This window comes from Lupinus angustifolius, chromosome LG01 (genome assembly GCF_001865875.1).
Source record: "Lupinus angustifolius cultivar Tanjil chromosome LG01, LupAngTanjil_v1.0, whole genome shotgun sequence".
NCBI lineage: Eukaryota > Viridiplantae > Streptophyta > Magnoliopsida > Fabales > Fabaceae > Lupinus > Lupinus angustifolius.
This window is the reverse complement of record NC_032009.1, coordinates 19412081-19699849: the sequence shown is the minus strand read 5'-3', so window position 1 is coordinate 19699849 and position 287769 is coordinate 19412081. Positions and strand designations below refer to the sequence as shown.

Genomic DNA, 287769 nt, shown 5'->3' with positions numbered 1-287769 from the left:
AAAAAAAAGGTGAGACATCTAACAGTGGACCTAACACTAAACATTTTAAATACTTACCTCACGAGACCAATCCAGAGAGGCTCCCAATCGCCGCAATTGTTGTAATATTGTTCCCCCATACTTGTTTTTCCACTCCCAAACCTATTTTTGCCAATATTCAATAAAGTATGTCAAAACAAACAAATAATATATGTCAAATTATTAAGAGCCATGCCTTGAAGAGTGTTTTGCATAATATACCTCGGAGATAAATTTCTCACGGCCTAGATCATGCCTAGTTAGTTGTTTTTCACGCATTATCTTTTTCTCCACAACTACCTGTTGCATAATAATCATAACAAAATATAATTCAACATCATTTCACAAATAAATATATGCTGAAAGCAGATAACTAAGATATATATTATTGTAGAGTAACCCATAGAACATGAAAAATAACTAAAAATTGGGGTAGAGCATCACTACCTTTTAAAGCTAATGACACAACTAACACACAAATTGCAGCGAAAAACAGCTATCTAAATGCTGCTCTTGCCCCCTTAACTACATCGAGAAAGAAAATATCTATTTTGTTTCTAACCACAAATTTTGGATACAAAGATGCATGTCAAAATGGAAAAGATAAAAGATGTAATTGTGTCTTGGAAGCTAATGTTTTACAAGATACCCCACCAGTGAACAAAAACTAAATTAGTTCACATATCATGACAACAATAGCTCAAAACTAAATGTGCACAGGAAAGTGAACAACAGATGATAAATTAATAGAGAGCTAAGAACGACATGAAATTTTCTGAGTTTAGAAATAGAACCTGTGTGGCGATCCCAGCATGGTCCATCCCAGGGACCCACAAAGCATTGTAGCCTTGCATTCTTCGCCAACGAATCATTGTGTCCTGCAAGCAATAAATCACATTGAGACTAACAATTTTAAGCAGTGAAAGTGGACAGTAAATATAGGGCATAAAGATACCTCTATTGCAGCCGTTAGAGCATGACCTATGTGGAGAGCACCAGTCACATTTGGTGGAGGCAAAACCTATAAAAATATAGCACAATCAGATTCATAATAGGAATTAAAACTAATTGGGGAGGCAAGAAAAAACTCTTTTATATCATCTGAATTTGTGCAGCCACTTTGCGCACAGCTTAAAAGTGCAGAAAGCATATAGCATGATTTAAAGCATGACAAGTTACCCATAGATCAACAGCGCAAAACTTCAGAATCTATTTATGAATTTCATCTGATACTATTAAACACCCAGTATAAAACTACTGGATTTTGATAAAGTTAAACTACAACACAAAGCTCTTGAAAGAATGGGCCACTGCATTTTCATTACACGAGTCTCAAAAATTGTGAATGATCACTTTCACTATACAGTGTAAGGATACATCACATCCCATAAATCTCACATGTGAAGTTGTTTGCACATGCAAATCTCCAATTACACCAAATCGCATGTGTAAAAACACAAGGTTGTTTGTTACTCTCATGTAGAAATATTGAGAAAAAGCAGATAACTTCATATATATAAATTCAACAAGGCACTCACAATAGTAAAAGGTGGTTTGGAGCTGCTAGAGTCTGCCTCGAAATACCTAGATTTCTCCCACCACTCATACCACCTAAAATTGAATCAAAACAAAAGATAAGCATTGTATTACATATAATTTAAGTGTAAAGGCAAAGGGATGTCAGGATTAACACGCACGATTTCTCCACGGCAGCAGGACTGTACTGTTTTGCCATTTGACGCGAGACACGTTTCTTATCACCTGATGGGGTCTCAGGATCAACATAATCTTCGGGATTCTCATCCTCAGCACCACGCCTCACAGTTTTCTTTTCAGTTTTTTTAGAGGCATTGGATGATGATTGCTGCAATTGTTGTTGTTGTTGTTGCTGACACCAAAAAAGAGGAAAATGTGAGAATTTCGAACAAGATCAAATTATCAATCAGGCGAAAAAACAAAAATCTATGTCATAATTTAAAAGATTAAGCAAAATGACACGTTCGATATGCCCATCAGGGGAATCGGGAAGTGTTGACTACCTTAAGAAGAAACTTCTCTTTCTTCAGTTGCTTCTCTCTTGCCTGCCCACAAAAGCAATCAAATTGTCACTTAAGATAATATAAAAATCAACCATTCTATAGCATTCCAATCAAATACACTATAAAACTACTAAGCAAGGAATCACAAACACTTCACAATAATCACCCTCACCTAACACACCCCGAAAACATTATACATTACTAGAAGCATTTGTATATCACAATGGATGGAAATAGTACAATCAATGTTATAAATCTAGAATCTGCAACCCCTACAGACACCGATATGTTAAGATCACGGAAGTCGCCGAAACCATATCGCGAAAACACAATTATTGCCACATATGACCACAATTATCAGAAACATCAAGCCACATCAAACTGTATTTAAACCCTTCATTAAAATAAAGGGCGACCCAATTCACTGAGGCTTTCGGGATTTGAACTCATTAATGTCTTACACATCATAAACCAAACAATCTTACCATTACACTTCAAATGAATATTAGAACAAAAATAACAACAAAAACGGTTAAGGGATAGAGAATTGTAAATACCTTCTCTTCCTTCTTCCTCTTCTTCTCAGGGTCTAGTTCAGGTTGTTGGTTAGGGTTGGTTGACGACGAATCCATGGTGGCGGCGGCGCTGGTGGTGGCGGCGGCGTGAAAGTGTAGCTGCTGCAATTGAGAGTAGTAGGAATAGTACTTAATTAGGTCACAGTTACACACACAAATGTATATTATCAATTTCAATAGTAATAAAGAGTAAAAGATATATGCAACCCGATCTTTTACACTGTGATTGCATCATCTGCCATTTCTAATTATAATTGATAAAGTGTATGTGTATAAATCTTTATACTACCAATAATAATAATATTTGAATGCCACAAAATGAGTTTTAATTTGATCTTACCTTTTTAACTTGTCTTAGGGTAAATGTGCTCAAACTCAATACCCCATGTACTTGATATTTCATTTTGGTATCTCATCAATTCATTACAGAATAAAAACATAATCTTTATATATTTATTGCTAAAAGAAAATGATAGGCTCATCCTAAAGTGATATATGTTATTTTTTTTGTGTATAGGAGTATATAGTATTACTCATGGTTAAAATCAAGAATGATTGTATTACGAGGGAGAAATACATGCATCAATATTGTATGAGTTTTATGTATTATCATTGTATTATTTATTATTTATATTTAATTATTATTGACTCTCCAAAAAATGGTAGATCATGTGACGATTGTGTATAAAAAGTTAGACCCTAATAGTAGATGATACGCTGATTGTATATAAATTTTCAGATTCTTATGACGTAAATGTTATTACACCGTTAAGAATCACGGTTATTATTTACTATCATTTTAATTTATTAAAAATTGAAACAAAATATAAAGAAGTTATTAAACTTAGTTTGGACGCACCAAAACCGGTATGACTAGGTTCGGTTCAATGAATAGAACATAGAGTAAATTACATTTACATCCTCTAAGTTTTAATAAAATTATATAAATTACCCTCTATTTTTTCTACATACAAAAAAATTCATAATTTTTATACATATGATACACTAATTACACCTCTATGAGAAATAAGTGTGATTTTTTAAACAAAAAATTGTGATAAGAATAATTAAGCTAAACAAAATATAGTATACTGTAGAAATAAGTACAATACGAATCAATACATTCTCATTATTTTTTTGTTTCTTACAACATAATATAAGAGTGATTTAAACAATATATTCTTATAATTATTGATACATATTGTAATGAAAATGTACCAACTCATATACTATTTGTACATGTCTCTGCAATATATCATATTTTGTTTAACTTAATTACACTTATCATTTTTTGTTTAAAATATATCATTTATTTCTCATACAGAAATGGTGAATGTAGTGTAATGTATTTATAAAAATCAGGTTTTTTCTTTGGTGTAAAACTTAGAAAGGTGATTAATGTAATTTATTCTAAAATTTATTATTACCATTTGAAATGGTTCTACTCGATTAAAGCTAGCGTTTCTAATATAACAAAATATAAAATACCATAGGTTTAAACATTTAATAAAAATACAAACTTCAGATTCTTGTTTTAAATAAAACAATACGAGGAGAGGTTAGTTAATTAATTTTAATTAAAAGTTATTTTCTAAATTATAGCTTTTCTCAACAATAATAACTATCCATGGTTATTTTTGGGCTTTTACAAACCTCACATGGCTGAAATTTATAATTGGAGTGGGGCCCAATTCTAAATGGGTTACCTCAACCTATTTTCTGCAATTTACTCCTTATTTTATATTACTATTTAAAAACATAAAATTGCTCAACATGGCTACTACTTTTATAAATGAAAAAAAAATATTTATAAATGTAGAGGAAGGTGTCATTATTGTGTAGACATAGTCTTATCATTTCAGTAGCCTCAGACTGAAAGTGTTGTGAAATACGTTTGTCATGTGGGCAATATGAACTTATTGACATCGAGATAATGTAATATTGTTTTTGGCTTAAGAAAAGTTTTTCGACATAGTGAGTACGGGTATGCCTCATCCTATTGCCACAATCCTTTCTTTTAGTAATGCTGATTGTCTAGGCATGATCAACAAATGTAAAGATCGGGCGACCTTATCTATCTAGACTTGATTGATAAATATACATAGTGGATCTTATATGTCTGATCGTTGATCTCTAACCTAACATTAGATGGAATAACCATAATAATTATTTATATCAAACATTATTGATGAAATGCTTGTAATAGATATTAAATTCTATATAAATTTATGATTTATAAATCATAGTCACGTTGCTTCAACTAACTATAAAGTATAAATAATTAAATAGGCTCCTATTATTTTGGTTCTGAATGACCCTTGATCTTGAAACTCACCTTCTTCTTCAAAACCCAGTTTCCACTCACTCCAATCAAATCTTCTCAATCCTTACATCAATGGCAATAACAACAACAACAACACTTATGCTGAATCATTAGCACAAATGTATGCTCAAGTAATTGATAGTGAGAAACTAAAAAAAACACTAGTTCATTCTCAAATGGTTGAACTTGAGAACAAAAATTCTCCATTTTTGGACAGAATGAGTGTGACCAATCCTCTAGAAGAAACTATTATCCCTCATAAATTCATTCGCATGTGTCTTTTTTTTTCCTCTCGAAGTTTTCATTTGAAAAAGGTGAATGTTTGATTCGTATGTAATGTAAATTATTAAAATTTGTATATCATTTTGGGCATAGTAAGATTAGTCTAAAAATACTTCATTAATTGCATAAAAAAGTCAATGTACACCCTGCAATTTTTTATGCATAATCATTATAGTTGACACTTTTGGTGCCCTAGTTATGTAAGATTATACTCATACCACTTTTTGATATATTTTGGAGTACTCAATGCAACTTGCACCTTATCCCAAATCCTAGATCCACCACTGCATTTTGGTCTATTTCAAGCTCCAAACACTGTTAGACCTTCAAAAAAGAAGGCTAGCAGAAATTGGAGAATGAAACTCCAATCTCAAGAGCCCAATAACTACTATGAGCAACCACAATTGTTTTTAAGATTATTATTAACGGAATAAGAAATTTTTTCTTCTATTCTCTACTTTAATTCTTATTTCTTGACTTTTGTTTTTAAATAAGAATAACTCTTGGTTGTTCTTAACCAAAGAAAAGTGAGGGAAAAGAGCTATATGTTGTGGAAAAAAAGTAGATGTTGTAAGACTCAAATAAGAATAAGAATTGTCATTACAACAAAAAAGTAAATGTTTTCTTATTTCATAGAAAATTATAATAAATTATAAAATAATATGTGGGACCCAAGTAAAAATCTAAGTTCAGTATTTCTCAAAACTCATAATGGATACATTTTTCACCATGAAGAAAAATGTAATAATATATGCATTATCTAGGTCAAGATTTATTCACAGTATATAGTTTACTCCCAAAGAAAACTATCTCATAAAAACAAAATTTCAAACTTCAAAAGAATAATTTTTTAATCATCAGATATTGAATGCTCTGGTTTTCTTCCTGATGCACGGATGATTTGACTTACATATAAGCTATATTTTAACTATACTCTCTTAAAATCTATAAAAATGTCTAAATTTTAAAAAGAAATTGAATAACTTTTTTCTCTATAAAAATGTAGAAGTGTATTTTCTTAAAAATAACCAGTTATACGAATACAAATATCTAATCTATTTAATATGTCATAGCATTAAACTTCTCAAGTTAATCAGCAATAACAATAGCAAAATGTATTCATTTATGCTTATGAAAATAGTAAATAGTCATTAACAAAACAGTTCAAGACAAAATCAAGATGACAATTGGCATAAGACTAACATGAATGTTCATACTAAAGATGTCCTATGGCATCATCATGAAGGTGGCCAAAACAAACAGTAACAACTGTAGTGTGAGATATCACCTTGAATCCAAAGGAAGATAACTAAAACCATATTTTGTTTTCGGAAACCACTACATTCAAGCAGCAGCACCTTTTCCCTTCTTCTTCTGAAGTTTCTTCAAATAAAATTCCAGCTCCTTACCTTCCAGAATGTAGCTGCATGATTCAGGAAAAACAAAACAATAAGAACGAATATGAAAACGGTCAACTTCAAATAGATTGACACAATTACAATTTAAGCACTTACCCATCAGCTCTGCCACATTGACCGGGTCGAGATGAGATGGAAGCTAGCAATCTCCCACCACCAAACTGCTCTTCAATGTGAGCATCAAGAGTACGATCTTTCTGGCGCTTCTCAATTTTGCGCTGCAGATGATTACTTTTCTTGGCTTCTTCTGCAGTGGCTTCACTCTCCTGCATTTTAGCGATTACAGGATAAAATAATAGATGTCAGATATACAGGAGAATGGGGTCCACTTCATTAGATTCATAAATTGTATAACAAATTAGTGTGTACCATCCATGTACCATAATTCATATGTTTAGTTTTTATATGATATTATAGAAACAATAACTAGCGAAAAATACATTTTAGGCAATCAAAACTATGAGGAAAAATAATGGGTTGAACGACAATAATATTACAACAAAAAAGACAGAGTACATAAAAAATAATGATGTGAATAAATATTCAAAAAGTATAACCTCTGTGGTGTCCTTCTTAGCGGCTACTTTCTTCTTCCTGCCAACTTCGACACCATAGTGCTGAAGGTACCACTGCTTGAACGGAGCAGCATCAACTTGTACAATAGCACCCTTGACAAGGGTCTGAGTTCGCACAAGCTCATTGTTTGAGGCATTGTAAACCACATCTAGCAAACGAGTCTTGCGAGTTACAGCCTCACTACCCCATGAGAAATTTCCAGTATCCAACCTCAGTGCCCTCCATTTCACATTGCCACCTCTAACACGGATCCTCCTAACTGTCTTGTTGCTCGAAAGCTTAGTGTTAGCTGGCTGGCGACCGAGCTCATACCTATAAGAAACCACAAAAACATTTTAGCTTCAATAACAATTATCAACATAGAATTTCATCATAGTAAATAGTAATAAGCAACATTGTCAAACAAAAAAAGCCATCAAAATAGACATACACAAATTAACTCTATAATTCATTGAAATGATTTGCCATCATTGACCCTTTGGGTCTGTGGTCACTTTGAACCCTTAACGCACTAGTTGTTCTTCTCCTCTCTCTTTCCTAATGTAACTTTGAATCTAATAAAAAAAAGATACACAATATATATATAATCCATTTTAGAAGAAAGGCATTGGAACTATGCAACATAAAATTTCAAAAAATGGTACAATTGCATAGTAACATACATTTCCATGCAACAAAAAATGAGGGCAGTGTAATAAAAAGAAGTTCTAGTGCTCACTCTTAGAAATCCACAAAAACCACCAAAAAATTAAACTAATGCAACCCGAAAAGTGAAAGTCCATGCTTACATAGACCTATTAGACGCTGTAGCAAATATGAAATCCCAATTCAAAAGCCGATAATAACCCATAAATACAACAATCACTCAATAAAACTCTCCTATAGTCTCTTTGTAAGTTGAGTTTTGGAGAGGACGGATGCGAAATGGAAGGATCCGGAATCATAAAATACACTTTTGAGATGACTTCAAAGCTTTCCATTCCATTCCTCCAAAATTTAACTTACAAACAGACCCTTAACAAATAATTGGCTCAAATATTCGCGACACAAATTACACCACCCCTATCCATCAAAAACCTACTCAATCAAAATAATAATAAGATACCATTTCCATTTTAATTTAAACCTATCTAATTCACAACCATGCAAAAATTCCAGCTATAATATATATATATATATAAAGATTAAAGAGTTAATACTTTCTCTTCTTCCTCCATGCCTTCTTCTTGCCACCAGTGGCACGCCTCTTGTGCATAGAATCCCTGGAAATACCTGATAATCAATCATATAACACTCCATTACATAAAATTACATTGCATACACTAATAATGATTGTAATTAACGATGGAAACAATTGCAGATCGAAGAACAATGAAAAATGAGATAATGAATTATACCCATCTTGATCGAGTATTGAGGTGAAGCAACACACTCTCACTATGGGTTCAAATTCGAAACCCTAATATTTTGCGTTATATATTCGCACTTATGAAACCCTAATTGGTGCTTCTATTCGGATACTTAGGCCCAAATGAAGAAAATAAAATTTCTACATAACCTTAACTATATAATCCAGCCCAATACTTATTGTTACCGGACCTTTATTCGAAATCACATTTGTTGTCATACTTTTTGTATCACTCCGTGTATCATCAATTCTGATCGGTTAAAAAACTTGTTTAAGTTAAAATTGTAGTTATTAAATATTTTTCTGGTCAATCATACATCATAGCATATAGAGTGACACAAATATGTGTACATGTGATTTGGTACTTGAAAATAGTTGGTGGGACTCTTCTGTTCAACAAAGTGAGCCACTTGATATGATTCGTGAGAAAATTCTTAATTATTAAACTTTTAACTTGAATATTTTTCTTAATCAATCATAATGATGTATAGAGTGTCCGACTTTGTGGAGCTGAAGATATGCTCTTCTTCCTTACATTTGGTTGTGTCTTTGCATGTGGTGTGCTTATACTTGTCAAGTTGGTTAATTTGATGAAAATAGGATGTTTGAATACTTAAACCGAATAACTTGGTTGAAATGAGTACATTACATGTCTCATGAGTGTCTAAAATGTATTATAAGGTAAAATCACATGTCTTCATGATTTGGTTGATAGTGCATAAGAATCTTTAGTGATAGTACAGTGTAATTAAATTCTCCGAACATATATGAAGTAGACCTATAGAAATTCTTATTGGGGGATTAGATTAAAGACCAATTTATAAAGGAAGAATGATACCAAAAATGTATATGTAAAATGATTGAAAAAGACTTAGAGATTAATGTATTATTCATAACATGATTTATGATAAAACAATTTAGAGTCGTACCAACCACTTAGTCAATCTCACATGATAGGATAAAAAATTTGGTTGTTGTTGTATATGTTTTCTAGATAGCATCATAGAAAGACATGTTACAGTTAAGAATGACAATATATATATTCAGACTTGTGAGTACCCATCAATAATACAATCATAGAAAGACATGTTGTGTATTCTTTAATTATATTTTATGATTGTTATTATAATTTTTCTGAGTGTCTAAAATAACATAAATGCTTATAGAAATTCATGCCCTAATGTATAAGTTATTTGAAATCTTTTAAATAATTTATAAATTCATGAGTTATCCACATATTATTATCTCTCTCCATTGTGGAGGCTTCAACGTAGAGAGCATTGTTTAATGAAGAGTATGTGTAAATTTTATCTTGGAAAAATATATTTTAATACATTGAGAAATGTTTAATTTAGCTTTTTCAGTGTCAACTTCTCTCTTTTGTACTATTTAAACAATATTTTTAGAACTCACATTAACATACTCTTTTCAAAATTTATATGCGTAAAATATTTATCCAAATATGCCTTGATTATCAAGTTCTTGTAAAACAATCACCAAATAAATCTATTTAAAATCTATGCAATGACAATATGAAGTTGAGAACAAGGATAAGTTGACACTCTAATTTTATCCTTTTTATTTCCCCCTTGAACTCCTTTGTGCAAAATGATAATTCTATCCCTCAAAAAATCAAATGATCACCAATTCAATCTTTAAAATGGCTCTAATTTTAATTTTTCAATTTTTTATTATTTTAAGACTAAGTCGATTCATCATTGATTTTTTAGGACAAGTTATTAATAAATAAGAAAATACAATGATAGCACATTAAAAAAACTTACTTCATATATTCATTTATTTTACGAAATTATAATGATTTAGATTTACTCACTAATTCAAATCACATAAATAGTAGATTATTATAGAATGTATGTCTAAGATGAGTAATTTTTTCTTAAAGTAATAATATTTACCACACTTTAATGAATAGATAAAGAAATGGATCTATGGTCTTTTTTTTGTTTCCCACAAGTATCTTTGCACTAGAGGCAATCCTATCTGAGCCGAGAACATTCACAGGTACGTGGGGCTAACTCTCCTAGCAGATATTTTTTCCATCTACAAGACTTGAACCCGATACCTTAAAAAGAAATTAAACATATACCACTTGAACCAACGTCTATTGATAACGAATCTACAGCATGAAGAGGATATTATTGGATCCAATAGTTTAAATGACTTTAAACACTTTCTTGTTATCCTTATCCTTATCCAGCTGGAAAGGGTAAATTGTCTTTTCGCCCTGCTCAATGAGGGCTGGTTCGTCTTTTCATTGTTAAAGTTAAGGGTAGAATCGTTAACAACTTACGAAATAATATTGATGTGGGGACCACGATCCTCATCACACCACAACTAACTAATTTCCATTTTAAAGTAAAATAAATAATTTTTTATTGTTCACATTTTCGGGTAATAAATTAATTCAATTTGGAATTCGTGACTCATAACAAGTATCGCTCCCAATAATTGAACTATCAACCATAATGATACAATTATTTAGTATGACCTTACATCGCTAGACCAATATATTATTGTTAAAATAAATGATTAAACAAAGTTATTTTATACATAAGTTTACCCCATCTTTTTTTTTTACTATTTATTATTTGATATAAGTTTGTTTGATTTAATTTTTTGGGAAAATTACACGATCTAATTATTTTTTAAACATTATTTTGATGGTTTCAACAACATTCTTCAATCGACAACCAAATATAAATAAATTTTAGGTGGATAAATTATAAAGTAGGCATAGCTTAAGACAGTCAAATTCTATTATATGAACTCTATAAAACATATAAAATTATATTTAAATAATGGAATTATCCACCAATTAGTCTTATTGGTTTTCTTAATTGTTTTATATATAAGTTTCTAATTTTAAAAACTGTATCAACCCTTCCTTGATTCTCAAATTTTATCATTTATCTATTAAACTCTAAATACTAACATTTTATGTGTAAATGTAATAATAATACAAGTGGAAAGCAACTAAATAACTTTAATTTATAAGATATCCCAACTAGGTTATTTATAAAAATATAAGCTTAAATTTTTTTATTTCTTTAAATTGTGAAGTTATAAGTTTGTATTAGAATTTATTTATATTCACTATTTATTTTCACACATCATTTACTTATAAATAAAAATAATATAAATGAGAAATTTACGTAGATAATGTTGTTTGATTACATTATCACACGTCTAGTGTAACTTTTTTTGGAAATTATATGATTAACGTAACTTTAATGGAGATCGTGTATGCTATCCACAATTTAAATGATTAAAAGTCATGTTTTTTAAACACGATTTCTATTCTAAATTAATAACAAATTTACTATCTAGTTTGATGGTTATTGTTTTACATGGTGAGCTATAGGTACATGGTTCAACAATCATATAGAGTAATTTTGTTATTAATTTACAATAGAAATCGTGTTTAATGAACATGATTTTTAAAAATCATATTTACCGAACACGACTTTAACAAATAAAGTGAAACTCATGTATGTGAGACACGATTTCTCCAATAACTCGTATTCCTAATCCACGACTTCCCTTAAAATCGTGAATAACAAACACAATTTCTATTAAAATTACACTAATCTTATAATTTCCAAAAAAGTTAGATTAGACATGTGATAATTTAATCAAACTACACTATTAATTTTTTCTAATATAAAGGAATGACAAATGATGGGATATTTATAAATCTATTATAATCTGAATTTTTTATTTTCATCGAAGCACCTAAGCGATTTCCTTATTCTACCATTTTAATATACTTTATCCCGTTTTTTATAAAACCATTTTGAAGTTATTGCTTTAATCCCTTTTCTAGGATTATTTTTAAAGTTATGTGCGCAATAAATAAATAAAAATTGTTTGCTTACTTAAACAATTTGAGGAGAAAAAGAATAGTTGGAATAAAGTGAACATTTGAAGAATATTATCAATACATCATTAATGTAAAGATTCATATATAGATAATGTATCATTTATTATTTATTTAGATTATTACTTTTTTGAAAAGTCAATGATAATTAAAATTAAAAATGAATGGTAGATGATGTAGTAATAATATAAAAAACTCTTACACTATCAACGTATACATCTTTTCTCATTATTACTACCATGTCAATTATTAGAAGCAATATTACTAAACCATGTACATTATTAGAAGCAATATTATTAATATCTCGTCAATTATACATCATTTGATATGACTGTAATATTGTCGTTACCATTGTAAATGCATCAATGTGCAATTATAATGTGATAATGATGCAACTACACAGGGCTACAATACTACTATATCGATCATATCCAGGTTACATCAAATTACATTAAACCATATCAAATTCAAGAATATATTGTTAATCACAAAACATTTCAAGACAATGTTTATAATCTGCATCCAATGGTTGCACCCATATGTTAAAATACTACCAATAACAATTAAGTTACATGTTTGAATCCTGACTATGATATTTTTAAAAAATATAATTTTTTATGCATAAATCAAATTTCCCTAATATAATAATATACTTTAACCAATTTAATTTTATGTATGATATAATTGTCATACTATATTTGTATGGTGAGTGATTTACATGAGGATACTACATTTAAAAACATGGTCAAGAGGAATATTCTGAGAATAAAATGTCGACTCATATTAGGAGGTAAATTATATTTCAATTAGTAAAATCATGATATGTATACTATTTTGTTTAGGTTTAAAAATATTTTATAGAAAATAATTAAATATGACACATGTTATGATTTTAGTAGCCGGAGGATATAACTTAGCTCCTTATATCAAGAAATATTTTATTCTCGAATATTTGTTGGTACTAGCAATGATATCTCTCACTTTTTAAGAAAATAATCTATTTCGAGTTGGGATGACAAAGAACCCAAACCGTACAAATACTCGTAACAGGTACACGCAATAATAACTTATGGATGAGAATAAGTTTTATAATACTCATCTCATGGATATCCACAAATTTATAAATTCACTATTTAATTAATTTTTTATATATTATAGTTTTATTTATTTATTATTATTTTAAGATCATATATAATATACTTTATTATTATTATTTCATAATATATCTATTTGACTATGATCATAAACTTATCATATAAATATCAACTTATTCTTGTAATAATTATTTTTGTATATTTATTCTTATAAAATATATAAATATATAATTAAATTTATAAAAACTCGTTGGATACTCACAAATACTTAGTACTCGCAGATGTTGTAGGTTTAGGAACACAGAAGCACTATGCGCGCCTATTGCCATCCCTACCATCGACATATGTGATTACCCTTTTCAACTACTTTTTTCGATTTCAAGAATCAAATATTTGACCTTTTGTTTTTCCGTAACATCGCCTTATACCCCAACAAATTGTTTAATAACATATATATAAATACTGAATAAAAAGTATGAATATTTAATTTGTTTGGTTACTTCTCCTTTTGGTTTTGTTTCTATGAAACTCTTTCTCCCTGTCATGGCTTCTTCTATCCGTATTCTCTCTCTCTAACAACACCATTTTTTGAGCTTTCTTTTCATACAACCTTCATTCCCATTTTTCTGCTACTCTCAATTATTCATTCCAACCTTGTAAGGAAACTCTAATCAAATGCATTCTTCACTTTTTCTAACAACAATGAGGAATGAAAAAAAAACATAACCTTTGTTTTGGTCACTGGTTTAGAATGTTTTTTTTAATGTTTTTTATCAATATGTTTTGTTTGGTTGGATTGAGCGTGATGTTTTGTTTATATTATATATTGAAAGTAGAGATTTTTATGTTTATATTTGTGTTTTAACTTTTATTGTAATTTTTGCTGCATTCTCTGACATTAATTCTTTGATCTGATTTACATGTTAATTTTGTCACTTCAAGTTGGCCTATGAATTTTTATTTTATTGGGTAGATTTGGCAAAGTGGTATAGGTTGGAATGCTCAGTTATATACATCTACCCTTTCCAGACCCGCCTAATCAGGAGTTTGGTGCACTCGGCCGCTTTTTTCCTTTTTGTTTTGCTTGTTCTGATCTGGTTGTTAGGATCATAGTTTTTATCAGAAGAATTGTTTTCTGATCAGTGTTCTATTGATTGGATAGGAAAATTATGAAGTAATATAATTATAGTTAAGTTTTGTATACAACGAAATAATATCATACTATATTCATATTGTCCTAGTTTTGAACTTTCTAGGTACATATATATATATATACACTTGATGTTCAAGGAGGCTAATTTTGATAAGTAACATCTTTTATTTTATGTTGCAGATTGTTGTCATTTTTTCCAATATATAGTCTTGAATTGAAGTCAATGTAATAAAAATTGGCTGGAACATGTCTAGCCGACCGGGGTTTTGAGGATCGCAACATGTTGACAGATTGCTTGCTGTTTGCAGATGACTTCTACAACGAAAAGTGGATTATTAATGACATTAAATGTTTCATGCTACATTTTAACACTAACTCACCTTCGAAAACTAAGTAGCAACAATATGTTAGAGTCTTTTGACAGTTAGACATCTCTTCATGGAGTCCTGTACCCGTCTCTTGGAAATCTTGTTGGTTATAGAGTTGTAATTCTAATAATGGAGAGGTTAGTTTCTTATCGTCTCTTGATGTGTGTACATTTTCCGGGGTCTCGATCATGTCAGAAGATTAGTTTATTTATTTTCGTTGTTTTTCTTCTTCTAAGGTATAAAATTTTGAGAGAGCTTGGAGATGGTTCTTGCGGTCATGTATATAAAGCCCGTGATATGAGAACTTATGAGATTGTAAGCAATTCTATCAACTTCAGTATTTTCATCTGCTTATGTTCTTTTACTGATCTTTGTATAGATTGTATTTCATTGCGGTATAACTTGAAAGCATCGTTTTTTTCTTCTGTTAGGTTGCTGTGAAAAGATTGAAAAGAAAGTTTTTTTTCTGGGAAGAATACACAAATTTAAGAGAAGTTAAGGTATGTTCTACATTAGAGTTTTGTAGCTATAAGATTATTTTCATGCATTCCTAGAACTGTAAGAAAGATTGTGTTTAAATATGAATATGTCTCCGCTGATGTGCGTTGCATTCCTTTTGCAGATTCTGCGTAAAATGAATCACCCGAATATCATAAAGTTGAAAGAGGTTGTTAAAGAGAATAATGAAATATTTTTCATTTTTGAATACATGGTAAAGAAGCTCTCATTGTTCTTTTTTAATGATTTATATGCATAAGATATGCCTCAGTGTGTTGAGTGATTTTTGCATATCTAAGAGGGTGAGCCTCGATGCAACGGTAAGGTTGCTTGCCTTGTGACTTGGCCACTTGGGGGTTGTGAGTTCAAACCATGCTTTCAAACGATAAAAGAACTATGAACTCCGATGTAATTCATCCAAAACCATCGAATATTTGGATGGAGGTTTGTATTTGCTTTAGCTTTACTAGCAAGTGCTTGACACTAGATTTCACGTCTTCAGGATTGTAATCTTTATCAATTAATAAAAGAGAGACAAAAGCCCTTTTCCGAGGAAGAGATACCATGTTGACAGATTGCTTGCTGTTTGCAGATGACTTCTACAACGAAAAGTGGATTATTAATGACATTAAATGTTTCATGCTACATTTTAACACTAACTCACCTTCGAAAACTAAGTAGCAACAATATGTTAGAGTCTTTTGACAGTTAGACATCTCTTCATGGAGTCCTGTACCCGTCTCTTGGAAATCTTGTTGGTTATAGAGTTGTAATTCTAATAATGGAGAGGTTAGTTTCTTATCGTCTCTTGATGTGTGTACATTTTCCGGGGTCTCGATCATGTCAGAAGATTAGTTTATTTATTTTCGTTGTTTTTCTTCTTCTAAGGTATAAAATTTTGAGAGAGCTTGGAGATGGTTCTTGCGGTCATGTATATAAAGCCCGTGATATGAGAACTTATGAGATTGTAAGCAATTCTATCAACTTCAGTATTTTCATCTGCTTATGTTCTTTTACTGATCTTTGTATAGATTGTATTTCATTGCGGTATAACTTGAAAGCATCGTTTTTTTCTTCTGTTAGGTTGCTGTGAAAAGATTGAAAAGAAAGTTTTTTTTCTGGGAAGAATACACAAATTTAAGAGAAGTTAAGGTATGTTCTACATTAGAGTTTTGTAGCTATAAGATTATTTTCATGCATTCCTAGAACTGTAAGAAAGATTGTGTTTAAATATGAATATGTCTCCGCTGATGTGCGTTGCATTCCTTTTGCAGATTCTGCGTAAAATGAATCACCCGAATATCATAAAGTTGAAAGAGGTTGTTAAAGAGAATAATGAAATATTTTTCATTTTTGAATACATGGTAAAGAAGCTCTCATTGTTCTTTTTTAATGATTTATATGCATAAGATATGCCTCAGTGTGTTGAGTGATTTTTGCATATCTAAGAGGGTGAGCCTCGATGCAACGGTAAGGTTGCTTGCCTTGTGACTTGGCCACTTGGGGGTTGTGAGTTCAAACCATGCTTTCAAACGATAAAAGAACTATGAACTCCGATGTAATTCATCCAAAACCATCGAATATTTGGATGGAGGTTTGTATTTGCTTTAGCTTTACTAGCAAGTGCTTGACACTAGATTTCACGTCTTCAGGATTGTAATCTTTATCAATTAATAAAAGAGAGACAAAAGCCCTTTTCCGAGGAAGAGATACGGTGTTTAATGAAACAAATACTGCAAGGACTTAGTCACATGCACAAGAAAAGATTCTTTCATAGGGATTTAAAACCTGGTAAGGCATACAACTGTATTTAGCAAATTTCGGTTATATATTGTTCTGTTTATACTTTCCAGTTCAATCTGTCTAAAGAGTCATATGAATCGTGATGTATTCGAAATGTTTTCTTCTATACAGAGAATTTGCTGGTGACAAATGATGTTCTCAAAATTGCTGATTTTGGACTGGCTAGAGAAGTATCATCGATGCCTCCGTATACTCAATATGTTTCCACACGGTGGTGAGTCATGCTTTCAAGTTTTATCTCATCTTTTTTAGCCTGCCCGTTTTCACGTGTACTTCAATTTCTCTATGGACAACTTCGGATATAATAATATTTTACGGATTGTTTGTTAATATATGTTCTTTAAGGAGTTATTGTTTTCGTCATTACCATCAACTTTATCACATTTTTGTTTTGGGAATTCAGGTATCGGGCTCCAGAAGTTTTGTTACAGTCCCCATGTTATACTCCAGCTGTTGGTACGCATTAGCAATACTTTCTTTCTTATATAGATGTCTTGATAGTGTGCCGAGTTAGTTGTAGGGAGCTAGCAAGAGTGATTTTGGAGGCAGAAGTTACAATTTGTAGTTTTTGCCTCAATCTGGTTTTGGTAGGCAGAACCATTTTCGGGGTATCCATTGATAACACTAAATACAGATACAAATGTTTACGGCAGTTACGGTGACTGCCAGGCTGCCATTGATAACACTGAACCAAATACAAATGTTTGTGGTTAACTTGAGTTACTTCATGCCATTATGCATTTGTGGACAAACTATTTTTGCCATTTATGCTCTCACCCGGAGATAGAAATCATTCTTGTTTTTCTTGAGGTGGTAAGTAACTTCTAGACATTCTTTGCAGACATGTGGGCAGTTGGTGCTATATTAGCCGAGCTTTTTACTTTGAGTCCCATATTTCCTGGTGAAAGGTATCTTAAGCTCAAATATTTTACGTCTTTGGTTTTGCTTTAAAAAGTTTAAAGTGATGATGAAAACTTATTGCACTCATGTTATTTGTTTTTGTTACAGTGCAGTCATGTTATTTTCTGTCTTATATTTTTGTGCTTTTGCATATTTAATAAAGCTTTTCCACCAACCATAGAATTTTTTGCTATTGTGTTTGCATTTTAATATGAATGGAAAGCACTAGAGTTTTGCCACCGAAGGTGAGATTGCTGTTTTTATTTCACCGAGGACAATCTTGTTCATGAATTCTTTATGAAAATGATGTGGAAAATTAAACTAACAAGATCAAGAATGAGGATTGCCATGTTGGAGCATAACAATGAAGCATTTACGATATAGGTTTCTGATAACTAAATAACTTATGTGCAAGATTGTTTTTATAGCTTCATAATATCTTAGCAAATATTCAATGCGTTATGGGTTTTGGAAGCATTTCTGTACTTATGTATTTGTTTTTTCTTCATTTCTTTGGTCTTATGATTTTTTCTATATAAAAATAGCAATGCCCTTTTGTTCTTGCTTCTCTCAGACACCTCTCTGCTTAGATTTTATAATCTGTGAGACATTGATATTCGGGAGATTGCTACTAATAGTCCGAATCAGTCGATTGGAATCTTTTTCTTTTACATATCACATCATATATATATATATATGGGACTTTCGTCCTCATTAAGTTGTAGTTGATATTTATATCTGAACCGGAAACTTACTCAAAACATGAACTATTTAGTTTTGTTCGTGGACATATCTTATATACATTACTTAAAATAAACATTTACACTTTCCATCACATTTTAGAAAGTTTCTTTTTTTTTTCATTGACAGTGAAATAGATCAATTGTACAAAATATACCACATTCTTGGTACGCCTGATTTAACTCCTTTCACCATAGGGGCGAACAACTTTCGGCTATTGGACCTTGTCGGTCATGAAGTTGTGAGTGTTCACGTAATTGGGGTCTAATTGTGTAATATTACTTCATTTTGTTGTCATGCTTCCATTTTTAACTACTTCCTGTATCTTTTTTGCTCTGATCCTTCGGCAGGTTCAACCCATGAAGCTTTCTGATATCATTCCAAATGCTAGCTTGGAAGCAATAGATTTGATCACTGTACGTTCTGGGCAGTAGAATTGTCCGTCAACCTATCAAATATTAAAATTTATTACAATTTAACCTTGTTAGTAGTGCCGACATTTAATATCTGCTGCACTATAAATTCCGCAGCAACTTTTATCATGGGACTCATCGAGAAGGCCAGATGCAGATCAGTCATTGCAACATCCTTTTTTCCATGTAACGGTTTCTCTGAAGTCTGTTCTACTTCACTTCATATCTTCAATTTACTAATATGTACCGGGACAGGTATCTACATGTGTTTCTCGTCCTCTCCGTGACCCACTTGAGCTGAAGCTGAGTAGAAAGAGTGAGAACATTTCCATTTTCTTTCTGTCTTATTATATCCTTCTTTTAATCACTTTGGCTCTATTGTTTATTTCTTTGCTCATGCACAACTTGCAGGGGCAAAGCCAAATCTTGAGCTGAAACTGCAAGATTTCGGCCCTGATCCGGATGATTGTTTTCTCGGTCTGACATTAGCTGTAAAACCCAGTGGTTCAAACTTGGGTAAATACTATCTTAAGTATTTATTTAACTGAAGTAAAAGTTAGATCATTGGCATTAGTGATTGTGCTTTGCTCTCCCATTTTTAGTAGAATAATAATGTGTTTGGTATTGTTTGTTTCGGTGATTGAAGTAATCCCATCCTTTTGTTGCATTTTCTTGTTTGCATGACAGAAAAATTCCGATTTTCTTCTTAAGATTTGTGCTGGCTGCTTGATCCCTCTCCAAACTTATGTTGCTATTAAAAGTTCGGTTCGGGTTGTGTCCTCTTGGTATGCCAAAGGCTCACAACGATTGAAAGAAGAATTAAGTTCTATTAAACATGAGAAATCAGTTAATTTTATTCGTTTCATTTTCACTTCTCATTTATTATTTTCGTTACATCCAACTATGGAAAATACGGTGGTTAACTTTCGTACATGACTCCCCCCCCCCTCTAAACAAGTCCTGGAAACTCCTGCCCCCGGCCAGCTCAATCTTGTCGTCAGTTACATTTTGTTGATAATTTTTGTCGCACTTCATTATGTGAATCTATGTTCTGTTTTCTGAATGGTGTTGACCTCTTTCTTTGAAATGTTTGAGCTTTTTCCAATATTCTTCTCCTTCTTCACTTGGTTGGTTTGTTTTGGCCTTCACATTTCAAAAATTCTTTTGCTCAACGCTTTTAATAATACACACGGCTGACCATTTAATTACGGCATTTTCTGCAGCTATGGGCCAAAATGTATCTCAGAGTACGAGAAAGGTTGGTATATGCTGCTGTAAATCCAGCAGCATGTGATTTTTATGTTTTGAAAATCTGATATGAGTTTTGTTTACCGCAATTTCGACGTAATACAGTATATAATAATGCAGAATGCGTTGTTCGGCTCGGATATTAATGACCATCCAGACAAGTCGGGTGATTCCTAGTTTCTTACCTTCCATTTGAAATACAATCAAAAGTGCAAAAAATCTAACATTGTGGAATTATTTGAGGACCCTGATTGATGGGGCTTCATTATCATTTCTAGGATAAGACTTGACATTTTGACTTTTCTTTTCAACTTTCACTCTCTTTACGCGATAATAATGAGTTATGTTTTTCGTGCCTCTAGTGTTTTGGAGATTATTATCTCCTGATCAAAATGGAATTCACAACTCAGCAGAGACTTCATTGTCGTTGTCATTCGGGTAAGTTCTTGCTTATACCAAGCTTTTCCTCATCCTATATAGATGGATAATGCTAGTTATAGTTTGCATCAACTTATATACACATTACTTTCCATGTTCCAAATTTCCAATATCATATATCTATCCCATTATATATTTGCCCCATGTTTTTTGGAAGAGAAGATTTTTGCACACACTTATTTCTATCTAACCCATTATCCTATATACACACTTGTTGCAAATTTGTAAATATCGTAGTTTTTTTAGTACTACAAAGGGTACCGTTCACCCTCTAGGTAATGAACTAATCCCTTTCGGGGTGCATGACTGTCCCTCCCTATAAGTGACACTCCCAGAAATCGAACCCTTGCCCTTCTGGTTGTCCTGAGGATCTAGTAGAGCCTTACACTACTAGACCAACGCATTCTTGGTTAAATACGTAATAGTGATTTTTCGTCTTTTGGCTTATCTTCTTGACAGTTCAGTTCAACATCCACAAGTTGGGGTACCACAACAATCAACAGGGTTTTCCTTTCAGCCTTTGCAGCCTAACATCTTAACTGCACCATTTTTGGCTCTGTCTTCGCCATTCCAACGCCGTCACTGCCTGTGATTTCGAGTGTTCCATCTTTGAACAAATGAAGTGTGATCAAATCTTGACAATGCACATAATAATTTTCATCAAAGTTATAATATTTTGTACAGCTTCTGTTTAGGATTAAAATTTTGAATAGTTTCATGTTATAGAATGTAATTATTGAGCAACTTCTATAAGGATACTTTACTCATTTCCTTTACTGTGTAATACTGAAATTCCAACATTGATAAACAGGGAATATGAAATCAGGAAGTGATGTGCACTTTATCTACAACAATTCATGTTAAAGTATCCATTTTGATGACCCAATAAGGCCAGTATTTTATTGAATCACCATCACATGAACCAAATGATAGACTCAAGTGAGAAGAATTGTTATCTTGAGAAATGAAATAAGTTAATATGAATTATTAGTTCTTATTTGAATGGGCAAGATTAGGGCTGATAATGAATCGAACCAACTCGATATTTGTTTGAAACTCATTTCGTTATTTAGCTCGATAAACTTGGTCCATGAACCAAATGAGCTGGAAATTAAGCTCGTTAAATAAACGAATCGAACTTGAGTTGGATATAGTTCGACTCGTTAGGTTCATAAGCTGACTTGATATATATATAAACTAATTTTTTATTTATTATGATCCATACATTATTTTTTATATTTATTGTTATTATATATATAAATAAGATTATATTTGTAATATGTAAAACCTTTTGCAGTATTTTCAAATTTTAATTAATTATTTGAGTTGTCCAAATGAACCATTCGAATTAAACTGAACAATTCACGAATTTTAACCGAGCCGAACTCGAGCTAATAATGTAACTCGTATTGAACTCGAGTCGAGTTTCGAGCTGAATCAATCCTTATCGAGCTGAGCTTTGATTCGATTCGGTTCGGCTCGTTTCAAGCCCTAGGCAAGATTAAGGTTGGCAATGAACTAAACCAACTCAGTATTCGTTCGAAACTCGATTCATTATTTAGCTTCATAAACTTGGTTCATGAACCAAATGAGCTGAAAATTGAGCTCATTAAATAAATGAACCGAACTTGAGTTGCATATAGTTTAACTCATTAGGTTCATGAGCCGACTCAATATATATAAATTAATTTTTATGTTTATTATGATGCATACATTATTTTTTATATTTATTGTTATTATATATATAAACAAGATTATATTTATATATGTAAAACCGTTTGCAGTATTTTTCAAAATTTAATTAATTATTTGAGTTGTCCAAATGAACCATTCGAATTTAACCGAACAACTCATGAACTTTAACCAAGCCGAACTCAAGCTAAAAAAGTAACTCGTATCAAACTCGAATTGAGTTTCGAGATGAGCCGATCCTTATCGAGCTGAATGAACTCTGGTTCGACTCGGTTCCAGCTTTAGACAAGATTAAAAAAATAATCATATAACAAGTAACTAACTTTTAATTCTAACTATTCATAAATGATTGTAAGGTTTAGATTTATTGTTCTCCTGATTTTTATAAGAATTTTTCCACTTAATGTGTGTTGCAGGTGCTAGCTTGCATACACACATTCTACTAGAAACCTGCCTAATTACTCAACATAGTAAAATTTTAATGTTTTCAATATTAATTGAATATTTGCTTTATGTATTATTAGGAAGATTTTTTAAGAAGTGTAATTAAAAGGATGCATCATTGTTGATTAGGAAAAATATATATTATATTCAACTCTTCTAAAATCAACAAAATGTTCATAATTAATTTTTTTGACTTAAAATTACATCATAATTCATTGATAAGATAATGTTCTAGTAATTTAAAGCCTCGTTTGATCAACATATAAATTAAAAGTTCAAGAATTTGATTTCTATAAGCAACACTTGTATTTTTAAGATATAAAAGTTCCATTAATAAGCACAATCACACCATCATTTTTTTCTCATCCCATTCTGATACCCTCATTTTATTCCACAATCTCCCATTGGATTAGAATCCTGAATGGTTTTGAAAAGTGAGAAGAAAAAATAGAAATGAAAATATCTTATTTTTTACTAAAATGTTTACTATTTTATTCCACAATCCACCATCACACACATTTTGCGTGTTGTAAATAAAAATATTTATGACTTGTTTATTAGTTTTTCAACATTAATATTAGTATAATCTTCATTATGTTCCCTAAAGATAGAAAAAATTGAAAAAGTCTAAAATATAAGGGAATATTCCGTAATTCACAACTTTGAAATAAATATTTCATAATAATAATAATTAATACACTTAATAATTTCCATTATTTTTATCACAAGGAGCAATTAATTAATGCTAAGTTGATACACTTTTTTTGTATTTCACTGCTCCATCATAATTGTACTGTCTAATTTCAATCATCTAACTTATTATATTAACTTTGATTTGGACAAAATTTTAACATTCTTTCCTTCAATATAATATCAATATAATGATAGTGTAAATATTTATATAAAATCAGTGTATCATTTATCATTCATTTATATTACTTTCAGTTAATGATAATTGAAAATTAATAATAAGTGATACAATGATAATGCTAAAAACTTTTACCCTATTAGTATACATCTTTTTCTCCTTTTCCTATTGTTGGGGAACCCAAAATATACATATACATTTAATTTTACAGGTACATGATTTAATTAATAAACCAACAATTAAATTGTATCAAAATTCACAGTAATAGACGAAAGTTGCAATGCAAATTTATGGACTTAGAAAAAAATTCATCATATTCACAAATTCTGAATGAGGTTAATTGACTCCTGAGTTGACCTTCACAATATTATTTTCTGTCTTCCACTCATTACTTTTTTTATATATAAATGCAAATAATATTCAAAATGAGAAAGAGCTTAGAGTTTATGGTTTAGGATTCATTTGCTCTTATGACTCATGTTCATATCAATTAATATTCATAAATATAAATAATAAAGTAACAACAACATTTAATATTTAATAATACTGAGGATGCCATTTTAAGGAGAAAAAGGAATGAAATTAAGTTGAATCAAATATGAATTTGAGTAAATAAAGTTTTAATTGGAAAGATTATGTGTTAAAACAAGAAGATTATTAAGATTAAGACATAATTAAAGAATGTAATTGTGTAATGATTTAGATAATAAAATATATCTTCATATTAGGTGATGTTATCTCCTCCAATTACTAAAATCGGGACATGTGTCATATTTAACCACTTTCTATAAAAATATTTCTAAAAACTAAAAATATGTATGACACATGCATAATTTTAATGGTCAAAGCAAATAATTTATCTCCTCATATAAGAGATATTTTATTCTTAAAGAGATATATACATTCGGTATATCATTCACCATTCATTCATATTACTTATATTTAAGAGTTAATATTAATTAAAAATATATGATGTATAATGCAATGAAAAAAAATTCTTATATTATCGGTGCATACATTTTTTTATACCGATTAAATTGGACATAAATAAATGAATGTCATGAGGGTAGTTTTGGAAAACAAAATGGTGGTAGGTGGGATGTGAGCAAAGTTAAATTGTGTTAGGGTTTGACTATAAGAGAGGTACAATTCTAAGACTAAGTTGAACATACATGATTATTTAGTTTTTTTTTCAAACTTTTTTTATTGATCAAAGTTATCACATATTTATCCTTTTTCTTTCAAGCAAAATTTAATACCAATTGGGTGAAGGCTTTTGAGTACATCATTTGAGTTAGGATTCAACTTCTTCAAAATCTAAGGTATGTGGGAATTTTAATTCTCTAGGAACTTTGATTAAGATATTAGAATATGTTTTTTGATGATTGATTCGGTTGCACAAAATTGAAATGCACATTTGTTTGACTTTTATATTTGGTTTCCTTTGTTGTATTCATGTCCATGTTTGTTTTATGTGATTAAGGATGTGTAATTAAATGGATTAAACAAGGGAATAAATATTTGTGTAATCTTAAATCATTGTTGTTTACCAACACGGACGTTGGTTTAAGTGGTACATGCTTGATTTCCCTTAAGCAAGAACTCATGTTTGAGTCTTGTGAATGGAAAAAATGTCAGCTGGGAAAATTAGCCTCACGTTGTTTTATAAGGTGTGTTGGATGATCAATTTAAAAGTTTACATTATGATGCATAAAAGTGAAATCTCCATTATAATTGTGGTTTGATGAGGCAAAATAATATTTGGTGGGGGTTGATGCCATGGTCAAAAGGAAGAGAGGTTATAAACATAGGGTTCAAAAGTGTAGGAAATAAACATTATGAAATTGATATTGATTTAAGCTTGGGGTAAAATAGGAATGGTAAATAAATTCAACTCATGGGTACCCGTGGAAATACACGTAATGAGTATATGCAATAATATCTTATGGGTGAAAATGAGTTACATGATACCCGACCTATGGGTAACGTAAATTTATAAATTTAGTTTTTAATTAATTTATATATATATATATATATATATATATATATTATAGTTTGTACTATTATTTTAAGATTATATATTATATACTTTATTATTATTTTATAATAATTGTTAATGTTTGATTATGATTATAAATTTATCATATAAATATCATATTATTCATGTAATATTTATTTTTACATATTGGTTATTACAAAATATATAATTAAAATTAAAAACCCGTTGGGCAGTGACGGATCTTGATGAAAATTTAGTGACGGATCTTGATCAAAATTTTAGGAGGGACAATAATATTTAATTACAATTTATAATTAAAATTAATTGAATAACGAAAATAAAAAGAAACATACCTGATGAGGCCAAAGATAAAATTTTCAACTATTTCTTTTTAATATAAATCACTGTGTTGTTTGCGAGAAATTCATCTTCTATGTTACTATGTAATTTTGTTCAGTTGATTTTATTGTCTAAAATGATATTTATATAGTAGTTGAACCACAATAGATAAAATAAGATGAATTACTTAGTAATGCAAGATATGACTAACAACATATGGTAGAAAATTTTCAAACTTGAATGGGTAATGAGACCAAAAATAAAATTTTGATATTGAGATCATCTCAAATTAATCTTCATTGCTCATTGAAACTCATTGAATATAAATTTTGGACCAAAAATATATATTGTCAATATTAAATGACTTATAAGTATCATTAGGATATATATTATCAATACATACAATAATTTCTTCAATTAAGTGTAAAATCATTATGACCTCAAATAAAGTCATGTTATTATAAGCAACATCAACATTTAAATGTGTAAGAGAATTTGACCCATTATGTATAATTTTAAAAGAATCACACAAGTTGCACTATGCTTATTTATCAAACTACAAAATTAAAGAATTATGTGAGTTCCAATTAGTATATCCTTAAAGACGTCATTGATGTGTAAGTAAATGGAGTACATCTGCTCCAAAAAGTGTGTAAAACTCTATGTGACACATTTTATAATTTAAAAGTTTAGTAATTATGCATTTTTTCCAACCAAACACAACAAGTGACATATGAAACGACACACTTTGTGGGATACATATGTGTTCCCGTAGGAAAAAGGTAAAAACAAAGTATTTAATAAAATTTAAAAAAAAATCCAGGGGCAACTGCCCCCACCTATCCCTTCCAAGGTCCGCCCCTGCCATTGGATATCCGCAAATACCAACTATCCACATGGGTACCTGTAAGTATTGTGGATTTGGAAACAGGAAGCGCTACCCGTGCCCGCGCCCGCTGTCATCCCTAGGGTAAATAGTGTGGCATTGGATGGTGGATACTATGTCCAATTGGGAACCATAATCAGCTAAATTAAATTGGTAAATATGGTATGTCGACAACAATTATTATGGGACAGTATATATATACTATTATTATAAAGATTTATACACGATTAATATATGATCTCTGCATTCATTTATTTTATTTATATTTATTAGTTAATAATAATAATAATTAAATATGAATAATAAATGATAGAACAAAAGTAAAAAAAAACTCTCCAATGCATATATTTTTCTTCTCAACATGTAATTTGGTTATAGCATTATTAAACATTGCTTATCATTTGTTTGGTTATGTTTCATATTTGTAATAATGAAATTGTTGTTATGTATATGTTATCTATTTGAGATCTCTACTTTATAATTTTTAAGATACTCAACTCAACAATTCTACTTATTGTTGACTTCTTCCCTCTTCTATCAAACATTTTCTCAGGTATGCCACCAAGAGAGTTAGACCCATACAATTATACTCCGCCACCCAAAGACCCAAGGTTTCCTCATGTTAACGAATTCGACATTCCTGATAGTGATTCTGATTCCAATTTCGATCTTGATATCATATCTGATGATGATAACGATGATATAGCAAGCTTGCTAGAAAAAAGTGGAAGCTCGGTCGAAGAATCCCATTTAATAATGCATGAAGAGGATGCACTAATATATAGTGATGATGGAAAAATTTATCAAAGAACACCTCTAGGTATATTTTGGATTCCAAGAGTTAGGGGAGAACAAAGGTCAGTGATCGATTTCTCACGCTACATGTTGATGCCTACTCCAAAAGGAACTATCCCTCATAGAAGGGTTACAACCCAAATTCCTCATAATATTCCTAGTGTTGCACAAATGCATGTGCAACTTAACCTTTGATGAAGGAATGGTTATGGAGGATTGGTATACATAATAATAGCTTGTCCATATGCAACTTAACTATAAGATGCATCCAGTGTTTTAAATTGCAGTTGCGGTCGCGATAGCGGTTGCGGTTACTGTGATTGCGGTCATTGCGACCATTGCGATACGGATTGCGGCCATTGCAGTGTGAATTATTTTGTGAGAAAAAACATATTTTTGACATCGATGCAGTTTGATGCGGCCTGATGCGGTTCCGTTGTGGCCCGATGCGGTCCAAATACGGTCTGATGCGGTTGCATCGCGGCCTGTTGCGATCGCATCACTGGGAATCGAGATCACATCACAATTGCGGTGTGATGCGGTTGCGGCAGTCACCGCAATCGCAATATTGCGGCCGCATCGTGTGATGCGGTCCACAATTTGATACACTGGATGCATCATTGTGGATAGTTAGCTAGAGAAACCTTGATGAATAAATTGGACAATTGTGAGAACCTCGACCTGAAGGTTCGTGTATATGGAAGATGAAACCCTAATGTTTGGAAAACAAAGTATTTGTTGTACTGTGATGTACTATTTAATGTTTTTGTTTTAAATTTTCTCATTTTAGATAACTTTGGAATATCGAATAGTAGATAGAGATCACAAAATGAATTACCCTGTCTATTTCGTTTGTGCCCACAAATGTCCATAAAGATTTACACTAACTATGTTTTATACTAACTACTAAATAATGATGGAATACTTTACCCTAAATTATATTAACATTTGTCTTAACTAAACTGAAACCTATTATATATGTATTCTTTAATGGTAAAAATAATAACTAAAAATAAGTTTAAATATTTAAAATGGAGTTTGGTAGCCCGTCTACGGTTCGTGTTGTCTTTCCTTTTCATTCTAAAAGTGAAAAGTCGGTCTACAACCAATATTGTTTCTTTGCTATTAATCTCATCTTTATAAAAATAAATTACTTACTATTACCTTTTAAAATAACTTAAATATTTAAAATGGTGTTTGTTAGTCAAGTCTACGACCCGTGTCGTCTCTTCCTTATCACTCTAAAATTGGAAAGTCGGTCTACAACAAGTGTTATCTCTTTGTTATCAATCACAACTTTCTAAAAAAATATTCATAATTATCTATTAAAATTAATTATCTTTTAATTATTTATAATTATCTATTAAAATTAATCAATCTTATATTCATATTCGTTTTTTATTCTGATTCGAATATTCAAATATATAATAATAATAATAATACATTGTTTTGACTGTATGACATTATGTATTATTTGAGAATATAATGAATCCATGATCCTTTGTTTCACCAAGTTGAATGTAAAAATGGAGGAATATAAATATCTATTAAAAAATCAAACATCTTTTAAATATCTATAAATAGAGTTTGGTAGCCTGGTCTACGGTTCGTGTCGTCTCTTTTTTTTTACTCTAAAAGTGGAAAGTCGGTCTGTGGTCAGTGTTGTCCCTTTACTATTAATTTCACTCTTCTAAAATAAATTGTATCCAAATATCTACTTTAAAATTTTAAATACAATTTTGGGATTTAAATAGTCCAACCTATGATCCGTATTGTCTCTTCCTTTCTACACTAAGAGTAGAAAGCCGGTCTTCGACTAGTACCTCTCTTTACTATTAATCCCTATTCCATAAATTTATAAAAATATTTCTACGATGAAAGCTACAATTATAATCAAACCAAACCAAACAAATTAATCATTTTTTTAAACCAGAACTACATAGTCTTGATTTTCCTATTGCATCTAGATATACATAGGTTCAAAATAAACTCTTGTCTGACACAAATATAAAAATAAAAATATTTTGTTTTAGTAATTGAATTTTATTAAATAATTTTTAAGGGTATAAAAATTCCTGTGATTAGTGAGGGTACCGTTTTGATACTGGAAGATGGGGTGCTAATACATTCCTTAAACCGTAATTGACTCCCGAGCTCAAAACTCTTGTTTAAAAGACCATTTTTATCCAATTCGGGCATAAAAAAGTGTTCTATGTTTTAACCGCAAAAAAATATAGTGGCGACTCCAAATCAATTTAGGAGAGATAGAAATCGAGTTCACCGCTCCTAAGCCTCAGAGCCGGTCTTCCAGCCGAAAATTGGATCACAACACATATTTACTTATTTTTATATAGTGAAGATCCAAACCAGTCTCTCAATGATTTTGTATACCGCTTTATTCCCTAAAATTAGATTTTTTTTTTCATGTTTAAGGATTAATGTGTAGGGATGACAACGGGCGCGAGCGGGTGCAAATAATGCTTTCTTGTTCCTAAATTCATTATATTTACCGGTACTCGTACTGGTAGCGGGTATTTGCAGATACCCAACGGATTATTGATTTTAATTATATATTTATATAACTTGTAATAACAAATATGTAAAATAATTATTATGTGAATAATATAATATATGTTTGATAAATTTGTGATCATAGTCAAATATGTGTAATTTATTATGAAATAATAATAATATATATGATATATAATCTTAAAATAATAATAAATGTATATAAAAATTCAATTAATACTAAATATATAAATTTGCAGTTACCCACGGGGCAGTGGATATTATAAAACTCATTCACATCTATAAGCTATTTTTACGAGTATCCGTTGCGGGTATTTCCACGGGTACCCATAGGTCGGATTTTTTTTGTCATCCCTATTAATGTGTCTCATATTTTAAATTTTTGAGATCAATTTGTCATGTATTAGTTTTTAGAGATTAAAGTAAGAGTGTAATATCTATGCATTGATAGAAAAATTTATATATAGTTAGTGGATCATCTACCATTCATTTGAATTATTTTTTTTGAAGAGTCAATGATAATTGAAAATAAATGATAAGTAATATAGTAACATTATATAAAACTCATACACTATCAGTATTTTTTTTAATGCTAAATCTAACACATACAAAAATTATGATTGAACAATTTTAGTCTTCACTCTTATTTCATCCAACAATTGGCACTTTATGATTGGTTTATGCATGAATACTTGATTTTCTCATTTCATAAGAACATGTCACCATTAATATAATATATATTTGTGGAGTGAAAAAAACTTTGCACACATTCCATAATTATTTTATATTGGGTGTCCATGAATTCTGCTCAAGTGTGCAGAACCATTGGTTTCATTTGTTTTGTGATATGAAAATTTATGATAAGAAGACTTCATAATCCATATCTTCATATCTTCATTTATATGGACCCAACAACGTGTACTAGTCTTATCAAATGGGACCCATATTCCATTAATTTGGGAGGAATTGTTCTATACTCTATATATTTTCCTCTTATCATAACTACCCTCTTAACTAATATACATTGGTTCAAGTAGTACATGTTTGATTCCCCTTAAGCAAAGTCTCAGGTTCGAGTCTTGTAGATGGAAAAAATGTTCGTTGAGCATTAGTTTAAGTGATACATGTGGGAAACAAAAAAAACTACCCTCTTAACATTTAACTTTCATTTAGATTTAGTTTACACCCTTTACACTTTAGAAATTTTTATAAAGAATTACTTCTCAAAAATAATAAGGTGATGATTATTAAGACTTAGGAATATAATATTTATGAACTATTAGTGTAAAGAATTATCCATAGCCAATATATTATCTATAATTCATTTTTTTCCAGAATTAATGATAATTAAAAATGAATGGTGAATAATGGTCTGAAATATATAAAACTTTTATACTATTAGTGCAAACATTTTTTTTTCTCAATTATTAATCTAATTATATTTTTGATACTTTTTAAAAAATGTGAACTTTTGACGTGAAACTATTTTTTCCATTGCAAAATCAAAGAAAAAAAGTGATGTGAAACTATTTTGTTTATAAAAAAAGAATATCATTGTTAAAAAAGGATTGCTTACTAGAGAGAAGAGGTTAGATAAATGAGAATTAGAAAGTGAGATGAAGATTATTATAAGACTTGGAAAATAGTAAGTATGGTTATATATAAAAAGATGAAAACATTATAGTCAAAATTAGAAAATTTAAATATACCTAAATGAAATAAATTATATATTTCGTAATTAATTTATATGTCACTTCATATTTTGGAATACCAACTTGCTATTAATGTTATTGAATATTTCTCGCTCAATATAAGTTATTAGATAATCATTTATCCATGTATATCTCATTCGATTACATAATCTTTTTTTCTTCACAATCTTCAAGTTGAAAAGACTTTTTCTACTCGTTGTGACAATATGTAAAATCATTGATATAGTCAAAAGAAGATAAACTAATGGATAAACAAGATGTCTTCTACTTTCAACAAACTTATCTAAAAAGATTATTGATTATTTCATTCAACATTCAAGCATTAGTCGAACAAAAATCAAGTGAATAAACTTTGCAAATTCAATTCAATTATTTTTGCTATATCAAAACTAGAGAACAAATTGGATGAGCTCAAACAAGAGATACAAAGAAACAACCTATTATTTGTTTTAGAGAAATGTACATGAAGTTCTTTAAGTTGCATATCCATAATAGTATAAAATAATTTAACACAAAATAATAATTATTTATTTTTATGAAGCATGTCATATTGCTCGTAAAAATTCAAGGAAATTCACGATATACATTTGCACACCCTAAAGTGCATGTAGCACTCCCCAGTGTTAACCGTTGAATAAGAAAATTGAAGGGGTTAGTGATAACTTTTAAAGAGGGTAAAATTAGATATAGAAAATTATATAAGTTCAATTATTTGTATGATTTAGATATATTTCATCTTTATATAATAGTATAGATAATATTAAGTTATTAGTATATATTTATTTTTCTTGATGGATGAAAAAGAGAAAGGTATGGAACACAAAATAAGACAAGGCATTTATTCATTATCCTTCTCTTGTTTTTTACCAATAATACAAGACACGTGGCCATGAAAAAAAGAGAGGATATAAAAGGAAAAGAAGAATCTTGCATAAAAAAAAGAAAAACCATATATTTGTTGATGATTATAGTTATCATTTCTTAGACCATACATTATAATTGTGGCAAATCATATTTTCTGATTTTGTTTGGTTCTCAATATTTGTTCCTAGTTCACCAATAAGTACTAGCTAGAGGACTTGATTAATAGTATGATTGGTTCATTTTTTCTTCCTTCAACATTTTGAGTGTTTAGCTTAGTTCAAACTTTGGTGTCATTTATGGCTCTCAATTTGCCCTCTCCAACTCAAGTGAAGCCTCTATTTTTCTCTCATAATCTTAAATCAAACACCATCACAAAACTTTCAGGTTTTTCTCGTGTCTTTGTCTCTTGTATCTGCTTCTCCTTATATATCGGTTGACTTATATTTTCATGTTATATATTTGGGTTATTCCTTTCGTTACGGATTTGTTCTAATATAGAAACTTAATATGATATTAAAGTCAGAGTTCAACTTCTTTAATTCTTTTGTCATGGATGAAAATGATCCATTCCATCATGGGTATGAATATGATCCATTCCATCATGGGTATGAATATGAGTCCATCGACTGGTTTGATAGGGTACTACAAACATATTATGGAAAATAAATCTTATATCTTCTATTTATCGGGTATGATTTAAATCATGATCGGATTTGCTTCGGATGAAGAGGAAGCAACAAATATAAGCATGATAAAGTCTAAGGATGATAAAGTCTAAGGAGAGGTTGATGTGTGAATGTAGTAAACTAAACTTTCAAAAAATATGAGAGAAATGGAGTTTTATGACTTTTAATATTATTTTATTAGAAAATAATTAAATCTGGACCACTAAAATAATTTGTGTCACGTATAAGTATCTGCATCCGATACCGAAGACGATCTGTGCTAAGTAAAATGGATAAAACAGGACAACAAAATTAGTTGAATAAGGTCTTGAAGTTAAAAGGAGCCACACTATTCATATTAACAATTAAGTTTATATATATATATATATATAGTTATATACCTTTCTTATCATTAAGCCTATTTTTGATACCTTATCAAAATAGACAGAGATTTTGTTGGCTGATAAAGTTCAGTGGAATATTTACACACAGAAAAAATTAAAATGTAATATAAGTAACTAAGAAAAAAAGCAAGGAAAATGACTTTTGACTCAATAAATAATCATTTATTTTAAGAGATTTGTATAAGAAAAATAATGAAAGATTTTTTTTTGACAACCTTTTCAAAGCATCACATACTTTGGCTTCTAAAAGTTTCCACACCCAACTTATTTAATATATTACAAAGAGAAAGATTTTAGCAACAAAATATAGTAAAAAGTTTTATCTATAAAAATATATTATAATTTTCCTAATAAATTAGTCTACAAATCTTCTTAAATAGAAGTGAAGTGGTACACATTTTAGAGTATTTTTAGACTAATTTTTTAAGGAATTAATAAAAATGAAAATAGATAATAAATATTGAATTGATAATATATAATCCTTCTGAATTCTTCAATTATGTTCCTTCTATTAGTTCTTCTGAATGAATCATAAATTACTTATTTATTTAATCCTTCAATTATGTTCCTATATGATGTACATAAAGTTGTATATATTTGTGTGATTATTACATAATTATATTAACTAATGAAGTTTTTGATTGATAGGTAGGTTTTGTATAAAGAGAAAAGATTATGAGAATGGAATAGAGAGAAGAGTTTATTGCTCTATACAACCAGCTTGGGCAGGAACAGCTATTCCTGATCCTAATCTAAAGATATGGGATGGACCTAAACCAATCACTATCTTAGGATCTACTGGTTCAATTGGAACCCAGGTATAGGTAACTAGTGTTTTAAATTACGATTGTCGGGGTCGTAGTTACTATGATTACGATAATTGCAATCGTTGCGGTGTAAATTATGACGTTGTGAGGTCAATTATTTTTTGTGAGAAAAAAAATATTTTTGATATTAATGCAGTCTAATGCAACCTGACTTGGTTGCGTTGAGCCTGATGCGACCAAAGTACGGTTCATTGTGTTTGTGTTGCAGTCCAATGTGGCTGTATCATTATGATTCAGTATCACATCGCAATTATAATATGATACAGTTGTAGCGGTCACCACAACCATAATATTATGGCGGCTGCATCACGTGATGCGGTCCGTAACTTGAATCACTGCATGTATAATTTATTTTATATTTATTTTCATTTAAAATTAATCAAAATTTGATTTTAGTCCCTAGCTATAATTTATTTTTCTAGGCTTTGATATACATATTTCAAAATTGGGGCCTAAAATCAAAATTGTTTTATAGGGACTAAACATATTTAAGCCTACTGAGAATTACATATGCAATTATTTTATATATATATATATGAAAGTTTACTAACATGTAGTCTTAATTATTTTCCCTTGGTTATTTTTGTAGACACTGAATATAGTGGCTGAGTTTCCTCATAGATTCAAAGTTGTGGGTCTTGCAGCTGGTTCAAATGTTACTCTTCTTGCTGACCAGGTAACAAAAATACATACTCTAGTAAAAGCAAGATACGACACGAGACACAGACACACAATTACGACAAAAGGACTATAAAATATAAGACGTTATATAATACGGTAAGAAGTGTCTGAAAGTATCCAATATAAATATAACGACTATTATGAAGTGTTTGTGCTTTTTCGATAATCTAGTAAATTAAGATAATTTGGATAAGAAAAAGAGACTTAATTTCTTAGAACTAAACTAACTATCATGTTAAATTCTCCATCAATATTTCTCATATATTGAGATAGTACAAACAAAAGAAATCTGATTTTCTTACTATTTTATGTTTATGCAGGTTAAGACATTTAAGCCTCAAGTTGTAGCACTTAGAAATGAGTCTCTTATTGATGAACTTAAAGAGGCTTTGGCTGATAGTGAACACCAACCTGAAATCATCACTGGAGAGCAAGGAGTCATTGAGGTACAAACCTTTTTTTATGTCACATCCTATGATGTAGTTTATTGAGCCAATATTGTTTTTCGTAAGCCGACAAAGCGTTGGTATACTGATGTGAAGTTGCGCTAAAAGGGGTTTGAATACTGGGAACTATATTTGTTGAGAGGGGCGGCTATGTAACCCAAAAGGGACCTAGTTCATTTCCCGAAAAATAATATTGTTTTTCGTAAGTAACATCACATTTTTTTCAGGTTGCTCGTCACCCTGATGCAGCCACTGTAGTTACTGGAATAGTTGGTTGTGCAGGATTAAAGGTAACTCCATATCCATATTTACATGATCTTCAACATGCATCCTAGTTACATGATCTTCAACCACGACTTGAACCAAAACCTTAAGGCTTTAGTTCCATGGGCCTTTCCTTCTTATAAACTCTTTCACTCCTTCCCGCATATCCAATGTGGAACTTCACACTTGAATAAACCCAACAATTGGTATATTAACTTCATTTGATTAAGTCAAACTAGTTATTAGTCAAAAGATATATGCTTATGATGATATATGTATGTTATGATTTGTAAAAAGTGGAGAAAACAAAAGAATATTGAGAGGAAGAAAATATTACAAAAAATGCATATAGTAGTTTACATATTCTATGTAATGAAACTAGTAATTTTATTCATAACCCAAAAATGGTTTTGGCTATTACTAATACTTCATCTGAATATTTTCTTAGCCAACTGTTGCTGCAATAGAAGCAGGGAAAGACATAGCATTGGCCAACAAAGAGACAATGATTGCTGGAGCCCCTTTCATTCTTCCTCTTGCTCACAAGCATAACATCAAAATCCTTCCTGCTGATTCAGAACATTCTGCTATTTTTCAGGTATGCATGCAAGTATATTATTCCGCCCTTTCATTTTCCAGGCACAGTTAGCCGAACCTCGTTAACAAATTCTCTTGTCTTACTCCCCTCTGTTTATTATATGCCCTTTATTTGACTGCTTGTGGCCAACATTGCGCAACAATCGCTTCTGCTGCACCAACACATACCAATCGTGTTTACTTTTTATATCACTCATTCAATCCTTTGTTTTGGATTGAAGCAATGAATCTTGTTGATAGTCACTAATGTTCATGATTCTTATCTACAGTGTATACAAGGGTTACCAGTAGGTGCACTTAGGAAAATTCTTTTAACTGCATCTGGAGGTGCTTTCAGGTAACTAAATATGTGTATTTTGCATATGTTCATGTCTAAATAACTTGTCGTTTTAGTGCTCTATCGCTTTGTTTTCCATTAAGCTAGTCACGGTTTTAAATTGTTGTTGCAGTCATGATTGATGTTATATTGTGTTTACCATAATTACGGGAAAATATGGTCGACGCAACTACAATTATAGTCCAATGTGATTACAGACACTAACAAAACGACAATATCGTAGCCATAATTGCGGTCGTAGGCCACCATTTAAAACCATTGCTTGAAGCAACTAGACTATGTATAATTAACCTGAATTACTTTAAGCAATTTCTATTGATTAACAGAGAATGGCCTGTTGAAAAAATGAAAGACATTAAAGTTTCTGATGCATTAAAGCATCCAATTTGGACTTTAGGAAGAAAAATAACTGTGGACTCTGCTACCCTATTCAATAAGGTAAGTTTCCTTATACTCTCAATGTTTTTGGATGAAAAATACTTTCTTTATGAATCTAATATAATTGTTAACATTTTATAGTTATATACATTATTTTCTTATTGGCAGGGTCTAGAAGTAATTGAAGCACATTACTTGTTTGGAGCAGAATATGATGATATTGAGATTGTTATTCATCCACAATCTATCATACATTCAATGATTGAAACACAGGTTCTGTGTTAATAGTTGCATGCAGAATACTCACTTTTTCTGATATTTTTCATGAGAACTTTTTCTTATACTGTTTTGATGCTTTGCAGGACTCATCTGTTATTGCACAGTTGGGATTACCCGATATGCGATTGCCGCTCCTTTACACGTTGTCTTGGCCAGAGAGAATCTATTGCTCCGAAATAACTTGGCCTCGCCTTGATCTTAGCAAGTACAAACATTTTCCCTTGATGCATAACTATTTCAACTTCAAAGATGGCTTACTTTACTGATCTAATAGTTCCTATCACATTATTTGTTATGAAATGCAACACTTCAAAATAGTCACTATTATTAGCTATCAACTTATTGATGCAGCCATATTTAAAATTGTCATTATTCAGGTATGGTTCTCTCACATTTCAAGCTCCGGACAATGTGAAGTTTCCATCGGTGAATCTTTGCTATGCTGCCGGACGTGCCGGAGGCACGATGACAGGAGTTCTTAGTGCAGCAAATGAGAAAGCTGTGGAACTTTTTGTTGAAGAAAAGTAAGCACTATGTTATTTATTTTCCTTATGCTGAATGTTACATTGAGAAATTCACTGCATTTTATATGTGTATATCTCTACTCTACCTTAATCAAACCAATGAGATGATACATCATCCATATCCTGACTAAACCTTGAACATTTGGAATACGGAAATGTAAATTAAAACGAGTTTAACATGTGTACACTGATCGTGTAAAGTTTTTACGGATCATAATGAAATTTAATGAGTTGCACAAGTTATTTGTCACAAGGGAGTAAAATCACTTTTTAGTTATGCAGATGAAAAATGTTCCAATCATGAAACATCATTTTCATTTCATATTAGCATTACATGATTGCCACACAAGTGCATAGATAGGGACTAGTTTCCAAGATCTTCGATAGGTAAGGAACTAATCCCTTTCGGGGTGTGTGGTTGTCCCTCCAAATAAGTGTCGCTCTCAGGAATTGAACCATTGACCTTTTGGTCATCCTAAGGATCCAGCAGGGTCTTACACCATTAGACCAACGTCTTGACAATTCGGATCCACTCCTGAATGTCAATTTTTTCTGTTTTCAGGATAAGCTATCTAGATATTTTCAAGGTGGTGGAGCTAACATGTGAAGAACATCAAAAAGAATTGGTAGCATCACCTTCACTTGAAGAAATTATTCACTATGACCAATGGGCAAGACAACATGCTGCTAATTTGCAAAAAACATTGAGTTACTGAATCCTATGTTGTTGTGATGCATTTGTTGGCATTAGTCAAATGTATAGAATCAAATGTAAATGGCTAATGGTTTCAACAAAAAAAGGCCTTTCCAAATAATGTTGGATTTGTATCAAGATTCCAAGGGTTAATGCAATGAATTAATCTCATAATCATTGGGGTTATTAGGAGTAAAAAATTTCCATCTTTTATTTTTGGTATATATAAGTGGTAACTCAAGTGAGAACAGTTCTCATGTGACAATTACGAGAACCATAAATATAGGCTTTACAACCAATCATGAATAGTCAAGATTAAAAGTTAGTTATTAGTCACATTATAGTCATATGCATATATCTTTTAATCTTGACCGGTCAAATAAGATCCAATAGTCTATATTAATCATTCTCACAATAACACATTGTTCTCACGTGAGTCGTCCCCTATATATTTAACCTAATTTTTTGACAATATATATATAGGGGCTATTTACGTCAAAATAATTCTCATATAAAAATTGTGAGAAGAATAAATCTGGACCTTACAATGAATCATGAATGGTTATGATTAAAAGTTAGTTATTGATCACATGATAGTCATATGCATATATCTTTTAATCTTAACCGTTCAATCAAGATCTAATGGTATATATTAAATATTCTCATTCTCACAATAGTGCATTGTTCTTACGTGAGAAGCTCCATACAAAAATGTTTATAAGTTACAAATAAGTTATTTCCTAATTAAAAACAAAATCACTAAAAATTTACAATTTGTTACACAATAAAAATACTTCAAACCTGACTCAGAACTAGTTGACTATAAGATACCTTAGATATACACCAAATACATTCAAATTTTGTATTGGAAACTTTTAGTACAAGTAATAATCAATGTTAACAATAACATTTATTTTATTACCTACCTTGAACTTCACTAAGAGTTACATTGTTATTTGAAAGAGATTGAGTTTTTTGAGAGGATGTTGAACATGATAAACTTTCTTTATGAACAAATGCTACCTTTTTTGGTGGTGGAAGATGTGTAATTTCACTTATTAGCATCAAAACTATTGTAGACATAGTTGGTCTATCTTTTGTAAGTTCTTGAACACATAAAAGTCCTATGTGTATGCACCTTAAGATACTATTCTCAAAGCATGGATCATTTATCTCTTCATCTATTATTGATGTAATGTTTTCTTCATTCCATAGTTTCCATGCCTAAAAAAGAACAACAAAAAAAACATTACTAAGAACTTATTAATAACCTTTGTAGTTAAAATGAAATATGGGCATGTATACTTACATATCCGACAAGGCTAAGTGAATCCTCGTTATAAAAGCTAGTGTTTCTTCTTCCGGTGACAATCTCTAATAACAATACTCCAAAACTATAGACGTCTGATTTCTCTGAAAATATCCCCTCCATTGCATATTCAGGTGGCATGTAACCGCTGCATAGTGAACAATAACTATTAGTAACTCGATATGCAAAGATGATAATGTAGTGATGAGAGATGAATACTTACTATGTTCCCACGACTCTTTTGGTATTAACTTCATGATCTTCACCACCTTTAAAAATCCTGGCCAAACCAAAATCTGATATTTTTGGATTCATCTTATCGTCGAGTAAGATATTGCTTGCCTTGAGATCTCTATGTATAATTCTTAATCTTGAATCTCTGTGAAGATAAAGTATTCCTCGAGCTATTCCTTGGATTATGTTAAAGCGCTTTTTCCAATCTAAATCTTTCCTTTGAAGTGGATCTAAAAATTGATGATGAAAATGCATACTTTAAAAAGTTGATGAGAAAAAAAAAAGCATGCAATAATCTTAAAGAGTTGAAGTTATAATACAAGGAATCTTGAACTAACCAAAGATAAATGCATCCAAACTTTTATTTGGCATGAACTCATATACCAACATTTGTTCATCTCCTTCAATACAACATCCAAGAAGTCTTACAAGATTTCTATGTTGAAGTTTTGAAATCACTACCACTTCATTCATGAATTCTTCTAAACCTTGTGTAGATGCTTTTGCAAGTCTTTTAACAGCAATTTCTTGCCCATTTTCCAATTTTCCCTACAAGTAGTATAAATATCTAAGTTTGATTGTTGCAAACTTGCAATATAATATGAAATATAATGATAGAAATCACTTAAAAGCATTATTGCAAGTCGAGTTTTAAAGAGAAATGAAAGGCTTCAGAGTCGTTTCACATTTATATTTTGGGTAGACATCTTCTGTCCCAAAAGAGTGTACCATTGCATATGATTAGACAAAATATTTAATTATTAAATTTTTAACTTAAATATATTTTTTAACCAGTCATAATCAGTGGTACACATAGTGGCACACTATATAGGACAATAGATGTTTTCTCGTATATTTTATGACTTTTAAGTCTTTTCCTTCTCTCCACTACCCTTCAGGAATCGACTCAGAAACAGACCCTTAGACGAAAGTACCTTGTATACAGGACCAAAACCTCCCTTCCCAAGCATACTAGCCAAGTGAAAATCATTTGTAGCAGTTGCAAGCTGTTCAAATTCAAATAGTGGTAGCTCTTCAAGTTTAGTTTGTTTTTGTTCTCCACTGCTTAAATTTTGAGTATGATTTCTTGTATCTGTCATATATAAACAAACACACATGGTCCAAAATATATGATTTCACAAAATCTTAAGACAAAACTTCTCTAGGCTTTCATCTTAAATTATCAAAAGCTGTTATTAAAAATGAGACTTTTCATACTCTAGCATTCATATAGCATATATATATAATATATATATATAAAAGTTGTACACTTTTAATATATTATCTTTATATAAAAGTCCCCTCAATTTTTCACATGTTACACCATTTCTATTGAGAGAAAAGTGAGTGGCACACTAAAAATTGTCGGTTTGATTAACTAATCCAACTTGGAATAATAAATTTAGAGTGTAATATTCATGTATCGGTAGTATAAAGATTTATATACAGTCAATGCATCATTTACAATTTATTTATATTACTTGTATTTCAAAGTTAATGATAATCAAATATTACCGGTGCATGATAGAATGGTAGTATAAAAATCTCTTACAATTTCAGCTACTAACATTTTGATGCAACAACATAGTAAAATACCTATGCACTCTAAAGATTTGTACACACATTCGGTGAATCATTTATCATTCGATTGTATTAATTGTACTTAAGAGTCAATAATAATTAAAAATAAATCGTGGATATATAATGAGAGATATAATTTACCTGTTTGTTTAGTAGTCCATTTCTGCCACAAAATATATGCACACACCACTAAGGTAATTATTCCTATTGCTCCAGCAGTAACACCAACTATTAGTGCCTTGTTTCCTCTTCTCTTTTTATCTGTACCTGTAAAACATCCAGCATAAATTTAGGCTCAGATTCAATATCTAGGCACGACATTTGATGAAAGAGATAATTCCAGAAAATAGTCCCTACGACGGAAAATACTCTAACGAATAGCGAAAAGTATATATAATTGTCTATTCTAGAATAAATCTTTCAATCAGCTATAACGATGTAGAATAAGTCATCGGTATAAATTAGAATGAAAACCAAAACAAGTCAAATAACTTTGATCAATGTTTAGGCTGAGTTTCAATATTCAGGAACGACATTTAATGAAAGAGACAATTCCAAAAAATAGTCAGACGGAAAAAAATCAACTTACCGAGTAACGAATGGGGGGTACGAATGTAGAGATCAACTCCTCCATATGGAAATTTTTGTAAGTCAATTAAGTCTTTGGTCCAATACATGCATCCAATATAAGAATCATATGCATGAGCCAAACAAGAACAATTGCCTAAGCAATATTCCATACACTTATTTTGATCAACATCTAATAATCTTTCTAATAAATCAGGAACTTTCATATTATGATGCACCAAAAACCCATCTTGTTCCAAAACACTACTTCCATTACTCATATTCCCACACTGCAATGGAACATTTCTCACACACCCATTACTCCAATTTTTCATATTCCATTCCTCTAAATTCTTAGGCTCAAACCCTTCAAAACAACTACATATTGGTATAGTAGAATTATCACACCTTCCAAATGGACCACATGCACCATAAAAATCACACTCATTTTGATCCACTTCAAGATTCACATACTCAACTTTGTTTAAAATCCTCACCAATTTAAGTGTACCACTTGGAACAATGCTTAGAATTCCAAAATCATTTGGGTCTGCAACACTATAAGTTACATATATAGTTCCATCAGAATCATTTTCAAAACGCCAACCATATAAATATTCAGTTGTTAACCTTGGTGTCCCAAGAAAGAACCTTCCATTCCAAGGACCAGTCCTCCAATAAGGCCTTGTTTTATTATACCAAAAAAACACTTCTGGGGTATCCAATCTTTCAAGACTAACAGTGAAATAACCACTAGAAGGATCAGAATCACTTTTTCTTGATACATATTGAATTTTCTTACCTGTATAAGGGTTTGAAGCTACTCTCATTGTTGGAACTGCTGAATCAGTAGGATGTGAGAAACTGTCCCATAATAATTGTCCTGATCCTGATCCTGACATAACATCGTAAAGGACAAGGTTTCCTGAATCATGAAGTTCAGCAGTTGAATTGGTTAAATTAGTTGAAACATTAGAAGACCATATGATAATGTTTTGTCCATTCATTATCACAAGATTGCCATCTTTGTGAATTTTCGCAACCCCGGAAGAATCTTTAAGTGGTTGATCTCTATTAGCTATCCATATAACATAGGATTGAGAAAGATACCAGATTGCTAGATATCGATCGGTCGAATTTTCCGGGCTGTAGAATCCTAGCTTCAAGTTTGTGTTGTTTGAGGTTATTGTCTCATTGTCTGTTATGAATCTGGTTGATGTAATAGCATGAATACTTGAAGAATTTGAACACAAATAAAATGTTGAAAATATGAACAAAGTTATGGGTAAGTAATTGGTATGACTTAGGAAATCCATAAACTTTAATGAATTGTTTTTTTTTGGGTAAGAAATTTGAGGAATCTTTGAAGTAATTGGAGTGTTTTTTGGAGTTGATAGGTTCATAGTTCATCCCATGTTCATAGTAGTGGGTGTTGAATTTTATAGCTATTGATCATGTGGGTCACAATTTCTTATCTTATATATGTCTCATTCAATACAACTTTATATAATTGGTCAAAAACAATTTTTTAAATTACATCAAATGAAATATCTACTAAATTATGAAAGAAATTTGTTCCACCATGATAAAGTGATAAATAGATATTATTTAGTAATGTGAGTTTGTAACTTAATAAGTAATGAGTTGTTCGGTAAATAAAAATTGGATGAACTTTGTAACTTTTAAAAATGAGTTTATAACATTTGAAAACTAGTTTTCATATTTAAGTAAGAGGATAATGTATCTCATTGTATCAGGAGATAACTTATCTCCTCTAGGCAGTAAAAATGTGCTATTTTGTTTAGTTTTAAAAATATTTTTATAGAAAATGACAAAACATGACACATGTCATGATTTCACTCGCAAGAGGAAATAACTTATCTCCTTATGCTAGAACATACTTTATTCCCTTTTAAGTAAAGTAGATTTCAGAAAATAAAGAAGTTTTCAATAATTCGTATATCAATTTTACCCTACAAAATATTTCAAAATTACACATCAATTACCTTTAACTAAAAAAACGGACACTTTTTAGTCATTTTTTAAATTTCAACTAATTATAAAATTAATTTAACAAAACAACTCTAGTTTAATAAGTTGTAAAAAAATATTCTAATTACGTTCATAACTATAAGTTATAAACTAACAATTACAAGTTATAAGCTAACAATTACAAGCAATTTTTGGTGAAGATTAACATTATACAGGACAACCATATCTTATGCTTTAATTAAGTATCTCTATAAGCGCGTTTAGCTTTTCAATCAAAGTTATTCATAGGCCAACTTGTAAGTGATAACTCATAAGAGAATAAAAAATGAAAAGTTAATAAGTCAATTCTTGATAATAGGAAAGTAAATGGCTGATTAACCCTACTAGCTACATGTGTTATTAGAGTATTATTAGTATAATAATAAAGATATGAAAATAATATATCTTTCAAAATGACGAGATAAATTATTTCATCCGATGAATAAAATCATGATATTTATTTTATTTAATTATTTTGTATAAAAATAATTTTAAAATTAAACAAAACAGTACATATATCATATTTTTATTAGCTAAAAAAGATAAGTTATTTAATAGTACGAAAAAATATTTTATTATTTGACGATATTAATATTAGATTAACAATTGAAGCTGATTATTTAAATCTAGGAATGCTCGTGACACCTAATAGTCAATGTTTTAACACTACTATCTCTATATTATATTGGGGAATCAATATACTCTAAACATTATGAAACTAAACTTAATAATTTTTCTTCTAGGATAAAATTTAATATTTTTTCCAGGTCACAATAAACTTATCTTCATTTCTTTTATTACCAAAGTCAACTCTCCTTAAAAAACTTCAAGTGGAAATATATATTGAAAAGTGTTACATTTAATGAATATTAGATAAAAACTTCTCTTTATTTCTTTGAGTTTCTTCTTTTATAACTAAAAGTTTACCGAGTTACATCTCTATATACTTATAAAAGTATTTACCGATTTATCTATCAACAAGTTTCTCAAATTAATGATGGGATACGAACGTGTGATCTTATGTATTATGTATTAGATTTTTATCAATTGAACTATACTTTATCGATTACATGAGTTTCTTCTACTCAAGAGAAAAAAGAAAAAAATTAATCAAAAGTATAGAGAGCTTTAAAATATTTTTTTTTTCATATACTCACATTTTGGGTAGTATAATTTTTTATTTTTCGTTTCTAATATCTCCTAGTATTAGGGTAGATTTAATCCTTTGAGCATAGTCACGTTTTCTTTTTCTCCATTACTATTAGGAATCAAACCATGATTTTCTCATGAAGTTTATTAAATTAATTAATTATTGGAAAGGGTGATTTAATTTAAATAATGGAAAGAGTGGTTTAATTTTTTGCATTAAATTAGTCTCCAAGTTAACCTTCCAATGGTGATGTCCAAAATATGTGTTATTTTATATGTTACCATTTATGATTGAATGAAAAATTGTACTTAAGTTTAAAATTTAATAATAAGTATTTTAATGACATGTGAAATAATACACTTTTTTTGTAATGCCAATATTATTTCTTCACTTTCTTGGGCAAGTAACTAATCTTTTTTGGACGCATGACTATCCTTCCAACAAGTGCCGCTCATAGAGATCGAATTATTGATATTTTTATCATCCTGGAAATCCAGTGAGAGATTATACCACTACATCAACACATTGTTGATAAAATGACATAATTTTGGGATACAAAATACTCTCCCTAAATAAGAATTAAATTCTATCATTAAAAAGCTAACATAATGCTTAGATTTATTGAACTAGAGGAAGTTTTTTTGAGAAAAAAATCACTTACACTAAAATATATGTTTTTGTGTTGGAAATCACTTTAACAAAATCCAAAGACACAACAAGATTGGAAAAACATACCTATGACAATCATAACAAGAAGAAGAAGAAGAAATATTTGTGATTTAAAATTATAGAAATCTGAAGTCGCCCACCAAAAAAGAAATCTAAGGCCAGTGAATTATAAGTCGGTATGTACAACTTTGGATTTGATGGCGGAAATTTTTTATTGGTTTTCGCACTGGATGTAATTCTATTCAAGCTGAGAATACTCACAGGACGTGGGGCTAACTCTCGCAATGAACATTTTTTCTATCCACGAGACTCGAACCCGAGACCTTGCTTAAGAGGAATCAAGCATGTACCACTTGAACCAACGCCCGTTGGTTGATGGTGGAAATTTGAGATAAGATATCATGTCATGTCACATTTCATCACTTTGTTTCTTTCAAACAAATAGATGAATCTAGAAGAGATTAAAATCAATTATGATGGCTCTTTCATCTTGGACCACATTTTTTGTTGTCTGTAGTGCCGTCATAATATGGTTTCCTTCTAACTCTTTTGCATATTCATGCCAGCTTTTGGATCTTGCTCCATACTTCATGCTTACTTCTGGGCTTTTTTCTCACATTGCTTATAAATTTAGTCGGTGTTTTAAATTATGGTTGTGATTGCAATAACAGTTATTGTGATTGTGATCATGTTATGGCTATTGCAATGCAGATTACAATCCTTGTATTGTGAATTATTTTATGATTAAAAAACTATTTTTGAATTTAATGTAGCCTGATGTGGTCCAATGCAATTACGTTGCAGCCCGATACAGTTACGTTGCGGCTCGATACGGTTACGCTGCGATCCAGTGTGATTCAAAATTACACTGCAATTATCTCATTCACATGTCACATACAAGGCTAGACAAAGCAATTAAAACCAAGTAAGAATTAAATCCTTACTTATGCTAGAGTCAACATTGTACACTCATCTAAAATAACTAAAATCCAAATATAATTAATTGTCATCCACATCCAGCTAAAGATCGCAAATTCCTTTCCATTTATCATTGGAATGATTCTACAAAAACAATTATCTTGAATCACTTACTTTAAATCATTTTTCTAAAATTTCAACAAAAACCAAAACCTTAATAAAAACTATAATATTCGGTACTAAACTTCAATAAACCATATCATTATACTTTTAAATTAATCATTAGAAATTTATTCGAGACTTGATGTGACATAAGTAATTTGGTATGTGTTTCATCTCGTTAAATGGAGTCTCGTTAGTCGGACTAGACTGCACTACTTGAAGTCAGTCGAGCTCATCAAACACTTGGCAAAGCTCTAAGTCACCAAGATACACCATATTAATCAACTAGCTTGACTTGCTGGAGAAACTACATCGTCACATGGATGTCACCTCAAGCTAGTATAAGGGACACGACTTTGTCACCCACCTGACACTCTGTCAATGTCCGCTACACGCTGCCAACAACTCTCACCTTATCCTCTTCTCTACAGTAAGCACAAGCCTAACCCTCTGCTCACCAAGCCACCTGACACACATAAAACAACCTCCTGCTTTGCCAAAGACAGGTCGACATGCTTAGATGGTTGATCGACATCCAACAAGGGACCCTCTATCTACATCCACTATAAATAGGGGCTCCCCTCTCACTTACAAAAAAAGATCATATAGCTCTGGAGAGAACATATACACATTCATGCATTGGTCACTCCATTCTCTAACCCAACTATCTACTCTCTTTAGCATCATGCTTTCTTATACCATGAATTATTGATTCCCTCTCCATCACCATTTATTGACTTCATAGTCAGAGTACATTTTTAGGTACTGATGACAACCTCTTTGTGGATTGCTTTGTAGTATGACTGTTTCTTGTGAAAGTCCTTTTTTGTTGATTGATGATTCACTTTGCTAGAATTTGTTTGATTGCTTTGAGTATTTGTACTTTTGATTAGCCTCGGTTGGCTTGTAATTTGTTGAGAATTGATGAAGTGATTGTAGAATGGAATGGAAGTAGTGCACGGTTTGTAATTATGTGAGTTGGAATGATGGTTGATTGTGTGTATATGGATGATTTCGGTTTGTATGAAAAGGGAATGATTGCTCAGATTTTGGGTGTTTGGTGTTTATGGTTGATTTGAGAATATGGAAAAGGTTTGGGATGGAATGGCGCCACAAATAATAGAATGTTTGATAAGCCTTGTGAAGTTCGCCACAAGAGAATGACACTCTTGATAAGAACAATGGTTCTTGACTCAGTCAAGGAGCTAGGAGAAAACTCACTAACAATGATTATTCAAAATAAAATTTAATCTACTTTATTCCTTGTGCATTCGGTTCATATATAGAGAAAAAGAAATTAGGCTTAAATTGCCATAATCAAAAGGAATGAAAAGATAAACTAATCCTATCTAATCTCAAATCTAATCTTCATGTGTTGGACGAATGGTGATGGTGGATTTGATTTGAGATTGTCTTGATGAGTGGTTGAAATAATCTCTTCCTTTATCTTCATGTTGATGCTATAATTTTATCCTCCTTTTGATTACTTGGTTGAAAATTAGATTAGGAGATTCTTATCTTATGAAGATTAGATCTTCCTTAATTGTAGCCATGTGGGGGATGGTCTTCCTTGTTTCTAGCCGTGTGCTCTTTTGGCTCTATCTTTTCCCTCCAAGCTTTCATCAATATACTCTATCTCCTTATTCTATCTCCAAGTGTGGTCGTTTCTCCCTTCCTACAAGACATGAACCTTAATTAAAAACAAATGTAATAAAATGACATCAATTTAAAGACATGATAAATAAAAGTCCTAAAATAATATGGGTTTAAGACAACTTCCCACTTATTTATGGTCCTAATTACTAATGTAAGAACTAAAGAGATCAAGGTGGATCCTCCCTTAGGTTGTGGCCTTCCTTGAGCTCTTCATTAAGACTTATGCAACTTAAAGCCTTCTCTTCATGCTTGGTCTCATTTGCACGTGTTTCCATGGTGGAGAATATGAGTTGTTGAAGTGCTTCTTGGGCCTTTTTTGTCTTAGCTCTAGTCATAGGTCCTTCTAAGCCATGTAAAAGATCTTTAATGATGTTATGTCCCAATGGATTTACATCAGGTACCTCCCCCGTGGGTTCGAGCATACTCTATGCGACTCAAGCCCGACGACCTTCAGTCTAGGACGTACTCACCCGCAACTGAAGATCCTAAGTCAGGCCCAGTCCGATTCACCTTCTTGTAACAAAGCTGGAAAACATTATGATAACTTCATAACTAATCTTTTTTATAGACTTGAGTATTTAAGTAATGACTAAAGTGCGATAAAATGCAATATTCTAATTTAAAATTTATATCCGTGAAATATAGTATATAATTCAAATAAACTGTTGTGAAATTAAAGTAGGTGATAAAGTGGCCGAGAGACATAGAAATAAAGGTATCGTTTTAATAATTTTGTCTAGATAGATATGCCTTATTTGCAAGATGGAATGCCCATTGATATGGTCTTCAATCCATCAGGGGTACCTTCACAAATGAATGTAGGACATATATTTGAATGTTCACTAGGATTAGCAGGGTTTATGTTAGATAGACATTATCGAATAGCACCATTTAATGTAACATTTGAAAAGCCTTGACAAGTACAATGTTATAGGGTTCGAAATGGTACATACGACAATATAATACTATTGTGCTAATTTTAAATGATTATGTTAACGTTTTTGCTATCATCAATGATATCTCTTCACCATTTAGATAAGAAATTAATCTCTTTCGGTATATGTAGTTGTCTCTCCTAACAAGTATCGCTCCTAAGAATCGAATATTTCAACTTTTGGTCATCGTAGGAATTTATAAAAGTATATCACTACACCTTATTGGTTTCTGTTAACCTTTGTAATAACATCTTATAACAATATTTATGTACCAAAAAATCTTATAACATTATTTTTAAGGCACATAAATTGCACTCAATACTACTTCACCTACTGGCCTATTCTCCCGTGTCAAGACCTCTCAATTCGAAACTAAATTAATTGAATATAATTCTTATTTAAAATAAAATAAAATTAAGTTTCATTTAATTTGTATACAAATGTAAGTTAAAGTGATAAGAATTTGGTTTCTGAATGTGTTAAATTTGAGTCTTATATTTTTTTATTCTCACGAATTACAGTAAACAAAAAATACGAATTATAGAAATTTACTACCTTAAATTAATCTCTTGCTTAATTTACAAATGGGAAGCAAATATGATCTTTAAATACTAAAAGTCTCATAAGAAACAAAAGTTACAAGTGTATCATATTTGACTTGGCCAAAAGGGTGAATATTAAAATAATATGAAATTTAATAATAAAGCATAACTAAAAGTTTATATTTTTTCATTAGAATAATGTATTTGGAAACATAATTATAGAGCATCTAACAAATTCCATTCTCACTTTATGTTGATTTAAGTGGAAGGAGGACACTTGAGTATGTGTAAAAAAAATATTAATGGGGAGATATTTGAACCTATTGATACTACCAAGGATATCTCATCACTATTTTGGGAATGAACTAATCTCTTATGGGGTGATTGTCATTTCCAACAAATGTTGCTCACAGGAATCAAATGTTTAATTTTTTGATTATCCTAAAATCTAACGAAGCCTTATAGCATTAGACCAATGCCTAATTAGTAACCTAACTCAAATATTTGACCATACTTTGAAAGATTTTCTCAATAATTAGGTGGGAGGATACTCTAAAAAAATCTAACCATTTGCATTGCATATGTTTAAAACTTTATGATTTACGTAATTTTTATAAATAAACCATAATTATAATCACTAATAAATTACACATATAAACCATCTACTATTTGGATATTTAAAAAATGATTTATTCAATTTGAATAGGACAAAATTATAAGGATAATAATGTTCTACTTATTGAGGATTCACAATCCACGCCTTTGGAGAAATTCAAACCTCAAACCTTTGATTAAACTATAATAAAATTTACATGTGGGAATATTCTCATTAGGAATTTACTTATATATATAATTTAATAAATGTAAAGTTAATCAATAACCAATAATGAGTTAGTGAAATTGAGTCTAAAATTTAATTTGATCCAATAGAGATTGGATTTGCACCTAATTTGAGTCGTTTAATTCCAGAAGGACCATAAAAGAACACAAGGTGACAAATGCATCTAACACGGACATTGGTTCAAGTGGTATATGTTTGATTCCCCTTAAGCAAGAACCCGAGTTTGAGTCTTGTGGATGAAAAAAATGTCCGTTGGGAGACTTAGCCCCACGTACCTGTGGATGTTTCCAGTTCGCACTGTAGTGACAAAAATATTATTTTATTATAATCAAAAGGGTAAATACTTCATTGAAAATTGCATTTTCTTTTGTTTTTTTGAAGTATTTGCCTCTATACGTGGTGTTATTGTGAGAAATTGAAATATTAATAGGGACAATTGGTACTTATTTGAATAATTAATATTAAAAAATATGTGCATGTGATCAATGATAAACTTTTAATTATAATCATTCATGTATGGTTATAAGACTCAGATTCATTAGTTTCACGATTTTTATATGACAATTATCATTACTGTATATAAGGAGCGACTCACATGAAAACATTGCTCTATAATGAAAAATAAGAACAGTTAATATAAACAATTAGATCTTATTTAAATGAACATGATTAAAACATACATGATTTTTTTTAAGTGGTCAACAAGTAACTTTTAATTTTAACTATATTGTAAGGCTCTAATATATTGTTCTAATATTTTCTATGAAACTGTTTCTGATTAAATCATTCTCGTTATATTATATATATATATATATAATATAATATGACATTTCAATTTTGGGAAGATAATGGGTTGTATAACTATATATTATTTATCATTTAAATAAAAAGAATAAATGTATATCATATATCTATACTCTAAGAATCTTTACTGTGAGAGTGAGAGTAGATAGATATTAATTTTTCAACTTTACATTTCTTTTCTCTAATGACATTCATCTTTAAGAGAGAAAAAAAATGAATGTAATAAGAGTCTACGAGTTTTATATATTGTCACTGTATTATTCATTATTTATATTTAATCAGCATTATTAACTCTTCAACAAAAGTAATCTAAATAAATGTGAATGATATAATAACTATATACAAATCTTTATACTAACTGTATATAGATATTACAATCTTTTTTTTTTTATAGTGCATCTTGTTCCCTCATATGAATGTTATTATCTTTTTATCATAAAGAATTATGTGAATCAAAGTTATTATGCTTATGAGTTATGACTGATGACCCCTTTCAATCTCAATTTGTTCAGCCACCCAAGGTATCCAATGCATTCTCCTTTCTTTATCTTTTCTCCCTTTGCTTTTTGCTTCTCTTTATTTATGAAGGGTGGTCCTACCCTCAATATAAAAAAATAGTGTTATTTAATTTTATTATCATAGCTTCTATATTATTGACAATATTTTCTCACGATCTTGCAAAAAAACTAGATTTTATACGGTTAAAGTCAAATATCATCGCATATTATATAAAATTAATTAAATATACACATTTAATATATGTTACTCTATGTACAAATGAAAACAAGATGCTGAAAAAATATTCCCACCATTTCTTTTAATATTGATAATAGGATAATAATTGAATATGATATTATGATTTTTAAATAATGTAATTATATCAATGATCTCGTGTCGTACTCCATACTTTATAAGTTTTATTCTAGAGATGTTTCATACACATTGGATTTAACTAATGTGAATAGAGTGGAAGTTTTATTAAGAAAAGGCAAAAAAAACAGAGGGGGGTGTTAATAAGTAAGAAGGGGAAATTTTATTTTCGAAATGATGTTTTAACACATCCTAAAAGTATTGGATTAAATTTTTTAATACTTCATTTATTCCATATATTTTGATATTTAAGATTATAAATACAGATTAGGAAATAATTATATTGTGGAAATTTGGTATATTTAGACCAATATATTATCATTATATACTTCTCATAATTAAGAGAGGCAAAATAAGAGGGAAAAATAGGATGCAATAAATAAAAGTATAGTTAAAAGGATATATTTGAGTATTGAGTTTCTAAAACATTACAATTAAAGTGAATTACACTGACACTCTCTGATTTTTAGGAAAATTATACAAACTACTTCTCACTTTTTATACCTACATAAATCCCTACTTTTTATACTTTCATTACACCGATCGCCCATACAAGAGAAATAAGTGTAATCTTTTAAACAAAAAATGTGATAAATGCAATTGAGTTAACCAAAATATGATAAGGAGACAAGTCCAAATAATATATGAGTCAATACATCTTTATTATTTTTGGTTCATTACGATAAAGTATAAGAACGATTTAAACAATATTTCTTTAGAACCATTGATGCATTTTGTAACAAAAAATAATGAAAATACATTGATTTATATATTATTTGAATTTGTCTCAATAATATATTATGTTTTGTTTAACTTAATTGCATTTATCATATTTTTTGTTTAAAAGATTACACATATTTCTCATGCAGTGGTGGTCAGTATAATGAAAAAATAAAAAGTAGAGGGTTTGTGTAGGTGTAAAAAAATGAAAGGTGGTTTGTATAATTTCACCAAAACTATGATAGAATAGTAAATTATTTTATTGTTCTTCACTAACTCACTAGACACATAACACACATTTTAAATCCAAATACTTAAATTGAAGATATGAGAATCGTCTTCAAGCAAATCCTCTCAATTTCTTTTTAAAAAATAACAAGATTTCAATCATTAGGTAATTTATTTGCATATGAAAATACGAAATTAAACTTTGTTTAAAAATTTGTGATAATCCAGAAAAATAGATCAATTAGGATCTCCTCACATATTCTCCTTGTTACCTGAATAAATAGAAGTTGGTAGTGTTATATATATTTGAAGATAAAAGGGATATTTTAAATTTACTTTTCATCCTAACCATCAATTCTAGGGAAATTCAATAGTTTAAATTAGTGAATAGATCTAAACCATTAAATATCCTTAGAATTGATAGCTAGGAGGTGAAATATATATATTTTCCCCCTTTTGTTTTAACTTTCCCTTGGTAGATGGAATTTAACTTCACTAAAAGTATTTTCATACATACAATATACATCAAACATCTAAATGAATATTATTAATACCACAAAGTATTGGAATAGTAATACAATAGTTCAACCATTGATTTATTAATATATTTATGAATATAAAATTATTATTTACAATTGTAAATTAATTAGTGAAATTGTTCAATGATTAATTGCATTATAAATCACTATTGGGTTGAAATCTTGGATTCTTATTATGTCATTTAAAAAAATATTTTTCAATATTTATCGATTTAATTAATATTTAATATAATAATTATATTATACTATTATGGAGATCCACATACTAGTTTTTTTTTCATTTTAATAGTAGGTACCCACATTTTTTGTTTTGATAAGTGACATCTAAACCAAGGAACCCAATGATATGGCAGCCCTTCTTGGGATCACTCATTTTATATAATATATTGATAATTTAAATAATATATTATTATTAGGTATGGAAGATAAACTCAAGAGTTTAATATTAATGCATCTAAAGTTTTAATGAACATATTATTTGTTATTCATGTGTGATAGATCAAATTGTGAATGAATTTAATATGTATATACTGACAGTGTAAATATTTTTTACATGATTAATCAATCATATATATTGACAATATAATAATGATGATAGATTTTTTTTGGTTTCCCACAGGTATCCTCGCACTTGAGGCAATCCTGTCCGAGCCGGGAACATCCACAGGTAAGTGAAACTAACTCTCCCAACGAGCATTTTTTCCATCCACAAGACTCGAATTCGGGTTCTTGCTTAAGAGAAATCAAGCATGTACGAATGTACCACTTGGTAATGATGATAGATTGACAATATAATAATATTTTAGGTGAATATAATATTTTCCGCATTGGCCATAAATTAAAAAGATGGAGGCATTAGTGACATACTCACTCATGAATCATCATTAATTCACCAACCTATCTCCAATTTCATATTCTCTTCAATTCCCTTACAAGACATCAATGAATTAATGGAAGACCGAGGAAGAAGAATAACACTTTATCAACACATGACAGCTGGCGAAACTACTCGCCGACATTCCTTATCTTCTCTCTTCTCTCACGACGTCGTTTTACCCCAAACTACAACATCTCTCTCCGACATCATTAAACAAGACCAAGACAATGCAAACAACGTCAAAGACCGCAAATATTGGAAAGCTTTCAAACACAAGTTTCGGCTCAAGCGAACCGAACCGGTTCAATCTTCAACCATTCATAATAATACCACTATCCCTATTCCTATTCCTATTCCTGAACAACAAAACGACGTCGTTGAAGTTGATTCAAACAACGTCGAAGGGACTGATGACGTGGCGGTGGGTGGAACGGGGAATATGTTAGTTATGGATTTGTTAGAGGAGAGGGATATAGAAGAAGAAGAAGAAGAAAGTGAAGTTGAAAATAGTAATGGGTGCTGCGTGTGCATGGTGAGAGATAAAGGTGCAGCGTTTATACCATGCGGACATGTGTTCTGTACAATGTGTTGCAATCAGATATGGGTGAGTAGTAGGATTTGTCCTCTTTGTAATCATTTTATTTTCCAAATTCTTCATCTTTTCTAATAGTCTTTTAAATCGCAGATTTTGTAGTAGTTATTGTGATTGTGGTCATTGAGTTATTATAATGTGAATTATTTTATGATTAAAAAACTATTTTTGAATTCTATGTGATCTAAGTGCATTCTTTAAGGCCTGATGTCATCGCATCAATGTAATTCAAAATCGCATCATAATCACATTGATATGCCACATTAGCTTTGCAAATATGTGTATCATCCAAGGAAAAAATATGTGCTATCCCAAATTTTTCTCAGATCAAAATTTATCATTTTAATTAAAAATTTTAAACATTTATTACTATTTATTATTTCTACTTTTTCTTTGTCATTAATTCATTATTATTTGTGCTAGATATAATTTAGGATATGAGATAAGAGATTTTTATTGTATTAGTTTTATTTTCTTCTTGTGGCTTCAGTTGAGTATCATATTTGCTTATCAGCAGAAAAAACTAGACGCTGCAAATGTTATCTCTGATTTATTTTATAAATATTAAAGTAAGATTATCATATGTTTATCCTACATCAAAATAATAAATATTTGTATAATAGCTCGTTCTTTTTTTTTGTTTATGCAATTGTTCCATATCATGCATCAAAATTAAGAAACATTTGGATTCTTATTTAGATCTAAGACTCTGAAACAAAGAATACAAGGCATATTGAATAATCCAAAATGAACTACAATGTATATAAATGAGTGCAACATATAATTAGGGGTGCAAATAATATTAGAGTTTAAAATGTATGTATTGTCAATGTAAATGTTTTTATACTTGTTAGTACATCATTCATCATTGATTTGTATTATTTTCGTTTAAAAGTTGAATCAATTATGATTAACATGTGAATTATGGATAATTTGGTGATAATGTAAAAAACACTTACTATATATTAATATTAACCATACAAGTAATAGATACATTTTTTTTCCCAAGATGTGCATATTCATATCCTTATACAACGTTGCTATGTAAGAGTAGAATATGTTTGAAATGTGGAGTATGAAGTTTGATTATGAGTTGAATTTTGGAGGGAAAATAAAAGAAATTGAAGACTTGAGAATTATGAAATACATTGTTGAGATAAATCCAAAGTCTTCTCTTTCCATTCATTCATCTCTAAAACTCAACTCGCAAACATGCCCGACAGATGAAATGCATGCCCTAGTTTATTTGTCACAACATAAAACTAACAAATGACAAACATAAGTACAAGAAAGTTGAAAGCATAAAAATTATTTTGATATTGAAATGACTTCATTTTTAGTGTTTATTTTTTAAAAAGGCAAATTGATTAACTTGGAAAGCTAGACCGAACGACCAATTTTAAGCTTAAACTAATTGAGTAGTGAATTTTATGCTTAAATCGACTAAGTCATTAATTTTAGGCTTAAATCAATCTAGTCGAACTCATCATCCCAATTTTGGTATAAGTCTAACAGATAAGTGACTCGAATTGGTTAGGTATTTGATTCTCAGTCGAACCTATCAATGCAAGTTGAGTTTTTCAATACCAAACAACTACAAATTATTCATTTTAAACTATTTTTCTTTCCTTCACTTTCTTTACTTCTATATTCTTTCCCAAACCAAATATAGTTTTTGATGTGAAAATATAGGTTTACTCTAGCTTACTACCTCCCTCTATTAGCAATACAAACGTTAGACATTAAAATCCATCACCCATGTTTTTACTTATCCTTAACATTGTGTTATACTAATTAAATATAAAAATAATAGAATAATTTTAATATCAATACAAACATGACTTAAAATTTGAAAATAGGGTTTTATAGAGCTAAAGTTAGTCCTATTGTTTCCTTTGTTCATGACCTTATCAATTATCCCATGTATATTTTTGGCTTCTCAAAAGGAGGAAGCAAACTCAATATAAAAGCAAAGTTCATGGTGGAATAGTCAAGAAGGGTTGAATGTGTTTAAAGTGGACGGATCTTATCAACTTTTGAGCACATCTTTTGTCCTACAAAGTATATCATTTCATCTGTCACTCACTATAATTGGTCAGAAAAGGGTACACATTTGTTGTCTCACATTTGTAATATGTTGGTAACAAGCGATCTAAGGAGGTAAAGAGAAAAGAGAAGGAAGATAACACATAATTTTGTTAACGAGATTCAACCAATCGTGTCTATGTCTCTGAGAGCGTTGAAAGACTAACAATATTAATTAGAAAATAAGTATGTCTTATGTTACATCATTGAGGTTGATATAACACTTAACCTGCTAAAACTCACAACTTGTATCGTTTCTGCAGAAGGGTGTCAGTCCACGGTCGTTGCCTCGTTGGCCCATGCATGTCCTGGATACCACCATGGTCTAGTCGTGGTTGCTACTATAATTTTGCACCTCACATTGCTTCAGGAACACGACCATGTATCTCTATATAATTTGACCATGTTTCATTAGAATATGAGTCATTTGCGTAACAATCATCTAATCTACATGCTTGGTTGTTCTTGAACTACATCTAACTCACTATTAATGCTATGACAAATAACTATTTTCATCCATCTTTTTCTAACATTCTCCATCACAATATTTTTAATTAGAAAGTTAACAGAAAGCTTAAAAAAATGCAGCAGAGATATATGTGCAAGCCTTATGCAACTTCTGTAAAAAAAAGGCAAGAACAAGACTTCATAAACAAGGCCATGAACTAAATATGTTTCAATTACAAAAGCTAAGCTCAAGCTTGGTAAAATTGCCATTACTACCAAAAAGAACAGCTACAAGTTTATCCAAGAATTCTAGATCCTACTAGGAAACAAACACTAAGGTGGTGTAACTTATATATCAATAAGAACAAAAAACTTGCAGTATCAACTTCTACAATCTGCTAGGTATGTTGCAGAAAATGAAGGCAACCGCACACGTTGACGGGCGGGACAAAAGTTCGGGTCAAAAGTTAGTACTGAACATCTTATGCTTAGCCCTTGGTTCTCATAATTGTGATGCTACCTTTCCCCCCTTCGGTGCGAATTTTAGTTTTGCCAACCACAGGCTTACCGGTGAAGGCCGATTTCGGGTAAGCAGATGGATCTTCACTGCTTTGCTTTGATTTTGAAGGAGGTGGAGTCTGAATGCGCCGATTTATTTCCTTCAAAGTTATATCTCCATGGGCACCACTCGGTTTAATGAAGGCAAATGGATAAGCCACATAAGAAGCCAACTTTGTGGGTGTCCGAATAAAATATTTTCTACCTAGACATAAAAAAGAAGTACTAATCAGTTTCCATGTCAAAATTCTCCATATTAACTATTATTTTCACTAATTAAGGGCTTAAGGTTCATGTGCTTAGCACATAGCATATAACAGAAAAGGGAAATTAAGAAGTCAAACCTTTAAAGATGATATTTCCACGGGTTCGAGTTACCGGCTGTTGAACCACATTTTGTTCAGATGATGGTGTTGTATCATTGAGCTCTACAGGAGGAACAATTTTTTCAAAACAAACTTGGAGGAAAGATTAAAGAATGAGGAAAGAAACGAGTTATGAAGACGGTGGTGTATGAAAAACTATTTCATCTACCTGAAACATCAAACTGAAGATCATCTGCCCTTGAAAAATTCCTGAGTCAAATAACATGATCATTAGATTATTATGTATAACCAATTATGTATGCCAAAATCAATTGATGTCGCGTAACCGAAGCTGTCGTGCCCTGATTTTTGGTTACGCGACTATTGGTCTAGAGAAGCATACAAATCATCAGGACTGAATTGCATCTCAGCATCGTTAAAGCACCCTGCAAGCCACCCTTCAGTTGACTCAAGGTCCTCATAACCAGAGGCGGATGCATTACCTGATGCATATTATAATGATCAGGGAAAGATAAGAGATGAAAACCTACAAAAGTTATCGAGACTAAATCGAGTAAAAAAATCTTGCAAAAGGAAAACCTTCTGCCCCGGACATCCATTGTGAAACATCAGGAAAAATATCCTTCATTGTGTCTTCTTTATCCTATATACATAACAAAGTAACATTGACAAAATCAGGCAAATCCACAATGTAATAGTGTGATCATAAATTACATCAGAATATATAGCATTATGTTCAAGTGTTAGTTCATCGAAATCACAAATTCTTGAATCTTGAAGATTGCTGATCACGCCAAAACGCAAAGGGACTTCCCATTGTTGAGGAACAAATGCTCATAAACATTTTAAGTTAACACAAACTCTGGTACCATGTAAGATTAACAGTCATCCTAAACATTTTATGTTAAGTGTTCATCAAGCCATCAAATGCTGTTGTAAGCATGCAGTAGAATAGTGAATAAGCCCCGCTTAACAGCTAAGTCGGCACAAGGCAGCAATACAGACAAAAACGTTGGTCATTTTTTCATGAAGGATGGTTATGAAGACATCATTTGTAGATAAGATCATCGGAAACAACGGGGATAAGTGACATTAAGTCACGGTAATGAAGACATTATGTATTTCTTTCCCAATCAACAACTTAATGGTAATATTAGCAAGAAATATACTTCAAATTCAAATGAAATTAACGCAATTCTCGAGTCTTTTTCATATCGATAGAACCAAGTAACATGCTATGAGTGTGAAAAGCTACATGCACTGACATTTAATTTTAAATATGCCGAAGTAGCCTCTTCACTTGAAAGAGAATGGTCGCTATCTTGGCTATTGAACTGTAGCATCCGCCGCCTCTTGACTTGAGAAGTCTCCCGATATTCCTCTAGTTCCTTCTGCATATTATCTAAATACGACATCCACCATTGTTTGAATTAATACAACATATTGACAAGATCAAGCCAGGAAGATGCATGCCAGAGAATTATCTTACCACTATTACCGATAGTGTATGCCAAATCACCACAAGCCTTAACTGGAGTTGTTACATCCTCAAACATGTAGGAAAGGTCTTCTTCAGTTTGAGGTACGACATTCCACAATTCTTCGGGAATTTCTGCTCAAAACAATAAACATTTCTCAGGCATCGGTTACACGGTAGAGTTAATTTAAAAAGCACGTCACACTTACCAAAATTGGAAGTGTTTTGGAGACAATAATCCATCTTAAGCAAATCCCATGGCTCTGTGACACCACTAAGATAGAGCAAACAGGTGAATGTCATAGTTAACATGCAACATTGGCAAAAATTCAACAGTGAAATAGATGATAAGTGAAAGAAAACACAACAGAAGCCGATTCCGGAACCAATTTAGAAGAATCAACTCAGTCTCCAAACAATGGTTGACAAGCAAAGATTGAACTATCAAATTCCAGATTAGAAATCATATCAAATTATTATGACATTTTTCTTTCATCTATTAGCCAAGGAATAACTGCAAAAGCATAAATTTTTGGGAGAAAAAAAAGGGCATAAATAATGACCCATCAATTTGATCAGAAACATCAACAACGCAGGTGTAAGGCTCCACTGGATTCCTAAGGTCAAAAATTCAATTACCGGGGAGCGACATTTGTTCGGAGGGTAAGTCACGAATATTTCCTTACCCAAAAAAGGTGAGGGGATATCATTGATAGTACAAAAAAATTGATCAAGAAGCAACAACATCCTCATCAACCATTGTTTATACATAAACTGACAGAAATCAAACATTCTCTAGCATTTGATACCTTAAAAAATGCACAAAACAAAATGAAGAGCAAGATAAAATTAAATAAAAAAAACACTAAAATTCAGAACAACCCATATTTAAAATAAATAAAAAGACCCAAAGAGAAAGAAAAAAATGCATTTCCTAAACACAGAAAATCACACCCAGATGAAAAAGAATAAATATTTACTTGTTTTCAGTGTTGTTGTAATCCATATGAGAAGAAAGAAGCAACCAAGTTAGAATCTGAGTCTAGTCAATGATCAAAGACCTCTTTTATTTTATATATTGTTTGCTTATTTTTCTGAGAACACACCCACGAAGTGACCGTTACAGAGAGATCGGTTTTAAAGGACACTACTTTGTGGTTGAGATATGTGGCATGTCGAGGATTTTTTGGTTTTCCATATATATATATATATATATTGCACCGGAGATAATTCTGTCCGAGTCGTGAATATTTACACAAATATGTGGGGGCTAATTCTCCCAACGGCAATTTTTTTCATCAAAAAATTCGAGTATGAAACCATATCATGTTAGAATATTTTTAAGGTTGTTTTTAATGAATATTTTTACTTATTCTATTCTTAAATGTGGTATTCTTATTTCTTTGAGTTTTATTCATAAAGGTAAATAAGAACAGTTGGTGGTGGGAAGAGTGATCGTTACATGATCTAATATACTTTATCTATTTTATACATTTTATTTATCCTTTAATTTACTATGTTGTAATATTGAAATTATATTTGATATATTTTAATTAATCCAATATTTTGTTTTATTTAATCATATACACTTATTTTATTTTTATAATTTTACAATTAATTATAATGTTTTTAATTGATTAATAAATAAATATGTGATTAATTTGTTATAGTTATTGTAAAATATAAAAATGTGAGATGATTGCAAGACCTAAACAAGAATAAAAATTGTGTTTGTTATTATGGAAAAATGTAGAGGTTTTTATTTTATAGAGAATTGTAGTAAATTATAAAATAATATGTGACCCACATAAGCATGCAAATTTTGTTTGTTGTTGGAGATGCTCTTATGTACTAACTTCGTGTATGCTTTCATTCTCATTTGTTAGCAAATATAAGTTAATATATATTAAATAAATTTTGCAGTGTCAATACATCATACACTATATATGTTTACAATAATCTCTCAAACTAAAATAATAGCAATCAATGATGGATGATGTACTATCTGTATAAAAAATTCATATATATATATATATATATATATATATATTATTGTAAGGCCAAGTAATCAGCACAATTTGTACTTTTCCAACTTTTATTAAATCATTTTTATTTAACACTCATAAAATTAGTAGGATTTGTTTCTGACCTCATCTTTGATTTTTTGACCATAATCTTTCTTTTAAATTCGAAGAAACTTACAATATATCAAGTCTTAGTTGATTAGTGATAAGGGCAAGATATTGACCTAAGACCAAAAATCTCAATCCCAATGTTAAATTGTTGTACTTTTGTGTACTACCAAAGTATTTTTTTACTCTTCTTTTTGGATAAAAAATTAATTCTTTTTTGATGCATGGTTGATTTTTCCAACAAATGTTACTCGTAGAAATCAAATTCTTGATTTTTTAGTCATCTTATAGATCTAGTGTATTACATCACTAGACCATCACTTGTTCATAAATTAGTATACTTTCTAGATTTATGTGATGACACCAAAAAATTTAGTACTCAAACTATATGAGTTTGATTTTTTTAAAATAATACAAATAAATGCTGATAAATTGATTATGATATATTAATCGTGTATAAATTTTTATACTAATAAGCATCGTCACCATAACCCATACATAAAGAGTATGGATAAAATGACATATATCTAACCTTCATATATCTACTAGTGGAAGTTTTGTATACTAAGCCATTTTTACTTATTTATAAAAATCACATTGTTAATCCATAAAATTTTGTTTTCTGTTTCCCACAGGTATCCTCGTATTAGATGCAATCTTGTCCGAACCGGGAACATCCACTTTAACTCGAACCCAAGACCTTGCTTAATGGAAATCAAACATGTAATCCATAAAATTGAGATTGAACAGAATTTTAGTTGTGACCCTAGTAAATTGAATAAATCATTGATTGATTGTTACTCTACATGAAATTAACCATCTAAAATATTCCTAATCCATAGATGAAAAGTGACCATTCCTTATATAACTTGTTTGATTTAGCGGGCCTTGCATATTTATAAGGCTCAATCAACCAATCTCGAACTTTAAATATTTATCGACAATCGTTAATGTTGACTATATCTGTCATTTCATGTTTTACTTTTCTGACGAATGAAAAAATGAGGAGTACATAGAGTGATACACACGTTCTGGCAGTAGATGCGGCTCCCCGACTGAAAAAGGCTACTTTTGTTACTCGGACTTTATCGAATCCTTTTGTTATGAGCTGCTAAAATTGCTTCATCTTCTCTTATCCTCTTCAGATTCTTACTGCAAGTAAACTGGCTGCGCGACGTGCCGCTGGAGATGTCTCGAATATCTGTGGAGAATCCATCAAATAATGTGTTAACCATGAGGAAGTTGCAGAGAAATCGGAAAATAGTGTAAAATGTTATTTTGGTCTATGAGATCGACACTATTAATCAATTTGGTCCTTGAGATTGAAAAAACGTCAATTTGAGCCCTGACTAAGCACACATGAATCGATTTGGTCTGTATGAGAGTCTTATAATTTTATTGCCATGGACCAAATTGATTGACGATGTACAAAGTCAAGGATCAAATTGACGTTTTTGTAATATCAGAGACCAAATAGGATGATGTTAATCTCCGGGACGACATAGATGTTATGCTCAAAATATTCTTCTTCGAAGGGGGAAGGAAAGGTTTGAGTTGAAAGTTTTCCACAACCAAGAGCAACATTAACCACTTTGGTGAAGAAACCACAACACTAAAAAGCTAATTAAAAACATAAACGAAAACGAAACCAAATTCGATGAACGGTGACGGAGCGCAATGCTTAATATAGCAAGAAACGATGAACACAAAACTCGTGAACTTATATTCATGAAAAGGAAGACGAATTAGATATATAAAAAGAGCAAGATGAAACAAGGATCGGAACTAGAACATGCCTGATTTGTCGTCATTTATTTTTAGCTTCTTGAATTGGTTGAAATCTTCCAATAGTTGCTTTCTCTTGCAGCTTAGGCCATTCAGAATCTCATCTTTTGGAAAGAAAATACAAACAGAGAAACAATATCGGATATCGGATACCGGTTAAAAACGTAATACAAATATATCCTCACATGGTGACACGCAGAAGTGCGTCAAAGTTGTAATCATCAAAGTGTATGCTGTAAGCTTAATATCTTATCCATGACTCCAAACGGGAATATCAATTCAAGTACCGGCTATATATATTCTTCACAAGTCGCGAAAAAGCAGAAACATATACCTGAGTTGCTTACTCTCGGCTTTTTATTTTTGAGCAAGTTGATAGCTTCCAATTGAGTCCCTCTACTGCTGCAAGCAATCTCACCTTCCATCACTTTGCCAATTCCATTTTGAAAATCACGAGATTCATGTCCTCCTACAGAAATACAGAATCACAACTCAATCTAGATACGGCGAAAATATGGTGTAACTAGCACAACGAAAAAAACTTCACAATATCAAACAAGGCAATACTTGAACATACAGATTACAGATAGAAAAGAAGAACATGAACGTCCCGTTAATTTACCACCGAATGAAAAAGATAAATTGACTAAGGCCTTGAATGCATGGAATCTATGTCCTGGCACGTATAAAGACACAGTGGGATCCTATTAAGAGACGCCGATCACGATGCCTCATGTGATAACATTTCTAACTCCCTTCTTAGGTCATATACAAGTATATAAATACATCTTCAATGTACACTCTCCTCCTTTCTTAGATCATAAGCTGTTATGACAGTGCAATTGTTTCAACTTTCAACAATATCGTCCCGAACAAAAAGGGAAAAAAGTGCACCTTCTCGGGATTACATTACGAAACAATACATGAAGATCTAAAAGGATGTCATTGTGCACGAGGCTCCGACTCAATAAGGTCTAAGGAGGATAAATGTATACAGCCTTATACCAGCAAGTGGAAAGACACTTTCGAGATTTTAACCCGTGACCTCCAGATCACAAAGCAGCATAGAAAAGGGACTACGTTTTTTGCCAAACAATGCAGCAACCAACATAACAACTAAATTGACATGGCCGATAATATAAAACTTCTCTACATTTGATGAACCTTCATTGCCTCAAAATCTAAGTTAGATCAACATGCAATCCTTATTCACTCTAAATGAACACAAACCAATTTCAGCATGATTCTACCCTCAACATTTTCTCAGCAATTATAATTTATTTTAAATTTAAAGCACACCAAAAAAGCCAAAAGAAAATAAAATCTCCAACACAACAAGCATTCTCATTGGAACAGAGAAAATGCCTCATTAATCAACCAAACAACAAATAAGTTGATAAATAACCAATGATTAAAAACATTATCATCAACCAACTTTTTTAGATTTGCATTTAGTTCGATCCCCATTGTCAAAAGTTCGATTCCTCAGAGCGTCACTTGTAACTTGTTGAGATGGCAGCTACACACTCCGAAATAAATTAGCTCGTTACCAAAAAGGCAAAAAGTGAGAGATACCATTGGTTATACAAAAAAAGATTAATGAAAGAATATAGTAGTAACTAGGTGCACATATCATGTCCTATACTTAGTGTCACTCCATGTACTATGACCTTATGATCGGTCAGAAAATTACTTAAAATTCAATTTTAAGTTAATATATTTTTTAACCGATCACAAGTTCATGGCACATGGAGTGGGACAGATGTACACCTAGTAGTAACTATACCCCTTGATCAATTTAACATCCATCAATTGCTAACAAATAGTGATAGTAGTAGCATTTCAATTATGAACAGAACAAAACAAAAAAACAGTAAAAGAAACATACTCTTATTACCAACTTTACATAACTTGCCAGTAACAACAAGAGCATCATCACAATCATCTTTGGCAGTAGATAAAGCTTTTGATGAAAAGAAAGTGAGAAGAGAGTTCCAAGTAACAGAAGAAGAAATGAAATCAACCCCTCTACTGATAAAGTATCCATTGAGCTTCAACGTTGATGGGTCAAGACCAAATGCTTCAGCAATGGAACCAAGGTCAATTTTTTGTTCATCCCAAGCAATAAAGTTTACAACTTTTGATGAGAGAGAAGGACAAACAAGCTTTATCTCTCTCTCTTTTTTGTTCCATGACATGTTGGGAACAACCTCTGAGAGTGTTTCTCTCTGTCTATACATGAATGAATAAGAATATAATAAGGTTTTATGTGTTTGGTAAAAATCTAGTGCTTTCTATATGTTTCTATTCTACTTTGACTATTGTTCCAATCATTTCTACAAGTTTCTAACCCACATATAGGTAAAAAGAATTACATGTGTTTTTAATGACAAAAATATTATTCTATTGTATAAAACAATAAAAGTTTATTTTTTTTTGTTTTTTATAATAAAATAATTCTTACTCTCAATTACTAATTACGGGTATGTTTGTTTATAATTTAATAAGGTCCTTTGCTTTGACCCAATTTTTGAGTAATCATATAATTCAATAGTATTTGGGATGGAATTGAATCTCACTTGTTAATAAATTAAACAAATTTGAATATAAGGTATAACCATGGTTTTAAATTGCAACTATTACCTTGTAATGGTCATTGTTATCCAAAGAATTGTAAAGTATTATAATGTAGATTATGATGTGAAACTATTTTATATTTACACAAAGTGTACAAAGAATGGAGTCTTTAATTGTTATAATCTTTTTTACTTGTAATACATTCATTATTATTAAGATTTTGTACAATCTTAATTAAAAAATCAAATTAAACATAATAAAATACGTATGAGTATGACTTCGAAATAAAAAAATCTCTATTTTTTTTAGTGCCCTTTTCTCCACTCGTAATTTTCCCCAATTTTTTTTCACTCACATCTCTTATTATTTATTTTATAAGAACCATTATTTTATTTCTCCTTAGAAAATACTTTTAGCCCTTTTCCACTTTATGGAACCCACTCTTCTTCCCATTTATGGCCTTACCAATACCATTTTACCACTATATCTCAAGTTATCTCTTATTTCAAATTTTAAGTACATTGTTCACACACCATGGTAGACAAGGCACTTTCATTCAAATTGGTATCACCTCGACTCGAGTAGTTTTCACTTATTTTGTGGCCGAATAACCATCACGTTAGATGATGTATCATCTCTACTAAACCTACAACTAACAGATCATTTTCTCACTTGTATTACCGGAGTTCTAGAGATATTGCGATCGATCTACAGGTTGATCGAGCTGTTAAGGACAACATTTGCAGGAGCCTCTACGAACATCAATACGAACAGAGACATGTGTTCGATAAGAATCAAGACACGTGTTCATTTCAAGAACTAGCTGCAGTTGATATGTATACATGGGGTGTAGTTGCCTTTGTCCCTTGATGCTCTCAAACATTATGCAGAATAAAGAAATTTTCCAATGAATGCAAACCTCAGACAAATTGAAAATACAAGTTTCTCTCATCCATTCATTGATAGGTACAATTTAGAACTCCAAAAGTTTTATGGTTTTTGCAAAATAAACTCCAAATCTAACCTGATTCATAACTAAATAATTTTGGGAAACACAAAAAAAAGAAGAAAATGAAGATATTTAGAAGAGACAAGCTATTATACTGGATTGAGTTCTCTGGTCCTTCCAGATAAGAATATCATCATTTCATCTTCAATACTAAATTCAGACTTTGGATTCCAATGCTAAAAGTATCTTCTTTCTTGGCCCCTGGAACCAACAAAGCATAATCACAATCTTCTTTATGATAAAAGTACTTTTGAGCATGATGCAATAATGCATCCTCACAAAGAACAAAGAATAATCTGTTTAACCAAAAAATAAGGTTACTAATGGATTACTAATCAATTCTAAGAGAGTGTTTGGCATAGTAAAAGTAGGTTGGAGTGCAGTTATTTAGTGAGATACAATTCCAAATAAACACTAAAAAGTTGTGTCTGAAACACATCCGGTCATGGATGGATCCAAACCCCAAATTTAAGGTAAACTATTATATCATAAATTCATAATCACAAAAAAATAAATTTAAGAATGTTAAGTATTCACTAATCACGAGTCAGTGCAAGCTGCCTTTGATGGTTCACATGAACCAATTAATGTTCCTCCTTAACCGATACCTGCATTAATAACCTACTTTCGGAAATATTGCCAGTCTTCATCGCTATTGAGCATTAATAACCTACTTTCGGAACTAATGTTGTATCGAAGGTTTGAACAAAAGGTGGCTCACCATTTAAATACAAAACAAGGCCCATCAGAGATACAAAGCAACATCTCAAGTTATGAGGGCACTTACATAATGATTAATGAACATGAATCACATGAACACTGGAACTGCAAAATATAGTTGAGGAAAGCAGAAAATGTACATGAGTCAAAGATTAGATTGATACGTACCATCGGTATACCCATAGCCTTGAGATCCTCATCAGTCATATGATTGAGAGCTGTCATATCAACCTGAAAACAACATTTACATAAAATATTTACTCTTATGGTCAAATTAAAACCCAGTTAAGACAATGAAATTTCTCTAATAAGGGGAAAAAAGATAAGTAGATGCACAACATACTTCTTCAGCCTGAAAAGTTATGAGATACTTTTCCAGACCCAAGGACTGCAAAAATTCATCCACTGAAGTATCAGCCTGCAAAATAAGAATGAGGATTGAAGTCCTTTGAGTTTTACTCGTTTAATAAAGAAATTAATTGCATCACAAATCATTTTGAAAGAAGTGACTTTTGGGCATTATTAACATGAATTAAGACAGTTTGATTCACTTGAGAGCAAAATGCAACATTATAAAACCAAATAAACATAAAACTTGGGAATATATAGGATTAAACACAAAATGATTACCAACAAACACAATAACAAATTAAGACCTGAAAAAAAGTAGTATATATGGCCATAGTAAGATAATAATTAATATCCACCATTAGTAGGAACCAGATTTATTGTAACTGTTGTTAATCAACTAGTCTGTGTAGACCCGACTGTATACAAGACTAAAGCTTCATGGTCATGCACTTCCACCTTCTTCCACTAGAAAACTCAAATACTAATGTTACTACAATAACAAATTATTTAGCACAATAGAAAATCATAAAACTTAATCAACAAACCCCCTACGGTAATCAATTCATGGCATTTTAGGAATTGGACCAATACTAGCCTAAAGCTGGAAATTAAGTTTGGGTTAAAATGCTTACAATGTTGGTCCATATATAAAAAGGGTTTTGTTTAGGGCAATGTTTAAGCAACCCAAGAAAGGAAAGTCAACATAAAAATCCAAAATCATTTAATCTTACTTCGTTAAATAGTAAATACAACACTTCCTAATATTGACTATCCTTTCTTGGGTTGCTTATACATTGCCCTCAGGGAAATGGTTAGCAAAACCCATATAAAAAAGGATATAAAATATGTCATGTATTCAAAACTTATAATCTACCCTTCTGTACCCATACAGCCATGCTCTATAAGTTTTGCAAAAATACTTACACTCATACCCTTACCCATAGCAGTACACACTAGCCGACCATGAATGTACTCTCTCAAAGCTATAAAAAGGAAGAAACAAAAAACAGATTCTTGTTCAATAAAAAATTTCATCTCCCTTTGGGTGATGCCTTCATATCAAGTTTTGGGAGGATATTAAGGTTAATGCGCCTCTTCACAGGCCTTCCACTTCTAACCTTACATAATGCACTTGTATTTGTATGTCAATCTTACTCCTCTATTTCCTCTCATCCTGACAAAAGAACATGGTTACTTGATTCTACGGGGCTTTTTCCACTAAATCTTATTGAGCTCCTGACCTGTTCTAATGGCAAAATTACTTCCTGACAAAACCATATGGAAATCTAAATCGCCTTCTAAGGTCAAATCCTTTGTCTGGACCAGTGTTACCAAATTTGCCGCTACCCCATTCGTCCGGCATGCCAGTTAGCTGTTCTTTTCGACTTGGAATGTTATGGAACATAATCCAAATTATAGCTTCCCATGCCCATAATGCATGTGCTGCTGAGAAATGCAGCACACAGTGTAGAAGAAAAGGTGCAAGGAGGAACTGTGACAGAAGGAGAAAAGATGCTCTAACAGCTCCCATCAAAATGCACAGATTAGTACCTGAGTTCTAGAAAAACACTTTGGCTGATGGATTTACCTTGATGTTGGCTTTACTTAATGGCTTATGGATTCTTTACTTTTAGTAACTTTTATACTTAACTTTTATACAAAAGTGAATAATTAAATAAATATATAATTACTATTATTATTTAAGTAGCAAACCGTAGCATGTGGAAGAAGTCGACTCCTAACATTTCCTTATTTTTTTAGACGTGCCTTGTACCTAAACGTACCACTTTCAAGGAAACTATGGTCTGGAAGCTGTTTTTAACAAGACTAACACAAATAATAACTTGCTCTGGAAGCACTGACCTCTCATTACTTTGTCTCCTAGTATGTGTATGTTATGCTGTTCCAATTCGGAAACTGGGTTCATCTCATTTTGCACTTTTCTACAGAGGGCTTCTTGTAAGAATAGCTTTCGAACTTTAGGAGACTATTGGGTCTTCCATGGGGATTGGTATCGGTTTCTACTTATTAAGTTTGGCAGGTTTGGATCCGGGAAGGAAGCTAAGATTCTATGGCAATGTTTAATTTTTTCTGTTCTGTGGTGCTTACGGCTCGAGAGGAATGCTAGAATATTCAACGTTAGATTTTAAATCCTACACCTCAATTGGGATACATTTGGTTTTTTAATCATCTATATGGTGTTAGGCTAATGCCCTTTTTAATGATGTCTAGTTGTATGGCCTCTATATGCGTACTCTTCTTCCGTGATAGATTTTCTTTTTCTATCAAAAAAATGCAATAGCATATACACTATAGGAAAAAGGTGACAGTGATAGGGCATGACATGCACCAAGAGTGGCATCATGACCAAATAAAAAGTTGTCGATTAGTAAAAAATTAATTATCGTGTAGTGATACCTTCTGTGACAACTTTTTAGGAGCTGGTTTTGGTATTTTGATTTGTACTGCAGGAGCTTCAACACCAACACTTCTACTGCTTGGTTTAACAACCACTTTTGTCTTTGGTGGGTCAGAGTTTATAGGTTGTGGAGTCACTGTCCCTGATAGCCTTTCACGGAGATCACGGACGATGGGAGCAGAACTCTTTCCACTTTGAACTGCGGATTGAAGACCTTTCTTTTGAAGCTTAAGACGAAGATCTTGAGCTGTAACTTTACGATCTTCACAAGCCATTAACAAACAGTCAAAATCCATAAAAAGAACAATTGGCATCCCAAACAGTGGCAACTTATTGTGTGAGAATAACATAATCAAATCATACTAGTGTTCTGGGGTTCATCATTATGAAAGAGATCATGTTCCCACTTGTCATCTTGCCTCTGCCTGCAGAAAAGAAAATGAATTTTAATATATCATAATTTTTTGTTACAATAAGATTCAAACATCTAAGACAAACTTGTCAAATAGGAAGTGCATAGTAACTGAAGCAATTACGACTATCCAGCCAAGTAGAACACACTAGACACAACTTAAACAGCAGTAACTCAGAAGATGAACGGGACTTATTTTGAATTCTCATATTTAGTAACTGAAAGATAAAGACATCAAATATACATCCTGACCGTTGTTATCAAGTTGTGAATCGAATCACAAATCGGAAGATCTAATTTCTTTGGTTAACTATTAAAATGATAAAAATATATATTTAACATTGAACTTAATTCCAAAACGATTCTTCCTGTCAACCCATCTTATCTCTAGGCAACCTGCCTTATCTCTCTAACTATCCCAGTCCCCAACTAACTAACAGACACCTAACAAGTATTCCAACTAATTAACTAAATGGATTACCTAACAGTTTCACCTCCCATCAAACCCAACCACTCTTGTCATTGATGCTAGACCTTCCTACCACCAAGACACGTCGTCGTCAGAGCATCCACACACAGCAATCGCTGGTCTGTTGCTTCTATCCATCAGAGCTCCTTTTCAGGAGTCATCTTCTCAGACCTCTCTGCAAATGAGATTAACTCACACCCATCCATCTCAGCCTCAGTTCATCACCCCCATAGTGGCTGTTCGGCTCCCTACCCTTTGAGATCTGTATAGTTGAAGTGGAACAGAATCAAGATTCCTAGACACCAGCATGGTGCAACAATTCTGTGTGGTTCCAAACTTGATCACTAGAAACAAAACTCCATGCGGTATGTATGATGAGTGATGACTCATATTAATTGGAGATTTGATTCGTGCGATTCCGACTACCATGATTCTGACTAAAACGTTCCTACCAATAGTAACCACCATTACATTATGTAATGCTACATGACTGTCTTCAGTCTATGATGCAGAAGTTTTGGGCCTATGCAACAGATATATTTACAAAATCCATGTACCCTTAATGCAGTATAAAACATGCTGAGCAGCAATCTCAAAATAGAGTACCTTCTAAAATGGGAAGGGGGTCAAAAATGTAAACATGAAATCCTAACATAAATTGTAAGACTGTTAACATAAAAAATTACTTGCACATATATTTGTATGTAAATAAATGTAAATAAGTATAAACCCACAAAGGACATTAAATTAAAAGCTAATTGAAAATGCATAAAAACAGGTTGGCGATAAGTCGATAACTAGACCCGGACATCCCATTTCAAGTCACAGACTCACAGCACAGACTAGTCCAATGACAAAGATACCAACTAAACAATCACATATGTCCTACTGATAATTTTTCTTCCTACTTTACCACCGTCTCTATCTTCATCCGGTTTCAGTCTTTAGAACATCACAGAATGGTTATCCCAGATTTCTGAGGCATAAGTTCATTGAGTAAACTTGTTCTAGTAAAGCCTAGGAATAAGTCCCAGTGAAGGACCAATAGGATAAATTCAAAAATATGCCTCCCATGCCTAAAATCTAAGAGTACTTTGATACAGAGAAAGTAAAACCAACAAGTTCACTGCCCAATATTTCACAACTATGCCATCTCGTCATTTCTAGCATCACTTAACCAGAAAGGTAGAATTCCAAATTTCCAATGGTCTGGCTTATTTTGTGTTCTGAAAAGAACAAAATCGAAATGCTACTGACAGATTTTAGGCTTTTAGCTGAAAAGCTGGAACAAGTTAAGCTAAATCGAACATGCATCGAGTTCGCACCACAGAACACCCAAATTAAAAAGTCCAACCTAGTTGTTATTCATTAATATTAAATGAAATAGAAGTGTACTGTCATTTTACTGTAATCAGTAAGTCAAAGGAAAACCTAATGATCAAAATCCACAACCTGAAGGATATTGTTATCCAATTGTCAGTTACAAAACCTCTACAAGACCCTCACTTAAACTACACATAAAATCAACACTGCATTAGTAAATAGCTAGGTGCTAAATTAAGTGAATTCCAAAATCCAAAATCAAGTGTCTTGTAGCAATGCTAAGTAGTGAAAATCCAATTGGACATCATCTCCCAAAGACTCCTAAGAATCCACTCAACCCTCAAAACCAATGGCTATGGAATGACAATCTTTAGAACAGAAGGTTTCAGAATAGCCATCCAGGTTAATTCTAAATAGCATCATTTCCTGAAAAATATTTATCACCCGTTTCAACTCTCAAGCTACTCCCTTCCCTTCAGGATCCAATACAACATTGCCCTAACGGCAAGGTCAAAGTGCTTCATATTTAGGGTTCTCAAAAAATTAACAATCCAAATATGACTGTGATTCAGCTTCTATTCAGATTTAAAAAACACTAACAAACAAAAGTAGCCTAAACTAACTGGACCTAAAGTCCTAAACATATCAAATAGAATCGTAAAACATAATACATGCACAGCCTTATCCCGAAACCTTTACCACTAGGCAGACACATTTACAAATGAAGGCTTCAAATCCATGTTCCTATAGTATGAAAGTAAAATGCAGCAATACCACCTTACAAAACCGGAACATCAACTATGAACTAGCAGATTCAAAGTAATGTCAACTCCATTAATATTCCAAGTTTCCAACCCTTATATTTCTACACTCTTTTCTCTTACCTCACCATTTACACCTCAATTTTATTTTACATATCCCTCCTCATTTCACATCACAGCTATCACTTTCTCTCAAATCTCTTCCTATCTCTCACCTCTTCACACTTTCCTTTGTATTCAGTAGTCTCCTCATCGCGAACCGCGATTGCGGCCTCATTTTCACGCGACACAATCGCGACCACAATTTAATTAAAACAAAGGTAACTATAAACAAACATAAAAATCAAAATAAATAATCAGATAAATTTAATAATAGAAAAATAATAACCTCTTTCCAGTGATTTGGCGTTGTTGGCGAGTAGAATCGCTACCATTGCCGTGAAGGCGTTCCTTCACGGATCTTCTAGCTCCACTCTCTACTCTATCAGCATACATTTTTTTTGCAATTTTTATTTCGAAATCGAAAGAGAAGAAATTACAAACCTAGAACCCTAATTTGGCAGTGTAGCACAATAATGAAGAAAGGGTCGGTCGCAGAGAATCAAAACCCTAATCCCTTTTTTTCCTTCCTTGGTAAAGGCAAAGGGTTTCAATTGTGGGGGGAATTGGAATTCGAGGGAAAATGGAAAGAAAGTAAAGAGGCGAGAAACCGAAAGATCCAAAATATTAATATTTTGGTGTGTCCCGCTATTATAAATCGAACATTTGATCTTTAAGAATCTAATCTAACGATATCTTATATCATTATATTAATACTTTACTAGTTTATTTAAGCATACATGAAAGAAAAAAATATTAATTCCTTATAAAAGTCAAAAGATTAAATTTCGATTTTTTAATGTGATAATTATTAAGAGGGTCAAACAATGTTTTTTTTTGGTTTCCTATATGTCCTCGCAGTAAAGGCAATCTTGTCCGAGCTGGGAACATCCAGAGGTACGTAAAACTAACTTTCCCAACGAATATTTTTTCCATCTACCAGATTCAAACGTGGGTTATTGCTTAAAAGGAAATCAAACATGTAAAAGTGTGTTTAACAATGTGTGATATTGTTCCAATTATAAAAAAAAAATATAATAAAGAGAATAATGAGGTTAAGATGTTGAGACTGGGTGAGTAGAAATATTTAACAATATTTTTCTAATGGGGGAAAGTCAATGTTGAATTTAATAAAATATATGGATTCATTTTTTTATTTAGTTAGATTGTATGTTTTTTTGAAGCTATTTACTTATATTTTGATATTCCAACTTACTTATTAAGATGTGCACTCCAAGTCAATTAATTTTTTAATATATTTGGTTATTATATGAATAAAGATATTATATTCTAAATCATGCCTTAAATTTTGTGTTGTGCTAATAACAATGATACAAAAATATTAATAATAATGAATTTTTAAATTTTTTAATTGATATACGAATTTTCATTGGTGCCGAAAAAAGTGTGGGAAATGAAAGTGATGAACATTAATGTATTAAATTTAAATATTTAAGATTATATAAGATTAATGTATAATATTTATAGTATAATATATATACATTGTGAGTATAAAAATTTATACACAGTTAATATATTATTTATCATTCATTAATATTTTTTGAAGAATCAATAATAATTAAAAATACATAATGTATAATAGATCGACGATATATAAAACTTTTACAATGGTACTGTGTTCACATGATCATTTCATGTTACATTTATTATCTACCCAAAATGACATGAATTCAACTACTTACCATAAATGCCCAACTCACACACAGCTCATCCACTCATGAAAGGAACTTCCTCCGACTTGTCACACTCCCAACAATGATAGCTGGTGTACCTAGTGGTGTCCCTAATGATGTATCAAGTAAATCAAAATATGTTACTTAATTGTGATTTTTTTTATAAAAAACATAAATTAATATTTTATATTATTTTAAGAAATACTATTGATTATGAACAAGATGACAGGATCTTTTTGGGACAGAGTATCCTTGTCCTTCTAGACAATTCTTTCTTACTAATAATATTTCAAATTAAATAAGTAGAGTATTAAATGATAAAACCAACACACTAAATATTTTAAAAGTTGCAGAGAATTTTACATAAAGATTATTGTACAAAATTAGTTTTTAATTTTAAGGCGTATGCACTTAAATTTCAAATGTAAAAGTTAACTACTACCTTATTTAGGTTAAAAAATAAAATGGTTAGTCTTCATTAAAAATTGTGTTTTAATTCTTAATGCATTTATACATTATTTTTCAATTAAACTTTTTATATGTTAGATTCCCATACCAATATTCGAATTCCAAATTATTTACTTAAAGTTAGTTGATAAAATTTACCGAACACATGCATTTATTAATTCTCTCAAATAATTATTTATATGAGTATAATATCTATGTATAATCAATGTAAATATTTATATATAATTATATTATCTATCATTTATTAATATTATTTATATTTTTTCTTATATTATTTAATTGAACATAAATTTTATAAAATATACTAAATTTAGATAAGCTTATATTTTTTTGGTTTCACACATGTATTTTCACAAGCAATCATATCCGAGTTTGAAACATTTACAGGTATGTGAGACTAACTCTACCAACGAGTATTTTTTCATTCACAAGACTCAAACTTACATATAAGCTTATATGAACATGAATAACAATGCTTATTTTTACTTCTTCCACCCATAGAAACATTTTTATGTAAATTTCAAGTGTATTAATTTAGTTTGTGAAAAACAACAAAAAAAACTCATTAAATTGATTCTCAAACTTTTCAATTGAGACCATATTTTACTTGTAAATCAAGCAACCACACCACGTTGTAAAGAAAACACAGCTATTTGTCTAGTTGATGTTTTTCTTTAATAACATTAACAAAGGAAAAAAGTTGATAACTAGTGAAATTGTAGAGAAAGAAAGTGCATGTTGACAATTTTTATGATTTTGGAACAAGTTGAAACAAGTTAGGAAGCAAATGATACTTTTTTATTATTTAAATATGAATAATGCTACTTATGACTTTATGGTTTGAGAGATTATATGAGTAAATTTAAAAACTTATTCCGATTTAATGATTTGAATTAATAAATAAATCTAAATTGTTTCTATAATTAATAGCTAGTATGAGGAGTAATCAGTTACATTTTTTGTGTAATGAAATATCTTTATGTATTTGTGGTGGTCTTCTCAATAAAAGTCACTCTCATAAATCGAACATATCTTTTATTATTTCCGAGATTTAACAAGACCTTACATTCCTAGAGCAATTTGTTATTAATATGCATGAGTACATTTGAAACAAAGAAGAAATCATAAAAAAAAAATTGGTATTAACATGAGTATTTCTTCACTTTTGTAAAAAACTAATCCCTTTCAAGTATGTGTTTCCCTCATAACAAAGTGTTTCTTATAGAAATCTATGCTTTGCATTACATTACGAGACCAACGCATTGTTGATAGAAAACTTACAATTGACCAAGGAAGATAATGGTCTAACATTACCGGTGGCTCTGGTCAACGGTTGATAAACCTCTCTCCCTTTCTCTCTCTATAGCTCTTCCCTTATGTCTATTTTTCTTGGTCTTTATTATGCAAAGGAATCTCTTGGGTTCTCAGAATTTTTACTATTGGGTCTGATCCAAAAAAAGTTCAACTTTTTTTTGTTGGGTGAATTCTGGTTTGCAATTTGAGTAGATTATTCCAAACTTGGTTTGTTTAGAAGGAAATGGCAGTAAGTTTTTCCTTCTGTTTTCTTTTGAATTTTTGTTTCTTATATCTGTGATTGTTGAGAATTTTTTTGGTAAATTTTGCTACTTTATGTGGAGTTCATTTCAGTGTTTTAAATTGCGGTCGTGTATACTATGATTGTGGTAATTGCAGCCGTTGCGATACAGATTGTGGCATGTTACGATGTGAATTATTTTGTGAGTAAAAACATATTTTTGACATCGATGCGGTCTGATGATGCGGTCTGATGATGCGGTCTGATGATGCGGTCCAAATGCGTTCCGATGCGGTTGCATTGTGGCCTATTGTGGTCACATCACTGTGAATCGGCCGCATCGTGATGCGGTCCCCGCAATTTGATACACTGGTTTATTCTATTGTTAATCTTCTAAAGTTTTGTTATTGTTGACCAAAATTATTTTTTGGTCAACAAGCTATTTCTAAATTACTTGCAGCTTATTTTTTCTGCTTCTTAGAATCACAATGCAATTCAATTAGAATCTTATCATGTAAAATTTCCTTGATTTTTCATTGCAACTAGTTTCATGGATCATGTTGGGTTAACAATTTAGCTTAGCCTTGTGAATCAGGTTTATTTTTTGTTCATGGATCTACTCTCCAATCAATTAAAAAATAGAATATGTCAATATCACAGTTGTAGGTATAGTGAATTTGTAATATTTAATTTTTGGTTGAATCAAATTAAGACAAAACAAACCACTAGATATTACAATGTTTGAGTTAAAGGAATAACGTTGATGAACTATATGAATTGTGGGTAGTAACAAGATCTTTAAATCTCTGCTTGAGGGTAACTGAAAGAAATATGGTTTGTTTTGGCTGTCGTGAACCGATTTTTGGTCAAACACTGGTTACGGGACTAGGATGTATTGATGTTATTGTTCATTCGCAGTGGCACTATGCCATTAGCTTTGGTACATATGTGAGAATATCACCTTTCAGTTGGTATATGTTGTGATAGAAAATATCAGTGAAAATAAGTATAACTTTTGTGATTCAGATTGTATTGATGTTGGAAATTTGTATCAATTGATATTCAGTATGCAGAACCAAGTTTGATTCCAATAAATTGAATTATGACCTTATAAAAATGTCACTTTGATTTAATAATAGACGACGAATGTAATTAAAAAAATATTTTTGAATTCAATGTGGCCCGATACAGCCTAAATGCGGTCCGATGTGGTTGCACTGCAGCCCGATAGGTCCACATCATCGTGATTCAATGTCACACCATAATTGCTGTGTGATACAATTTTAACAGCCACCACAGCCGCAATATTGCTGCTGCATCACGTGATGTAATCCGCAATTTAATCACCGGTTCCAAGTTATTAATAATCATTTGTATCTTAAGCCAGTGGGCTCAACCAAGTAAAAGTTTATCTCCTGAAGTATGAAGTTATCGGTTTCAGTTGTTCAATTAGACATGCTATTCTAGTTTTGCATTGTTCAGTAGCATGGACCATTCGGCATAAGTTATTTGGAGTTTTTTTCCGAAGTTTACTGAGATGGTAGTGTTCCTCGGTGATTCATTTCGAAGGCTGAGAAAAAGAAGTAAGAAAGTGAAACTTTGTTGGGGTTGTGCAATGATCATTAGCATCTAAAACTTGTATTATGAGGTCTATTCATTGAAACTTGCTTAACCAATTCTTTTCAATGTGTCAATTTGACAGCAGAAACGTTCGCATGTGCCGAAATTTGGCAATTGGGAAGGCGAAGATGTTCCTTATACAGCTTATTTTGATAAGGCCCGGCAAGGTAGAACTGGAACAAAGATGATAAATCCGAATGACCCCGAGGAAAATCCAGATTTAACTATTGATTCAGAGGATCTACCCGCGAAAGGATCAGTGAGGTCTGCAAACGAGTTACATAAGATCAAGGAAGACGGTGATCCGAAGAATTTTACTGATTCTCCAGCTCGTCATTACAATGCAGGCAATAGGAGTAGCGGTAATGGAAGCCACGGAGTAGGTTCTGCTGATAACCAAAGAAGACCTTTGAGACAAAGTATTGGTTCTGAATACAGCGTTGAACGCTCTCCCCTGCATCGGCAGACTAAAACCTCAGGCAAAGATAGTCCCTCATTGGAAGTAAAGAATTCATATGACAGCAGCCATGGTGCACCAGGAAGATCTCGGTTAAAATCGGTTAATCGAGGGGATGAAACTGTTAGTTTTCTTTTCTTCTCCCCTATTTTGGTGTGTGGATCTCTCCAATGCTGGAGCAGTACTTTTTTCTTTAAAAGAGATTCACTTTTTAGTTTAAATTTCGGTCATTGATTATTCGGTGTGTCACATGTCTGCATCTCTTTGAAAGAAAAAAGTATTGGACCTCTCCGGTACTGAGAGGATCCACACTCCCCCTTTTGTTACTATTAATAATATTGAGTCTAAGTCATGTCATTATGCATGATTCTTTACTTTTTTGCCTAACCGATGTGCGACTAAGCACTTAACATCCCTCACGCCCAGGGTTAGATATCGAGATCATGAAGTTTGGAGGATTGGACATTTGTGGATTGTGGGTTGCCAACCTCGTATAGACTTTTTTTACGACCGTGGCAATGAGGTTTGAATCGATGACCTTATGCAAACTATCCAAACCACTTACCACTAAGCCCAATCCTTGCGGCTTCCTTGTCATAGAGTTCGATACAAATGGGCCTTACGCCACACCAAAAGCTAGCTTATTACTTATATACGCGATCAATATGAGACTTAACATAGAAGATAACATTATGCTAATGATTGGTCGATTAGTTAACAAATTTATAAGGATTTGACCTTTTAGTCTTGATGAGATATGAGATATTTCATCATAGATCATTTATGATTTTAGCATTCTATTGTGATAGCCTGATAAAGGTGCAGCTGTTCCGAAGTTCGGCGAATGGGATATGAATAACCCTGCATCAGCTGATGGATTTACACACATTTTCAACCAAGTGAGAGAGGAGAGACAAGGTGGAGCTGGAAATATTCCGGGCACATATAATGGGAGACCACATGCTATCCGGAAACATCCGACCCATGATAAAACTCAGGTATGCATGCAATACATGTTTAATGTTGATGCAGTAAATCTATTAGTTTGGAGTTTTCACAAAACAAGTGCTTATCTTTGTACTCCTCTTTGTTTCACCAGTGTTCTTGCTTTGCATGGGGCAAAAAATGATTACTTGGAGGTGTGAATTATGTTATGACAACATAGATTGATGTGTCAGTCCTGTTTCATACGTTGTCTCGTGCCAGTAAAAACATGTCATGTCGATTAAATTTTTTAAAATTTCATTATCTAGTACTGTTTTTGTTTCATTTTTATTGGCACGAGACATTATATGAGAGAGGGTTTGAGACAACAAATATCTGTTCAAGAAAATGGAGATAAAAATAGTGTTGTGAATTGAATGATTGTGAGGTGTATGAAGCACTTGTAAATATCCAAGGCTCTCTTACAAGGTTAACTATGAGGAAGACATCATTGAAGTGCATTCATCATTACTATTTTGTGCCTTTTTTTCTTCTATGTATTTCTTTCAATTGTTTGGTAAAGATACCTTGCATGCAAGATTGAGAATTTTCTATTCTTTTTGGCATTTTGTTGTGTTACTGGTATATGCATTAAAATTCAAATTGATTGTATTTATTTGACCATTCAAATTGATTGTATTTATTTGACCACCAAGTTCGAGATGGATAGGTGTGGTTCCTCTACGTCTAGACACCAAATATCGAACATTTTTTTTGGTCATCCATTGCGAGACATCGAGACCTTAATTCTTAACAAGAGAGGGAACACCAAAGACCTCTGCCCTTCCATCCTTCCAAAAGATCTTGATTCAAGATAAATTCATGAGGAAGTAGTATCTCTTTGAGATTTATCTCAATATTTAGAATTTGGTTAATCGATAAAGATACATATACTTAATGCTCTGCCCAAGAAAGAGATCCAACTCCATCCTCATAGGGACAAAAACTGATCATTGTCTCGGTTGTGCTAGTGAAGGCTCTAGGGAATTCGGAATAGGAGAGCATTCATTTTAGGTGAGCTTACTACTTAAATGGTTTCCACAGTTATTCGCAATAAAGGACATACAAATCCAAGTGCATGGGTGCAACTCGAGCACTCATACTACCTTGTAAATAAATTTATGGATCTATGAATTACTTGTTGTTTGAATACTTGGCTGAGTCGTCAAACCTTATACTATTATTGGAAGATCTTCATCCATAAGAAGTATATAAATGAGTTTTATATCATATCTTGACCTAAAACTTCAAAGTATTAAATATATGGATGCAACTACTTATATGTTCTCTTACCCATTTATATTTTTCACACTTTATTAAGAGGAAAATATCAAACAAAAATGTAATTGAAGATATGAAATAACTCAAGTTAAATTTAAAATATGTAATTAATTCAATTTTTAATAATTTTATGTAAAATTTAAAAATATCCAGACATATTTTAAACTAAAATGTGTTGATTAAAGTTCAAAAATCTATATTACACTAGGTATTATTAAACAAGTTGCGAAGGGCATGGAGCCGGACTCCTCTCCATTACTAGAGAAGCTAATTAGGTTAAAATACATAGAAAAAAATAATGATACTCTTATACTTTTAACTTACACTAATATTACATTTGTACCCTTAAAAATAAACTAAAAAACCTTATTGTCATTTCTAGTAATGAAGATGAGTCTGATTCTTATTCACATGAGAACAATGTGATATTGCGAGAAATGAAAACACTTATTATGAACTACTAGATCTTGATTGAATAGTTAAGATTAAAAGATACATGTACATGACTATGACTATCATGTGACCAATAACTAACTTGTAATTATAACCATCCATAATTGTTTGTAAGATCGAGATTTATTCTTCTCACTTAAGTAGTTGGGTATATATATATATATATATAGGTGTAATAGCTTTTTCATTGAAATAGGTGTAATAGCTTTTTCATTGAAATAGGTGTAATAGCTTTTTCATTGAAATAGGTGTAATAGCTTTTTCATTGAAATAGGTGTAATAGCTTTTTCATTGAAATAGGTGTAATAGCTTTTTCATTGAAATAGGTGTAATAGCTTTTTCATTGAAATAGGTGTAATAGCTTTTTCATTGAAATAGGTGTAATAGCTTTTTCATTGAAATAGGTGTAATAGCTTTTTCATTGAAATAGGTGTAATAGCTTTTTCATTGAAATAGGTGTAATAGCTTTTTCATTGAAATAGGTGTAATAGCTTTTTCATTGAAATAGGTGTAATAGCTTTTTCATTGAAATAGGTGTAATAGCTTTTTCATTGAAATAGGTGTAATAGCTTTTTCATTGAAATAGGTGTAATAGCTTTTTCATTGAAATAGGTGTAATAGCTTTTTCATTGAAATAGGTGTAATAGCTTTTTCATTGAAATAGGTGTAATAGCTTTTTCATTGAAATAGGTGTAATAGCTTTTTCATTGAAATAGGTGTAATAGCTTTTTCATTGAAATAGGTGTAATAGCTTTTTCATTGAAATAGGTGTAATAGCTTTTTCATTGAAATAGGTGTAATAGCTTTTTCATTGAAATAGGTGTAATAGCTTTTTCATTGAAATAGGTGTAATAGCTTTTTCATTGAAATAGGTGTAATAGCTTTTTCATTGAAATAGGTGTAATAGCTTTTTCATTGAAATAGGTGTAATAGCTTTTTCATTGAAATAGGTGTAATAGCTTTTTCATTGAAATAGGTGTAATAGCTTTTTCATTGAAATAGGTGTAATAGCTTTTTCATTGAAATAGGTGTAATAGCTTTTTCATTGAAATAGGTGTAATAGCTTTTTCATTGAAATAGGTGTAATAGCTTTTTCATTGAAATAGGTGTAATAGCTTTTTCATTGAAATAGGTGTAATAGCTTTTTCATTGAAATAGGTGTAATAGCTTTTTCATTGAAATAGGTGTAATAGCTTTTTCATTGAAATAGGTGTAATAGCTTTTTCATTGAAATAGGTGTAATAGCTTTTTCATTGAAATAGGTGTAATAGCTTTTTCATTGAAATAGGTGTAATAGCTTTTTCATTGAAATAGGTGTAATAGCTTTTTCATTGAAATAGGTGTAATAGCTTTTTCATTGAAATAGGTGTAATAGCTTTTTCATTGAAATAGGTGTAATAGCTTTTTCATTGAAATAGGTGTAATAGCTTTTTCATTGAAATAGGTGTAATAGCTTTTTCATTGAAATAGGTGTAATAGCTTTTTCATTGAAATAGGTGTAATAGCTTTTTCATTGAAATAGGTGTAATAGCTTTTTCATTGAAATAGGTGTAATAGCTTTTTCATTGAAATAGGTGTAATAGCTTTTTCATTGAAATAGGTGTAATAGCTTTTTCATTGAAATAGGTGTAATAGCTTTTTCATTGAAATAGGTGTAATAGCTTTTTCATTGAAATAGGTGTAATAGCTTTTTCATTGAAATAGGTGTAATAGCTTTTTCATTGAAATAGGTGTAATAGCTTTTTCATTGAAATAGGTGTAATAGCTTTTTCATTGAAATAGGTGTAATAGCTTTTTCATTGAAATAGGTGTAATAGCTTTTTCATTGAAATAGGTGTAATAGCTTTTTCATTGAAATAGGTGTAATAGCTTTTTCATTGAAATAGGTGTAATAGCTTTTTCATTGAAATAGGTGTAATAGCTTTTTCATTGAAATAGGTGTAATAGCTTTTTCATTGAAATAGGTGTAATAGCTTTTTCATTGAAATAGGTGTAATAGCTTTTTCATTGAAATAGGTGTAATAGCTTTTTCATTGAAATAGGTGTAATAGCTTTTTCATTGAAATAGGTGTAATAGCTTTTTCATTGAAATAGGTGTAATAGCTTTTTCATTGAAATAGGTGTAATAGCTTTTTCATTGAAATAGGTGTAATAGCTTTTTCATTGAAATAGGTGTAATAGCTTTTTCATTGAAATAGGTGTAATAGCTTTTTCATTGAAATAGGTGTAATAGCTTTTTCATTGAAATAGGTGTAATAGCTTTTTCATTGAAATAGGTGTAATAGCTTTTTCATTGAAATAGGTGTAATAGCTTTTTCATTGAAATAGGTGTAATAGCTTTTTCATTGAAATAGGTGTAATAGCTTTTTCATTGAAATAGGTGTAATAGCTTTTTCATTGAAATAGGTGTAATAGCTTTTTCATTGAAATAGGTGTAATAGCTTTTTCATTGAAATAGGTGTAATAGCTTTTTCATTGAAATAGGTGTAATAGCTTTTTCATTGAAATAGGTGTAATAGCTTTTTCATTGAAATAGGTGTAATAGCTTTTTCATTGAAATAGGTGTAATAGCTTTTTCATTGAAATAGGTGTAATAGCTTTTTCATTGAAATAGGTGTAATAGCTTTTTCATTGAAATAGGTGTAATAGCTTTTTCATTGAAATAGGTGTAATAGCTTTTTCATTGAAATAGGTGTAATAGCTTTTTCATTGAAATAGGTGTAATAGCTTTTTCATTGAAATAGGTGTAATAGCTTTTTCATTGAAATAGGTGTAATAGCTTTTTCATTGAAATAGGTGTAATAGCTTTTTCATTGAAATAGGTGTAATAGCTTTTTCATTGAAATAGGTGTAATAGCTTTTTCATTGAAATAGGTGTAATAGCTTTTTCATTGAAATAGGTGTAATAGCTTTTTCATTGAAATAGGTGTAATAGCTTTTTCATTGAAATAGGTGTAATAGCTTTTTCATTGAAATAGGTGTAATAGCTTTTTCATTGAAATAGGTGTAATAGCTTTTTCATTGAAATAGGTGTAATAGCTTTTTCATTGAAATAGGTGTAATAGCTTTTTCATTGAAATAGGTGTAATAGCTTTTTCATTGAAATAGGTGTAATAGCTTTTTCATTGAAATAGGTGTAATAGCTTTTTCATTGAAATAGGTGTAATAGCTTTTTCATTGAAATAGGTGTAATAGCTTTTTCATTGAAATAGGTGTAATAGCTTTTTCATTGAAATAGGTGTAATAGCTTTTTCATTGAAATAGGTGTAATAGCTTTTTCATTGAAATAGGTGTAATAGCTTTTTCATTGAAATAGGTGTAATAGCTTTTTCATTGAAATAGGTGTAATAGCTTTTTCATTGAAATAGGTGTAATAGCTTTTTCATTGAAATAGGTGTAATAGCTTTTTCATTGAAATAGGTGTAATAGCTTTTTCATTGAAATAGGTGTAATAGCTTTTTCATTGAAATAGGTGTAATAGCTTTTTCATTGAAATAGGTGTAATAGCTTTTTCATTGAAATAGGTGTAATAGCTTTTTCATTGAAATAGGTGTAATAGCTTTTTCATTGAAATAGGTGTAATAGCTTTTTCATTGAAATAGGTGTAATAGCTTTTTCATTGAAATAGGTGTAATAGCTTTTTCATTGAAATAGGTGTAATAGCTTTTTCATTGAAATAGGTGTAATAGCTTTTTCATTGAAATAGGTGTAATAGCTTTTTCATTGAAATAGGTGTAATAGCTTTTTCATTGAAATAGGTGTAATAGCTTTTTCATTGAAATAGGTGTAATAGCTTTTTCATTGAAATAGGTGTAATAGCTTTTTCATTGAAATAGGTGTAATAGCTTTTTCATTGAAATAGGTGTAATAGCTTTTTCATTGAAATAGGTGTAATAGCTTTTTCATTGAAATAGGTGTAATAGCTTTTTCATTGAAATAGGTGTAATAGCTTTTTCATTGAAATAGGTGTAATAGCTTTTTCATTGAAATAGGTGTAATAGCTTTTTCATTGAAATAGGTGTAATAGCTTTTTCATTGAAATAGGTGTAATAGCTTTTTCATTGAAATAGGTGTAATAGCTTTTTCATTGAAATAGGTGTAATAGCTTTTTCATTGAAATAGGTGTAATAGCTTTTTCATTGAAATAGGTGTAATAGCTTTTTCATTGAAATAGGTGTAATAGCTTTTTCATTGAAATAGGTGTAATAGCTTTTTCATTGAAATAGGTGTAATAGCTTTTTCATTGAAATAGGTGTAATAGCTTTTTCATTGAAATAGGTGTAATAGCTTTTTCATTGAAATAGGTGTAATAGCTTTTTCATTGAAATAGGTGTAATAGCTTTTTCATTGAAATAGGTGTAATAGCTTTTTCATTGAAATAGGTGTAATAGCTTTTTCATTGAAATAGGTGTAATAGCTTTTTCATTGAAATAGGTGTAATAGCTTTTTCATTGAAATAGGTGTAATAGCTTTTTCATTGAAATAGGTGTAATAGCTTTTTCATTGAAATAGGTGTAATAGCTTTTTCATTGAAATAGGTGTAATAGCTTTTTCATTGAAATAGGTGTAATAGCTTTTTCATTGAAATAGGTGTAATAGCTTTTTCATTGAAATAGGTGTAATAGCTTTTTCATTGAAATAGGTGTAATAGCTTTTTCATTGAAATAGGTGTAATAGCTTTTTCATTGAAATAGGTGTAATAGCTTTTTCATTGAAATAGGTGTAATAGCTTTTTCATTGAAATAGGTGTAATAGCTTTTTCATTGAAATAGGTGTAATAGCTTTTTCATTGAAATAGGTGTAATAGCTTTTTCATTGAAATAGGTGTAATAGCTTTTTCATTGAAATAGGTGTAATAGCTTTTTCATTGAAATAGGTGTAATAGCTTTTTCATTGAAATAGGTGTAATAGCTTTTTCATTGAAATAGGTGTAATAGCTTTTTCATTGAAATAGGTGTAATAGCTTTTTCATTGAAATAGGTGTAATAGCTTTTTCATTGAAATAGGTGTAATAGCTTTTTCATTGAAATAGGTGTAATAGCTTTTTCATTGAAATAGGTGTAATAGCTTTTTCATTGAAATAGGTGTAATAGCTTTTTCATTGAAATAGGTGTAATAGCTTTTTCATTGAAATAGGTGTAATAGCTTTTTCATTGAAATAGGTGTAATAGCTTTTTCATTGAAATAGGTGTAATAGCTTTTTCATTGAAATAGGTGTAATAGCTTTTTCATTGAAATAGGTGTAATAGCTTTTTCATTGAAATAGGTGTAATAGCTTTTTCATTGAAATAGGTGTAATAGCTTTTTCATTGAAATAGGTGTAATAGCTTTTTCATTGAAATAGGTGTAATAGCTTTTTCATTGAAATAGGTGTAATAGCTTTTTCATTGAAATAGGTGTAATAGCTTTTTCATTGAAATAGGTGTAATAGCTTTTTCATTGAAATAGGTGTAATAGCTTTTTCATTGAAATAGGTGTAATAGCTTTTTCATTGAAATAGGTGTAATAGCTTTTTCATTGAAATAGGTGTAATAGCTTTTTCATTGAAATAGGTGTAATAGCTTTTTCATTGAAATAGGTGTAATAGCTTTTTCATTGAAATAGGTGTAATAGCTTTTTCATTGAAATAGGTGTAATAGCTTTTTCATTGAAATAGGTGTAATAGCTTTTTCATTGAAATAGGTGTAATAGCTTTTTCATTGAAATAGGTGTAATAGCTTTTTCATTGAAATAGGTGTAATAGCTTTTTCATTGAAATAGGTGTAATAGCTTTTTCATTGAAATAGGTGTAATAGCTTTTTCATTGAAATAGGTGTAATAGCTTTTTCATTGAAATAGGTGTAATAGCTTTTTCATTGAAATAGGTGTAATAGCTTTTTCATTGAAATAGGTGTAATAGCTTTTTCATTGAAATAGGTGTAATAGCTTTTTCATTGAAATAGGTGTAATAGCTTTTTCATTGAAATAGGTGTAATAGCTTTTTCATTGAAATAGGTGTAATAGCTTTTTCATTGAAATAGGTGTAATAGCTTTTTCATTGAAATAGGTGTAATAGCTTTTTCATTGAAATAGGTGTAATAGCTTTTTCATTGAAATAGGTGTAATAGCTTTTTCATTGAAATAGGTGTAATAGCTTTTTCATTGAAATAGGTGTAATAGCTTTTTCATTGAAATAGGTGTAATAGCTTTTTCATTGAAATAGGTGTAATAGCTTTTTCATTGAAATAGGTGTAATAGCTTTTTCATTGAAATAGGTGTAATAGCTTTTTCATTGAAATAGGTGTAATAGCTTTTTCATTGAAATAGGTGTAATAGCTTTTTCATTGAAATAGGTGTAATAGCTTTTTCATTGAAATAGGTGTAATAGCTTTTTCATTGAAATAGGTGTAATAGCTTTTTCATTGAAATAGGTGTAATAGCTTTTTCATTGAAATAGGTGTAATAGCTTTTTCATTGAAATAGGTGTAATAGCTTTTTCATTGAAATAGGTGTAATAGCTTTTTCATTGAAATAGGTGTAATAGCTTTTTCATTGAAATAGGTGTAATAGCTTTTTCATTGAAATAGGTGTAATAGCTTTTTCATTGAAATAGGTGTAATAGCTTTTTCATTGAAATAGGTGTAATAGCTTTTTCATTGAAATAGGTGTAATAGCTTTTTCATTGAAATAGGTGTAATAGCTTTTTCATTGAAATAGGTGTAATAGCTTTTTCATTGAAATAGGTGTAATAGCTTTTTCATTGAAATAGGTGTAATAGCTTTTTCATTGAAATAGGTGTAATAGCTTTTTCATTGAAATAGGTGTAATAGCTTTTTCATTGAAATAGGTGTAATAGCTTTTTCATTGAAATAGGTGTAATAGCTTTTTCATTGAAATAGGTGTAATAGCTTTTTCATTGAAATAGGTGTAATAGCTTTTTCATTGAAATAGGTGTAATAGCTTTTTCATTGAAATAGGTGTAATAGCTTTTTCATTGAAATAGGTGTAATAGCTTTTTCATTGAAATAGGTGTAATAGCTTTTTCATTGAAATAGGTGTAATAGCTTTTTCATTGAAATAGGTGTAATAGCTTTTTCATTGAAATAGGTGTAATAGCTTTTTCATTGAAATAGGTGTAATAGCTTTTTCATTGAAATAGGTGTAATAGCTTTTTCATTGAAATAGGTGTAATAGCTTTTTCATTGAAATAGGTGTAATAGCTTTTTCATTGAAATAGGTGTAATAGCTTTTTCATTGAAATAGGTGTAATAGCTTTTTCATTGAAATAGGTGTAATAGCTTTTTCATTGAAATAGGTGTAATAGCTTTTTCATTGAAATAGGTGTAATAGCTTTTTCATTGAAATAGGTGTAATAGCTTTTTCATTGAAATAGGTGTAATAGCTTTTTCATTGAAATAGGTGTAATAGCTTTTTCATTGAAATAGGTGTAATAGCTTTTTCATTGAAATAGGTGTAATAGCTTTTTCATTGAAATAGGTGTAATAGCTTTTTCATTGAAATAGGTGTAATAGCTTTTTCATTGAAATAGGTGTAATAGCTTTTTCATTGAAATAGGTGTAATAGCTTTTTCATTGAAATAGGTGTAATAGCTTTTTCATTGAAATAGGTGTAATAGCTTTTTCATTGAAATAGGTGTAATAGCTTTTTCATTGAAATAGGTGTAATAGCTTTTTCATTGAAATAGGTGTAATAGCTTTTTCATTGAAATAGGTGTAATAGCTTTTTCATTGAAATAGGTGTAATAGCTTTTTCATTGAAATAGGTGTAATAGCTTTTTCATTGAAATAGGTGTAATAGCTTTTTCATTGAAAGAGGGATGAATGAATACCCAAGATAAATCAATGGCCCAGCTTTCAGTATGAGCAAGGCTATGCACAATGGCTATCCTGCTCTGCAAGCTTCCTGCTTTCCCCAGCTTCGGCATCAAACCCGGCGCCACCAACTTCACCTGCATGCATTTCACTCATAAAAAAACAAAGAAACAAACTTGTACATGTCACTGAGACATTTCATCAAACACATGGCACCCCAATTGAAAATAAACAAGAATAAACGAATATATACGTTGGAGAGCCTTGCGGGGCGGTCAGGGATGACAAGGTGGTGGTCAGGGTGGTAGGGATGAGTAATGACCCCATTGAGCCACCGAGTTGCGACTGAGTCGCCGAGTCGGGACTTCTCGAACGGATCGGCGGTGTTGAGAACACGGAGCGCTAATTCCACTAAGCTTTCTTCGCTTTCAATTTCATCTGGTCCCATCATTGTCCTTGGATATAAAATTTGGGACTTTGCTAAATTGCTACTTTTACGAGTGAACAAACCATTAGGAGAAATTGAGAGTTTGTTTGCCTGTCACAAATTATATTTATACATATGCCAACCTTACTTATGTCTACACCTGTGGAAACGGTTGCGTCACCGTATCGGGCTGGACCGCTTTGGGTCACAGACTCACATGTCCACTTTAGATCCGTTTCAGGCTTATTCGCCTGCTCTCATAATTTGTTATGTTTGTAATGATTATTATTGGCAATTTAGACCTCTTATTCGTGTTCGTATAATATTTACCTAAAATAATATATATATATATATATATATATATTTTGACTAAATACCCCACCTTATTCCTAATTTTTTAAACTCAATTGGTTCATGAAAAACAAAGTAATTAATTAGCCTTTAAACTTTTTAATAAATAATTTAGTCATCAAATAACAATTCAAAATATTGTTTTTTTATGCAAAAAAATTAAGTAATAAATTGGGGGTATAATGACAAAAATACCCTTATGTTTCTCTTTTACTTCCCTTTGTGCCCCTCTCACCACAAAACAAAACAAAACCAAACCCAATCGATTCGAGAACAATCTTCAACCTCGTACCGCAGCACTCAGCGTTTCTCATCAATTCAGGTTTGGTCTCACAATCTTCATTCTCTAATAATTTCATTTCTCACTTTTACTTAATAATCGATGGTGCTAGATTCACGTACTAGGTTTTGTTGTATATTTTCATATTCATTTAAAAAAATTATATTTTGCAAATTTTAATTGTTTTTTAAATTGAAATTATTGCACTGAAAATGCTTAATTGAAATTGTGGTTGAGGCCGATGCGATGGTAGACATTGCGGTTATCGTGATATGGATTGCAGTCATTAGGGTAGGTTTATGCGGCCTTATCCTGACAAGCGAAAAGATAGTTTCACGGATTTCGGCTGCTTTTTTTGTAATTGAAGAATTTTTAATCTATTGTGGTCTATCGCTGATCGGTAAACCACACTCAGTTGCGAGATGATGCGATTGTGGGGGTGTGTTGGTGATGCAGTTCACATTTTAGAACCCTTTCCATCCAGCTAAAAATTGTGCCTTTTGCATCCAGTTAAGTTGATTTACTCATTGGAACAGTTGGGTACATTTTAACGGATATTTTCGGACTTGGTATAGAGTTGTAATATGTTTGGTATATATCTATTTTCTCTTTTCAAGTTTCATAAAATCTTTTAGTTTCAAAAGTTTGAGGATTCAGAAATTACGCTATTGCTGAGTCTGAGTGTTGCCTTCTAATTGGAAGAAGACTGAAGGCGGGTTGGATTAAATTAAATAATCTTGAAAGCTCGGTGAACCCATTTTCGAAAACTACCTACATGAATTTTTGGATAGTTTAGAGTGCTATTACTTTTGGGGCTTTCATATTTTTTGATCGAGACGATGTAATCTTCGCATGTAAACCTTGACATCCATGTGCGATGGAAAAGAATGAAGATATGCCTGTAAGAAAAGGGAATTTCGCTTATTGGGGTTTTTCATCTGTTGTCAGTTGTTTGTAGTTTCGACATTCAATACTTTTTACTCAGTGTGCTTCTTAAAGTTGGAAATATTTTTCAAAGTTGTTGTTGAAACTTTTGTAGCGGCAGTGCTAGTTTAGCTTGCATTGTTATTAAGCTGTCTCCTTTTCTTTTTGCCTCGTGATGCTGAAAAATCTCTCAAATACCATAACTTTGAGCTAGGGAAGCAATGGCATGGAGAGGACAAATTTCGAAGAACATAAAAGAGCTTCGGTTTTTGATGTGCCAGTCATCGCCTGCAAGCTCATCTGCAAGGTTATACTTCTATTTTTTTTATTTTTTGGTCAAATTTCACAGCATTATTGGTATATCTCTTAGTTGTTTAGTTACACTTACATGTCATACATTTTGAATATAAAATAAACTCTTGCTTTTTCTTTATTTCAGGGCATTTGTGGAAAAGAATTATAAGGAACTGAAAACATTGAACCCAAAATTGCCAATATTGATCCGTGAAAGCAAAGGAGTTGAACCCCAGTTATGGGCAAGATATGGTATCACCAATCTCAAATCTCTTGAATTCATTTTAGTTTGAATTCACCACTGCATAATATGCATTCACATTCTATATCATGAATCATGATTCTCAATCGTTTCGTTCCCTTAACTTCATAACTGGGGTTTTTAGGATTTAGAAATCAACATTATTGCACTGAGACTGAAAATATGTTTTATCCACTTTCTATGCTTAATTTCCATATCCTGCAAATGTGTGACAATACAATAGTCTTGGTAGGCAGTACAAAACTTAACATTTATATATGCCAATTTTTTACGAAAATCAGAATAAAACAGACTTTCTTGCATGCACGCCCTGAATGTATAGTGTGGCTGAGTACTCAGCTATACAGATGTTGAATGTTTATGGCTGAAATCTCCACCCTTCTTATGCATGCATACAGTTTATGCAAGCATTTTCCGATAATATATACCAATAGTTTCTTGCCTTCTGCTACATCTATGGCACTCCATTTCTGGGCATACTGATTTCTCTAAAGCGCAATCATTTGACATGGTTCCGTCTTCTCATATATATATAATTAAACATTCTCCTATATAGTTGTACGAAAATACCATGCTTGCTGAATAAAAATATCATTTTCCTTTCTCTTCATTTTTCTTAAATATTGGTCAACATGCTTCAGCGTGCAATACTAACGAAATAGGTATATATATTTATCCACAAAAGAAAAACAAAATAGGTATATATGACAATTTGTGCGGAGAAAAAAACTTACGGATAATATCAATATCAGTTTGTGATTGTGGCTTGATGTTTAATCCCATATAATTTATACTTTGCTCTTGACACTTAAAAAGTTATCATCTTTGTATAGTGAAATATCTGAAATTCTGAACCATATATTGTAGATTATCCTTTTTATTTGCATTTTCTGCAATGTTCCTCTTTACGATGAGCCCGTGTTTCTTATGACATGTTCCGTAATTCTAGACTTGGGTGTTGAGAAAGGCATCAAATTGGAAGGCTTGACAGAGCAACAGATCTCTAAGGCACTTGAAGGTCTGGTAAAATAGGAGATTCTTTGAAAGCCTGATGTTGCTGCTTTTGTTCTGTCAGAAATTGAATAAATGCTTTCATTCTAGACTTGTTATTGCAGATTGTTTTTTTATTTGAAATAAGCCATATTTTGTTCCCTTCCATTTATGTGTCTGATGATTTCTACTCAAGTTTAGTTTGATCCTATTATTCAGAACACGGATAAATTGAGTTAGATTTTGGTTCATAGTGTTACTCTTTCTGAGTGAAAGTGGCTTTGTCAGGGAACTTGATTATGCAATGACTCAGGCAAATAATTTGTAACTAGGCATAAACAGATAACTTGCCATTCTATATAATTTTTTCTGGCATGAAGTTTTTATTTCTAAGAAACATGATTCCCTCATATATATGGTTGGACCAAGAAATATCATAATAGAAATATTCTCCCACTTAGCAACATCAATTAATTTTAATTTTTAAAAAATGTTTGAAAATGACTGTATAATTTATTTCTTGAAGTATCAACAAGGTGTTGGTCTAGTGATGTAAGGCTCCACTGGATCCCCAAAGTCGAGAGATTCCTAGGAATGATACTTGTTGGGAGGGACAGTTATAAACCTCGAAAGAGATTAGTTCCTTACTGAAGGGATATTCTTGGTAGTACTAAAAATTTATTTATTTGAAGCCGTTGAAATGCATTTATTCCCAATACAACACAATATTACTGTCAATTAATTGAGGCAACTCAACTCTGACTTTTATTTAGCTTCATAAATTTATTTCTGAACAAAATGAGCTGAATCTGAATTAATAATTGGGGCTAATTATATAATATGTTTTAACTCATTATATTTATGTTTGATTCGATTATATATATATAGATAGAGAATTATATAAGAATTATTAAAGAAACATGTTGCAACCCTTATCGGAGATATTCTTATCCGAGAATTTTCCATCGACTTGAGAAAATATCTCGATCGATGTAGCATTGTTCTCGGTATCCCGATCGATATAGTCTTCACAATAACTATATGCATGTTTCATTCCACCTACCTATGTCTTTTGTCATAATTTTGCTTTTTTGACTTCATTAGGAGCCTTAGTTATTGCCATTGCTCAAGATAATAGGTTTTCACCTCATTATGCTGGTCAAGGATAGTGAAAACACAATGAAAGGTGTTCTTAGAACAATTTAGAGTAAGTTGCATTTATATGCCCCATATTCTTATTTTTTCATTCATCATTACATGTAAATATACGGTTCATTTTATATTTTTAAATTACTATAAAGTTAGTATTTAATTTTACATTTTACAAATCTTGGTTGAGTAGGAGCCATATCATGAGGATAAAGTGAACAAACAATTCTATGATTGAGGGATTTTTAATTTTTAATTGTTAAATTTGGGCAAGATATTATATTCATTAAGTTTAGCTGTATCTAATCCACATGTAAAAAGAAAGAAAAAAAAATGTGTACACCAATAGTGTAAGAGTTTTTTATACTAACATTGTAGCATTTACTATTCATGTTTGATAACCACCAACTTCTAAATAAAAGTAATAAAATAAATAGTGGATGATTTATTGACTGTATATAATTCTTTACATTATCAGTGTAGATATTACGCTCATGTAAAAATGAGGTAAGCTATAACTGAAGAATTAAATAACTAATCTCTTTTGTGTACATAACTATCTCTCCCAACAAGTATTGTTATTATGAATTGAACATTTGATACTAGCTCGATACTTGCGAATTTAATGAGTTTATTCATGACTAGATCATACCTTTTTAGTATGACCTTCTTAATTTGAATATATTTTAATTCCGAGCTTCTTGTGAAAGGATTTTAATTTAATTTTGATTTTTCATTTTCAATATTTAATCCATAGACCATTATAAATCATATGACCATGATTTATATTCCAGTCATGGGTTTAATTGGCTCCCTTTACATTTTTTATTTAACGGCACAACTCATGTTTGGATATATCAATTGATTAATGTGCATAAAATATTTCTTATTTATTGTTTCAATTAGTGCTACATAACCAAACATATAAAAAAAGTGATAACTAATGACTTGGTGATTAAAAAATAAGTGATTAATTAATGTTGAAATTAGGTTTTGGCAAAACTACTAAATTGTCCCTCAATTAATTTTTTCTATATTATTTTGATCTAATCAACATTTTTCTTTAAAACCCTCTCAACTCTCATATAAAATTTACAGTTTTGGTATGATAATGTTCAACCTACAAATCTCTCAATTATTTTTCTGAAATTGTATCATTAAAAATGAATGTAAAACTTAAAAAGTAATACATTTTTTTATAGACCCCATTTGAGAATATAATTAAATAACTTAAAAGACCAATTTGAAAACAAAAAATAAATTATAGAACACAAAAACTTATAAACCAATTTGAAAACAAAAAATAATTTTGGGGCCAATTAATTAATTTTACATAAGGTTTATAATCTTGTTATTTGTAAAAGTTTTATATACTATAATAAATCGTATTTATGCATTGTCATTGTAAAAATTTATATACAATCAATACTTTATTTACAATTCTTTTTTATTACTTTTTGAAGAATCAATACCCATTAAACATGAATAATATACAATGCAATGATAGTGTATAAAACTCATAAATAATACATACGTTTTTCTCATAATTAATATGTAATAACATCTACATCTACCTGGCATGCCAACATGCATTCACACACTTAGTCATGGAATGGTTCTATATTTCAAATTCTTAAATTGATTATGTACAATATTTTCATATTCAATTCTATATAAATTGTTCCATTCCTAGATTAAGTAGCACTTAGATTAAATTTAAGCTGTTAAGATTTGAAAATCTATTATTATAATTAATATAATGACATCGATCTCACGTCTAACTATCATGCATGTAACATGCATTCACACACTTAGTCAAATTATTCCATTAATTGTTAGAAGAAACCTTAAAAAGACTAAGTCAATGTCTTCAAAATCCCACATTATAAATTGATTTGGTGCCATTTATAAGTAAGGTGGTGAAAGTGAGAAATAAGAACATCAAAGGAGAAATGGAGGTTATAGTAGATCAATGGAATCATGTAGAGAATGAGGTTGAAGAAGTTGTTTTGCAACGAAAGAAGGGTCTCCAACGAAGGATTGATACTATAGAAACTGATGTAGAAGGTAACCAAATATATATATCTAGGAACAAAAAAATTAGAATTTTATGGACCCAATAAATATCATATAGTTTCTCTTCATTGTTATTTAACATGCATTATATATATATAGTACATAATATTAAATTACACTATTCTCTAAGTTTTAATAAAATTATGCAAAATCATTTTTTTTCTACATCTACATAAATTCCTTAATTTATATAGATATATTAATTGATTATCCTGCGAAAGAGATAAATGAGTGTAATTAAGTTAAATAAAATATGATATATTATAGAGATAAATCTAAATACTATATGAGTTGATACCTCTTTATTATAATTGGTTCGATCCAATATAATTTAACTTTTTTGTTACATGCCCTAAATTCTGATTTAACAGTACACATACATTTGGATAATTTACATATGACCGAATGTGTACGGGTGAGATTATTGTTTAGTTTATCTCTCACATTTTGGTCATAAAAATTTATATTAGTTTTTTTTTGTATTAACAAGACTATCTCTCATTCTTTTTGGGTAAGAAACTAATTTCTTTCAGAATATTTGGAAATTTATTTTACTTGAAAGATGTAGAATATTATTCATGAGCTGTATCTTACTATATACTACGCCAATGAATTTTATTTGTTCATATAGTTGGAGACCTTAAACAAGAAACAATTGAGGAGATCACAAAAGATGTGAATCATGAAAATATACTCCAAAGTGGTGATAGCATAATTTTACCTGCATCTGATTCTACTACTTCTTTGAACAACATAGTGAACACTGAAATTGAAAAAGTTGGCATAATCAAAGAAGATTATGATCAAGAATTATATTTGGAAAGGGTATTTGAAATACCACCAACACATGGATTCTATTGCCCTAATTGTAAATCTTGTATCCAAAAAGTGTATATTCAACGTCAAGAATGGGAACATGCTAATGATCTTGATCCACTAAATCTGAAACCAATTGAGAAATTTCGATGTTCATCATGCTTCAGTTTCCTTATTCCATTGGGTACATCACTTATTATTTTCTTTAGATATTGTTTGATTTATATGCTATGAAACATGACTAATTGAACATTGGATTTTTCTAATGTTTTTTTGAATAGGAAGTTGGTTGTTCCCTGGTTTGGTAAGGGATCCTGATGGAATATTAAATCAACAAGGTAATGTATTCATTGAAAAGTATGTATTGCATAATATTTTACGAGTGTAATATCTATGCATTGACAACATAAAGATTTATACATAGTCAATATATCATTTACCATTTATTTGTAGTATTTTTTTGAAGAGTCAATGACGATAAAACATGAATGATGTAATAACAATATATAAAACTTATACACAATTATTGCATACTTTTTTTTCTCATCTTATATTGCATAAACTATTGTGATAAAATCTTTAAAAACTAGACAAAGTAAACGTTACAGAACAACATGGGGTGGATCCAAGTGCAAATAGGTTTGGTGTATTTTCTTGTTAGGCATATCCTATATCTTTATTTTCCTCTATGCTTTGGAGTTGAACTTTTATGTTTTGGACAATGTTCAACCTTTTCTTATTTATTCACGGATAATTAGCTGGTTCAGTTAAGTATAGATGGAGCCTCGGCCACAACTAGGTCTAGAGGGAAGTTATGAGCATTACGTTCATGCATAACTTCCATGCCAAGGTTAGCTCGGTTTATAATATCAGCCCATATATTAATTACACGACCTTGACTATCAACTATGGATTGGTTGAAATTGAAACCATTTAAATTGAAAGCCATGGTACTGGTACCTAACGCGGTAAACCAGATACCTACTACAGGCCAAGCAGCTAAAAAGAAATGTAAAGAACGAGACTTATCGAAACTAGCATAAAACTAAAAAATTGACAAAATTCATGGATAATTTTCTACACATAATTTCCATCCCACAAATTTTGGGCTCTCTCCTTGGTTCTTGTCTAGATCCATCCCTTAATACAGGACTTCAAATTCTCTTAAGAAGAGTCCAACTCTCAAACTCAAATATAAGAAGAAAGCAAATTTTGTAAATTTTAAAAACTAATTTAAAACTATATTAAAAAAAATTGTTGTCACATGAAATCTCTTATCAATACTAGACCCTCTACTACTATTGAGTATATGAGCTCAGAATAAAGATGCTGGTTTTAACAATGTTTCCTTAACTCTCTAAGCATGTTCCATAATGGAAAATATTAACCATTGAGTAAAAATTGTTACTTTATTGAATAATGATTTCATTTTTGACTAATATTCAATGTCTTCTTTTTGCAAATGAAATCAACTAATCAGTGACTGATTCATCAAATTACAATATAGTTAATGATCCAGAACCTGATCAATCCATGCAAGTGACTCAATCAGGACCAAAAATTACTACAAAACAGACCCTTAACACTTCAGATTATTCAGAAGCGCAGAAAGTATCAGTTAAAATCAATGATAGGGGTATGTTTACTCCTTACCACTTAATGTTAGTTCTATGAAGAACTCTTTTCACTTTTGTCACAAGAATTCATTCTCTTATTGTTAGCTAAGATAAACCCTAAACTATTCCTATAATTAACATGAACTTCAGGTATTGGAAACATTCTTGGGAACAATGAGACATCATCACAAGATCCAAAAGGTTCAGTTGAAACAAGGAAGAAACATTCTTGGAGTAATTGGGCAGTTATAGATGAGGCTCATGAAGTCTCTATACCCAAACAACATGAAACTGAATCCTCATCAAGAAGTAGTGATTGGAGAATTATCATGCCTGCAAACAATAAACAGCATGAGATTACTTTGGAAGTTAATGTTGATGGAGAAAACACAGGTAATTAAGTATATATAGGTCCATTCATATGTCTGTATATATCTTCCATATTTTGCAAAGTATAGCATAGGTTTTGTGGAAGAATAATTCTTAATATATATGTGATTATAAAAAGGTTTAATATAATGCAATGGAATGATTTTGTAGATTTGTTGGGTGGGCCAGGTGAAGAACCAGTTATAGATGAAAACACAGCACTTAATAAGGCATTGGAGATTGTGAAAAGCATTGTATATGGTGGATTGACTGAATCATTAGCAAGTCTTACTGTTGTTACATCTGCTGCAAGTGCTGATGCTACCATATGTATGACTTTAATTTTATTTACATTTTCATCTTTCTTTAATATTATTTTAATGCCTATGATACATTATTTATGCACCATTTAGAGGACATTAAAATTTATGTTTCATAACCAAAGATAATGTTAATGGAAGTATTAGAGGTACTTAGTGCTTAAAAAGAGTGTTACTAAATCCAATACAAATAGTTAGACACAAAACAATATGCAAAAGAAAAATTACCATCTGCGTAAGAATTAATCCAATATCAAGATCTAACCTTAAAAATAATAGTATTGCATTTCAATCAAATATACCAAATAACAACCAGCAATATTAGATAATCTTTGAATATTTTCCCAACATACACCATTAACAGTATTAATATTATCAAGGATTTTAAGATGACAAGGAATTAATGCATAAATTTGAAAATTAATGTCACAACTTTTTACTAACAGTTTCATCATTTGGCAGTGAGCATTGTTGCACTGGCTTTGGCAAACTTGGTTGGTGGACTTTTCATCTTTGTTCATAATGTGAGTTATATGTTCAAAATATTGATTTTCTCTAATCAAACTAGGTTTTATATTAAATTATAGTCTACAAGTCTCTGAAATTATATCAATCAGAATCATATTTTTTTACATGCAGTTATAATCAATGTATTACAAACACAATTTAGTACACGGCATTCATGACTCACACTAACAAAATAATAATTATAACAATAATACTAAATAAGAATAATATTTTTATTTTCATTATTTGCAGCTAGGAGAACTAAAATCTGAGGAACCTAAAAAAGCTGAGAATCAAACAGAAGCACCTGTGGATAGATACAATGAGTTATTAGGAGAGAGGAAGAATTTCTGTGTTCATGCTTTTATTGCAATATTATCATTCATTGTTTTTGGATTAGTGCCACCATTGGTATATGGTTTCTCATTCCATGAGAATGGTGACAAGGATTTCAAGCTTGCAGCAGTTGTAAGTGTTTCTCTACTATGCATCACACTGCTTTCTATAGCCAAAGCTTATACTCAGAAATCAAACACTTTTATGGCATACTTCAAAATAGTGATTTACTATGTTAGCAATGGTGCTGTGGGCTCAGTGCTTTCTTACTTAGCTGGTGATCTTGTGAAGAAACTTCTTGAAAAGGTTCCATGGTTAGAACCATCATCAAATTTTGGCTTGCAGGTTCAAGGAATGAGGATGCAAAAAATTGAATGGAGCTCATACTAATGAAGACAACATCAGTGGTTCAAAACATTATTTGAGTTATTTTCATTTTCATTTTGATGTCTACTTTTCTCTTTCCATTTAATTTTTGTTGTTTGTAAGCAACATTTTTAATGTTTTCTACAATTATATGGAGATGAAAGATTGAAGGACAGTTGAGTAAACTATTTTATAACTTTTACTAGTACCATACCCGTGTATTTGCATGTGCCATTTCGTATTGCCTTTAAAAAATATATTTAATATTTATAGTTAAATGAAAGACCTCAATTATTAGTTAATAAAGACATGCATTAGTTTAACAATACAATATAAATATTAAAGTTGTATCACTTGTATAAATATTCGTACTAGGTTTGGCACTTGTCAATCCTTTGTACTTCCCACTGCATCAAGTGATACTAGAGCAAGTTTTTTGCTACCTTTTTTCGTATCTTGAACAACTATGAGAGATCAACCAGCAACAAGAGTAGATCTTCAGGGTATTATTGTAGCTTTTACTACAACCGTAATTGCTTTTACTGAACAGTTGGTGACTTTAAATCAGGTGATGAACAATGCTAACAATGAGGACCAACAAAGAGGCACGGGAGGAGAACCACACAGGGTTCTACGCGGTGTAAACAATAATCGTGCTATTATTGCGGGAAGTTCGAGTTCTGAAGAAGGAGAACCCAATGAGGAAGAGATGGTTGACTAGAGAAGTCAACAATATAATCACGACTACTGATATTAACCTTTATTCAAATTTATCAATAGTTTATCTCCTATCAAGCCTATTAAGGCTATTCCTATTACTCAGACTTTCAACTCATTTACATTTTCATCGCCTCCATCCATTTTCACATCACCATATGTCAGTTCTCTCAAGGAATCTAGATTATAAATAGACAGATCTCTTTGGAGACATCAAAGCCTAAGGATTCATTTGAAGATGTAAAGAAAATTTATACAAATGAAGAGGATCTTGCAGATTCAACTCTTGCACATAATAACTTTTGTGAAATATAGAAAAATACCTATCAAGGGATTTATGTGAGCAATGCTGCAGTCAAACTACCACAACCCTTAAATTATAATTGTGGTAGCCCTGAATATGATCCAACACTTTGTGTTGACGAGACTAACAGTCTTTCGGAGTTGCATAGTGAGGCAACATCAGATCTTACCTATGTTTAGGAAGAAGGCTACAAAATAGATTTAGTTGATGGTAAAGTTCTTCTTCGGGGACATATCAGATTGATCCAAAGTGTGAATATCCAGAACATGATTGGAATGGTTTAATTCCTAATCCCCCTAATCTATTGATTGTCAATTCACCTAATGAAGCAGGAGATTTTCATGCCCTATTTCAGAAACCCTTGGACACTTCTATCAATTTTACGTCTCTGTTACCACAATCTACCATCAATAATGATCCCAAAGTGCAAATTGTTGATTCAAGTGCTTCGACTTCTGAACATGAAAATGAAGATACAATTAGTGTTATCATGGATTGACCTACACCTAAGTTAGTGACCGAAGTACACAATTTTCATGGTTTGAGGTTTACCAGGGATTTCAGTACTATCACTACACCTATTAATGAATGTTTGAAGAAAGGGAAGTTCAATTGAGGGTTTGAACAAAAGTAGAGTTCTGCCTTGATCAAGGAGAAGCTATGTACCGCACTATGCTAGCACTTCCTAATTTTGATGAAGTGTTTCAAGTTGAATATGACGCCAATGAAGTCAGAATAGGAGTTGTGTTGTCTCAAGAGAAGAGACCAGTGACCTTTTTCAGCGAAAAAATAAGTGAAACTATGACTAAAAAGATTGTAGTTGCTTGCAAACTTGTGCTTTCGTTCTAGGTTTGTCACTTGCCAATTCTTTGTGCTTCTGACTACATTACAAATATTAATAGTTTGATTTCTGAAAGCAATACTTATTTGGAAGATCAATCACACACATCGATGAATTAATTCATTACACATAACACAAAAATATATATTCAAATCATACTTATGGATATATGTTTATTAGAAAAACTTTATTGTTTCTTCCTCTTCTACATAGAAAAATGGAGGTCCTATATCTTATTTTTTAAACTATGATAATGAAATGTCGCCTGTATAATATCATTGTACTCCTTTATTCATTTTTAGGGAAAATAGTATTTTTAAAGCTTTGCCTCATTCTTTAAAAAAAGGAAAGTTATCACCTTGTTTACAAAACAAATACACCCTTTGTAAAATGTGACTGAAAAGAAGAAACAAGGTAAAATATAATATGAGGCAAGTGACAAATTTTATGAAGTATTTATTTAAATTCACTCAAGTGGAAATATCTTTACTAAATATAAAGGGAAAACATGATGCATGATATAATTTTCTCTTTCATATTTTGTCCTTAATCCTTTTAATTTTTACAAAAAATATATAATCACCACCAATATATTAACCATCTCATCACCTTAATTTGACAATTAAAACAAAGACAGAGAAATATAATATAAAGTGAACCAAATAAAAATTACATTATAAACTACATTTAATATAAGAAAGGGGAATGGTTCATCGTTTGGTCGGATAAGAATGAATGAAGCTCTCTCCTAGGTTTTAGGAACTTCGAATCTTCTAGGATCGGAACTCCAACATTCGTGGAAACATCTCCAACAATCGTAGAACTTCTCAAGCATGAACACTAAGTCTTTCGTCCCATGGCCCTTTCTTGCAGAATCTTCAATGCAAGAAAATGCTCCAGCCACAAAACCCCCTCATCCTCCGGTGAAGAAATCTTTTGCCCAGGCTTTGAAGAACTCGTGCAACATTGCAGTGTCTCAGCTACCACAACCCTGCATTAAGGGTGACGCTATAGCTATAAAAATCCATGAGGAGGAATACCAAGCTAGGCTATAAAGGTGTAAAAACCATCTACACGGTCGACTCATAATCTCAAAAGGGGATTCCCCAATTAAATTTGCAGATCTAAAAAGCAAACTTGGCTCCATGTGGAGCATGATTGGTAAATGGAATGTTATATTTCTTGGTAGGGGTTTCTATGAGTTCTCGTTTTCCTCGGTTGATGATATGAGGAGTGTATGCTCCATTGTGTCATGGCACCTCAATCCAGGTTTCCTAAGACTCTTCCCGTGGTCTCAAGATTTTAACCCTGCTCTACAGAAGCAGTCCTACACTCAGTGTTGGGTTAAGATACAGGGGCTCCCTCAGGAATATTGGAGCCCTAAAATCATATTCTCAATAGCAGGTGGAATAGGCACGCCAATCTCCCTGGATGATGCAACAAACAATAGAACATATGGTCACTTTGCCAAGGTTCTAGTTGAAATTAACTTGAAAGCTCAACTTCCAAATCAAATCCTGGTGGAACGTGAGGGATTTGCTTTTTTTGTTAACTTGGAGTATGAAAATCTCCCTAAATTTTGCACAGGTTGTGAAGTAATAGGACATATGATATCTAATTGTAGGAGAAATCACAAGAAAGAGCACACTGAAGAGGTGACCAAGGTCAAAAAATCCAGCCCTGAAGCCAAAGTTCAAACTGTGGAGAAGTCTCATGACCTGATCATAGACTTGGAGTTAGACAATAGAGACATTAACCTTGACAATTTGGAAAGGTTGACACTATCCCCTGATTTGGAGTCTAATGCTGCCTTAGAGGAAGAAAAAGGGGACAACTCTAGAGTGGCAGACTCTTTGGTTGAGACTCCTTGTGAACCTGAGCAAGTGAACATCAATATTCAGAAGGAGACAGAAGTTGAAAACCAGGCAGTCATACAAGATATGAGGATAGTTGGAAGGTTGTGGGCTGAGGATGACCCTGATGATCAGATAGAAGAAGGATCATTCACTTCAGTTTTATCTAAATCTAAAAAAAAAGGATGAAAAAGAAGACTCACTCTGAGAAGATTCACTACACCCGTAAAGGGAGATACCTCATTAGTGATTAATGAAAGTCCTCTTTTGGAATTGTAGGGGGATAGGTAATCCTAAAACTAAGTTAGTTTTAAAAAACTTCTGTTTGTCTAATAAGCCTGATCCGATTTTAATTACTGAACCTATGATTGCCATGAAGGATGTTAATAATCTATTTTTGGATGAGTTAAATCTAAAGTTTTTTGCTTACAATGACAGAGGTACCCTGCTGCCCAATCTATGGGGTCTCTGTCATAAGAATCTAAGCCCTGCTGTTATTGCCTCTTCTAATCAATATATTGATGTTTCTTTAACCATGGAGGCTAAGCTGGTGCACTTATGTGCTATTTATGCTCATAGCCACTATATTCAAAGGAGGTCCCGTTGGAAAGACATCATCAGTTTAATGAGGCAAACAGTTGGTCCTTGGAATTGCATATGGGATTTCAACGTGGTGAGGGGTGCCTATGAGTGCAGGGGGTCTAGGCTGCCCTGCTATAATACTTCTAAGGAGTTCATTTCTTTTTATGAGGAGGAAAATTTGATTCACCTTGAAACTAGAGAAGCAGAATACACATGGTCTAATAAAAGAAGAGGATCAACTCTTACTGAAAAAAGGCTTGATATGAGCTTGTGTAATGATGATTGGCTATCTACTTGGAACTCAGTCTCTTGTTGCACTCTCCCAAGGATCTCTTCAGACCACCATCCCCTTCTTCTTACTTGTAGTTCCTCTATGTCTAAGAGAACTTCTTCTTTTAGATTCCTCAAAATGTGGATAAATCACCCTGACTGCTCAAGGGTGATAGAGGAAGCTTGGAATGATAGAATTGTTGGATGTCTTATGTTCATTGTGTCTGAGAAGCTTAAAAGGCTTAAAGCTAAGCTTAAAACTTGGATCTGGAATGTTTTTGGCAATATTCATCAAACTGTCCAAAATGCTATGACCTATGTGGAGAATATTTAGAATTGTATCAACAATTATGGTCCTAGTGATGACTTACTGGATCAAGAAGGCAATGCTAAATTCAATCTGTTAAAGACTCTAAGCATGGAAAATGATTTTTGGAAAGAGAAATCTAGAATCAATTGGCACATGAATGGTGACCGAAACACAAGCTTCTTTCACAAAGTTACTAAGATAAGGCAGGTCTCTAAGTCCATGACAATTCTTAAAGATGGAGACAGAATAATCTCAAACCAGGATGATTTAGCCAATCACACTCTGGATTACTTCACCAACCTGTTTGCCACTTCTAATGATTCCACCCTAATCATTTGATACAGGATGTCATCCCTCATATGGTGCTTCCTCAGGAAACAACAATCTAATTAGTATGCCTTAAGAGGAGGAAATTAGATCTGCGGTTTTCTCTCTAAATGGTGAAGGGGCCCCTGGTCCAGATGGATTTGGAGGAAGTTTTTACCAAAACTATTGGAGCATAGTGAGTAAGGATGTTTGTTCTTCTATTAAACAGTTCTTTGCTCATGGTTGATTATTGCCCAACATGAACTCTAACAGTGTGATTTTGATCCCTAAGTCCTCTAATGTTGACAAGATTGAAGAATTCAGGCCAATTGCTATTGCAAACTTCCAATTCAAGATCATCACAAAGGTTTTAGCGGATAGATTATCCCTCATTGCCTCTAGAATAATTTCTCCTCAGCAAAAAGGTTTTCTAAGGGATAGAAACATTGCTGACTGTATTTGAACGGCTTCTGAAGCTATTAACCTCCTTGATCATAAATGTTTTGGTGGAAATTTATTAATCAAGATTGATGTTAGGAAAGCTTTTGACACAACGGACTGGAATTTCTTGCTGCAAACTCTTCAGGCCTTTGGTTTTCATGACCAATTCATTCAATGGATCAAGATTATCCTCCAATCAGCTAGGCTATCCATTAATGTGAATGGCCAAAGTGTGGGTTTTTTCTCTTGCTCTAGGGGTGTGAGACAGGGGGATCCCCTTTCCCCTTTGCTTTTTTGCCTTGCAGAAGATGTGTTGAGTAGGGGCATTTCCAAGCTGGTGGCTAGCAACAAACTGAGCAATATTTCTGGTCCTAAGGGTCTTAGCACTCCTAGCCATGTCTTATATGCTGATGATATCCTTATTTTCTGCAAATGAGTTAAAAGAGAGTTGCTCCAGTTGAGGAAGCTTTTTGATGACTATACTCAAGCCTCAAGGCAATTCATAAATCCTAGTAAGTGTAAATTCTACTCAAATGCCAATGATAGAAAATCTGCCATGCTATCTTCCTACTTGGGTTTTAATGCAGGGGCTCTTCCTTTCACTTACTTGGGGGTTCCCCTTTTCAAAGGTAAGCCTAGAAAGATCCATTTGCAGCCTATTGCTGACAGAATTCTTGGTAAGCTTACCGAGTGGAAAGGTCACTCTTTGTCTATAATGGGCAGGGTGGAGCTGGTCAAATCAGTAATTCTAAGCATGCTAGTCTTCAGTTTCCATGTCTACTCTTGGCCTTGTCAATTGATAAAAAATATGGACTCTTGCATCAGAAATTTTGTCTGGTCAGAGGACATAAATACTAGGAAAATGGTCACTGTGCCTTGGTCTCAAGTGTGCTCTCCAACCAATGTTGGAGGTCTTAGTATTAGATCTTTATCGAAGCTTAACAAGGCTGCTCTCACTAAGCTAGCTTGGGATCTGAGACACTCTAGGAGAGATTGGGCAGTCCTCTGCAGAACCAGATTTGGTACTCATCCCTCTTCTAGATATTTAAAATCATCCATCTGGCCAGGAATTAGGAGGAATTGGCAAACTGCTTTTGATAACTCCATATTGATTATAGGTAAGGGAGATAACATAAGTTTCTGGAAGGACAACTGGCTTGGATCTCCTTTAGTTGATCTTCTCAACATCCCTCAGCATTGGCAGGGTCATTTAAAGGCTAAAATCTCAGACTTCATTCAGAATTCTGTTTGGAATATCCCGAATTCTTTAGCTGATCACTTCCCCTTTCTTATTGATAAAATTGCCAAAACTTACTTCTCTGGTGGGCAGGATTTACTTTGTTGGGAAAATTCCTCTGATGGTGTTCTCACTTTAAAGGAGGCTTACAATTCTATTTATCTTGCTTCAAATACTATATCTTGGTTCACCAAAATTTGGTCACGGGCCATTCCTCTTTCACAATCTTTTGTGACTTGGAGATTACTCAACAACAAAATGCCTTGTGATGAGAACTTGCAAAGAAGAGGGTACACCATGGTCTCAATGTGTAGCCTGTGCAGAGCCCATGCTGAGACCTCATCTCATCTCTTTCTCAGCTGTCCCATGGCCATTCTCATATGGAATTGGATTAACGGAATTTTCAATATTCATCTGGACATCTCCTCAGTAAAATTAATCCTCTTGGCAAGTAAATCTGATTGGTGTGACCAGGTAAAACACCTCTTCACTGCTTGCATTATACATGCTATAAGCACAATTCGGTGGTGCAGGAATCAATGCAGATTTGATATCAAAGGCTACAACATTGGGTCTGTCATCAACAAAATCAGAATGGCAACTTCTCATTCAAGCATCTATTCTAAAGCAACTGGCAGGCCTACTCTGAATGAGCTTTGTATCCTAAAAGCCTTCAAGGTCTCCATCAACTATCCAAAGGCTCATTCGATTTTGGAAGTAATTTGGCACCCCCCTATGACACATAGTATCAAGGTTAACACCGATGGAGCAACTAGAGGCTATCCTGGGCATGCTGGGGGAGGAGCAATCTTCAGAGACCATAGTGGTCAGTGCATTGCCTGCATGGCTGATTACTACGACATTGAGGATGCTTTATTTGCTGAGTTCAATGCTGCATTATCAGCATTGCTCTTTGCTATATCAAAGGGTTGGCTGTCCCTTTGGCTGGAATGTGACTCTACAATGGTGGTTGAAATTTTCAAAGGTAACCACAATCCTCCTTGGAAGCTCCTAAACAAATGGATAAAGTGCAAACTTGCAATGACTGAAATGGATTTCAGGGTCTCTCATATTTATAGAGAAGGAAATTCTTGCGCGGATAAATTGGCAAATTATAGGATTAACTCCAAAGTTAGTTCTAAATGGTTTTCTACTCCAAATTTCATTTTCATGAATTCTTGCGTAATAGAAATCATCTTCCTAGTTATAGATTCACATATTCTTATCATCAATGTATCTTCGTTCTTATCTAATATATTTCGAGGTGTAGTTGCACTTTCGGCTTAAAAAAATATATTTTAATTCACAAAAATAAAATATATAAAACTTAAATCCATGACATTAGAAAGTAAAAATGTATACTGACAAACACCAAGTAGGTCGCCACACTAATAACTATAAAAGTAATCATTTTTAGATTAATTATGTCTAATTCCACTTTCTTGTTTTAAAGATGGAAAAGAAAAAAAAAATACAGTTAAAATTTGATCACAAAAAACTAAGGGAAACAAGTTTTTTTTTATTTCCCACATGTATCTCGCACTGGAGGCAATCTTATTTGTGCCCGGAATATCTACAAGTACGTGAGACTAACTTTTTCAGTGGACATTTTTTTATCTATAAGATTCGAACTCAAGGCCTTACTTAAAGGGAATTAAACATATACCACTTGAACCAACGTCCGTTGGTAAAGGAGCAAGATAAATACCCTACATCAGTTCTCCATATATACATAACAATATTCGGTTCAATATATTTTAAGCTATATTCCAAAATTGCAAATTGATTAACTATAATATTTTCAAATCCGTTTCTATTTTTTCTTTCATTCCCTAGAATAAGAAGCTATTCAACTTTTTAAGACTTGAAAATCCATGCTTTGTCTGTAATATGAAATCTATTAGCAGTGACATATCTAACATCTAGAAATAGGATGTGAAACTTATTAAAAATTAAAATAATAAGTATTATCATATAAAAATAAAAATATTAATGTTAAAATCACAAAATTAAAATATATTTAATCAAATAAATTATATGCTTCATGATTGCTCTCTGCATAATTTCATATTTTGAAATCATTGAATCATCAACTCGTTGTCAATGTTATTGAACATTTCTTGCCTAATATAAGTCATTAGATAATCATTCATCAGTGCATATCTCATTATATTACAAAATCAAATTTTCACAATCTTGATTTTGAAAGACTCTTTCTATAGTTGATGTGACAACAAGTAAAATCATTGTTAAATTCAAAATAAATAAATTAATGTGTAAACAATATATCTTCTACTTTCAACCCAATTTATCTAAAAGATTATTTATTGCTTTCATTCAACATTACTACATCAATGATGTAAGTCTTAAGTTGATTACCAAGTATCACAAAATCAATTGAACAAAAATCACGTATAAAAGAAGTTTGTAAATTTAATTAGTTCTGCCATATAAAAACTAGAAAATAATTTGCGATTCAACTCAAATAAAACATAGAAAGAAACAACTCAATATTAATTTGTGTTGGAGAAACAAATATAATGTTCCATATTTATAATGATATAAAATAATTCAACGTAATAATTTGCTTTACACAAAAATGTTATGTTGTTTTAAAAAAAATAAAATTTGAACTTATTGAGTTATAGATGGTATACATACTTTTTTTTCTGAAAAAATAAGGGAAATCTAGGTTTCATTGTGTGCATTTGCACATTCTAGGATGCATGTAGCACCGTTCCTGACCATTAGTTACCATTATATAATTACTGAGAAAAACTTGTCTTTAAAAATCTCTATAACAATTTTAGTATACTCAATTCCGAAAATCCGAGTTCTATTAGGAATCTAACATTTGATTGACTCTAGTCGTTAATCTAATCGTTCATGTACCAAAATCAGTATGAAGTGGTTTGACTTGGCAGATTTAAGTAAAAAAATGGTTACTCGGCCGAGTGTTAAACTGACAAGTTAATTAATCAAATTTTGTTCTACATCATTTTGAGTGAAAATTAATGTTTATTTATTTATTTATAGTTATATTTTTCATTGTTATAGTTATGATTATCATTTGTTAATTTAAATTGTAACTAAGATTTAGTTAAATGTTTAAGTTTTGAATTTATTTGTACATTTTTATTGTGATTAAAGCAAAAACATATATTGTTTGTTCATAGTTTCGATTTATTTGTGAGAATTTGTTGCTGTAAAACCTTCTTTAACACTAATTGTTCAATTACGTACTTGTGTGATAATAGTATTTTAAATATATAATATAATTAAATAATGTTAATTAATATTATAATTTGTTTTTGAATTTAATATAAACTGGCCAAATAATACAATTAATTATCCATTTTGTCCGACAAACAATTCATTGGTTCAATATCCTAGGAGTGAGTAGATAATTCATCTGACTTTAATCATACAGCTCTATAATTAATATAATTGCATCAATCCACATCTACCTATTATATTTTTTTTTGATTTCTCACATATATCATCACACTAGAGGCAATCATGTCTAAGCCGGGAATATCCACATGTATGTGGGGCTAACTCTCCAAACAATCATTTTTTTCCATCCACAAGACTCAAACTCAACACCTTACTTAAAGAGAATTAAACATGTACCACTTGAACCACCGCCCGTTATTCACATCCAACTACTATGCTAACATGCATTCACACACTTAGTTTTCAAATCCAATTCTATTTTAATTGTTCTATTCCTAGAATATGGGGCGCTTATATTAAATTAAATTGAGCTGTTAAGATTCCAAAATCTATTATTATAGTTAATATAATCCCATCTCACGTAATCTAACTAACATGCTAACATGCATTCACACACTTATTCAAATTGTTCCATTAATTAATTGATAGAAGAAAGCTTCAAAAACCCACATTATTAATTGATTTGGTGCCATTTATAAGGTCAACTAGAAATAAGAACCTCAATGGGAAAAATGCAGTTGATAATAGATCAATGGAGTGATGAAGAGAATGAGGTTGAAGAAGTGGTTTTGCAGCGAAAGAGGGGTATCCAACGCCTCAGTGATACTATAGAAGGTAACCAAATATATATCTAGGAATAGCATTTAGAATTTTATTAGACCCCAAAAATATCATATAGTTTCTCTTTATTGTTATTCAACATGCATTATATATACACAAACATCTAATACCTACTAATGTCCAATTATTTTTATTTACTTTTAGAAGGTAAAAAAAATTATTAGCATGATGAACTTTTGTGAATCAGTTTTCACTAATGGTCCATAATTGAAAGGGCAGTCACAACTCACAATATTATTGTTACTAAAATCTCTATAATTACATTGGAACATAATTGTGAAAGTGTTGCATTTTCTCACAATTTAAAATGGTAATAAAAGTAATATAATATAACAACAATCATAATTTAAAGTCATTTGATCTAATTTTTAAAACATGTTTTTTTACAGAAAAAAAAAGTTTGCACGTCAAAAAGGTGCTGTTTATTGATATGTGACCTACTACGAGTTTAACTTTCCTGTTGCATGCCCTAAATTCTGATTTATCAGCAGACATTTGAATAATTTACATGTGACCTACTATGATTTGTAGAGTGACATTTTGGTCATAAAAATTTCTACTTGTAGAAAGATTAAAGATGTAGCTAAATACCAACAAGGCGTTGATCTAGTGATGTAAGGTTCTATTGGATCTCCTCCAAAGTTGATGATTTGATTTTAGGGAGTGATACTTATTGGGAGAGGCAACCACGAATCCCAAACGGATTAGTTCCTTGCCTAAAAAAATCAAGGATATCCTTGGTAGTATCAAAAAGAATGTAGCCGAACTCATGAGCTCTATCTTGTTATTGACTATATGCTAATGAATTCTATTGCTTTCATAGGTGGAGGCCTTCAACAAGAAACAATTGATGTGAATCATGAAAGTATCCTCCAAAGTGGGAATGACATAATTTTACCTCCATCTGATTCTCCTTCAATTTCTGAGGATCCTATTTCTTTGAAAATTGTGAAAAGTGAAAATGGAAGAGTTGGCATAATTAAAGAAAATGATGAAGAAAGAAAAGAATTATATATGGAAAGGGTATTTGAAATACCTCCAAGATATTTATTCTTCTGTCCTAATTGTCGCACTAATATCCGAAATGCTTACATTCAACATCGAGAATGGGAACCAGCTATTACTAAAGCAATCATGTGCCCTAATTGCTTCGTTTTCGTTATTCCATTATTAGGTACATAATTTAGTATTATCTTTAGATTGTTTGATCTATGCTATGAAACATGACTTGGACATTATTGAATTCTTGTTTGTTTTTTTAAGAGAAAGTTGTTTTTTTATCGGCAATTGTTAGTATATTAGTATTTTGTTGTAGGTGAGACTTCACCCTCAACCTCCTTCACCCTACCTACCATCAATGGTGGGACTCGAACACACAACCTCCTGCACTCCATTCCTTACGACCACCTTATGAATTATACATAGAGTATCCCCACAAGATTCAGAATCTAATATGTGTAGCATATAAATGTTCATTGAAAAGTTTGTAGATATCTTCAATATTTTGCAAAGTGGAATGGAATGATTTTGTACATTTGTTTGTTGTTGATGAAAACACAGCACCTATTCCTTTTGGAGTGCCAGCTTTGGTTGAAGAAGTTGCAAGTAATAAAGCATTGGAAATTGTGAAAAGCATTGTCTATGGAGGTTTGACTGAATTATTAGCAAGTCTTATTGTTGTGGTATCAGCAATCGGTACTAACGCTACCATATGTATGATTTTTATTTTATTCACATTTCATCTTTTGTTTATTATTATTTTAATGCCAACATTAAAATTTTGAGAAAAATGTAGTAAAAGTTTCATACACTATAACTCATTATTCATCATTCATTTTTATCATCACAATCCTTTAAAAAAATATTAATGAATGATGGATAATGTACAGTGAGTGTGTAAATCTTTACATCAACAATGCATAAATATTATACTCTAAATTTTATTTTATATTATTTTTTCACCATTAAAGGACACTTAAATTTGACAAAAATATGTATAAACTGATAATGTAAAAGTTTTATACATTGTTAGTCCATCATTTATCATTCATTTTTAATCATCATCAACTCTTTAAAAAAGTAATATAAATAAATGATGAATCATATACTAATTACATATAATTTTTTACACTGATAATATATAATGATGAATCATATACTAACTACATATAATTTTTTACACTAACAATATATAAATATTATATTCTTTAAATTTGTGGAGGGAGAACTATAGATATTATTAATGGAAGTATTAGGAATACTCATAGCTTACAAAGATTCTGTTACTGATTTAAGCAAGAAAACTTACCACATGTTAAATAACTAATCTAACATCAAGATCTAACCTTAAAAATAATAGCATTGAATTTCAACAAAACCAAACTTTTAGAAAAGAGAATCTGTCAGTCACACACATGGTCATGTAAATAATAATCTTTGAATAGGTAATACATAATATGTGGGTAATGAGTGATTAGAAATATGTCTCTAGAGTAGTTTAACAGCATACACCATTTACAATATTAATATCACAAAGGGTTTTAAGAGAAAAAGGAATTGATGCATAAAATTGAAAATTAATGTTACAACTTTTTACTAACAGTTTCATCATTTGACAGTGAGCATTATTGGACTAGCTTTGCAAACCTAATAGGTGGACTTTTCATCTTTGTTCATAATGTGAGTTATATGTTCAAAATATTGATTTTCTCCACTTCTTTTATATTTTTAATTAGTACAAAAATTTATATACAATTAGAGCATTATCGACCATTCATTTGTATTACTTTTATTTAAGAGTCAAATGATAATTAAATAAAAGTAATATTTTTCATTATTTGCAGCTACAAGAACTAAAAGCTAAAGAACCTAAAAAAGCTGAGAATCAAACAGAAGCACCCGTGGATAGATACATGGAGTTATTAGGGCATAGGAAGAATTTCTATGTTCATGCTTTTATTGCAATATTATCATTTATTGTTTTTGGATTAGTGCCACCATTGGTATATGGTTTCTCATTCAGTGAGAATGGTGACAAGGATTTCAAGAATCTTGGAGCAGTTGTAGTTGCTTCTCTACTATTTATCACAATGCTTTCCATTGCCAAAGCTTATACCAAGAAATCAAACACTTTTGTGGAATACTTCAAAACAGTGATTTACGATGTCAGCAATGGTGCTGTGAGCTCAGTGCTTTCTTACTTCCAACTCACTAGTAGTAAGTAAACCTGTGATGGAGTATAATGTTGCTTTAACTCCAAGCATTTTCCATAATGTAAAATATTTACCATTCATGATTGCAGAATGATTTACTTATAAATACTCATTTTATACTTTCGTGTTTTTTAATCTTATCGGTTTATTCCTTTGAAAAACTCAAAATAGTGCTAAAAAGTTCAAAAATTTTGGGTTAAATTAATCATGTTTTGGCATATTTTATAACACGTGATATATACTAATTTGACTCACATCTAAAATTTTTTGGAACCATTTTAAGTTTTTCAATTTTTGAAGAAACTTATATATTTAAAAAAACATGATAATAAAATGAGTATTTACTCTACTTATTATTTTGTATTAATAACAACATCTACCCTATCTATTATGGAGAGGATCATGTTCCTACATTTATATATATATATATATTTATATTCATGTTTGACTAATATTCCATGTCTTTTCTTGTGCAAATGAAATCATTTTAATCAGTGTTGTCCGAGTCACAAGGTTGCAATAAAATTCATGAGTCAGAACCTGATCAATCCGTGGAAGTGAGTCAATCTGGAGCGAAAGATACCACAAAATCAGCGGTTAACATTGCAGATGATTCAGGAGCACAGAAAGTAGCAATTGAAACCAATGACAATGGTATGTTTACTCCTTATCGCTTAAATGTGTAGGAACAATCTTTCTTCGAAGAGTCAAAACTGATTTCCTTTTTGCTGACTTTAACTTGGTTTTAAATTGTGTTTGCGGTCGCAATTGTAATAACGGTTGTTGTTACTGTGAATATAGTCATTGTGGACATTGCGATGCAGATTGCGACCATTGCAGTATTAATTATTTTGTGATTCAAAACTATTTTTGAATTTGATATGGCCCGCTGCGGTTGTGTTGCGGTCCAATGCAGCCATATCATTGTGATTCAAAATTGCGGTGTGATGTGGTTGCATTGCGATCCGATGTGGCCGCATCATTGTGATTCATAATTGAGGTATAATGCGGTTGCGGTATTCACCGCAACTGCAATATAAATCACTGACTTCAGTATTATCTATTGAGATCTACTAATGTTCTATATAGGGCTCTTTAATCACGTCATACAACCACAATATTGTGGTTGCACCATACAGTAATTGTGATTTGACATAGAATCAAAATGATGTGATCATATTCTATTGGAATATCTTCATCCATGAGTTATAACATTCTTCTATGAGCTAAGTGAAAGAAGCATATAGATGGGCTTGACACCACATCTTGACTCAAAACCTTAATGCATTAGGTCTATGGGTCCATCCACTTTTGTCCAATATAAGACTTCTTCATTCACACTTAGAATACCCAATATATTAGACCGCAACACAAGTACATCAGGCTGTATCAAACCACATTGCAATAACTGCAACCATGATCCCAATTGCAACCACGGTTTAAAACACTGGATAAGATAAACCACAAACTATTCCTATTTAACTTGATCTTCAGGTATCGGAAGCATTGATGGGAATAATGTGACATCACAAGACCCAAAAGGTCGAGTTGCACCAAGGAAGAAACACTTTTGGGGTGATTGGGGAGTTGTAGGTGGGGCTAATGAAGCCTCTGTACCCAAACAACAAGAAACTGATTCCTCATCAAAAGATAGTGATTGGAGAGTTATCATGGCTGCAAACAATAAACAGCCAGAGATTACTTTGGAGGTTAAAGTTGATGGAGAATACACAGGTAATTAAGTATATATAGGTCCATTCATATGTCTGTATATATCTTTCATATTTTGTTAAGTAGCATGAATTTTGTGGAGGAATGATTCTAATATATATTTGATTAAAAAAGTTGAATATAATGCAATGGAATGATTTTGTAGATTTGTTGGGTGGGCCAGGTGAAGAACCAGTTATTGATGAAAACACAGCACTTATTCCTTCTAATGTGACATCTGTTGCCAGTGTTGATGCCTCTATATGTATGACTTGAATTTTACTTACATATCATCCTTCTTTAATATTATTTTATTTACATCACATGCACACATTAAATTTCATCTTAGATTATTTTTGCACTATTAAAGGACATTTAAATTTATTTTTGATAACCAAAGATAATATTAATGGAAATATTAAGGGTACACAATACTTATAAAGAGTCATATAAAGAGTCAGTCAATCACTAATTACCATCTATTAATAAAGAATAAAAGTTCATGAGCTCTATCTTACTATTTACTATGCTAATGAATTTTATTGGTTCATATAGGTGGAGGCCTTAAACAAGAAATAATTGATGTGAATCTTGAAAATATCCTCCAAAGTGGGAATGGTTATGGCATAATTTTACCTGTATCTAATTCTCCTATTCCTGAGGATCCTACTTCTTTGAACATTGACAGATTGAGATGCTCATCATGCTTCAGTTTCCTTATTCCATCAGGTACAGTTAATATTATCTCTTTAGATTGTTTGATCTATGCTATGAAATGATCTATACTATGAAACATGACTTGGACAGTGAATTCTTGTTTTTTTTGGAACAGGAACTTGGTTGTTTCCTGGGTTGGTAACGGATGCTGATGGAGTTTTAAATCAACAAGGTAATGTATTGATTGAAAAGTTGATACAATCATATATGCATTGCTTGATTTTAAAGTGAGCAAATGTATATTCAACATTATATTATTGCATCACAAGAATCTACTCATGGGTTGCAACAAGAATTCAACTAAGTGTGGTGTAGTTTTCATGATGAATTATATGTATAGAATCCACCACAATTTTCAGAATCTAAAATGTTTAGTATATAAATGTTCATTCAAAACTCAAAAGTTTGAATACATCTTCCATATTTTGCAAGATTGTGGTTAATATGTGCTCCTACTTTTTGAGATAGAAAATGTGTTACCATTTATTCCTTCTGAAGTACCAGCTGTGATTCAAGAAGTTGCAAGAAATAAGAAAATGGAAATTGTGAAAAGCATTGTATATGGTGGATTGACTGAATCATTAGCAAGTCTTACTGTTTTCACATCTGCTGCAAGTGCTGATGCTACCATATGTATGATTTCAATTTTATTTAATTTACATATCACCTTTCTTTAATATTATTTTATTTACATCACATGCACACATTAAATTTCATCTTACATAATTATTTTTGCACATGACATTTAAATTTATGATCAATAACCAATGATATATAATATTAGTGGAAGTATGCAAAAGAATTAATCCAATGTCTAGATCTAACCTAAAAAATAATAGCATTGCATTTCAACCAAACCTGCAAGCTTTCTTATTACACACATAGGCATGTAAATAACATGTGAATAGGGAATACATAAAATGTGATTAATGAGTGATTAGAAAGATGTATCTAGAGTAGTTTACCATCATACACAATTAACAGTATTAATATTACCAAGGGTTTTAAGAAGACAGAGAATTGATGCATAAAATTAAAATTAATCATATATACAACTTTTTACTAACAGTTTCATCATTTGGCAGTGAGCATTGTTGCACTGGTTTTGGCAAATCTGATCAGTGGACTTTTCATCTTTGTTCATGATGTGAGTTATATGTTTAAAATATTGATTTCTGGTTTCTTTTATTTTTATTTTTTTATTATTATTCTCAAGAATGATATTGTCATCTCAATTGTAGTTTTATTTTTCACATTGTAACAATAATACTAAATAAAAATAATATTCTTTTTATTTAGTATTATTTGCAGCTAGGAGAACTAAAAGGTGAGGAACCTAAAAGAGCTGAGAATAAAAAAGAAGCTTCTGTGGATCGATATAATGAGTTATTAGGGCAGAGGAAGAATCTCTATCTTCATGCTTTTATTACAATAATATCATTTATTGTTTTTGGATTAGTGCCACCAGCGGTTTATGGCTTCTCATTCCATGAGAATGGTGACAAAGATTTCAAGAAGTTGATAGCAGTTGTAGTTGCTTCTCTACTATGCATCACATTGCTTTCCATTGCCAAAGCTTATACCCAGAAATCAAATACTTTTGTGGCATACTTCAAAACAGTGATTTACTATGTTAGTAGTGGTGCTGTGTGCTTAGTGCTTTCTTACTTAGCTGGTGATCTTGTGAAGAAACTTCTTGAAAAGGTTTCATGGTTAGAACCATCATCAAATTTTGGCTTGCATGTTCAAGGAATGAGTGTGCAAAAAACTGAATGGAGTTCATACTAATGAAGATAACAGAAGTTGTTTAGAACATTGTTTGAGTTCTTTTCTTTTTCATGTTGATGTTTACTTTTCTCCTTTTGATTTAATTTTTGTTTTTTTAAGCAACATTTTTAATGTTTACTGTTACAATTATATGGAGATTAAAAATTGAAGGAGAGTTGAGTAAACTATTATATTACTTTTATTTGAAATGTGAACACCCATAGTACAAGATGGTTGTAAGTCTTAAATAGAGAAAGCTACATAAAATTAAAGAATTCGAAAAATTAATTTCTATCACAATCATGAGATACTCCTTGATTTGATGGAGCTTTCTTATAAACTAAATTGGTTTCAATTTACTTACATTGAGAATCTTTAACCCATAACTACTCTCTACTATTTCGGGTACCACTTTAGTATAGATGATTGGGGCACATGAGTGAGAAATCACTTCAGAAGCTAGCCAAATACCATCTTTCATGTATAAAATGTTACAATTTAAATTCATGTACTAATTATCTTAATGATAAACAATAGAAAGTCAGTTTTCAGAGGTCATACAATGCCTCATGGACAAATGAGGTATTTGAACTGATGCATTTAGATGTTTACGCACCATATGAAAGATTCCTTGGAGGAGTCTATTACTTTGTCATATTCATTGATAATCACACAAGAAGAGTATGTATATACTTGTTGAAAATCAAATATCAAGTACTATTCAAAGAGTTCTATGCGCTAGAAGAAGCTAAAGTGTCTGAAAGCAGACAATAATGGAATGTATTGTTGTCCTTTTGAAGCTTAGTGCAAGGCTTATGGTACCAGTATGGGGAATACACCATAAAAAACTCCTCAACTAAATGAAGTAGCTGAGAGGATGAATTACACAATTGAAGAAAATATAAAATACATGTTGCAAGATATCAATCTCCCCAATTCTTTGAGGGTGATGCACTAAGGAGTGCATTAGATCTCATAAAATTGACTCCTTCAAGACCATTGGACGGAAAGATTCCAAAGAAACTATGGTACAAGAAGAAAGTATCATTCAACCACCTGAAAACATTTGGTAGTAGATCATTCGTTCACATTCCAAAAGATGAGAGAAAGAAGTTGGATGCTAATACCAATGAGTGCATATACATTGAGTTCCCAAAAGATGAATTTGGATATAGACTGTGAATTTGATAATCAAGAAAGATATGAGAAATATAGATATTGTATTCTTTGAGGAACAAATGATCAAAGATATTCATAAGAAAAATTCTTAAGTATGCATTGATTCAGAGAGAGATATTCCTTATCAAACACATCCTAATCATCAGATACATCGTGATCATCAAAAAATCCAATTTGGTAACTCACATACAATCACTTGATCTCCCCTTTCACATATCCCTCGTTTCATTTCTCTCAATAAAAGATACAGCTTTTGGACTATTGAAGATGAGGGGGATTTTTGCTAGTATTGTGCTAACGGATAGACATCTGTTGTCCCAAAACAATGTACCATTCTATGTGCTGTTGATTGTAATTGATCAGAAAATTGATTAATTATTAAAATTTTAATTTAAATATATTTTTTAATCAATCATAATTACTGACACATGAAGTGATATTAATTATGGGACAGTAGATGAACTCGCTGTGCTAACTAAGTGCATGGCAAAATTTCTTCTCGGTGGCCATCTAAACCTTCTCTAAACTCATCACTTCAATAAAATCTCTCTATCTCCTCCCTTTGCATTACCATGGCTTCTTCTTCTTCTAGTACCTTGAACTCTTCTACAAACTCTTATAACAACTTCATGGTATTCTATTATTTTGATGACTTTAATGACTCATTATGTAATGCCCTTGAAGCTGGTTCTTTGTTTGTTATTTATAAGGATTCTGATGTGCATATTCTTCTCATTGAAAGCTATACAAATATCCTACCCTAGTCTTAAGTTGCTAAAGGATGATGAAAATGGACAAGAATTTGCTCTCCCAAACATGTCCCAAAGTCTGTTCCAAACCAATCACAATATATCACGTCAGTGAAATTTTTTAAATATTCATGATTTTGTCTATTTTTGTTTCATTATGATTGATTTAGGACAGACTTTGGGACATGCTTAAGGACAGCTGATCTCATCCTATGAAAATTAAGTCCATAGACTAGAACCCTATGACATAGAGTGGACAATGATAGTAATTGAAAGGCACTCATCCATAGTGGCAAATTTTTTCTTTTAGCGGTTATGATTACATGTTATTTCTATCAAAAAATAAAAATTATTCAAAAAAAATTCATCCTTATATTCTGGTACTGGTTTCTCTAGTACCGAAAAGGAGTTAAACTCGTAGAGTTTATAGTAGGCTCTGGTTGCTAGAGTGTAGTTACTGTTATAACAAATAATGGATGGCCTGTTCTTTTATGGATATCACTATAGATGAAGGTAGTATTTTAAGAGGTTGATGTGATGTTATGTTTTTATTCTCCACCTTAATTAATTATGATTGAAAAAATGTTTAATTTTATATATTTATATCTAATTATTCTTATTACATTAAATATTTTAAACTAAATTTATGAGATTTGAATAGTCTAGTGAACTTTTTGTATCGTCTCTTCTTTTCTACTTCAAGAGCAGAAGTCGATCTACGTCAGTGTTATCTCTTTGTTATTAATTCCACTTTTTTAAGTGGATTATTTCTAGATATATACTTTAAAAATAAAAATATTTTAATAAGGATTCACTAGCGAGGTTACGACACGTGTCGTATCTACGATAGAGAGGTTGCAATCATTAGTACTGCCTCTATTATTTATTAAAGCAATCAATATTGTCTCTTCATCTATTAACCATCCTTCAATCATATTAAATAATTTCTAAAACTTTAATCAAATCAAACCAATCAAGTCAAACATTCATTCATTCATATAATAAGTCCAAAGTCAAAAAGCATAATTCACACATTTATTCATCTAGTCATCCATTGATACACACAGTCAAAAAATCAAAAGGCAAAGAAAATTAAAAAAATTCATGAATTGAACATTCATCTAGTCATTTATACATACAAGAATGATATATCATCATGCAACTCATCTACTTTGGCATATATTAATAAAAAATAAAAATAAGTTATTCAAAGATACGCACATTGTCATAATATATTATATTTCATACATTACCATTTGGGTTACTTTATCTTGTTATTTTAATATAAAAATATACAATATAAGATAAAGTTGTTACTCTAAAGACTCATGTCTCGTCGAACTACATTATTTTGTTACTTTTATCTATAGAAAAATGAAACAAGGTTGCTCCTTTAAAGGCTCAATGCCTCGTCCGACCATTTTATTTTGTTACTTTTATCTGTATGAGATAAGGTTGCTTCTCTAAAGGCTCAATGTCTCATTGAACCACTTTATCTTGTTACTTTTATTTAAAAAATATAATACAAGATAAGATTACTCTTCTAAACGCTCAATACCTCATTAGACGACTTTATTTTGTTACTTTTATAGATAAAAATGAGATAAGGTTGATCCTTTAAAGGTTTAATGTCTCGTCGGACCACTTTATTTTTATTATTTCTATTTAGAAAATATATAATAAGATAAGGTTGCCCCTCTCATGACTAAATGTCTCTCAGCCAACTTTATCTTGTTACTTTCATAAAAATATAACAATAACAATGAGATAAAGTTACTCCTCTAAAGACTTGATGTCTCTTGGTACTACTTTACCTTGGTTACTTTTATTCATAAAAATTTACAAGATAAAGTTGTTTATCTAAAGATTTAATACTTTATCTGACTCCCGAACTTAAATCATTTCTTTGAATCCTTACAATTGAATACTTTATCTGACTCCTGAACTCCGCATCTTAACCATCACTCATAGGCAAATTCAATGGTTTAGATCTACTCACTAAATCAAATCATTGAGTTTCCCTATAATTAATGACTATGATGTGAAATAAATTTTAAAACTTATATTACTTTTTTTTAGCAGCAATAAGAGAATTAATATAGAGATAAAGAAAAATTAGGAAAACAAGTAATACTCCTATCCACTAAATCCCTACAAATAGTACGGAAGAATACCATTTGAAGGGTTTCTCATCCAAGCAACTAGAGAAAAAGAAAAGAAAGGGAAACATGCATTGATAAGACTCCAAGAATGTAGCAAAATAAGCTCCATCATCTCATCAAGGTGAAAATGCTTGTTCTCAAAAATACATTTGTTCCTGGTATGCCAAAGAGTCCAAATTGTGACAAACCAAAGAGCCATCCACAAATAGATTTTCTTGTTGTCCATCCGTAACAAAAATGCATGAATTGACAAATGAGTTTTTACTTCATTATGAATAATAGAGATAAGTCCAAAGTAACAATTTGTTCCTAGTATGCCAAAGAGTCCAAATTGTGACAAACCAAAGAGCCATCCACAAATAGATTTTCTTGTTGTCCATCCGTAACAAAGATGCATGAATTGACAAATGAGTTTTTACTTCATTATGAATAATAGAGATAAGTCCAAAGTAAGAATAGAGTCTTTGCAATTACTGATCTGAGTTAATTAGTGCTCTATAATTAATATAATGCCCATCCACATCTAACTACCATCATGCATTCAACTACTTAATCATTCAAGGACAATAAATTGATTGTATTATATTTTCAAATCCAATTCTATTTTTATTGTTCAATTCCTGGAATATGGGGCGTATAGAATATAGATTTAATTAAACTGAGCTGTCAAAATTTGAAAATATATTATAATAATTAATTAATATAATGGCATCTTACGTCTAACTAACATGCTAACATGCATTCACACACTTAGTCAAATTGTTCCATTATTTCATAGAAAAAAACTTAGAGAAACTAAGCCATTGTTCATTCTTCAAAAACCCACATTATTAATTGATTTGGTGCCATTTATATAAGTTCATATGGAAACTGGGATTATCAACTATTTTAAGTAAGGTGGTGAAAGTGAGAAATAAGAACATCAAAGGGAAAATGGAGGTTATAGTAGATCAATGGAATCATGCAGAGAATGAGGTTGAAGAACTGGTTTTGCAACGAAAGGGGGGTATCCAAAGCTGCAGTCATACTATAGATACAGACGTAGAAGGTAACTATATATATATATATATGTGTGAACATTATAGTTTCTCTTCGACACAATAATGGGTTATATTAGTGATTCAAATTGCGGAAAACATCACGTGATGCGACCACAATATTGCAATTGTGGTAACCGTCGCAATCGCATCAGATCACAATTATGGTGTGACATCGAATCATAATAATGCAGCTACGTCGAGCTATAACGTAACTGCAATGGACCATATTTAGACCGTATTAGGCCGCAATACAATCATAGTTCGTAGCCACAATTTAAAACACCGAGTTACATAGCGGTTGGAGATGTAGCTAAATTCATGAACTCCATCTTACTGTTGACTTTTTGATAGATTAATGACTATGCTAATAAATTTTATTGGTTCATAGGTGTAGGCCTTAAACAAGAAATAAACATAATTTTACCTGCTTCTGATTCTCCAGTTGTTGAGGATTATACTTCTTTGAACATTGTGAGAAGTGAAATTGAAAGAGTTGGCATAATTGAAGAAAATGATGATGAAAGACAAGAAGGATATATGGAAAGGGTATTTGATATAGCTCCAACACATGCATTCTACTGTCCTAATTGTAACTCTTGTATCAGAAAGGTTTACATTCAACGTGAAGAATGGGAACAAGCTCTTACTGAGACAATTAGATGCCCATCATGCTTCAGTTTTGTTATTCCATTTTTAGGTACATCATTTATAGTATTATTATATATCTTTAGATTGTTTGATGTTTGATCTATGCTATGAAACATGACTTGGACATTATTGAATTCTTGTTTGGTTTTTGAAGAGGAAGTTGTTTGTTCCCTGGGTTGGTAAGGGATCTTGATGGAGTTTTAAATCAACAAGGTAATGTATTGATTGAAAACTTGATACAATCATATATGCATTGCTTGGTAGGAATGGACGGAAAGAGATTGTGAGTTCGATTCTCACTCATAGTAAATTTAAAAAATAGAAAGAAAAAAAAGTTATAAGTTGGCCTGATGATTAGGATAAAAGACTTGTAGGATTAGATTATGACCAGAGAGCCTCCAACTATCAGAGAGTTCTATTGTTTATGAGGTATTGGATGAATCGAGAGTTAGAAGTAAGATACTACCTCTTGAAACAAAACTTTAAAACATTAGTTTCATGAACTTTTTCTCTTTCACTTCTCCCATCATATCCAATGTGCGACTTCTTACTTGAATAAACATAACAATTTTTAAGTGAAGAATGACGAGAGTTTGAGTTTTACCTAGAACAAATACTAAAATTGCATGACCGATTCTTACCTAGAACAAATACTAAAATTGCATGACCGATTCAACTCATCGGTTGTAAGCAATAATAACAACAATTCATCTAAGTGTAGTTTTGTTTTCATGATGAATTATATATAGATAACCCACCACAAGATTCAGAATCTAATATGTTTAGCATATAAACGTTCATTCAAAAGTTTGTATATATCTTCCATATTTTGCAAACTAGAATGAATTTTGTGCAATGAAATGATTTTGTTCATTTGTTTGGTTATTGATGAAAACACAGCACCTATTCCTTCTGGAGTGCAATCTTTATTGGATCAAGAAGTAGCAAGTGATAATGCATTGGAAATTCTGAAAAGCATTGTTTATGGTGGTTTGACTCAATCATTAACAAGTCTTATTCTTGTCACATCTGCATCAAGTGCTGATGCTACCATATGTATGACTTTAATTTTATTCACATTTTCATCTTTACTTAATATTATTTTAATGCCCATGTTAAATTTCATCTTACATTATTTTTACACCATTAAACATCATTTAAATTTATGTTCCATAACAAAAGGTATTATTAATGAAATATTAGTGCTAGTAGACACGTAAAGATATGCATGAAAAATTACCATATGTTAAAGAATTAATCCAATATCAATATCTAACTTTACAAATGATAGCATTGCATTTCAACCAAACATGCAGGCTTTCTTATTACACACATAGGCATGTAAATAATCTTTGAATAGGTAATACATAAAATGTGATTAATGAGTGATTAGAAAAATGTATCTAGAGTAGTTTACCATCATACACCTTTAACAAAATTAATATTACAAAGGGTTTTAAGAGGATAAGGAATTGATGCATAAACTTGAAAGTTAATGTTACAACTTTTTTACTAACAGTTTCACCATTTGTCAGTGGGCATTGTTGGACTAGCTTTGGCAAACCTGATCGGTGGACTTTTCATATTTGTTACTAATGTGAGTTTTTTTTTATCGGCAATTACTAGTATGTTAGTTTTTTTATTGGTAGACTTTACGACCATCCTCTTTACCATCAGATCACCTTATATGAGTTATATGTTTAAAATATTGGTCTTCTGTAGTTTTTTTTTTTTTTTTACTTTTGAATTAGTAGGTTTTAAATTATATCTATAAGTCTCTGAAATGACATAAATTACAATATTTTTTTTTGTAATTATGATAATTGTTGGTTTTAGAAGATAACAGAACTAATAGTTAACATAGGGGGAGGTTGTCTTAGATGAAAAGAACAACTATTTGATTAATCTTGGAAGAAAAATTTAAAGGGTTGAAGGACCTACAATTTTATATATAGTCCAATACATTTCACTATCACAAAATACATTACATCTAGTAGTTATTATTTATAGGGCTTTCCTAAGGGGTTAATATTTTACTATATATTTGATGAAACTTCTATAGAATTCAACAATTATGATAAGTAGCTAGAAAACATTAGAAACAAACTTCAAATTATTTTTGGTTGCTATATGCTTATAGCATATAAGTCTCTGGAAAATGTGACATTTCAACATATTATAGCCACATTTTAGAACACCCCACTCATGACCCACATTAACAAAATAATAATGATTACAATAATAATAATAATAATAATATTTTTATTTTTATTTGCAGCTATTAGAACTAAAAGGGGAAGACCCTAACAGAGGTAAGAATCAAATAGAAGCACCTGTGGATAGATACAAGGAGTTATTGGGGGAGAGAAAAGATTTCTATGTTCATGCTTTTATTGCAATTATATCATTTATTGTTTTTGGATTAATGCCACCATTGGTATATGGCTTTTCATTCCATGAGAATGGTGACAAAGATTTCAAGCTTGCAGCAGTTGTAAGTGTTTCTCTACTATGCATCATACTGCTTTCTATAGCCAAAGCTTATACTCAAAAATCAAACACTTTTGTGGAATACTTCAAAACAGTGATTTACTATGTTAGTAGTGGTGTTGTGGGATCAGTACTTTCTTACTTAGCTGGTTATATAGTGAAGAAACTTCTTGAAAAGGTTCCATGGTTTGAGCTATCATCAAATTTTGGCTTGCATGTTTCAGGAATGAGTATGCAAAAAACTGAATGGAGTTCATACTAATGAAGACAACAAAAGTTGTTCAAAACATTATTTGAGTTCTTTTCTTTTTCATGTAAATGTTTACTTTTCTTTTCATTTTCATATTCCAGGAATGAGTATGCAAATTTTGTTGTTTGTAAGCAACATTTTTAATGTTTTTTACAATTATATGGACATGAAAATTGAAGGATAGTTGAGTGAAGTTTTTATTACTTTTATTTGAAATGTGAACACATGATATAAGAAGATTGTGATTCTTAAATAGAGAAAGCTACATAAAAGAAGGGATTAATGCAATTAATTTCTATATCCGTCGTGAGATACTCTATGATTCGAGATAGGATGAAGATAGGATGAGTCTAAATGAATGGGATTTATTGACCTCATGATTTCCTTGATTTGTTGGAGTTTCCGTATGAACCAAATTGGTTTCAATTTATTGACTTTGAGAATCTTTTAAGGCTTTGTTTGGGAGTTAGAAGGGAAAGGAAAGGAGAGGGATGAGAGGGTAAAGAGGGGGGAGGAAAGGAAGGAGAAGGGAGAGCAAATCCAACGAAACCTCTCCCTTGTTTGGGAGTGTGGAATTGAGATAGGAGGGGATGAAGGGTTAATGTAATACAAAAATACTATTTTACCCCTCTTCCTCCTTTAAAAAATCAATAGTATGTTATGTATTATATGTTATAGAATAATATTAGTAAGGGTAGTTAGGTAATTTGACTTATTTTCCTCCCCAAACCCCCCAATTTGGGGGAACTAGGTATTTTGGCATTTGGAGGGTTTGAGGGGGTTTGAAAAATCCTTCAAAACCCTCCCCTCACCTCCACTAAACTCCCAAACAACGGAATCCCTCTCCTAAACCCTCCCCTTCCTTCCCTCTCCCTCCAAAATGGTACTCCCAAACACACCCTAACCCACAACTACTCTCCACTATTTTGGGCATCGGGGATCTTCACTCTTTTCTCCTCAACTATGAATGGTTGATTTAAAATGTTGTCACTGACTCTAAAGATCTTTATCATAGACGATTGGAGCACATGAATGAGAAAACACTTCAGATGCTTGCCAAAGACCACCTTGCAGTTATAAAATGCCGAATTTTAGATTCATGTACTCATTGTCTTTATGGTTAATAACATACAGTCAGTTTTCAAATTTCAGAAGCTTTATGGACAATTGAGAAAGAATAATGGATTAAATTCATGGAAGATGAGATGAACTCTTTACATGAGATTAAAATTTATGATCCGGTGGAGTTTCCCAAAGGTAGAAAACCCTTGAAATATAAATGGGTGTATAGGCTTAAAGAAGTTGATTTTGACGAGATATTCTAACTAGTGGTGAAGTTGATTTTGACGAGATATCTTGGGCCTAGCAATTAGCCTGGACTTAGAAGTTGAATAACTTGATGTCAAAATAGCTTCCCAACATGGAGGCATCAAATAAGACATCTATATGGAGAAACCAAAAGATTGTGAAGAACTGAGCATGGAACACTTAGCGTGTCTGAAAAAAAGTTTCTACGGTCTAGAATAATCACCTAAACACTGGTACAAAAAAATCAAATTCTTTATGATCAAGCACAGTTTAAAAAGGATAATTGGTGTTCATTGTGTATTCATCAAAATGTATGAAGATGAAAACTTTATTATCCTACTATTATGCATAAATGATATGATAACCATTGGATGTGACAAAACCGAGATCGCTAGTTTGAAGAATGCTTTAAGAAAGTCTTTTGTCATGAGAGACTTGGATCCTGTAAAATAGATCATTAGAATAAGGATAATCAAAGATCTTTCAAGAAGTTGATATGAATATCACAAGAGATGTATCTTAAGAAAGTTTTCAAGAAATTCACCATGGATAAAGCAAAATCTGCTAGTCCTCCACTTGCTAGACATTTCAAGTTAAGCACAATGCAATGTCCAATTAGTGATGAAGAAAAGAAAAAAATGAGTGTAATGCCTTATTCTTCTATGGTAGGAAGCCTAATGTATGTCATGATTTATACAAGATCAAATATATTCATGAAGTTGGAGTTGTGAGTCGGTTCTCGTTAAATGACACAAAAAGCATTGAAATGTAGTAAAGTGGATATTGAGATATCTGAGGGAAACTAACAAAAGATATGTTTTGGTAATGAATATCGTGTTGGTATGAAACATGAATGCATATATGGCTAGGGGTGTAGATTATAGAAAATCCAAATCAAGTTACTTAACTAGCTTTGTAGGGGAGCTATATCTTGGCAATATGAGTTACAAAGATGTGTTGCATTATTAATAACTGAAGTAAAGTACATTGCAATATTTGAAGTTGGAAAAAAGATAAAATGTATGAAAAACGTCTTGCATGAATTGGGTCATATTCAAGAAATATATGTTTTGCACAATGACAATCAAAGTGTAATCCACCTAACTAAGAATCCTACATTTTATTCTCGACTAAAGTATATTGATTATAATTATTATTAGTCACAAAATGCTTGGGAGGATGGTAGTTGCAACTCGATAACCATCTAATTGATGGGAGAGCATGACCATTGAACATTGATAGATGATCTATCGAATACATTCAATGATGATGACCTTTCTTAAGTCTTGGAATCATTCTTAAACTCTTGAAGACTATGAAGTCCAACTTAGAAAGTTGGAGTTACATTTTCAAGGTGTCTTGAAAGTACGACAAGAGTCAATCCTCCACTTTGTATTTGTGATGAACCCCTCCTCCCGTTCACTATATAAAGGGAACTTGTGACGAAAAAGATGAACAAACAAGTGGAAATAGCAACATAAGAGTAAGTTAGAAAGTTGATATCCACTATAATGTGAGATTATTAATCCTAGTGAGATTCTAGAGAGAGTTTGTATTCTATCCTTCTTGAATGAGATTGAGTGTTATCCTCTTAAAGAAAGAGAATCATATATTGTAATATAACTTCATACAGTGGAGACATTTATGGGCTAGGTCTAATGATTATTTACTTCTCAATTTGAGGATGTTTTTCTGCATTAAAATTGTTGGTGTCATTATTCTACATTTTCTCTATTTTATTATCAATGTATCGCTCTCGCAAGTATTCATTTTGCATCACAAAAGTGAGAAAATTTGGTTATGAATTTAGTGACACAATGTTTAAAATTGCATTCATCAATCACAATTGATATCCAAATATTGTAATTTCAGGAGTCTTACTATATTATCTTGCAATTTTACACAATTATATTAAACACAACTTTACCGCAGTTGTTCAAAATATTTATGCTTAGTAAAATAGTCGAAGAGAAAAGAAGAAACAAGATAAAAATAATCTTAGATAACTGACAAATATTATCCACGAGCTTATAGTTATAATTATGAAAATAATAGAAGTCACCCTTGTGTGAGTCCATTTTCTTCTTTTGATCTTTAATTTTCTATTTGACCTAATGTTATTTGGACGACAACTATTTGATAATAAAATTCATTTGCTTATAAGTTAAAAATAAAATATTTAAAACTAAAAAAGATAAGGTTAGAGATGGAAAGAAATTTTTTTACTGGAATATGAAATTGAAATTATATCTTATTGAATAGAGTAATGTTATTTATACAACTAAATTTAATAATATCTTGTACAACAAATGAAATTATCTTCATCTCTCATTATTTTCATCATTTATGTATATAAACATCTAAGAGATTAACAATGCATTTAAAAAAATTATACTATATTTCAACATTTTAAATTGATAACCTATCATAAAATTAGAAAACTGAAAGAAAAATAAGTACAACCAAATATCACCAAAAAAATGAAACTAGCATTATGAAGCTGAAATTTAGTTTTTAAAATTTTCAAAACTTAATCATCCGATACCAAACCAAAGTTGCTTCTTTTGTTTTACAATGTCATAGAAAATTTTAATCTATATAAATGAATGAAATAAAGAAAATTATTTTAATTCGATCATAACAATTAAAATATAGCACAAGATAAAATATGCCAATATTTTGTCAACACTTCAAGAGTTCAAGGCCTGGTCAAAAGAAAAAAGCAGAACATTTTTATTTTTTGAATTATTCACCCACGTAAGATTTTCTTTGTTAAAAAAAGAAGACCATGTAAGACTTTAAATTATATGATTGAGGGGCTTTAACTTTTAAATTGTCAACTATATATGGGTCATGATATTATATTCATTAAATTAAATCAATCCGTATCTAATCACATGTAAAAATTAAATGAGGTAAGACATAGCTGGATGCATTTCTTAATGACCTTGTTAATTATAGTATATTTTAATTGAGTATTTTTGTTAAACATATTTAATTTAATTTTAAGTTTTCGTTTGAAATATGATAAAATAACCTATGGAATGAGTTTTTTATTTTATTTTGAATGCATTATATCTATCTTGCATGTGTTAATTATTATTGATTGTTTAATAAAATTAGTATTCATGAATGGTGGATAAATAACATATTGATTGTATAAAAAATTAAAATAACAATCTATATATATTAACCCAATATTTAATACATAGAACATAATAAATCATCTGGCCATGATTTATATTTCAAACATAGGTTTAATTAGTTCCCTTTTCATTTTTTATTTAACGGCACAGCTCATTTTTAGCTATATCATGTGCATAATGTGCCACTTAGTCAAACATATAAAAAAGTGATAATTAATGTTTGGTGATTAAAAAACTGATTAATTAATGGTGAAGTAAAGTTTAGGAAAAATTATTAAAAGGACAGTATATATAATTATTACCGTAAAGATTCATTCATAGTCAGTATATTATTGATGTTCATTTATATTGCTTATATCTAAAAATCAATGATAATTAAATATGATTAATGAATGATTAGTGACAATTAGAAACTTTTATACTATTAGTACATACATCTTTAAAAAAATCAATTTGATACCGTAATTACAGTTTTCATTCTGTTCTGTTCAACATTTTTTACAGTTTTCAATTCTCAACTAAAATAATTGACAATTTGTATATCTTTTCAGAATAAAGAAATCTACAAAATCTCTCTACTATTTTATGAAATTGTATTGTTGGAAAAAAATTTAGAGAAAAAGATATATGCACTGATACTGTATCATTTATTATTCATATTTAATTATTATTGATTATTCAAAAAAATAATTCAAATAAATAATGGATTATATAGTGAGTGTGTATAGATCTCTATACTAACATTGCATAGATATTACATTCTAAAGTTTAAACTTAGACAATAATAAAAAAAACAACTTATATGACACATTTAAAAATAGAAAATAAATTAAAAGACATTTAAAAAAAATTATAGAACAAAACAAAAATATCTTTAGAAACCAATCTAGTAATTTTGCATAAGGTTTATAATCTTGTTTAATATTTATGTACCGATAGTATAAAGATTTATATAAGTTTAATGATAATTAATATGAATGGATATATTCAAATGTTATGTATGAAAAATACTCTTAGAAACGCTTCTTGTATTATATTGTATCTTCAACTCAATTATTATTTTCTCCGGTGAAGAATTCATGTGCTCTTACTTCCCGTCTAAATAGAAAATGAGAGTTCCAATATCTTATATATACTTGTCAATATAAAAAACTAACTAGCTACCGTGTTAACATGCATTCACACACGTAGTAATGGAAGGACAGTCAAAGTTAAATATCTTTAATTAGTTATCCATAAAAGATTATTTGATTCAATTTATTTTATATTATACTAGCGTGTTGACATACACTGTCGTGTCTGTCAACCCACTTTCTTATCATTTGTAATATATAATTTGTATTTTATAAATTTAAATATAATTTTTTTGCGCTAAATTTACGGTTGAATTTATTCAATTGGTCTAATATTCAATTTTTTAAATACAAAGATAATAAGGATAAAATAAGAAAATAATATTATTTGATTTTTTTGGTAGAAATAAAAAGATATTGAGGGCAAAAATAGGAAAACACAAATTACACCATGATGGGTAGTTATTTTGTGTTTTCCCATAGAAGTATAGATATAGATATTTCAAAATTTTAGATTGATCACGTATAATATTTTCAGATCCAATTCTAATTTAATTAATTGTTATATTCCTAGAACAAGTGGCGCTTAGATTAAATTTAACCGAACTGTTAAGATTTGAAAATCCATTATTATAATTAATATAATGGCATCTCACGTCTAACTAACATGCATGCTAACATGCATTCACACACTTAGTCAAATTAGTCCATTAATTGTTAGAAGAAACCTTAGAAAAACTAAGTCAATGTCTTCATAATCCCACATTATAAATTGTTATTTGGTGCCATTTATAAGTAAGGTGGTGAAAGTGAGAAATAAGAACATCAAAGGGAAAATGGATGTTATAGTAGATCAATGGAATGATGCAAAGAATGAGGTTGAAGAAGTTGTTTTGCAACGAAAGAAGGGTCTCCAACGAAGGATTGATACTATAGAAACGGACGTAGAAGGTAATGAAATATATATCTAGGAACAAAGTATTTACAATTCTATTATACCCCACCAATATCATAATTTATCTTGATTGTTATTTAACATGCATTATTTATATAGTACATAATATTTAAAGAAAAATACATATATGTATATATATTGATTGGAAATGTTTTATGGAAAACAATAACGTCCCTATGGTTTTCCATATATTTGAATGTGACTTGATAAAAAGAGATTAAAAAATTAACGATTAGAAGTATACAGTGTCAAATAGTTTTAAATTTACCAACAAAACATTGATCTAGTAATATATGGCTTCGCTTGATCCCTAGGATAACCAGAAAGTCAATGATTCAATTCCTGAGAATGACACTTCTTGAAATGGACAGTTACAAATTCTAAAAAGAATTAGTTCATCACCCTATAATATATTTGTTAGTACCAAAAAATAGTGGTAGATTTTAGTTTATATGAATGAAGTAAAATGAAGGTCATAATGATTAGGCGATGAGATGTGATTTGTTTGCTTATTCAATTATATATTATTGTGTATGGAGGACTTGATATAAAAAACTACTGGTAGTAGTTTTTATACTTACTATGATGTCTAAAGTAATATTATTTATATATATGGTCAGTACGAAGGTTTATATATAGATATTACATTTTTTATCATTTATTTATATTATTTATATTTAAAAATCAATAATAGTTAAATATAAATGTTGTATGATATACTCACAGTATAAAAAATTTTGTTTATCTGTACATATTTTTTTTCTGGGTTTATCTATCTCTAACATTTTGGTCATAAAAATTGATCGTAGTTGAAAGATGTAGCTAAATTCATGAGCTTTATGTTACTATTGACTATGCTAATGAATTTTATTGGCTCATAGGTGGAGGCCTTAAACAAGAAATAAACATAATTACACCTGCTTCTGATTCTCCTATTCTTGAGGATTATACTTCTTTGAACATTGTGAGAAGTGAAATTGGAAAAGTTGACATAACTAAAGAAAATGATGAAGAAAGACAAGAATTATATATGGAAAGGGTATTTGAAATACCTTCAACACATGGATTCTATTGTCCTAATTGTAAATCTTGTATCCAAAAAGTGTATATTCAACGTAGAGAATGGGAACAAATTTCTATAGCTATTGCTGAACACAATATGGAACAAAATGAGACATTGAGATGTTTATCATGCTTCAGTTTCCTTATTCCATTATTAGGTACATCACTTAGAATTTTCTTTAGATTATTTTTATGTATGTTATGAAACATGACTTGAACATTGATTTCTTCTTTGCTTTTTTATCATAGGAAGTTGGTTGTTCCCTGGGTTGGCAAAGGGTCCTGATGGAGTATTAAATCAACAAGGTAATGTATTCATTCATAATTTCATAAATGATATATGTATTGCTTTATATTAAAGTAAGCAAATGTATTAATAACATGCACATTACAACTTATAAAGTTCAATATAAGTATAGGGATCGGTATACTATTGAGTAAAAGTGTAAGATTCTGATCCCATATTTTTTTTAGAATCATAATCAAGATCTAATTGGAATCAAATTTATAATGTGGATAAAACTAATATTTTTCCCTCTAAAAATAATGTCATTCCTCATGTATACTTCAAATGAACCACATAACAATAAACCATAAGATAGTCTTGTAACAAGAATTCATACATAGCTTTCTTTTCATAATGAATTACATATATCTTCCATATTTTGCAAAGTGAAATGGATTTTGTGTATGAATAATTAATGAGATTAAAAAAAGGTTGAATATAATGCAATGGAATGATTTTGTAAATTTATTTGGTGGTACAGGTAAACAAGCAGATATTGATGTATACACATTGGAAATTCCTAAAAGCATTGTATATGGTGGTTTGAATGAATCATTAGCAAGTCTTATTCTTGTCACATCTGCATCAAGTGCTGAAGCTACCATATGTATGACTTTAATTTTACTCAAATTTGATATTTTTTGATATTATTTTAATGCCCACTTTAATTTTATCTTAAAAAAATGTATAATTGATAGTGTAAGAGATTTTTATACTTTTATTATATTATCCAATATTCATATTTGATAAGATTTTTAAACATAAATATTACAAATGAATGGTGGATGATACAATACAAATAGTTAGACACATGACAATATACAAGAAAAATTAGCATAAGTTAAAGAATTAATCCAATATCAAGATCTAATCTTGAATATATATATATATATATATATATATATATATATATATATAATATTAGTAACCCAAACCTGCAGCCTTTCTTTTTACGAAACAAAAGCCCAAACTTGAAAAAATCTGCCAGTCACACAAAGAGGAAGGGGTGATTGAACCATACCCTACCCGCTTACCTGGATTGGTCCGATCATGATTAGGTTCAAATAAGATTGGGTCTAGGATCAGATTCAATTTCAAAAATTAGACTCGATCAATATTTAGGGTCGGGTAATGGACAAGCATGACTCGTCATATGGTCACTCTTCATCATATTTGTATGTGTTTGTATTCAATTATGTACAAAGTAATGACATCTGTTTAATCAAAAGTATAATTGATTATCTAAATTTTAATCATATTTACATCATTAATGATATATATACATATAACATTTTATATGTCAAATTACATATTTATAATAATAAGTAATATTGAAAACACTTTATTTAAAATGTATATGCATTATATTTAATCGAGTGGAAGGTTGAGTTCGGATTCAAAGGTTGATCAGGTTGATATTAAGGTTTAGATTAGCTTTGGGTCTAGAGCCTAGTTCAGGTTCAAAAAATGACCCGACCAATATTTAAGGTTGGGTAAAAGACAAATCTTATTCAGCCCAACCTCACCCATGCTCACTCCTACACTGAGGCATGTATATAATGTATGAATAGGTAATACATAATATGTGACTAATATTGGTCATTAGGGTTGCAATCTATACAATGTCCACTTAAATTATGACATGAGTACACATGTCCACTTTTAACTAGGGTATGAATATTATGGTATGTCCGTCCTAAACATGTGTAGGATTGGCTAGCGAGTTGCCCTATATTAAAAAATACAAATATACAAAATTATGATGAATAATATAGTAAATTTGTATAAATTTTTACACTGACTATGTACAAATATTACACTCGATTCCACAGATATCTTCAGAAAGTTTGCCAGCATACACCATTAACAGTGTAGTATTACCAAGGGCTTTAAGAGGAAAGGAATTGATGTATAAATTTGAAAATTAATCTCACAACATTTTACTAATAGTTTCATCATTTGACAGTGAGCATTGTTGCACTATCTTTGGCAAACTTGGTCGGTGGACTTTTCATCTTTGTTCATAATGTGAGTAATATGTTCATCTTTAATTAGTATTCTCATATGAAATGAGGTTTTAAATTACCCTATACAAGTCTCTGAAGTGACATTATGATTCCAATTACAGTCATATTCTTTTTATAATTGTTATAGTGATATTATAATCACAACTTAGAACACTAAGCTCATAACACTAGGGGACAAAATAATTAAATATTATTTTTAATATTTGCAGCTAAGAGAACTAAAAGTTGAGGAATCTAGAAGAGTTGAGAATCAAACAGAAGCTATTTTGGATCGATATAATGAGTTATTAGGAAAGAGGAAGAATTTCTATCTTCATACTTTTATTGCAATAATATCATTTATTGTTTTTGGATTAGTGCCACCATTGGTATATGGCTTTTCATTCCATGAGAATGGTGACAAAGATTTCAAGCTAGCAGCAGTTTTAGGTGCTTCTCTACTATGCATCACACTACTTTCCATTGCCAAAGCTTATACCCAAAAATCAAACACTTTTCTCAAATACTTCAAAACAGTGATTTACTATGTTTGTATTGGTGTTGTGGGCTCAGTGCTTTCTTACTTAGCTGGTGATCTTGTGAAGAAACTTCTTGAAAAGGTTGCATGGTTAGAACCATCATCAAATTTTGGCTTGCATGTTCAAGGAATGAGTGTTCAAAAAACTGAATGGAGTTCATACTAATGAAGATAATATAAGTTGTCCAAAGATAATGAGTTCTTTTTTTTGTTCAAATTGGTGTTTACTTTTCTCTTTGGATTTAATTTTTGTTGTTTGTAAGCAACATTTTAAATATTTTTTACAATTATATGGGACTCCAATTTATTAAGGAATTGATGTATAATCTAAGTTGTTCTATTTACTCTACAATTGTGTTGTATTTTCTTCAATCTTGTTTCTAGTTCAGTCCACTTGGTCATATTATTACTCATATGTTCACGTCTTGATCATGACTATGAAGCTTGGAGAGGGCAAGTTTTTTCCAATCTATATTATTTAAGACTTCTATGGGCTAGTGTCCTAACATATTTTATATTAGATGAGGTGACATATTAGATAAGTTAAGATTTTTTTTTTGATAAATTAAATTTTTATTGGGGTACCCACCCAATAAAAAAGAGATCAAGACGTCAACTTTGTAGAACAAAGTACTATACAAGTTTTGGGATCTATGCACCACCTCGCAAAAGATAAAGAATTTTGAGATACAAAATAAGTAAACCAAATCCAAGATCTAGTTTGAATTAGATCAATAAGGTTCACATAACTCGGCGCCTTCTTCAAGAAAATCACTTCATTTATCATCAACCACACAGACCAAACTACTGCAAACCAAAGCATTCTCCACAATTTTGCACATCTACCACTTCTCAGGGATTTATGATGCTTAAAGGACTCCAGAATTGAAGAGGTAATTACAACATGTATTTGTAACCAAGAATAAAAGTCCTTCCAAACATTTGAAGCAAAGTCACATGATATGAATAAGTGATCAATAGATTCAACATGATTATTATATAACTTGCAAACCATGTCATCCACTCTCACAATAACATTCCTTTTAAATAATTCATTCTTTGTTGGGAGCCTTCTTCTTATGAGTTTCCAAACAAAACAAGAAATATTTGAAGGAACACAGTTAATCCAACAATTTTTAAGCTCTTTACCTGTAGGCGATTGTTGATGACTCAATTGAGCCAAATATGTAGTTTTAACCACATAGTCACCTGAGCTATCTAGTCCCCATCTCCAACTATCAAGGACATCTCTTTTACAGGAATGATGATGAATCAAGTCATACAGATTTTGAGCCATAGATTCCTCTCTCCAAATAGACTTCTCCTCCAAGGAATTTCCAAGAACCAGACATCATCCTTCCAATAGTTGTTATCCCCCACCCAAGCATGTTGGTTTGAAGCAAGACAAAATAATCTAGGGAAGGTCATCTTAAGATTCTGATTACCCACCCAAATATCATGCCAGAAAAGAGTATGAAGACCAGTACCAATTTTCTGCCTTCGTATAGATTTGTATCCTTGTAACTATTCTTTATGAGCCTTTTATAATATATAAGTGGGATGTTTTTTCACCCTTTGCTTAAAGAAATACTTGAATTAATAATATTTTGTCGATTTAAAATTATAGCGGTTGAACATAAAAAATTGAGAATTTCACATAAAAAGAAACAAACAAAACTGTTCATAAACTGAAAACTAATAAGAAACCAAAATAAGAAAGCAACAAACAAAACTGTTCATAAACTGAAATCTAAGATAATAATACTAAAAATATAGAACATATAAAAAACTATGAGAATTTCACATGGATGTCTTGCTACTAGTAAACAAATTAAAAATCAACTTCAAGTGTTAAAGACTTCAGCACCACCAATACCTCTAATGCACTTGGTCAATACAAAATCACATCTCATATCTTTAAACAAAGACACAAGAAAACAAAAACAAAGAATAGTGATCATGTTATGAACTACACTGGTTATAATGGCCAGCCATGAATAAGTTGACATTTTTTTTGGTTTCCCAAAGGTATCCTCGCAGTTGAGGCAATCCTGTCCGAGCCGGGAACATCCACAGATACGTGGGGCTAACTCTTCCAATGAGCATTTTTTCTATCCACAAGACTCGAACTCGGGTTCTTGCTTAAGGGGAATCAAGTATGTACCACTTGAACCAATGCCCGTTGGTAGATTAAGTTGACATTAAACACAAATAAGTAGTGATCGACCATGAATAATATAATTGGCTAGTTTCCTAACAATGTTAATGTCAACTCTTTAGCTTTTCTTTTAGGACCAATATAACCTTCAAAGATTAGTATAAATAAGGGTAGCTATTCTCGTTGTAAACAATAGAAGAAATCAGTATTTTACTTCAAATACACTAGTAAGTAAACCAGTGCTGGAGCATAATGTTGCCTTAACTCTCCAACCATTTTCCATAATGTAAAATATTTACCATTGAGCAAAAAAGAATGATTTTCTTAGTACATATTATTGTGTTAATAGCAACATATGCTTTATATATGTATATTGGAATTCATGTTTGACTGATATTTTATGTGTATTTTTGCAAATGAAATCAATTAATCAGTGACTGGTTCAACAAATTACAATATAAATCATGAGCCAGAACCTGACCAATCCGTGGAAGTGGGTCAATCTAGAGCCAAAGATACATCAGAACATGCAGTTACCATTGCAGATGATTCAGGAGCACAAAAAGTAGCAACTAAAACCAATAACAATGGTAGTTACTCCTTAGTCCTTACTGCTTCAATGTGTTGGGAAAAAGCTTTGTTGGAAACCATGTTTAAAATTGCGGTTGTTGTCGCGATAGCGGTTACAGTTGTATTTATCCTATTAGGGTGATTGTGGATATTGTGATGTGGATTGCGGCTATTGCAGTGTGAATTATTTTGTTTTTAAAAAATTTATTTTTAAATTTGATGCGACCTAAATGCTGTCTGATGCGGTTGCGCTATGGCCCGATACGACCACAACATTGTGATTCGATATCACATTGCAATTGCAGTGTGATGCGATTGCGGCGACCACAATTTAAATCACTGGTCGGTCAAAACTCATTTTATTTTTGCTCACTTTAACTTGAGACCTACTAATATTCTATAAAGAACTCTTTTCACCATTGTCAAAAAGAATTCATTCTCTTATTTTTAGCTAAGATAAACCCTAAACTATTCCTATAATTAACATGGACTTCAGGTATTGGAAACATTCTTGGGAACAATGAGACATCACAAGATCCAATAGGTATAGTTGCACCAAGGAAGAAACATGTTTGGAACAATTGGGCAGTTATAGGTGAGGCTCATGAATCATATATACTCAAACAACATGAAACTGAATCCTCATCAAAAAGTAGTGATTGGAGAGTTATCATGCCTGCAAATAATAATCAGCAAGAGATTACTTTGGAGGTTAATGTTGATGGAGGAAACACAGGTAATTAAGTATCATACATTCATGCCATCTAATCAAAATATATGGACAAATATAGAAACTGCATGGCAGATTCAACTAATGGTGGTAACAAGAATTCATCTAAGTTTAGTTTTGTTTTCATGAAGATTTTGCCTGCTTCATAACTCAGATGAATGATATATATATAGAGAGAATTCACCACAAGATTCATGTCAAATATGTTTAGACAATTTAGTATATATACATTCATTCATATGTTAATATATATCTTCTATATTTTGTTAAGTAGCATGGATTTTGTGGAAGAATAATTCTACTATATATTTCATTAGAAAAGTTGAATATAATGCAATCAAATGTTTTGTACATTTGTTGGGTGGGCCAGGTGAATAACCACTTACCCTTATGAAGAGCCAGCTCTGGTTCCAAGTAGCTAAGATAAACCACAAACTATTCCTAATTACCTTGATCGTCTGTTATAATTAGCTAGTTAATATTAAAGATTAAAAAATTGATAAAATTCTAAGAGAAAAGGGATACCATTTCATCCCAGAAAAATTATCTTTTTCTTAATAATATCTTTGTCATTTGATCCAATAGTATTCCATTAGATAAGAACAGATTTAATAAATATTGATAACTCTTAGATAGAATATTAGAACGGAAAAATCCAAAGTTCATGAGTAATTTTGTATGCATAACTTGGAATCCACAATTTTTGGGTTATGGTTGTCTAGATCCATCAATTGATAAAATACATGTATTGCTTTTTCTGTTGAAATATGCCATTCTAGAGAATTCTGTAAGACATAACATTTAGCTTGTATTTAGAGAATTCTAAAAGAATTGCATTATGATAGATATTACTTCTATTGTAGAAGCTTCATGAAACTCATTTTAGTGATGATAGCCCTATAAATAATACTTGTAAGATGAAACTTAAGGGGTGATATAACAAAATGTGTTACATAAAAGTATTTGTTTATGTTACAACTTTTCAACCCACCAAAACTACTCTTCTGATTATTGTTCTATCAAATATATATTGACTTCATTTAAGAAAATTTCTTTCTCTATTCAGGTATCATTTCTATTCCCTACTAAAACCAACAAGTCGTATCACAACTACATTCAGTCATATATTGGGTGTAGTCACTCAACTATTATTCGACACTTTATTATGGTCTAATAACATTACCTATTACTTCAAACAAACCTTCTAATGATAATAAAGTACTTCTAAAATATTCTAGAGTAATGGTATACTCAACCCAAATATCACCAATAATTGTCTAAGTACTTTAGATATATGGCATTTTAGACTCAAGCATAAGGAACACAAGTTCATACAATCACTAAAAATGTAAGACATGTGGCTTTTGAGGACCTACTTGAGTGCAAGCCCGAAAAGAAGATTGGAGGTACAATATAGAATTCTTGTCAGAAGTCTCTAACAAGACCGAAAAGGATACTAGCACATAACTCAAGAGCTAACAAGAGTCTCTATGAGAAATTTTTTGACATTACAGACTCATCAACATCAGTGCAAGAGGAGAAAATGAGAAAATGTTGTAAAGAATTCTAAGAGAGTTCTAGAAAATTGTGTCAAGCATAAGCGTATCTATAAAGTGCTCATTAACTAGAGTATTATTCAATCTTTTCACTTTTGTCAAAAGAATTCACTCTTTTATTGTTATTGTTAGTTAAGATTAAACACAAACTTTTCCTAATTAACTTGATCTTCAGGTACTGGAAGCATTCATGGGAACAACGTCACATCATCACAAGACCTAAAATTTTCAGTTGCAACAAGGAAGAAACATGTTTGGAATAATTGGGCAGTTATAGATAAGGCTCATGAAGTCTCTATACACAAACAACATGAAACTGGTTCCTCATCAAAAAGTAGTGATTGGAGAGTTATCATGCCTTCAAACAATAAACAGCAAGAGATTACTTTGGAGCTTAATTTTGATGGAAGAAACACAGGTAATATAATTAAGAATCATACATGCATGCCATGTAATCAAAATATATGGAAGAATGACTTTTTGGCACTGATTTTTCTGCAAGAAGAAACTGCATGATAGATTAAACTAGGTTTAGTTTTGTAATAAGAATTCATCTAGGTTTAGTTTTGTTTTCATTATGATTATGCCTGCTCCATAACTCAAATGAATTATATATAGATAACCCACCACAAGATTCAGAATCTAATATGTTTACTATATATAAACGTTCATTCAAAAGTTTGTATGTATATCTTCCATATTTTGCAAAGTATAGCATAGGTTTGGTGGAAGAATAATTCTTAATATATATGTGATTATAAAAAGGTTTAATATAATGCAATGGAATGTTTTGAAGACTTGTTAGGTGGGCCAGGTGAAGAACCAGTTATAGATGAAGACACAGCACTTAATAAGGCATTGGAGATTGTGAAAAGCATTGTATATGGTGGATTGACTGAATCATTAGCAAGTCTTTCTGTTGTCACATCTGCTGCAAGTGCTGATGCTACCATATGTATGACTTTAATTTTATTTACATTTTATATACACTTGAAAACTAAGCATTACACGTTCTAATACAACCCAAATTTAATGAAGAAAATTTTGTTTTGAGTGAGTTTGATTTAGGTTTTTCCTGATTTCAAATATTGAGTTCGGTAAGATGATATTTGACCCCAAAACCAATTTTATATTAAATGTAAAATTATAGAATTATTCTATATATATATATATATAATTACAACACTAAAGCTAAATAGGTCTATTTAAATGATAAGGAGACATGTTTTCGTAGTTGATATAAGTTCGGGAATACCTAAAACCCAACAGGGTAGAGACGATAATCTTTTTTTCAAATCTGTTGGATAAGCAAACACCTGGTCCCCAATCTGCACCGGTGTCATTCTTAATTTCATTTTTTTTCTTGGATTATTTTATTTACATCACATTGCTAGCTTAATGTTATCTTAGGTTATTCCTACACTTAGAGAGTGAACATCTAAAGAACGGTAAGAATGTTGCTTAATGATCAAGGGTTATAAGGTCAAATCTTAGAAATTATATCTCCGCTTTCAAATGTAAGACTCTTTAATCCACTTTTCTCAAATTTACTAAGTGGAAGTCTCATGCGTTGTGTCACTCCTTATTACTTCTACACAGTTAAAGACATTTGAATTTAATTTTATTTAGATAAGCATTGATAATATTAATGGGGATACTAGGGTACTCAGCCCTTACTTTGTGTCACTCCTTATTACTTCTACACAGTTAAAGACATTTGAATTTAATTTTATTTAGATAAGCATAGATAATATTAATGGGGATACTAGGATACTCAGCCCTTACAAAGGGTAAGTCACATATAACAGTTTGCAAAAGAGACATTACCATCTGCTAAAGAATTAAACCAATAATAGCAATGCTTATCAACCAAATACATCAAATAACAAGCTTTCTTATTATTAAACAAAAGCCTAAACTACCAACAAGGCACTAGATTCCCAAGGTTGATATTTCAATTCTTATGAGCCACACTTGTTGGGAGTGGCAATCATGAATCCTGAAAGGGATTAGTTCCTTACCCAAAAAAAGTGATGATACCATTGGTAGAACCCAAAAAAAACAAAAGCCTAAACTTCTTAAAAGAATCTACTAGTAGCTAAAATAATGTAATTAAATGAGTGATTAGAAAGATTTTTGTGGAGTAGTTTTCTAGCATACACCATTAACAGTACTAATATTATCAAGGGTTTTAAGAATACAAAGAATTGATGCATAAATTTGGAAAATAATGTTACAACTTTTTACTAACAGTTTCATCATTTGGCAGTGAGCATTGTTGCACTGGCTTTGGCAAACCTCATCAGTGGACTTTTCATCTTTGTTCATAATGTGAGTTATATATTTAAAATATTGATTTTCTAATTTCTTTTAGATTTTTATTATTATTCTCATGAGACTGAGTTTTAAATTATGGCATCTAAGTCTCCAAAACAATATTCTAATCCTAATTATAACACCATCAATGACACATGCAAACAAAATAATACTAAGTAAAAATAATATTATTTTTACTATTTGCAGCTAGGAGAACTAAAAGATGAGCAACATAGAAGATCTGAGAATCAGACAGAAGCTTCTGTGGATAGATATAATGAGTTATTAGGGCAGAGAAATAATTTCTATGTTCATGCTTTTATTGCAATAATATCATTCATTGTTTTTGGATTAATGCCACCATTGGTATATGGCTTTTCATTCCATGAGAATGGTGACAAAGATTTCAAGCTAGCAGCAGTTTTAACTGTTTCTCTACTATGCATCACACTGCTTTCTATAGCCAAAGCTTATACTCAGAAATCAAACACTTTTATGGCATACTTCAAAACAGTGATTTACTATGTTAGCAATGGTGCTGTGGGCTCAGTGCTTTCTTACTTAGCTGGTGATGTTGTGAAGAAACTTCTTGAAAAGGTTTCATGGTTAGAACCATCATCAAATTTTGGCTTGCATGTTCAAGGAATGAATGTGCAAAAAACTGAATGGAGTTCATACTAATGAAGATGTTTAGAACATCATTTGAGTTCTGATGATAGCTTTCTCCTTATTACTTCTACAATTCTGTGGGACACCATTTTGATAAGGATATGATGTATACTTAAGTTATATGATTTTTCAGTTGGCAAGAAGCTTAAGGTAGAAGCCGAAAAAAATGTATGCATCAACGATATATGCATTCTATACACTATCACTACATCACTCACCGTTCATGTTTAATAGTCACTACTTGTATCTAGAGTTAGCTTATGGAAGTGTCTTCCTATGAGAAGCTGTATAAGTCAAAAATAATGCAAACTTTGTCACATTTAAGAAAACCAGAAGTTGAATCCTTAAATGTAGAACTTCAACTAAATTTTGTTCTTTCTGCATTAGTATTACCAGCCTTTCTATTAAAACAACTTTGGCATCTTATAAATAATCCACAGAGAATCCTAGGTTCTACAAATCAATTATAAAACCATATAATAAAATGGTGGCATTCAAGAACACAGAATTCACATAACAAAAGATACTCAAAGCACAAATTTTAGCAGATACCACCATAGACAACAGAAAAGTTAATCTAGGAATGTCATTGGTATTGAATGGAATCTATAAAGTGCAATTTACTCAGCATCTTTTTTCTTCTTGGGCACTCTGTATCCACCAACCACACAAGCATGGTCGCGCTCAAATGGTTCAAGGGTGACTTGTTCGAAAGGCTTGAATTGATCGGCTTTGAGCTTGTTGACTTCACTTGCAAACACTGTCTCAGCTGGGACTGTGGAGTCTATGCAGTTAGCCTATTAACATTGACAACAAAATCATGTGATAAGTAATAGTAGATTCATTATTGTAGGAGCAAAGGAAATTTTACGCATTCGTAACATTCTTAATCGATCTTTTCGAAGGTTGCAATTGTAAAACTTGCTTTATTTCAAAAAAAAAGTATTTCATAGCATATTTTTGGGCCTAAACAAAGTTTGAAGCAACATCTAACAATGATATTCGACGTTTTAACTTCATAACAACACCAATATACTGAAAAGCATAAACATACCTTGATGGAAATAACAAAATGGCCACCAGATTTGAGATAATATGAGGCATTCAGCCCTAAAATCCTAGCCTGCAACAGTCAAAAAATATCATAAACAAAACTGATACTCGAACTTAGTGGAGTTTAAACCTGGGTTGGATGCAGCTTAAAGAAAACAATGTTTTCAATAGAAATCATTTGCAGTGACAGTGGGAAGCGTACAAATAGAACAGTGCATATCGAAACTTGAAATAAGTATATCATCCAGATAAAAAAACAGTATTGATTGTGAATAATAGAAAAAACACATAAAAACAAACTTCGCAAATAACTATTGCATAATGATAGTGTCACTTTGGAAAATAAAATGATAGGAAAAAAAATTTTGGGGTGCATCAGAATCTCGGGCCTACATCATCCAAGCTGTCTTGAAGGGGAATCCGAGTAAATCATCATATGCACATATTATCAAACATGATGTAGAAACTCCAGAGTAAAGATTTGGTTAACTTGACAAATAATAAGACAAATTTAAGAAAATGGCTATGGTTTCTCAAAAACAAAAATTTCGGAAATAGAAAGGCATTACATATGTATTCCAACAAAACTTTAAAAACTTATATACAAGGAGGAACACAATTAATACATAAAAACTCTTCAATGTAAAAATGCTAAGATTGATAATTGAAAAAATAAGAGTTGGTACTATATAAACTAGTTACAAACTTAAAAAATGAGCATAAACAAAATAGCACAGATATAAAATAATTGGAAGAGAAGAAATAGCATACTAGCACAACTGAAATTTAAAAAAAATAGTAACATTCACAGATAGATACAAAGTTGTGGAGAAATAAATGAATATGTTTTACAAAATGTATGAGGAATAGTAATAGATACAAATAGGGTGATGTAAAAAGCATAAATAATAAAATAAATAGAAATTCAGACACAATGTTATGGAACACTATCATGATTTTAATAGATATGTGAGGCAAATACCATCCTTCAAATTTGTAGCTGTTTCTTTAAAATAAATATCAACACTTAAAACCACACCTGATCAGGTTGAGCAACATCAGAAAATATCACATCTACCATGCCAACTAACATCCTGTATTTTGCAGGATGTCTTGCATCTTCGATGATTGGTATAATATTAGTGCGCTTCTTCGCCATATTGACCAAGTCACGGCCACTTCTATGAGAGAATTCTACAGCATAGACAACTCCTGTCTGCATACAAAAATATCACATTTTCATATCATAAGCTTCATCTTTTTTTTAGACTTGCAAGCAACGATGAAGTAAACATGAACCGAGTCATACTGGGCCGACAATGTCAGACACATGAGAAACAGTTGTTCCAGAAGCAGCTCCTAGGTAAAGGACTCGAGCTCCAGGTTTCTTTATAAGACAAAATAATACAGAACTCATGTCAATATAGAATCTGTCAATGACATGCTAATACCTAGAACGAAGCATGAAATAAGCCGATGAAAATACGTACGATCCATATGTTGTCAACACCACCAAGAATAGCAGCAGCCAACTTGGACCTAAATGGGTTCCAAATTCTATACTCATCTTTTGAGCCATCTTCTTTCTACACAATGCACCATTTCATATGTCAACAAATAATAAAATAAAAACTAATACAAAACACTAACAAGGGACTCAAAATAAAAGAAATGAATCTAAAAGATATTGCAATGACAAACAATATAAACATTACTTCTTTACTATATTTGTTCTAAATCAATATTATAGTAAATAAGATGCACAATTTCCCTAAAAATTTGAAATTAAGAAATTAACCTGCACAGTAATCCTTTTTTCATTGTAAACAGCTTCACCAGGAACAAGATTCTTAGTAACAAGTGCATCTTCTTTACCCTTAGCAATGAAAATACCTTCATGTCTATGAGGTTCAACTACAACTTTGTTCCCTCCTTTCATTCCACCTCCTCTGCCACCTCTTCCTCCTCCACGGCCACCTCTACCACCTCCTCTGCCACCACCTCTAGCTTTGAATGGAGTGCCACCTCTATCTCCTCCTCTTCCTCCAAAACCTCTCCCTCTACCTCTGTCACCACCACCTCTTCCCCTGAACCCTCCACCAGAACCACCACCACCTGCAAAAATTCAAAACAATAATCTTTTATATATATGGTGCAAAATCACAACAATGTTATACTAATAAAACTAAAATCTTGAGACACTACTACCCTTATAAAATAACTAGTAAAAATCAAAACTTTAAGCATATTACTGCATCATAGACCCATTTTTTTATTTAATTTAAATATTTAAAAATACTAAACCAACTATTTCATATACCCATTTCATAAAATTAGCAGAAAAATACTTGCAGCTAATCTAAGTAAAAATTAAAGATGAAACAAGTAATGGGCATAATGTATTGAAAGTGAGGAATGAAGAATTTTCTGCAGTTACCTCTAGGAAAAACCATGTTGAAAAAAGGCAAGATAGGAATTAGGGTTTATGAGAGTTTTGTTGAATGAGGAGGAAGAAGATCATAGATGGTGGTGTTTATAGAAGTGGAAAATTAGGGTTTAGGGTTTTGATTTTTGAAGCATAAGCGAGTGTTGGATAATCAGTGTGACCCGAAACAGGCCCATTAACCCGAAAGCCCAATGGTAAAGTTGGGAAAACTATGTGTATGATTTTTACTATAAATAAAATCAAAAGAATTGAGTAAACTATATATGCATGATGTTTAAGTTATTTACATCATTCATCCCTCTAGTTTAAAAGATTAAATCATCTTTCTTATAAGGGAAATATTGGTGTAATTACAATCACATAGCATATAAGAGTAGTGAAATGTATGTATATAAATAAAAAATGGTTTAAGTATGTGTCAAAAAGTAGACGACAATTTGAAGTTCTCCACCCTTTTGTTTAGGGCTGGAAACGAGTCGAATCAGAGCTCGGTTCGATAAGGATTGGTTCGGCTCGAAATTCGACTCGAGTTCGGTACAAGTTATTTTTTTAGCTCGAGTTCGACTCATTTAAAGTTCGTGAACTATTCGGTTCAATTCGAATGATTCATTTGGACAACTTAAAAATTAAATTTTGAAAATAATGCAAAAAGTTTTATATATAAATATAATCTTGCTTATATATATAACAATAAATATAAAAAAATAATGTATGGGTCATAGTAAACATAAAAATTAGTTTATATATATATATATATCGAGTCAAGTCATGAACCTAACGAGTCGAATTATATCCAACTCAAGTTCGGCTCGTTTATTTAACGATCTCAATTTTCTAGCTCATTTGGTTTATTAACCAAGTTTATCAAGCTAAATACGAATCGAGTTTCGAACGAATACCGAGTTGGTTCGGTTCATTGTCAATCCTACTTATGTCAACTCAACATGTTCTTTACACCAACATTTCAATTAGGCAAAACAAGTAGTTTAGGACATAATACAAGTCTTTCACAAGTCATGAAATGTATGAATTTATTATGGTTGAGGAACCTGTTCCATCTTTACCATAAAAATATTCCACAAGACCTCAATTTTCTACAAAAACTACATGAAATGTATGAATTTATTATGTTAGAATTACAATACTAATAACCCAATTTATGAAGCATTGGTTTTGACTCCATTCATAAACAGACTAATAGCGTAGTTATAAAGTGATATGACTAAGATTTAAAATAAGTAAAGGAAGGACTTTCTATCCAAAAAGGAAAAAAAATCATGATTTACAAAATATCCATGTCAAACATTTTATGTGCATAAAAAAGCTTGATTCTAAGATGCTAAGTAGTTTTACAAAAAAAAAAAGTTACTTGTAGTGACATAAGATTATAATTTTTATTTCGAGTAATTTGTAAGTCTGTCCTGCCTATATTTAAAATGGATAAAACATAGCATTTTATACCTTAATTAAAAATAGGTATACATATATTTGTCCTAATTTAAACTAACATTATACGAGTATGAATAGAATAATCCTAATTTTCAATACTACATGAAATGAGATGTTGAAATTAAAGTCAATTTCCTATTAATTTTTTACATTTATGTTTTGAGAAATTATATGATTTTTTATTCATCAAACTTTTTGAGATTCCTATTCTTGTTTTTTTAATATCTTCTTGATTGAAGTTCATGAATCAAAGAATGCTAAAAGCGAATACCATGAGTTAAAAAAAATTAATTTAGTCTTTTGCTAACTTGTTCTTTATTAGGAACACCAACTAAGGAGCATTATGAGTTAAATAACAATCAACATAATCTCAATAATTCCATCATCTAAAAATTCATGCTTTGGAGTAACAATATGTGAAGAGATAAGTTACTATATAACATTTCTATGCAATAAGTCACTCATAATATTTATACAATAACAATCAAGCTTTAATTTTACCAAGTAGTGTCAGCTGCACGAATCGAACATGTTGTGATATTCTACCATAAATCACAGTTCATTAATAAATCATTGATTTGTAAATCTTTTCTAATTATTTCACCTATAGTTTTTTTTGGTATCTTCCTCTAGGAATTGAGCTAACCTCAATTGGATCTACTCCCCTTACTATAATTTTTACTGGTATCCTCCACATATGTCCAAACTATATAAGGTGTGATTTTACCATCTTTTTTACAATAGAAATTACTTCAACTTTCTCCTCGATACTCTCATTTTTAGTCATATTTCTCAGGCCCATGAATATACTGAGCACGCCACCCATCAGCTTAAATACTCCCTGCAGTATTTTATCCCCCACAGGGGAGCCTTCCACGACTCGAACCCGTGACCTCAGGAATAAATAGTCACTATACCACTGAGTCGCTACCATTAAGCTAATCAGTGTATTCACGGGCTTGGGAAGTCGCATGTCAAAACTTGGGTATTACAAATATTTATATTTACCTAACAAAGTGTAACAAATAACAACCCATCAAAACAAAGCAAAAGAAATAGTGAATATTGCAATCTACAAAATATAAACATAATTTCAACTGGTTTTAGATTTCTCTTGTGTACTTGAAAAATGTCTACACATGAGAGAACAAAATTATCAGACAATCCAAAAGGAATTTGGAAATCTCAGCACTTTCAAAATCTCTGCTAAAAGCCATTGCAGAAGCAAAATATAATCGTACACTTTTCCACCTAGTAGGATAAAGGCTCGGTTATTGTTGTTGTAAAGTTTTCTAAAGTTGAGGACCTCATTGCATCATTTCATCAAAAAAAGATGTACAGTTTTCAAGATTCTTCTTCCCTGAGGCTTCGAATCCTTTCCCTATGTGCAAGAAACTCCTCTTCCTGAGCTCGTTTTGCAGCAAGGGCTTCCTCATCGAGTACGTTGATCGGGAACCATTCTGGCAATGTAAACCTCTTTCCACTCTTCTGTGAATTCTCATCATTCTGATGTATTGTTTTAGCGCGATCACTCAAAACATGTTTCAATTTAAAAATAGAATAATCCGCCATTGTCCCCGCAACAGCAAACATGATAGAGTATCGGACTGCACCAATTTGACCACCTAAAATTCCAGAAATTGAAAACCGAGTTTTAGTTTATCAAACACCAAACTTAAGATATGACTAGATTCACACGCATTTCACCACCAAGCAATGCATTTTTCTATATCCATCTCTATATATTCACTTCGAGTCGTTTTATTTGAGATTGACTTCTTTGTTTACTGTAATTTCCATCGAAGAATGACATCCATTCGTAACTTTTTTTCAATCGAACTATCCACATCCTTTTCTTCGGCTTTGAAAATCTACTCTCTTTGATATATATATGCTTTCCTAAATTATACCCGAATTTAAAAGAAACCTATGCAAGGGAAGATAATCACTAGTTTAACAGTAATCCGGAAGAACATTAGCCTAAGCCACACGTTTAACAATATTGTACATGAAATAGCCATGAGATATTCTCTTCTTCCTTATAAGTGACAAAAAGTTTCGCCATCTATTTTTATGAGCACGCCTTGTCTAGTTATCTAGTTATCTTTCGTAATTGATTTGTCTTTCAAACTAGGGAGTAATGGAAGACTACACAAAAAGGTTGAAATCATTATTATATAATGTTCGGGACACAGAAAAAAGGAGTAATTAGCAAGAATAAATTTGTCGTAAATATATATGATATAAGATCTTGTCAAGAACAGACAAGTAAATCTAAAGCATCATTTATGTTATAGACAAAATTCATAAGCATGCAGCAAGAGAGGGAGAGTAGCAGAATGAAACCTTGTAGACGCCCTAAAACAGCACCAGTACCAAATCCTGCTATTGCAGAGTTCACTAGATCATCAGGTCCAGTTTTCCTAGTTGCAGTCACGAATTCACGTGCACCTGACAATATAGACAAACCATTCCGGTTCAACAAAACGAAAAAACTTGAATTATTCATTTGTGTTTGGTCGTTCAGCTCATTCATAAACAGGTTTTGGCATTTAACATAAAAGTGGATCTAAAACAAAGATAAAGTCATGGTCTTAACGTTTCATTTGTACCGATATTCCTTTATAGACATGCATTGGATTTCAGCCCTTGCAATTGACAAATGAAGTCAAACAAGAGATCCATGTTAAGGTTTAAATCTCTTTTGATAAAGCCTCAAGATATGCCTAACAATTTTTTCTTATTTTATATCACAGAGGTATTTATTTAAGCAAGTATTTTTAGGCCTTCACCTTCCGTTGCATCAAAGTATACTTCCAGAGGCAAACTCACACACTAGAGCCAACATTCGTTGCATATTTATTACAATCTCACTACTTTCTGTAATAATTTTGTGCAAGTAGGAGAAATTGGTTTTGTATTTCATAAGATATTTCAAATAGAGAATCTCTACCACAAAACTGAAAAAACGTAAAAAAAATCCCGTCAATAGCAAATTCCTTTTTACTGTTCGCATCTCTCATTCCTTAAACAACTAAAGGGCTTAACACCTGTGATGGTATGTTTATTCTGTTCATAAAATGTTATTTCTTTAATTCCTCGGACCCTACTTCATTGCAATGTTCCACTAGGTGATGGCAAATTTACATAAATGAGGTAACAAGAAAACGTGGATTGAAAGGCTTGGGCTACAAAGTTTGCCCTCAATCCTCCAACGACTCAACAAACACCAAGCTATCAAGAACATGACATAAAGGAAAAATCCTTTACAAGGGTATATTAGTAGGTACAAGCTCTTTTGAAAAGGGTTTCTTTGGTTGATATTTGAGTGGTGAAATCAGCTTATTAATTGGGCAATTCGAAGTCACTGCCAGAGCCAGTGCAGTTTAGTAACATATAAAAGCCCATCCCTAACAATAAGACCATGTTTTTTCTTCTAGATACATATAAAATGGAGTTGAATCCTCTTATTTTGCTTTAAAACATGACTACGTGTTATGAAGGAGAAATACACAAATTACTACTGCATTTGACAGGTAGACAACTGCACAGGAAATAGTCGGTAGTCTGTGAGGGAAATTATACGTAAGGTCTACTTCATCATTTACTGCACCGGTAACGTTGCTTGCCTTGTGACCTGGAGGCTGGAGGTCATTGGTTCAAATCCTGAAAACAATCTCTTCGCTTGCGAGGGTAAGATTGCATATATCTACCCTCTTCATCCCACTAGGTGGGAGTCTCGTGCACTCGGACGCCCTTTTTATGTGAAATTGGGCAGGATCCAAGTCAATACAAAACAGTAGCAAAGGGCAATACTTGGTTTGAAAACATAAACATCAATCCACCCGAACAAACCCAAATGCAGTATAGAACATCAACAACATATTCACAAAACTGTAACAGATAAGAATCCAACGACAAATAAAAAAAATCAACATTTACCGCAATAGCACCCAACGACAACAGCAAAGTTAGCAGCATAGTTGGCAGAAACATTAGCAAGACCTAAACTTTTACGGTGCTTTGAGATTAGCCCAGTTCCAGCACCAGCAACACCTGTTCTCAAAGGATCACAAAGGTCATAAATACATCAAAAATCATCATCTCACACTCCTTTATAACCCCATTTTCTTACCCTAAATTAAAGGAAAATGTGGTTAATCACAAGTATATCAGATTATTAAAGGGTAGTTGAACACAAACCTATAACATTGATCTACTGTAAAAAATGATGTAACAAAGTAGTGTCAGAAAAAGGGGTTGAAAATTACATGAACTACACACTTCAATTATTGTTTTTTATATACAAAATTGAAAATTTAAAAATAAAGCAAGAAACCTGCAAGGAGGGTAGGGATAAAGATTCGATTTTTGAAGGCATAAGATGAAGAAGGTGAAGGTGGCAAATTGTTAAGTTCTCCATTAGAGGAATCTTGATTCTCAGTACCCATTTTTGCTTCTTCTTTATAATCTTCGCAATTCAATGTAGAATCTACAATGGGGTTTTAGGATCTCACAATTGAACTCAAAACCTAAGACTATATTTTGGGATTACTTTGTTTTGGTTTGGTCGTGGAAAAAATGTAAATGTCAGTCTTTTATTCACTACTAGTGTATTTTTCCAATGGATAAAAAAATGTTATGAGTTTTAGTTAAATTATATAAATTATCCTAATTTTTTTATATTTATAAAAATTCTTGATTTATATATATGTATATATATATATTATACTGATTATTCATGCATATAAAATAAGTATGATATTTTAAATAAAAGAATAATAAGTGTAATTAAATAAAATATGATATATTGTGAAGACAAGTTCAAATAATATATGAGTCAATACATTTTCATTACAAGATGCTTCAATAATTCTAAGAATATATTGTTTAAATCACTCTTATATTATATTATAACGAACAAAAAATAATGAAAATATATTGACTTATATACTAAGAGTATTTATCTCCGCAATATACTATATTTTATTTAGCTTAATTACATTTATCACCCTTTTTATTTAAAAAATCACACTTATTTCTCATTGATGGGATAATTAGTGTAACATATGTATAAAAATTAGAGATTTTTTGTAAGTATAAAAAATAGAGAAGTGATTTATATAATTTTATTAAAACTTAGATGGTGTCAAAAAACATTTAGTTACAAGTAACATGAAAATGAATTGGACTATGAACATTGACTAGGCCACTCAACTATGGCCCAAGTAAGCAATTGTGTTGACACAAAAAATGCTTTTAAACATCTTAGCATAAAATTGATGGGTAAATAATTCTAAAACCAACTGAAACTAACCTGCCCTGTCATTATAGAACTATAAACCAAAATATCATAAAAAATACTAATACAAACTTTCGTAGGTAGGGGAATGGGGCATTGGTAAGCTCAAATTGCATTATCGAAAACTCATAGTGCTCATCGAATATGCAAAAAATAGTTTTGTGTGTATCTTCTGGCCTCACTCTGATCTGTTGGTACCTTTAAATTACTCATGATCATCTAGAACATATGTTCACGAAAAATTTATCAATGAAGAACTCATAAAATAATATTAAATTTATGATTTTATCTTCCAAATTAATAATAACTCTGAAATCATCAATTTATCTCCAACATGAAATCACAAGTGATATCCAACTACTGCTACTAACAATCAACTAACACAATAAATTGAAAGCATGAGAAATTATGACTTAACTCATCTAATATTTAGTTGTATCAATTTAGAGAGAAAATAAAACCAATAATCATCTAATCTAAAATATGGGTAAAAGTAAATTAACATGTCAATGCCAATAAATTTAAGATTTCATCACCCCCTTAGTATTAAAGGTTTAGTTTGACATGAAAATAATGATACATATAAGCTCACCATAATACTCCAAAGCTCCTAATATTATGTTTGGGCACTTACAATTTCTACATTGAGTTCTTTAATATCCTTCTATCACTCTAGCTTTCTCAAATGTGTATTTTTAGTTATGTATTGTGTTTCCTATTTTTATTTAGAGCATTGTTAACTTTGCAGATAATAAATCCTATAATTTATTATTTTTTATAAATAATAATAGATATTTTTGTTGAATATATAATAATTAATTTCCACTTTGTATTAGTAATAATAATAAATAATTTTTAAATTAATGAATTATTATTTTCATTTTTATAAATAATAAGAAATATTTTATTTTTATGATTAACTAAACATGAGTGGATGAGGTGCCGACATGTTATCTAATTACCTCTAACCTTCAAAAATCTACATCATAGACCAACATTTTTTAAAATTGGACATAAAGAGAACTTTTCTGATTTTTGCAGGCAAAAACATAGTAATAACTCCATTTATTTTGGAAGAGGATAGAAAAACTTATCTTAGGTACATGTTGAGAAATAGGTTCACCACAAACTTATTTGAAATATCTTCCAATTTGATGTCCATCCTACTTATCATACAAATTTATAATTCTAATTAAATGTATAATGAAATTACAATTTAATGAAATGTAAACTTATAATTATTATCAATTTAATGCATTCAATAGAATGATATCATTGAATGTTAAATTAAAATTTATAACATTTAGGACATGTTACCATTTTTGCGCTCGAATATATACTTTGATATTAGATCTTATATAATATATGTAGATCTAGTATGATCTTATATCATTAGAAAATTCATTCTTCACATCTATATTATGTATTTATTATATGAGTAGAAATAAGTTTGAATGTAATAAATACATTAATTATTTGATATAAATATTAAATATGATACAATTCAAATCTTGGCTATAAAGTTTTTGCATAATTTTTATTGCCTATTAATTTTATATTCATATATAACTTTGTTTAAATCTTCAATAAATATTTGAATAAATTATACTGATATTCCCCGAATTGAGTTTTAGTGTAATTATACAAATCACACCAAATCTTTTTTACTCTTGCACAAATCACCCACAATTATATTTTAGCTAGAATAAACTGCTCATTTGGAAATTTGCATATAGAATTTGATTATGAAATTTACTCTAATCTTTTATCTATTCACTGAACATCTCCTTATAATTGTTAATGGATTTTCTAACGAACAAAAAAAGAGTTTCTTACCTTGTGTGTCACAAATTTGAGGTGTTGTGTTATTCTTTGAAACTATATAAATCCAAACCCTTTCAATGTTTTTATTAACTACAACTAGTTTACATACAAGAGTGTGTGTGAATTAGATCAAGCAAAGTGTTATGGCTAAATTTGTTTGTGCATTTCTTTTGATCATTGCTATGGCTTTTGTGATCCAAGTTACTTATGTGAGTAACTATGCCCTCCTTCTATTTTACTACATATACAATCTACAATAATATTATTAATCTTCTTTTTATTTTTTGTTGGTGAAAATTCTACAGGCTGGTGGGGAAGGATCACTTCGTCCTGAACGTATTGATTCTAACTACTTTTTCGAAATTACATATTTTTCCCATTAATTTGGTGATAAATTAACTCGCAATTATTTTTAATGTTTGTTTATATTCAGAATGTTCGAGCGAATGCGATCGTCGTTGTTCACAAACCATGTACAAGGAAAGATGTTTGGAGTTTTGCAACTTATGTTGTGCAAAATGTTTGTGTGTTCCATCTGGATTCTATGGTCATAAGGAAGAATGTCCATGTTATAATAACTGGAAAACCAAGGAAGGAAAACCTAAGTGCCCTTGAGTTTTATAGTATATCTATGTAATATTTTGCTACCAATAAATGAAGTTTATTATTTATATTGTTATGATGAATTCAATTACTAAATAATTAGTATGTTTGAATCATACATCTGAACCTTCAAATAAAAATAAAAAAATAATATATCAAATAACTATTTTTTTCTCCCTCCTAAAACTTAAATAATGACCATTGATTCAAATACATGACCTTATTAGAATCTTGTGCTAAGGGGGATGAATACATGCTTTTGTTAATGCATTTTCCTTTATCAATTTAATTCTCTTTAGAAGAATTTTATTCTATGGAGTAAAATTAAAATTTTCACTAAAAATGAAACATTAAAATAATTTATATTATATAACTTACAAGATATATTTTACATATGAAAGACATAAAGCCATATTAATTCTTTAATAATATTATATAACGATGACAATAAGTCTGGATGGATCTGAGTACTTTAATATCTGAACCAGCCCCATTCATTCATTTTGAGACTCAAACCCGCTCCAGACTCGTATAGATGCTTGTTGGTATGCTACCTGTGGATCGTAGGGTGCATAGCAGATTAACATAAAAATAATTGCCATCAAGTTTTGTAATTGTGTCGTCTCTTTCCTATAATATTCTGTATTATTTTACACAATTAAAAAGAGAACACATAATAAAAAATTACAAAACATAATTTAAAGACAATTTAAAAATTGTTGATTAAACATAATTTGTTTTACTCAAACAAACACTAAAAACAAAGTCATTACTTTAATACTTCAATATTATAATTAATATTTATTTAGTAAGAATTGTTAAACAACATAACATTACATCCCACTTATGGAAACATTAAAATATCATTTCTTTTAATATTTTAACTTTTTTATATTACTTTAAATCATTGTTTTAGAAACTTAATACATATTTATATTTTATTTTCTAACTATATACTTATTTATTACTCATTTTCACCATCTATTTCTCCATTTCACCAACTATATAGTTATTATCGTTTTCCCTTATTAAGTAGGAATGAGCTATAACATGTTATACACTTATTTATTACCCATTTTTTTACCTTTATGCTCCATTTCCTTTTAATTATGAATATCTAACCCATAAATTTCTTTATTAATAAATTGCAATAAGTATGAAGGAATAATTGTGATAAAATTAATTAAAAATCTATACAACCAATAAAACAGTTTTCTACTAAAAGAAATATATAATATTGATCTTCCTATTGCACTTAAATAAACAAATGGTCAAGACAAATTCTTGACACACAAAAGTTTTTTAAAAACTCCCTAGTTCTTAATGAAATGTTTTTTAATTTTAAACTTGACAGTCGGAATATTTTAAATCTATTCTAACTTTCTAACATATGGAGTCAACATTTTTTAAATTGTCATCATATTTTTGATAATAAAGCATTTATTATATATTTAATTCTTATCATCTCATTACTAATAATACTCAAGACTATTATATATTTATGTCATTACATTTTTAAAAACTCCCTAGTTCTTAATAAAATATTTTTGTATTTTAAACTTGAGAGTCAGAATGTTTTAAATCTATTCTAACTTTCTAACGTAAGGAGTCAACTTTTTTTAAATTGTCATCATATAATACTTAAGACCTATGAAACACGGATTCGTCAAACACCCTCATGTGTCGGTGTCCGATACGTATCCGATACGGATATGCTCGAATTCACGAAGGATACGTATCCATTGAGTATCCAAAAATTAAAAAAATAAAATAAATAAATATTAAGACACGTATCCGATTCGTTTTCAATAAAATATAGGATATATGGATTCGTTTTCAGTAAAATATAGGATATATAGATTCATTTCCAATAAAACAAGATAAGATAGATTCTTTTCCAATAAAACATGATAAGATAGATTTGTTTTCAATAAAACGGGATAAGATAGATTCGTTTTCATTAAAATAGGATAAGATATATTTGTTATGGAGGACAATGGTTTTAGGATATATTCGTTTTCATTAAAATATGATAAGATAGATTTGTTAGGGAGACAATGATTTTAAATTTCCATTATATTTTTTACTTTGGATATTTTGATTTACACTTATAATTTTATCATATTTTATGTGTTTTTATTATTTTATACGCGTATCCCTGAACGTATCGTATCCTATATTTTGGAAAAAGTGTGTGTCGATGTATCAGATACATATTGTACCCAACACAAGTATCAGTATTTGTGCTTCATAACTTAAGACTATTATATATTTATGTCCTACATTTTTAAAAACTCCCTAGTTCTTAATGAAATATTTTTGTATTATATATTTTTAATTGTTATCATCTTCTCCCTCTTCTCTCACTAAAACTCACTCTCTTTCATTCTCTTATTGAAATTTCAGACATTCAAAGTTTATTGGTAATTTTTCATTCTGGCTCAAATCCAATATCGATCAACAAAACTAAAAGCACATTTGATGGATCAAAGATATATGAAAACATAGGAAGAGGAGAAAACAAGTTCACTTGTTTGAAAATAATTTGATGGATTTACCAAAAGACAAAGCAAAGGGAAAATCATGCAAGGGTTATGCATATTACTCATCTATTCATAAAGCCAAATCTAAAAACTCAACATGTGTTGTTTTCTCCAAAACACTATTTTATTATTTGCAACACTTTCAAGATCATATTTTCTAATTGTGGTTTGTAACCTAAGTATCACTAATGATGAGATTGAAAAAATTACAATGTGTCTAGTTATAATTGGTTACAAGTATCACTTATACTTAAGATATTGTACCTAAGTTTTATCCACACAAAAAAATATCTAACTATATTCAAAACCTATTTTTATATCTTTAGATTATATGATAAGTTGTAACATGAAATAGAAATACCACATAAAGTACAAAACACAATAAATCATTGTAGAAACGGATGTTTTAGTTTTAAAAAAAACATAAATGACTTCATATTTAAAGGTGAGTTAATAAAAAGTAAGTAGCTTATTTTACAATATCTAAAGTAAGTAGCTTATTTTACACAATCTAAAATAAACTATGTTTCATGATTAAAAAACCTCCCATAAGCTTCAACTAGAGGTAAACTACGGCAAAAAAAATCACTTTTTTAAACGAAAAATAATTCAAGAACCAATAAATAATGGAGTTCTATAACGGAAGAAAATATGTTCCTTAAAAGATCTTAAGTGCTATTTGATGAGTAAATTTTTACCTCTCATAGCTAAGTATATTACTTTACTATAAGCACCAATAGTCCCAAACACATCTAAATCTTAATCATTCATCAAATATTAAATGTATGTTTGTTTATTCAAAATCAATTATAATCTTCATCATCCATCAAATATTAAATGTATGTTTGTTTATTCAAAATCAATTGTTTAGTTATGTTTGGGACCCATCATGTATCTCCAATATCCGATATCCCTTCTGTCTCTAGCCAATAACATTACATCAAATAATAATATAAAAATATTTGTTTTTATTTTTAGGAAATTTGTTTTTATTTAAGTGTCATTTTTTAATTGAGCGGGACATAAAAAATGAGACATATAATGTGTTCCATATAACAATACTTTAAACCAACAACACATTGCTCGAGTACGGTAAGACCCTACTGAATCCTCAAAATCGAAGATTCAGTTTTTGGGAGCGATACTTGTTGGAAAAGACAACTACGAATCCCGAAGGGGGCTAGTTACTTACCCCAAAAGGTAAGGGAAATACCCTTCGTAATACCAAAATAAAAAATGTAAGAATACTTTAAAAAGAAAATAATGAGTTAGAATAATTGTTAACACAATTAGAATAGTTGCTAAGGAAAATATATACTCCCCAAAATGAAAACATCCATATCTAACACTAGTGAATTCTTGTGATGGTTACTTGAGTGACATAATAATTGAAGAAAGATGAATACAGAAAAAGATCACTGAAATGGAGAAGGAATGACTCTAATATGTTTTAGTGGGTGTGAAATGTCTATACCTCCTGCATGGTGCACAAACTCAGCAGGTGAAAATGTGCTTCCATGGCAGACACAAACAATGCTAACTTCAGATTTTGAGTATTTGTATAAAAACCCATTCACTGTTTTCCCATTTTGTCCAGTTGTTGAAACATAAGGCATTTGAGGAAGGGATGAAGAGGTTTGTGTCACAGGTTTTGGAGGCTTTAAGATTCCAACTTTGGTTTCATTTTCTTGTGTTGGGTTATCTGCATTAGTTGATTCAAGAGGATGTGATGAAGCACTTTGTTCCGGTTGTTGGGTTGTAATGTAATTTCCCTTTGAAATGTTCAGTTCAGTTTTTTCTGTTAATGATTGAGTTGAATGGCTATGGCTCTCAGTGCTGCCTCCATCTGGAAAAACAAATCAGAAAAAATCATTAGTAAAAAAATCATACATAGATTACGCCAAAAGTGAGGTCGGCCACATAAATCGAATTATGTCATAAGGCCTATTATAAATCTCTCTGTCTTTCAATGGCAAAACATTGATCTCTAAGTCTTTCTTTATATTTCTTCAGTAGTTTTTTCATGGTCTCCCTCGTTGTTTAGGAATTGGACTATCTTCCATTTTATCAATTCTCTTTATGGGGGCTTTGACTGGTCTCCTTCATGCATTCCAAATCATCAAAGACATGATTCTACCATCTTTTCTATGATAGGAGGAACTCTAACTTTCTCTCTAACACATTCATTTCTAATTTCTAATCTTATTTTTATCGCCCTATATTTAATCAGATATGATATTACAAATCTTATAGTCATGTGGTAAAACTTTCCCTCAAGCTTAAGTGATACATTTTTATAACAAATGACATATATAGCACTCTGCCATTTCATTCAACCCACTTGAATCCTATCGTACACATCTCCCCTAATTTCGATTTTGCCATCATCTTGTATGAAGGGGAAATTGATACATATGAAAGATTAGCACTAAAATATTGAAGTGCACATAATCTCAAGCAAGATACATCGGATGACAAGGGGCGGGCACAGATGATAGTTACCCGCTACCCGTTTTGATATCTGGGAGTGTTACCCGCTACCCGCGCCAAACTAGGGTAATGTTATATGCCAAACGAAATCACATTCATAGGAAGATAAGGACATGGTTATAGACTGCAATTTTAACCTCATCAACATTTTTTCTCTTAATTGTCTATAATTGCATTTTAGTTATGACAACATAAATGCAACTTATCCGCAACTACTCTTTACAATGTAGAGAACAATCTAAACCCTAAAATGAAACAGATATATAATAGGATTTGCCCTTTTTTTTACACTTATTGCATCCAATTTCATAGATACTACCACTTAAGGTAGGGTTAAATTGTATATCACATCACACACTTTTTCCCTAAACATTGATTACAATTTACAACCATTCCATAGCATTCACCTAATGTAACATAAATACCCAATATATTATCAATGAAAACCATTGTTATATACCAAATATACAATGAGAAATTAAAAATGTCACATTGATTGTGAGCATCAAGAATAACAAACGGTGAACATAGTCAATCACACATATTAACCACTCACCAAAATTAATTCCAAAAAAAATAAATAACTAATTTCACGCATTCAAGAATTTTGAGATCAAGTTTAAACTTTAATGATTTTTTCAAACATAAAAAGAGGTAGACTTATATAATTTCACTATTCATTCAGGCAAAACATATCATATAATAATTATCTAACAAATATATCATATACATATCATATAATAATTATCTAACAAATATATCATATAGAGAGTCGGTATAGTAATATCGGCCCACATCCCGAAAGAAATTAACTCCTGATAGACATGCAACCGGAGTCGAAGAAACCGTATAGGGACGGTAATTTGCAGCCAATACAAAAGAAGTAAGAAATATAAAGAAAAAATCACCTTCATGAGAAGAACCTTGGTGATCAGAAAAAATGGAAGAACTGCATAAAGAAGATCCATTATAAGACTTTCCTTTTCTATCTTTTTCACCATTCTGAAGCACATTCTTCTCCCAACACTGAACCTTACCAAACCCATTTTGGTTATTATTAAACGGCAACAACTGAACATGAAACGCTCTCGTTTTCTCTCTCTTCTGTCGTTTATTCTTTCCCTCTTCATCTTCTTCTTCTTCTTCTTCATTGGGTTTTGGATGCTGCTCTTGTTTTCTGGTGAAAGTGCCTCCAATGGATAAACCCAAATCTAGCTCTATCTCTTCAACTTCTACCATTGTTTCAAACCTTACACGTTATAGTAACATACAACGTTTTCTCTTTGTTATTAGTGATGCAACGTTTGAAGTATGAGATTTTGTTTTTGCGTTTGTTTATTTGTTTGTTCGGGTAGAAAAAGGAGGAACAAGGGGACACGTGGCTGAAGGAGATAAGTCAGAGAAGCGGTGACTGACACGTAACGTAAATTTGGATACATGCTAATTAGATAGACGCGTTAAAAAAGGTTGCACCGCTAAATTCTTGTTCAGATTTGTTTTTTTCTTCCCTTTTAAAATACATAACAAAATTCTTAAACTTGGATAAAGAATTAAAATTATCCAACATGTTGATTTAATAATATATAGTTCAATTAGATTTTCAGATTGATTAAATATGTTTGATTTTTATGAACTACACATTCCAAAATAAACTAGTTCATTATCCTGAGGTGAGGAAATATTTTGAAACAAAAACAATCAACTAAACAAAATCACTTTTCTTTAGATTATTATCCATCTTATTATCGGTTCCAACAAATTTTTCTACAAGCACTCTTGTAACACAAAAAGTAACACGTGCATATAAATACTTAGTCATAATTTAATAACCCATCACTTTGATTCTTGGTAGAAATTACAATTTTAATATCTGGAATATATCTCAACAATTAGTGTATTTCTGAAAATGTATCTCAACAATTAGTTTATTTCTGAAAATGTATCTCAACAATTAATTTGATTTATGACACATAATCAAATTGATTAACATGTTATTTTTCAAAGTTCTTCAAATTTTCATACAAATAAATCTCTTTATTATAAGATATATTAAGGTTTTAATAGTTATTTTCTTAAAATAATTTACATTTTATATAAAACATTTATTTTTTTATGAAGTTTCACTTTTTAAAGTTTCAAGTGTGTAACATTTATACATAGTGATTATAAAGATTTATATATACTCAGTATATATTAATCATATATTTATACTACTTTTTTATAAAAATAATAGATAATACAATAACAATATACAAATTTTTCCGTCCCTACTTTTTATTGTTTCATTGAAACTATCAACAACCTATATTGAATAACTATAAAATTAAATGCTTTGAATAAAAATATAGAAAAATAACTAATAAATTTGGTCCAACACTTTCAAGTTTCAAGTGGCATCAAGAACACAACCTCATAATAACACAAGTTCCTTAAAAACACAGCCACGTGTTGATTATGTGAGTGAGTCCCACCGCATTTAAAGAACAATTCAGAAAAAGCTTCACCCCTCAACTCATATTCAATCCCACGTTTCACTTTTTGAACAGCTTCATCAGAGAAAATGTGGGGCCCACTCAACTATAATATAATACTTACGTGTCAACATCTCATGCTTACTCTTTTGTTTCAAGATTCACACATGCAAAACTAGAGATTCGTGGGGCATAACAAATCTTTAACCACGTGTCCTTAAAACACTTCTTAACATGTCCCATTATCTAATGACATGTGTCCTTTTCTTAATTTCACAAAATACAAAACACATTATTAGGAAAGAAAAAATAGTACTTTAGGCCTGAATTTTTGGTCTTGTATATTATTATACTTCACTATTTCCATATATTTTTTTATTTATATAGAGAGGGAAAAAGATGTATGTACTGATAGTGTATAAGTTTTATACACTATTATTGCATCATTCACCATTGATATTTAACAATCTTTGACTTTTTAGAAAAAATAATCAAAATGAATGATGAATAATATAGTGTTTGTGTATAGATTTTTACATTAACATTAATATACATTTTACCCTTATACATCTAAGTTTTACTATACTTTTTTGTACTACCAATAACATTAATATATATGATTGCCTCTCCCACAGGTCTAACAATGAGGGAAACATCAAAATATATGAAACTTTTGAAAACCTCATCTTTGTCTCCCATATGAAATCCATAATTGGATTATCCCAATTCTCAACCACTCATATATTCACCAAGATTTTCCACTTTGTCCTTTTATATAGATGTTACATCACTACCTTTACTTTTTTGGACATGACACAAACATCACCAATTTTGAGTGGCCTATTGATTTACCCTCCTATTTATAACATTCTTACAACTTCTCCACTATCAACATCTATTTCAAATTTCAATATTAGATGTTTGATTCTAGATGTCACAAATTATATCTCTTTAGAATAAAAAATATTCAATTCCACACATATAATTCACTTACACATCTTGTAATCCAAAATAATGTAATAATAATGTACAAAGTACAAACATTATGATCCAATGCTATGCTCTAAAGTTCTTCATGTACTTCTCTATTTGGAAATTAAAATTAAAATAGTTAGTGATAATCAATGAGTTAAGGGTGTTTAGCTTAATGGTAATAACTCATGAGAATAATGATTATTTGTTCCCGAGATCATGAGTTTGAGTTGTAAAAGACTCTTTTTTGTATGGAATAAAATACTACAAGAATATTTAAGTTGGTGTATGACATACTTAATATATTCATGAATCTGGAAGGTTGTATGTCAGAATTAGGAGATTAGATTAACTTCTCTTTATAAGGGTGTTTGGCCAGAGAATCATTATTGCATAATTGTGCCAGATAATCTTAGACAAATAGTTGTTAGAAATATGGACCCATGTTAGTCATGGACCAATATGAATCCAAACCATTAGTTTTGAAGAAACTTGGATGAAAACCAAAAAAGTAAAATGATACAAATAACCAAAATAAAAAGGCCAGGTGTCATATATTTTATGTCTAGGAATAAATGCACATATAAGTTAAGAATATAATATCTATAAAGATTTTATACACAATTCATACATTATTCAACATCCATTTGTATTACTTTTTTGACGAGTAAATAATGATTAAAAAAAAATGTTGTAGTGTATAAAACTTTCAAGTTGTCTAGTGTATTATTTTTTTTCTCATAAAGTTAACTATATAATTAGACATTGACAGATACAAAGGCTATATATTGAAAGTTGAAGTTTAGAAGAAAAAAAATAGATTCTATAAGTATCACATTATATATCTAGTTTAAAGCACTAGATATATTATTCTATGTGACATAATGAAATAACATGATTAAGCTACTATATGCTTGACTCTAATTCAACATATTACACTTCAGAAAATCAAGATCCTTAATTAAACAGGCATCTTCCTCAAAAGTTGTCCTTGCATATAACTGAAAAAAAAATCAACAATTTAGAACAAATAAATATCATAGTTAAATATAAATTCAGAACTATAGAGAAAGTGCTATCAATAAAAAGAGTTATAAAATGATTTAATGATGAGGGTAAAAAGTTAAAGTAAAAATGGTTGAAGATTCGAGTCTCACCAACAACAAATACTAACATTTATTCATTAAATAAATAAAGGGAAGAGGTTGGAATACCTCTTTATGTAATAGTAGCAGAAATCAGCTAAGATAAAAGATTGAACAATCTCTGCTACAAAACCTACTGTGAACCAAAAAAAGCCACTCCCAATAAGATAAAAGTATGCCCCTCGAGTCTTATAAATCTGCAAATAATTAGAAATCATATTATACATTGTTCCAATAGTCTTATAAATGGGACATAAAAATTTGAGAATTAAGCAAATTTGAGTATTAAGGTTCCATCTCAAAACCAATTGGCAATGAAAGGAGTAGTCCAACAGGTATTTAAATCATCCCCAAGATAATGAGGTAGGCGATATAGGACTTACTTCCTAACACTGAAGTATTGAATCATAAGCCCAAGTATGGATGATTAAGGACATGGGTCCCTTGCTTAAAAATAAGTGTTTATTAAATATTATTTAATGATATATTTTTCATTCTTTTAAATAAATATTTATATGATATATTTGTCAATCCTTCCAAGTATCTTAGTACAATTTCATTGTCTAAAATAAAGTACATCATTTATTGTATATTTTTTCTTTACATAAAAAACAGTCATATATATTATTTTAGTTAAATTAAGCTTTAGATAATTATTTACATTAGAAATTAGTTATTTTATTTTTACTTATCATGTGTTAAATTTTATACCCCAACTATTTTTTTCCTATTATAATAATAGAAATAAAGACTCCAAAGTATATAATGATATAGTTCTATGATTAAGTATGAAATGATATTTAGGCTAAATGTTGCTTATTTATGTCCTTTATAATGTAATTTTGTGAGTAAGGTCAAAGAAGAAGAAAATTTCTTTGGATTAGTTTCCGAGTTATTTTTTGAAGAACAATGAGAAAGTAAAAACTTGAGAGTTATAAAATATATTATAAAATTACTATTAATTCTTCACTTTTATTTCATTCTACTTCAAAAACCAAGTCACAAACAACTTTCGACTTTCCTCACCAAAATTACTACTTATGGTGTTTGATTACATTTTCTTCTTTCTTATACAATTCTTTGTTGAACATCTTAGTTTAGAGAAATTAAGTAAAATAGCTTCATTAAAATTTTGTAATCATTCTTTTGGTTGTTGCATATAAATGTTGTATTTTCTTTCCTTATTTCTTTCTTCTTAAAAAAATGAGAAGTTCTACTAAATCAAAAACCAATAAAATTTAATTTCACCTGAATGAGCCAATGAGCCAATCCAAGGAATTTTGAAACACCAAGAGCAAATACATATTTTCCTGTGAATGTTTCAATCATCTGGAAAGTGGAAACATATAAACATTATATAATTTTCTCATAGAGAATGTGCAAAAAAGAGAAAAAAAATATATATATATTCTAATAGTGTATGAGTTTTATACATTATCACTATTTCATCCACCATTCATATTATATAATCATTAACTTTTCAAAATATTTAGTCATAATGAATGGTGGATGATATAATGGCTGTGTATAAATCTTTACAATAACAATGCATAAATATTACACTCTTAAAAAAAAAATAATGTTAGAACAAAATGTATGAAGACCTAATTATACCTTTGCATTTTGCATATAACGAAGTTGAGGGAGAACTGAAATTGCTTCCAAATACACAGAGAATGCCCAAAGTGCTCGAGAGAAGTGACTTTGAATTGTAGTAGGGTGTATTAGAATTGCAATGATTGCACAAGGCACCACCTAGAACACAGTTAATGGAAGATGTTAATGTTATTCACATGTATCATCACATCGGAGGCAATCATGTTTAAGTCAGGAATATCTATAGGTATGTGAGACTAACTCTTCCGACAGATATTTTCTTCACCTATAAACTCGGTCATTTAGGATATACTAATCTTGAAATTTCCATAATAATAGTACTAGTCTTATGAAATGTATTCAATATATTAGGCTTTTCAAGTCACAAAAAGAAATAATCAACTGAATTTTTCATATAAAACAACCATATATACAAATTAGACATAATATATTGATAGAAGCAAGGAATCAATTATGCTCTAAAATCATAGAACAAAAAAAATGTAGAAGTGAGAATATTTACCACAAAGGAGAGTCTAAGATTATCCAACTCCTTTATATATGAGGATTTCAACTTGAATCTTATCATCCATATAACCAATAATACCGAGACTAGAGATGTGAAATCTAGCCAAGTGTGAAGGTTAGCTTCAATGGAGATGCTACAAGTTAACCTTGCTGCTAGGAATAAAGCCATGAGTTCTTGTGTCTTGAGTGATACACCTGAAAAAGGCAATGAAATTTCCTTTATAGACTTTATAGTATAATAATATCATTCATTTATAACACTAAAATTCATACTAATGTATGCAATTGTAAACACAATGGTAAGTTTACAAATTAAGTAATGATGGTTATGTATTTAAGATAAATTGTTACTTGATGCTTATTATAAGATAGCAGATTTCGCTAAGGGAGCCCAATTTCCGATAGCAAATCATAGAGAATAAAAGTTAAGGATTTATTGCTAGAGGATTTCGTTATGCTAAATCTTAGCAAGTGGTCTTCGCTCAGTTAGAATCAAAACTCATTAATCGATTAGTTCAGCTTTTCACTTTCATTTTATATTGTAACTCTATTTTTTCTGATCAATGAAAATTAATGTGATTTTACACTCACATCCTTAAAAAATACTATACATTAAAAGGTAAAGAAAAATCTTCGTTCATGCAAAACTTATCAAGCATATAGTAATACTTAATTAGAGTTTCCATCAGGATGTAAATAGATAACATATGTTATCCCATCACCTATGCCATTTTTTTTATCAGAAATAAAATCCTACCCTATTAGTTATAAATGTGGCACATAATTGTGATACACGGATGATAATATCACTTTTCATTTGTATTACGATTTTTAAAGAGTCAATGATAACCACATGTTGATCATAGATAATATAATGACAAAATATAAAACTCTTAGACGGTTAGTGTATATTCTTTTTCTGATGTACGATACCATTTAAATTAACCTATTGATATATACAATACCCTATTTTTAATGTCTTCTATTCACATTTGACCTATCACCTCTTCTCTACTACTGGTTTTGGTTTGCTTCCTCCCACACCTCACTCAAAAACTATATTTTTCTTATGTTTCCAAATCCTTTTGTAATTGTGATGTAATAATATAAATGATCGAAATATCCATACAAATATTCTGCATATATATAATATATATAATTTATAAATCTGTGATTGCAGATCTAGATCACATGTATATGTATCTTGAATTCAAAATATCTTAGAATGTGGTGTCGATTACATGAATCGAACAACGATATGATTTTCTTTCATAGATCATTAGAGGAAAAGGTAATATAAGTATAAAATTGTTAGAATAATAAACCCAGTTTCCAACCTATTTGTAATATACCTTCCTTTATACAATTTTGTTATAGAAAAGAAAACAATATTCCTTAGATTTCAAACATCAAAAGCAATCAGAAATATCAAAAACATGAAAACTGAACAACAAAATCAAAAACCCATTAGTATAAAGGAAAAAAGAAAAGTACCAGAACATGTTTTGTGCCTGAAGAGCTTGTATAAAAGGACAATAGTCCCAGCAATATATACTGCTTCAGATGCAACAAAGAAATAACTCTTATCTTTGACAATAATGTCTAGAATCACCAAAGCAAAAAGAGCAAACAAGATCCCCAAAAATATCTTCACTTTCAAAGATTTCTTGCTCAACCATCCAATCAAAACATTCACTAAGGAATTACCCTTCTTTGTTCCCATAGTGTGTATACCACAGATTTTTCTTTCTTTCAAACAACCCTTTTGACTTATGAGGAGACAACAAAATAGAGCATGCAGTGACAGGTTTAATATTTACCCAGCTCACTTATCTCAAACGGTGTCTTACTTCGTGTCTCACGCCAATCAAAGTGTTAATTTCTATAGATTTTTTTGTTTTTTAAATTTTTCTTCTAGTCATGTGTCAATATGTGATTAGACTGAGACATAAAATGTGACACAGTTGGAATCCTCGTCTATTTAATATTACGTTCTAATCAAATTTTGTTATGATATGACTTTTACTATTGGCCCTTCCATTATTAAGGAATTGTGTAAGAAAGGAAAAATAATTACAGTTGATATATGACTCAATCAAATATTACTTAATTGATTAATGATTTAAAATTAAATTAGAGATGAAGAAGTTAGTAGAACATGAAATATGTAAGAATTTCTTGTAATTAAGCAATCAAGGAGTATCTTGTTTTGGAAGTAAAATAATATTTTTCCCTCTAAAAACATAATAAAGAAGGTCAAAACAAATTAAGGAAAAGATTGTCATTTGTTTGACTTCAATATTTTTTACTATGTTATTATAGTGAGATGATAAAGAAATATTTAGAGCATAATATTTTTAATGAACATTATGACATCATTCAATTTATATAACTTATCTCATATAAAGATCTAATTGTTATTGTTATACTCATTGTTTTTTTTAAAGTGATCTTCTATTTTTATATAAGGAATTTTACATTTTCAAAGTAGAATTTATTGTCTTTAGGGAAAAGTGTACACAAATCATCTCATAAATATTTTGACTTTTGAAAATAGTCAAGATAAATTTTTTTATATAATAACCCGTTAAACTTTATTTCTTGATAAAATTGGTATTGCTCAAATATAATGTTAAATTATTAATACACTAATAAAGAAAAATGTAATATGAGACTCACAATAGTGACAATGCATATTAGTTAATGTCAATGGCTGGAGGAAACCATAGTGAGATACATATTTATTAAAAAGAAGATGATAAATAATTTGAAGAGTTAAAGAGGACAATACAATAATATTAATATATAAAAAAATTAAAAGTGAATAATAATGACATGACCGTGAGGGTCAATAGAAAATACATGAATGATGATTTTCAGTGTTAAATTTAACATTATCTTCCGACTAATTTCACTAATAATTAAATTTTAAGAGATAATTAAGAAGAAAAATAATTAATAATAACTACTTGTAAAATGGATAGGTGTTTTTATGAACGTTTCTCTTGTCTTTATTTATCCATCCTTTGATTTTAAGCTATAAAAAATAGATCTATTTTCTAATTGAAGATAGAGAGTATATTTATAATATTAAAAATAAAATATCTCTTCACAGGGGGAGATAATTTATTTCTTAACTATACTCTGACATGTGTCTTATTTTTTTTCTTATAAAAAAAATTCAATGTAAAATATATTATAAACAAAAATATAAGACACATATCAAATACCGAGTGAATTTAAGAAAATAAATTATCTCATTATATGATAATACATTTTATTCTCTATAATAATATAGTATCTTTTTGAACAATAAAAATATTTGATCAATTTTATTGACGTGTTTTTTTCTGACATAATTTTTGGCATTGACGTGTTTATGATAAGAATGACAAAGAGAAACATTAAATATTTATTAATAAATCATTATGTTTAAATAATAAATATTTATTGAAAAACCAATCATCAATGAAATATTTACACTAAAATATGAGATATTAAAAAAACAATCAATAAGTCAATTATGAATCTTCAAAATCTCTTTTCCAATTTTTTTATTGGGAAATTACTTTAAAATTGTTGATATGATGTTACACATCTAAATATAATTAATTTAAAAAGGAGAAATACTATTTTTGGGAAAAGATTTTTATGACAAAATATTGTTTTATAAAATCTTATCAATTATTACAAGGAAATCTTCCCAAATCCCAATTAGTTATATATAGCACATATATATTATTTATATACACAATTTTAGTTTTTATTAAAATTTATCAATAGTAGAGATTGTGATGTTGATGTATTTTTTTTGTAACCATTATTTGGCCATATCTGAAGATGAGCTTTCTGCAAGTTTACTGCCTGTGCCATTTGAAATCTAGTAATATTTTGCTAGGTTAGGCTTACACTCGTAAGGAGAGTCTAATCTAAAAAACTAGTCTATTAGGTGGAAGAGTCTCATGACTTAAGTATCATATTGAGTTTATTATTCTACCCAATGTGGGACTCCTAACATTGTTGTCCCTTTAAGGGTCTTTCACTCTATCGGCAATGACCAGATGGTAGCCATTTTTCTTTTGGCGGCTTCACTCACCATTATTCAGTAATATACCTTAATCCAGTCTATAGGTAGCCCTTTCCGTGCAATGAAAACATCAATTGTTAGGACTTAAGCACATGAGGAGAGGTCAACCCAAAAGACTAGTGTATTAGGTGGGAGTTGTGAAGGCCTTATAGCTTAGGTATCACGTTGAGTTTATTATTTTATTCAATGTAGGACTCCTAATGATAAACTATTTAAATAAATAAAAGCTACAAAGGAGATAACTTAAAAGTAGTGGAAGCTTAAAAGTAGGGGTGAGGTGAGACGGGTAGGGACGAATTAAACATGTCTTTCACCCGTCCTTAAATATTAATCGAGTCAATTTTGAACTCGAATCTGTCACTAATTAGAATGAGACGTATGATGAACGAGTCCAAAATAAGACAGGTCAAGATAGGGACGAGTCAGAGTTGGAAAATGACAAAATGACAAACTTAGATTTTGTATCAAATTTTTAATCATGCACGATAAAAATTATCACAATTTGTATATAAACTCAACTAAAATCTGCATCGCACACACATCAGTATATAAACTACAAAGTGTAATTACACCTTTCAAATTAAAAATTATCTCAATTATATGACTGCAAATTATAGAGACATTGAAAATTTCAGAACAATTTAAACTGTCAAGTGTCAACATAAAATGAAATGTTCTTGTAAATGATAAAAAACACATGAGAACTGAAATGACAACATGTCAATACTCAAAAGTTCACACAAAAATGAATACAATAACTAATAGCTCATGTAGAGAGTAACTCTCTAATGATGTTGTACTTACGATGTATGTGCCGTTTCTTACCGTTATAAAAGCAATTCTCAATATTTTGCGATAGTCGTGATACTATTACAATGAATCAACACAACTGGGATCAATTTTTCTGATAAGGGAATTTCTGCAAACAAACTTCTCAGCCAACTTGCTTCTTCACTAGTTGTTGCTAGTGCTATAATCTCAACTTCCATGGTGGGTTAAGCTAAAATAGTTTGTTTCTTGTTAGACTCTAGATAATTCATCTCATTATATATAGCTTCTTGCTATAAATCAACATCCAAAGAAGTCAAAACTTCTTGTAGGGTTGATGGATTATCCTCAAATATATAGACCATATAATCAGGTCTATATTCTCTAGCAGTTATTGCTCTCTTACTTCTTTTAGGTTCTATTTCAAACATTTCATTTTCTATCATTATCTCTAATCACAAATATGTGACTAGTTGATGTGCCTCCACTATTCCTCAATTTAAAAAGGAATTTCTCTTCATTGAAATCAACATCGTTAGACTCAATGATCATTTTTGTGTTAAGGTCGTAAAACTTGTACGTCCTGCTATTTACAACATACCCAACGAATACACATTCATAGGCTCTGTGAGTTTAACTCTCTAAGGGCATATCATCATAAATGATTTTATGAACAATTTTATGTATCTCAATGATTAAGACTACTGTTTTATTATCAGTCATATGATACTTGATGTAGTGACTAACATCACTGTTTTTTTTTCACCTTCCTCAGTATCACATTTCTTTCTTTCTCAAGTACTTACCAAATTAATTTGGAATACTTATATGACTGTAATAATTATAGAGATCATCAGACACCCATTCAAAATGAAATTCTTACATCGATAATTATTTTCATTCCAGATAGCTATATAAATAGCTAGTTTATCCTTATCCTCTTTTTCTTCAGCTTTTTTTGGCACCACTAGGACAATTTTTCTCATAGTGAAATGGTTTGCTAAGGTCAAAGTTGTTAGGTGTAGTAATATTATCTATGAATGTCATTGCAGTAGAAACGTCTTAAAATTGTTGTTACCGTAGCTTACAACAATTATAAATGATACGAAATAATACTTATTGGCTGAGGCACGACCAGGTCGCTCTCTTTAAGACGTTTCGTGACACTACAAAAAATGTGCAAACAGACTATCAACCACGCCGTCCCCAAGATAAAACAGCTCAGATCTCCGTTGTCAAATTCTTACTGCATTGTAAAAGCCGATCTCGAATACACCCACCACAATATGGCTACGAGTGTCAATTCTTGAAATTCCCACAATATGGCTAACAATGTCAATTCTCAAAATTCCCACGATATGGCTACCTGTGCCAACTCTTTTCCCACAATACTGACCACTAGTGTCATTTCTCAAAATGCCCAAAATATGGCTCTTTGTACTAATTCTTTTCCCTCAATACTGACTACCAGTATTAGTTCTCGAAATTCACACAATTTGGCCACCTGTGCCAATTTCTTTCCCTCAATATTAACTATAGTGTCAGTTCTCGAAATACCCAACATTTGGTTGTCTGTGCCAATTCTTATTGTTATGGAAAGAAAGGGAGAGAAGTTTGCCGGAAATGTATCGGCAAAAAATATGAGAGAGAAAGAAAGAGTTGAATTAAAATGCATTCAACTTGGGACGAGAAAATATGAAGGGGGAACTTCTATTTATAACTTGAGATTTTTTCCAAGTTTCTCATCTCTCCAACGTGGGACTTGGGAGTAATTTTCTTTAAAAACTATTCTATGTGGGACTTGGAAAATTTTGAGATTTCACAATCACAAAGAAGTTCCAACATAATGGAATTATATGTCTAAAACCCGAATTCCATGTTATTCATAGAATAAACATGGATCAAATGAAAAAAACAAGATCATGTATGATATATAAATAGCAAGAAAACTAGCCAATATTTCAACATTGCACAATAAATTCAACATATTACACATCAAAAATTCAAGATTCTTAAACAGACATCTTCCTCAAAAGTTGTCCTTGCATGAAACTGAAAAATAAACAATGCACAATAAATAAATATGATAGTAAAAAATATAAATTCTAAACTATGAAGAAAGTGACATCAATGAAGGGAAGAGATTGGATTACCTCTTAATATAATAGTAGCAAAAATCGACTAAGATAAATGATTCAACCAACTGTGAAAAAACAGATATCGATAACCATGTATAACCATTCCCAATAAAAAATAAGTATAACCCTCGAGTCTCATAAATCTGCAAAAAGAAATAGAAATTAAATTATACATTGTTCCAAAAGCCTTATAAATGGGACTTAAAAATATTCCACAATTAAGCAAAAGTTTGAGAATGAGAAAGAATATTAAGGGCACCCCATCCCAAAAATAAGTGTTTACTACATGTTATTTATATTAATATATTTTTCACTCTTTTAAAATTTTATATCATTTCTTATTGGGTTTAAAGTTAAATAGGTTTTCATGGTACACTTTTTGTACTACTTTATATGACATTTTTTTATCCTTCCAAATTTACGTAAAAAAACCCAGACCCCATTTTTTCATGTTTACATTCTAATGTAGTTCTATGAGTAAGTGATTGAATATGTCAGTACGAAGAAAGAAAAAAAATTATTTTTTTGTGTAAATACTTCTATTTGTAAAGTCCTATTTAGGGGAAATATTTTTTTGAGTAAAGATCTCTATATCTCTATCTTCAAATGTGTGTACCAATTTGGTCTATAGGAAAATAAAAATCTTAAAATGATTCAAAAAATATCAAACGTTAATCAAATTAGTTGTTTTTAATATTTTTTATGAACTATAATATTAACTATTTTTACTCACATTTATAATCTTTGAGTAACATATTAGATTTTTACTTTTTCCGAAATCATATTGGTAGATGCGAAAGTGAATATAACTCTATTTTTTTTCATGTCCATTGTAATGTAGTTCTATGAGTAAATATAACTCTATTTTTGTGACCTGAGAAGTTGTATGAAATAAAGCAAATTAAAAATTAATCTCACCCGCATAAGCCAATGAGCCATTCCAAAGAATTTTGAAACACCAAGAGCAAATACATATTTTCCTGTCAAGGTTTCAACCATCTGGAAAATGGAAACATACAGACATTATATATTTTTTTCTCTATAGTAGTGTTGGATCCTCAGAAAGATTAAAAGATTAAGAGTTCGATTTTATTGAGTAACAAAAGGATAATCATGCCCCCAAAAAAAATTAGTTATTCATATAGTGTCCTTAATAGAACCCAAAAAATTTACGAGGTAGGACAAAATTATACCTTTGCATTCTGCATATAACGAATTTGAGGGACAACCGAAACTGCTTCCAAATAAGTAGAGAATGCCCAAAGGACTCTACCAATTCGAGTATGAATTGTAGAAGGGTGTATTAGAACTGCAAGGATTGCACAAGGCACCACCTACAAAACAATTAATGGAAGATGTTTGGGTTCTGGGTATGATTTCATCTCAAAATCAATTCATAATTAGATGAATAACTCAATCGATCAGTAATGTGAAACTTACTTCTCGAAATGACCTAATAAAAATCATTATTTTATGCTACCATAGACTTTTATAAAAATGATGAACAAAACTTTGAGCATAGAGTAGTCCTAGTAAGTCAAGACACTGGACAAAATATTTATATACCTTGGTATTGTTAAATTTCTATATTCTAAAATTTATACATTCCATTGAAATTTAATTGTTGGTTTTGGCTTTCTCAAAATTTTCATCTTTGATGTAAAATTGTTATTTAGTGATCAATTAATGAGTTATATGTTCAAATCCTGAAAACAGCTTATCAACTTTTTAGTATATCTATTCTTCCAAAACCCAATTAAGTAGGAGCTTCAACATTATGCAACCATCCTTTTTTATGTTTTTAGAGCCATTCAAGTACTTGAACAATTTTTTTGCAATTTTTATATTATATTTCAATTTTCAAGTACTTCAACTTTTCAACTATAGGCTCACTTAAGTAGTTTTAGAGTTGGATTTTGGAGAGAAATGAAAGGCTTTGAGCTATGAAATACACTTGAGATAACTCACAAGCCTTCTCTTTCTCTTCCTTCCCCACCAAAATCCAAGTTCCAAACAAACCCTAAGGATACTGCCGATCTAGGAATTTGGATGATGATAGTATCTTAGGGAAAAATGTAAAAAATGTCAATTCAATGCCCAAAACTCCTATTAAATGGATTAACTCGAAAGGGTAAATGCACATAATCTCGAAAACAAAAATATTATTTTCAGGATTTAAAGAAATGACATCAGATCACAAGACAAACGAGTTTAATGTTGCACTAAAACTCGACTGCTTACTGAAAAAAGTTTAGAAGTGAGAATATTTACCACATAAGACAATGGAAGAGTATCCAGGTCCTTTAAATATGATGATTTCAACCTGAATCTTATCATCCATATAACCAATAATACTGACACTAGAGATGTGAGATCAAGCAAAGTGTGAATGCTAACTCCAAGGATAGTGCTACAAATTAACCTTACTACTAGGAATAAAGCCATGAGTTCCTGTGTCTTAAGGGATACACCTAAAACAGCAATGAAATTCTGATTTTAGACTTTATAGTATAAAATAATATCATTCATTTATAACACATCAATTCATAATAACATTGATACAAAATGAGGTATTTAAATGTTGTTATAGTAATAATACTCAATAAGATGTATATAGAATAACATCTGTTAGCCCATAACCTTATGCCACTTTTTTATTTGTCAAGAAATAAAGTTAATGTGTATTAATTATTGATCACTTAAAATAACACATATTAGAAGTGGCGCATGATTGTAATCTAAGGCTTCATTCCATTCTTAAATATATTAAAATATCAAATATTTGAATCTTAATAACGATACTTATCGGAAGAAGCAGTTACATATTCCTAAGACTAATTCTTTACCCATAGGTGAGAAGATACTATTAGTTATACAAAAAAACATGATTATGATGCAGTGGAAATAAATCATTGAATATTATCCAATATAGCCTATGAAGCTCATATATTATATCTCATATTCATATCCATACGTTAAGTTAATATTTTTTATTCGATAAATTTTCTGATATTACTCATATATACCTTTGAACATTTTTAAATGTGATCTCATTTTACTATACAAAATATTGGATTGACACTCCCGTTTATAATATATTTGCTTATAAAAAAACAAGAATAAAATAAACCCACCTTCCAACCTATTTATAATTATTTATTTTCTCATACAATCTTGTTAAAAGACCTATCCATTTTCATGTCCCCTACAATTTTGTTATACAAAATAAAATAATAAACCCTAGGTTTTCAAATATCAAAAGCAATCATCAGAAATATAAAAGACATGAAAACTAAAAAACATCAAAAACCCATTAGTATAAAGGAAAAAAGAAAAATACCAGAACATGTCTTCTGTCTGAAAAGCTTGTATAAGAGGACAAGAGTCCCAGAAATATAGGCTGTTTCAGAGAGTAAGAAAAAATATCTGATATCATCTATAGTTAAGTGTAGAATCACCAAAACACAATGAGCAAGGAACAACCCTAAAAATATCTTCACTTTCATAGATTTTTTGCTCAACCATGCAATCAAAACATTCACTAGGGCATTACTCTTCTTTGTTCCCATTGTGTATACCACAAATAGAACAAAAGATCATGCAGTGGAAGGTGAGATATTATGTGTGAAACAAATTTTCTTGCTATGGTTATGGCTTTGACTATTGATCCTTTTATACTCTTTTTTGTTTGAGAAAAGATAAAGATAGGTATGTGACAAAAGATATGATAATGGATTTTTTTCTATTGTATGATATAAGAAAGGAAAGAAAAATAGAGAAATATTTGTTTTTTTCTCTTTTATTATTGGGTAGAAAATGAGATCAGAGAAATGATAATAGTTTTTTAATGTAAAAAATATCATTGAAAAGGAATATAAGATTAAAAAGTTGTTATTTTTTGTAGTTGGTAAAAAATTAACATATTTAAATATTGCCCTATATACTTTTTTTCTTCTAAATTAATATATTTAATATAAATTAAATATATTTATTCTAAATTACTAAAGATATTATGGAAATCATTAACTTAGAATATAATTATGGTTTTAAAATTTATGCACTGACAGCGTAAAGTTTTTTACACTGTCAGTGCATCATCTATCATTGATTTGTATTACTTTTATTTGATAGTTAATAGTGGTTAAGAAATCAATGGTGAGTAATTCACTGACAAAAAAATACTTATACTGTCGATGTATACATATTAAACTGTATAATTATTTCTCCAAATAAAAGCAACAGAAGAGCAACCAAATTTGATGTTTTCATAATTAAATTTTATATGCAAATTTATAAATGATCAATTTATTCTAGTTAATGTATACTAATACCTTTCGAAGTTGAACTTAAAATATACTTATTATACGTTTTTTTGTTTGAAAGATTACACTCATCTCCCTTCGAAATAGTTAGTGTAATGTATGTAAATTAAAAATAGTTTGTATAAATACGAAAAAAACAAAAAAGAGGGTGCTTCTAGGGGGTAGTCGTGTATATAATATACTCTAGTTTTTATTTATCTTTTATACACTTTAGTCATATAATCTCTTAATAAAGAGAAATTTTTTGCATGGAGACTCATATAATACATCACATTTGAATGCAGGTGTATTTTATATTGTTTGGAAACAAGTGTACTTTAATATGTTGACAAAGTTTTATTGATTGTCTTTACATACATATGTCTCAAATAGAGATTACCTCAACAAGTGTACTTTCTCTAATAGAGATTACCTCAACAAGTGTTTCTCTAATATAGTAATCATCATAAACTCTCAAATAAAAGTAATACAAATCAATTATGAATAATGTGTCGATAGTGTAAAATACTTGACACTAATAATGCATAAATATTAAACTATAAATATTTACATTATTACATTCATATATTAAAATTCAAAGACTCACAAGTAATCATGCACCCTCTATATTTTTTTTCTGTCCTTCATCACACACTAATAAATATATAAAAACTCTAAAAATCATTATTTCATAAACAAAACCATACACACAACCACATAATCATTACTACATAAACTAACTGAATAAAATAATTACACTCATAAGCTTTTTTCTATACAACTCTATAGGATGCTTCAAAGTTCATGTCTCATAATTTGTGACATTATCACACAAAATGAAACACATTACAACATTGGATAAATAAATCACTATATGTACCTAGCATCATAGGCTTCAAAACTGTTATAACTACTTATTGATCTTTAATTTACTAAAGTTCTATTCAGTATTCACATACTAAAGAAACATACAACAGAAAAAACAAAGTACTGGTGAATTATAAGTAACTAACAAAGGTGGTGGCCATTTACATGTTCCTAAGGGTGCAGGCTATCGAGCCAAGGCGCAAAGCTCACGACCCGTAAATCGTGTTGCTGTACATGATTTAGCTGTTTTCATATTCACTTCGGCAGCGCCTTTTTCCTCAAGCTCACCTGAAAAAAGAAGGGCTGTAATTGGTATTGATCATTAACCAGCTGATGTAGAATGTGTGAGTAAGTATTTAGAACAGTAATCACAAAGGTACTTCTTTGGCAAGGTACTACCCTGTATATAATACTAAGTAACAACAATGATTAAGCAGTACTATGCAAATAAGAAATACACCAGGAACTTCAGTATCCAATGTCCTTAAATTAATGCCAGGGTAGGGCTGGAATTGAGCCGAACCGAGTCGAACCAAAGCGCAACTCGGTTTAGCTTGATAAAGATTTGCTCAGCTCGAAACTCAACTCGAATTCGATACAAGTTATTTTTTTAGCTCGAGTTCGGCTCGGTTAACGTTCACGAACTGTTCGGTTTAGTTCGAATGGTTCATTTGGATAACTCAAATAACTAATTCAATTTAACTTTGAGTCAGTTCATGAACCTAACGAGTCGAACTGTTGGGAACAAGCGAACAATCAAATAGTAAAGAGTATAGAGACAAGAGAATAACACAAGAGATTTGGTAACGAGGTTCGGCCAATTGTGCCTACGTCCCCGAGAGCGTTGAGTGGCTACCACTATATATTATTAGAGAATAAGGATTAGTGTTTTACTATTCTTCTCCTTGTTACATTAGGTTTACATAACATCAATATATATAGCCCTCTACCCCAACCCCTTTACATCAGCCCAAGCTCATAATTTGTATTGTTGTTATCTAGAGATATGAGTCATTGCACAACACTTAGAATAATGTAAATATAAAATGATATTAATAATGTAAATACATTTTATAATGTCAATAAATCTTCTCTTAATAATTACTACGTAAGTCATATATAGAATGATATAATTATGTAATAGAGAAAGAGAAAATTATATTGATAATGCAAAAAAACTAAACTCATAAACTAATCTGCATAAAAGATAAGTAATGTTTTAAGTTATTCTCTATTTATATATTATTTTTAGTATTATATTTATTTTATAATCATTTTGTTTTTTTTTTTTTGCTAGTTAGTTACTATTTTTAATTAAATTTTGTTTGAATAACTAACATTTTTATCTTTATTATATATCATTAGTTTTCTAAGATTGAATTATTTATCTGTTACATAATTATGAAATAGATATGATTGAGTTTTAGTTTTAATAGTCATTTGATTTTTAAATCGTTGTTCTGAATATTGAATAGCATTTATAGTAATAATATATTAATAACATTTCTCCGATGTAAATTTAATATTCATAATTGCATATATGTAACTGTGTAATCTATAACCAAAGATTAAATATGAAATATATTGGAAACACAATTATCTCAATTCAATTCTTATCATAAAGTTAAAACTAATTGTTAATGGAAGGTTCTAGGCGTCAACAATTATAAGATTCCAATTTTATCAATTCAAATCAAACAAAATAATCTAATCAAATAAAAATCAATATATTTAAAGATTTCTTTCTTTATTATCTTTTAATGTCTTTCAATATATTGGTTAGGTAGACAAATAGAATGAAACTAGATTACAGTTGAAACCAGTGTTGTGAGAACCGGAGTGGACGGTCCGACCAGTCTGACCACTGACCAGACTACAAATCTCTATGGTTTGCGCTCTTAACCGAATGAGAGTTGGACCGCCTCGAACCGAAGAAAGTCTGGTCCGACCATGTTAAACCTGGAAAGTAAACTAGACATTTCACTTAAAAATAAGAAAAAAATGGAACATTACTCTTATATTTTATTTTACTGCGATCCAAAAAAGATAAAAAAATATTACTTCAATATAATTATATATAATTATTAATTACAAATTTTTTTACATGTATATATAACTATATATTTATAGATAAAATTATTAATTATGTATGTAATCACCCGGTCAAACCGAATGGTTTAACTGTTTAAACCATTTAAACCGGTTAAACCTAATACGGGACCTCTCCCGGATTGACATTCGGCTCGGGTTTCACAACATTGGTTGAAACATATAATGAGAAACGGTCATAAATATTAATAGGTCATATTTATGAATCCAATTAGAAATTAAATATTTTCTTTTTGGTACTATTTTTGTTAGTACTATGATACTTAAGATTGATTCCAATGTACGATATCTTTTCATTGAAGTTAATAGGAATTTCGACTTAAGTGTGTATATAAAGTAAAGATTAATGAGTCAAGTTTCTTTACATGAAAAAAATGAGATATCTTATTCATAAAGAAAAAGACTTGCACATTATACTGTAAACCATAATATCTTAGTAAATTTGTTCAAAGTATCTTCAATAACTATTTTTTCAGACAATAGTTGAAGAAATATTTAAGGGTATAATAGTACACATGCTTGTTTTCTTTCTCATCAAAACTTAGCGGCTAAGTTCCTAGACAAAATAGCACCTCAAAGTCCACATGCTTGAGTACATAAATTATAATTCATGAAACAATATATTGTAAATAACACAACACAACAAAGAACAAATTATTCACTATTTTTTATTATATTTAGTTGTTTCATATGGCAATGCATATCTCTTGTTTGAGAAAATAGTAATTCGTTTAAAAATAAAATTCTATAAGCAAAATAACATATGCACATAAAGAAAAAACTAACCTACGTATAATGTTTCAAGGAAGACAATTCACTCTGGAGTAAGAATGAATCTACAAAATAAAAAATCAATGAAAAATTAGTAAGAACATATCAGTAAAATAAAAATAGATCTACAAAATATGAACAAATATATAAAATAAGAACATATCTATAAAATAAGAACAAATCCACGAAATTAACAAAAAAATAATGAAGAAGAAGAGAGAAAAATTGTTGAAGAGAAGAAGAGTGGTGAAATGAATGAGTGAAAAAGTAGAGAGAGAATGAGTGGTGAGACATGAAAGAAATATATGGAAGAGGGAGACTCACTTTAGTTTTTGGAGTGAAAAAGTCATCCCAATTTCAAATCTCTTCATTGAGAAAATAGTAATTTTGTTGAAAGAAAAATCTATAAACAAAATAAGAGATGCACATAGAGAAAAAACTAACATACATAAATGTTTCAAGGGAGACAACTCACTCTTGAAATAAAGAACACATTTACAAAATAAATGAAAAAATCATTGAAAAATCAGTAAGAACATATTTAGAAATAAAAGCAGATCTACAAAATATTAACATATCTACCAAATAAGAACATTTCTATGCAATAAACAAACAAAAACAATGAAAAAGAAGAGAGAAAAATTGTTGGAGAGAACAAGAATAAAATGAAGGATAGAAAAGTAGAAAGGAAAATTTTGAATGTTATTAATGAATGTTTTTGATCTTACGTGTGAGGTTGTACATTAAACGATTGAGATATTTTAAGCGAGAATATTTTACATGAGGTAATGACATGTGTTCCTAACTGACATGACAATAATTTTTTTATTATATTGATATTAGATTGGAAAAATAGATAAAAACTAATCTAAAATAAGAATGAAGATCGTTAGTCCCTTTTGTTCCTTATCTTTATGTGTCAAACCAATAGAATATCACCATTTAGTAAGAAAAACAATTCATTTTAAAATAATTTTTTCAAACACAAGTTTTCCATTTCTCATATGTAATCCTCATTTCAAATGACACCCCAAAGGAAATGTTATGTTGGAGTAGATGAATCATGCTTGACAACAAAGACACTATAATTAAGCGATTGTCTCAGCCTTCACCATTGATGGGAATCTACCATATTCGTATCACGTATTGTGTAAGTGAAGTAGATTTGCCAGGAGGATTATAATAGAGGAGATTACCATTTTATGAGATTATCATATCCTCCCTTCATTGAACATACGAGGATATTCATATTGGCAAACAATATCTTCATTTTTATTCGGTCTCACACATTATTTTATAATTTATTACAACTCCTTATGAAATTAGAACAACATCTATTTTTTCTCACAATTACAAATATTATTCTTATTCTTTTTGGGTCCCATAACATCTACCTTTTTTCCCACAACATCTACTGCTCTCCTTTTTCCTTAGTTAAGAATAACCAAGAATTATTTTTATTTAACAACAAAAGTAAAAAATAAGAATGACACAATGAAGAATTGAATAAAAATATTCTTATTTCGTTAAAAACAACTATTGTAATTGCTCTAAGAGCCATAACGAAGAACAAACATGACAAGGTTGCCCAAGGGGTTTTAGTGGGGTAGGGCTTGCTTTCATCAAGAGGCATCATTTGCCTAGTGACACCATTAATTCCTCAACTAATAACAAATTAAATAATATAATTTTTTTAATTGCTGATATTCAATTAGTTTGGCAAAAAGATACATGAAAAAAGTGGGACAAATAATCTTCATTTTCTATAATAAACCTAATTATTGTTTAAAAACACCATCTCATCTTCAAGCAAGGAGCAGCATATGGGCCCATATTGCCTATCCAAGATATCATTAGTTGAAGACATAGTTTAGAAAACAATTTAAGACATGAGTGTCTTGTCCCTAAATCTTCATCTTCAAAGCTATAAGATTTATATATCACTAAATTATGGCCCTCATTCAAATACAAAGGAAATTGAGTGAGACCCACAGATAGGTCAAACTAGGAAATAATGAGTATTCCACTCTTTAACTTCACCCGGATATAATCAGTCTTCCACTCTTTAAATGACCCTTGCACGAGAGCAAATATAGCTTGACCAGTTTTGGACTAGTTATAAGTCCAGCCTTGCCAACCAACATCATCTTCATCCTTGATAGCATCATGAGTACCTAGAACATCCATAAGAAAATTCTGAAGGTACAATACAACATCAAAATTAAACTTCACAAAACAACTCAAATGCTCCGATGAAGCTCAAAGAATTAGGACACAATTGAGAAGGAGGCACATGCAAATGGCCAAGGGCGAACATCAGACACTCATTTAAGGGTAGGTGAAAACCTGCCTTCTAAAAAAGTGTTTCATGTATATAAAATACTCTATAGTCGTCTGAACTGTATCCAGCTCAAATTCGGCCCGTTTATTTAACGAGCTCAATTTTCAGCTCAAGTTCGGCTCATTTGGTTCATGAACCAAGTTTATCGAGCTCAATAACGAGTCGAATTTTGAACGAATACCGAGTTGGTCCGGTTCATTGTCAGCCCTAGTGTCAGGCAATATCTATACATGTAAGAAATGTTAATATACAAGAAACTATCCTTTCAATTTTATCGATCGGTGATACCATAGCTCTTACGATTCCGACCTTGATGACTATGCTTTTTGAGTTCTGATGGTTTCCTTATGTGGAGTAGTGAATGGTTAAGGAGAGAACAGGAAGCACTGTACTTGAACAAGATTATTTATAACAAAAGTTCTTCTGATTACATGTTCACTATTGTTAATCAAATTGTTAAACTCCTTAGGTTTTCGTTTATCATCAAATATGAGACTTTAAACTTTTCAAAGTTCTGCATCCAAGATAAGAAAATCTAGCTCATCATAATGATAATCCACTACCTTGACTATGTCCATAATTCGATTTACTTATTATAGAAGCAAATATTTGTCGTCTGCCGCATACATCTTAAGCATAATTAGAAACCACCGAATACTAGAAAGAAGGTACAAATAGAATCACCTTACAAAGCTTAGTCAACAAAAATATATGGCCACGACTAAAGAATTGATTCACATTCATGCTTCTAAAGACAAACTTGTTCTCGATAAAAAATTAAAAGTGCGCTCTATAACAAGTCTTAAATTATACCTTAGCTGATGAAGGAGGCAAGGAAGCCTTTCTTAACTGTTTAATTTATATGAGATAGTTTGCTATCTCCTCCGGGAGCTTCAACCGGCCTTTTTCGCTTCCTCCATTCTCTGCAGAAAAATTCAACTTTTCCTTTTCTAGTTGTGCCATCCTCAGCCTTTCTCTAAGTATTTCAATTTCTTTATCAATTATTAACTTCTCAGTATGGACTGTATATGACGAATCGTCTCTTGATTCAAAAGGCATAGTTTTGCATCTTGAGTTCGATAACACGGATGACTGAATAGTTGGACCATCAACGCTAGTACTTAATGAAGAGCTGCTGATCTTTTCATTTTCCTCTTCCCTGAGTTCTATGTTTTCGTCTATGACATGGACATCGAGAACATCAGGTTCAGTATCATAAAAGGAGCTATGCAGATTGTAATGTGCTTGATCCTTTTGTTGTGTGTTATTCTCCGGCTCTTCTCCAACTTCGGTATTAATACAAGTCTGAGCAACCATATAACTTGAAAAAATGTTTGATATTTCATCTTCCATAACCATCGGCATGGTGGTGCTTTCTGTTTGTCGTGGATCTTCACGAGTTTCAACCGAAATAGGAGGTCTTTGTCCCCATTCATCAAACAGCACCGTTCGCTTTCCACTTGATCGGTCACTTCCTCTCGTATCCAACTGCCTATACGCCTCAAGTTCCTTTTCCAGAAAGTGATTCTCCATTTCCCTTTTTATAAGGATATCTTGCAGAACATTCATCTCTTCTTCGTCATAGTTGACTCTTTCTTCTATCATCCTCTGGTATTGCCGCATTTCCATTTCCGCCGATGCTTTCTCCTCCTGCAGACGCAATATCATAGCAATGGCTTCGTCAGCGGCAGTAGCAGCTGCAGCTCTCTCCTTCTCTAGCTCAAGGTAAAGAGCAGCATAGGCAGCTTTCTCTTCTTCAAGTGCATTTTCCAACATTTTGATATGAGTCTCTTCATTTCCAACAATATGGACATTGTCTTGCACATTACTCATGAAGTTTTCCGACGAAGATGAATATTTGTCATGTCCTGGTCTATCAACCATCGATCCATTAAATTCATAACAATCACTAGTCTTTTCATCCAAATTATGGCTACTTTCGGCATCTTCAATGTCTAAATAACAGGACGGTAAAACACAGAAAGTTAAAAGCCAATATCCAGCATGCATTAAATGATAAAAATACACATAACAGGTGTTCAATTCAATAAGAATGAAGGTTCGATAACAGAATTTTACGAGCACAACTTTTTCATCTTTTAATCCTTTCCAAAGCCTACGAATATCATTTGTCATTATAATCACAAATGTCGAACTATGTAAGTTTGCAAGAATCATTAATATGCTAACATAGCTGATCGTATTGCAAATTCACATTCACGGTATGTAACTCATATCGTTCAACGAAAATAATTATAACACTTACCGAGTACATTAACTTCTTTCGCTGAAGCATGAGTTCTGCTGGAAATTGGGGCAACATCAGACTGGAGATTATCAGCTGGAACAACTGAAGATAATCTCCCAGGGTCATAATTACCCCTCCTCGTACGCCGAATTCCAGACCTTCGTTTCGGATTCATAATCCTCTTTCCCTTAGCATCGTAACCATTTTCCTTATCAACTACGGAAAGCAAATGTGGGACGGAACATGAACTACAAGATGGCTCATCTTCCACTATTTTGTCACAGGCGTTGCAGGAATGACCCTTCACCCGAACAAGATCAAACGGAAACCTTTTCGCAGCCGTCACTTGAATGGAACATAACTTCCTTGAAGGCCATTCAAAAAGTAATTTGTGAACACAGAAATTGCTATTCCTATATCCAAAACTACCCTTGCAAGGACATGGGAAATAAAGTCCAAAAAATTTGAACAATTTGGAAGCAAAAAAAGCAAAAGCTGATCCACATAGCAAGAAATAAGCTACAACAAGGTCAATAAAAGCTCCAATAAGATCTCCAAAAGTCCAAGAATGAATTTCCTGCAAAGCCATCTTATCTTATCTTTCCCTTGAGAGCTCAAAAAAACAATCACAAGTGCCAAAAAAACCGAACTTTATGAAGACCCACTAAGCAAAATCCAAAATTTTCACCAACCCAGAAATCAAAATCAAAATTGAAAAGTACCCAAAAAGTCAAAAAGCCATATTCACACAGAATTCATATCAAAGTAGATGGTATGAACAACTTAAGAAAACAACAAAAACCCACAATCATGGTGTTGAATAAATCACTAATTCACAATTGCAACCCAATTCCTATTATAGAAGAAGATTAAAGAAGCTTAGCTCAAAAAGAAAACCTGAATTTTGAGATAATTGAGGATAAGAATTAACATGAGTAGGTAACTAGGTGAAAAGATGAGAAAGAAGAATTGTTTTGTTGATTTTGTGAAATGTTCAATGCAACTAACGGAGTTCCAACCGACTTCATTTTTGTTGTCGAGTTGGACAAAGACTGTGACATTTGGCTGCTTCCGTTTCATACAAGGTCTAGGATAAGAGAATAAAAGGTTTTTTGTTTTGTACTAAGAGGTATCCTTCATCCTTTTATCCTCATTTTGGCTCAGAAATTAATTCATTTTAAATTGTGTATTTGTCTTTCTAAATGAGTGTTAGCTAATTGAACACTAGACTCATCCTCGGAATCTAGCAAAACTTTATTCCATTTGACTAACACATTATTGATAGAGAATAAAAAGTATGTAATTACTATTCATGGTTTTATGCATTTTATTCTTCATCCGTCATTCATATTTAATTGATTATTTAAAAAATATAGATGAATAATACATAATGTGATAAATATATATAAATATCTTCATATTTGACATATACATATATATTAATTTTAAAGGATAAATTATAAATAGAAATAGAGCAATGATATTAAACTATTAAATACTGTTATATATTATCGATTGCGTTTCTCGTTATGAATTAATTATTAATAAATAAAGTATTACAATTATTAGGAAGAGGATTTATAGGCAAATAGTATTATTATTTAATTATTTACTTAATAAAGTAAAGTGAGATATAACTCCCCCATTAACTGGTTGTGCAAAAAGGTATGAACTATGAAGGTATATTTTTAATGAATAAAATAAATTGAAGTGTATCCTGATTTAGTGAGAGGTGCCTCTTGATCATGATTGGTGACGCAGAATCCAATGAAATATATTGTAAATCCATTAAAGATTCAATCCTTTTTTATCACAATTCATATATTATACATATCGGATCTATGATTTAGAGGTAGAGTATACAATATAGATTAAAAATAAAGAAGAAAGAAAATTAACTGATTCAAATAAGATAGACAAAGAAACAATTGAATATTTATCTCGGCATCATGAAGTTCCTTAACTTGTATATACACGACATTATAAAATAATTTCCCTCCCCTAAAAAATACTTTGATCCAAAATTAATTGGAAGTGTAGAGCAACATCATTAATATTTAATATCAACAACGTTCCATCCATCTTTTTTATTTATGAGCAGTTAGAGGTTGGAGGCTGGGGTTTGTTTTATTATGATGGCTTCATGAAAAAAGAATGGATATTCTGAAATTATGAACAAATAATACAACAAATTCACCAAAGCATTTACTAATTTCCGAATTTATTTGCTTTTAGATAAACATGTTTTATGACAACTCTACCCTTAACAAGGAAGAAATCATATGACCATATATGGTGAAAAGGGCTCAAAATATTAGAATTGTTTCTCCCTACTCATTATCATATTTTTTTAATTTCCTACATTCATCCCACTGAGTCAATCATGTCCACAATATTCAAATTCGAGACCTTATTTAAGGGGAATCAAACATATACCACTTAAGCCAACATTTTTTGGTATTCATTATCATATTTGTGAATATGTAGTATAAGGGTAAACATTGAAATTTAGGTTGTCCTTTCTTAGATCAAGGTTAGTGTATTGTGTTCCATTGTTCACAGAATTTGAAATGAATATCAAAGGACAAAAATAAGTGTGATAATATATAAAACTTCTACATTGTCATTCTATACATTTTTTTCTCTATTATTATTCCATTTTTACAAAATATTATGTTAGGTGAACTCATTCAACTTGGAGCACAACTTTAGACAATTTACAACTTTAGACAATTTATTTGAAAGACAGAGAGCCTATACAAGGCAAAACGGGTATTGCCCACGGGCACGCTCGCATATCTTTGCGAGTAGGAAATACATTTTTTGTCAATTTGTTCGTTTTGCCTGCTAAGTTTGCGGGCATTTCCGTTAGGCATGCGGGCGGCCCATAAATATAATTTAAGAAAAAAATAAGAATATTTTAAATAAGTTATGATGTAATGTGATTTTTATTCCCGAAAAAAAATTGTAATCTAATGTACTTTGTTAAACATAAAAAAATTGTTAATTTTTTATCTTCAACTACTTTATTTAATTTATTATATCAATTTTTTATTTTTTTAATTATTCAACAATGTCCACGAGCCGCCTGCAAGCTCATTTTAAAACAGGGCATTGAATTTTGTCCGTTAAGCCAATGCAAGCACGACCACACCCACTTAAATTTTTGCAAACATTTGCGGGCGTGGGCTAAACAGGCCGGACGGCCCATTTTGAAATTTCTAGTAGAGCCTATCTATATTTCAAAATCATACATTATTTTATAATTTATTAACTACTTATAAAATAAGAACAATTACTTTTTCTCTACAATAATGTCAAATATCGTTCTTATTCTTATTTGGATCTCACGACCTACTATATTCTTAACCAAACATCTACATTTTTGGTTCTTTCATTGTTTTTATTTCTCTCTCCTCGTTCTTATTCAAGAAGAAAATTCACAAAATAATAATGTCACGGTGGAGCTATTTCGAATATCCTTAAGAACAACCACGATGACTCTTTGGGACATTCCACAAGCCTATCTAGCTATTTGAATCAAATCGTCAAATCCACATAATAATTGAGAGTTCTAATTGGAGTGGAATAAATTCTCATTTCTACAGGTTTGTCAAATTTCATATATAAGAGAAGATTAATTGAATCCATGTCAAAAGTATTGAAGAAGTTTAGATTCTTCAACATGTGAAAATGGGCATCCTCAAAACACAAAAGATAAGTTAACGTGAATGGAATAATTCTACAGAAACATAGATTAAAGAAAAGCTTCAAAGTTTAACAGAGATATAAGCTCAAATGACAAATGCAAACTCCAAAATTGAGTTCAATTCGGTATATAACTCAGCTTCAAAAATTGAAAACACTAATAAAGGTAAATAGTACTACTCAATACTTAACAGGAGCAAGGATATCAAGTTGGGAACCAAGTTTCTGTTGAGCAACTTGCTCAGCTTTCACCCTCAATTTGTTCAGCTGCTTCTTTCTCTCATAAACCACTTGTGATCTTTCCTTTCTCTTCTTCTCTAGCTCCTGTATAAGCATAAAACAAATCTCTTTCAGCAAACAAATTTTTCGATTGGGAAAGCACAAAACATATATTAAAACGGTACATTTCCAGGCTCCAGAATCATAAATTTGGTTCCCCCTTTTATTGGTCGGCAAAAAAAGAAGTTTCAAAGGTTCGAAAGAAGTACTAAAATGTGGCTAAAGAAGGGTCTAAGAATAAAGAGAGGCTAAAATTTAGGTTCCTCCTTAAGACTAAATAAAAGTGTAACTTCACAGATCATTATATTTCTAATTCTGAGTAGAAAAAATAGTTACCGAATCCCAAAATATCATATACAAACAGAAAACAGATACAATGTCCTTGGAGTCACCAAGGATTGAAGGAATTAAATTATATCGCCGTATAAGTCTATTACTAGCAAGATGCAAAATTTAAAGATTAGTGATAGGTATCAGCAATGAAATAGAAAGCAAAAGCTCAGAGCAGGAACTTGCCTTGATGGTATCATAGTAGTTCCATCCAACCTCGGATGACAATTGACCAAGAAGACAATATTTGTGTCCTTTCTGAAGCCTCAAGACCCTGATTTCATCGATCAGTTCAGTATTCGTAAGAGAAAAGTAAATAAGAAATAAAATAACATCGTGATTTAAATAGACTTGTGAAATGGTACCGTGAAAACGGTTCGGAAAGATAGAACTTACTTCAGAGCATCAGGGACAACCAGCCTCTTCTGCTTGTCAAATGGAGGAGGGATACCCTCATAAACCTTCAAACGAGCAAGTGCATGTTCCCCACGCTTGGTTTTGTGTGGAATCATTCTATAGAAGTAAAAATACCAAACACTTAGCACAAAAATGTACTCGATAAACATTTCAGTAATAAGCAGAAAAACTTCGGCAAAAGACATGTGCAAAGGATTTATTGTTGAATTAGCATGCAGTTGATAGTTTTAGTTCATACATCAGTCACTTTTCTTCAAAAGTTCCAATGTTTAATTCATTTATTTTGTTTATCATGGTAAAAAAATCACCAATAAATCGCTTCAAGATAATTCAGTCATCCTCAACACGAGGGAAGAGACCATTACCAAGGATTCAAAAGAAATTACAAAATAACATCGAACAAAACAGCATCTCATACGTATAAAAACAAAAAAAATCACCGACTTGGAAGCGTGTAACAATGTCGTTTAAAACAAAACTGAACAATAAAAACCTCTTCGACCTTTAAATCTTAAACCAAAAATAGCATCTCATACGTATAAAAACAAAAAAAAACAAAAACAAAAACAAAAACATAACAACAATGCTGACTTCCACATTAATGTACATAAACCTAGATCAAGTTGAAGGTAGATTTATTAATTGAGTATAAAGATCTCAGCCACTCATAATATTCAATTCAATGTTCTATATACCAAAATGTGCATTAGAGTAATAACAGCAAAAAAAATGACTAGCCACTCCAATTTTTTCTAATCATAACACAAACTAATAATCATAACCACATACACAAAGCAAACATAATCACAACATGAAAAAATAATAATTCATCATAATCATAAAAACATATATCTCCATCAACATATTCAATTCAACCTATATCAACAAAATAAGTAAAATAAAATCATCAAAAATCACAAATCCAAACAATATTTCATTAATTGAAAATAATAATAACAATAAATTACTGAGAATCGAAAAAAGAAAAACACATCTCCTTCAACATATTCTATTCAACTTATATCAACAAATTCAGTAAATAAAAATAAAACTTTTTCACAACCCAACATTAAAATCACAAAACCAAACAACATTTCATTAATTGAAACATAAAACAAACAAAATTTAAAAATTAAAAACATATTCTATTAAACTTACATCAACAAAAACAAGTAAAATAAAATCATCAAAAACCACAAATTCAAACAACATTTCATTAATTAAACCAAAAAAACAAAATTTAATACTTACCCACGAACCGTACGCCAGAAAATCTTAGAAGGAGCACGAAAATGAATAGGACCATGAGAAGGTTTAGTATTCATGCGTTTTCGAAGAAACCTCAAATACTTCATTTTCTGTCTAACCAAACCACCTGATATACAAATCTCTTCGCTTCTCACTATCACTACTTTCTGACCATTCAGAAGCTCCTTCGCTACGATCGATGCAAGACGACCTAGCATGTGGTGGCGGGCGTCAACCACCACGCGCTTCGCACAGATTCCGGATCCTGAAACCATTTTTCTCTGTTTCTTCTTCTGCTTCTTCTTCTGATTCTTGTGCTGCAGCTTCTGTGTGGGGAAATTGAGGGATTGGAATATAAAGAGGGTGGAGTTTGGGATTAGGGTTTTCGATTTTGGGTTTTGGGCTTCAAGCCCAATCAATTCAAATTAGGTTTCTCTTTTAGGTTTTTTGTTTGTTGATTTATTCCTATGATGTCGTATTAATAACATGGTAGTGCTATTTCTGATTAGATCGGGTAATACATATTTTGATTCCTCAAAATTTTCACGTGTACCAATTTGCTCTCTTTAAAATTAAAAAATTTAAAATAGTATCAAAATATATCAAATATCGGACATGAAGTAACACATTGTAAGATAATATATGTAGTTCCTATCAAATTGAGGTATCTAAAGTGAGAGATAAAGTTTATTATTATACATATTTGAATTGAATACAACTTTAATCAATAATTTTATTAATAAGCGTTTTTTATATTATCAGTAAATCATCAAAATCATTATTAATGTTATACATTTTAATTATTAATAACTAACGGTGCATAGTTAATTTGAACTATTCATAAAACCTTTTGCAGCTAATGTAAGTGAGTCCAATATTTAAGTAGAATTAATATAAAATTCTTTATATAAAATCTCTTAGAATGACTTTGTATAAAATAAATACAAATAATACTATGCAAAAATTATAAGGAAAATGTATGGTCATATAATATAAAATTTTGATACATTATTATTATATCATGCAACATTTATATTTAGTTATTATTAACTTTTCAATAAAAATAATACAAATGAGCAATGAATATATGTTTGATTTTTACTTATTTCTCCTTCTTTCATTTCTGTCACTTTGATAGCCTCTCAACTTGTTCTTTTATTTTACTGCTTCAACACTTTCCAGCAGAATCAGTGCAAGTTTTTATACAACATGCTTCTTCAATTTCTTGGTAACACACCAATTACTTTCATCTTTTTTTGTTTTTATTTCCTTGCATTAATCCCTTTAATTTTGTCATGCTCAATATGTGTTTGATGGAATGTCTGAATTACACATGAGTGAAGTTAAGTGTCATTTAGTCCAAGAAATTTTCAACAAACGAGATATTGCTCTAGTGGTATAAGGCCCATTGTATCCCGTGTATCGTATTAGGCCAAAGGCCAAAAATAGCATAGCCACACATCCTAAAAGTGATTAATTTCTTACCATATATGTATGTTGTTTCAATCAATTGAGAGCTGTTGGATGCTACTGAACTAATTGTTTCGATCACATGGTTTGCTTAACAGGACATGCTGCTAAAATTACCACAAAAACACGTAGCCGATTGCATGAATAAAATATGATTGAGATCGAAATTCGGAAGATACTGATAAGGAAATTATAGCAGCCAACAGTCATTGTACATGAAAAGGAGTAATCATTTTGTCAAACTATTGGAAAGTTGCTGCAATAAGATATCGGTTGAACAGTTACACTCACAGTGTTTAAAAGTGGGCCTTGCCCATGACAGTTTCATCGCAACCAAGCTTAATGTTCTTTATGCTAGATATGCATCAATTAGCCACACATATAAGCTGTTTGAGGATACACCTATTAAATCTGTCCATCTGTGGAATGCTTTGCTTAGGAGCTATTGTTCGAAAGGAGAATGGATAGAGACATTATGTTTATTCCGTCGAATGAATGCCGCTGCTATATCCACTGAGGAAAGACCCGACAATTACACAGTATTAGTTGCATTGAAAGCATGTGCAGGGTTGCAGAGGCTTGAGTTGGGTAGAATGATTCATGGATTTCTCAAGAAGAAGATGGATAATGACATGTTTGTAGGGTCTGCTTTGGTTGATGTTTATTCGAAATGTAGTCAAATGAATGATGCTTGTAATGTGTTTATAGAGTATCCGAAACCAGATGTGGTTCTATGGACTTCAATGGTTAGTGGTTATGAGCGGAGCGGCAGTCCTGAACTTGCACTTGCATTTTTCTCCCAAATGGTTGCATCAGATTATGCAATTCCTGATCCGGTTACACTTGTTAGTGCTGCTTCTGCTTGTGCTCGGTTATCTGATTCTAAGTGTGGAAGAAGTATACATGGATTTGTTAAAAAGAGGGGTTTTGACACTAAGTTATGTTTGGCCAACACAATGCTAAACTTATATGGAAAAACAGGTTCTGTTCAGAGTGCAGTTAATTTGTTCAGGGAAATGCCGAATAAGGATATTGTATCTTGGAGCTCAATGGTTGCTTGTTATGCTGATAACGGAGATGAAACCAATGCATTAGATCTTTTCAATGAAATGATGGACAAGAGAATTGAACCCAACCGGGTTACTGTGATTAGTGCATTACGAGCATGTGCTTCCACATCCAATTTGGAAGAAGGTACGAAAATTCATAAATTAGCGGTGAATTACGGTTTTGAGTTGGATATGGCAGTCTCTACAGCTCTTATGGACATGTACTTGAAGTGCTGTTCACCTGAAAATGCACTTGGTCTTTTCAACAGAATGCCCAAGAAGGATGTAGTTTCTTGGGCTGTTTTGTTTAGTGGGTATGCCGAAATCGGAATGGCACACAAGTCAATGGGGTTCTTCTGCAACATGTTGTCCAATGGAACTCGGCCCGATGCTATTGCTCTACTGAAGATTCTTGCAGCTAGTTCAGAACTAGGAATTCTTCAACAAGCCTTATGTCTCCATGCTTTTGTAACTAAAACTGGGTTCGACAATAACATATTTATCGGTTCATCTCTCATAGAGTTGTATGCAAAATGTTGTAGCATCGATAACGCCAACAAGGTCTTCAAAGGAACGACACATAAGGATGTTGTTACCTGGAGCTCAATAATAGCAGCTTACGGATTCCACGGGCGAGGACAAGAAGCTTTGAAATTATTCTATCAGATGATTAACTGTTCAAACGTCAAGCCTAACAGTGTAACCTTCCTCTCTATTCTATCTGCTTGTAGTCATGCAGGTTTGGTTAAAGAAGGGATAAAGATTTTCAACACCATGGTCAACACATACCAATTGAAGCCTAACTTACACCATTATGGAATAATGGTTGATCTTCTCGGTCGCATCGGAGAATTAGACAGAGCCTTAGACTTAATTAATCACATGCCTATGAAAGCTGGACCTCATGTATGGGGGGCCTTACTTGGTGCATGTAGGATTCATCAAAATAAGGTGATAGGGGAAATTGCAGCTAAGAATCTTTTCACATTAAACCATAACCACGCCGGGTATTATATACTGTTATCGAATATTTATTCTGTGGACAAGAATTGGCACAATGCTGCAAAAATCAGGGCACTGATAAAAGATAACAGGTTGAAGAAGATTGTAGGTCGAAGTATGGTTGAGTTAAGAAATGGGGTTCATAGTTTTGTAGCTTGTGACAGATTCCATGAATGTGATCATGTTTATGAAATGCTCAGAAAATTAGATTCAAATATGAGAGAAGGTTATGCTTCTCAAATACTGATAGAGGGAATCTTGTAAATTTTACACATTGGAACATTAAATCCAATAGTGAAGTTGACAAATTGGTAGTAAAAAGTGATTTTGAAGTTTGCTATAGTTTGATTATTTTTTATTCTAAAAAAATGTTCTTTAATATTCATGATTATAAGTCAAGTTCTTATTAGTGCACATCAATGGTAAAGGTCCAAAAAGCTAGGAATGAATGTCACATTTTTTTTGTCACATGAGATGAACATGATTATTTTTTGTCAAAATCTAAGTTTACAAGATGATTTAGTGACACATTTCTTAGACATTAGGAAGTTAATTACAACTTCTGCGACTAAGGAAATCCGATGAAATTAGTTCCTTAAGCACGAGATACGAGATTTGATTATTGTTGGATTCATGAAAAAATATATTGATAAAAGTAAAATCTCTTTCACCGATCTTAACTTTTCAGAAAGAATTAATATTTATCTTTTGGTATGAGTGCACCTTGATAGTATATAAAAAACACATTTTCAAACATTAGGGAACAAATTACACATGACCTAAAAGTCACATGATAAAATACATTTTCTCATTATTATGTTGATATATAGATTATCTTTATATAATTCTTGAAGTTTCAAACCTCAACCAATAAAAATGGCATCATTCATAATATGAAATGGAGATGGAGAAGTCCATTATTGAGTAAATGAAGACCTAATAGATTCCACACTTCAAAATATTTGAAAGAGTTTTATAAATTAGAGATTTGGTCATTTAGGGAAATAGATAGTTGTGTATACATTGAAAGAAGAGAATGGTATTTTTTAAAGAAAATAAGTCATATAAGATACAAATGATTATTTTTGTCAAGATCTAAGGTTGATATCAATTCGATGTTTCAAGAACTTCTTCTTTTCTAGGAAGAAAAATGTCAGAATCTACACAAAGAACGCTGAAGGACGTAGAAGAGCGTCTGGAACATCGAATAGTGGAGAAAATTGAGAAACACATGATGGAGCTTGCGGGTGAAATTCAAAAGACGTTAGCAGAATCATTGAGGAATACAATGGAGGAACTTATGAAGAGGAACAAGCAAGATTCAGAAAGATCATCCAAGAACAGAAGCTTTAATTCTAATAAACAAGAATGCAGACAAGGTATTCAATGCTTTGTTTCAGGTGATAAAAAACTCGATTCCTTTGCTTCTTAAACTGCACTGTTTAGAGTTAATTTCCCTAGATTCAATAGGAAAAATGTTTAAGTCTTAGATAGATCAATATGAAACCTATTTTTTGTATAATGGAACATGTGAGGCATTTAAAGTAGAATTAGTCAATGCCCATTTTAAATTTCTCTCCACAGTTCTATTAGTAACTAACTACACTATTACAATTATGTACTTATCATTTACCTCCTTAAATTTCAAATGAAAAAGACAATAAGAAAATAAGTCACATGGTCCAATACAATTGATAAAGAGTATAATATTCATATATTGTTAGTGTAAAGATTTATATATATATCTATCGTTCATTTGTATAACTTTTTTGAAGAGGCAGTGACAATTAAACATAAATTAAACATAAATGATAAACCAGAGCCAAAGGTCACTAGTTAAAAAACATTTTCTCATGATTATGTTCATATTATTGTTACATGACAAATGGTAGGAAATCTTTTGAAGAGATTGTATCTTGAAAAAAAATTACTACCACATTTAATTTTTAATATATTAAAAATATTATTCAATTAAAGATTTAATGATATAGAAACCAATGAAAGAATTTTGGCAACAAAATTATTATTTTATAAAAGAGATATGATCAGCCCAAAAAACAAAGCAAATGTCTTTTCTTGTAATTTTTCACATGACAAAATAATTTTTTTTGTAGGGTATCCCCTCCTTTTGGTAAGGAACTGATCTTTTTCGGAAAGCATGATTGCCCCTCCTAACAAATGTCGCTCTCGGGGATTAAACCATTGACCTTTTGGTTATTCTAGGGATCTAACAGGACCTTACACTATTATACCAACGTTTTGTTCGTAGAAAGATAAACCTTAACATTATAAAATAAAACTGCATTACAAATATAGCTCTATTCCTATGAAATTTGTGTAAGAAATCTGCTTCTGCTTTTATTCAATTTCATGCCTGAATTATATTTCAAAATAACTGAAACTGCATTACAAATTAGTACATACTTATCTAAAACATACCTTACTTGAATTCATTCTATTTATAATAGAAATTGTATGAAAAACAAGTATACATTTATTGCAAATTAAGTTGAGAAAACCCTTCTATATGAACTCAGAATAAAAGCTTAATAACAAAGAATATAAGAGATATGATAGTGCCACCTGAAATCTGGAATTTATTTCCACAACTTGACAGAGCTGTCATGACTCGCCGAGGCAACCATTCCGGTGACAGGAGACTGTGCCAAAGCCGATATTATATTCTCGTGCGCCGAAATTGTCATCGTTTTATTCTCAGCCATGTTCCACAGTTCTAAGCACTGCAAAATAGTAAAAACATTTTGACAGATCAGCCATGTTCCTCAACTTGAAGAACAAATTGTTTATCACATTACAATGTTGATCCCCAACATTGACATCCTTAGTGAGTTTAGCCATGAGATTACTAAAACATCAATTCAAGATCTTAGTAAAAAAAATCAGCTGAATTAAGAAGCCCTTTATTCAAGGGGAGCACATCTGTTGTCCCACAAATTGTGTCATTGCATGTACCATCAGTTTGTGATTGGTTGAAAAAATGTATTTAAGTTAAAAATTAATAATTAACTATTTTTCTGACCAATCACAGTTGATAGCACATGCAGTGGTACAACTTATGAGACAGCAGATGTGCAACCTTATTCATGTGACATGAAGAAATAAAAATGACTTGAAAACTATAATAAACTCATGAAGCATTTTTTAAAAGGGCAGCCCAGTGTACGAGGCTCTTATCTAGTGGGGTCTGGGGAAGGGAAATATATACAAACCTTACCCTTGTAAGCGAAGAGGTTGTTATCATAATTTGAATTGATGACCTCTGGGTCATAAGGCAAGCAACCTTACCATTGTGTTAATTGTGTTGAAACTCATCCTGTACTCTTACAATGTTTTTATATTTCAATATTTGGATGGATATTAGAAATCAACTAGTAAAAAGGGTGGCCCAATGCAGGAGGTTCCCACATAGTAGGATCTGAGGAGGGTAAATGAACACAGCCTTACCCCACAAGCAGAGAGGCTGTTTCTAGGATTTGAACATGTGACCTCATTATCCTTAAACAACAACCTTACCGTTGCGCTAAACCCACCCTCTTAGAAATCGATTAGTAATGTTGCAATTTATTGATTTGACCAACTTAGAATGTTATATGACATAATGGATACAAAAACTTACCGAAGTCCCACCAATAACTAACAAAGTTGAGTAACTTGGATGAAAAACACAGGAATGAAACTGGTTGTTAGTGGAGATAAGTTCCTGAATGCATTCTCCTGAAGTCATTGACCAAACCTTCACCAAATTCTGACTCACAGAGGCCAAGATATCACCATTTGCGTCCCAACAAATATAATTAACTATTTCCGGATGACCCTACAAAAGAAACCGGATTTAACTACCAAGGGGAAGAAACAAATTTTGAAGTATGGGAACCGAATGAAAACTTTTAAACAATAGTGACCTATTCAAAAATCGGCTGAAACGCAGGGACCAAATGATTAACTTAACCTTAGTTTATATGTAGTATAGCATATATAACATACCTGGAATGAGTATATTTGTCTATCGGTTTCCACATCAAAAATTGAAACTAGTTTATCAGATGCTGCTGCCAAAAAACGTCCCACTCTGGGCTGAAACCTCACTTGTGCGTTGCCTCCCTGAAATAATCAATTGAGAAATTAGGGATACATAGTGCCTGGAACGGTCGTCATTGGCCGGCCACTGGGAACCAGGCCTGCAACCTAGCAGATAAGATATGGTCTACACGACTGTCGATCATGCCCGAAAGGCCGACCTAACTCGGGAAAAGGATGATAGTGACAAGACAAGTCGAGGCAGCGCCTGGAACACAAGAAAGCATTCTTACGAGCCACCTGAGTAGTACAAATTCATATTTCCCACAAGGCAGAGGTTGTCCAAATCTACAGTAATAATGAAAGCACATATCTTGGAGTGCAGACCACTCCACCTCACTACAAACATAGGAAACCACCCATACGGAATATACACTTACTCTTAATCCAATTTCTCTCTCTAAAAGCATACACTTATATTGACTTGAGCATTAGAGTCCGTTTTCATGTACCCACCAAAGGCGGTTCAAGGCCCTACTCTTGCCAGGATTAAATAGAGGGATCCAATTTTCGGTCAACCTCTTCCACCAAAGAACACATAAAATATTGATAGAGGAAAGAATAGAATGCTTTCAGTATACCAACCTTAGATACACGGGTGCATGAGGATGAAGTAATATTCCAATAACGAATTTCATTGTCATTGTCACAGAAACAGAAAAGATCAGTTTTCTTAGGGTGGAAATCGAGAGACATCACAGCTGAACTATGTCCACTATATTCTTGCATGCAATAGCTTGGCTGCATTACGGGGCAAAATAAAATAAAAGAAATGAAGAGTTAACATAATGGTATAAAGAACTACAAGAGATAAATGATAGTCAAAACCTACAGAGGAAAAGCATCAAGAAACTAGAATCTAGGCTGCAATTTTTAAACACTATGATGAAAAATATGTGTAGTCCTAATTTCGAGGCGAAGTAAGAAAAGTTGTTACATTGGCCGCGTCCCATAGTCGCACAGATTTATCAACTGAGGCTGTCGCCAACTGAGAGGAATTTGGTCTAAAACGGACATCTGTTATAACTGATTTGTGTTCTTCAGGAGTGCTCTCTGTCTGTAAATTGTCCATGTTCCAGAGGACAACCTAATACATGCCCCCCATGAAAATAAAAATATAAGAATGTTAGTATTTCTAATATGAAAATTAGCCCACAGCCATTTTTAGCAAATTAAAACCACGATTGAAGGTCAATGCCCCAGTCCAAGCCCTCCCGAAAAAGAGCGCAACATTATTTACAATTTTACATCCACAACCAAATCAAAATATCATATCGATGCCTTAATGTGAAGCACAATACATGACAAACGGCACAGCTGTGGAACAAGCTGATAGTACAACGACAATACTAATGCCAAAAAGTTTAGTGCCTGATATGGGCATATATACAGTAGAGAAAACTCTTTAGAGTGGTAATTACTAGATGAAAAGAACAAAATAAAATAGCATGTTCGCCCGTTCAGTTCCTCAAATGTACCACTGTCCTTATTATGTGAATTACCTTCTTGTCATGTCCAGCACTGGCAAGCAACTTTCCATCCGAAGAAAAATGACAGCAAGTAACTTTACTGTTCCTTGTTCGTATGCATCCAAGTTCGGCAAAGGTGAAGCCTGAAATGGAAAATGTGGTTAGTTAATGGTACTTATTACAAACCCCGGAGAGACAAACCCATAAAAGCTACCTTTTGAAGAATCTTTATGCTGTTCAGCGGAACTTTGCTTTATTGTTCCATAGAGATTTCCACCATCTCCTCCATCATTTGATAAAAAAGACTCAACGTTGTCATATAAAGCACCAACATCTCCAAATCGGTCCATGTCATCCTGCTTAATGAAACAATAGTGTCAGAATCAGAAAGACATGATTAGTTCAACTTATGAATTCAGCATCCAAAAAAAGCAAAGGTAATGAAGTAATAAAAGTATTAATAAAACTTACCAGCACATTTGAAGATGATGCGAGGCCTCCTGTACCATCGGCACCATACATCATTGAGCTCTTTTGCACAGTGTTAGCATTTTGCATGCTACTGGCTGTATTTATTCCATCCCCAGGTGTGTGAGTTGATGCTGGTGAACTAGGTGAAGGACCAACTGTGTTTCCAGTGCCAGTGCTATTTGCCGCTCCGGAATTAGAAGGCTGCTTTCTTTTTCTGTTACTCTGATGACAAAGCAAAGATAGTATTAGAAACCGAATAGAGAATGAAAAGAAAAAAAATCCCATTGCAAATGAATCTGTTGAAAAAGATGAAGGAGAGAAAACTTCTTATCATTAATGTTAAAGGGTGTACAAGAATATAAAAGAATACAAATAAAAACTATGTTCCTCAAAGACTCGGGCGTCACTAATATTGACAACGTCAACAGAATCTAATGGCTTCTCTTAATGTCTCTAAGTTAATATATTAACAAATGAATGCATCCCAGATCCTTCCCCTCTTCATTTATCCGGCATATAAGAAAATTTAAGCAAGCAATATTATTTTGGAGAAACAGAAAACGATGGAAAATTTAGTACATGTTCATCTAGTTACCACAAGAAAATAAAAACAAAAAGAACCGTGTGAAAAAATATTTGTACAACCTGCTGCATTTGCTGCTGCTGTATTTGCTCCTGCTGCTGAGATGAAGAATGTTGCATCTGAGCAATCTTCATCTGCTAGAAACCCATTTACAAATCAAATTTAAAATTGATCTAAAGAAAATCCATTACATAGCGGTTTTTAATGCAAGAAAGGCAAGAACAACGCAGACCTATAACCACTTAAAACCGGTTTATGTCATGCTTCAGTAAACAAAACAATGCTGATACATCGCTAATATATGATGTCCATTGATTTTTAACTTATTGCGCATGAAAATCAAACGTTGACATTCCAAATGGGTATTTTCTAATATTTGAAGTGCTAGTCCAACCTTAGGTGAGCCTGATTGAACTTGAGAGCACATAGATCCCTCATTCCTGGTGGACTGGCCGTCCTTTGCACTCAAGCTACCTCGAGGAACACCACTAAGTCTACGTGGATCCATATCACCAAAATTAGCTGAGTTCCCAAGGCTGTTTTGTGCCTGAGCCTGTGCCAAGACCTGCTGCTGTTGTGATGTCAGAAGAAATTGGTTCTGGGGTGTCAAATTCGGCTTCTGAACTTGTACACCCAAACCAGGTCGCAGTTGATCAATTCCCTGTGAAATGTTATAAATTACATTCCATTCAGATTTGAACAGATTTTAGACCGAAAAAAGGGCATTGCTGAAGAAAAATTCAACTTACAGTTAGAGGCCACCCTTTTAGTGGAAGACCCGTAACTCCTTGATTTAATCCTGAAGAATTATTTAAAAATAATTAAAAAAATTAGTCGTTAAAATTAGTTTTACACTTTACTATGTTTGGTATTCAACAATGAATACCAGAGACCAATTTTAGTAGCCTTATTCATATTCATGAAGCCTAGAGTATTGTTTTCAGTCTATTTTGCATTTGAATCTATTATGGCTGAGCAAATAAAGATGAGCGAAGTAACAATACCTGCACCGCTTAGCCCAGATTTGGACTGTAGAATTGCTTGTCGGTAGACTGATGTATCCATTGGCAAACTCTTCGGAATGCCACCTAAGCCGACTTCTCCTTTCATGTCCTGCAAAATCCAAATACGAAGTTGCTTATCATGGTAGAAAATGAGAGGAATTCAAGCAAATAGAGAAGGAACATAAAATGGCTAAGTAGCATATGTTCCAAGTAGTTATAGTGGTCAAAGGAGTCTGCACCTGAATTTGCTGCAACGCAGTCGGCATATTCCCCGAATTGCCTTGAACCAACTGGCTGAAGTAGCAAAAAGAACCGAAAATATCAGCAGTCCACTACGTCATGTTATGTTCAAGTTAATACTCTAGCCTACGGTAACTATAAAGCTAAGCAAATATACCCTTGATTGCTGGTTCCTGATTTGAGGAGAGCCATCCTGTTGCCATCCATAAGAGCTGGGGACGCCTCGGAATCCATTGAATGAGAGTGCTTCATTCGTTCTTCGTACATTTTCATGGCCAACACAGTTGCTGGCGGCTGACCCAACATTCCCTCGGAGTTCATAGCATTTAAGGAACCACCGAGTGCGCCATGATTAGGATCTCTTCGTTGTAACTGAGCACTGCGCTGCTGCATTAGTTGCAGTTGTTGTATTTGAAGTTGTTCCCTGGCCTTCATTTGCTGGGTCTGCAAACTAAGATTCAGTTTGCTACCAATATTCTAAAAAATAATAAGAAAATAAAAACAAAAATTCGGATGTTACGTAAAATGAAAACCTGAATGTAAGCTGCAGCAGGCTCAGAATGTTTGTCGTTTGTCCTTGCAATGAATATGTCCCAGAATACAGACCACCACTCAAAAAGAAATCCCCCAGGCGCATCAATTGCTATCAAAGACCAAATATCACAGTTCACAAAATGTCCATTTAAGTTGAATTACGACTTTATTTATAAATCAAAGAAGAAACTTTGTTATAGAACAGTCTTAGAGAAAGTGAGAAGGGTCATATATATAGAGAGAGAGAGGTGGGAGTGAAGCGATATTCGATAAACTGAACTCAACTATTTACTGTTGCTGAGAGAGTCAGCAGTACAGTACTTACATGCTACTATATTACACAAGTCTAAGGCGCCTAATAACAGTACCGAGAATACCGGTTATCTATTTAAAACAAACAGTGCCAACAATACAGATATTACTTCTAAACTTTATATACAAAACACTACTCTAACATGCCTCTCTGAAACTCACACGGTGGTTGCTGAAGTTGTACCGATCAGCAACCCTGAGTTTGTCTCTTCGAGCAGTAAACCTGCAACCTGTTCTTTAGCTGGAAGATGCCGCACAATTATGTTTTTTATTGATAACCCGCTCACGGACAAAGAACAAGTCCAGATCCTTGTGTTTGGTGCTTGAGTGGAGGACTGAGTTAAGTGAGAGAGCCACCATGAGACCATATTCGATCCAACATGGATACAAGACCCCGAGATTATTACCATTGAATAAAAAAATGAAAACACGCCAACAAAGCAAAACTCGTCATTTCTCCGTATGTCTACCAAAGCAACCCCTAAAACCATTAAATATTACCGAATTCATAATAAAATGGAGGCGGGGCAGGTTACAATATTGTGAAGAATAGCCAACAATCTTACCAACTGGATCTGTGGCAACTTTCCCTTCCGTCATAAAAGCTTTTGCAGAGGCATGTAATTTTCTTTTTAGGAGATAATCATGAATGTAAACATCGAGCCTGAAGCACAACATAAAAACCAAGGAAACATCAATATGGCATGTTTCACAAGATCTAATAATTCAGAAACAAACCCAAAAAAAGGAAATAAAGAAAGAAATACGACAAGCATATGATAAGTTGCATACATTTTATCGGCTTCCCAGTTGCTTTGAGCCATAGCAGACTTCATTGACCAAACTTAACCTTTTCACTTGTCTGTACACAAAGAATGAACACCTTATTTAAGGAGGATTTACATATAAGAATCACCCCTCACAATAGAACTGAATTAGATTTTCTTTTCCCTTGTCCAATTACATCTTTTTAAAAGTTATTTTCAACCAACAAGGCGTTCGTCTAGTGGTTTAAGGTCTCGCTAGATCCCCAGAAAATCAAAAGGACAAGGGTCCGATTCCTGAGAGAGACTTGTTAAGAGGGATTAGTTCTTTACTATAACGTGAGGGATACCTCTGGTAGTACCAAAAAAATGTTATTTTCAAAATGGAATTGATGGGTATTATGATTTTAGTATAATTAATAATCTATCTCATCAAACAATTATAAACGATTGATTCATGATAATTCATATATCATCACATACAATAAAACATGATCGTTCACAATCCTTAGCAGGTGATAACTAAATCACCTAAAACTGAAAACTTTACTTTACTTTCCCTTCAAATTCCCTAAAAAAACTCATAGACAAAACACAACAAAGAGAAGGAATCAAATAAAGCAGAATTAAATAACATAAAAAAAGAAGAAGAAAAATCAATACCAGTTCTCTATGGATCAAAGCTTATAACACCACCCCAGAAGATACCCACCACATGAAAACCTAAAACAAGTCACAGAAATCATAATTAAGCAAAATTGATCGCAAAAAATTCTTCCTTTTTTGGGAAAAAACACAAAAACTAGAAAATCTGAAAATCAAACAACACACTACAAAGAGGAATAATTAAAAAAGGAGTAAGAGACTTTGTTGAAAGTGAAGTTGAAGAGAAGAAGAAGAAACACTTTAGTCTTGTTTTGTTTTACATAAAAAATGAAGAAAAAGTGAAGAATAGGATATTTAAAGTGGAAACATAAAACATAGAAACATGACACGAATGTTACGAGTTAGAAAGAACCGAAGCATAGGTTCGGAGACCGAACCACGTGATTCTGTTATGTTTTTGGCTGAACTGTTATAATCATCATTCAATGTAAACTTGGTTTCTACGTGTGTACTTTGTTAACATGTGAGACACTTTAATTTTCTTCTATTTTTTTAATCCACCTAATACTATAAGCACAAAATAAAACATTAAAATAAAGGGAAAAAGTGAATCTTTCAATACTTTGGCACCAACAACAACATTTAATGCTTTAGTTTTTGGGCCTTTCATCTCATTGGTTCTCAATTTTGGTTTCTACCTTAGGGCCCAAGATCCAATTTCCGCTATGTCCCAGGAAGAGGTCTGTTGTAAAATGACTCATATTCTCTAGATAATAGTAATATAAGTTATGGGTTTGGACTGATGTAAAGAAATTGGGGTAGATGACTATATATTTATGTTATGTTATGTAAATCTAATGTAACAAGGAGAATAATAGCTAACACAAATTCTTATTCTCTAACAATACATAGTGGTAGCATCTCAACGCTCCCAGAGATGTAGGCACAATTGGGCGAACATCGTTACCAAATTTCTTGTGTTATTCTCTTTTCTTTATACTCTTTTACTATTTGATTGTTCGCTTGTTCCCAAATTCTTTATACTCTTATACTCAAATTCGAGGTGGGGAAGTTTGATGAACTGATAATTTTGGATTGTGGCAAAGGAGGGTTAAGGATGTGTTGGCTCAACAAGGTCTATCAAAGGCGATGCATGAGAATAAGATAGATGGTATGGATCAATTGGATTGAGAAGAATTAAACAAGAAGGTTGCGGGAACCATATGACTTTATCTATCAAATGAGGTGATGTATCATGTTATGGATTTGACATCACCAAAAGAGGTAAGGGAGACATTAGAGAAATAGTTCATGTCCAAGTCTCTAACAAATAAATTGTATTTTAAACAAAGACTTTATGGCCTGAAGATGCATGAGGGTGCTAATTTGCAATAACAACTCAACATTTTTAGTCAAGTGTGCAGAAACTTGATGTGAAGGTTGATGATGAGGACAAAGGAATAATATTACTGTATTCTTTGCCAAATTCCTATGAACACTTGGTGACAAAATTGACGTATAGGAAAGACTCAATCAAATGGATGAGATCACATATACACTTTTGTCTCACACTCAAAGAAGACATAATGCAGGAGAAGGGTCTTAATGTGATGGTCTGTATGTGAAAGGGAGTCAATTGTATGGAGGAGACAAGGCAGATGAGGTCCTATCAAAGGGAAAGACCAAATTCTAGGGGTAGAACACCAATAGAGTGCTATGAATGCAAACACATTGGGCATTACAAAAAGGATTGTTCCAATGATGACTTTAGTTACACAGAAATATGACTTTGGTTACAATAATAATGTTGATCTACTATCTATATCATCAAATCATAGTGCAGATGAGTGAATATTTGACACTGATTGTTCCCTTTGCCAAGTTCAAGGTTTGGAAGGTAGAGGTTAAGAACTAGACTAGTAGAAAAATCAAATACTCGAGGTCAGACAATAATATGGAGTACAAAGACTCACACTTTAAAAAATTCTGCGAGGAACATGGTATTCATAGGCATTTTTCAGTGAAGGAGACTGCTCAGCAAAATGGTATTGCATAGATAATGAATAGAACTTTTACAGAGAGGGTCAGATGTATGAGAATGAATGTTGGACTTTTTAAATGATTTTGGGTAGAGACACTTAGTATGGCATGTTACGTCATCAATAAATCATCACGGGCTTTATTGGATGGTAAAGTTGCATAAGAAGTATGGGCAGGTAACCCAGACAATTATAATATGTTACACTATCTAAATTTGATCTCAAGTCAAAGAGGTGTATCGTTATTAGATATATCAAAGGTGTGAAAGGGTTCAAGTTCTGGGATCTAGTTTTCAGAAAAGTGGTTATGAGCAGAGATGCAATGCTTGATGAAGATTTCATGCTGAAACAATCAATTTTGACAGAAATACCTAGGCCAAATGGAGAGACCATGGGATAAAATATGATTCTAGTGAGCAATAAAACAATTCAGGTAAATAAAGGTAAGGAACCATGCACTAGTTCAAGTCAAGAACGTGATGATTCCGAGGTGAAGAGTTCAGGAGTGCAGGAATATCTACTTGTTAGAGACACGGATAGACGTCTTATCAAACCTCCAGAGGGATATGACTCCAGTTACTCTCCATATCAGTTCAGGAGATCCATGTAGCTTTCAAGATGTTATAAATAGCCAGGAGAAAGAATAATAGATGGGTGTCATGATGGAGAAGATGAAGTCATTACACAAGAACCAAACTTGGGAGCTTATCTCTTTGCCCCCAAACAAGCGTGTAGTTGGATGCAAATTGGTATACAAGAGGAAGCTAGCAGTATCATAAAAAGAATGGGAAAATTTCAAGGCTCGTCTTATAGCAAAATGGTATTCTTAATAGAAGAGAATCGACTACAATGAGATTTTCTCCCTAATAGTGAGACGTACTTCTATCAGGGAAGTGTTTGTGTTGGTAGCCAGCCGAGATATGCACTTAGAACAGATGGATGTGAAGACTGCCTTTCTTCATGATGAATTAGAGGAGAAAATTTAAATGAGACAACTAGAAGGGTTTAGTGCAGTTGGACAAAGTCACTTGGTTTGCAAGTTGAAGAAGTCTCTATATAGGTTGAAGCAGTCTCCTAGATAGTGGTATGAGCGGTTTGACACTTATATGTTGAAGCTTGGTTACAAGCAATGTGAGTATGATTATTGTATTTATGTGAGAAGCCTTGATGATGATTATTTTATTTTTCTGCTACTTTATGTTGATGATATATTAATTGCTGCTAATCATTTGAGTGATATCAATAAGCTGAAAGTCATGCTAGGTAAGAAGTTTAACATGAAATTTTTAGAGGTTGCTTGGAAGATTCTTTTGTTGAAGATTCACATGGATAGAGGCTAGAAAACTATGGCTCTCCCCGAAAAGCTACATTGAAAAGATTTCAGAGAGATTTGATATGAGCAATACTAAAGTAGTAAGCATTTTATTGGCAAATCACTTTAAACTTTTCCTAGATCAGCATCCAAAGACAGATGATGAAAAGAAGTATATGTCAAATGTTCCATATGCTAATGTAGTGGGTTGCTTGTTGTATGTTATGACTTGTACTAGAATGGACTTGACACAAGTAGTTAGCCAAGTATGCAAGTACATGTCTAAACTAGGGAAGCAACATTGGGAAGCGGTCAAATAAATTTTTAGATATTTGAAGGGGATTACAAGTCTCAGTATCATGTTTGTCAGTCAATAAAGTAAGCCTTATGTTATTGGTTATGTTGATTCATACTATGCAGGAGAGTTAGATGATAGAAAGTCTATAATGGGTTTGTCATCACCCTTGCAGGTGGACTAATTATATGGAGATCATCAATTCAGTCTGTTGTTGCTATGTCTATAACTGAAGCGGAGTACATGACAACTGGTGAAGCTTCTAAGGAAGCCATGTGGTTTATGGGGATGATAAATGAATTAGGCATTGGGCAATGTGAAATCCCGCTGCATTGTGACAGTCAGAGTGCTATCTTCTTAGCAAAGAACTAGATGTATCATGCTAGGACCAAACATATTGATGTGAGATTTCACAAGATCAGAGATTTAGTAGCTTGTGGACATATACTATTGTAGAAGGTTCACACTTCAGAAAAAGCAGCTTATATATTAACCAAACTAGTTACCGTGAACAAGTTCAAGCATTGTCCGAGTTTGCTGAACATTCACTATTGCTGGACTACGAAGCGCCCCCAACCCAACGATGGAAGATGGAGATTGATGATATTCGTCAAGGTAGAGATTGTTATGTAATGACTCATATTCTCTAGATAACAGTAATACAAATTATGGAATTGGGCTGATGTAAATGTGTTGGGGTAGAAGACTATATATTTATGTTATGTAAACATAATATAATAAAGATAACAATAGCTAAACACAAATTCTTAGTCTCTAATAATTCATAGTGATATCCTCTCAATGTTTTAGAGGATGTAGACACAATTAGACGAACCTCATTATCAAATCACTTGTGTTATTCTCTACTATTTCATTGCTCACTTGTTCCCAATAATTGTTGAGTTTATTCAAATGTGAAGTACCACATTGGATATGCGGGGATGAGTGAAAGAGTTTATAAGTGGAAAAAACTCATGAAACTAATGTCTTAAGGTTTTGGTTCAAGACGTGGTGTCTCACTTGTGCCTCTCCACTCTTCTCATACCCCGTAACAATGGAACTCTCTGGTGGTCAGAGGCTCCTCGATCACAGTTTGGTCCAACAAGGTCTATGTAAACTATGATGGTGATGTTTGACAATGGAGTTTGTGTGACAATGGAGCTTTGGTTGGTCCAAATCGACCCTAATCAAACTAGTGAGGCTTATCCCAAACTTACTAGACTGAGCCTGAATGTTCAACCAAAGCTCAATTTGTAGGACATGGGATGACACACTCTTCGATTTTTCTCTGGTGGGGAGATTCAATAGGTAGACAAGTAACGGTCTGGTTTCATCCTCATTTTGTACGTGGATTTGTCTATATATTAATTTGATAGAAATAATAAAAGCAAATAACTTTACTAGCCACACGTCAATCTTAACTATTGACAAAGTTAAGCCCAGGCATCAAGAATATTAATACAAAGGGAAAAATATATCCCTGGCTTGCTTTTGAATACCCATAACATAACCACTAATGTCATAGGAACTTTTATTTCATATTTTCAAGTGCGACCTTTTGAATTAATTAATATGGTATTATACTTTCATGAAAGTATCCTATAAAAATATATTACTTATAACTATTGATTGTGTTATTGAGTGGTAAAGTGCAATAATTATTAAGTATGTTGATAATAATTAAGTAAATAGTAAATTTGATGAGTGACAATATATTCATTCCTATTTAAGTATAAAGAGTAGTGTTGTGAGAATCAGACTGAACTGGCAATCGACTGCGAACCAGACTTTAAAATGACTTTGGTTTACAGTCTTAATCGAATGAGAGTTGATCCGCTTTAAATCGAGAAAATTCGGGTCTGACCATGTTAAACCCGTTTAAACCGGATTAACCTGAGAAGTAAGTCGAACGGTTCACTTAAAAATTAAAAAAATGGAACAATACTCTAATCTTTTGTTTTACTCCGGCACAAAAAATGAAGAGATATTACTTTAATGTAATTATACATGATTATTAATTAAATAAAATTTTATATTTATATATAATTATATATTTATAGATAAAAATTATTAATTATGTATGAAATCACCCGGTCAGACAAAAGGTTTAACTGTTTGAACCGGTTAAATCTAATATGAAACTTCTTCCGATTTATTGTTTGACTCAGATTTCACAACATTGATAATGAGCTAAAATTATATGTTTAATCATTGAAAATATATCCCATTAATCAATTCAGTTTTTTTGTCAAAAGTTAAACTAATTGTCATAATATACTTTTTTCAGAATTAAACTATAGTTTTATCTTATACAAATTAAAGTGGCCGCTAATTATACAGAATCAAAATCACTATTAGCAAATAACTTTTAACAAAAAGTTGTTATTTTTAGTAAAGTGTTAGTTACTTTAAAAAAACGAAAAAGCCCACTATATAAATTACTGTGTTACAAAGCCCTCCACCATTAACTTGACCTCAGCAATAAAAAATAATATATATTATCACAATCTTAATAGTGTAATATATAAGCCTTGTTGATATAAAAATATATTTTTCTTTTACATGGGAATTAAAAAACAAAAAGAAAGCAACTACAACAAGTGTGAAAAGTCCATTTGCAGACTGGCTTGAGAGCCTTGGATTTTCAAGTCCTTCTCATATCCCCATATTAAGCATACATGTAATATGTCATTATATTCTCTTCCCTGTAGATATACCGAAGACGAACATTCTAATTCCTCCTAAGCAGCCACAAATGTTATGAAATACACTGATAATGTGATCCAAGCAATTCTGTACAATCTCGATAATGACATGAATGACTTAAAGATAATCACTCTCCAATGTAACGTGTCAATAACCCAACTTCCAAGTTAACTCGATAACCAAGAGTTCGACTTAGATAGAAAAATCACTTCTAAAATGACGAATAAAACCAGATAACCAAATGTCTTCCTCATTATATTACTCTTTATATCTCATATTAAGCTTAGATATGTAATCCACCATCATATTCCCTTCTCTGTAGATAATTCTCCCTAAGCAGCCCACAAATATTATGAATCTGTACATTCTCGGTAATAATATGAATGACTTTAAGACAATAACTCTTCAAATTAACTCGAGACCATGCTCAATGACCAAAAATTCGACTTAGATAGAAGAACCACTTCTAAAATAACCACTAAAATTAGATAACCAAATGTCATTTTGATTATATTATTCATTATTAATTTATACAACTTATCAATGAATTAAGCAATAATAATGTAAAATATCTTATAGTCCATATTTATTGAAAAAATAATTAAAACCCAAAGTGGTTTAATTTTAACCTAACATTAACAGAAATGTAAAAGTATATAAAACGTGTTATGAGAAATTGAACTGAATTTCACCACTTTGTTGCCGATCTTCGAAAGAATGGAGAATTACGAAACGATCGATGACGAAAACGAACATCAAAATATCTTCGAATCCTTCGTTTGCTGTGTTTGCCTGTAACTATACTCTCCTTTATACTATCTATAATTTTTTTTTGTTTTATTCATTTTTTTTGCTTCGAAATTGAAGAGAGCAAAGAAAAACACCTTATTAAGCAGTAGATTAAATTTTACTGTGAAATTGTGTTTTTAGATTATGTTTATATGTGTATATATGTATGTATGATTATATATGTACTCCTCCGAATCCTCGAAAAGTAAACTTTGTTTATTGATGATTGATTTACGAGTGACACATATGTTTTCGTATGGTGTAGGAGAATTTGTAGATGAATTTTGTCGGAGGATATCACTAATCTAATTTATGATTGGTTTATAAGTAACACGGACAAAATTTTACTTGGTTTATAAGTTTTTTTTATAATCTAATGTGCTTAGTGGTGACAAACCCTTAGTTTATTAAATAAGCAAAAACAATTTTTTCATTATTTGAGTTGATGTAAAGAGTAAACAATGTTAAGTCAGTTTCTTTTATTACGTGTACAATTTTTTGTATGTACCAATTTGTTCTATGCGAAATTAGTCATTTTAGCATATAGACTATTTTGAACTGCATTCGCGAAAATCTGTGGGTCTTTACTCTTTTATTTATTTTATTTTCCTTTTTTGGTAATCTGAAGCTGGTATGGATGCATTTTATATCTGAAATTTCAATAGAATAGTGATTGTTGAAGGTGGAATCTTATTAATTTTAAATTCTATAGATGTAATTAGTAGAGGAAGGAGAACTAAGCTGAGCTTGAGCTTTGTAGTTTTGTCAAGTCTGGGTGATATTTTATACATACTGCAAATTTAATGTTTTACTTTAACACTAAGATTTTAGTGAATGTGCTTCTTGTTTTTGGAACTTTTATTCTGTGGTCTTAACAGGCTTAAGTTGTTTTAGATTATCATGTCTTCTTAAGTTGGTGTATAAGCTATCTTATTTTCTTTATCAAACTGTCCTTTGCTAAATTTGACTTACATTTACATTTACAATGCAGGGATCTCTTATACAAGCCCATTGTACTATGTAAGGGACAATAATTTTATATAGACACATTTAATAATTTTAATACTGTTGTTTGATAAATTTTTACTTTTTTTTTGTTTATAGCTTGTGGTCATGTATCCTGTTTCTGGTGTGTCCATAAATCAATGGACGGTCTGCGTGAGTCTCATTGCCCAATTTGTAGGAATTCGTATTATTACTTTCCTACAATCTGTCAAATGCTTCACTTTTTGCTTTTTAAGATCTATCCTGATGCTTACAAGAGAAGGGAAAATCGGATGCTTGGTATGCTTCTCTTTCTAAGGGCTTTTGCATTAGCATATTGAAACATACATGTGCATGTGCCTTTTACAGTTGTCTCTTTGAAAGCATTTTGTGTGATATTTCACTATAAGTAAGGTTGAGAGAGTGGAGGGTTTGTAGTTATTTGATATTTACAATTGTTTCAAAAGGTTTTCTTTTTATCTACTGTGCTAGACAAGCTAAACTTAGGATCCTTTTGTGATTTACACATACCATAATTTTTTGGTAGAAAGAGGAAGATGTGGGGCTTGAAACTTGGTCGGGTGCATAAGACATGATTCTGTCACTAGTTTCTGCATTCTCTTACAAAATTGTGTTTCTTTATTTTTTTGTCATATTCTACTAGTTTCTAGTGCCAGTGACTTAAACTCTACATTATAATTCATCGATTTAATGCTCTTGAATTAATCTACTCCTATGGTAATAATCTATTCAACATAGTCAGAGACAAAAGATGAACCTCTCGATTTAATTTGTTGATATGAATGCTTGTTAATACTTAATACTCTTTTGGTCACCTTTTGAAACATTGGTAGATGTTTTTCCTTTTGTCTACTATAATAAACTTGCTGAAAGAGTGGATTGAGACACTCTTCTTTCTGACTACTTTGCTGATAAAAACGATTGTCTACTCTCTTGCATTAAGAGTTCAGTTGTTAGGAAGGTTTTTCTTGGGAAACAGCACAAAGGAATTTCTAGACCCACTGCATGTGAAGTGAAAATGAAAAATGTTAATCCCAAGATAGAATTATTTGGAACTACTGATGCAAAATATGCATGGATAAGTTTCTGCTGTTCTGTGTTTTTAATTTTCCCCCCTCATTTTATATAGATACCTAGTATCCCAGTGTGTGATTTTTTGTTCGTATTTTCATAATTCTTGGTACTTCTTGTGTACCCCTTGTGAGTTTTATCCTCCCTTAAAATTGCTTTTATCATAAATGAGAAGTAATCCCTTGTCTACATTATTGGGCAAAGTTTGACAATAATTGTTCATTTCACTGTTCCAGAGGAAGAAAAGAAATCAGGCCTTTTCTCCCCTCAATTTGATGCTTATACATGTGAATCACAAGCTAAATGTTTGCCTTCCTGCACTACTGTAAATATGAGTGTGGAATCTTTCGAATGCATGGAGAAATCAGAGTCTGCAACTCATGAAGGAGATAAAGGTACCCTCTATCCTGAGCACTCTTTCGAGAGAACACAGGAAGTTATTAGGATTCCTGTTGAAGGAGAAAACTTGCCTCAGGATGAGGATGATCAGCAACAGCGAATATCAGTTGCAGATGTGATGTGTATGACATGCAAGCAACTGCTCTTTCGTCCTGTTGTTCTCAATTGTGGTCATGGTACTTCGTTTCATATAAGTTTTCTCTCATTTATAACAGATTAAGATCATCAGTAGTGGAAAACTTGATTGTCTTTTTATTGCACATCTGCCTCATTCTCTACAGTATACTGTGAAACTTGCCTCGTCAACTTAGCTGTTGAAGTGCTTAAATGTGAAGTCTGTCAAAGTCAACATCCAAAAGGATTTCCAAAAGTTTGCTTGGCACTTGATCACTTTTTGGAGGAACAATTTCCAGAACAGTATGCAAAGCGAAGAGATGCAGTTCAACTTAGCCAACTCAAAGTCAAACCTGATACCACATCTTGTATGTATCTTCGTGTACTAATTTTTCAAGACACGTTTTAATATCTTGAAGCCTGCTGTTATGGTCAAATCATTCCAATACATGTATATATTTCATACTTCCTCTAAAAATGTTTTATAATATCTTACATGCTTATGGTTTTACATGTTTGAGTAATGAAACTGGAAGAGAAATATAGAATCTAAGGACAATGCATTGAAAGTTTTCTGGACAAAGAATTTAATTAAAACTGTTTGATGGACAAAATCCCAACATGCAAGTTGATTTCTTAGTTATAAATACAATGCAGCGAGAGTGCTGTAGCAGTTTTTTATATAGCTGATTTGTAGGGACATTTTATTTATTCCCTTTTTCTATATATTGTAACCTCTGAGTTGAGAATTGAAGAGAAATAATATTGCCTTTCTCATATCTTGTTCATGGTATCAAGATCTGGCTGCATTCTTTAACATGGTGAATATGGAGATAAGGTTCCGCCCTGTGTTTTTGGATCCCTTTTAAGGTTCCTCCCTGTGTTTTTGGCTGTACTTGTTTTGTGCATGACTTATCTCCGGGTCAAGATAAGTTGTTAGCCCGTTCAATCAACTGTATATTTCTTGGTTATTCCTCCATTCAAAAGGGTTACTGGTGTTACAATCCTTCACTAATCGGGTCTACATGTTAGTTGATATTACCTTCTTTGAGGATACTCCTTACTTAAGTACTTCAGTGACCTCAAAGTCCATTTCTCAAGTACTACCTCTTCCTCCAATTGATGAATCACTGATCTTACACAACTCCGTTACCAACTTGTAAGGGACAACTTGTTTATGTGAATTGCTTGAGTGATTTGTATGGATTCAGCCTTTTCTATTTATAGTAGAAGAGTCCATACATGATATGATTATCATATATTTAATCCTAATCACATACATGACATGATTTGATAATCATATATGTAATCCTAATTACGTTCATGATATGATTTGGTAGCTTGCTGGTATTACCAGTGCCTTCTGTATTGGCTTTGTAATGGAGTTAGGCTTATGCTTAGTTTAGATGATGACAATTGTCACACCACTAAGGCTCCTGGTCTTCTATAAATAGAAACCAGTCACCTATTGTACTACCAACTCTAATAACTAGTTCAGTTAATTTTTGTCTCTTCCCTCATTCTGTTCTCTAATATCAGCTAGCTTATCGGGTTTATCTTTCAGCTCCTAGCTTAAGTCTTCAGCTAGCTTATGTGATTTTGGATTAGGATTTCAAGCCTTATGCTATTTCATTTCTGCCCATCGAGTCTTTCTAGGAAATCGACTAGCATAGATTATAGAGTGAATTACATTGACTTTCTCGAAGGTTTGCCTGAATCACACTTGTTTTGTTTAATAGATTACCCGGCCTTGTTTGTCTTTGTTTTTACACCATACAAAAGGGGTATATTATTTGATGATAATTTGAACATAAGAATCAATTATTAATCCCATGAAGTTCACTATTTAGGTGAGAATATTCACATTTTGTAATTTTTCTTCATCATTATTGTTGGGGCTCAGCGAAGTTAAGTGAATGTTCACTGTGTAGGTGATATTAGGCAGAATATGAAATATATTCAAATAACTTCATAGTTTATTAATATTCAATTTATATAGGAATTGCACTTTATGTCCTTTTGTAATTGTCATAAGTTTTATTGATAATAAAATCAAATAAATTTGAATAATGTTTTAAGTGGATGAGCCCACAAATCCTAATGTTGGACTTTCTTATTCAGTAGTAATCTGCCAATATCAATGTTTTCCTCTCTAGTCTTTACCGCCTTTACCATGTATTTCAAAATCTCCTTTTATTTTTGGCTAATGGAAGATATAGCATATGGCACATTATTTATGTTAAACTTTACATAGCCATGTGCCAAAAAAAGTTCACATTGCCATTTTATTTTTTATTTGCATGAAGAAAGCTAACCAGCCATGGTCTATATAAAATATGTTATATGAAAAATCTAATTGTAAAAGAAACCAAATATTTAGAGTGTAACAATGACATCTACAATGAGTAGAATGAAATTTGATACTTTTGACATTTTTTGAAGGGCTTTCAATTGTTTAGGATAAACATATAGTAAAACAACAGATTTCTCATTAATGAGAAATTTTTAAATGATTTCCTTTGAAACAATCTGCTTGGAGTACTAGCTTAAGATAGGGTGTGTCATGTCATGTCTCTTTGGAGCAGGTTCTCTTGATGCATTATAATTGTTTTGGTCTTAAAGATATTAATTTTATCTCTCTTTAATTATCAAAGAAACTTCAGGAGAAACAATTATAGAAAAACTGACCTTATGTACTCTGGTATTTCTCCGATACTGTTCTCTCATTTCACTCATGTTTGTTCTAATTATCATGTATCGTCTTCTTTCAGGTTCACTGGATAATAGTAAAGGTGAGAAGATAGGATGGTGGAGGTCTGATCCTGGTTTGAAAGTTCATTCAGGAGTTGGTTGTGATTTTTGCGGGGTAAAAGCCTCTGCTTCATATCTTGCATTTTATTTGACATGTTGCTTTGTATTTTTCTTTTTCTCTCATTGGATTTGTGAGATGAAAATGAGTATGTTGAATGCTAGGAAGGCATATACTTCATCTCGTCTTTGTTTCACTGACCCAGATAGGTGGTGGTCATTTTCTGTGGCCACTTTTCACATCTTGGCTCTCCGATGCAAATGTCAACTTACAATGCTTAGTTTGCGAATAGTTGTACTTATTCAGTGTGCTTTGAGATGATCACTATCACTAGTGCTTTCAGAGATATTTGTCTCATCACTGATTTCAACATTTTAAAGTTGATCTATATGGTTTTACGTAGCAGTTGCTTTCTGTTTAAAGCCTATTATTCAGTGGTATTAGATATCAGATTCCGTATCCTCGCCTCGCACATGTTATCGTTCATTTTCTGTCCTTTAGCTTTAGCAAATTAAGGGATGATACTCTTGTCACCAATTTTCTTTTTATTTTGTATATCAGAGCCTATATTTTCTGCTTCTATTTATCTGCAGTGTGGTAATGTCTTTGGCTTGTGTACAGATGTATCCGATAATTGGGGATAGATATAGATGCATGGACTGTAAGGAGATGATTGGTTTTGATCTTTGTGGCGATTGCTATAACACCCGCTCAAAGCGTCCAGGCCGTTTCAATCAGCAGCACACCCCGGAACACAAATTCCAGCTCATACAAGGTTATGGGATAGTTAGGGAACAGTTATTTGGACAAGAGTCTTCATGGAATGTAGAATTTATACCCGAAGAACTGACTCGGGTTGATGATGAAGATGATGAAGAAGATGACTTGAATGATTGAAGTCACCAACTTAAAAATCGAACTCAAAACCCCTTGATCTTCTGTTTGATCCATATTGACATTCCTAAGTTGAGCATATTGGCATTTATATTCAGGCAACTTGACATTAGATGCAGGTATCTACTTGCTTATATTTAGCTATATTGATGTGAAAATGTACATATCCTAAGAGTTTACTAGAGATATGAAAATGTGTAGAGTAATTGGTATGAAAATATTCAAAATAATACAATCTGGAGCAGTTTTCATTATCCAATGTATGCCTAAAGAAATAAGTATGTTGAACCCTTTCTTGACAAGGTTTATTAGAAAGATCATTATGTCATGTGAAATTTTATGATTCAAATGTGCATTTTGGAGTTATGATAATAATATGAGAGAATAAAGCATAACAAAAGATAACTTATATCCTCCAACCACTAAGAATATGACGTATACTATTTTGTTTAGTTTTTAGAAATACTTTTGTAGAAAATGATTAAATATGATATATTATAATTTTAGTGGCTGAATGAGATAACTTACCTCTTTATATTATGAGATACTTTATTCTTATGATATATACACTATACAATAATTAAATAATATTCAAATTTAAATGAAGACAACATACTCAAAATCTCTGCATGTAGCCCTTACATATTTTGCATCCAATACAGTTTTCATTCACGGCAACATGAGCGAGCAAGATACAAAAGGTGATTGCATAAGTTAAAAGTTAGAACACTTGATTTTGCAATCACCTTTTGTATCTCGGTTTACTCTCATTTTAAAAAATGAGAGTAAACCAGGATAAAATTGAATTTCGTATCTTTTTCTTGTATATTTTTTATTTTCGGCATGGTTATATTGTTTTTCATGTTTGGGCTTGTCTGCTATTTCATATTCACCCTGGTCTAATATGACCCATATTCTAATATTGTGAATCAATGACATCACCAATATTAGAATTTATTTATTTGTTCTTAATAGGTTGTGATTTAAGAGAAAAATATTGGATAATTTTTAGTCTGGAATTTTGTTGTGATATTGATTAATGAGAAATATTTTCAACCCTGTACAATTTGTCATATATTAATTTTTTTATTAGAGTGTTTATTTATTTAATTTATTTTTATAACATAACAATCTATTGTTCTAAATAATCGATTAATTTATAAAAGTGATAATACTCTAAAAGACTCTTATTTGTTTAACTCCATCAACAGTCTTTTGTATTGCATTTTTCCAACTCAATTATTTGGACTATTGTTTTTTAGATTTTTTCAAAATTGATTTTATTAAGTTAAAGTTTTTTAACACTAAAATTTGTTTCCACTTCAATTTCAATCTCAACCCAGAATTCAAGGCAGGGTATTACAAAAGAAGTCTCAGGAAGAATGAATAAGTTCAAAGCATCTCTTTGATCTAAGAAACACATTTTCTGGTAATATGCTGTCAATGTAATCAAGAGTTACCAACTGTTAAAGGACTCCGGATCCTCTGTCCCTTAGAGTTCCTGTCCTTGTATCCCGGCCCAATCCCTCTTTGCCAACAACCTGTTAAAAGACCCCCTTTAGTGGCAATATCAATTTCATTTAACTAGATCAAACTATATACATTCTTCAAATAATGTATGGCTATCATTACTACAAACCTTAATCATATTAGAGGCAAGACTTGGAAGGACACATGTCTAATAGTGTTCAATGAACATAAACAATATCGATTATTCATACGTCTCCATGCAAGTCTTACCCTCATATTAGAACATTCTAACAAATAAACTGTGGGAAAACAATTCTCAAACATTTTTGTTCATGCCATGTCCAGAACCACTGTAGTCATACTATCCGTTGATCCAACGTATGTTTACCAGTTTTTTTTTTTGGTCTACCAAGATAGGAATGAGGAGATAGGAGAAATATCAGAAACCAAACAATACCGAATTTTACAATTTTCTTTTTGTCAATGACAGCATGTTCAACAGAATCAAGGCAGACCGAGTTGTGTAGCAGAGTGATTCAGTTGCGAACTTTTTTGGATCGGTAAATTGATTTTGCCTGGGGTTTCGAACATTTCAGTGACAGAAGTAATTTGCTTCTATGCCGAAGAACCATCTTTAGTTTTTTGTAAAGATCCAGAATTGTCTGTCTGCAAATATGTCAAGAATCAACTAAACTCAATAGGTACAAGTTGACAGCTAATACTTGAATTTAGCTTCAAAACAATATCTACTAAAAGAATGCATTTTTAAATCTTCAAATTTAATACTGTTTCATCATAAAAGAAATTAATACCTGTTCTATTCATGCTACCAACCAAAACACATGCTTTCATTCTATGACGGTGGAAGGGACTCTATAAAACAACCAGGTTTTGCTTCTGCCATTTCAATTTCATTAGGATTGTTATCTGAAGATTTCTCATCTTCCGTTGCCATCCTTTTCAGTTTCTCCTGTTGTATAGCGCGTAGCTCATATCTGATTAGAAACAAATGGGGGTCATATTTCGTCAAAATATACCATAGACCTTTTCTTCCACTCTTTGTTGATTTGATGTGCAGTATGTGCAAGTGTGAGCATTACAATTGTGTGTGCACAAAATATGAGGAGAGAGGAACAAAGAAAGACAAATTCGGAAAAACTTTGTAACTGCATACTTGAGGTTCATGCACTCTTCCTCCGGATTCTGTATTACTCAGACCAAATCCAGAGATGACCTTAGCAATAAAATTCATCTCTTACAATATTTAGTCTGATCCAGTTCTATTAAACACAATATTTTGAAGAGTTTCACATGGGGAACTTCACTTTTCATTTGTAAACATTGTCATGCAATAATTAGCAAGAATTTACAAAACTTACTCGAAAACATGACTCCTGGCAAGCTTAAAGTATATTTTCCAAAATTGCTTTTCCTTTAAATGGCGGGGACAGAGTACAAATCTCAGTTGAGCAATTTCCTGGAATATAATCAAACAAGAATAGCTTAAAATGCTAATGGTAGTATGGTACTGCTTTTATTTTTCCATTCCCGTCACGCCCTGCTATAAGATTATTAGCATCAATAGTCTTTTAGAATAAGTTAAATCAAAAAGTGGGTTATACGCACATGCAAATAGGCACCAGCGACAGCACTCAAGGAGAACCTACCATTACCAGAAAGAGTTGATAAAGCTAAGAATAAAAGCAGCGAAATATATTGAAAGCTTCTCTGATCAAGCACACAACTCATGGCAATAATGATTAAAAACTTACTTTATATCTAGGAGTACAGATAAAGATTTACATCTGAGACAATTTTATGACTTCAAACATCAATTATAAAGTCATTTAAGAAATCAACAAAGACTTATTATGTAAAGCAAAAGGAAATCGAGAGAAGCTAATTGAAGGAGAGAGTAGAGAAACTAAAGTGTTTATTTCTTTAACTTATTGATTACAGTTGCGGCATGGTATTTGAATAACCGAAATCCTAACTTCCTAACTACCACTGCTGACTCGGCAAGGGATGGGTGCAATGCCTTGCACACTGCAATCTACTGAATCACGGTGTGTAAATAGTTCTTATGACTATAGGCTTGCTACTCTAATATATTTTCCTAGCTATTAGATTCCAATTTCGCACAGTCTCCATTTGTATTGCCTAATCAACTAACTCCCTCAACCTCAACTTTCAGGGAATCTTACGGGAAAATGATGTCCAAACTCTAAAAAAATGTGCAGCAGCTTCAAGGCTTTAAAATCTCATGATATTATGCTCTTATAAACACACTCTCATTATTTGTTACATTCACATTTCACAGTTAGGGAGCTACCTACAATAAACTACATATAATTTTAGGCATGAATAACCCTTTAACTCAGAAGCAAAGAGCGCCTCATTATGTGAGGCTCCCACCTTAGTGGTGGAGTTTGGGGATGATAGGCTTACAGAGCCTTACCCCGTAAGTGGATAGACTGTTTCCGGGATTTGAACCAATGATCTCCAAGTCAGTCGACATCAACATTACATTACCATTACACCGAGTGATTCCGAAAAATTAATTTATGAGAAATGTATAATTCTGAACTAATCCAAAGAAACAAAATTGAAAACAAACCTTGACTCTTGAGAGAATGAGGATTGCATGTTTCTCTTGCCACTGAGAGAGATCCTTTAGAACTTTGGTTGAAGTTGATTCACTTTCTTCATATTCATCTGTATAACAACGTAAAAACACAATCTTTAAACCAAATGAATGAACAAGATCAAAAAATTAAAAATTAAAAAAGAGCAAAATATTGAGAAAATTAAAAAAGGTGAACCTTGGAGAGGGAAATTCTTAAAAGTTTCAAGGGTGAAGGACTTGACGTGGTTGATTAATTGTTGAGTAATCCCATATATGCATTCTTCTTCTTCTTCTTCATTTTGTTTGGATTTTGATTTTGATTTTGATTTTGATTGTGATTGTGATTGGGGATTTAGGGTTTTGGAAATTGTTGAAGTTCTTGAAAGGTTGCGTCTAAGCCACTCCATGATTCGCTTGATTTTCTTCTACAATGGTAGTAGTGTAACCATTATGGATTTCAACATATTCATCAAGCTCGACAAAATGCAATTAATGTGATCTATTTTTATTGTTAGTAACAACCTCAATATCAAAAATAATTAATTTCTTATCCAAAAAAATAATATCATATTATGACAAAAATATTAGATTCAATCCTACAAGCTGAAAGAGTTTGGATTTTTTAATATACTAATTTTTTATTTGTACCATTAAGAGTATCCTCATTTTGTGACTAAGAAACTAATCATATATGACATCAATAGACCAATACATTTTTAGTAGTTAATAGAATAGTTTAACCATAACATCATAATCTTAAAGGATTTAATATGTGGATGATATTATAAGTGTTTTTTACACTTTAGTAAATCATCTACCATTCATATGTTAATTATTTACTTTCCAATGATTTGAATTAGTACAGAGAAATCTAATAGTTTGAATTAGTGAGTAAATTTTAACCATTGATTTTCCTATAATCAATGGTTAAGATATGAAGTAGTTTTTTTTCCATTTACTCTTGGAATAAGTGGATCACTTCCCATAAAAATATTTACTCATATTCAATATTAACATGGTGTATGATTAATTCATAATTATGTACCTAAAAAAGGATCAATTCATAATTATGTACCTAAAAAGGATCAATTCATAATTCAAGACATGGATGAATATCATTCCAAAATAAAGAATAGACACAATGATCTGATTATCAAAGGATAATTCAAAATGGATAATTCTTTATAAGATATGATTAAAAAAATTGGTACTACTAAAAGTATCGCTTCACACTTTTGGTAAAAAATTAATCTTTTTTTAGATTCGTAGTTGTTCCTTTCAATAAATATCACTCTCAAGAATCGAACTTTCAACTCTAAAATCCAACGGAGATTTACATCATTATACCAAGGCTAGATATGATAAATTAATATAGGATAAATTCTCAAGATGACACTTCTTCCTCCCTCTACTCTACTTCAAGTTATCTATAGTAATTATTGACTATTCAAAAAAATATAAATAAATGATTAATAATATATTAATTGTGTATAAATCTTTACATCAATATATAAATATTACATTGATCTTTTACTAATAAATAAAAGGCATAATTCTTGTGATGATTAAAGCACATTGTTATCTCTTTGAGTCCATAAAAAATCAAATAAAAAATGAATTCAAACCTTGGTGACAAAGCATCATTATTTGCTCAAAAACATAATGATGAAATTTGGAGCAAAAGGGATTGCAACTTTGTTCATTAAACTTTACTACATCCTTTTTGTCCAAGATGAAGATGGAAATAACAAAATAAATAAGGAGTAATGATGTATTTCCATTTCTCAAAAAATTTAATGGGCACAAAACAATTTTAAAATCTAAAAAATATAAAAATATAAGTCAAATTAATCAAATTAGTCATACTTATCTCATCATACGGTAGATAATTTATCTTCTCCATCTAGTAAAAGAATGACACATATACTATTTTATCTAGTTTTAAAAATATTTTTGTAGAAAATAATTAAATATGACACATAATATAATTTTAATGACCGAAAGAAACAACTTATATTTTTATACTAGAAGATATTTTAGATAAATCAAATTAGAACCTTACATAATTAAAAAAAACAATATGACAAACTGAACATAGAATGATTTTTAGAAATAATGGGTAATATGACAAAAACTGTGAAAAGCAGGTTTAACAACTTTTGGTCTGCCTTTCATTTATGTTCCTTGGATCAATATTTTTTTTACTTTTTTGCTTTTAAGTAACCAATAGGAAATATAAAAAGCCATTGTCCCTTCTTTTGCCTTAATGATAAAAAAACCATTGTCCCTTCTTTTGCTTTTAAGTAACCAATAGGAAATATGAAAAGCACATAACCAGAAAAAATAAAAGAAAAAGATATATGTCAATGTATGAGTTTTACATATTATTGATGTTCAGTCGGTGTTGACTTATCAGAAAAAATAATCTAAATAAATGGTAGATAATATAATATCTATGTATAAATCTTTATACTAACTATTTATATATTTTACACTAAAAAATAATAGTACCCACTATGTCACCTCAAACACAAAGAGATCAATATATTATATATTGACAATATTGCCCAAATCTTTTCTTCAATATACTATTGCTGAGTATTATCATTAACAAAAAAAAATTTATAAGAGATTAATTGCAAAAACATTGTCTCTTTACATGTGGAATAGTAATAGATAAAGAAAAGGATACAATTGAAATTTTATATACTAAAAAACAAGACTATCATGCTATGTTTTTAACATATAAGCATGACAGCCTGCATATAAACATGCATGTATATGTTAATTTTGTCCTTATATTAGTAAATTATATAAAATTGACAAAGTTATTATTCATGTTAATTTCATTAATCTTAGGAATAAAGTAATAGGCATACAAATTTGAATAATCTAAATTCTAGAGTATAATATATTAGTCCCACTTTTTCAATTTATGACAAAAATTACTCACAATATAATATTTTATTCATTAATAATTTATTTACGAGTAATATATGTTAGTTACGAGGATCTATAACTAATTTTATAGGAAGATATATCAGTATCAGAGATATTATCACATTACAACTCCTTTATATGAACCAACAAGATGTTGGTCTAGCAAAAAGTTAAAGATTCGATTTTTGAGAGTAATATCCACGAACCCTGAAAGGGATTAGTTCCACTAGTAGAGGGAAACTCCTTTATCTGAGTAGACAAATGTGTTGATTGAGGCGTGCATATTTAGCTTGATTACATTGAGAAACAAAGTATGACCCACATAAAGACAGGTCCACTTCTCTGGACAATTGCAATCTATGCATTCAACTAAAATGGCTAAGGAACTTCTTCAACAAAAACTTAGTCTCTATCTCTTTCTTCACTTCCTTAAACCCACTATTACTATACTTTTACCCTTTCATTTCACTCCTCATTCTCTATGGACCGTACTCACAAGCATCAACACCATCAGCACCAGTTTTCCTTGGCCAACAGTGCCCACCAAAGATGCAATGAATGGTTTGTTTCATGTTTTTTATGTTTTGAGTTTTGCATGCTTGTGTTTGTTGAAGTTCAAGGTTGTTGTCTTGTTGAGTTTTTCTTGTATTTGTAGTAAAAATAAGAATTTTTACTTGTAGGGTGAGTTTCTTTTTGTTCATATGTTGTTTTTGTTGTCTATTTTATTACTATCATGGGCAAGGTTTTAAATTATGGTAGTAGGGTGTATATGAAAATTGCACGAAAATACGATTTCGAAGACTTCCTAAACTTTAGCATCGTGGCTTGCGGTTGTGGTCACGAGTGCAGATTTAAAAACTTGATCATGGGCATTGAGTTGTTTTTGCTTTGTGTAATCATTTCTTTTGATTTGATCATTAATCTTTTGTAGGATTTTTCGGGATGTGCCAAGTGATATAACTATAGAAGTGAATGGAGTAACATTTTCATTGCACAAGGCAAGTACCTACTTAGTTTGATTTTATTATGAGACTTAATAGTGTGATGATAAAAATTATGCACAAGTTTCCCTCATCATTGTTCTAATTTGTATTACTTTTGTCCGAAGTTTCCTCTTGTTTCGCGAAGTGGGCGAATTCGGAGGTTAGTAGCAGAACATAGGGATTCTGATATCTCAAGAGTTGAGCTTCTTAATCTACCAGGAGGTGCTGAATGCTTTGAGCTAGCAGCTAAATTTTGTTATGGTATCAACTTCGAGATTACACCCGCAAATGTTGCTCAGCTATGTTGTGTTTCTGAGTACCTAGAAATGACCGAAGATTTCTCAAAAGACAATCTTGGCTCACGCGCCGAGGAATATCTTGATAGTATTGTTTGCAAGAATCTTGAAATGTGTGTTGAAGTCTTGAAACAATGCGAAAGCCTACTTTCTCTTGCTGATGAATTAAAAGTAGTTAGCCGCTGCATCGATGCAATAGCCTCAAAAACTTGCGCAGAGCAAATAGCTTCGAGTTTCTCTAGATTAGAGTATAGCAGCTCAGGGAGGTTACACATGAGTAGACAAGCCAAATGTGATGGTGATTGGTGGATAGAGGATCTTTCTGTTATAAGAATTGACATGTATCAAAGAGTCATATCGGCCATGAAATGTCGCGGGGTTCATCCCGAGAGTATTGGTGCTTCTCTTGTGAGTTATGCAGAGAAAGAGTTGACAAAGAAATCTACCTTGTGGAATCCATCTAGCCAGACTAAACTTGATTCAAATTCCACTTCACATGAAAAGCTTGTGGTTGAGACAATTGTTAGCCTTTTGCCCGTTGAGAAACACGTTGTTCCGATCAGTTTCCTCTTCGGACTTCTAAGAAGTGCAGTGATGCTTGATTGCACAATTGCTTCCCGACACGACTTAGAAAGAAGGATTGGATCACAACTAGATATTGCAACGCTTGATGATATTTTGATTCCATCTTTCAAGCATGTGGGCGATACCTTATTCGACGTTGACACAGTTCATCGGATTTTGGTTAACTTCTGTCAGCAGGAAGATAGTGATGACGATTTAGACGATGCTTCTGTCTTTGAATCTTCTAGCCCTCATTCACCCTCCCAAACTGCATTAGTTAAAGTGGCGAGATTAGTGGACAACTACCTTGCCGAAATAGCCCCTGATGCAAACCTGAAGCTCTCCAAGTTTCTGATCATCGCAGAAACCTTACCAACACATGCACGAACCGTTCACGATGGACTATATCGAGCAATCGATATTTACTTAAAAGTATGTTTTATTATCTTTGCTTGATGAAGTATGCAACAATTTGCAATTTGCAGTAACAACTTTAAGGAGGGTATGGAGTAAAATTTACCTATCATTCATAAACTTTTCTAAGCTAATCAAACTTTATGTTATAAATATGATTTGTTTAATATAACTATCTATTCTCAAAACCTTCCATGTGACTTATAAATTTGTCTCTTCATTTTAATGTTGATGCTTATTGTAACTGCATTTTCAGGCTCATACAAGTTTATCAGATCTTGACAAGAAGAAACTATCGAAATTGATCGATTTCCAAAAGCTTTCTCAAGAAGCTGGAGCACATGCTGCACAAAATGAGCGCCTTCCTCTTCAATCAATAGTGCAAGTTCTATATTTCGAACAATTAAGACTTCGAAATTCTTTGTCTAGTTCTTACGGCGAAGATGAGCACAAGCCAACTATGCATCAGTCGTGGCGCATAAGCAGCGGTGCATTAAGTGCAGCAATGTCACCGAGGGACAACTATGCGTCATTGAGAAGAGAAAACCGTGAGCTAAAACTCGAGTTGGCTCGACTAAGAATGAGACTAAATGATCTAGAGAGGGACCATGTTTGTATGAAGAGAGACATGGCGAAGTCCGGTTCGCGTAAATTTATGAGTTCTTTTTCTAAAAGAATTGGTAAGCTTAGCTTATTTGGACATAGTTCTTCAAGAGGATCAAGTTCTCCCTCAAAGAATTCTCAAAGAACAGATTCAAAGGTGATTGATAGAACTTGTGCTAGCACAGAATAGGTAAAAAGTGTTAGTTTTTTTTATACTACTAAGGGTATTCTTATCTTTTTGGGTAAGGAACTAATCTCTTTCGTAATTGTTCGTGGCTACCCCTCCCAACAAGTGTCGCTTCAAAGAAGTATATGCTAGCTTTTTGATTGTTGTGTTAGCTTTGTTTGACTATATATCATATGTATAAACGTATATGTATGTTACAAGTTGTGTCCTATGTTACTGTGTCATATATTATTCATATCTAATTATCATTGATATAGTCATTTTACATCGACAATGTATAGATATTACACTCAATAATATAATGGCTTGTTGATAACCCACATCTTATTAAAAATATTAAAAGTTGAATGGTTCAATATTTAAAGTTACCTAAAGATTGAATTAATTAAGAAGATTTAGTGAATAATAATTACAATATTACTTTTGTATCCATCAAACATGAAATTATTTATATTAAGGTTCAATTGTTGTATCATCTAAAACACTTCACATTACACCTGAAGAATTTTGTATTAGGTTTAATCCGTTTAAAGATTAAACTGTCCAATTGGATCGGATAATTTCATATATAATTATATATAAACGCAAAAATTTTATAATTAATAATTATATACAATTATATTAAGTTAATGTATCTCCATCTTTTTTAACCTGAGTAAAACAACATAAAAAGCAATGTTCTATTTTTATTTTATTTTAACTGAAACGTTCAGTTTACTTTCCGGATCATTCCAATTTAAACGGATTTAGCACAATCGAACCGGAATTTCCTCAGTTCAAAGCATATTTGATTAAGACTACAAATCAGCGCCGTTTTCAAGTCTAGTTAACGATCAGATGGGTAGGACCGCCCGATCCTCGCACTACACGGTCCCCCTGGCCTAAAGAAATAAAAACTTTGCCTATAGAACATAATCATTAGGCTACAAGATCACTAGCATGCTCATCTAATTCTTTACCAAAAGAGATCATGAAAATGGATCCAAACAATAATATGCTTCCAACATATATTATTTTCAACTAGTTTATCAAGAATCAATTAAGTTTCAAAAGTTTGAAATGCAGAAAATGTTCCTGAAGCATGTCAATTGTGAAAGACAATGTAAAATTTAACAGCATATCACACTAACATATATTCGCAACCCCTCATAACTATAGTTCAAAAAGAATGAAAAGAGCAAGGGGTTTTCAACATTAACATATTATTGCACATTCCTATACTCAAGCTCTCTTGCAGATCAAATGATTATGCCGATTTGGTGTAGAAACGAACGGCGAATGCCAAACCCAAGATAAACAAGGGAATTAGAAACTGGAGGAGGTTGATGATGAACTGTGGTGTTTTGTCCTGATTATAGTGAGGCTGATTTGGAGAAGCGTTGTTGTTAACATTGGAAGAGATGGTTGATGTATCAATGTCTCCGACATAGAACTCTTCCAGCATGGCTTCGGCGCTAGAACTGTGACCAACATCATCGAAATCATCAGTTGCATCTTTACCTGTAAAGATATGGTTGTAGCTATCAGAAGGCGTTTACGAACATGTCACTTTCGTGAGACTATGAAGTATGAATAATTAGATGCAGTCGGAATTCGGAAACAATGCTGGATACCTGTGGAAGACAACAGGACATCATCACCACCAGGGTGGTCGTTTAAGAACTTCGTCACATTATAAACCTGTTCCAGAAAATTTTCATAAGGTAAAGGAAGATACCGATAAGAGGCAAGTACACAACATGGTACAATGGCATTGAATCCATTTAATCTCAAACATTCAAATCTACAAAATGGCACAATGACCGTTTTTAAGTCACAAAGGCACAACATGGTTCATTACTCCCCAGCATAAAATATGTGGTTTTCTTCAGTACGAGTATGGATAAATGTTATGCTTTTGCTCTCTTCTCTTCTATGTGTTCCGCTTCTTCTGAGTCACGCCTTACCATACTGGTTCGTAACCCACTGCTTTTTAGAACGCATAAGAACCGCGAAACGGTTCTCACGAACTGGTTTGTGGTACGCAGGAGGTATAAGCGAATTATGTGACTATGCTCAACAGATATGATCATGAACAATGACGACATGAAACAATTACCAACTATTCTTACATACATCTTATGACTATTTCAATGGAGAAAGACATTAAAATTGGGTATAGAAGACATGGAAACCGACAATATAAAGGTTGAGAAAATCAATTCACAATTTCAATATAAAACATGTTCACCTTGAAAGAATACAAATGAGAAAACATGTTTATATTTTACTTATTTCTAGATTAAAAAAGTCAACACTGAAGGAAAGAAGCACAACTTGAAAGTTCAATACCTCCTTTTTTCAAGACCAACCCTCCTTTTTCAAGACCAAATTTTCATTAAAGGTAGAATAAGATCAAAAAATCTAAAACCATTACAAAGAATTTAGATCTAAATAACCTCTACGAAGATTTAGTTTTTCGACAGAGCGCAATGTAGTCAACCCCACCTACTGGTAAAACCCGGAAAGGCTTTGGTAGTAGCTACTTATAAATCCTTGTCTTATTTCTGTAATGTGGTAAAAAGCTTTAACATTTCATTATGGAATCATGATTCTAAAACATGCCAACAAGTGAAAATTAACAATTCAAAAACTGTGATCTGAAAAAGCCTAAAAATCATATCTATACCCTTCACATAACATACAATTAAAACCATAAATTAGTACCTTAGAAGCAATTATAAGCATCAAAATAGCACTGCTATCATCAAAGTAACATAATAAAACCACTGCTAAAAATTAACACAATTTGGTCTATAAAAAAAACACCACAATTTCAAAAATCCCTTAAGATAGAATGGTTATGAAATTGAAAACCCATAAAGGAAAAATGAGAAAGAATGAAACTTTGCAATACCTTTCCACGAATAAGAAGCCAACAATCATTGGATTTATTGTGTTGAGCGATTTCAGCCAAAGTGAAAACCTTGTTGTTACTCATTGTTGTCAAGAGTTTAAACAAATAAAACCAAAATGTTTGTTGCTGACAATTTAACAACAATTGTTGGTTGGTGAGTGAGTCAAGGTTTTGTTTTGTATTTTTCGGTCAAATACAAACCCTACTTTGACCTTCTAGATGTTTTTATTTTTGTTTATTGTTTGTTTTTTAAAACATATTTTTGTGTGTCTTCCAACAAATATATTATTTCCCTCGATTCGGCGTTAGTCTAATGGTGTAAAGTCCAGTTAAATTTCTAGAACAATAAAATGTTAAGAGTTCAATTCCTGAAAGATATTAATTTCTTATCAAAAGGTGAGGATACTCCTAATAATACCAACAAAAAAATCCGTCAACTTTGTTAATGATATATAATATGATATAGAAAGATTTAATATCTTGACAGTATAAATATTTTTTAGATTTTTAGTAAATTATCTATTATTTATATATTAATCTGCATATATTTTAAACTCTATAAACACTATGAAATTAACATGTGTTAAGTGGAAAAAATTAGAAGAAGAAAAAAATTACATTAAAAACGACACATAGCAAAAATCTTTTTTATGACATGTGATGCTTGTATATGGTGGTTTGAAGAAAAAAATTTAATTATCGGACGTTCAAAAATTTCAAAACTTATGTATATATTGTTTATTTTGGTGTGGAGGAATATCTTTTATTTATTTATTTAAATCTAATTTTTATTTTAAATTCCATATAGCACAACTACCTATTTTGATAGGTTCTTGAAGTTTATTTGGCATAATCTTGCATTTAAATACATAAACCACTTTATTATTAACAATAAGTTTGTCCAGTGATGCAATCCCCTTTTAGATTTTTAGAATGACCAAAAAGTCAAATGTTCAATTCTTGTGAACTTATTAGAAGAACTACCACACATCCTGAAAGGAATTAGTTCCTTACACATAAAATGAAGAAATATCCTAAATAGTACCTAACTTAATTTTCATTTCTCTATAATTTGTATCCCTTATTGGTGACTTTTGTTAAAATGGTTAAGGAATAGCAAATTAAATAAAAAAGTTTGTATAGGAAAACTTAGTCAAGGCATCATTCTCCAATACATAGTTATCTTTTTCAATTACTAATCATTAGCCATAAGGTCATAATTAACAAAGTCATATATAAATGAATACATGATACAAAAGCAAGTCTTATTCTATTTTCCATACCCTTTTAAATAGAAAAAGAACATAGAAATACAAGACAACCCACATTCTATTTACACAAACCTAAAGGTAAAACACAAACACTAAACATAAGAAGAAAAAAAAAACAAAGGTTCGGTATAAGAGTTTTTTACATTGTCATTGCATCATCTACTATTTTTTCTCCATCTTCATTGACTCTTCATAAAAAAGTAATCAAAATGAAGGATGAATGATGCACTGACCGTGTATATATCTTTACACTGTCAGTGCATAAATATTACACTCTTCCTATTAGCATGCTAATTGATCTCTAAATGAAGAGATTTCCTCAAAGATGGGAAGCCTTTTTGATCTATTTGAGCCCCCAAATGCATTTAACACTTGATCAAGCCCTTTCATAAGCCCATCATCAAGGCCCAAAAGATCTACACTAAACTCTTGTTGGGGTATTTTATCATTCAATTCTTCAAGCAATTCATTAGCTCTTTTTCTTGATTTAGAATCACTTGACCCATTAATTTTTCCTTGTACAACATCATCAAGAATCAAACTTGCTTCTTCAAAACGAGATTGTTTTATGAGACATAAGACCAAGTTACAAGCCTTGTTAGCATCTGAATCTATCATTTGGGCTTTCTTGAACACAACCTCAGCCATCATGTAGTTTGTTTTTTGCATATAGGCCCATCCCAAGTTTCCCTGTAGTCAATTAAAAAAGAGAGAGTTTAATCGGCATAATCGTTCGTGTCGACATTTTTTACGTTGTCAATATATCATTCGTCATTCATGTTTAATTGAGTCAGCATTGTTATATACCAATAATCTTGCAGATTCTTGCTTGACGGATACTTGAAACTTCTTGCCATGAGAGCGAGCAGTCTTAGTAGGTTTTCCATTAAAGGCCCCACCTTGGTATATCAACCTTAGTTTTCTCTTCAGCAATTCAATTTGCTCTTCCACTCTTCCACATTTCTGGGAAGTTACATTTAATTATCTAACTTATCAATTAAATTTCACATATCCTTATGAGACAAACACAAATTACAAAAATGTTATGTATATTAGATACACATATTCTCGACACTTTTCAGGTTTATAACATAAAATATATGTCTGACAAGTATCATGATAGTGTCAATATTTAGATGTATAGATAATAGTATTGAACAACATAGTAGTTCCCCAAAAGTAGTATTAATACGATGGAATTATTATTATATATGTATGTTGGGATTTGTGTTTTAAATTATAGTTGTAGTTGTGATTGCGATTATTGTGACCATTACAATTTGGATGGCAACAATCATAGTGTAAATTATTTTGCGATTAAAAAATTATTTTTGAATTCGACATAGGTCGATGCGATTCAAATGCGATCTGATGTGGTTGTGTTGCAACTTAATGAAACCGTATCATTTTAATTTGGTATCACACCATGATATGATAGGATTATGACGGTTACCAAGTGGTCTACCATTTGAACCACTTTTGGGACACTATTATAGTCTTGAGTAAATCCTTAACATAGAATAAGGAATTGAAGGACATATATACCTTGTAGAGGTCAATAAGGACATTATCAAGTGACTCTTGGGAATGTTTAGAACAAAGATGTCTAAATGATTTGATTGCTTCAATAGCTTCTTCAGCTCTATCTAATTGCTTCATCACAACAGCCATGTCTTTTAGGGCACTATCCACTTTATCTCCAACATTTATAGCCTTCCAAAACAATGTTATTGCTGTTTCAGGGTCTTTGTCTACTAGCTGAAATCATTTGCATTTTTAATTAATAATTATTATGCACTAAGATTATGCTATCAATTATACTCAAACAAAAACAATTTCAACAATTATCATCTTGATTATTGAAAAAAGTTATACAAATGAACGATGAGTGATGAACTGATTTATTCAGTCAGAAAAAACTATGCGATAAAAGTGTAATTTAAGGATGGTACAATATTAATTTTGAAATTTTGTTCATAGTTAAAAAATGAGAAGTAAAAACAAATGAAGGTTGATATGATATTATGAATAACTAAAAATGAAAAAGAAAACAAAAATAAAAATAAAAGGACCACTTTAATTTGGAATAAATTCTGAATCTTTAGAAGCTCCAGATCCGAATCTAGTATCAAGAAAGAATCAAGGAACTATATATTTGCTTACTGTTGTCAACCATAATAGTTGGACTATTCTAAGATTTTGCTTAGCTTATACATCAATTTAATCGGGTTCAAATAATCTCTAATACTAGTCAATTCAATATTAGAATATGAGGTAAACAATAATTAATTAATCTTAATATTATTTTTATTTATTTATAATTAAAAACTGGGACCCTTAATTTTATCTGTTGTATATTATCAGATGTTTGAAAAGTCATCCAATTTAAACTATTAAATAGGATAAATTATGGATATGTAAGAGCAATTACAACGGAAATAACACCTTCATTTTTATTTGGATGTCACACATTATTTTATAATTTATTACAACCTCATCAAATAACAATAACATCTACTTTTCCCTCTCACAATATAAAACATCATTCTTATTCTTATTTGGGTGTCACAATCTATTTCATTCTTAACCAAACATTCACATTTTTCGTTATTTTTCTTTGTTCTTATTTCTCTCTCATCATTCTTATTTAAGAATCAAACAAAAATATTCTTATTCTATTAAGAACAAAACAATAATATTTTTATTCCGTTAAGAACAACCTTAAGAGCAATCATTATAGTTGTTCTAATGAAATAGAGAGTATGTTAGAGAATACTCAACATCTTAAAAGAAGAAAAATGTGGTAATAATAAAAGAAAATAAGATATTTTCTAACATGTGTGTGACTATTTAAATGGTTTAAAGAAATAAGTTATTTTCTTATATGAGACGATACTTTATTCTATTATGTAATTCTGATAATGAAATTGATGTGGAAAAGGGTATATACCTGAGCATGTTTGGCTTTGACATAAGGACTATCTCCATAAGGTACCTTGTGAATAACATGATAAAGGTCATCATTTTTCCCTTTTGAGAATAAACTCTTCTTCAACATAATAACTCTCTCTTATGTTGTTACACATGTATCCTATGATGTCTAGTCATACATAGTTTCATGCACTCTTACAATGAAAGAAGGAGAAGGATGTTATATAGAAGAAATGAGTGACACAAATAGGTATGAATCTAGATGGAATTACGTCCACATTCCCTTTTTACACTTATAGCATCTAATAATTAAGGGCTCCATGGCTTATTGGTGTGTGACACGTGTCACTCAATTGATACAATTATTGTATGACTCACTGTATTTTTTATTTGGTTTCTCGCCGGTATCCTCGCACTGGAGGCAATCCTGTCCGAGACGGAAACATCCATAGGTACGTGGGGCTAACTCTTCCAGCGGACATTTTTTTCCATCCACAAGACTCGAACCTGAGTTCTTGCTTAAGGGGAATCAAACATGTATCACTTGAATCAACGACACTGTATTTAAAGTTAAACAATGTTCACTCTAAATAGGTAATTAACCTTTTTGACTATTCGTATGAACGAATGTTATTATTAGGAATCAGATATTTTACTTATTTGGATTTTTGTATGGACATTACTGATCTAATGTTTTGTTGATGTGATAGCGCAATTGCATTTGTTATGATGATAGAAATAAATATGATTGATTTAATCCAATAATATAAAATGTAAAAAAACTATAATATTGAGATTGTAATTAGGAAAATATATTAGAATAAAATCCATGATTTTATCTTATGCATGATTATACAGCAAAACAAAATATTAAAGAATTATTTTCTTATTCAGACACTTTCTGAATTTGGCTCAATAGTTGGTAGGTCTGGCACATGAAGTGAGGTCAGGTTTGTTTGTGCTTATCAATTAACTTAAGATTTTAAAATCTTTCTACTGATCGTATAATGTTTTTATACTGTCAACATATTATTCACTATTGATTTATATTATTTTTGTTTGAGAGTCAATAATAATTAATATATGAATGTTGGATATTTTATTGACAATGTAAAAAATACTATGTATTAAATCTTAACTAAATGTCATCCTCCCATGAGACATGTTAAGATAAGATTTTTCATTACATTAATTTTGTAAATCCAATTTTCTTTCTACTTGATATATTAGTATTTTTTACATAATCAATCTAACATATTATTTTTATTTAAGAGTCATTGATAATTAAAATATAAATTGTGAGTGACACGTCAATAATGTTAAAAACTCTTACGATATCATAACTTACATATTGAACAAAATTGCTACAACTTCAATGCTTCCATTTGTCTATATATATTTTGGTTAATGTACTCTATAAGTAATGGAGAGATTGTTGATTAAGATGAAACTCATTTAATTTACACTAGGTTAAATTACGTTATAATTAATATAATAGGTGTCTCTAAAGTGTATGAAATTTTGACCTAATTGATTAAATATTTATTGATGTTTAAATTTTCTCAAATTTGAGACAAATGATTTATATGATATATAATTTTTAATAAGCATATAAACCAATATAACTTATATGTATACAACATTATTAGTGGTGTAAATGTGTAATACTTCATGGAAATTGATACCGATCTACTCTTCTTTAAGTGTTTTAGGAAAAAAAAATATTTAATAAATTATATACCAACCTTCATTATTATTAAGAGAAAAATAAGAATTATGGATTAAAGTAGGGAGATGAATTGAGAAGAATATAATATAAAAAATAATATATATTTTAAAACAAAAAAAGTACAAAGATATATTGGTTTGTGTAAAAATGCCCAAGATGACACTTAAAAAAGAAATATACAAAGTTTGTCAATAATATTGATTAATGTGTATGAAAAGACTTTATTAGTAAATAAAAAATTAATTTCCATCATATGTAAGACTAAAATTAAACTAGGCTTATTGCACACAATCATGTGTGATTAGTTGATAATTAAAAAAATGTATTCCATAATGTTTCAAAATTAAATTATAAATGATGGGAAGAAAAAAAAAACAAATCATTACTAAATGGAACCAAATATATATGATATGTTGGACCAATTTAATTTATTGGAAAATCATTAAAAAAAAAACTAACAAAAATTTATAGAAGTACATAGCTATAATTTAAAAAAAATACCAAATCAATTATAGAATTTAATAGATTTCTAATAATATAACAAATTTGTCCTTTATTACCTTTCTATCATTTAGCAATTTTTTATTGTGAGATATAAATGTATAATTTAAAAACAATGATCAAAACCTTAAAATTAATCTGTGAAAATATATATTGAAATAACAATATTTTTCATAGAAAGGAAAAAGAAAAAGGAGAAGTGATAGTTCTTTTTTGATGTGACAATATTTGTATGTATACTCAAAAGAACCTGGCCAAGGAATCCAGTTATATTCAGTTGGATGACTTAACTGACATGTGAAATACAATTAATTTCTATGTGTCTCTCAATCTTAACGGAATCTTCACCAAGAAAAAGATGTATATACTAATAATATAAGAGTTTTTATATTATTATTGACAATATATTATTCATTTTTAATTACTATTGACTTTTGAATAAAACTAATGTAAATGAGTAATGAATGATATGCACCAATTATATATTAATATGTATATTATCTTTATTTTTAATATATTTTAAAGACAAAAATGTAATCTCAATATAAATTAAAGAATATAAATATTATAATATATATATTAAAAAAATATTTTATAATCTCTCTTGCATCACAAAAAATGATATATGTCATTAAATGTTTTTCTGTTAAGGTTTCGTTTATACATAATACATGACACTTCAAAAAGATATATATATTTTGTTATAAGAGAGTATATTATTATTCACACAATAATGAATTTGATGTGATATTTTGTTATTTGAATACTTGTAAATATTTTAGTTGATTCATATTTCATTTATCTTTATTTTACTTAAAAATCTGATATATGGTAGAGGAGAAACACATTTACACTTATTTTCAAAAGTTTATATTGTGTTCTGATACATGTTTGCAAGCATAAACTAATATTTTTAAACACCTATCTAATAATATCAATATCTTAAAGACTCAAACTAATAATTACACATTAGTTTAATAAAAATTAAATATATTATCATGTTTGATAACCTTGGTGTTTAAGTAAAAATTCATTTACATTATTTTATATAAATGGATTGCTCCTCTATACTTTTTATATTCATATTAATTTGAGACATTTATATTAGTTTAATGTATAAAATGTATTTTTTCCAATTACTAAGGTAATATTGGATCAGTGCATCCAAATTAGGTACACCAAATTTAGGCAATAAAATAATGTGTATATGGACATTACAAAAGTTTTTTATTACATCAACATATTACCCCATTCATATCTAATAATTATTAACTCTTAAATATAATTAATGAATAATGAATTATATATTGACTATTTATAAAGATTTAGATTGTAACATAAAGGTTTTCAATACGACATTGGTCTAATAGTATAAGACTCTGCTAGGTCCTTAAGATAATCAAAGATTAATGATTCGATTCCTGTGAGTGATATTTAGTGGGACTGGTGGTCACGTACCCTGAAAGAGATTAATTTCTTACCCTAAATGTGAGGGGATACCCAAAAAAGAATTGAGAGAAAAGGAAGGCTTAGAAAATGAAGTAAATTGCTTTGGATAACATATCAAATGTGAAACATTATTCACAATGGTCATTCACAATTTGATAGTGTAATTTCAGAAATTGCACAAAATCCATATGAAATAACAATACAAAAAATCAAGTAACCCCATTTTATTAAGGGAACATAGTTCATTAAAGGATTCACATATTGCTGATATGGATCACCTAGCAGCACAAATGTTCCTGTTCCATTACAAAATTGAACTGTTAGGATACATAGTAATTCCAAACCTTTGTATAGATAAGGATGGAGTAGGGAAAAAACTTAAGTTCACTTTAATATTCTATAGTCTAGGAAGCACAAATACAACACGAGACACGGATACAACATGACACATGCACGACGAGATGAGAAGTTTAAAGATGATAGGGTACGACACAACAACAACAACAACAAACAGCCTTTATCCCACTAGGTGGAGTTAGCTACGTGGATCGAGTGATGCCATATACGACAGAAAAAATGATACAAGAGAAATGTTTTAAAAGTTGGCATGAGTCAATGTATATATAATAAAATGCTATAATTTACCTAACTATTGTGTCAATTCCATCTATAATGATATAGAATTCAAAAGGTGAAGGTAGAAGTTGTAGGATGCAGTTAGGAGTGTCGGAAAGTGTCTCGTGCAAATGTATCCGACAGATAGGAAATGTCCACAACGACTATTTTGAAGTGTTCGTGCTTCATAGACTATAGTGCTCTCACAAACATAAGATACATTTGAGAAAAGGGTTACTAAGAGGACTCATTGAATCATTCCACAATCCACATCACTAGTCTTAAGTAGTGTGGACGTGTGTCGAGAAGACGTATAGAAACATCAATAAGGAGAGTGAATCAGATAGAGGGTAACCTAATAGTTAGATGTTCATCGAACCAATAAAAAACTATAATTGAAACCGTTAAGAAAGATGTAGATTTAAATGGTGTATCTTAAAGACATGATTTATAATAAATAGAACATCATCTGATGTGGTCAACACACCTAAAGGGAAAGGGGCTTGGTTGTTGTTGTTAGATGTCAGACTAAGCAACAACAACAACAACCAAGTCATTATCCCACGGGCCTGTTGCATAGATGGAACGAACAACGTCGTAATGCTCTATTATAAATCATGTTCATCGACAAAGCAATACCCCTTAATTCTCACTTTTAAAGTAAATTGAATGAGACAAACACACAAAACACATTAGAGATAGAAGATAGAAAAAACTCATATTTTTTGCACCCACATGAAAGTTGTCTTATCTAAATATGAGTTGCAAAATTGCAAGCAAATATAAGAACTTGGGCATGTCCAACAACAACAACCAAACCTAAACCTACATATGCTTGATACAATACATAGCCGATCCTAAGCCCGAATAAAAGGCAAAGATTGTTTCAGGATGTTCACAACCAACGTAAAACATCGTCAAATCGCGACTATATAGTAAACTTGAGCATGCCAATCTAGATGATTTTTTTTACAAGTTCTTAAAAATTGAATCTTTATCACAATAGATTATGACTAACAAGACCAAAACACAGATTCTAAAGCCTAATAGATATATAGAATAAAAACTCACAAATTGGTACTAGTTGAGGATCTTGTTATTGTTGATTGAAGAAGAATAACGAGGAGGAGAATAAATCAAAGAAGCTACCATAGCTCCTGGTAGAACACCATACTTAGCAAAAGCTGCAATTTTTGTCACCACTGCTTTTCCTTTCATAAAAGCCATTCCTTTACTCTATTTTCAATTATCAAATAAGATTATATAAAAAAGTGATTATCAAAAAATTAAATTATTAAAGAAAGGAATTGAGATTGGTACCTGGGTTAATTGATTTTGGCTATGATCTGATTGAAGGAGATGAGTGAGAATGAGATGAAGAATTGAAGAGTTGAAGATTAAGTTTTTATATACTTTTAGGCCCATGTTTATACTTTATTGGTACACTTTGTTTTCTCTTCAATAATTCTTGGCCCAATTCTCAATAATGTGAGTTTATTTTTGTTGGTTTCCTAATCTTGGAGACAATCTTGTCCGAGCCAGAAATATTTACAGGTATGTGGAACTAACTCTTCGGGTGAATATTTTTTATCCACAAAACTCGAATCTTAAAGTGAATTAAACATGTACTACTTAAAACCAACGTTCGTTGATAATAATGTGAGTTTATTTGGATAAATATACCAATTTTTTTGGATAAGTATAAGTTTGCAGCTTTGATTTATGTAAAAAAGTAATATAAAGTGAATAATTTTTTATATTGTTCATATTTAATAAATATTGTTGACTTTTAAATATAACTAATATAAATAAAAGATATTGTGAATGATGTATTGACAATGTATAAATTTTTATACCAATATTGCGTATATATATTACAGTTTTATTTTTAGAAACATCATATATTATAGAGTGTAAAATTTATGCATTGTCAGTGTGAAGATTTATGCACAGTCATCCATAATTAATTTGTATTATTTATTTTGAAGAGTCAATCACGATTCAATATGAATGGTGCATGATGCAATGAGAATATATAAAACTCTTACGATTTCTGTACATATATTTTTTTTCTAGATTATATGCATTTATTTTATGGGAGACTTTTAAGATTTTTGCATCAAATTAATTCTAAATTAATTCTTTTCGAAGTGCATAAGGTTATGAGATGATGTTCATTTATTTATTTTGTTTTAGTCTTTTTTTTTGTTTCCCACGGGTATCCTCGTACTGGAGGCAATCCTATCCGAACCGGGAACATCCACAGGTACATGAGACTAACTCTCCATCCACAAGATTCAAATACGAGACTTTGCTTAAGAGGAATCAAACATGTAACACTTGAAGCAACTTCCGTTGATTTATTTTGTTTTAGTCTTTGAAGAAAGGAGTTGTGTTTTGATGCAATTTGATTGAACATTTAGTAGCACTTGATATTAAATGTTTCCAAATTTCTATGGTCATCTAGTTATGCTAAGTTTTTAATCATTAACATTTAAAGAAAAATTCAAGTTGACTTGGAATTTCTGATATCGACTTGTCATACTAAAGGTTATACAGATTATTATATAAAAAATGCATATTCGCAAGATTATAAATGGGTACACATCTGCTATCCCATACTTTGTGCCACTTCATGTGCCATGAGAAATTTAATTATTAAGTATTTTTCTGATCAATAACAAGCATGACACATGGAGTGACATAAAGTGTGGGAGAGCAGATATGCTCCCATTACAATTGATGTATACATGCGGCATCCTTCAAAACTCTCCCCTTTCAAATACTGCAGCAGCTCCCATTCCTGACCCTGAAATGATTCAAATTTCAATGATGATGTTCATCAAGGAAATGAATAACATTATAAACCCTCTCATGCATTTACTAGTAATGTGTTTATTATTCTCCTAATGTTCACATGACATTATATTAAACTGATGCAAGATGTTCATGATGGGTTTATTCAAGTGTGAAGTCTCACATCGGATATGAGAGGAGGAGTGAAAGAGTTTATAAGTAGGAAATGCCCATGAAACTAATACCTTAAGGTTTTAGTTCAAAATGTGGTGTCCCACTTGTGACTTTCCACTCTTCTCATACCTCCATAACAATGACTTGTGACTCATGGCCTCCTGCAAGACAACAACATTTCCGTTGTGCCGAGGCTTACGCTCAAGTAATACGTCCTTCCGTTCCTTGTGGTTATAAAATCAAATGCTATCTTATTTAAATACCAGCCTTCAATGAAGCTAACCATTGTCTCATGAACTAAGATTTTTTCACCCAACTTTTGACATGATAAGCATTTTTATATCATCCTCAAATGATGAATAGTTTTATATGGTATGAGTTATGGGTAGGCCAGAAGAAGAAAAAATCACCTATACACATTGAGATTACACCGTATCGACAATCTTTGCCACGACGCTTCATCTCATTCAATAAGGTTGCAACACATCGCGCACCTGACATAGAATAGTTGCATGTTAAATTCACCATTATATATTTATGCACCTCAAGTCATGAATTCATGTCAGCATAAGGTTCATAAACATTCATGAATATAAATTGATGAAGTTTACCTGTGGCACCCAAAGGATGTCCAAGAGCAATGGCACCACCATTGACATTGACCTTACTAGGATCAAGTGCCAATTTCTTGCAGGAATAAACAAACTGAGAAGCAAATGCCTACACAAGAGACAAGAACAATTTATTGCTTAGTACAACATTTACTAAAGTTAAGGTTGTTGCTTAGAGTCCACTTGCGAGTTGAGTTTTGGAGGGGAAAGACATTGGATGAGTCATATCCCAAGTGTATTTCATGGCTCTGAAGCCTTTTATCTTCCTCCAAAACCCAACTAGCAAACAGACTCTTAGTGACCATGAGGTCACGAGTTCAAATACTGGAAAGTGTCTTTCCGCTTGCAGGGGTAAATCTGTGTGCATTTACCCTCTCCGGACCCCACTAAGTGAAAGTCTCATGCACTTGGCCCGTAAATGTAGAATAAAAAGGATGTTGTGAATTATCATGACAACACTACTAAAACTATGTTACCTCATTGATTTCAAACAAGTCAATGTTACCAAGTTCAAGACCAGCAGATTTTACTGCAGCTGGAATAGCAAAAGCAGGTCCAATACCCATCACAGAAGGATCTACTCCAACAGCAGTAAAACTCCTACATAATTGAATGAAGGATATTAACATTTGCATTGAATTCTGTTTTTCATTTTAGCAATATAAAGGATGAAGAATGAGATTGTATTATAATCCTAACTTTGATTTAGATCATGTTTGTATATATTTACTAATATTTTATAGATTTATACTTATCTAAAATGTAAACCTGCCCATGTGTGTTTGATGCTATGCATAGCCGGTCGGCCGGTCCTAAGCCCGAATAAAAAGTGAAAGTTGTACTGGGCAGTCGATAGTCAACGTAAAAATTTATCATATCTCTGTGAGCTATGCATAGAGATTAGTCGTTTTTGAAGGACTGTGTCTAGATCCATAACGGATGTAACTAGCATTTGAAAAAAGGGTATCATTGTTTTTGCACCATTATTGTATACCTGAAGATTCCAAGAATAGGAAGCCCTTTTTGCAAAGCCACTCTTCTCTTCATGAGGAGCACTGCTGCAGCACCATCACTAACTTGGCTTGCATTCCCTGAAGTTAAAAAAATGACGTGAGAAATAGAGCAAAAAGATCCACTTGCGCATATCGACCCTCTCAGACTCCACTAAATGGGAGCCTCGTGCACTGGGCCGCCCTTTTTTACATATTTTGAGTACCTGCTGTTGTGGAACCGTCAGGCTTGAATGCAGGCTTCAGCTTTGCCAAATCAACCAAATTTGACTGTGGCCGGATACCATCATCAACAGATACTATAATTTGCTTCTCCTCTCCAGTTTTCGGGTCCACAATCTTAGGAAACAAAATCATTAGTAGTACTAAATTACGAATACTACAAGTGAAGGGAGTTAATCTTTGCAGTCGACACTTACCTTTGTAGAAACTGGAACGATTTCTTCTTTGAATTTACCGGCTGCTGTTGCAGCTGCAGCGCGCCTGTGAGACTCGACCTAATAACACAAATTAAAGGAGTCAATGCATCTTAAATAGATACATTGGATATTGAATAACGAAGGAAGACGGAACTTATGATAAACTTTTGCTTATTAAATACACTACTAGTCCTATCATACTCACAGCAGCCTGGTCTTGCTCCTGCCTTGTTACACCATAACGCGTTGCAACGTTCTCGGAAGTGATACCCATAGGAAGAAGACAATCTCCGGCTTGAGCACAGGTTTCTACCTGTTAACATAAAGAAAGGGTCAATCTGAATAAACCATGTTTCCAATGAAATGTGAACTTCAAGAAATACAACTGCAATGTACCTTTGGGTTAACTTTGCGAGTCGTTGAAATATTATCTTGTGACATAGACTCCAATCCTGCCCCAATGCCTGCATCAAATGATAGTAAGGTTAAAAAGTGCGGCCAAGTGCATGAGGCTCTAACTTAGTGGGGTCTGGGAATGGTAGATGCATGCAGCCTTACCCCGTAAGTGGAGAGATTGTTTCCGAGAAATGATAGTAAGATTAGGCAAAAAAATTAACACGATATTGACACACATAGTCTTGTTTCATTCTTACCGATGTCATAGAACCCAGCTTTTATATATGCAGCAACATCAGAAACAGCCTGAAGGCCAGATGAACATTGTCTATTGACAGTTCGAAGAGGCACCGTCTCTGGTTTAAAATTGGAAACATGAATTATAACTTGGAAATTGAGCAAAAACACAATAGCTCTAAACTTCGAATTCAACAAGATTTTCCTTTTAATCTTGTTTGTTCAAGCTTTATAAATAAATGCTTTCAAGTATTCTAAAAAGGTGATTTTTGCTATAACTTCTGCACAAATCAAAAGATATTTTTTGCTTCGCTACATTTATAAAAAGTGCTTTTAGCGAAAGCTTTAATATATAAATCAAGAGCTGTTTTACAGAAGTTAGAAAATACAGCTTTTCATCAGAGCAGAACTTCAGATTTTCTTCTACTTTTTACTAAAAGTTCAACCAAACAAACTTGTAACTGTGATAAATAATTTACCCGGAAAACCAGCATAGAATGCTGCCATTCTGCACTCAATTGCTCTTTCTGATCCTGGTCCTAGTACTGTGCCGACAACGATGTCTCCAACTTCAATTGGATTCACATTTGTTTTCTCTATTACAGCCTATATGAGAAATTGAGAACTGATAAAATAAGAAACTACGAACAGAAAAGGAAAAAAGATCATAAAATGAAGCTTAAGATGATTTTGACCGAAACCATTTCAATGTAAATAAATAACTTCCAATCATGAACCATTATAAATGACAACTAAACCATTTTTCTAGCATGACAATTTTTCTTCCTGATCAAATAATTCCTATTAACCAACCGAAGAGTTTACCTTTAGAACAGAAGCGAGAAGATCATCCGGAAGGGTATCCTTGAAGCCGCCGCGCTTCGCTTTGCATATGGCAGTACGATATGCACTGATTATTCGAAGTCATTAGTTTCAAACATACTGTAATTAACCAAAAGATTGAACAAGAAAAACAAAAGGCTAGCATTGATAGTGCAGATTAATGAACTTACGCGACAATTACAACGTCATCTTCCGAAAAATTCCCAGCAGCACAAATTGAAGCCTAATAATAAATGAGAAAAGGAATGAATGAATAAACTGAACCATCTCCAAAGTTGTTTCAAGTAAAGCATGTCTAAAATGCTTCAGAAGGTGAAATGTCAAAAGATTCACAAGAATATGAATACATATAATCTTAAGTTACATTTGTGTTCCATACATATCATATGAATCAAACTTGATACTATTACTAAGGATTCATTATTTTTTCGTACTACCAACGACAAGAGTATCCCTCACCCTGTGGATAAAGAACTAATACCTTTCGAGGTGCATGGCTGCCAGCCAGCCCCTCCCAACAAGTGTTTCAATCCCTTCTCAGGGATCGAACCCTTGACCTTTTCATCTTTCTAGGGATCTAACGAAAACTTACCCCACTAGACAAACACCTTGCCGATACATAAAAATTTCAAAAATGAGGGGTGTCATAAAAAGATTTACATAGTAAAATTAAGAAAAATAAATTCTTGGGGTTGACTTTATCATAGACAAATTACTCCCTACTTCTACCATCATAACCAAGACACAGTAATATGAAAAATGACAATGAATCAAACACTAACAAAAGAAGAAAAAAAACATTTGCTCCTGAAAACAAAAAAACATGAAATACTATAGAATACAAGAAACACATAAAAAAACAATATACATGTCATACTTTTATCGGCTGATATGAGGAAATACTTTATACTGAAAAGATTGAAATGGTGATAAGATATAAACATACTGATAGATCAGAATTAGATTGTTGTGTTTGAGAAATAGGTTGGAGTTGTTCAAGTAGGAGTTTTTGTCTTTGAATTGCTTTGTCCATGTTTGAGTAACAATGTATGTGTTTTTCACTCTTTCCCTTAACTAAGTTACTCTTTATGAGTTTCTAGCAAAGTATAGTATATACTTTGGAAAAGGAATAACATTTATATAATGGGTAGTTGAGAAATAATAAATGGGAGACGTTGACTTTGAAAAACACTAGTGAAGTTCATGCACTAGAACATTATTTTAGGAAGTAGATATTGTTGAATATGTTTAATTAAGATTTATGATAATCTTATTTCTCTCTTTACTTTTATATTTTAATTTCTAAGGGACAATCATTTCCAGACTATATAAAACATTATGAATGGGGTGTAATATCTGAGGATTACAAGTGTAAAGATTTATACACGGTTAGTCTTATTTATTACTCATTTTTGGTGAGTAAGAGAAAAAAAACGTATATATTAATAGTGTATGAGTTTTATATACTTTTATTGTATCATTTGACATTTATACTTAATCTTTGACTCTTGAAAAAAAAGTAATTCATATGAGTGAAATGAATTATAAATCGACTGTATATAAATTTTTAAATTGACATTCAACTATTTCTTTTTTTTAATATGATTTCATTAATAAAAATATAAAGAAAATATTATTATCAATAATATATTTCTTACTTTAAATATAATTAAAAGATTTTTTTTAGAGAATAAAGTATTTCCTCACACTAGGGGATAATTGATTTCTTTCGGTTAGTAAAAACATACATGTGTGTTGTTTACTTGTTTTATTTAATTTTAGAGATATTTTTATAGAAAATAATTAAATAGGACACATATTATGATTTTAATGGTTGGAGTATATAACTTATATTTTTGAAGAACATACTCTATTTTTTTTATTTTTTGTATGAAGTTTGAAAGTGAAATATGATTTTGGTGGAAAAGAAAGCACATGGCACGTTTTCCACATAATGTGAGCTGGTTTTGATAGATAAACACATGCATTAGCTTTTATTGAGACTTTTTTTTTATATGGAATACTTTTAATTTATTTTATTTTCTGGAATAGCATCTGAATTTTCAAATTACTACCCCTCATCACATTCTAATTAAGATACAGCTCATTTTGTAATAAAAATTAGACTAAAGACTTATTTTGATCTCTTCAAAAATTGTGTAAAAGTTTAGTGACTAGAAAATTAAAAATTTTTGTGAATATCATTTTAAATTTTTACATTTTTAAAAATTAAATTATTAAATAAGGACAAAAGTAAATATTAAGCCTAAAAACAAAAATTGAAAGGTAGTGGTGCTACCTAATCTTATTGTTGTTTCTTAAGGCTGAAATTAATGATATTAAACTCACATCAATCAATGACTCAGTCAGAATATTAAATTAATGAATTACTGGTTGGATTATTGGGTTAATGTTAGACTGGTTGGCTCAGTTTATGTAAAAAAATTATAATATTAAGTAACATTATTTAAGTTTAGGTTAGATATTCAGTTCAAAATTGTTGGCTGAAATGCACCAACGGAAATCACCATCTTCATCTTGCTTGTAAATATGTTATTTCAGAAAACAATTAATTACAGTATGTATGGTTAACAAATAATTAGGAAAAAGTGCATTGAAATCATCATTAAAATATAAATTAATTGAAAATAAGTAAATTTCAGAATTAATAATGAGACGATAAAATAATATTGGTATAAATAAAAAACTAAAATTACATAACAATGATATGATGGCCAAAATTAAAAAACAATCAGGATGAATGAAAATTTTGCATTGTTCATAATTTAAATTTTTTATTTATGTAAATATCAATTCCACTAACAAATAAAGTTTAATGAATAATTACGAAGAAAAATAGTTTACGGTAGTAACTTATGAAAAATATGAAGTTTAAGAGGGTTTTCACACTTTTCTCAATAATTACTTATACTCAATCTTTGGTTAATAATCTACATAATAATAAAGGAAATTTGAAGGTGATTTTTGTTTTCACCTTATTTTACCCCTACTAATAACTTAAAGATGGAGATACCTTATTTTTGTGAATCCCCTTTATCAAATAGAAATTATTATCCTCTAAATGTTCTACCATGTTCAAAATTTATCTCTTAATAATATAACAAACATAAAGTTTTTGAGATTTTTATCTCTTGTTTTTTTTATACAAAATCACCAATTCCAACAGGTAAATTTTAATAATTTCATCCCTTTATTTAATTTTTATTATGAAAATGTCATTTATTAAAAACTTGTGTCATGTGTGATGCCAATAATCACAAAAATGTGGACTATCTCAAAAAATTTGTGCATATATAGGGGAACACTCTTCCAGGCACAATTCTCGGTATATACACTCAGGGTCTGTTTGCGAGTTAAGTTTTAGAAGAGAATGGAAGGTTTCACCGTCATTTTACTAGTATATTTTTCGGCTTTCAAGCCTTCCCTTTTCCCTCTAGAACCCGAATGGCAAACAGACCCTAAAAAGCAGAAAATTGAGAGATACAATCAACTATATATCATGATCTCAATTTCCAACATTTACAAGAAAAGATATCATGTCTAAACCAGAATAAGAAGAAACAATTGGCAACTATTATTCTAACCCTTCAAGCATTTATGCCACCCAACCCTCAAAGATAAGGTCTTTTAATAACAATCATAACTGCAAAAATATGCCTTGGTTTCAAGAAGAAGCACTAGACCTTAACTGACATGCCTGACAATCCCTTTGCTTGAAGGGTCATAAACATAGATCGCAACCTGCGTGTTATCTCTGTGAATGACGGTCGGCTTTCTGGATTACGTGACCAACATTCTTCCATGAGCTTCCTCCATTCGGCATCGCAATGTTCCGGAATAGGTGGTCGAAGAGTGTTCTTTACTATCCCCCCTAAAAGCACACCATCGAAAAGGAAGTCGGAAATGTAAGACATGAAGTTAATATTTTCTAGGAAGGGCATATAAACACAGCCTTGCTCCTACAAGCAGAGAGAATGGTTTCGAGAATTGAATCAGTAACCTCCAAGTCACAAGACAACAACCTTACCGTTGTGCCGAAGCTTACTCTCCCCATGTTTGGCTCTGAATAAGCCCAACTGGGAGTATAGCGCACTTCAAGTCAGTATACATTTCGAAAAAAAATTACATTCTTCTATTTCTAGCATGATTTGTTCCATTCAACTATCTTCTTACATTCACCATTATTTTTCATAAGGTTATTGTGCCACTGAGGAAAAAACTTTCCAATTACAACAGCTATGGTAGACACAAGAAAACAACAATTTAAATCAAGAGCACAACCAAACAAGCCCAAAGCTACTAAGAATAAGACTAATAACATAATTAAATAAGAAAATAATCAAAATAGAGGTGGCCTAGTGCATGAGCTTCCACCTGATCGGGTTTGACGACAGTAGATGTACGCAGCCTTACCCTTACAAACGAAGAGGTTATTTCCATGATTTGAATACACGACATCTAGTTCACAAGGCAAGCTCAAAAAATTTCTCTTTGTCTGATAAAAAATTGGATAGTGCTCTTAAATTCCCAATTGCTTATACAATTGAGATTTTTATATGTTGATTAACATAACTTTATTAAGATTGATGAATATTATAATTAATTTGTAAAAAAAACTATCAACAGAAAAAACTGAACAGGTATGAGAGTGATATTGTTCACATAATCTTACCGATAATGGCGCCACAATGCATATCCGCGTAAGGTTCCTCCCCAGTCAATATCTCCCACATTGAGATGCCAAATGAGAAAACATCAACCTGTAAAACTCACTCCATAAGCTAAAATTCCCACAAAACATCATTGATTCCTTTGAATCACTCAAATAACTAAATTTATATGAATGATGTGACTAACCTTTTCCGAAACCCTGCTGCTGCTACCATTCAACAGCTCTGGTGCCATCCATGGAAGGGTTCCGCGCACACCACCGGATACCAGGGTATTGCGTTTAATTCTTGATAATCCAAAATCTCCAACCTGGAAAAGAATAATCAACAAAAACATGGTCAAACCATGTAAGCCAAATTCATAAAATTCAAACATTAAAGTCTACAATCAAAAAAGGGTTTAATCTCAACCACACCAAGGATTTTGAATATATATTAATCTAATATATAAAAAGGGTGGTTCAGTGCACGAGGTTCTCACCTAGTAGGGTCTGAGAATGGTAGATGTATGCAGCCTTACCCTCGCAAGCGAGGAGACCGTCCCCATGATCTCCCGGTCATAAGGCAAACAACCTTACTGTTGCACCACGACTCACCCTCATTGATCAAATATATACATGGGTCTTAATTTCCATAACTACTAGATATGAACTAACATATACATAATGAATCTGAACTTCATTAACATACATAATTTGACTCTGGACACTAACAATCACAAAATCTCTATTCATTTGCGAAATGAAATGAAACTACAGTTCTTGAATTCTTACCTTGCATACGGGCCGTTGTGGATCCCTTAGATTGACTAGCAAATTGTCACACTTCAAATCAAAATGGACAATATTTTTTGAATGCAAATATTCCATACCAAAAGCTGCATCCATGGCAATTGCTAGCTTTTTACGATGATCTAGTAATCTGCAGCAAGAGTTGGAGACTCAGTATCTGGATATAAAACTATTAAAATGATATCGAGAGAAAAATGATAAATGCTACCTATCTTTCGTGATGAGGACATGCCTAAGGGAACCATTAACCATATACTCAGTCACAGTTGCCAAGGTTCCTCCAGATCCATCCGGTACTATCCCATAAAATGCAACCACGTTAGGATGGTGAAGATTTGAAAGGATTTGTGCCTCTCTCCAAAAGTCTTTTGTCTAACCACACGCCAAGAAAAATAATCACTGTTATGTACAGAGTGCTTTCTACTTCATGGAAAACCGGCTTTATTTAGATCGGGAAAATTGTACATAACATGGTGTTGAGAAGTAATTTTCACAAAAGACTCACCAATCTTTCTTGCTCAGAATATCTCCCTGCAAAGCAGCTCTTTTTAATTCTCTTTATAGCAATATCTGATCCACGCCATTTTCCATGATAAACCGTTCCATAAGTACCAGATCCTAACTCCTGAAGTTCTTCAAGATCATCGTTCCTTATTATCTGAATTACAAGCTAAAAGTCAGTTATACCCAATAGGAAAACTATTTGTATGATGTAAAGCAGAAATGAACCAGAAAACAGGAAATTATTTAACAATCATAAGCACAACGATGATAGGATAATAAGAAGACAATGTGATCAAAGATTCTAGAAGAAGCAAACACAATATTATTGTCCTTTAGGCCTAGTTAGCCTTAGAGGTCAATTATATCAAGTTAGTAGCAAGGTAGTATGCATTCATGATTCATTGAAGTAAAAGGAAATTTTGTGTATTCATTGTGGCAGCAGAGCATTCGCATCACTGGGGTTATAGAAAACTAGGCATCACAATGCCCTTCAAAGGGCGGCCCAATGTTGCAGTGCACGAAGATCCCACCTAGTCGGTATGGGGAGGATATATGTAAGCAGTCTTACTCCGGCTAGTGGAGAGGCTATTTCCAAGATTTGAACATATGACCTCTTAGCCACTAAGTATCAACCTTACTATTGCGCCAAGGTTTACCCTTCAACTTGAGAGAATTAGCAGATTTTATTTCAGAAAAGGAAAAAGATTGGGAGGCTTTTTATCCAGAACACATGAAAATATTTAATATCTGCCTTTGTTAAAAAAATATAAGTGACAAAATAAAATTCCATTCAACAATTTTTTATATAAAGAAACCGGTTTCATAAAAAAAGGTCTGAAATCAAAATTTAAATATCTGATGTATGCCGTCATAAGGACCAATACAAAATTATTTTACTAGAGGCGCAAATATAAATCTTCACCATACATTACATGGATACAGTTGTATAAAGGCTATAAGTATAGAAGGATCTCAAGTAAAGAAGGATCTACTATTATGATTTTGCCATTGACGGATTAATATAACTCTCATCACCGAAGATAGGAGTTATTGAGTTTAAAGCAAAAATAAGAACATCTATTATTTTTTCAAGTTGCTGAACAAGAAATGAGTCCTCTATTGGAGCCGAATACTCTCAACAGATAGCTAGATGTGTCATTTCAAGCTAGCACGATGCTAATCAGCATGATAATAAAACACAGGTTCTGATCTTGAAAAACGTAAAAGCCAAAAAATGGAATATTTCAATGATGGACAACCTGCAAACCGTAGATGCTTGCTTCCATTTCTGCTATCATTGCATCAGTGAGGAATTCATTCCTGTCTGATTCATCATCTTTAAAATCCTATAAATAAAAGCAAAATATTCAGAACATAAGTAGGGAATTAGCTAAGATTCAAATCTTATTTAAGTTTTTCCTACCTCAGGTTCAGACTCTCGGATGATGCTCTCTTCCTCTGTAGGAGACAAGGATACAACACGACTTCCATTTTCATCCACGATTTTTGGGGTGATTGTCAATGAAGAATCAATGTCTGGAGGAGCAATACTAATCATGTCTTCTATTGCAGAAAATGGCTCCACTTGGTTTACATCATTGTGCTTCTCTGATCTTCTTGATTGTTCAGACATGACATCGCCAGCTTTTGACTTTTCAGCAAAATGGCCACTGGTAACCCGATCAACCATCTGGTCTGAACTGGTTATCAAGTCATGATCAATATTCATCTTTGGAATGGGCTGGTGGTTCATAGACAAGATTGAACTTGGACCAGGACCATCCTTAAGTACAGCAGGATACAATGATGCAGAGCTTAAAGTCGGATTTTCATGAAGACCTGCACCCTTCAGATTTACAGAAGGGTGAACATGTGGTGCTTTACAAGGATCTAAGTTAATGGACAGTTCAAACATATCACCAAGAGAAGTTTTGTCACTAGAAGTTTCTCCACATTTGAAAGTCGAACTATTTAAGTCAGAGTTTCTTGTCAATGAAAAATCAGTACCTTGCTCACCATTCAAACCTTCGGCCACAGCACATTTCTTACCATCACTAGTCTTTTGGCTGGTGTCAAGAAGATGATAAGGGATTTTGTCGGCATGATTATTCATGCAGACTCCCATCGTGCCTAATGATACAGCAACCCTATCCTTTGGATGTAGCTCCCTATCCTTTTGCATATTAACCTTGGCATTCAAATTATTAGAAGGGAAGGAGTCCAAAAGATTCAACTCAGTGACATGAACCCTATGATCGGAGGATGCTTCGCCCTCGTAAATCTTGCTCTCCTTTGTCTCAGTAGGATTCTTTTCTTCAATTCTCTTAATCATTTCTGAAGTCAAAGAATTCTCCTCAGCATGCTTCACTACAAAGCTAGACCCACTTAGATTAGTTTGAGCAACCGGGTACTTTTTTTCAATTAAAATGCTATCACTATGAACAAGACCATTCATTCCCGGTGATTCTGAATATGGAAACGAGGATGCAACATCATGCCTTCTGTGCAGTTCAGATGAATGAATATTATTTGTTATCTTACTTTGTATTTGAGGATAAAGGAGAATGGAATCATTATGTATCTCCAGAATGTTCCTCTGTGAGACACTAGAGTGTAACATTGAAGATGATGGAGCCTTTGCCTGGTCCAAGGAGAAAGATAGGCCAGTTCCTTCTTGTGAGCAGTATCCAGATCTTGTTTCACACTCATGCAACTGCGAATCAGAAAAGGCATGAGGCATTCCAAAAGGGGAGAACGTAGTACCATCAGATTCGGCATGTTGGCGGATTGGGTCATCCACACGTGAAGGAGGATTTCCAGAGAGGGGTATTCTTTCCTTATGCAAGGGCCTTTTACTAAAAAATTTATCACTGTAACCGTCACTTGGATTAACATATAAAGGAGTCACAGTTTCCTTGTCAGGATTGTAGTTGCCAATATGCTGTTCATAGTGCTTCTCCAGCTTACGAACATCGTTGTGTTGATTAAGAAGACTGTTACTTAACAAAGTCACAGGTACTTGTTGAGAGTATCTTCTATCAGCAGTGCTTATACTGGAGTTCTCAGGTTGTAGCTGAGCTGTAACAAAGGATGTGTTGCTCTCGGTACTTCCTTGGCACGAATTATTAGCAAGCAACTGTGTATAACCGATGCTTGAACCTCTTCCCTCAATTCGAATCGGGGATATCAGTGGAGATTGAATGTGGGGTCTGTGAAGATTCAGGGAATCATTAAAAGTTCCATTTGGATTTAAAGCATTACCACCACCTTTAGCGTCCAAAGGATAAGGGGATATGGGAGAAGGGGCGAGATTCAAACTTGTATCCAACTGACTCGCCTCATTTGTCGAACAATGCCCTCCAATGCTTTTTCCATGAATAGGGTCTGTTATGCCATTCACGGCAACAACATATTGGTAACCGGGATCACTCTGCTGAATGTTGCTAGCCTCAAATGAAGAAGTCTCTTCAGATTCACCCAAAGGAACTAAAAATATTCTGTGTCTCTGAGAACCTTCATGCCTTTCAAGCCCATAGTATTCCTCTATCATATTTTGAAGATCTTCATCAGAGGAGACAGATATTAGAGCATCAAGATCCTCCCCTGGAAGTTGATATTTGATTGTGTGGGGCTGGTTGCAAATACCCGAGGTCTTCTTCACAAGCGCTTCCCATGAGATATCCTTTCGGATAGATATCATATGAGTCTGTCCCCCTACATATCTGAGTTTCCCATCACTGGGCCTTGGTAATACTTTCCCACCAAAGCTGCATAGAAACTTCATTTTCTCAGGACGATAATCATCGAAAACTCCTGAACCAGAATGATCATCCGAATAAGTAGATTCATACTCATATTGCGCACAAGGGGACACAATTGGCCGATGGCCAGATATGTCACTAATTAACTCACCAATGACCTTCCTTGAGGTATGGGAATCACCAGCTTCCTTATTGCTTTTGCTTATACTATTTACAAAAGCCCCATTCTCCATCTCCTGGGTTGGCTCTTTCATAGAAGAAATAAAGTCGCTTATCTCGGAACTCTCAGATTCCATTCTCCTCAACCCCAAAATTTTAGTAAGACCTTCATACTTAACATGGCCATTCTCCCTATTCAACCCAAACCTATCTTCATGCTTCCGGTATCTCTCAGGTGAAGCAGGAACTCTTCTAGAAGCAATTCCGTTGTTACCAAATGGCACATAAAATTCTTCCTCTTCCCAAACAGAGATATCGTTATGTACACACTGACCTGTTGCATTTGAAAAGGGAGGCAACAAGCTATGATCCTTCCCGGTATTGGTACCTAACAGGTTTCTTGCTTTATTCAGTGCCATAAATAGTAGTTTCTCAACTGCTCAAGCTGCAAGCTCTTTTCAGGGGAATGCTGATACAATAATCGGCCGAGAAGTACTAATAGTCGAACAACCCATATTCTACACTATTAACACCGAAGTTCAACATGTAATTACTAATCGATGTCCAATTACTAGTTGACATAACAATTTTGGGGATGCTGAACTGCAGCAAGAATACAATTTCGCAACCGAAGCAAGGTGCACGACGTTCCAGCGATGAAATGGGCTCGATTTAGACACTCTATCTTGCTATATATATAAAAGCACAGATGAACTAATCTCAGATTATTGATAAAAAAGGGGGCAAAAGAGGAACTACAACAAAGTGATGAAGATTCCAAACAAAACTGAGAACCCTTTTATCACCAATAATCTGAATCAATCAAATTCTACCACCACCACCTTCATCAACATTACAAAACCAATATGAGCAAATCAGGATAAAAACAAAATAAACAACAACAATCAAACATTTATCTGGGTCGGCTACATGGACCGGAAAATGTCATAATGCAATTGTAGTCGGTAATTAAAAATGGAGCACATCTGATGTCCCACTTTCTGTACCACTCCTTGTATCATCATCTCTAATTGGTTTTTGAAAAAAATTAATTATTTAAGTTAAAAATGTAATTATTAAATAATTTTCTGACCAATCATGCCTGTATAGAGTGTTCTATGACACAAATAAGTGAGACGGCAGATGTGGACCCAATTAAAAAAGGTGGCCCAGTCCACGATTGAAAAGACACTCATGCAAATAATCAGTTTCTAAGTTTTGAACTCGTGACCTCAATATCATAAGACAAACAACCTTAACATTACGCGCCGAGGCAATTCATGCAATAATTTAAAATGGGAAACAATCAAAATTCAAATTTTTTTTATAAATATTACCTGAAATTGGAAATAAATAAAAAAACCAATTGATCAGAATGCTCTGTTTTCCTCTGTTCCACCTCTGTTTTCCATCTCAAAAATGGTGATAAAATTGGAGTTGGAAATTGAGGCTTCTTCAGAGAGAGAGAAAAATGAAAAAGTGGGGTTGGGAAAAGATGAATTGAAATGAGAAAATTGAATGAGGTGATGATGAAAAAAAGGGTATAAACGTGGCTTGTGAAGGAGAGATAATTTTGCGCCAAAATCACTCTCTTTTCTTCTCCTTTCCCTACGTGCTCCAATCTCATTTTTTTCAACAACTTTTTCCATTTTCGATTAATAATTAAAGCATCTATATCTATATTTATATTTTTTCCTTTATTCGGGTGTGAAGTTGAAATAGTTTAGAAGTAGAATATGTCAATAAAACTAATGTTTAAGATGATTTTGATTCACGATACAATGTGACTTTTCACTCCTTCCATATCTGATAACAATGAAATTCTGGAGTGGGTCGGAAGTCCTCAATCTACTCCAATTATATATTGTATACTTATAATTTGAAAAGGAATGAACTTGCAAAGTTTGCATGAATAGGGAAAATGGAGAAAACACTTCCATGCTACATACTTATATTTAAGTAAGGAATAGGTAAAGCCGGAATGAGTCGAACCGAGTCAAACAAGAGTTCAACTTGATAATGATTGGTTCGACTCGAGTTCGATACGATTTAATTTTTTTAGCTCGAGTTCAGTTCGGTTAAAATTCGTGACTCAGTTCATTTGGACAACATAAATAGTTAATTAATTTTTAAAAAAAATACTACAATTTTTTTTATACATATAAATATAACCATCTTTATATTGATAACAATAAATATAAAAAATAATGTATGAGTATTGTGTGTATATATATATATCGAGCTAGCTCATAAACCTAACGAGTCCAACTATATCCAAGTCGAGTTTGGTTCTTTAATTTAACGAGCTCAATTTTCAGCTCAAGTTTGACTCATTTGGTTCATAAACCAAGTTTATCGAGCTAAATAACGAATCGAATTTCAAACAAATACCGAGTTGGTTTGGTTCATTGTCATCCATAGAAATAAATATCATATGATATTATTTCTAACTTAGGAGACTCTATATATATAAAAATAAAGATATGCAACAATGTATATGAATTTTATATATTATAATTATATCATTTCTATAAACTAACATATCAAAATTGCCAAAACAAGGCAAAAGAGACAACAATATTCACTTGGCATATCTTAATCCAAATCAAGATGAATGACATCATAAAATCAAACTCCAAATAATATGTTGATCATTTTTTCAACTTTGACTAGATTTAGAAAATCTTATTTTAAGTTCATCTAATCATCACCATAATTTATGAAACTTAGCAAAAAAAAATTTTAATCTTTTTTGTCTATTTAATTTTTTAGTGAGTAAATAAAAACCTACAAGAAAAAAAAATGTAGAAGTTTTCCCTTTGTTACATATTATACAAATATAAAGTGTAGTTTAATGCCCCAAATATTGTATCCTATATTTAAAACATTATATCCATGGATATCCACTTACAAATATAGATATTCTAGAATTCAATAGATTAGTTAAAAAAAATAACATCATAAAATTTTCTTACAACGTAATTCTATATTGACTTTTAGATATAAATAAATAATATAGTTAGTCTATATAAATATTTATAGTGAAAATATATAAATATAATAGTCATGTTACTTTCCACAATAGGGGGACTAATTTCATTATATTTTATAATTTGTAAAATAAATATCTAACCATAAAGTGGGTATATATAAAACGGGAGCACACATTCTTTCTATCATGTAATCTTAATTTGTTATTTTTTTGTTACTACTAACTTTGAGATGTATGTCCTCCCAATTATTTTGCAGAATGTTACATCATTAAATCAACATATTGTTAATACCCTTAACTTCTTATCATTGAAAAGAAAATAATTAATTATGAAAATTTTAATTTGAATATTTTTTCTCAAACCAATAAGAAAGTGTGCCACACTTTTGTAGAACAGAAAAAATGAATACAAGTTTTTTTATACTGTTACTATATCTCTCAATTGATTTTCAATAATTATTAATCCTTCAAAAAAAGTAAGTAATATAAATAAACAGTAAATGATATAATATACTCACTATATATATCTTTATACTATTGACAGTGCATAAATTTTATACAAATATGACCCAAAACAAATTATATTTGTGGATGTTTCCAGCTCGGATATGATTAAGTCAAGTGTGATGAGTGGGAAACAAAAAAATATAGTGAAAAAGTTATTAAAGGTTTTTAATTTATGGAAAAAAAATACAATAGTATAAAATAACTTTAGCTATTACTATTATTCTTCTTGTAACAGCACTTTCCTTGCCTTCAAAATTCTCTCTCTCAATTCTCATTTCTTCAACTCATTTTCTACTCAAAACCGCTTCGGATCTACGTCACCGCCGACGAATTCGTGTTCCGATACGGCGGAGGTGATGGCGGAGTTGCCGGAAAATCACCGCCACTCATCTTCTAGCTCGAGCGATCTATCGGTGAGAGTGGAACGTGAAGTAGATGTAGGAAGTGGAGAAGCTGTTTCAAATGGAAGATCCGTTGTTGATAATAGTAGCACCAGTTCAGGTTAGTATAATTCTCTTCTCTTTCTATTTTCTTTTTGTTTAGATTGTGTTGTGTTTTTTTGCTAGGACATTTTGATCCTCTGGAATTTTATTTTTGTGTGTAACAATTTGATCGTAAAAATCGGAAAACTCGAAATGGTCCCGAAGATGTCAAATTAGTCATTTTTAGTATTTTTATGAGTAACTTTTGGTACAGTTTAGTTCGACTACTTGATCCATATTCGCTATCTTTGGTTACTAGTTTAAAATTTTAAGTTTCTAGCTATCAAATTGGTATATGCAAAAATAAATTATTATAAGGAGCAAAGTAGTTATTCTGTATTGGAACAATTGTTATAAGTTGAATAAAAAAGAGAAAAGGAAAGGAAAGAAAATATACGATTAAGTTATGAAGTTCAATTTTTTTTGAAAGCGGAATAGTAACGTTTTTTCTTCCTTTTCGAAGCTGAACTGTTCTTAGTTGTTAGTTTGGTTTAAACTTTTCTGATGTTCTGAGGTGTTTGTTTGCTTTATGGGAAATAGAGGAACCGAAAATTTGGGACAAAATCAAATCATGGGAACTTCGAGTGGAGTGGTATTCAAATCTATAAAAGTCTGTTAAATCCAGTTAGATTGGTGCTTTTCTGTGACCAATTTGGCCTGTAAGAAAGGACATTTTTGACTGATTGTTTTTACACAATATGATCTAAAATGAGGTTTTTCTTCCCAGTGGAACCAGTGTGAAGTCAGTCACATCTTGCATTGATGAACTTGGCTATTCACTCTTACAAATTATTATGCAATCAACGATTTGATAATTTAACATGATGTGGCTAGTAATTGGAGTTTATTTTACATAAGGTGGTGGGTATGTGAAATTTGTCTAGGAAATGATTTTCCTTAAAGCTAGGAAATCATAAGGAGGTTTCTATTTTGACAACAACCTTAGTTTGAATGTAGATTCTAGAACGAGTTACTTCTACAATTGGGCAATTGGGTGCAGTGAGTGTAATCTTTCTTAAGCACACACACAGTCACACACATTCTCTGTATAACATGTATTAATTTCTTGATCCCTATATATTGTTGAGGGGATTATCTTCCATAGTTCCCGTTCTTGAGTATCAGCCTATCAAGGATCCTTGTTCATGGCTTCCTATGTAAAATGTGGAGTTAGGCTTGTAAGGCATGAAATTATCCAACTTAAGGGTTTATTCTTAAGATAAGAAAGGAACGGAGACTAATTGCTAGTCCACCAAATTATTAGATGACCATTTAGCTGCATCAAAAGCAAATTGTTGATATTGACCCATTCGATTTTCATAGTATGATATTTGTATGACATCACATATAGAGGGATTAAGCATTTTAAGGTGCTGTTACAGCACTCCTTCCTTGCCAAGAAGGAGAAGTGTTCTTTTGGTTAAAGATGCATTGACTACGTGTGGCACATTATATGGAGGCACGGTGTTTCCGTGGATGAAGGCAAGGTTAAGGATGCGTTGAATCAATCACTTCCAGCATATATTAAGACCCTGGGAGGTTTCGTTGGGCTCGGAAGGTACTTTTGAAGGTTCATCATAATTTTGGGTAGATCACTGCCTCTCTTACACAATTATTTGTTGGAGCAAAATGCCAAAATGGGCTAATATTGAGATGTAACATTGGGAGCTTAGGAAGCTTATGTGGTACGAGTTTGAGGTTCAGTACAAATTAGGGCATGCCAACAAGGTAGCTGATGCCCTTTTTTGCAAGGTAGAGGCTGCAGTCTTACATGTCATATCAGTGTTGAGCTCGAAAATAGTCGGAATTGATGTAGCCGATTAAAAGCAGCTGAGAAGAGGAGGTGCATAAGAGGAAGGGGAAAATAGTCATGTGTAGTGATCCTGCTCTATGTCAACAAAAATGGAGCTTTTCATGGTTCACCATTCTGAGGGTCTCTCCTTGTTGGAGTATATTACCTTAATGAAATATCATTTTTCATTTTCCCAATTCTGCCAGTGTTCTTTTTCTGTAAATTAAGACTTTGCCAAGCTTCTCTTTGCATTCTTGATATAGTACATCTATTTTATCTGAACATATATTTGATGCTTCAATTTCAACTTTATCGCTCTTTTCTGAGTTGTATCTATGATAGTCTTGTTTTATCCCCTTATTCAGGCATTCCTGGCGAGGGATTGTCTAATGTGACCACAATGCCAGCCGATATATTGCATGGAAATAAATTGGAGTCAAATTCAAGTACGTTTAAGTTGGAAAGGTCAAAAACAGAGAGGCAGAGACATCTAAGGCCTGAGGATGCAGCACAAATTTTTGATGACAAAATTCCTGTCCAGGAGAAGGTACATTTCTGTGATCATGATATCTCTTGCTTTTCCTTTTCCCCTTTGCCAGGGAGATATATTTATGTGGTTGCATTGGTTCTGCGGTAGTTGATAAATATTTTAATGAATGTGGGTTAAAAAGAAACTTCTGTTGTGCTCCCCCAAAAGAAAGAAGAAACTATAGGCTATGTATAGATGGGATATATGGTAATGGAAATGAGAGGACTCATTTTTTTGGAAGGGTTTTACAAGAGGTGAGTAAAATGAGGATTAGCATATAAACCCAAAACTTCCCTAATAATTTTTTACGAGCGTGTTTTAGAGAACTTCCCTAATAAAAGTTCCTAATTTGGAGAACTTTTGAGGATATTATACATCCAAACAATGGGAAGCAAACTTATTAATTAATCTCCATACTTTCCTTCTCTTTTGTTCCCCTTTACTTTATACACCCAGTCAGCATTCAGAAGATTTGTCATATGCCTTTTGTCTCATATGACCTTTAGGATCCGTTTGCGAGTTGAGTTTTAGAGGGGAAGGAAGGGCAAAGGAAGGCTTTAGAGCCATTTCACATGTATATTTCTTGGCTCATAGGCCTTCCTTTCCCATTCATTCCCCTCCAAAACCCAACTCGCAAATGGATCCTTAGGGGTTTGGAGCATGTTTTGTCAGTTTTGAAAAATAGTCAAGTTAATAATTAAAGAAGCTTAACTGTTTGTTAGTAAAACTCGAGTATTGGCTTTATTCTTTAATCTCTCTTGACAAGTGTCTCCTATATTTTCTGCTTCTTATTTATTTGGAAGGAACAGAACAACATGAGCAATGATTAGAAAAAAATAATTTAGTTTATAGAAAAGGGACTGAGGCAGGGTTCACCAACCTCATACCTTGTGTCACCTTACTAAATAGAATTTGATCATGGCTTCTGTAATACATCCAACCATGCCTTATTTTCTTCTTCTGATCAGAATCAGAATCATCATCTTTATCTTTGTTTTTAACCATATATGGCTGTGACTTAGCTGATTTTTACAACTGTGCAGATTAGATTATTGAACAGAATAGCTACTGTAAAAGATGATGGAACTGTAGAATTTGAAGTTCCAGGAGATCTTCAAACTGAAGCTCTTGGTGTTCGATCCAGACATTTGGATAATGTTGTTGATGATTCACCTGATGCTATGGACCAACATTACATCCCGCCGTTGAATATAGTGATGCTTATTGTTGGTACACGAGGAGATGTGCAGCCATTCGTTGCAATTGGCAAACGCTTGCAAGTAAGAGGCATTTTCTTATACATCAATTTTCTCTTTTCCTGTTTTATAATATATACGATGCTTATTGTTGATACATGAGGATATATATGGCCATTTGTTATAATAAATATGATTTATGTATAGAGACATTCTAATTGGTCGATTATCCATTCTCATGTATGTATATGGGTGTATGTACGCATGTGTGCTAACATCCTTCTTTTTAATGAAGTGTTACTTAAGAGCAATTTAAATAAATGAAGAGAAATAAGATATTAGAAACTTGTGATTCCACATTTGATACTGCTTTCACTAGTCTCTAGTATTTGTATCTGCTGTATTTTTGCCACTGCAAAGTTTGTGGTGTATTTTTGGGTATATGTTTAGTATCTTTGTGACTTTTTATTGCCTTAGTATTTTTGTCACCATTCTAACTTATATATTGAAAATATCATTCAATTTTGTTTCCCTATGATAAAAACTATACGAATTGAGATTTTAGTTATGTTAATAATTTGTGTTTAAATACTATTGCACAAAATGGAGGAATTTTTATATGCATTTATGTGCAGGATTATGGCCATCGTGTTCGATTAGCAACTCATTCAAATTTTAAGGAGTTTGTATTGACAGCTGGTTTGGAGTTTTATCCATTAGGCGGAGATCCAAAAGTCCTTGCTGGTTGTACGTACCATCTACCCATCTACAACTTTGTTCTTCTATTGGCTGAGTGGCCTTACAATTTTGTTCTTCTAGAAGCTTAACTACAATGGACAGAAGCAAAAAATATGGAAAAAATAATATTAACCTTTAGATCTAAGTATTTTGAATGATGACATGATTATATTGTAATACAAAAACATAACACTAACTTGTATTTATACTAATACTAGACTCTTAATTAAATAGGGAAACTAATCATAAATGATAAAATAAAGTAATTTCAATTCTATGAGATTTTCTAAGATACTCTAAACGAATATAAGATTATGAACTGCTTCCTCTAAACCAATGACGATCCTCCTGTAATTGCTTCCTCTCCACCAGTGTATCTAATTGTGGACCGCATCACATGATCGGCTGCAATATTGCGGTTGTGGTGACCGCTGCAACTGCATCATACCGCAATTGCGATGTGATACCGATTCACAGTGATGCGACCGCAATAGGTCGCACACAATCGCATCGGACCACATTTGGACCGCATCGGGCCGCAATGCAACCGCATCGGGCCGCATCAATGTCAAAAATATGTTTTTACTCAAAATAATTCACACCGCAACGGTCGCAATCCGCATCGCAACGACCACCATCCACATCGCAACGGTCACAATGACCGCAATCGCGACTGCAACCACAATTTAAAACACTGCTCTCCACCATTGTTACCTTACGCTGCTACGATTCAAGCTCTTTCTCCTTCTCTCTCTTCCAGTCCCGATTATGAAGCTAACACAGAAAAATTATCTTACTTCGTGCAAGTTCATGTTGGCTATTCTCAAAGCCAACAAAGCTCTACGTTTTGTCCATTCTTCTGAGATTCCTCCAAGATTTCTCTCTGAAATCGATTGTGATCTAAATTTGTGAATCATGGCTTCTCCAGTTGGGAGGAGCAGGATCAAACCGTTTTCTAATGGTTGCTTAACTCTATTTCAGAGTCTATGCAGCCTCTTATTTTTGGATGCACCTATTAGTGGCAATTTTGGAGTGAATTGAATGCTTTCTAAAATGCTCATACTAAAGTTAGGAGTCGTCAATTAGGTGCTTAACTTCGTACAATTTCTCAAGGTTCACACTTTTTCTAATCATTCAAAGTCTCTCACCTCTCCTCTTGTTCATAATTCTCCAGTTCATCATACCTCCACTACACCACTGATTCCTAGTACATCAACTAGTCACAATATTCCTCTTCATTCATCATCTCTGTTTTCTTCACGTGACATATCATCTGCCCATCCTTCTACCTCTAATAACGAGAGTCATTCCCTTTCCACTCCACATGTTTCTATTTCATCTCCTTCTATATCTTCCAGTCAACAACATACGTATCCTTCTCATTCAATTCATCCTATGAGAACTAGGTCCAAGTCAGGGATTGATAAGTCTATTGTTCCTAGAGGGCATAATGTTTTCCTTGCTCACACTGAACTCTATACTGCTAAAGAGACACTAATTGTTCCCCTTTCTCCTAACAAGCAGGCCATTGGCTTTAAATGGGTGTTTAGAATAAAGGAAATCCTATGGTTCTGTAAATAGATACAAAGCTAGACTGGTTGCTAAGGGGTTTCACCAAAAACAAAGGAATTGATTACAATGAAACTTTTTCACCTGTTGTGAAGCCTGTCACCATCGGAATTTTACTCACTCTTGTTGTCACTTATAGATGGACTTTAGAACAACTAGATGATAATAATGCTTTCCTTAATGGTCTTCTAGATGAGGAGGTCTATGCCACTCAACCTATTAGTTTTCATACTGGAGACAAGAATATAGTTTACAAACTACACAAAGCTCTTTATGGCGTGAAACAGGCACCTAGGCAATGGTTTGAAAAACTAAAAGGACTTCTCTGCAACTTGGTTTTCATAACATCTAGTGTGACAATTCTCTTTATTCATAATTCATATTAGATTTTAATATTAGTCTTTTACTATTGAGAGTCTCTATTTTTTGTCTCCCTTCTTCCCTACCTAAAATTCTCCAATTCAACATTTTGCATTTTACTTTTCTAGAACTTTTTGTATTTTACTTATTCGAGAGACAATATTTCCACCAAGTGAAACACAGTACTAGGAAGTGAGCGCATATCAATTGTTGAACCAGCCCAATGTGCATCACAATATCCAGTTATTTGAGTGTTCCCTTTGTCCTCATAAAATAGCCCCTTTCTGGTGCCTTCTTAATCTACCTCGAATTCTTATGGCCGTGTTCCAGTGATTGGTATGAGGTGCTAGCTTGATCTATCTCGGAATTTACACGTTACAAATTCCAACATTAAAATTCTAACAAGATCATGAAAGTTTATTAATTAATAATTACCCCCTTTACAGTTTGCGTTCTATTATTTTACTTTGAACCTTCAAATTCTTTTTTGGAGCAGATATGGTTAAAAACAAGGGCTTTTTGCCATCAGGACCCTCTGACATACCTATTCAGCGAAATCAGATGAAAGAAATTATTAACTCTCTGCTTCCAGCTTGTAAGGAACCTGACATTGATTCTGGTGTCCCATTTAAAGCAGATGCAATCATTGCAAATCCCCCAGCTTATGGTATGACTTTTTCGCAGTTACAGTCCAAGGATTTGGTAAATTCATATCGGCAGTTTTATTCAATTTTTCTTTCCAAATGACATTGTATTATACATCTTTAGGGCATACCCATGTGGCAGAGGCACTGAAAATTCCAATTCATATTTTTTTCACAATGCCATGGACGTAAGTTTCATCTCGGTAATGTAATCTTACTGTTTCATATTTTGCTTATGTTATTTTCTCGTTTGCTATTATTTCTTTTAGCTCTTAGAATTGGTTGTGTTACTTTTAGTTTTTCCGGGGATTGAGATTTGCATTTTATGTGCATTGTTTTTTGCCCCAGGCCAACTAGTGAATTCCCACATCCGTTGTCCCGTGTAAAGCAACAAGCTGGTTATAGGGTGAGTTCTTTAATTTCTGTTGTTTTTTATCATCCCCTCTTAAATTTTATGCATCCATTTTAACTAAATATTGGTCATTTATGTCTCTTCAGCTATCATATCAAATAGTTGACTCATTAATTTGGCTGGGAATAAGAGACATGATTAATGATCTTAGGAAGAAAAAGTTGAAGCTACGACCAGTCACATATTTGAGTGGTTCACAAGGCTCTGAGACCGATGTTCCACATGCATATATATGGAGTCCTCACCTCGTTCCTAAACCCAAAGGTGGTTATTTTAGATCTCATTCTTATAAGTTTGCATCTGTATTCATTGTTACATGCAGTTCACTTTGTGTGTTTCCTAATATAGTGGAGCAATGTTCTTTAATTTTTATTTTGTTGTGCTTTGTGCATGTCCTTTTCAGTAAGAGTTCAAACCTGTTATCTATACTCATTTTCTCCCTTGGAATCTTTGACCATTTCATTCAATGAAGAAGAGAAAATTTTATTGAAAAAGTAGTATCATTTCTAGAACAAGTCTACTATTTCTCCTCTAGCAGAATGAAGCTTCTATACTCGCTTGACTGATAGCAATTTGATCAATTAGTAATTGCCAGTGCTCTTGGTACAAGCTGAAGTTCTATTTTTCTCATTCGTTTTTGAACTGTTAACTGTTATAGATATGGCTAGTGCTTAAAATAACCACTTATGCCATCTTTTATTTGATTCTTGAATCTTGATTGAATGATACACTTTTTGTTTTGTTTTGCAGATTGGGGACCGAAAATTGATGTAGTAGGCTTTTGCTTCCTTGATCTTGCATCAAACTTTCAACCTCCCGAGCCTCTTGTCAAATGGCTTGAAGAAGGTGATGAGCCTATTTACATTGGATTTGGCAGCCTGGTGAGTATATTTATTTCCATCATATATTTGCCTGCAAAAACTAGCTGCAGGTTCTTTGCTTTTATTCTATGGGCTACCAATTTACTGTGGGTAATTTAATGATTGATGATAACAACATATTACAGTGTAGTTATGTTCTGTATTAGTTAATTGTTGATTAGTATAGCCTCTTAGTTAGTCATGGCTGGCTTATGCGAGCTGTCATCTTATCATGCTCTCTCTATATGAGAGCTGTCACCTTCTGCAATCATGGCTGATGAGAGTTCTTCGTCGCATTACCCTCCGCTGCAGGCGCAATCTCTGCGCTCTGTGACTTCATCGGTGACCTTCACTCAGGACATTTTTCCAAACTTCAGAGAAAAATTATCTCGTTTGCAAGCAACACAACAAGCCGAAGCAGTGATTGTGTCTCATCGCCTAGAGCGAATTGTGGTGAATGCACCAGTTCCACCACTATCCGCAACTGAAATGGACCGTGAGCTTGATCGTGTTAACCCGGATTATATGTTCTGGGGTAACAGGATCAGCACTTGATTTTGTGGTTGCTTAGTCGCTATCGGAATCTGTTCAATCACCTCTTCTAGGTTGTATGCAAGCTTGTAAATTTGGGAAGAGTTACACTCCTTTTACTCTTTGATCAAAGCTCATGGTCTAGTACTTCAATGTCAACTTCACACCACAACAAAAGGATAAAAAATCGTTTCAGAGTTCATCTCCAGAATCAAAGCTCTCGTGTATAATTTCCCATGTTTTCTTCCCTTGTCTCTCTTTGCCATCTAGTGTCAGACTTTTTTAAAAATAAAATTTATCAGTATGTTTTACTAGCTTAGGGAAATTTCATTTAGTGCTTTGCTATTTAACTTTTTTTTCAACCTGTCCATTGTTTTGGTATTTCTTGTATGAAGTCCCCAAAAAGATGAGTGGTCGTATAGCTATTGTGATGCAAATAATGGATTGCTAGCTCAAATCTTATTCTTTCCTGGTTAGTAATTAATTGATTTATGTCTTAACTCTTTAATCTTATTGTTTGTCCCTCTCTCTGTTTCATATTCCCATTACAGCCTGTTCAAGAACCAAAAAAGATGACAGAGATAATTGTAGAAGCACTGGAGAAAACTGGGCAGAGGGGAATCATCAATAAAGGATGGGGAGGTCTTGGAGATTGTATGAATATCGCTTGTTCTTGCTTTTCTATTGGATTAGTTTATTAGTTTTATGTTTTGTTAACTAAATGTGCTTCTTCCCAGTGGCAGAACCAAAGGACTCTATATATTTATTGGACAATGTCCCTCATGACTGGCTATTCTTACACTGCAAGGCTGTGGTTAGCTCATCTAATAATTCAATACTCTTGATTCATATTGCTTGTTGCTTCTCTGTTTTCAAGCAATTTTCATTAATCATCTTGTGATAGCAGGAATTCCCATCCATATTTAAATTCTAAAGTACTTCCTACTATTAGTCTTGATGTTTGGGTTTTCAGATTTCAATTATCTATCATTGGCAAATTTTTATTCTTATTCTTTTACCTGTTGTTTTCAGGTGCATCATGGAGGTGCAGGAACAACAGCTGCTGGGCTGAAAGCTGCTGTAAGAAATTAATAGCTTTTTGGAATCCTTAATAATTATCATTTAGCTGGTTCTGCTTTAAATAATTGGTATGTTTTATGGTAGTGCCCAACAACAATAGTTCCATTTTTTGGTGATCAACCATTTTGGGGTGACAGAGTACATGCTAGAGGAGTTGGTCCTCCACCTATCCCAGTTGATGAGTTTTCACTTACCAAGTTGGTTGATGCAATAAATTTTATGCTAGATCCCAAGGTAACAATCATATTCCTGAAATATGTTTTTTTTAATGTTTAATACGTAGGAGAGAGGAGTTTGCTTCTTTTGGAAGTAAATATTGAGGCTAGATCTTTATGCATTGTCAATATAGGCATGTTTGGATTAACGTATTTTATGTTCAAAACAACTCATAATCGATAGTTCCATGAGAGCTTTTGAAAGAAAAAAATACTTCCCAGAATTTAAGCATTACCAAACATGCACAAGGATGGCAAATTGTTAGTGCTCTTGTTGAATATGTGGATTGTTGCCCTAAAGCTAAGCTTACGATAAACATATGTAGCTATGTTGTCTTGCTTAGATTTGTCTAATTGTGCACCTGAAAATTTTGTGTAAAAGGGGCTCTTGAACTGTGTTTTTATTCCCTGTTTAATAGAATAATAGTTAAGTTAATTAAGTCTAGAGAAGACCAATCTCATAATTAGAGGTCTAGGTAAGTAAAGGAAGTGTAAAAGTCAGTCAAATGTCATTAATTAAGCCACTAAAGTTCTAGAACTCAGCTGTACAAGGGAGTTTTACTGATCTTCATCAGATTGGGGCAGTATACCGAGTTGAATTCAGATTTATAATCCACGGATTTGGACTCCCATTTCCAACTTCATCCTACCCATTGTGCGCTTTTATTGACATCTGATTTCAGTTTAAACCCAAAGGACGAGGCTTGGGGCAATAATAAGCTTGATGCCTTGTGATAGTTGGTGACTCTTTAGACTGGCATGGCCTGAGAATGTACGATAGAAGTGCAGACGACGAGCTGTTTAGCGGCATAGTCCCTTTGGGATAAGAGTTCTTTTAAAAGAAGACATACCTCTCTTTCAGTTTCTCACTGCCTAGCGAGCAATTGCGCATAGCCCTTTCTTTGTTGGGTAATCGAATCAGGAACCAGCTGATGAATCCCTAACTGCCTTACCACTTTCACCCAGGTACAACTCGATGTGGTTCAGGTATATAAGCTCCACTCGGGCAAGGGAATACAGATCTGAATAGCTACAGTTGGCCTAGCACTTAGAGGGATGGAGGTCATGTGTTTAAACCTTGGAAACAAGTCTCTTCGCTTGTTGCGAACATTTATCCTCCCTAGACCCCACCAAGTAGGAACCCCGTGCTATAGGCTGCCCTCTAGCCTCATGCTCTGGCGAGTTTGTTCCTATAATTACCAGCTACTGTTAGACACCTCTGGTTGTCCATAATCCATTGCCGCTGTCTGATTATCACTTATTTCTCAGCTCTTCCGAGTTGTGGTCCAATTAAGCATTGTTTTCAAGCATGGTGGCATAATCATTCACAAAGAAGTACTTTTTTCCTATCATGTTCACCCTTTCTTGTCCTATTGCACTTGGAGTTATTGGGTTCCCCTAATTTTGTTTCCTGGTCCAAGGCTGTTCAGAAGTGGTGCATGGGTCAAGGTCTAAAGGGTCATCTGGCTACCAATCTTGAAGATGAGAAAAGTGATAGAGAAAACAGGGAAAAGTTGATGCTTTGCTTTGTACTGTGGGAATGTTGTTAAATACACTTGGAATGGTTAAAAGTAACCAAATGCGAGATTATTACATTCTCAGGAATATCATCCCTTGAATATTTTAACCAGGACTTTGATTCTCAGGAGTGAAAAATCATCCCTTGAACCAGCCTACCCCTATAGGGAAGGTATTAGGCATCATAGATAGGTTTGCTGGAGCTCATTGTACAGATTCTTGGGTAGTAAGTTGGTGTGCTATTATGAGCCTGTTGAACCATTATGAGGATTTTTTAGTTTTATGCTCAAAACTTTGTTTAGTTTTAATTTTGCGGGACGTGGTTGATGGGAAAGTTGTTTATATGTGTATCGTGTTTGTTAGGGTCCGTTTGCGAGTTGAGTTTTGGAGAAAAAGGAAGGGAAAGGAAAGGCTTCAAAGTCATCTCGTAAGTATGTTTCATGACTACAAAGCCTTCCCTTTCCCTCCTCTCCAAAATCCGGCTTGCAAACATACCCGGACTAGTCCCTGCCGAGGTTAACTAAGTTGCTAAGTTTTGAGGTAATGCAAACTGCAAAGCAATCCAATTTTGGCAGAATTTGTGCGTAGTTTTGTTGAATCCAATCTCACTGAAGATAACCATTACATTAATTTCTTAATACAATGCCAGGTAAAAGAGTGTGCAACCGAACTTGCCAAGTCCATGGAGAATGAAGATGGAGTGACAGGAGCTGTTAAAGCATTTTTCAAACAGCTTTATCGAAAAAAGCCAGAGCCTGATTCAGAATCACTTCCATCTAGTATTTTCTCTATAAGTAGTTGCTTTGGTTGTTCCTGATTCAAGGCAAGTTACTCAAACCCCACCTTTTGTTAATCTATATTGTTCATCACAATGTTGTTACTGTTTCTATGAAATGTGTTGGACTTTTCACCCTCCCCATATATGGCTACATATGTGTAATTCTTAAACCTCCTTCAATATATGTAAATTTTCTATTGTGTTAATATCAAGATCTAGTGCTCTTGGTTAATGGCATTTTATTATTACCACATTAATCGGCGGTTCAATATATGAAGTTCTCATTTAGTGAGGTTTGGGAAGATAGATACGCAGTCTTATACCCACTACCAGAGAGATTATTTCCGTAACGATCTTCTCCAATACTGGAGAGTTCAATATTGGGTGCAGATCCTTAGAGGTGTCGAATGAAAAATTTTATTCGTTCAAATTTTTATTTTATTTTGATAAAACAAAATAAACAATTACCCAACTCTCTATTTCCCTCATAATTGGTTGAATTCTTCACTACTGAATAAAGATAATTGCACTCAATATTAAGTAGCATTATTTATCCCTACTTATAAATGGGTGGTCATTTCCCCATTCTTCTATATTGCTCTTAACCTTTTCAGTTTAGTGTCATTGAGTGAATACCAATTTGGTTCCTCCAGATTTATAATCAAACTAAATTGGTCATTCAAAGATATGGAAATTACAAGTTAGTCTCTAAAGATTAAGTCGTAGTGAAATTAGTTAATTTTAATATAAAATTCAATTCTTCATAGATTTGTAAGGACTAACTTGGAATTTCAAGTCAAGAATAAAATCATTGACTAAACAAATAAAAATTGAGTTGTATATCTATGTATGGATAGTATATGCGTTTTTTATATTATCAATGCATTATCTACTATTTATGTGTCAATTATGATTGACTCTTAAATAAAAGTAGTATATATGAATGAAGTACATATTGTGTAAAATTTTGTACACAATTTATAGATATTAAACTCATAAAAAATTATATAATTCCAAATAAAATTAAGCAAGCACGAGATAATTTATTAGTTAAGTGAGAAACTATTACATGGTCAATAATAGATGGTTCCAACCAAACCTTTACAATTAATGATATATTAACCATTTAAAATTAAATAAGTTTATTCTAAATGAACGATGGAATATGGTCATGATAATTCATGTTAAACCAACCCTTATATTTTATATTTTATACTACTAACAAGACATTAGTCTAGTGGTGTAAGGTTTTACTAGATCCGTAGAATGACTAAAAAGTTAAAAGTTCAATTCTTGGGAGCGACACATGTTGAGGTGAACTAGATTTGTCATTAATGTAGTTACTTGTTCCTATTGTGTTCTGAACCTCTCTCATTGGGGGAAGTTAGAGAGGATTTTTCTTATTATGGGTATTAGTTATGCCATCTATATGTTTGAAGGGAAGTATAGTGAACTGTATGTGTTACATTGCACAAATGTTTTTTTAACAAAGTCGATTTCTAGGAAATTTCGAAAAGTTTGACATTCGAGACAATTGCCATCGATATGGATACAATTACAATTGTGATACAGTTTCAAAGACTTCTAAAACTTTGACATATCAACAACTATAGCAGTCGCAAACTCATATTTAAAACCTCGGGCACAACAAAAGTGGTGAAAATGCATGGTTGAACTTGAAAAGAGTATTAAAATAATTTCATTAGGAAGCCCATGAATGATTTTGATCGTGTATTGTCTTATTTCTTATATGCGAGTTAAGTTCTTTTTTTTAAGGGTTTATTTACAAGTTATGTTTTCATTGATACAATGCATTAAATATTGAGTATATATTGATGTAACATATATTTCATATAAATGTCACTAATGTTCAAAAAAATTTCCTGCTTTTTTTATTAGAAAAAACTTTAATATGTTTTATGGTGTAATTATAACCAATTTTGATTTTAGTCTCCAATTTTAAAAAGATTCTGGTCCCTAATTTAATTGGCAGTTTTCGTTTTAGGCTTTATCAATGTTGTCATAACATCTGCTACATGTGGATATATTAACTAATAACTAAAACCAAAATATATAAAAACCAAATTTTAAAATAAATAAATTATAGTGAGGAAAATCTAATTTTAATAAATTGATTCCTCCTCAACGTGTTTAACTTTTTTTTGCTTTGGGGAAGGTGCATGCATAAACATTCTTCAACCGTTCTATCTACATATTTTTTTAGGCTTTTGCTTTTGTTTAAACCATATTCAATATATAACCAACGGACGTTGGTTCAAGTGGTACATGTTTGATTTCCCTTAAGCAAGGTCTCGGGTTCGAGTCTTGTAGATGTAAAATGTCTACAGGGAGAGTTAGCTCCACGTACCTATGGATATTTCCGACTCGGACAGGATTATCTTCCGTGCGAGAATACATGTGGGAAACCAAAAACCATATTATATATTATAGTATAGTAAATGGGAAGCGACTAAGATAACCTATGAGACAAATCATTATACAATGCATGCATGCTGCAACATGTATACATTAAGTTTGTTGAAAATTAAGAAATGACCTAAAATTTAGGGTCAAACTCTAAGACAATGGAATTAATAAGTATGTATGGATAATGTAAATGTTTATATATTTTCAGTACATTATCTACTATTTTTATGTTGATTTAGTTAATTCTTAACAAAAGTAATACAAATGAGCGATGAATAATATAAAAATTATGTAAAAAATTTATACTGACAATATATAAATGTTAGACACAGAAAGAGAAAAAAAAAACCTGACAAAATATGCACATATATTATGGGTAAATATATGTGTACAAATTTCAGAAGTTGGATATGAAATGAAGCCATGCACTATGGAATTTGTAGGGTACAATTAATTTTCTTTTTAGGAGATTAGAAATATATTAATTAATTGATCATGATTTAATTAGTGAAGCATGTTCTATTGTATAATATGAGATATGGGATGCCACTATATACATACATGTGAGAAGTGAGAACAAATACAATGAATATATGATGATTAATTGTTTAATATATATAAGAAATTATCTGAAATTTGATATCAAATTGAAGCAACTCTCTATGAGATTATACAATTCTCCTAATTTATGGTACAATGTTATTTACATGGTCAGAATTTATTAAAAATATTTGACTTTTTTAATCATAAAAGTAAAAAAAAAAATTGTGTCACCTTGAATGAAGAGGAACATTGGGCAAACCTGAGGAGTAACTTAAATCTGAGAACGAAATATTATTTTGGGTATTCTAAGTAGTGAAATATAAAAAATCTCGTATTGTATAAAAGTAAATAACTTAAAGAAATAAAGAGTATATAAATAGATGAACTCATATACTTGATGTTTTAAAGTTCCACGTTATATAGAAGTGAATGACTCCGACATTTCTTTTGGTTAGCCCATAGTTAAATACTTTTGCATATGGATGGAGCTATCTCAGAAGATATCTCATTATTTAATATGTATGCACTGAGTTTTTATACTGTAAGCAAATCATCTACCATTGATTTATTAATTATTATTAACTCTCAAATAAAAGTAATACAATTTAATGGTGAATAATATATTGACAATGTAAAAAAATTTATAGTATCGATGCGTAGATTTTTAAACTCTAAACATAAATGTCTAGGTTCAAATCCTAACAACTACATTCCCCCTCTGGTTATTAAAAAATGCCTATATAAAAAAACCCATCCACACAATTTTTTTATAATTTTCCTTTTTTCTCTTGTTTTTATGGCTTTGTTTGCAGAATATTACTTGTTATTTATTGTAATGAGGAGCTAAGTCCCTTAAGCAATTTCTAGTGAGAATCTCAAAAAACTATTATAATTTAACTTAGTTATATTGTTTCTTCCTTTATGATTGGAATTATTCTATTATGTTGAATGTGTGTTTATTTTCTCTCTAAGATAATCAACATAATTGATGTAGCAACCCTACTCTAATTAGTTAATGAATACCATAAATAACTTACATGATATTAATTAATTGACAAGGCAACCACATCTCACTTAATTACTCAATTTAGAGGATAATAATCACTTAATTATAGTTAGCAACCTTCTATTATCTTAATTCATTTATATCATCCGCATATATTTGTTGGAGAATAATATATCTCCTCGTATCAGGAGATAATTTATCCCCTCTAGCCAGTAAAAATGTGACATATGTGCTATTTTGTTTATTTTTAAAAATATTTTTGTAGAAAATGATGAAACATGACACATGTCATGATTTCATTGACAGGAGGAGATAATTTATCTCCTTATACCAGAAGATATTTCGTTCCCTATTTGTTGTCTCAGATTAGCTCATAATAATGATTTTTTTACATATGTTAATGATAATAAAACAAAAATAATATTAATAATAAAAATTTAAATTTTTTAATTAACATGTCATATTTTTATTAGCACGAACACATCACATGGGACAACATAAACCTATTCGGTAAGATAGCTTTACACTAAGTACCAAGACACCACATAATCTATACCCAAGTTATGTAAGGTGTTCTTTGCATGCACTTAATGTATGTTTATTTTCTTTTGGGATAGTTAACATAATTGATGTAACAATCATACCCCCAATTAATTAATAAATATCTTAGATAAATTGGCATGTTATTAGTTAGTTAATTGTCTAGCCTTGATTATTAATGAACTATAGGATAATCACTAGATTATACCTTAATTCTTTTTCATCAATCAATTTAGTCATAACTTTGATTAATTTTTGAAAATCTGTTAAAAAAAATTCAGAAATAAATTCATTTCCACTTATTTATATCATGACATAGTGACCTTATATTGCCGATTGATATGATTTATGATATTTATGAGATTTAAATAAGTTGATATAGTTACGAGATATAAAATGTGAGTATTGGGTTTGAACTAGTGTTTTGAGAACTGGATCGGACTGGACGGTCTGACCACTGACCGGACTTAAAAATGGCTTTGGGTTGTAGTCTTAACTGAATGAGAGTTGGACCGCTTTGAATCGAGAAAATTCCAGTCCGACCGCGTAAAACTGAGTTAAACATGATTAACCCTAGACGTAAACCAGACAGTTAACTTAAAAAAAATGGAACACTACTCCAATATTTTCTTTTACTACGATAAAAAAAGATGAAGATATTATTACTTTAATATATTTATACAATTAAATTTATAACTTAAATATATTTCTTTCAACTAATCACAACTAATAAAAACATATAGTAACACAAATTATGAGACAACAAATATATTTATATTAGATTATATTACTTGTAATTCTTTTTTTAAGACTCCGAAACAAGGATATTTTAGTAACAATATCATTTATTATTAGTAGAACTTTGAAAGTTATCCTATATTTTAGTTTTATGTTGACATTAGTGACAATGACACTACTAACAATACATATATAATTCAATTTTCTATTTTCTATTTTTTTTCACTTAATTCCGATCCTCCTTTTGATTTCATTGTCTCAAAGGAAATTGAATAAGGTTTTTGTCACAAGTTTTCGTAATAATATTGTGATCATAATTATAATCGTATTATCTATAATTTTTCACAATTGCAATAAATACAACATAATTATAATCACATTTTAAAACATTGGATCTAGTCTTCCACATACCCTACAAAAAATTCAAAAAAATATTCTTTGTTCCAAACTAACTTCATTCTTCATTCTCACTATTGCTAAAGTAATTTGCAATCTTCTTTTCTATGTGGGAAATTTGATGCAAGAAGATGGGTACCCTACACCCTTTGTTCTCATGATATAAACTCATAACAAAATTAAAAGCAACAAAGGCACTAAAGTGTAAAGAAAATAGTTTTGGTATAAGAAAAGGGTATGAAAAACAATTGTCTATTGGTGAGGAAGGTTTATACATATTTGAGATTGCAAACATATTTTGCTACCTTTATTTCAAGCTATGATCTCAAGATTTTGCAAAGTTGTTAGGTAACTATGTAACTCACCACTCTTTAAAATGATTCTTTCCTTGAACTTATTAAAAGTAGGTTTAAATCGGGGACAATGATATACTGTTACAAATGGTATCGCAAACCATATATCGGTTCAATGATATTGAAGACAAAATCGAAAAAATAATAAACATTTAATTTTTAACTCAAATGTCTTTTTTTCATTAATCCAAGACATGGTTTGAGATACGATTTAAGACAAAAGATCTTTATCCTGAAATGAGAGCACTTATCTTCATAATATGTATCCCTCTATCTTGAAGAAAATATATTTAAATTAATATGCTGGACAATTCACATCTTCCAGCAGCAAAATCTGATTAATGCTATTCTACAATTTTCTTAAACTTTAGAACAATAAACACATTTTTTGATTTTCACCACCCACACAAAAATTAAAAGGTTAACACATTGTGAAGATTTACTAGTTTAAAGGCATAATTTATCATCTATAATATATAAATAGACCAAATTATTATTTTGATCTTTTAATTTATTTTTTCAATTTGGTCCCTCAAATATTAGAAATAACATTTTTGTCTGTAAGGTGAAAATATATACATGCTACATTTATTCAAATTATAATGATTTTAATATTATTCGTGATAAGGTTTTTTTGTTTTTGTTTTTGTTTTTTCCTACATATATGAAAAATTAGGGAATCTAAGTCTCTTTCAAGTTTAATTTTTTAAATATCTACTACCACATATTATATGTGTATATGACAATCACAAACCACTTAATAGAAGTAACTTAATCTTAAAGATCCGAAATATGTATTTCAAAGTAATTTTATTTTACGAGGAATAAAAATAGAGTTTGATTTTAAGTGTCTTTATTATTTCATAAATGAATAAAGAATTAGATTTGGAACATTTTATTTATTTATTAATTAACGTTGTGTCTTGGAACTTCGATGATATAATTGAAATTGAGATGGAAAATTAGATAGAAAATATTCTATACTTTGTTATAAGGTTTTGTTACATTATTTGTGCATCATATAACATTTTTATATTAATATTATTAATAGACTATTAACTTTTCACTGAGTAATTATTGTTCTTTTATGCTTTACTCGTATAAAGAAAGAACAAGTCATGGTTGTTTTATATTTCACAATATATTTTTATTATTTTGAGTTTATTATCAATCCAACATGTAAAAACTGTTTACAACACACTATTATTCGTGTATAATATTTTTTGTATTATTGGTGATTAATACATAAATAAGAATGACTATATAAAAAATAAGTAAATATATATGCATTGTTATCATAAAAATTTATACCTATTCACTATATTATTATTATTCATTTGTATTACTTATTTTAATAAAGAAATTTTATAGATAATAATCTTATGTCATAAGTGTTAAATTTGAGTATATGCATGTGCATTAAAGGTGTCCACACTCCATAGAGAAATATTAATTATTTTGAAGACTTTAAATATGAGCTTTGTCTCACTCAAATAGTCTTTATTGGAAACCTAACATGATTGCTACGACATAAAGTACGTAAACTTGTTGTACATTATTAATTTATATATTATATTTTTTTTGGTGGAAGACAATCATGTTCGAGTCAGAAATGTCTACAGGTATGTCAGACTAACTCTCTCAGCGGATATTTTTTTCATTCACAAGATTCGAACGCGAGACATTGCTTAAGGAGAATCAAACATGTATCACTTGAACCAACGCACATTGATAATTTATATATTAAATTAAATACATTATTTTTCTGATACAAATTATATTATTACCTCATAAAAGTTTATAATCGTAATTAGCGGAAGTTAAGTTATTATATTAATTAATAAATAAATAATCAAAGAAAGTGTTCTCCCTGTCTGATGCGACTTTCTTCTGTTGCACTCCACGTGGCTTTCATATCGTGCACCGTCATCTATAGTCAACAACACCCACTTTCTTATTACCTTCAATTATGGCTTAATGTTTGTTTCTTTGTTTTTTTTCAAACTTTAGAGAATTATTCTTCTATACATAGACTTATATTTTCATGTTTAGTAGTTTTTGGTTTCCACCAGAATCCTCGTATTAGAGACAATTTTGTCTGAGCCGAGAACATCCACAGATATATAGGGCTAACTATCCTAACAGTCATTTTTTCTATTCACAAGACTCGAACCCGAGACCTTGCTTAAAAAGAATCAAATATGTAGCACTTGAACCAACGCTCATTAGATACTTTTAGTAGTTTATAAGTTATGAAAAACATTGTTGCATTAATATTAATTCGTAGTAAATTGTTAACCCACTATTTGTCTTTTGATGACAATGTATCATTCCCATATAAAATCATATGATCACTATATAAAAATATTGTTTTATTAGTTCCTACCCAATTTATGATTTAGACAAAAAAAAAAA

At 31.4% G+C, this 287769-nt stretch overlaps 33 protein-coding genes and 1 long non-coding RNA gene across 67 annotated transcripts in view; 15 read left to right on the top strand and 19 right to left on the bottom strand.

Moving 5' to 3' along the window:
• The window catches only part of LOC109351939 (valine--tRNA ligase, mitochondrial 1), a 9412-nt gene extending 6621 nt beyond the window's left edge, over positions 1-2791 (bottom strand). Inside the window, exons 1-8 of one of the 2 annotated variants that reach the window (XM_019593668.1) lie at positions 2615-2791; positions 2058-2099; positions 1716-1900; positions 1557-1629; positions 974-1039; positions 813-896; positions 241-318; positions 58-141 (exon numbers count right to left, since the gene is read on the bottom strand). In XM_019593668.1, the coding sequence (XP_019449213.1) occupies positions 58-141; positions 241-318; positions 813-896; positions 974-1039; positions 1557-1629; positions 1716-1900; positions 2058-2099; positions 2615-2689 (687 nt within the window). In that variant the 5' untranslated portion in view covers positions 2690-2791. Of the gene's footprint in view, positions 1-57; positions 142-240; positions 319-812; positions 897-973; positions 1040-1556; positions 1630-1715; positions 1907-2057; positions 2100-2614 lie in introns of both variants that reach the window. The other variant, XM_019593658.1, reaches the window with a different exon arrangement.
• On the bottom strand, positions 6333-8762 carry LOC109351932 (40S ribosomal protein S8). Its single transcript, XM_019593645.1, has 5 exons — positions 8629-8762; positions 8431-8503; positions 7213-7543; positions 6752-6921; positions 6333-6660 (listed from the first exon to the last, which is right to left on the bottom strand). Exons 1-5 carry the CDS (start codon positions 8630-8632, stop codon positions 6582-6584), a joined length of 657 nt encoding a protein of 218 aa, XP_019449190.1. The 5' UTR covers positions 8633-8762; the 3' UTR covers positions 6333-6581.
• On the top strand, positions 14160-21964 carry LOC109351914 (serine/threonine-protein kinase MHK-like). 3 transcript variants are annotated; one of them, XM_019593633.1, is made up of 18 exons: positions 14160-14287; positions 14965-15289; positions 15389-15467; positions 15584-15652; positions 15775-15864; positions 17303-17441; positions 17565-17667; positions 17857-17909; positions 18295-18361; positions 19224-19335; positions 19445-19510; positions 19625-19693; positions 19763-19823; positions 19919-20023; positions 20731-20765; positions 20876-20921; positions 21118-21193; positions 21658-21964. In XM_019593633.1, the coding sequence occupies exons 2-18, from the start codon at positions 15282-15284 to the stop codon at positions 21722-21724; spliced, it is 1245 nt and encodes a 414-aa protein (XP_019449178.1). In that variant the 5' UTR covers positions 14160-14287; positions 14965-15281; the 3' UTR covers positions 21725-21964. The 3 variants fall into 3 exon arrangements, with proteins under 3 accessions (XP_019449178.1, XP_019449162.1, XP_019449170.1); XM_019593617.1 differs by having other exon boundaries at positions 14161-14287; positions 21653-21964; XM_019593625.1 differs by lacking the exons at positions 14160-14287; positions 14965-15289; positions 15389-15467; positions 15584-15652; positions 15775-15864 and adding exons at positions 16216-16439; positions 16539-16617; positions 16734-16802; positions 16925-17014 and having other exon boundaries at positions 21653-21964.
• On the top strand, positions 33514-39617 carry LOC109351900 (1-deoxy-D-xylulose 5-phosphate reductoisomerase, chloroplastic-like). Of its 3 annotated transcripts, XM_019593596.1 has the most exons (13): positions 33514-33705; positions 35039-35208; positions 35807-35893; positions 36219-36344; positions 36572-36634; positions 37057-37206; positions 37475-37542; positions 37869-37980; positions 38089-38193; positions 38283-38404; positions 38577-38723; positions 39286-39439; positions 39535-39617. In XM_019593596.1, exons 1-12 carry the CDS (start codon positions 33618-33620, stop codon positions 39437-39439), a joined length of 1392 nt encoding a protein of 463 aa, XP_019449141.1. In that variant the 5' UTR covers positions 33514-33617; the 3' UTR covers positions 39535-39617. The 3 variants fall into 3 exon arrangements, with proteins under 3 accessions (XP_019449141.1, XP_019449149.1, XP_019449131.1); XM_019593604.1 differs by having other exon boundaries at positions 35048-35208; positions 39286-39597; XM_019593586.1 differs by having other exon boundaries at positions 39286-39597.
• On the bottom strand, positions 40257-44520 carry LOC109351886 (G-type lectin S-receptor-like serine/threonine-protein kinase At1g11330). 2 transcript variants are annotated; one of them, XM_019593574.1, is made up of 8 exons: positions 44219-44290; positions 43131-43991; positions 42683-42808; positions 41896-42053; positions 41299-41509; positions 40950-41190; positions 40727-40874; positions 40257-40641 (listed from the first exon to the last, which is right to left on the bottom strand). In XM_019593574.1, the coding sequence occupies exons 2-8, from the start codon at positions 43936-43938 to the stop codon at positions 40336-40338; spliced, it is 1998 nt and encodes a 665-aa protein (XP_019449119.1). In that variant the 5' UTR covers positions 43939-43991; positions 44219-44290; the 3' UTR covers positions 40257-40335. The 2 variants fall into 2 exon arrangements, with proteins under 2 accessions (XP_019449119.1, XP_019449111.1); XM_019593566.1 differs by having other exon boundaries at positions 43131-44520.
• Positions 56163-56744, top strand: LOC109359323. The gene is made up of 2 exons (XM_019603981.1): positions 56163-56654; positions 56736-56744. The coding sequence occupies exons 1-2, from the start codon at positions 56163-56165 to the stop codon at positions 56742-56744; spliced, it is 501 nt and encodes a 166-aa protein (XP_019459526.1).
• LOC109351873 (protein XRI1-like) lies at positions 59352-62651 on the bottom strand. Of its 2 annotated transcripts, XM_019593556.1 has the most exons (9): positions 62516-62651; positions 61745-61809; positions 61548-61670; positions 61324-61460; positions 60638-60701; positions 60441-60540; positions 60267-60307; positions 60077-60160; positions 59352-59937 (listed from the first exon to the last, which is right to left on the bottom strand). In XM_019593556.1, exons 1-9 carry the CDS (start codon positions 62539-62541, stop codon positions 59663-59665), a joined length of 915 nt encoding a protein of 304 aa, XP_019449101.1. In that variant the 5' UTR covers positions 62542-62651; the 3' UTR covers positions 59352-59662. The 2 variants fall into 2 exon arrangements, with proteins under 2 accessions (XP_019449101.1, XP_019449093.1); XM_019593548.1 differs by lacking the exon at positions 62516-62651 and having other exon boundaries at positions 61745-62105.
• LOC109351861 lies at positions 64438-67717 on the bottom strand. Of its 2 annotated transcripts, none has more exons than XM_019593535.1 (4): positions 67350-67717; positions 65787-65921; positions 65464-65556; positions 64438-64868 (listed from the first exon to the last, which is right to left on the bottom strand). In XM_019593535.1, the coding sequence occupies exons 1-4, from the start codon at positions 67690-67692 to the stop codon at positions 64753-64755; spliced, it is 687 nt and encodes a 228-aa protein (XP_019449080.1). In that variant the 5' UTR covers positions 67693-67717; the 3' UTR covers positions 64438-64752. The 2 variants fall into 2 exon arrangements, with proteins under 2 accessions (XP_019449080.1, XP_019449072.1); XM_019593527.1 differs by having other exon boundaries at positions 67341-67707.
• LOC109351855 (ankyrin repeat and SAM domain-containing protein 6-like) lies at positions 68940-76169 on the bottom strand. Its single transcript, XM_019593512.1, has 6 exons — positions 75882-76169; positions 72892-72953; positions 72528-72790; positions 70102-70176; positions 69927-69989; positions 68940-69239 (listed from the first exon to the last, which is right to left on the bottom strand). Exons 1-6 carry the CDS (start codon positions 75986-75988, stop codon positions 69195-69197), a joined length of 615 nt encoding a protein of 204 aa, XP_019449057.1. The 5' UTR covers positions 75989-76169; the 3' UTR covers positions 68940-69194.
• LOC109351794 (RPM1-interacting protein 4-like) lies at positions 79064-82915 on the top strand. 3 transcript variants are annotated; one of them, XM_019593421.1, is made up of 5 exons: positions 79064-79297; positions 80991-81488; positions 82175-82363; positions 82465-82513; positions 82757-82915. In XM_019593421.1, exons 1-4 carry the CDS (start codon positions 79292-79294, stop codon positions 82492-82494), a joined length of 723 nt encoding a protein of 240 aa, XP_019448966.1. In that variant the 5' UTR covers positions 79064-79291; the 3' UTR covers positions 82495-82513; positions 82757-82915. The 3 variants fall into 3 exon arrangements, with proteins under 3 accessions (XP_019448966.1, XP_019448971.1, XP_019448979.1); XM_019593434.1 differs by lacking the exon at positions 82757-82915 and having other exon boundaries at positions 79065-79297; positions 80991-81140; positions 81183-81488; positions 82465-82688; XM_019593426.1 differs by lacking the exon at positions 82757-82915 and having other exon boundaries at positions 80994-81488; positions 82465-82688.
• LOC109359240 lies at positions 83093-92435 on the bottom strand. The gene is made up of 3 exons (XM_019603866.1): positions 92148-92435; positions 91882-92031; positions 83093-83140 (listed from the first exon to the last, which is right to left on the bottom strand). The coding sequence occupies exons 1-3, from the start codon at positions 92343-92345 to the stop codon at positions 83093-83095; spliced, it is 396 nt and encodes a 131-aa protein (XP_019459411.1). The 5' UTR covers positions 92346-92435.
• Positions 92871-95588, top strand: LOC109351835 (NADH dehydrogenase [ubiquinone] 1 alpha subcomplex subunit 2-like). Of its 3 annotated transcripts, none has more exons than XM_019593493.1 (4): positions 92871-92994; positions 94091-94183; positions 94316-94422; positions 95382-95588. In XM_019593493.1, the coding sequence occupies exons 2-4, from the start codon at positions 94098-94100 to the stop codon at positions 95462-95464; spliced, it is 276 nt and encodes a 91-aa protein (XP_019449038.1). In that variant the 5' UTR covers positions 92871-92994; positions 94091-94097; the 3' UTR covers positions 95465-95588. The 3 variants fall into 3 exon arrangements, with proteins under 3 accessions (XP_019449038.1, XP_019449030.1, XP_019449045.1); XM_019593485.1 differs by having other exon boundaries at positions 92872-92994; positions 94080-94183; XM_019593500.1 differs by having other exon boundaries at positions 92963-92994; positions 94096-94183.
• LOC109359155 lies at positions 98524-103010 on the top strand. The gene is made up of 8 exons (XM_019603752.1): positions 98524-98638; positions 99279-99647; positions 99745-99801; positions 100944-101099; positions 101230-101472; positions 101620-101778; positions 102231-102292; positions 102528-103010. Exons 1-8 carry the CDS (start codon positions 98524-98526, stop codon positions 102999-103001), a joined length of 1635 nt encoding a protein of 544 aa, XP_019459297.1. The 3' UTR covers positions 103002-103010.
• Positions 113788-148224, top strand: LOC109358895 (membrane protein of ER body-like protein). The gene is made up of 5 exons (XM_019603422.1): positions 113788-113909; positions 126840-127148; positions 128000-128155; positions 147497-147558; positions 147751-148224. The coding sequence occupies exons 1-5, from the start codon at positions 113798-113800 to the stop codon at positions 148222-148224; spliced, it is 1113 nt and encodes a 370-aa protein (XP_019458967.1). The 5' UTR covers positions 113788-113797.
• On the top strand, positions 120084-121410 carry LOC109351816 (membrane protein of ER body 1-like). Of its 2 annotated transcripts, none has more exons than XM_019593457.1 (3): positions 120084-120187; positions 120640-120701; positions 120866-121410. In XM_019593457.1, the coding sequence occupies exons 1-3, from the start codon at positions 120091-120093 to the stop codon at positions 121340-121342; spliced, it is 636 nt and encodes a 211-aa protein (XP_019449002.1). In that variant the 5' UTR covers positions 120084-120090; the 3' UTR covers positions 121343-121410. The 2 variants fall into 2 exon arrangements, with proteins under 2 accessions (XP_019449002.1, XP_019448992.1); XM_019593447.1 differs by having other exon boundaries at positions 120854-121410.
• On the top strand, positions 142563-143723 carry LOC109351826. 2 transcript variants are annotated; one of them, XR_002108297.1, is made up of 3 exons: positions 142563-142657; positions 142806-142961; positions 143438-143723. XR_002108297.1 is itself a non-coding variant. In XM_019593469.1 (3 exons), coding segments are annotated over exons 1-3 (405 nt in total). In that variant the 5' UTR covers positions 142573-142597; the 3' UTR covers positions 143686-143723. The 2 variants fall into 2 exon arrangements, 1 of the variants encoding a protein (XP_019449014.1); XM_019593469.1 differs by having other exon boundaries at positions 142573-142598.
• Positions 148677-151810, bottom strand: LOC109351730 (mediator of RNA polymerase II transcription subunit 36a-like). Its single transcript, XM_019593309.1, has 7 exons — positions 151703-151810; positions 151064-151380; positions 150756-150851; positions 150575-150652; positions 150305-150481; positions 149267-149335; positions 148677-149009 (listed from the first exon to the last, which is right to left on the bottom strand). Exons 1-7 carry the CDS (start codon positions 151716-151718, stop codon positions 148833-148835), a joined length of 930 nt encoding a protein of 309 aa, XP_019448854.1. The 5' UTR covers positions 151719-151810; the 3' UTR covers positions 148677-148832.
• Positions 149318-167289, top strand: LOC109351789. The gene is made up of 3 exons (XR_002108281.1): positions 149318-149425; positions 152084-152087; positions 167278-167289. It is a non-coding gene; the product is annotated as an uncharacterized LOC109351789 (long non-coding RNA).
• On the bottom strand, positions 154234-157736 carry LOC109351772. Its single transcript, XM_019593395.1, has 4 exons — positions 157500-157736; positions 157103-157216; positions 155507-155611; positions 154234-154785 (listed from the first exon to the last, which is right to left on the bottom strand). Exons 1-4 carry the CDS (start codon positions 157609-157611, stop codon positions 154505-154507), a joined length of 612 nt encoding a protein of 203 aa, XP_019448940.1. The 5' UTR covers positions 157612-157736; the 3' UTR covers positions 154234-154504.
• LOC109351780 (gibberellin-regulated protein 12-like) lies at positions 160302-160972 on the top strand. Its single transcript, XM_019593406.1, has 3 exons — positions 160302-160495; positions 160592-160622; positions 160720-160972. Exons 1-3 carry the CDS (start codon positions 160430-160432, stop codon positions 160899-160901), a joined length of 279 nt encoding a protein of 92 aa, XP_019448951.1. The 5' UTR covers positions 160302-160429; the 3' UTR covers positions 160902-160972.
• On the bottom strand, positions 164723-167249 carry LOC109351749 (ninja-family protein AFP3-like). 3 transcript variants are annotated; one of them, XM_019593361.1, is made up of 3 exons: positions 166976-167249; positions 166831-166942; positions 164723-165278 (listed from the first exon to the last, which is right to left on the bottom strand). In XM_019593361.1, exons 1-3 carry the CDS (start codon positions 167159-167161, stop codon positions 164848-164850), a joined length of 729 nt encoding a protein of 242 aa, XP_019448906.1. In that variant the 5' UTR covers positions 167162-167249; the 3' UTR covers positions 164723-164847. The 3 variants fall into 3 exon arrangements, with proteins under 3 accessions (XP_019448906.1, XP_019448889.1, XP_019448897.1); XM_019593344.1 differs by having other exon boundaries at positions 166831-167249; XM_019593352.1 differs by having other exon boundaries at positions 164723-165272; positions 166831-167249.
• LOC109351739 (putative ER lumen protein-retaining receptor C28H8.4) lies at positions 170269-183012 on the bottom strand. 2 transcript variants are annotated; one of them, XM_019593330.1, is made up of 6 exons: positions 182968-183012; positions 172630-172829; positions 172125-172265; positions 171759-171839; positions 170580-170707; positions 170269-170366 (listed from the first exon to the last, which is right to left on the bottom strand). In XM_019593330.1, exons 2-6 carry the CDS (start codon positions 172801-172803, stop codon positions 170327-170329), a joined length of 564 nt encoding a protein of 187 aa, XP_019448875.1. In that variant the 5' UTR covers positions 172804-172829; positions 182968-183012; the 3' UTR covers positions 170269-170326. The 2 variants fall into 2 exon arrangements, with proteins under 2 accessions (XP_019448875.1, XP_019448866.1); XM_019593321.1 differs by lacking the exon at positions 182968-183012 and adding an exon at positions 174129-174405.
• Positions 182745-198591, bottom strand: LOC109351762 (60S ribosomal protein L13a). 2 transcript variants are annotated; one of them, XM_019593383.1, is made up of 5 exons: positions 198250-198591; positions 196978-197094; positions 196768-196855; positions 196131-196296; positions 182745-182761 (listed from the first exon to the last, which is right to left on the bottom strand). In XM_019593383.1, the coding sequence occupies exons 1-4, from the start codon at positions 198519-198521 to the stop codon at positions 196153-196155; spliced, it is 621 nt and encodes a 206-aa protein (XP_019448928.1). In that variant the 5' UTR covers positions 198522-198591; the 3' UTR covers positions 182745-182761; positions 196131-196152. The 2 variants fall into 2 exon arrangements, with proteins under 2 accessions (XP_019448928.1, XP_019448920.1); XM_019593375.1 differs by lacking the exon at positions 182745-182761 and having other exon boundaries at positions 195959-196296.
• Positions 184640-193345, bottom strand: LOC109351709 (myosin-binding protein 3-like). Of its 4 annotated transcripts, none has more exons than XR_002108270.1 (3): positions 192283-193345; positions 190701-191971; positions 184640-185083 (listed from the first exon to the last, which is right to left on the bottom strand). XR_002108270.1 is itself a non-coding variant. In XM_019593286.1 (3 exons), exons 1-2 carry the CDS (start codon positions 192851-192853, stop codon positions 190875-190877), a joined length of 1668 nt encoding a protein of 555 aa, XP_019448831.1. In that variant the 5' UTR covers positions 192854-193345; the 3' UTR covers positions 184640-185098; positions 190830-190874. The 4 variants fall into 4 exon arrangements, 3 of the variants coding, with proteins under 3 accessions (XP_019448831.1, XP_019448823.1, XP_019448843.1); XM_019593286.1 differs by having other exon boundaries at positions 184640-185098; positions 190830-191971; XM_019593278.1 differs by having other exon boundaries at positions 190830-191971.
• Positions 199765-202115, top strand: LOC109351700 (putative pentatricopeptide repeat-containing protein At3g01580). The gene has a single exon (XM_019593266.1). It carries the CDS (start codon positions 199932-199934, stop codon positions 202029-202031), a length of 2100 nt encoding a protein of 699 aa, XP_019448811.1. The 5' UTR covers positions 199765-199931; the 3' UTR covers positions 202032-202115.
• Positions 204141-212135, bottom strand: LOC109351664 (transcriptional corepressor LEUNIG_HOMOLOG-like). 7 transcript variants are annotated; one of them, XM_019593208.1, is made up of 19 exons: positions 212074-212135; positions 211906-211965; positions 211271-211340; positions 211045-211142; positions 210166-210275; positions 209790-210076; positions 209632-209686; positions 209393-209501; positions 209138-209187; positions 208783-209049; positions 208451-208525; positions 207806-208027; positions 207549-207693; positions 207368-207477; positions 206803-206952; positions 206451-206606; positions 205773-205889; positions 205405-205602; positions 204141-204508 (listed from the first exon to the last, which is right to left on the bottom strand). In XM_019593208.1, the coding sequence occupies exons 3-19, from the start codon at positions 211312-211314 to the stop codon at positions 204365-204367; spliced, it is 2337 nt and encodes a 778-aa protein (XP_019448753.1). In that variant the 5' UTR covers positions 211315-211340; positions 211906-211965; positions 212074-212135; the 3' UTR covers positions 204141-204364. The 7 variants fall into 7 exon arrangements, with proteins under 7 accessions (XP_019448753.1, XP_019448761.1, XP_019448770.1 ...); XM_019593216.1 differs by having other exon boundaries at positions 212109-212126; XM_019593225.1 differs by having other exon boundaries at positions 211271-211334; positions 211900-211965; positions 212074-212123.
• On the top strand, positions 218868-225376 carry LOC109351623 (E3 ubiquitin-protein ligase PRT1). Its single transcript, XM_019593146.1, has 7 exons — positions 218868-218994; positions 219981-220009; positions 220094-220273; positions 221302-221640; positions 221746-221946; positions 224350-224444; positions 225009-225376. The coding sequence occupies exons 1-7, from the start codon at positions 218918-218920 to the stop codon at positions 225282-225284; spliced, it is 1197 nt and encodes a 398-aa protein (XP_019448691.1). The 5' UTR covers positions 218868-218917; the 3' UTR covers positions 225285-225376.
• LOC109351637 lies at positions 226888-229828 on the bottom strand. 3 transcript variants are annotated; one of them, XM_019593178.1, is made up of 5 exons: positions 229574-229828; positions 229369-229466; positions 228131-228228; positions 227564-227746; positions 226888-227417 (listed from the first exon to the last, which is right to left on the bottom strand). In XM_019593178.1, the coding sequence occupies exons 1-4, from the start codon at positions 229782-229784 to the stop codon at positions 227605-227607; spliced, it is 549 nt and encodes a 182-aa protein (XP_019448723.1). In that variant the 5' UTR covers positions 229785-229828; the 3' UTR covers positions 226888-227417; positions 227564-227604. The 3 variants fall into 3 exon arrangements, with proteins under 3 accessions (XP_019448723.1, XP_019448716.1, XP_019448732.1); XM_019593171.1 differs by having other exon boundaries at positions 226888-227413; XM_019593187.1 differs by having other exon boundaries at positions 226888-227419; positions 227574-227746.
• On the top strand, positions 232565-235393 carry LOC109351616 (BTB/POZ domain-containing protein At5g48800-like). The gene is made up of 4 exons (XM_019593133.1): positions 232565-232878; positions 233249-233315; positions 233426-234592; positions 234831-235393. Exons 1-4 carry the CDS (start codon positions 232799-232801, stop codon positions 235365-235367), a joined length of 1851 nt encoding a protein of 616 aa, XP_019448678.1. The 5' UTR covers positions 232565-232798; the 3' UTR covers positions 235368-235393.
• LOC109351655 (cytochrome b5-like) lies at positions 236344-238398 on the bottom strand. Its single transcript, XM_019593197.1, has 3 exons — positions 238261-238398; positions 236978-237044; positions 236344-236864 (listed from the first exon to the last, which is right to left on the bottom strand). The coding sequence occupies exons 1-3, from the start codon at positions 238342-238344 to the stop codon at positions 236611-236613; spliced, it is 405 nt and encodes a 134-aa protein (XP_019448742.1). The 5' UTR covers positions 238345-238398; the 3' UTR covers positions 236344-236610.
• On the bottom strand, positions 239634-242644 carry LOC109351631 (protein SULFUR DEFICIENCY-INDUCED 1-like). The gene is made up of 4 exons (XM_019593160.1): positions 242482-242644; positions 241077-241289; positions 240339-240494; positions 239634-240221 (listed from the first exon to the last, which is right to left on the bottom strand). The coding sequence occupies exons 1-4, from the start codon at positions 242587-242589 to the stop codon at positions 239814-239816; spliced, it is 885 nt and encodes a 294-aa protein (XP_019448705.1). The 5' UTR covers positions 242590-242644; the 3' UTR covers positions 239634-239813.
• On the bottom strand, positions 249459-254321 carry LOC109351610 (3-ketoacyl-CoA thiolase 2, peroxisomal-like). The gene is made up of 14 exons (XM_019593120.1): positions 254189-254321; positions 253413-253465; positions 253225-253309; positions 252879-253005; positions 252420-252518; positions 252163-252230; positions 251972-252079; positions 251767-251844; positions 251554-251686; positions 251332-251428; positions 250814-250937; positions 250338-250446; positions 250137-250220; positions 249459-249565 (listed from the first exon to the last, which is right to left on the bottom strand). Exons 1-14 carry the CDS (start codon positions 254273-254275, stop codon positions 249519-249521), a joined length of 1299 nt encoding a protein of 432 aa, XP_019448665.1. The 5' UTR covers positions 254276-254321; the 3' UTR covers positions 249459-249518.
• LOC109351591 lies at positions 256737-264748 on the bottom strand. 3 transcript variants are annotated; one of them, XM_019593100.1, is made up of 10 exons: positions 264486-264748; positions 260652-263990; positions 260488-260574; positions 259230-259382; positions 258933-259096; positions 258707-258854; positions 258121-258243; positions 257936-258023; positions 256919-257134; positions 256737-256866 (listed from the first exon to the last, which is right to left on the bottom strand). In XM_019593100.1, exons 2-9 carry the CDS (start codon positions 263565-263567, stop codon positions 256941-256943), a joined length of 3873 nt encoding a protein of 1290 aa, XP_019448645.1. In that variant the 5' UTR covers positions 263568-263990; positions 264486-264748; the 3' UTR covers positions 256737-256866; positions 256919-256940. The 3 variants fall into 3 exon arrangements, with proteins under 3 accessions (XP_019448645.1, XP_019448651.1, XP_019448636.1); XM_019593106.1 differs by having other exon boundaries at positions 256737-257134; positions 260652-263099; positions 263166-263990; positions 264486-264747; XM_019593091.1 differs by having other exon boundaries at positions 256737-257134; positions 264486-264747.
• Positions 266883-279557, top strand: LOC109351574 (sterol 3-beta-glucosyltransferase UGT80A2-like). Of its 3 annotated transcripts, none has more exons than XM_019593063.1 (14): positions 266888-267148; positions 269287-269468; positions 270494-270730; positions 271282-271393; positions 273810-273980; positions 274082-274145; positions 274306-274363; positions 274456-274633; positions 275120-275250; positions 276312-276414; positions 276498-276574; positions 276793-276840; positions 276925-277074; positions 279223-279557. In XM_019593063.1, exons 1-14 carry the CDS (start codon positions 267004-267006, stop codon positions 279388-279390), a joined length of 1824 nt encoding a protein of 607 aa, XP_019448608.1. In that variant the 5' UTR covers positions 266888-267003; the 3' UTR covers positions 279391-279557. The 3 variants fall into 3 exon arrangements, with proteins under 3 accessions (XP_019448626.1, XP_019448608.1, XP_019448617.1); XM_019593072.1 differs by having other exon boundaries at positions 267046-267148; positions 269282-269468; XM_019593081.1 differs by lacking the exons at positions 276312-276414; positions 276498-276574; positions 276793-276840; positions 276925-277074; positions 279223-279557 and adding an exon at positions 275542-275893 and having other exon boundaries at positions 266883-267148.

Excerpts from the sequence above, each read along its gene's own strand:
- LOC109351932 (XM_019593645.1), bottom strand. Across the intron at positions 7,544-8,430 it reads GCATGGAGGAAGAAGAGAAA|GTATGAGCTCGGTCGCCAGC; the intron begins GTATTAACTCTT and ends GGTTTCTTATAG. Across the intron at positions 6,661-6,751 it reads CAATGTGGCAGAGCTGATGG|CTACATTCTGGAAGGTAAGG; the intron begins GTAAGTGCTTAA and ends TGAATCATGCAG.
- LOC109351914 (XM_019593617.1), top strand. Across the intron at positions 18,362-19,223 it reads CCCATATTTCCTGGTGAAAG|TGAAATAGATCAATTGTACA; the intron begins GTATCTTAAGCT and ends TTTCATTGACAG. Across the intron at positions 19,336-19,444 it reads ACCTTGTCGGTCATGAAGTT|GTTCAACCCATGAAGCTTTC; the intron begins GTGAGTGTTCAC and ends ATCCTTCGGCAG.
- LOC109351900 (XM_019593596.1), top strand. The coding sequence starts at position 33,618 with ATGGCTCTCAATTTGCCCTCTCCAACTCAAGTGAAGCCTCTATTTTTC. Across the intron at positions 35,209-35,806 it reads CTGGTTCAATTGGAACCCAG|ACACTGAATATAGTGGCTGA; the intron begins GTATAGGTAACT and ends TTATTTTTGTAG. Across the intron at positions 37,207-37,474 it reads AACATTCTGCTATTTTTCAG|TGTATACAAGGGTTACCAGT; the intron begins GTATGCATGCAA and ends TCTTATCTACAG.
- LOC109351886 (XM_019593566.1), bottom strand. The coding sequence starts at position 44,511 with ATGAACCTATCAACTCCAAAAAACACTCCAATTACTTCAAAGATTCCT. Across the intron at positions 42,054-42,682 it reads ATGGACTACTAAACAAACAG|ATACAAGAAATCATACTCAA; the intron begins GTAAATTATATC and ends TATATATGACAG. Across the intron at positions 41,510-41,895 it reads GTTTTGGTCCTGTATACAAG|GGAAAATTGGAAAATGGGCA; the intron begins GTACTTTCGTCT and ends TACTACTTGTAG.
- LOC109359323 (XM_019603981.1), top strand. The coding sequence starts at position 56,163 with ATGACAGCTGGCGAAACTACTCGCCGACATTCCTTATCTTCTCTCTTC.
- LOC109351873 (XM_019593548.1), bottom strand. The coding sequence starts at position 61,847 with ATGTTAACTATGACATTCACCTGTTTGCTCTATCTTAGTGGTGTCACA. Across the intron at positions 61,671-61,744 it reads CCAAAACACTTCCAATTTTG|AAATTCCCGAAGAATTGTGG; the intron begins GTAAGTGTGACG and ends TGTTTTGAGCAG. Across the intron at positions 61,461-61,547 it reads ATACACTATCGGTAATAGTG|ATAATATGCAGAAGGAACTA; the intron begins GTAAGATAATTC and ends TGTCGTATTTAG.
- LOC109351861 (XM_019593527.1), bottom strand. The coding sequence starts at position 67,692 with ATGTATAGACAGAGAGAAACACTCTCAGAGGTTGTTCCCAACATGTCA. Across the intron at positions 65,922-67,340 it reads ATGTAAAGTTGGTAATAAGA|GAGGACATGAATCTCGTGAT; the intron begins GTATGTTTCTTT and ends GTATTTCTGTAG. Across the intron at positions 65,557-65,786 it reads GCCGAGAGTAAGCAACTCAG|ATGAGATTCTGAATGGCCTA; the intron begins GTATATGTTTCT and ends TCTTTCCAAAAG.
- LOC109351855 (XM_019593512.1), bottom strand. The coding sequence starts at position 75,988 with ATGTATGCTGATAGAGTAGAGAGTGGAGCTAGAAGATCCGTGAAGGAA. Across the intron at positions 70,177-72,527 it reads CTAAAAAGTTGTCACAGAAG|GCTGATACTTCAGTGGATGA; the intron begins GTATCACTACAC and ends CTTATTTTGCAG. Across the intron at positions 69,990-70,101 it reads TAACTTTTCAGGCTGAAGAA|GTTGATATGACAGCTCTCAA; the intron begins GTATGTTGTGCA and ends TGTTGTTTTCAG.
- LOC109351794 (XM_019593421.1), top strand. Across the intron at positions 81,489-82,174 it reads TTAATCGAGGGGATGAAACT|CCTGATAAAGGTGCAGCTGT; the intron begins GTTAGTTTTCTT and ends CTATTGTGATAG. Across the intron at positions 82,364-82,464 it reads CGACCCATGATAAAACTCAG|TGTTCTTGCTTTGCATGGGG; the intron begins GTATGCATGCAA and ends TTGTTTCACCAG.
- LOC109359240 (XM_019603866.1), bottom strand. The coding sequence starts at position 92,345 with ATGATGGGACCAGATGAAATTGAAAGCGAAGAAAGCTTAGTGGAATTA. Across the intron at positions 92,032-92,147 it reads GCCCCGCAAGGCTCTCCAAC|GTGAAGTTGGTGGCGCCGGG; the intron begins GTATATATTCGT and ends AAATGCATGCAG. Across the intron at positions 83,141-91,881 it reads ATCCCTCTTTCAATGAAAAA|GATGGAAGGGCAGAGGTCTT; the intron begins GCTATTACACCT and ends ATCTTTTGGAAG.
- LOC109351835 (XM_019593493.1), top strand. The coding sequence starts at position 94,098 with ATGGCATGGAGAGGACAAATTTCGAAGAACATAAAAGAGCTTCGGTTT. Across the intron at positions 94,184-94,315 it reads CCTGCAAGCTCATCTGCAAG|GGCATTTGTGGAAAAGAATT; the intron begins GTTATACTTCTA and ends TCTTTATTTCAG. Across the intron at positions 94,423-95,381 it reads CCAGTTATGGGCAAGATATG|ACTTGGGTGTTGAGAAAGGC; the intron begins GTATCACCAATC and ends CCGTAATTCTAG.
- LOC109359155 (XM_019603752.1), top strand. The coding sequence starts at position 98,524 with ATGGAGGTTATAGTAGATCAATGGAATCATGTAGAGAATGAGGTTGAA. Across the intron at positions 101,100-101,229 it reads AGTTAAAATCAATGATAGGG|GTATTGGAAACATTCTTGGG; the intron begins GTATGTTTACTC and ends CATGAACTTCAG. Across the intron at positions 101,473-101,619 it reads TGTTGATGGAGAAAACACAG|ATTTGTTGGGTGGGCCAGGT; the intron begins GTAATTAAGTAT and ends ATGATTTTGTAG.
- LOC109358895 (XM_019603422.1), top strand. The coding sequence starts at position 113,798 with ATGGGAAAAATGCAGTTGATAATAGATCAATGGAGTGATGAAGAGAAT. Across the intron at positions 127,149-127,999 it reads TTTTGTTATTCCATTTTTAG|CACCTATTCCTTCTGGAGTG; the intron begins GTACATCATTTA and ends ATGAAAACACAG. Across the intron at positions 147,559-147,750 it reads TTTTCATCTTTGTTCATAAT|CTAGGAGAACTAAAAGATGA; the intron begins GTGAGTTATATA and ends TACTATTTGCAG.
- LOC109351816 (XM_019593447.1), top strand. The coding sequence starts at position 120,091 with ATGGAAATTGTGAAAAGCATTGTATATGGTGGATTGACTGAATCATTA. Across the intron at positions 120,188-120,639 it reads AAGTGCTGATGCTACCATAT|TGAGCATTGTTGCACTGGTT; the intron begins GTATGATTTCAA and ends ATCATTTGGCAG. Across the intron at positions 120,702-120,853 it reads TTTTCATCTTTGTTCATGAT|TATTATTTGCAGCTAGGAGA; the intron begins GTGAGTTATATG and ends CTTTTTATTTAG.
- LOC109351826 (XM_019593469.1), top strand. Across the intron at positions 142,962-143,437 it reads AACTAAAACCAATAACAATG|GTATTGGAAACATTCTTGGG; the intron begins GTAGTTACTCCT and ends CATGGACTTCAG.
- LOC109351730 (XM_019593309.1), bottom strand. Across the intron at positions 150,482-150,574 it reads TGTCTGACATTGTCGGCCCA|ACAGGAGTTGTCTATGCTGT; the intron begins GTATGACTCGGT and ends TTTTGTATGCAG. Across the intron at positions 149,010-149,266 it reads ATTTTGTTATTTCCATCAAG|GCTAACTGCATAGACTCCAC; the intron begins GTATGTTTATGC and ends CAATGTTAATAG.
- LOC109351772 (XM_019593395.1), bottom strand. The coding sequence starts at position 157,611 with ATGGGTACTGAGAATCAAGATTCCTCTAATGGAGAACTTAACAATTTG. Across the intron at positions 157,217-157,499 it reads TATCCCTACCCTCCTTGCAG|GTGTTGCTGGTGCTGGAACT; the intron begins GTTTCTTGCTTT and ends CTTTGAGAACAG. Across the intron at positions 154,786-155,506 it reads TGTTTTAGGGCGTCTACAAG|GTGGTCAAATTGGTGCAGTC; the intron begins GTTTCATTCTGC and ends CTGGAATTTTAG.
- LOC109351780 (XM_019593406.1), top strand. The coding sequence starts at position 160,430 with ATGGCTAAATTTGTTTGTGCATTTCTTTTGATCATTGCTATGGCTTTT. Across the intron at positions 160,496-160,591 it reads TTGTGATCCAAGTTACTTAT|GCTGGTGGGGAAGGATCACT; the intron begins GTGAGTAACTAT and ends AAAATTCTACAG. Across the intron at positions 160,623-160,719 it reads AGGATCACTTCGTCCTGAAC|AATGTTCGAGCGAATGCGAT; the intron begins GTATTGATTCTA and ends GTTTATATTCAG.
- LOC109351749 (XM_019593344.1), bottom strand. The coding sequence starts at position 167,161 with ATGGTAGAAGTTGAAGAGATAGAGCTAGATTTGGGTTTATCCATTGGA. Across the intron at positions 165,279-166,830 it reads CCAAGGTTCTTCTCATGAAG|ATGGAGGCAGCACTGAGAGC; the intron begins GTGATTTTTTCT and ends TTGTTTTTCCAG.
- LOC109351739 (XM_019593321.1), bottom strand. The coding sequence starts at position 174,357 with ATGGGAACAAAGAAGGGTAATTCCTTAGTGAATGTTTTGATTGGATGG. Across the intron at positions 172,266-172,629 it reads ATCTTAGACTCTCCTTTGTG|GTGGTGCCTTGTGCAATCAT; the intron begins GTAAATATTCTC and ends ACTGTGTTCTAG. Across the intron at positions 170,708-171,758 it reads TGGCTCATTGGCTCATTCAG|ATTTATAAGACTCGAGGGGC; the intron begins GTGAAATTAAAT and ends AATTATTTGCAG.
- LOC109351709 (XM_019593286.1), bottom strand. The coding sequence starts at position 192,853 with ATGGCTTTGCAGGAAATTCATTCTTGGACTTTTGGAGATCTTATTGGA. Across the intron at positions 191,972-192,282 it reads GAAAGAAGTTAATGTACTCG|ACATTGAAGATGCCGAAAGT; the intron begins GTAAGTGTTATA and ends CCTGTTATTTAG.
- LOC109351762 (XM_019593383.1), bottom strand. The coding sequence starts at position 198,521 with ATGGTTTCAGGATCCGGAATCTGTGCGAAGCGCGTGGTGGTTGACGCC. Across the intron at positions 197,095-198,249 it reads TTCTGGCGTACGGTTCGTGG|AATGATTCCACACAAAACCA; the intron begins GTAAGTATTAAA and ends TTACTTCTATAG. Across the intron at positions 196,297-196,767 it reads ACTACTATGATACCATCAAG|GAGCTAGAGAAGAAGAGAAA; the intron begins GCAAGTTCCTGC and ends ATGCTTATACAG.
- LOC109351700 (XM_019593266.1), top strand. The coding sequence starts at position 199,932 with ATGAAAAGGAGTAATCATTTTGTCAAACTATTGGAAAGTTGCTGCAAT.
- LOC109351664 (XM_019593208.1), bottom strand. The coding sequence starts at position 211,314 with ATGAAGTCTGCTATGGCTCAAAGCAACTGGGAAGCCGATAAAAT. Across the intron at positions 209,502-209,631 it reads CTGCGTTGCAGCAAATTCAG|GACATGAAAGGAGAAGTCGG; the intron begins GTGCAGACTCCT and ends TGGATTTTGCAG. Across the intron at positions 204,509-205,404 it reads TAGTTATTGGTGGGACTTCG|TGCTTAGAACTGTGGAACAT; the intron begins GTAAGTTTTTGT and ends ACTATTTTGCAG.
- LOC109351623 (XM_019593146.1), top strand. The coding sequence starts at position 218,918 with ATGGAGAATTACGAAACGATCGATGACGAAAACGAACATCAAAATATC. Across the intron at positions 220,010-220,093 it reads ATACAAGCCCATTGTACTAT|CTTGTGGTCATGTATCCTGT; the intron begins GTAAGGGACAAT and ends TTTTGTTTATAG. Across the intron at positions 221,947-224,349 it reads CAAACCTGATACCACATCTT|GTTCACTGGATAATAGTAAA; the intron begins GTATGTATCTTC and ends GTCTTCTTTCAG.
- LOC109351637 (XM_019593178.1), bottom strand. The coding sequence starts at position 229,784 with ATGGAGTGGCTTAGACGCAACCTTTCAAGAACTTCAACAATTTCCAAA. Across the intron at positions 229,467-229,573 it reads TAAGAATTTCCCTCTCCAAG|ATGAATATGAAGAAAGTGAA; the intron begins GTTCACCTTTTT and ends GTTGTTATACAG. Across the intron at positions 227,747-228,130 it reads GCCAGGAGTCATGTTTTCGA|ATATGAGCTACGCGCTATAC; the intron begins GTAAGTTTTGTA and ends GTTTCTAATCAG.
- LOC109351616 (XM_019593133.1), top strand. The coding sequence starts at position 232,799 with ATGGACCGTACTCACAAGCATCAACACCATCAGCACCAGTTTTCCTTG. Across the intron at positions 232,879-233,248 it reads CACCAAAGATGCAATGAATG|GATTTTTCGGGATGTGCCAA; the intron begins GTTTGTTTCATG and ends AATCTTTTGTAG. Across the intron at positions 233,316-233,425 it reads TAACATTTTCATTGCACAAG|TTTCCTCTTGTTTCGCGAAG; the intron begins GCAAGTACCTAC and ends TTTTGTCCGAAG.
- LOC109351655 (XM_019593197.1), bottom strand. The coding sequence starts at position 238,344 with ATGAGTAACAACAAGGTTTTCACTTTGGCTGAAATCGCTCAACACAAT. Across the intron at positions 237,045-238,260 it reads GGCTTCTTATTCGTGGAAAG|GTTTATAATGTGACGAAGTT; the intron begins GTATTGCAAAGT and ends TTTCTGGAACAG. Across the intron at positions 236,865-236,977 it reads TGTCCTGTTGTCTTCCACAG|GTAAAGATGCAACTGATGAT; the intron begins GTATCCAGCATT and ends ATATCTTTACAG.
- LOC109351631 (XM_019593160.1), bottom strand. The coding sequence starts at position 242,589 with ATGTTGAAGAAGAGTTTATTCTCAAAAGGGAAAAATGATGACCTTTAT. Across the intron at positions 241,290-242,481 it reads TCAAAGCCAAACATGCTCAG|CTAGTAGACAAAGACCCTGA; the intron begins GTATATACCCTT and ends AAATGATTTCAG. Across the intron at positions 240,222-240,338 it reads AAGAATCTGCAAGATTATTG|GGAAACTTGGGATGGGCCTA; the intron begins GTATATAACAAT and ends AATTGACTACAG.
- LOC109351610 (XM_019593120.1), bottom strand. The coding sequence starts at position 254,275 with ATGGACAAAGCAATTCAAAGACAAAAACTCCTACTTGAACAACTCCAA. Across the intron at positions 253,006-253,224 it reads TTCTCGCTTCTGTTCTAAAG|GCTGTAATAGAGAAAACAAA; the intron begins GTAAACTCTTCG and ends TTTCTCATATAG. Across the intron at positions 250,938-251,331 it reads CCTATTCTTGGAATCTTCAG|GAGTTTTACTGCTGTTGGAG; the intron begins GTATACAATAAT and ends TCAATTATGTAG.
- LOC109351591 (XM_019593100.1), bottom strand. The coding sequence starts at position 263,567 with ATGGCACTGAATAAAGCAAGAAACCTGTTAGGTACCAATACCGGGAAG. Across the intron at positions 258,024-258,120 it reads GCAGCAGGGTTTCGGAAAAG|GTTGATGTTTTCTCATTTGG; the intron begins GTTAGTCACATC and ends TGAGTTTTACAG. Across the intron at positions 257,135-257,935 it reads GCATTGTGGCGCCATTATCG|GGGGGATAGTAAAGAACACT; the intron begins GTAAGATTATGT and ends GTGTGCTTTTAG.
- LOC109351574 (XM_019593063.1), top strand. The coding sequence starts at position 267,004 with ATGGCGGAGTTGCCGGAAAATCACCGCCACTCATCTTCTAGCTCGAGC. Across the intron at positions 267,149-269,286 it reads TAATAGTAGCACCAGTTCAG|GCATTCCTGGCGAGGGATTG; the intron begins GTTAGTATAATT and ends CCCCTTATTCAG. Across the intron at positions 276,841-276,924 it reads CTGCTGGGCTGAAAGCTGCT|TGCCCAACAACAATAGTTCC; the intron begins GTAAGAAATTAA and ends GTTTTATGGTAG.